The sequence below is a fragment of the Eptesicus fuscus genome, chromosome 4 (assembly GCF_027574615.1).
Source record: "Eptesicus fuscus isolate TK198812 chromosome 4, DD_ASM_mEF_20220401, whole genome shotgun sequence".
NCBI classification, from domain to species: domain Eukaryota; kingdom Metazoa; phylum Chordata; class Mammalia; order Chiroptera; family Vespertilionidae; genus Eptesicus; species Eptesicus fuscus.
This window is the reverse complement of record NC_072476.1, coordinates 106,332,087-106,620,444: the sequence shown is the minus strand read 5'-3', so window position 1 is coordinate 106,620,444 and position 288,358 is coordinate 106,332,087. Positions and strand designations below refer to the sequence as shown.

The following is a 288,358-nucleotide window of genomic DNA, read 5'->3' as shown; positions in this document are numbered from 1 at the left end:
ATGTGGGTTATTGTCACATCCTCGTTATAGAAATGAGGCGGGAAACAGGGCCAGAGAGGTTAAGGAAATTGCCCAGGTCACACGGCTAGTAAGGGGCAGAGTTGGAATTTAACTTTGGAAGTCTGGCACATTATTTTCCATCATGTGGGTTATTTATACAGCAGTTGAGAGAAGTGGCCGAAGTTAGAGAGTGTATAACCTGCCGAATGCTCCTTTTGTGGATGGAGGAGAGAGCATTCCTGGTGTATTTTGAGGCCATGACTGCCCTCTGGTGGTCATTCGAGAACATTGCCACTCAGCGCGAACTGAACCGAAGCCATCGGCGAAGGGCTTTACAGGAAAAGTCAAAGGGCAACTGGCCAATGAACCTGCAGCTTACGCAGCCATGACATTGACGATTTCTTTCCTCTGGCTTGGCGTGTTTTACATTTGTTTCTTTTCCCCTTGGAAAAAATTAAGGGGCTTAGAAAGCTCTCCACCTCTGTGAAAACCAGCAGAAGAAACCACAATTATGCAGCTGTCACATGACAAGTGTATGTGTGCATTGTCATGGAAATGGTTGTGTAGCACGGAGGCCCAGGAAACCTCCTCAGCAGCCGGGAGAGCACATTTCCAGTCGATTATAACTAAGTTAGGGCAGAATGCTTTCCTGGGTGAATCAGGGTATTCTTCCACGATAGGACGTTGCGTGCAAGAAGATTCTTATTTTTAAAGTGCAGCTGTGTTGGATCCCTGACGATGTGACAGAATTGAAAGAGACTAGGCCGAGTTCTCCTCTGCGTGAAGAAGTGTTTGCCACTGTCTTTGCAAGGCCTTTTGTTGTTGTTTGTTTGTTTGTTTGTGTTTTGCAAGGCCTTTCCTTTGCCATGCGTGCTATGTGGTGTATGCAACCTCAGGTATGCCACCCGGCAGCTCTGGCTGTTTGGCAATTGACTTAAGAGTCTGTTCTTTGGTTCTGCTTCTCTACATGAGTGGTTCTATTGTTTTTTTAATTACCTTTATTGTTGAAAGTATTACAGTTATCCCCCCTTTTTCCTATTGACCCCTTTTCCCCACCCCTACTCCCCAGGCCTTCACCTCACTCTTGTCTGTCCACATGAGTGGATCCTAAGGTCAGACTCAGGGTGTTAGTAGGAGGCCAACTTAGGTCTCAAGTCTAATTCACTTTCTCAGATTCAGCTGTTAATAGAAAGACCTGAATTTTAGAGTGACTGGGCATTTGTCTAGCTTGAATAAAATAGATTCTATATTTACATGTTTTTTTGTAAGGGTACTTTATAAGTTAGAAGTCAGGGAGGTGAGTTTAAGTTCTCTGAACTTTCAAAGTCATGAATCGGGTATTCAGCCCTAGCCGGTTTGGCTCAGTGGGCAGAGCGTCAGCCTGCAGACTGAAGGGTCCCGGGTTCAGTTCCATCAAGGGCACATGCCCGGGTTGCGGGCTCGACTCCCATGGGGGGCATGCAGGAGGCAGCTGATCAATGAGAAAAATAAATAAATAAAGTTCAGCCCTTTGGGGAGTATCCATGTCCAAATAGACATTTGAGGTCAGGTTCTGGTTGGTGGTGGAGAGAGGAAGGTGGCCGTGGTGATGTGGCTGTAATCAGGCGCCTCAGCCTGAGACGTAGCGTTTCATCAGTGACCACTCTTCACGGGGCAACCTGGCTGCTCAGAGTGCGCCAGCCAGGAGGGCCCCTCGGGAGGCACAAGGTGATCCAGCCCAGTAAGTCTTTATGGGGGGCGGAGGGAGGAGAAGGGGATCCCCACCTGCTGCCACAGAAATCCAGTCCTGGAGGCTGTGCATGGGGACTGTCCCGATGGCCCCAGGTAACAGGTGGGTGACGCGGCGTCGGGCTCCGGGCGCCTGGGTTTGCAGCCCCGGACAGCATCATCAGCATCTGCGGTGCTGAACGTGGCTGCTGAGAAGATTGAGCGAGTCGAGTGTGCACAGCACTGACGTCACCAGCAGCAGATCCTGCCCCCATCAGAGCTCCTCCCCCTGGAACACACCCCAGTATATAATGCGGGAAATCGCCAGAGAACCGCTGACAGGAAGAACTAGAAAGGAGACCCACCTCAGGGCATGCTTGAGGATGTGTACGTGCTCAGCCCCTCCACACGCCCTGCCTGGACCACGTACATGCATACCCTGCCCTTGGGTAACTTTTTCTCACCCATGCCCATGCCATCATCTCGATACAGGCTGCCCGTAAATCCATTTCCTTTCTGCTGCCGGTCCCAGGGTCCCGACTTGCATTCAACTGCCCCGTGGATGGCTCCGTCCATTTGTCCCCCCTCAGCATGTCCGATGGGATCCGAGCTCCCTGTCTCTGCAAGCGCCTCCCCTGACGTCTCGGTTTCCTTCAGTGGTCTCGCCACTCTCCCAGTGATTCCAGCTCAAAACCTCCCACTCCTCCACTTGCTCTCATGTTCTGTCCCATTCCCCGGATCTGGTCACTTGCCGATACGTCTTACATCTGTCTTCCTCCTGCCGCCTGAAGGCTCCGTGTAATGGACCAGTGTACGTCTCAGAGTCAGGCCTGGGTCCGGATCCCAGCTCCATTGTTTCTCATATGTGGGAAGGTGGACTTTTCCCTTAATTTCTTCAATCCTCGTCTGTAAAATGGATTGAGTATGAGTTCGGTGTGATAACCTAGGTCAACCGCTTGGCACCTGGCAGATGCTCACGTTCATCATTCATCCTGAGAAGCTTTCCTCCCTCCCTGCTTCTCGCCACCTTTCCCGTGGCTGCTTGCAGATGCCTGCTTGCTTTCCGCCCGCCCACTCTGCAAGGGGGTGGGAGCTGGGGCTCCGGGGTCCCTGTCCCAGAGGCCCTTGCCAGGTGTCTTCTGCTTGGGTTCCACCAGGGGGCGCACTCACTGGGTGTTGGAGAGCAAGGAGGGTAGAGGGTCAGCTGTACCGTCTCCAGGTGTGGAGGGCTCTGCTGGGCGGATGGTGAGGACAGTCCTGGGCTCTGGCTCCTGGTGGCACTGAGGCTCTCTCCTGGTCCCAGCACTGAAGCTCAGTGGTCCCAGCACCAGCAAGCGGGGACCCTTGGCAATCAGCTCTGTCACGTGGTGCTCGCGCCAGGGATGTGGCCTTGTGGTCCCAGGACTGTTCCAGGTGCTGTCCCGCTGAGGTCCCAGCAGCTGGGAGGCACCGCGTGGTGGGAGGGTGGCCTTCAGCCTGGGTAACATCTCCTCTGTGTTTCTGCAGCCAAGGTGACCGAAGTTTCTTCCTCCAGCTACGGCTCTGGGTCGCCTGGCATCCCTGGCTTTGCTCTCCTGGCCCACGCAGTGTTTTTGTGACTAATCCCCTGGATGAAATCCTCTAGCTTAGAAGAAATGTGTCGTCTGCTACATTTTTCAGGTTAGACTCTGAGGGACCCACCACCCACGCCCTCTCCTCCACCACACTCTTTCTGATCTCCCACAAAGAGGTCATCTGTTAACGGCTTGCTATTATTTAACACCTTTGGGCACTTGTCATTTGTCATCTTGTAGAAAATTGGCTTATGTTATCCCATGCAATGTCCATTAGAGAGTAAGCGCTTTGAAAGCAGTCGCCGAATCGTACTCATTGTCGTATTTCTCACAGCAACGGGCTCAGTGCCACGAACTCAGTGAATGCTCTGAGCAAATATTGGTTGATTGGAATTGATGTTCCACATGGTCTAAGATCTCAGTCAGTTCTATTGCCTTTGTCATGCTATGAGAGTGGTACTTATAGCAACAAATTTAAGTGTTGTTGTTTTTTCTTAAAAAAAACACCTGTGGTTAAATTGCAAAAATATTCTACCCAGTAATTCCTCAAATTGAAATGGAAATATTTGCACGCCCTATTTCCTGTCTTCTACTCACTCATTCCTACACTTAAAACAATGCTTTCCACAAACATGACCTCATTTAAACTTCACTTCGATGATTAAAATAGGAATGAATACCCTCACTTCACACAGCATGGAATGACAGAGTTTGGGCTCCTAACCCAGGCTTTCTAACTCAAGGTCCAGCCCTCCTCCTTGCTGTTTTGATAGCTTTTGTTTGAAGTCGGGGTTCTGGCAAGCCTAGGACCCTCATCCGCGAAGTCTTTTCTCCTTACTGACAAACGCCATTAGACACACAGCCTTTCATGTTTCGGACCAAGGTACAAATTAACAGATTATTCGTGACTCCTTTGGCATCTGAAATAAAGGCCAAATGGCCGTTTTATTCCTTTGGCTGAGGGACGGTGGACAATCATGTTCTCAATTTCACAGTTCGTCGCGCGTGCATTGATTTGATTAGCGCTGGGTTAGCAATGCGCCGTGGAACCTCCCGATATCTTGGCAGCCACTCTTTGATTGCTTTTCAGAACCGTAGACTCTGACCAAGGGTTATGAGTTAAAACCCAAGTGAGTGCTGCAGACAGACATTGAATGCAGTCCAGCCATTACTTCTCTCCACCTGTTTATTATTTGATTTTTCGCTGGTGCCACTTCTTGTCTCCGGGGCTGATGCTATGGGAGCAGATCTCCTCTCCGGGCCAGGAGATGACGGGCAGTACGCGTGCGCTGGCAGAGAAGAAAGGTCCTTCCATGTCTGTCCGTGGGTGGCCCCCCAAGTACCTGGAAACACAGCCCGGGGAGCTCATCTTGCGATCGGCTGAGCAGGATCTGCCCTGTGGCCGGCTAAGCATGCTGCGATTTGAAAGGTACTGGAAATGTCCAGGCCTACATGTCATTCTCTCCACCACACCCTCCGACATGATAGTTGATGCCTGAATTCCACAAGCAATAAGTCACTTTTTCCTTTCCATCTGGATTTTGAATCCTGAGAAATTGAACACATTGATGCTGCGTATCTGATCTTGTCCAAACCCCTTATCTGATCAGACAGTTTTGGCTCCAGAAACTTAACCACTCTTTGAAAAAACAACAACCCAATTTTATTGATTTTAGAGAGAGAGGAAGGGTGAGGGATAGGGAGAAAGAAACACCGATGAGAGAGAAGCATCAATTGGCTGCCTCCTGCACAACCCCTATTGGGGATCGAACCTGCAACCTGGGCATGTGACCTGACCAGGAATTGAACTGGTGACTTCTTGGTTCATGGGTCAACGCTCAACCACTGAGCCATACCAGCCAGCCCTTAACCACTCTTAAATGCCAACCTAATGTTGGCGAAGTACTTAGAATACTGCCTGGTATGTGAGTCTTTAAACAAAGGAAGTTATGTCCTAATTGGTTTGGCTCTGTGGATAGAGCGTCGGCCTGCGGACTGAAGGGTCCCAGGTTCAATTCCAGTCAAGAGCATGTACCTTGGTTGCGGGCACATCCCCAGTGGGGGTGTGCAGGAGGCAGCTGATCGATGTTTCTCTCTTATCGATGTTTTTAACTCTCTTCCCTCTCCCTTCCTCTCTGTAAAAAATCAATAAAATATATTTTTAAAAAAACAAAGCAAGTTATTACTTTTGTAATTATTACTATCACTATTCAATTTGTTTTGTTGGAAAGTCAGCTAATAATAATGGCTAAATCTTACGGAGTTCATCCTATTCTTGGTATCAGCCTAAGCACCAACTTTGCTATTGAATCACTGCAACCGCCCTATGAAGTAGGTACTATTATTTGATTCATTTTAAGGACGAGCAAATGGAGGCAGAGACTTATAGCACTTTTCCCAAAGTCAAAGAACTAAAAAGTGGAAAAACCAAAACCCAACGGTTGGCACCTCTAATAGTGGAGGAATGGAAGGAGGGGCAGCAAGAGTAATCTAAGAAACGAGCCACCTACTTCTGTGAGGGCTGGGAGGCAGAGTCTATCCGGAGAATGTTTAAGGGAATTTGTCTGGACAAAGAAAAAATTCCAAGGCTGTGTCAGGGAGGAATAATAAATACGGGCGTGCTTTCTCCCCAAAGCTTTCAGAATGGGGCGCATTCTGTCGGAAGAGCCTGGATACAGTACTCCCTCAGGCAGAAGATGCACTAGACCTGTGGTCTCTGCCTTTCCCGGCTCACGTCAGATTTCTGTGGCAGACGACTCCCAGGGACATGCTTCGCTCTGTGCACAACCAACTCCAGCCTTGACCTGCAAATCCCTCCTTTCCTCCTCCCCTCGAATTGAGTAATGAAGTCATGTGTTTGGGCCAAATAACTTCAGAGAGCGTGGTTCTGGTAGCTCCCATGGGCGATCTCCAAGGGGAACTTGACCTTCTCATGCTCCCTATAGGATGTCTGAGGGTGCAGTTATACCTATGGCTTCACCTTGAGAGTTGGGAGACTTCCTGACAGAAAAATGGGAGTGATGGAAAGGACAGAGGTAGGACTGTGCGCGCAGACCCAGATCTTACGAACACAGTTCAGGCACGGAAGAGGAAAAGGAGGTCTTTCATCTTCCCAGTTGTCCAGCTCAACTCCTGGACTCTGGCTGCAGGAGGGAGGCCAGCCAGCCACTGGTTTCCATGCATAGCCATGTGTTTTTGCTCACAGGTCAGGGCTGGGCCCTCAGCTGCAGGTTGGTCCAGGTCTGTCCTAGGAGGCTCTCCTCACCCTCGGATCATTGGGATTCTTGGAGCATGTTCTTCTCACAGAGAGGACAGAGTCCACCTGGCTAGGCACAGTTCCAGCCTCTGTTTGCATTGTGTCTTCTAACATCCCACCGGGCAACGCATATCCCACGGCCATGCCCAGGGCTAAGGGGTGGGGAAGTACACTTTGCCCCTAATAGGACGATCTGCTAAGTCACATGATGAAGGGTGTGACTCTGGGGAAAGGTGAAGAATTGGGGTCACTACCCCAATTCAATCTACCACATCCCCGACTCTTGGGACAGGAGCTGCTGCATCTAAAGCCATGACTAGCCAGGATTGGGAGGGCACCTTCACTCTGGTCAGCTCTGGTGGCCGGGGGTCCCGTGGGGCCAAGGCAGTGGGCTGTGAAGGACAGCAGGCCCAGGGGTGCCCGTGGCAAAGGATCCATCACTTTCTGGGACTCTTTTCATAAAAAGTTTTCTCTTTGCCCATGAGATGGCGCCCAAGGCCAACAAGCCCAGACAAGCTGCCTGTTGGGTCCTAAGTCACTGCCCAGGGCTAATGGGTGTGCCTGGTACAGCTTTGCCTGGCGCTCCAGCACGCTCAGAGCAGGCCTCGCCTCTTGCTCACACCAGGGTCCGAGCTGGATCCGTGCCCACTTGGCTTCCAGACCTCTGCACACCTAGGCCAACACGGGACTCCCTTTGGAATGTCCCCCATAGATTTATTAACATTTTCCCAAACCGAACAACTTTACCTTGGAAACTTCTGTTTACAGACTCCAGGGGTTCCACAGCCCAGAATTAACACACCTGCCCACCTCGAGCCAAGACATGTTGTTACAAACGTTAGCATGAATGAAATCGATAGTTCGTGTTATTTCAGCTTTTGGGGTTATGGTTGCACTAAAGAGCCCGCTATATCGTCCAGTGTGGCCCTGGAGCAGCAGCGGGTGCCACACCAGGACTCATAGAAACGCAGACTCTCAGATCCACCCTTGACCCACTGGCTCAGACTCTTGGAATAAGACTCCCCGGCTATTCCTGTCACATTCGAGTTTGAGAGGCACAGGAGAGCCACGAGCCCGTCTGCCGCCTTCCGGTAAAAATAAGGGGGTGCTTCTCTGCAGGCAGGTGCAGCCACGGACTTCTGAGCACAGCGGGATTTCAGCGCATTACACAGTGAGCCTGATTGCTGATGATCCTGGGAGATCTCTCTCTCTCTCTCTCTCTCCCTTCCCTCCCTCCCTCCCTTGTCTCTCTCACCCTCTATTTCCCAATCTCCCATCCCCCTCTTTCTGTAGGAGATGTGCCAGGAGAGCCACCATGATATACATATGTAATGTTTGTTTGATCAGAACACAGCAGCTCACCTTGCCAATGGTCTGTGGAAAGCACTTTCTGATGGCCAGTCACAGGCCTTGGGGTATTTATGTCCCACCCATTAGCCCTGGGAATCACTCGCTGCTTGTGCTCTGAGTCCTGGGCTGAGCCCACAGCCACCCGCTCACTCCCACTGCAGAGTCTCTTCCTCCGGCCTCTTCCTCCCCACATTCACATCACCCAAAACAGTGCTCTCTCTTTAAAGACTTGGGGATCTTGTTTAAAGAGCAACAACGAAATACTCTTGACGGTCGGCATTAGTTCTCATCGTGTTCCCCCTAAGCCTCTCTGTCTGATGCCCAGCATTGGGGGGATTAGGTTAAATCCTCCTGGAGAGCCCTGGCCTGAGCCAGCCCTCGCCTTTGCTTATTCCGAGGGTGATGACCTCCTTGGTTTCTCATGCCCCCAGCAGAGTGAAATATTAGCGAAAAGAAGAAGAGTGGCAAAGGGTAAGAGAGGAGCACAGGAAAAGAGGCATAGATAGCTGGGGAGAGAGAAGCTGGGAAGGAGGGGAGCAGGGAGGCAGGAGACACCCCGCCCCCAGCCGGCTCAATGCTATGGCCACGCCCACCTCACCTCCGGGAACTGGGCTCCAGGCTCCTGCTTCAGGGTTAAAACACACTTCCCAGGTATCTACAGGCCTCGTTTCCTCCCTTCATGAAGTTTTCTGCTCAACATCTCTCCCCTGGCCCACCCCACATAAAACTTTACTAACACACCTCCCTCTCCCACCCTAATCCTGCTCTACTTTCCGTTCCAGCCTTTATCAGCCTCCTGACCTCCGACATGGAGATTTTTCCTTAGTCTCACTTGCTGGACCAGAATATTCGTCCCAGGAGAACAGAGGCTCTGTTTCGTTCTCCGTGGAGCCTCCAGCTCAGAGGACAGAGGCTGCCCCCCAGTGGGGGCAGCAGAGCTCTGAGAGGGGAGGGGAGGGCTCGCCTGAGCCAGCACTGTCCTAAGGTGCTGCCCATTTCAGCCTGCTCAATCTCACAGTAACCCTGGGAAGCGAGGCGCAGAGAGGCAGGTGACCTGGCCAAGGTCTCTGTGTTTAGGCACGTCCCTCACTTTCCATTGACCAGGCTTCCTCCAGTCGGGATGCTCCAGGACAGCTGTCTCCAGCCTGCTGTCCGCTTTTGTAGAGAAAGTTCCAGTGGAAATAGCCACACCCACCGTGCTGCTTTGTGCAACGATGGCAGAGCTGAGCCATGGCGGTGGAGATGATGTGTCCCGAGAAGCCTAAGACACATCCTGTCTGGCCTTTGCAGAAAACGTTTGCTGGCCCTTGTTCTTGAAGGCAACCCGACATGAAAACAAGCAAACTCCTGGTCGTCTGGTTGAGAGCGCTGGTCCAGGAGCTGTTTCCTCACCGCTTGTCTGGGCCTTCAGGTGAGTGGAGAGAAAAGAACTCCAGCCTTGGATTCAGGGAACGTGGGTCCTCATCTCTGTCTGTTCCTCATCAGCGGTGCGATCGCAGCTCATCGCTCCCTGTTCCTGGGTCTGTTTCCTCATCTGTGATGATAATGATAGTGATAGTAAAAGTAACAGCTCTTGCTAAACGCCAGGTTCTGTTATTCGCCTTTTACCGAATGATGATCGTGTTTGATGCTCTCAGTGAATTACCTGGGCTTTTCATAAATACCCTGACTCTACCCATCCGGGCACCAGGGAGATCTGTGCTTCCCACCCACCTGGGAGTCAGTGTGGCCTTGGACTTGTCTGGTGAACGAAGTGTTAGAGGAAGTGACACATGCAACTTCTGATCACACTCCACTAGTCTGCGCACACATCCCCTCGGCCTCTTTCCTCGAGTTGCCCTCTACCATGGCAACCGTGAATGTTCCAGGAAGCGCATGTTCTGTCATCTGGTGGCAGGGTGTGGACAGTGTAGACCCTCCTGGAGCATAAGTATTCGATACCCCTCTTTTTTATTTGTTTGTTTGTTTTTGAAGCCACTGAGTTTTGGGGCTGTTTGTTATTGAAGCATCAGCTAGCCTAGCACACAGCCATTAAGATTCTCTCCAGGTCAAATTTTAGATTTCAAGAATAAAATTCCAAATTCCTCAGAGGTGGGATCTTCAACACTGTCTTTTTTTTTTTTAAATACATTTTTATTGATTTCAGAGAGGAAAGGGAGAAGAAGAGAGAGATAGAAACATCAATGATGAGAGAATCATTGATCGGCTGCCCCCTGCACACCCCATACTGGGGATGGAGCTCACAACCCAGGCAGGTGCCCTGACTGGGAATCGAACTGTGACCTTGTGGTTCATAGGTTGAAGCTCAACTACTGAGCCACACCGGCCAGGCAAGACAGTCTTTGTCATGGGGAGACGTTAACTAGTGATGTGGAGAAGTGAAGGGGCAGGGGAAAGGACAGGAGAGAAACAAGGTCCTTTTTGAATGAAGATGGTAAAAATCCAGTTTGCCCATTGTTATTTCAGTTACAGTTTTAGGCAACCTTATCCCCAAACATAGGCTCCTGTGACCACTTACCAATCCCATCACTGCCCATTCCTTCAGGCAAGGCACTTAAGCTCCTATTAGAATGTGTGGGCATGCAGACACTGGCAGGCTGTGGCTTTTGGAAGGGCAGGTGGCACATTAAGCTATTAATAATCACAAATAAATACCAATGCCTCAGTCACATTAATATGATTCTAAATGCCAGTCAGACCCAGGGTTGGCATGCTTTTTAAGTTTAAGAAAGTTTAAGAAAGTGTGTCTCAGTGGTTGAGCATCAGCCTATGAACCAGGAGGTCACGGTTCAATTCCCAGCCAGGGTACATGCCCGGGTTGTGGGCTTGATCCCCAGTGTGAGGTGTGCAGGAGGCTGCTGATAAATGATTCTCTCTCATCATTGATGTTTCTATCTCTCTCTCCCTCTCCTTCCTCTCTGAAATCAATAAAAAAAATTTTTTTTAAGTGAAAGAAAGAGGTTGGGGGAGAGTGCAGAGATTATTGAATTGTAAGCACGATGTGAGGTCTCTGTAAACCTTTACCTTTTCCCCTCCCACCATTAGTCAGAATGCCCTCAGATGGCGTGTCCAGCCTACAGCGCAGGGCACCTGCTGGCTCACACTGGCAAACTTGCACTGCCCTTGGGCGTTGGGTGGAATTATTTCACAAGTCGGAGCTTTCTGTATCATTCTAGAATGGGCAGCGAGTGTCTGTTTTAAGATGAGCTGGGGGTCATTCTAAGGTGTATGTAGGTGGCCTTTTGTGTGACCAGCAAAGTCAAAGCCAAATGGCAGCCACGTGGAGGCTGTGGTGTCTAAGCAGTAGATGAGACACATGGCTGTGTGAGCCGCTGCCCTGATCCCCAACAATAATGACAAATGTGCCCTGGCCGGTGTGGCTCAGTGGATAGAGCATCAGCCTGCAGACTGAAGGGTCTCAGGTTCGATTCCAGTCAAGGGCATGTACCTTGGTTGTGGGCACATCCCCAGTGGGAGGTGTGCAGGAGGCAGCTTGTCGATGTTTCTCTCTCATCAATGTTTCTAACTCTCTATCCCTCTCCCTTCCTCTCTGTAAAAAAGTAATAAAATATATATATTTTAAAATAACGGCAAAAGTTTGCTGAACACCTGCCCTGTGCAGCCCCGGGTTTCCTAGAATGCTGGCCACTAGGCCACCGTGCGGCACTCCTGGGACCACCCCCTCTATCAGGCTGCGCAGCACTGTCATAGAGAACGCGGTGTGAGCGTGCTCCCAGGACTTGCACCAAGTGGTCACCTTCTCTGACTCTCACCTCTCACGAGCATCTCACCTCCCAGGCGCCCTGGAGGCTGACACACTGTCACCAGGCATGGGCAGGTTCCCAGGGCTAATTCTCTGAGATCGAGGCAAGGGGGTGGGGTCTCTGGAGAAGGTGAGTGGAGCGGAAGAGATGGAGTGTGACCTTGAACTGCTGTTGGGTACAGGAGACAAAGGAGGGTCTAGGGCAGAATGGGATGAGGGGCTTTCAAAGTGCAGGGGCTCTGTCCGATGTTGGCAGAGCCAGAGGGGAGGGGACCCTCCTGGGAAGAGTCCCCAGGCTCAGGATGCTATATTTCTAGGTGCCCCAATGCATGACAGTACGTGTGCTTAACACATTTCAGGGATTTAGAGGGATGAGAAAGCTTTGTAGGCTAAATGATGTTGTTTCTTCCAATGTGCTTTGCTGTCTTTACATTTTTTACTTTGAGAATATATGGCTTTCATAATCAGGGAAGGCAAAAGCTAGTGTTTGACGAAAGTAACTTGTGTGTTGGAAAAAGAGGTAGAAACATAAGTACACATCATTAATTATTAATTATTTACATTGCCTTATAATAATGACAATAATTATACATATATATAATGATACAGTAATTATAATGTAATTAACTTACACTGATTATCGATAACACTGAGAATGCATGAGTGGCAGCCATGGCATGGAATGTAGACATCTGCATTCAGATTTGTGTCTGAGGGAGGGAGATATTTCTGGCATCTGGCTCATAGGACCCTGTGAGCTTCTTATTTCCAAGAGTTTGTCATATCATGTCATGTGAACATATGCGCATGGTATTTGTAATTATTAGCTGAACGGAAAAGTACAGTTCAGGTTTCTAAGCTTATAATCTTCGGAACATCCAGTATATCCATTTGAAAATGTGGACTTTCAAATGAGTAAGATTTTGCCTGCATTGTATAAACTCATAAGATATCCAACAGCAAAAAGAAGTCCTGTTGTGTGTGAAGCCATGGGCAGGTGGGATTTTCAGCCCTTGTAATTCTCTAGTGGGGGCAAGATTTCTTTGTATCAGTGTACATATGGAAAATGTGGAAAAATCCCCATTTCACATCTTTTCTTCCTTGCATTTTCCTCAGTCCTTTCTCCCCTGTTTCTGTGATTCCCTAACCGTGTTACTTACCGAAGCTTGGTACGTTTAGGGAAAGATTCCTATACAATGAGAGCCGGGCATGAACTCTGCTGTCTCCACGTGGACACGTTCTGAGAGTGAAGAGTACAGGCCTTCCCATAGCCAGTGAACATGAAATGAATACGACATTCTTGTTTTGTTCTAATAACCCTGGAAAGTGATCTCCTGTAGCACCCCAAGGTAGGAAGAACTTGCCTAGTGTTCCTCTACAAGATGTAAGAGGAAATATTGGGTCTAGAATGGTGGTAACTTGTAAATTTGGAGCTGAAAGGAAACTTCAGTTCATTCAACTTACTCATGGATGAGAAAAAGGATACCTAGGCTCGCTGATGATCACCCAGCCAGTGGCGGAGTGAAGCATAGAACCCTGGTCATAGTTCCCAGCCGAGGATGTATTGCAATGCTCTGTGTCCAGCAAGGGTTTGAGTTCACTCTTCCACTAGCATGTGCCTCATTGCAGATCAGAATTTGTGTGCCATCCTGACATAAACCCTAACAGACATAGACTTCCAGTCTCTGTACACTGAATAAAGAGCTTTGGAAAAAGAAATTCCGTTTTGCTGGTTAATCCCACATGATGGGGGAAAAAATGAAGAAGAATGATGAAAAAAATGAAGACAGTGGATTTTAAGAAGCACTGATATGAAAGCTATGATTTATGCTCATGAACAATCCCCACCCCCAATTCTACCTCTTTACATACTGAAATGTTCACCCGTTGGATTCCAGTTCAAAGCGAAAATTCCAACTTGGTGAAGCGGAGATGAAGATCTGAGTTGACTCTTGTTTTAGTGTGACCTAAATGCCCTACCCATGCCAACTTTTTCATTTTTTTCCTATTTTGTGTATTAATGATGCCTTCTTTTCCCCTTGAAGTTTAATTCCATTGAAACATCCTATTTAACTGTTCTACTTGCCACAGTCTAAACAATTCTCCAACCAAATGGTTCTGCCTCCTAGCACAATGCCTCCTCTCAGAAGGCCAGAAACACAGATATGCAGCAAACAAAGTGCAACTGTGTTAAAGTTGTTTAAGAGCCCTCCAGTGAGCAGCCCACCAATGTGGGGGAGGGCAGGGAGCAGACAAGGGGGCGGGCTGGAGAGGAAGGCAGAGAAATCCAAAGAAAGAGCAACAGTTTGCTTCAAGAAACAAAGTTAAAGAACACCTTTTTATTAAAGAAGAAGAAAAGAAGAAGAAGAAGACGACAACGACAGAGGAGGAGGAGGAAAAGGAGGAGGAAGAGGAAGAGGAGGAAGAGGAGGAGGAGGAGGAGGGAACTTAGAATAAGAATGCAAAGCATATAGGATCCATCCATCATCAGTACTCCCCAGGGAAAGAAAACTGTCTTATCTAGAAAAGTTAAGCAGATGGATGGCTGTTGCCATGGAGATTGTAAGCTGCCTTGGGCAAAGCTCTGTGGGAGTATTTGTGACATTTTAGGGTGTCCATTAGATGGGTGAGGGTGTCCTATTAGACAAGAAGACTCAAGGAGTCAATCCACTGGCGTAGCCAGAGAGTCTTAACATCCCTGAGATGGTTGCATGCCATCAGGAAGTTCATTCTTTAGTGTCAGGAAGAAGAAAGAAATCTTGGTTGGCGGCAGAGGAACATGGAGCTGGCTGTTGAAAATGGCCTGAGGCTAGAGAAGAGAGTTCTTAACAATAAGCTATTGATTGTGAAGAATTTCAGAGACAAAGCAGGGAAGATATTAATGGAAACCATGGATGGGTTGTGAGACTAGGCATAATGGGATCATATCAAGTGCCCCCCATACAGTGTTCCGGCTTTTCATCCTTAGGCTTCTATGGAAATGTATGTTTCCTGACTCTTGAAGCTCAAATCAGCCCAGTGTCCCAGAAAGCGATGTGTTTTTCTCTCTTACCAAGTGAAGCAGTAGATAGAGGGATGTCTTGAAGTCAACCTATAGCCTTCTTTTTGAGACATTTATTTATTGAAAATGACAATGACAGTAGATTGTGAAATATAGCTGAATCGTATCTGAAGGATAAAGATTGAAATCCTTGAGATTTAATTTGTCACTTACCCCCAAATTGCGTTTTTATTTTGAGGAAAACTTAAATCTTCAATTCTCCTTCTTTGCTTGAGTATCTACTTTATTTGATGAGCTGTGTCCAGGTGACACACAGATATTTGGGACCCTTTTGCTGGCTTTAAACTTATAAGCCAGGTTCAATTTTATAGACCAACGTTAGTTTCGTCATCTGTCTCAGTAATTCTCAAATAATCGAGTGCACAAGTGAAACTGAGGGTCTTTATGACTTTGGTTAAATTCAGTTTGAAATCCTAGCTCTAGAAATCTCTCTCTCTCTCTCTCTGTGTATCTCTGTTTTGTTTCTCTGTCTCTGTCTCTCTCTATCAGAGAGAACTAGCCTTTTCCCAGAATAATTAGCAACCTCCGAAGCAGGAGAAGACAGTAAGTAGCCCGGGCCTGACTAATGGTCACATGGTCTGGACCTCTGGCAGGCTAACGATAACATCTTGACCTAAGTTATGTTTTAGTTCCCGAGCCCTAAAGTGGACCCACCCTCTGGCTACTTTCCCATGAGACCAGACAGAGAGACGCCAGAGCAGACCTCAGAGCTGTCCTCAGGACCTGAAGAAATGATTCATTAACCTTACCTCACTTCTGACCAATCAGCTCCCAGCATGACCCTGAACCCCTGACCCACATAGTGTCTTGGGACATTGCCCTATAGAATCTGTATCATACAGGCTATCAAGGAGTCCAGGCTTTTGAGCATTAGCTTCCCACTCTCCTGGATGGCACCATTCATAATAAAACAGCCAATCTTTCTCCACTGCAATTCTCGGTGTTTAGTATTTGGCTCTACTAGAGCCCGTGGACCAATTCTTTCAGTTCTGTAACATAAGAACCCACTGAAAGTGTGTTAAGTTGAAGGTTCCTGGGCCCCATTCCCAGGGATTCTGACTCAAAAGGTATGGGACCTAGGAACCTGCCTTGTGACAAACACTCTAGGTGATTCCGATTTTCTCCCAGTTGGTCCACCAGCGAGCGGCACTTTGAGAAACACTACCTTGCCACATCCCCTTCCAGTCACTGTCCCCTTCTGCTTATCCTGTACCCCCTCCACTTCCCACCGCCAGACAGAACTCTTCAGAATCCACATCAAGGGAAAACTAAGTGCCCCAAACTTTCTCAAAGTCCATCTCACAAGTCAGCAGCGCCCAACTACGTGCCCAATCATCCCCTCTAACTCTTCCATCCTTTAGAATCAGCCTCTAATTCTACTCTCTCTAGAATCAAGCAAAGTGAGAATGAGATTGGCGATAGCTTTTCTTGAAACATATCACAATCATCTCTTTAGTCCTTTGGTCCATCAATTACAAAATGAAACAGTTGGACAGGACCAATGGTTCTCAGACTTGTTTGGTAGGCAGAGTACCGACAAATCTTTGTGGAATGCTATAGAATATAAAGCTATTTACTTACTTCCTGTGTATGAACCAAGAACAATTTTACTAAAAGAAAACTTGGCTTCACAATATAAAATCATCACATGGTCACATGAGGGGCAGATTATCTTTCTCAAAGATAGTCACACTCATCTACATATCCCATCCCACATATTCTTCTTATAATGTGCCTGACACTGCTAACACTGAGAGGTGGGCTCTATATGTTCTCTCCCATCGAATCTGGGTGGAGTTTGTGACTGCTCTGATCCACACATTTTGATAGAAATTATTACTTTGTGACTTCCAAGGCTAGGTCCTAAGAAGAATGCATTGTACCTGATGCTCCCACCTCTCAGTTACACTTGGAACCCAGCCTCCATATTGAGAGGAAGCCCAATTATCATGAGGCAGTTATTCTGCTATTAAGGAGGCTGTGTCACCTTGGTGTAATGTTTGGGTTAAGGGATGGGGAATTTTTGTTCTGTCAGCATTGGGACAATCTCTTATTATCTGTAACTGGCCACTGAGCTTAGGAGTTTTCCATTTATGTCCCTTTAGAGATTTTTCATGGCAGACCTGGTTATCATAATAAGAAGTTTTGATTTTTTTAATTTATTGTCTAAAGTTTTACATATTGTCTCCTTTTTCCCCGATTGATCCCCCCACCCCCAGGAGTTTTTATTTTATTCTAAGTGCAATGGGAAGCTGTTGGAGCGTTTTAAGAAAAGGAAAGTTATACCATTATTTACATTCTTAAAAGATAATTCTGACAGATTCATGAAGAATGGGTTGTGTAGAGAAATATGGAATCTGGGAGTCCTGTAGGAGGTTATTTCAGGAAAAAGATTATGATGGTATAGACAAAGGTGTAACAGTGGGGAATAAAGCTAAGTAGATGGATTTTGGTTTGGGATGTGATTTGGAGGGAGATTTGACAGGCTCTCCCAGTGGATTAATCAGGGAGGGTGGTGAGAAAAAGAGTTCTCTTAGCTTTTTGACTTGATGACCTGGTTGGAGAACAGAGCCCTTTACTGAGATGGAGGGAGGAGTGACTTCGGGCTGGGGAGATGCAGAAATCAATAGTTCCCTTCTGAGATCAACCAGCCATCCATTCAGATATATCAAGTCCAAAGAAGGGAGGAAAGAGGTGAAGGCTAAAAAATGTAAATGGGAGCATCACCGGCCTATTGATGCTATTTGAAGCCATGGGGCTAGATGAGATCAGGGCAGCGAGGAAAATGAGGGGAGTACAGGCAAAGCCCTGGACAGTCTCTGCCTGGAGAACCGCTACAGAAGGGGCAGCTGGCAAAGGAGACTGAGAAGACGTCCCTGGCAGAGGGAAGCAGGAGAGGCTAGCGTGTCTGTGTGTGGATGGGGATAAATGGGAGGAAGAAAAAGAAAGGTGGGGAGGAAAGAAATAAGGACAGAAACGAAGTCCTTGAGAAGGGGGAGGAGAGATCAGCACACGAGTGGAGGCTTGGCCTTCCACAGGAACAGAGAAACCGTCTTTGCGACCGACGGGACTGGGGACGGACTGTGTGTGCAGAGGCTGCAGCTGGTTGATCTCCTGTGAGAAGATGAGAGAGTTCAGCCTGAGTCACTTGCTCTAAACCCACTTGTTTATTTACTTGATAATCCTCATGGAAAACCTGTTTATAAAAGTCAGCAGGTCTTCAGGGACGATCAGAGGTTCAATTTGGCCTTACCGGAAGGTGTTTGCATTGCAGAGTTAATCTCAGAGCCAAGATTGACCCTGGGCAAAAGGGGAGGTAAAGAATGCTTTATCTTTAGAAACCCTCCATCTCCCACATCCTTCACCATTCCTCCCACCTCCTCCTTTTTGATCCGAGTACTTTACTAATTCAGATTAAAAAAAAAAGAAAGCATCAAGTACAAGTCTCTATACCAAGTCCTAAGGGCGTGAATGTCACCCTTTCCCAGGACTGTTTTCCTTTTTAAAGAGAGTTCTGGGAAAAGAGAAGAAGTTCCCACTGCAAATCCCCAGTGGAGGAAGTTCAGGCCCGGGGAAGATTTGGGGAGTGGCTTTGCATTCTCAAATCCCAGTGGGGACAGTGATCATCACACAATGGCAGGATTGAGACACAAAACATCAACCAATCACTGTGCACAAATCTGATTACCACTCACAGGTGCCAGTCTGTTTTATCTTCCCAGGTACTTGTGACACTGTGAACTCTCCTCCTGGGTGTGAGGGAAGAGAGACCAGGAGAAGGAGGAGTGGAAGGGAGGGAGAAATAAGGGAGGATAAAAAATATACTATTTGGCATAACGTATTGTCGTAATTTATTGACTCTAGCTGGCCATGTAATAACACCTTTCTAATAACGCGTTTTATATCATTAGCAACTCTAGTTTGCATGTTTAAGACATGTTGTGATTATCACGTATTCTACATCAAAATGGGCTGTTTGTGAAAGCTGGCTTAGTTATCATCATGTCACTGCACTTACCTTTAATAATAAGGTATAATAAAATTTTAGATAGAGCATTTCTGTATGATCTATCAGAGGCAAGGTAGAGAAATATAGTTGGCTATTTCATAATTAGGAGAAGAGCAGAGTCAATCTAACAACAATATTACTGGCAACTGTAGCAGCCACCATACTGAGCATCTGTGTGTTATAGTAATAATGATAAGAACAATATAGAATAAGTATCAAAGTGTGGAATTACAGTGTGATATTAAAAAATGATGTTAAGAAGTATTAAATGTAATGTAAACAAGTTGATTAAACACCCCTGAATGGCCTGTATGTAGAAAAAAAAAGTAAAGTGATCTGTTCCCCATATGTAAAACCAGATATGCAAGGCTCCTGGGACCCGCTGATAAGACACACTGAAGACGCCCATCTAGGCACATAAAAAGAGGAAGCACCAGAGGAAGATCAGAGAGGCTTGTTCTGCTCCTCCACAGACGGTCACTCTCCACCCCCCTTCCTGCAATCTGCCCAAGCTCTGCCGTGGACTGTGAGTCCAGACAGTGAGCCGGAAACTGAGGCCTCAAGCAAGACGCCGAGCCGCAGCTGCAACGTCCAACGTCCAGTGTGTGTGTCTGTCGGCGCGGATCCCCGGGTGGCCTACCGAGGTCTGGAAACCACCAGGACTCTGGTAAATAAACCGTGTGTGATTCGTGCATTGCATGTCTGTCTCCTGTGTAACTTATGCTCAATCAATATTAAATAAATACCTTGGGTAGTACGTATCAGTATCTATTTAAAGACTAACTGAAGCACCCTTGGTCACCTGTGCTTACATCCCTGAAGGAGAAATTGGGACACTGTGCCCAGCACAGTGTTAGGTACTTGGCATTATCCCATCTCATTGTTCTCATTGCGTCTTGTAGATATTTTATAAAGCCCATGATTTCATAAAATAAGTAGCTGTAAAGTCTGCAGATTTGAAAGGTCAGAAATAAGGTGGCCCTCGAAACCCGCACAGGTCAAGGCACAGGGGTCTTTCACAGTAGGATTTTCTCAGGTCCACAGAGCACGTGTTCCCTGTGTTGATTTCTGCCTCACTCAGGCCCAAGGAAACAACACCCTCACCCTCTGCATTTGCTTTTTGGTCTTAGTTCTACATCCCTGAATCGTCTCCAAAATCCCTACTGATGTGAGTGCTGTGCAATGAAAATAAGTTTAAAGTTATCACTGAGCTTAAACCCCACGTGGCCCCTCCCCTCAGCCAGCAGCTGACACTGAGGAACATGCTATTTCAGGTGGGCAGCTCGGAGTCACAAAGCCTGCATTTGGATGTCGTCTCTGCTCTCGATGAGCTGTGTACCTTGGTCAAGTTCCTTACCCTCTCTGGTGCTCAGCTTCCTCATTAGCAAGTCAGGAAATCCTGGCCTTCAGGCGAAGATCAGATCAGAGAGACTATGTGAGCATACATACTTTGTAATGGAAAAGACACATTGAATTTGGAAGGAAGTGGGGGCGGGGAGAGAGAGAGGAGATGAAGAGAGAAAGTGCTTTCAGGACTGGGAATTGTTTGACACATATGGGACACATTTGATCACTAGCTGTAAGGATGAATCAATTTCAATGAGAATAATCACAATAAATAGCTAACAGTTCTCTCTCTCTCTCTCCTCCATCCCCAATAGTTTCCAATATCTGCCCCACCAAAGCTTTTGTGAAGAGGTAAAATTGCAGACTGCAACATCACCTTCTTGGGGCAATCCTAATAAGGGGGAAAAAGGGTGTGAAGATTTCAGATAACTCAAAAGCTGACCAATCAGGCCTTGACTAATTGAGAGTTGATTGCTTCACTCGGGTTCCTGAGAAGCCAGTTCAGTGGACACACATCCAGGCATTGTGCACCCCCCACCTCGCAGGGCCCCAAACACAGGCACAGGTATTTGACCTTGACCTTCACTCCATGAAGTCTAGCACCATTGGATCTGTGTTTGGCAAGCACATTCTGTGTGTGCTCATTGTGTGTGCCTCATGCATGCTTAGAACATGTCTGCCTGCTTTCTAGTGAAAGCATGGAAAACGGGGTGACCTGCAGCCATCACTTACCTGAAGCACAATTAAGAAAAGATTTCCAGTACAGTTTGTTTAACAGTGTCGGTGGAATGATTTTTAGGCTGTGAGTTTAGTAACGGGCAATAGTGTCATTATGAAGTGAAATCTGTAATATGGATAAGAGAGATTTATACACTAAGTCTATATATACAAAAGCCAAGTGACCTGAATGGCGAAACAACCAGAATGACCAGAACGACCGGTCACTATGATGTGCACTGTGGCAGCCAAGCGGCCCAATGGCGGAATGGGGGGCCCCGGTTGGCACCCCCAACCTCCCGCAGCCCCTCCCTCCAGCCAGCCCCGCCCCTGATCGGCCCCCCCCCATGGGGGGCTGAGCCGACAGCTAACTTCCCGCAGCCCTTCCCGCTACTGCCGGCCCAGGCCCGATTGGCCCCCATTGGGGTGGGCCGGCTGGACCCCACCCGTGCACAAATTTGTGCACTGGGCCTCTAGTAGCTATATAATTAAGTGAACTCTAGATTTCACTGGCGTTGGTTTGTTTGGCATCTTGAATGCTAAATAAACTGGTATGTGAACTCCCATAAGAGTCAGTAGAAAAAAATAAGAGCTCTCCACTCTTGCCTTCCTCTGCACACGACTGCAGGGGAGTAAACAGCCATCGCCCAAGCCAGCGTGGGGAGCCTGTGGTCGCTCACTCCCCAGCAGAAGCCACACGTCGGGGCAGATGCCAGTCTCCTCTCAGAAGAGCGGGCACGGAGCATAAGTGCTTTCTGAGATCCAGGGAGTCAGCAGCCACCACACACATGTCCAAATCTTTGGCCTTTCTTCTCAGTCTGGGACCAGAATGGTTCTTTCTGAGGCCACTCTGTCACCTTCCTCACAGGAGGTGAGAGTGTGGCCCTCGGCTTGGGTGGAGCGGGGAGCAGGCCTCAGTGAACCCGCCCACACCATGCATCTCCGTGGGCTCCATCACCGCCTTACTCCCTGTTCATTCTTCTCATGATGATTGGCCGGGTTATGGGCGAGGCACACCTGTCTGCTTGGAAAGGAACCGTGCTGGCTGTGGACGAAGCCCTGGTGTTTTGATGTGGGCTGAATGGGGACTCCGTTCTCCAGGGCGCGGCCCTGCTGTGTCCACAGGTTCTCCTGGGAGCAGAATCACGCTCCGCCAAGACTCAGCCTGCGGGGACCGACTGAGCATTCAGAGTGTCGGTGGCAATGACCGCAGCACACGCTTCCTCTCTATGCCAATGAGAAGGGAACCTTTCACGGCAGCACCCTAGTGCACTGGTCCGTGACCCTCCGTGTTATTTCTTTGGCATCAGGTCTTGCCAAGGGGAGACCTCACAGCACAGGGAGGGCCGAGGGCAGCCCCGGACAAGACTCGATGGAGAGGCTGCATCTGTGTCCTGGGGCTCAGATTCTAAAACACTGAATTTGGGATAAATTCTTTTTTTTTTTAAAGTTCATTGGTATAAAATAATTTTCCTTAAAATCAAAGTATCTAGAAAAGAGGCTTGTTGTGTATAGGGAAGTGTTTGCTTTCCTGAAATGTTTGCTAAGCACTATGTCAGGACTGTGGCCGCCCTCTTGAACCCAGAAGTCTCCCATGGCAGAGGCCTAATCCTCCCCACCCTTTCCCTCTCCCCACTGGGCTCGGGCTGGCCCTCCCCCCGGGCTCAGGCTAGGCTGGCCCTCCCCCTGGGCTCACCACTGGCCTGCATGGCCCAGCTGCCCTGCAGGTAGGTGAGACCAGGAGTCTGAGTTGAATGGGAGGAAGGCAGAGTGATGTTTACAGTCCTCCTGGCTCCCTTTGTAGTTGCCAGCTGGAGTCAGATGGGGGGTTTAAACTGGGGCCCCCAACCCCTTCCCACCCCCTCCCCCAAAGAGGTCTGTGGATGGAATTCAGGGAATCTGAGAAGTTAAATGAGGGAAAAATGATTCATTTTCTCTAGTTAACTGAAATTTAGTATTTTCTTAAATTTTGAATGAAAGCAACCAACTACAGTAGAATCAACAGTATCCATGACATTGTAGCCAATAGGTATGATGGGTATTTTCATGTCACATTATGAAATGTAGTTATCGGTCAGGTCATGGAATGCTGTGTGGTCCTCTGCACGGTGGCTTCGTGGTAGTGCTTATTGGAACAGGAAGTGCATATATCACAATTTCTTAAGTATTCTGATAGCTGTATTTCAATATTACTGGTTTTGCAATCTGAAGTAATTCATTTTATGCATTTTAAAATAATATTCTTAAAATACTACTCTGGCAAGGGTTCTTACACTTCACCAGACAGCCAAGTGGGTCCCTAACACAAAATCATCTGATACCTGCCTTGGGGTGCAGCGGTGAGACCCCGAGATAGAAGGGTCCTGGGTGTGGTGTGACATGACTGCTCAGAGCAGACACCTCCCCTTCCTCTCCTCCCTCTCCTACTCTCCCATCAATTCACTTTAAATGTGATATGAGTGGGAAATAAACCGACTTGAATGGCTTGTTCCAGCAGTCAGTCTATGACCCACGCATTGCCATGGAAAGGAGGGAGGAGAAGTTGACGTTCATGTTGGAGGTGACATTCCGAATCCTGGTTTGCTTGTTCACCTGCCGGCCTCCAGCTGCTGGGCTTTCATCCACGTGATCCCCAGCGAGGCGCCCTCGGCTCAGCGGAAGGAAGCACCTCCCTCCCGCATCCTGAGGGAGAGTCCTATGGCTGTGTCCACAGTCATCTCGAGGAGGGCACCGTGGAGCTGGCGAGGGCTTTATAAAACTGGCACGGAGTGGCCTCTGCCCACACTCCACAGTCGTGGAAAAGACAGCAGCCGCTTTCACTGGCAGACCTCACGCAGTGAGCCGCGGCCTCGCAATGGCACTCTGTCCTTTTCCTTCCAATTCACGTTTCTTTCAGTGCAGAAGCCATGGCATCTGAAAAATCCATATTTGTTTTTTAAGTTGGGTTTAAAACAACAAGAAAAAATTCTGGTGTAGTCACCAAATTTGGTGGTTAAATGAGTTAGGAGACAGTGATTACCGTGGCCAAGCATGTGCTTCTCGTTATAAGTTCAGCTGGAAATGACTTCCTTTCCTGTTCTTTTCCTGATTTGCTTCACAGGAAAAATGTCTATGGTTCTACTTTAATGGGCTCCTAACGATGTTCTAAGGACTCACTTGTATGTTATTGGAGAGCAATGGGTTTCTGCGCCCAGTGAGGTTGATGATTATAGACATTCAAACCCAGATCACATCTGTAACATGTGCAATTCATTTTTAACCTCAATCTACTTGTCAGTAGCTAATGCCTCAATGTTGCTGGACTTTTAGCTTCTTACGTAAGCATGCGGGGAAACAAAATACTGTAACAGCATTCCCAACACTGCAACTTCAGGGAGGCATCTGACACGCTGAAAATTGTCTTTGTTCCTGAGCTGCCCACATCTTTTGTGGGCATCTTATTTTCAAACTAGAGGCCCGGTGCATGAAATTCGTGTATGAGTAGGGTCCCTAGGCCTAGCCGACAATCAGAGCCGATCAGGCCTTCCTTCTCCCAGCTGCCGGCTGCCAGCCAAGGTCTTCCTTCATTCTGCACTGCCCCCCGGTGGTCAGTGCATGTCATAGCGAGTGGTTAAACTCCTAGTTGGTCAAACTCCCAAGGGGACAATTTGCATATTAGCCTTTTATTGTATAGGATAATTTAACTTGTAGTCTGAGTAGATAGTATAATGTATACAATATCCAAAAAACATAAAAAATTGTCTGGGGACAAAGCAAGCCCTTTCCTCTCCCTCGCCTTTTAGAAACCCAGTTTCCTGCTCTGAAAACTATCATTATTACCCTCTTCTTATAAATCTTTTCAAAAGTATTCTGTGCATACTTATGTAAGCATGTGTACATTCATTTTTCCATGCAAATATGACAGTAGACTATAAAAACTCTTTGTAACTTTTCTTTTTATAATGTAACAGTATCATCTAGAACTTTCCATAACAATATCTAAAGAGCTTCCTTTTTGGTACAGTTTTCCATTTTACATATACACCATGCTCTGTTGAAACAGTCTCTATTAATGGGCATTTAGTGGTTTCTGATCTTTTGCTATTACAATATTGCAAATAGCATATTTGCCCAATAATCTTAGCACATGTGAGAGTGCCTGTTAATCAAATACCAAGGAGCAGAAAATTCGAGCATTTCAAATCTGAAAGCTACTGTAAAGGACTATCTATCTATCTATCTATCTATCTATCTATCTATCTCCAAAGCTAAGTGTCTGTCAGTCTGTTTGAATGGTAGCTATGTTGTGCACTGACCACCAGGAGGCAGACGCTCAACTCAGGAGCTGCCATGATGTGCACTGGCCATTTAAAAATAAATGGCACTGTGGACCTGGCACCCACAAAGCAACACTCGGCTTCACCCAAGTGGGACACAGGCCCCGCCACCACCCAGAGCAACACCCCACCAAATCGTAGCCAACGCTGCCAAGACCCCATGGTGCAAAATGCAGCCCACAGCCCAGCCCAGCCTGGAAACTGTGGCTGTGGACTCTGGGTAATGACGTCACGTCACGTAGCAATGCCCAGCTTCCTCTCCCTAGCGACTAGCCTCCTTGGAGTTTCTTCAGCCCAGGAACTTGACTTGCTTTATAGCCAGGTGCAAACATTTTACAGTTTAACCAAATGTTTGTGAAGCGCTTTCCCGTGCCTCCTCTCATTTGATCTTCACAGAAGTCCTGGAGTAGGTAGATAGGAGACTCGGTAGAATCCTATTTTCTTTTCATTAGCAAGACATGAATAGCGAAATTAAAATATTTCTTCTAATTAATTTCCTTTCAATGTGCACGAATCTGTGCACCAGGACACTAGTGATTATACAATTATGTCTTTGAATGCCATCTAGTGGAGAGAAATTCTCATAAAGAAGCCCCATGATGCAAGAAGCCAGCAATGCTTTGCCTCTCCTGGACTTGCTGAAGGGTTAAGTAGACATAGCAGCCTAGACCTAATGCTGGTGAGCAGAACAATTTGCAAGATGAAGAGATGTTTAGAGCTTGTGGTGGTGGAGGTGAGGGGAGTGAGAGGAGTAGACCAATGCCATTTAGAATTAAGGCCAGCCTGGCTAAAGATAACAAGAAATGCCTGGGTTAGGAAGGGTGACTACCTGGAAAAGATTGTTGTGCGATTGTGGAAAGAATGGGGTGCGGAGAAGGGAGAGAGGGGAGGAGGAGAAGGAATACTGATGCTGGGCCCAGGTTAGAAGATCCAGGTTAGAATTCTGGCTCCAGCTCTTCCTAGAGCTGTGTTCGAGTGCCCCACGTTGGGCTGCCAGTTGCGAGTGTCCCCCCCCCCCCCCCCACATCCCACGTGGGGTTCAGGGCTCAGGTTCAGGTTCAGGTTCAGGGTTCGGGCTCTGGAGGAGGCCACACACAAATAAATGAGACTAGACAAGAAAATAATTAATTTGGGAATTGGGGGCCAGGCGGAAGCCCTTCCAAGAGAGGACTCTGCTTTGCTCTGGCCTTGCCATCCTTTTTATTCAGGTCTGGGGTACACCCATAGCCCTTAGGCAGGCAATTCCAATAACAGCTCGATGATAGCCCATCAGCAAGGATTTACATGAGACTAAAAGGTGGAAGTTGCTTCAGCTCCCTTTGTCTCCACTAGACAGTGGGTGCATGGCTCTGACCCTTGCCAGAGCCTCAAGGTTGACCAGCCTTCCGGGTTCCTTGTACACCTCTTTCTGCTAGTGAAGGCAATGGGCAGCTTCCAACACTGTGTGACCTCAGAACAATCAAGATAGCAGTGCTTACTTCCCAAGGTCGTCGTGAGCGATAAAGAGAGGCTGCATGTGAACTTGCCTGGTAAACAGTATGAATTTAACAATGAGTGGAATCTGAATGCCTTTAGGTTTCAACATGATTAGGCACCAAAGAATATTAACTTCAGAAAGTTCTCCAGATCATCAGCTCCTTAGGAGCTGGGCTGTGTCTGCCTTGTTCACTGTTCCGATCCCTGTGCCCAGAACTGTGGCTGAATCAGTGCCCAATGAGTACTCACCGAATGAAGGAAGTTCAGGTCATCTCTACACAACTGAGGAGTGAGCTGGAGATGCAAAGGGAGGGGCTGGTTATGGTCAGAGGTATAGTTCGGGGAGTTATACATTTATTTATTGGACTTAATCATTAGGAGGAAAACCTACCCATGTAGGTATTTTATGAAAATTTGTTGATTGAATCAATGAGTGAATGAACTTTTCAGAGTGCTTTCAGAAATTATTTCATGAAGTCATGGGCTCCCCACACCCTAGAGGAGGAAAAGGAAGATTTTTATTTGAAGTGTGTCGATTACAGTGACTTGAACTGTTGACAAAGTTACTGCGTATTTTATTTTCCTGTATTTTTAAGTGATTTTTTGACCTGTGTTTTGGTTGGAATAGATTAACAATGCATTTTAGTCCCTGCTGTTGGCCACGGAATTCTAAAGCCTGCTTTAGGTATCAATGTGTTTTATGTCTCCGTATGGAAATATATGGATAAAGAACAATTCCTCAAACTTTCTCTCTGATCAAGGATCAGGTTTTCAAAATGAAATGAGGAAATTGGGTTGGATGATCCTGCATGTTCTTTTCCCTAAAATTGTAGAATTGTGTGAATAAAAGCATAAGAGGAAGAGCAGAGGTTTAAAAAAATAACACACACACACAAAAAAAAACTCCACCCCAAACCCCCAGGATCCCTGTGAGACAGAGCCGCATTATACCACTTGGGACATGATAATAAACACCTGACATTTATGGAGTGTTTACCAAGGGCCAGGCCTCAGATACCTGTTTTTCTTAATCCTTACAGTCCCTATAAAAGGGTGTTGGAAATTCTGCCTGGTGCCGGCAGTTGGAAAGGAGGCGATCTTTCTAAGCGCCTACCACGATTGGAAGCAGCAAATGTGCCAACAATAACGAGCTTTGTAAAAGTATTTGCTGCCCCGAGTCAAAGAACTGTCCTCCACGGGGGTTGAAAGGGCTATTGAATCCGGGGGTGGTCTCTCCAACCACAAAGACATGCAGAAATCATGTCATCTTTGACTCCCAGGGCAGGGTTCTGGGTGGCCAGGACTCCATGGAGCAGAGCTTTTTTGCTTGCCTCTTCCCTCTCTCTAGAATCAGCTCTTCTTTCCTTCACTGGTGGTGATCCTCTTTCTCCCTTCTGTCTGTTTTCTAATTTTGTTGTGAACTGGCCCAGCCCAACTTGGCAGCATAGAGTCCTCAGGCTCTTTTATCCACGCTCGGTGGATGTCCAGTCGTCAGGGCTAGGTGAGCTCCACCCACCTCCAAGCCCACCATCACTCTGCAGGAAATAAAAGCAAGAGAGAGAAGTTCTGCTCCCACTCAGACATTATTGACAAGAGGTCATAAAAGCACACAACTCAGTGACTTCATTCAGGCTTTGCCCATTTAGATGTTCCAATTACTCCGTGTAAACGGAATATTTGGAGCAAATGCCATAACATCTTAGAGGCAGCTTTGGTTAACCTTGTAGTTGCCATCAGGTAACCAGAATCCTCCAAGCCAGCTTAGAGTTTGCAGTGAATGTAGGACTATTTTGGAATTCAACCTTGGGAACCATTTGAATGTGTGCAGAGATTTATGTTCTTAAACCCTGTCCATTCAAGGATAGTGGGTGCTTCTATACTATTCTAGCCTAGCAGTTGGCAAACTAGAGTGCTCAAGCACAAATCTGGTCTGTGCCTGTTTTTGTAAATAAAGCTTTATTGGAAGACAGCCATGCCAATTTAGCCATGTATCGTCTCTGGCTGATTTCGTGCTGCCGTGACAGAGCTGAGTGATTGTGACAGGGATCATTTGCCTGCAAAGCCAAAAATAATTTACCATCTGATGCTTTACAGAAAGTCTTCTGACCGCTGCATTAGCCAATCCACACAACTATTTTCAGCAATGAAAACCCATTGTTAATATTCATATTGCTAATTAGCGAAACCTCTGGTGTGGATCAGAGACAAAGATAGCTGTCGTGCTGACAGCAGCTGTCTCTGGCATGTGGCCTCCTTATTAAGTCCTAGATGACACCCCTGCAATGTGCGTGTCCTGCTAGAGCAATCACAGCGTCTGAGTGTTTATGAAAACTAACGCACATTTACAGAACATTGTCAATTTTGAAATTCTAAAGGTAAATTGCAGTCATCATAATACTTTCCTTTATTGCTTCTCAAACCCAATTTTTGGTAATGGTTATGATTAAACCTCCAGACACTCTCAAATCAATAACAATGTTAAGCCCAGAGTTTGAAAAGTATGTTAACTAATTGGACCCCAATGCAATAGCTAAGGTAGAACAGGTTTGTTATTATCCCATTTTACAAAATGAAAAACCTAAGTTCTGAAAGCGTACCTCATTGTGTCACAGTTGCAGAACTGGGGAGTGATCGAGTGAGACTTGAATTTGAAGCCTTTCATTTCCCAGATCATAGAGTCTCTCCTCTACACCATGGTAGCTTCCCAGTAACAACAGCTCATCCATCATCTTTTTGGAGCAAACTTGACAGATTTTAACTTCAGCCAATAGAAAAATATTCCTCTTCAGAAAAAAAAATAATATTCTCAGAAACTTCTTGACTATTTTGCAAGCTATCTTTCCCTTCTTTCTTCACATTTTTTATTCTTGAAGTTGTAGAGCCACCACTGAGTTTCAGGATTGGTTACTAGGGGTGGGGAGAAATTTCCTAGGGGAATCAAAGGAATGAAGGTAAATGCTTAAAAATGAATCTGTTTCATCAACTACATAAATTGAGACCCTACAGAGTCAAAGAAGGCTTTGCAAGGCCACCCTGACTTAGAAGTCTGTGACTATAACGTGGTGGAACAGAGCTCCAGTGCTAGACCGAGGCTCATACATGTTAGATGAAGAAGAAACTCATTATGAGGTCAACGAGTTCACCCCACTACACCCTTACAATGCTGGGCTGTTCTCTCAGCTGTGTTTGACTGCATGGGAAGTTCATTTATTATTGATTGACTGGGCTGGGGTTATTAGAACTGGTGTGTTGTCTCCTAAGCCTTTTCTCAGGCACTTTCCCCCCATGACTCTAACCCTCAGTTTCCCGTAATCTATTCCTCTCCATCCCATGGTATCATCTTGGCTGGATTTAAGCCCCTAATTGGTGCAGCTGCATTTGCTTCTCCCATCTGCAGGTTCTGAGTTGGAGACAAGAGAGTGTTTCCTCCAAGACAGTCCCTTTACATACATGGGCTCCAGTGGGCCTCTGTCATTACCATGACTTCTGGGGAAGAGGAAACAGGGGTAGATATTATATTCAGGAATGAGAATATTAAGATATGAGTTCAAGAAGGAAGTTCGAGGTCCTCTCTTCAGACCCCTGGTTGTCTGCAGTGATTTGGATCACAAGTCATAATTGTATGGATTCTACTATCAAATAGGTGCCCCCATTGGAGACTTTTAACAACTTTAAAGCAACAACTCAATAGTGCAGAGACAAAAATGAGTTCAAGTGTGAGTCCATTGGTAGATGTTACAACAGCAGTATGTTAGGAGAAGTCCCATGTGTGTGCATTGAGCGGACACAAATCACTTAAAGATAGCATCCCATTTCTGGACATCTAGGAATCTTCTATGTGATTCTTCTAGTTGACTTTTGACGATGCATGGATATAGCAGTGTAAATGTTGGGAACAAGGCAGGACTTTCAAAAGTTTGAGTTCAAGATTAAATATTTATCATCTAGCCTCAATAGAAAAAGGGGGAAAATACCCAATGAAATCTTGAATTCTGATTTTGGGGGAGAAGACTTATTTTTCTTTTAAAGATAATTTACTTTTCACATAACACTAATCTGAGGATTACATAGGGAATCACAGTAACACAGAACCTCAAAATCTCAGCGCCTTCAAATAGCCAAGGTCTATTTTTCAAGCATGCCACATATCCATTGCAAGTGTTGACTTCGCTCTGGGACCCAGGATTACAGAATGACCACTCTGTGGAGCATGGCTGACCACTGTGATAGAGAGAATGGAAGCTTTGGGAGGGCGTGAGCCAGCAAAAAGGCTCCACCCAAAGTAATGTTTTCTCACAACTCATTGACCTGCACTGGTCACATGCCCCACTCAGTCCTACCTAGAACCTGGAAGACAGAGAACTGAAAGCATTTGTAAACTATTACTAATAGCGTCCACCTGCCATTCAAGGTTGGAAGGACAAAATTTGGTCTGGAGCATGTGCAAAGCCATGCACATCAAATGCTTCTGGTAAGGGTGACATGTTGACTCTTCAAAAGTGAACATTCACAATAGCAAGAGGCTCTGCCCAATGGTTCTGTGCACTTGGAGGGTGGACATTGGGGGCTCTCCGAAAGTTTAAAAACATTGACGCCTGGGTTCCACTCCAGGGATTCTAATTTAATTAATTTGAGATGCAGCTTGGGCATCAGGATTTTTAAAGCTCCTGGAAATGACTTAAGGTGTAGGAAGAGTATGACGTCACTGGTCTATTTTAAAGGACTGAGTTTTAGGGTGCTTTTTAAACCAGTATTATGTATTTATCTGTGTGGTCTTAAGTCAGTTAACCTCTCTGATCTTCATTATATTGTCTATGAAATTAGGGGTGGAATACAAATAACTTCTAGCAAGACTTCCGGCCTTAAAAAATCTCTCATAGATCACTGACTTCTATTTAGAAAGTGTTTCAGAGCTCAAGTCAATAAGTGCAGCCAAATTACTTTGTGAGTTAATCTGGTCAAGCTCCCATATTTCTAATGATGGAATAAGGGCAGTCATTGGAAGGAGTCTTTCCCAGGTAAGTACCTGGGCTTTTCCACCAGAACAGGAAGCCTGGGCAGGCTTGGGGAGAAAGCTGTGTTACAAAAGAGATGTAAAGTTAACTTGATCTCCTGGTTGTATGTGGACTGAAGGTGAACTCCTTGATCTAAAACGAAAAAATTGTATTACCTAAGGCTGTTCAGATAAAAATAAATTTTAAAAGGCCACCTCTCTCCATTCTTCTTGCTGAAAATGGAAAAGTTAAAGGTTTCACAATTTCTTCGCCATGTAATCTTATCTTCGTGCGGTCAGTGTCTTAATAGTGTATTGATTGGCTCGCACTCCCGCTGTCTTTAAAGAACCATTATGACTCTGTTGGGCCAAACATGAAAAACTACTTTTAAAGACCTTTCTAAAGAGTTTTTTGATTTTTCAAAAGCTTCTTGGGGGCTTATTGAGCTTCTCTGGCAGCTGGAATTAACTCTACAATGCACTTTCTCTATATCTGACACACGGAATCCATCTGAAGCCAAAAGCTATCAATGATTCACAGGAGGGAGAAGATAAGAGAACCCTGAAGATAAATTAATGCCATAATTATTTACATGGGCACCGGTATTTTTAGGCTCTTTCTGAGTGTTGCATTGCATTGGAAACTCAGGATAATTATCAAGAGCCATCTTAAATATGTGAAGTTGACTCTAGTACTAGGGGAAAGAAAATGAAGAGAGAAGATGGGTGGGAAAAATTAAAATGGTTAGTGCATAAAATAGCATTAAACTGTTTCTCAATTATCAAAATGCCTGGCAAGTTGAAACAAGACAAAAATCTTCATTTTTAGCTCCACTGGATTTATGCAATGTCTGTATCTCTCTTCTTTAATTATTAGGAAAAAACATCAGAATAATTTTTATTGAATGCTTAGAAAATTGAAAATGATAATACACTAAAATCCTATCACTTTGGGTGATGATGGTAGTATGGGTGAGTCCTTTTTCTTCTTTTTGGAATCTCTGTGTTTTGCCACTTTTCTCTGTTAATCATTCATATCTATATATATATATAAAAGGCTAATATGCTAAGTGTCCGACTGTCCGACCAGTTGCTATGATGTGCACTGACCACCAGGGGGCAGACACTCAGCACAGGAGCTGCCGTGATGCGCACTGGCCATTTATAGAGAAACAGCACTGTGGGCCTGACGCCGACAAAGCAACACTTGGCTTCCCCCAAGTGGGACACAGGCCCCGCCACCACCCCTGAGCGACACCCCACCAAATCGCAGCTGACACTGCCAAGACCCCATGGCGCAAAATGCAGTCCACAGCCCAGCCCAGTCCAGAAAGGGTCCCTGTGGGCACCGGGTAATGATGTCACATAGCAACACCCAGCTTTCTCTCCCTAGCGACTAGCCTTCTTGGAGTTTCTCCAGCCCAGGAACATGACTTGCTTTATAGCCAGGTGCAAACATTTCACACTTTAACCAAATGTCTGTGAAGCGTTTTCCCATGCCTCATCTCATTTGATCCTCACAGAAGTCCTGGAGTAGGTAGATAGGAGACTGGGTGGAATCCCATTTTCTTTTCATTAGCCAGAAAATGGAGATTTAGAAAGCTTAGAAACTTGACCCGACTGAAAAGAAGTAAGAAAATGGTGGACCTTGAAAATGACTTCAGGTTTTCTCACTGTGCAGAATATAGTCAAACACTACTGCAGTTAAATATTTTACCCTTCGTTCTCCCTGCATGATCTATAATAATAATCTGCATTGTGTTGATATTTACTGCTGTGTTGCTGACAATTACCTGAAAGAAAAGTTGGAGTGCTTCACTGGGCTGGAAAAAGTTTAGCTACATCAGAAAGCAGGTCTAATTAAGCAAGTTTATTCTATATATATGAAAGGTTAAGTTGACTCGTGTATACATGATACATATAAAGCTCTCACTGGCACCAATCGCACCCATGTGTTTCCATCTGTCATTGTCAATCGTGAATTTGGTTGATATGTCTCTATTATAGAGAAAGGGAAAATAGCAATATTAAAATATGTCTTCTAATTTATTTCCTTTCAGTGTGCACAAATTCATGCACTGAGCCACTAGTATATATATGTATTTGAAACTGGCTTCCTCCTCACTGGGTTTTGTAGAAAATTACTTGAACCTCCTTAGCCTCATTTTACACCTCAAATGAAGATAATGATGGTATCTACCTCATAGGGTTGTGGTAAATATTAGATTCAATCACATGAAATAGCTATTGTCAAGAGACAGAACAGTGCTATCGTCACCCCCAGAAGATACCACCTCCCTTGTAGACAAGCCCTCCCCTCCACAGTCTCTGGCAACTGCTGATTGTTAAAGCTAGTCTTTTTTTTCTTCTTTATATTAATTTACTAGATTTATCTTTAGTGTTTTTGTCCAAATAAAGTTTCATAACTTTTAAAATGTAAAATGTAAACTGTTGGAAATCATTTGCTATACTTAAGTATCATACATCTACTTCTCGTTCCTACTTTTTTCATACTTCACCCTTGTGCCTAGATTTCCAAGCTTATACCAGGTCTACTCAGCAGAGCATCCGAGCCGGCTCCTCGGTTCCCTTTGAGCTCTGCAACATTTTCTTAGCACATTTGCTTCTCCACTGGGTCTCAACCTGACTTCTCCAACTGTAGGTCAAAGGAGTTATGCTTCTTGGCAAGTTTGTTCATCATTATGCCAAGATTAGGCAAATAGCACCCTGTGGTTCAAGCCCTGGGGCTCCCTCCCTGGAAAAATCTCTCCTCAAGCCGTGATGTTCTGAATTCAAACAATAATAGAATCTTAGGATCAGAAGGTTCTTCAAGGTCACCTAGACCCTTACCACTCAAATGTGGCCTTTGGATCTGCAGCGCTGACATGATCGGGAGCTTGTTAGAAGCGCAGAATCTCAGGAGCCATTCAGACCTACTGAATTCGAATCTGCATTTTAACAAGATCCCAAGAGCGTGCACATTAACGTTTGTGAGGTGCTGCCCCAGACCAGCCCCTCTTCTGATGGATAAATCCTATCTACAGTGTCTTCCTCCTGACCACCCCCACGTGCTCATCAGCTTTCCCCTTCCAGCTTCAGGCTAGGCTCTCTCACTGGAGAGCAGGGGTTGCCAACTTTGCCCATTAAAGTCACTTGGGGAGCTTTTACAATTCCCAATGCTGAGAACTCACCCTTGGCTAACTAAATCAGATCTCAGGAGAGGGGCTGGCATCAGTATTTTATAAAGCTCTGAGGCATTGGTATTTTATAAAGCTCCCCATGAGATTCTAATGTGCAGCCAAGTTATGAACCACTAGTGAAGAGCCATCCATCTGCATCTTAGGCTACTGACTTTCTTCCTTGCTCTGATTTTCTGTGAAAATGCAAATATCCCCTCAGAAAAGGTATCCCTCATTTACACTGTGCTTTGGAATAGGGTTCATTTTTTAATCCAAATAATTTATTGCAAACTCTTTGATATTATACACTAGTTGGCTTGGCAGTTCGCACAAAATGGAAGTGCAGGATATGAAGACAGGTTGCTAAGGGGTAGACTTCAGGGCTAAGTCTAAGCTAAGCTGCCTTGATCAGGAAGGGGCTGGGCCAGGCCAAGATCCAGGAGTTCCCCCTTAGCCAGCCCACTTGAGGTTTTGGCCCATCCTCTTGCTCCTGCCCTCATGGTCCTACAGGGAAAGAGAGGTTGTGGAGAGGTAAGAAGCTCTGCAGCTGCCAGGCCGGTGGGCCCCATCAGCTGAGCATGGGGTTCCCAGTCTAGTCCTTGGCCTGAATGGTCCACGAGAAATTTTGCTAGTGCCATAACCCTGCTGGCCTCAAAAGCGGAGAGTAGTTTTTCTCCACTCAGTAATCCTCTTGAGTAATAAGCCCTTTTGTCTGTGGCATGACTGTTTAAGAAACTAATGTCTGAACTTTTTTCTTTTGCAAAGATTTAGGGGGAAATAATTTTGTTGATGTTTTATTAGCTTTTGAAAGATCTAGTCATATTTAGATAGTGCTGCATTAGAATCATTGTTGTTTAGGAATATATAAATTATGTTAACAGTAATTTTGAACAGACTAAATACATGATCAAGTAAAAGTTTGTTATTTCTAAAAGACAATCAAATTACTACCCATAGCCATATTAATTTACTATTATTAAAATATAACATAAAACAAATCCTTATTAATATGTAAGTTTGGAAGCTCTCACTTTAGATTTGAATGAAAATAAAATTGAGAAAATTTGCAACGTACAGATTCTTCTTTCTACATATTTGTTTTTCAAACTAAATAATAATAGGCTAATTTATTTGGATATTTGAGGATAAAACACTATCATACCTCTTTCTCCCTCCCATCCCCTGATCTCTTAGCCCTTTAAATCTAGACAAATATATAAGAGTGCTTGTTTAATTATGAATCTGACACAGGTGCTTTATGGATTTAAAAAGTTGATTCTCAGTTCCTTAAACATCCTAATAGGTTATCTTAGCAATACCTTGCTATTAAAGTTTACTCTTTAGGGTAAGCATGTATTATAGGAAGAGAGGATGTGTTTTGGGTACCTAGAGAACTTTAGATTATTTCTGTTCTCCATTAGGGAACATGCAGTTTGGCTTCCTAAGAAAACATGAGAAAAGAAGGAGAATATTTTTAAGAATATTAACTTTTTCTAAGTATAATTGTTTTTTTTCCACTAATATATGTATTTAAAATTTTTTTTAAATGAAATCTCAATTTGGGTACATATATAGTCTACTTTCTTTACTAGGTTACATTTTTACTTCAATAATGATTTATCTTTATATCTGAATACATAATAGTAAAATGAATGCTAACACTTTAGCTTAAGTGTCCATCTATTCTTAAGGAAAACATCTGGAAAAGTCGCTTTGAAGGGACTACTTTCCTAAAAAATGTTTTAAATCATGAAAAAAGAAATCATCTTCCAAATTCTATTACATAAATTTTTATTTCTTAAAGAAGGACACACTGGTGAGGGCGACCAATTTGAACTGGCAATTTTGTTTATCTGCTTGACTTGTCATTAAAATGCTAAATAGTTAAAATTTGAAACTGTGCTATCGAACTTGTTAGCTAGTCCTGTGGACTTTTTGGAATACAAGCTAGAATGTTCCTTCTGTTCTCTGTCTGTTCCACTTCCTTTCTCCACTCCCAGTTTATTTCCTTGACTTCTGGGTTTCTCCTTCGTCCCGATTCCCCTCCACCTAGTTCTCCACTGTTTGGGAAGCCCAGGCGTACCCCGGCATGGGTGGGATACATGGGGGCGCACATATACATAACACACTTACTGGTGCCTACAAAGTAAAGCCACTATATTGGCCCAGTCTGCTGTTCACCCCAGTGAAAGGGGGTAGCTTCAACTGTGTGTTGTCGTTTTTTCCCTAATTAAACTCATGATAATAATAGAGCTTGGGACCAAAGAGCAATTAAAACCATCCCTGTCTGTGCGCCAAATGAATAATTTCCGGACAGCCTACTTTGTGCAAGTCAACATCTGTGTCTGCTTCTTGGGTTTCCCACTATCAGGGCTCAGGAATCTCTTTGGTCTATTCCTTCTGCTCAGACACCAGAGCCATGGTGGCATTTCTCTGGGATAAGTTTGGGTGTGGACAGGATTAGGGAGGTGGTGCCTGGGGCTGCCGTGCCCCAGCCTGGATGCAAGAATGTCCAGGCTGGGTAGGATCTTGGGCTTCATGCAGTTCAGCCCATGAAACCGATGCCAGGGAGGCAATGTGACTCACCCAGGGACATGCGATGAGTAACAACCCAAGGAGAAGAAAGGGGACATGAGAAACATGCACACTGGATCAATTAGGAGGCACTGAGGCTGAAGGAAACTATGAATGGGCGAATGCTCCCGGCAGCTGTGAGGACTAGCTGGCGCCCCATCCGCGTAGGTATACCCTGTTTGTGTTCCTTTATTTGGATGGCACAGCAGCCATTATTCCTTCCCGGGACAACCCCTGCCTAAGTACACCATCACCTTGTGGGAGAGGTCTCTCATTGTTCCAAAACACAAGCCTTGATTTTCCATTCTTCCCAGTTCGTGTGGAAAGTGTCTGGATCCAAGCTCCATCGTTGTCCCCACGTCCCCTGTGCCAGCCTAGACACACTCACTAGTGCTTCTGCCCTGGAGCGCAGGAGAGGCCTTGGCTGTCTGTGATACACGGGGAGGGATGGAGCAAGATAGAGCCCAGTTCAGGTGCTGTGCACGGTGCCCTGGGTTATCCCATCTGCTGGGCACAGCCTTCGAAGTAGGCGTGACACCCCATCAAACAGGGAGGGAGCCGAGGCTGAGTTCGTCCCTCGTCCTTCACCGTTGATCTTGCTTCGTGTTGTCAGTTAACTTGAAAACATGAATCTCGGTCATCCCCTCCTGCTTTTTGGATAAGGCACTTCCTTAAAGCTACCCGTTCCTCTTCCTCCCACCAGCACTACCGTCCTGACATGCGGACAACGGCTCCTGCTCACACCTTTCCTCTACCCTGTCTTCCCCGGGCTGGGCACTGTGGACAGAAAAGGGGCCACTCACTAAACCTGACAGGCTCCGGGGAGGCCTGCGTGGCGGGCCCCACACACTCAGAGACCGGAAGTAACCGCCTAGGATGGTCTGACCATTAAAATTCCTAATGAAAAGCAGGTCATGGTGGGTAGACGTGTCCTCGGCCTGTGGCTTCCTTGACAAAGGTCAGTCTTTACCGTATGTGAGCCTGTCTATTGTCTTTCTGCATCTAGGATGACATCCCTTTGAAATGACAGCGTCATCTCCTTTTTGCAGACCGTTTAAAATACTGCCATAGAACCCCTCGTCGCTATCCTGTTCCCGCATGCCAGCTCCAGATGCTGTAGATGTTAACTCGCCTCACCCGCCAATGGAAAAGAAGCGTGTCTCTCCATTTGCTTTTGATCTAATCTCACAGATTTCCCTGCTTTGCTTTCTCCCACCCCCTTAATCTCCCATTTTTGGATTTCATGTAACCCTCCTTACACCTCCTCCTGTGATTGTCATGTGCACAATCAGCTGCAGAACTGCCGTTCTCCAGAGCATTGAGATTTTGCTTCCCAGCAATGGTCACTCTGGCTTAAATCACAGCTCGTAAGACTTTGTCTTCGGCTGGACCTCCTTTCGTCCACGGTACAAGCCAAGCACACTGCTCCCAAAGCTACTCCCTACCCCTGAGTACCCCTTCTGCTTAGTGACACCTGGCCATCACTCCACACCTCCAACTCTTCCACGCCCCTCCCCCTTCTCACCTCCTCCCGTAAGAAACACACAGATCAAAATATAATCAAACTCAGATGGAAAAACTGGCCTTTCGCTTCTTCCCACAGGTTTTCTCTCGGCATCCGAAAATCTGCATTTGTTTGTAGTCACTAAATAACCCAGACACTGAGCCAGCATTCCTAGCTTCCTACACCACCTCCCAACCGTCTCCCGCCCCGCCCTTCACACCTCCCATTTCCTGTCTGGGTGGACTGGGAACTGTGAGTCCTCTGCCTACAGCTTCTCAGAGGCAAGGACTGTCCTGTGGGGTATGCAGTGCCTCTGTGTGTGTGTGTGTGTGTGTGTGTGTGTGTGTGTGTGTGTGTTTGAATGTTGCATTTTTACTGTTTTCTTTTTTGTTTTTTAATTTGCAAGAGACTGTTGCTTTCCAACTGAAAAGTATCTTTCCGAGAATAGAACTTTTACATGACTCCCTTTACTTTTAAGCAGTGACCTTTGGCCTGGGGGAAGCATAGAGGCTCTTCTGGGGAAGCTGAGATTGTGAGCTGAGACTCATCTTAGGCAGCACTCTCATGTGAAAGGAGAGGAAAATCAGGTCTAAAGAGGTGATGGAATCCCACTGACCATTAGTCCACTGACCATTAGTGACAGGGCTGGAGCGAGAGTGCAGGGCCCTTTCCCCTAGCCCACCGAGATGTTCCTGACATCATCTCGGGTCACAAACAAGCCCTGCCCTTGGAATTGCGGGCTGGCGCTCTGAGAGGTGCCTTTAGGAGGCTGAGCCACGGTGTGTGGCCACTGGGGGGCTTTGGCATCGTATGTTGTGTGTGGTCCCTGGAGCTGGAGACCCACACCCAGGAGATCCCTGACATCTCCAACCTGCTGCAGGGGCGCCTGCACCAGCAGGAGGCGGCAGCCTCTGGCTCTCTTTCTCACGCATTAAATCTGGCAGCACTGGCCTGAGTCACATCGTGGGCGACTGCCTCTCATGCCCCCTCCCCTTGGCAGCCCCTGACCCAGACTCTTCATTCCCTCCTTCTCCTAAGACGTGTGGCACCTGGATCTCTTGGTTGGGTTTCTCAGTCCCTATCATTCCTCCTGTCACTCCACCTGGACTGCCCTGTAGTCTTTTAAAATGCAGTCCTGCTTTTAACGCAAATAAAGACATTCCTAGGAGTAAAACAGAAGCAGTCAAAGAGAACACAATGCTATTTCCCCCAATCTATGCCAGACCCTCCAACCTCCTTCCCACCCTCAGTCATCACCCGGACTCCATTCTGCATCTTGCTTTGTCCATTTTGATCCATTTTGGCGCATGAAGCTCTAAGCCCATTATTTTTAGGTAGCAGGGTCATGCTCCCTTCTATCCCTGCTGTATTTTCCCAGCTTCTCCCCTAGTGCAGGAGATGATTATTGCTTCCAGGTGTTGCTGTTGCAAGCGGTCCATACCCCACATTCTGATCCCTGCACACCACGATTTCCCCTCCCAAAGCATATTACACTCATGTTCTACCTGCTGTAGACCCTGGTGCTGATGTGCTAGGACAGGTGACAGCTTCATTAGCGAATATGTTAGTCTTTACCTCTGTGTCAACAGGCACGGTATCAATGAGGCCTTTCTTCCTTTGCAGGAAGAATACTCTCATTTCAAGAGGGGTCACTGAGATAAAAGTTCTTAAAACATCTCTCTTCCATCTCTCGCCAGTGCATTTTGGGACAGAGGGGGGATAAGTCCTAAACAAGTCATACTTTCAACCCATGGCAGTATTTCAAATCTTAGGAATTTCGGGAAAACAGAGAGACCGGTAAGTGAGGTATTTTGGAGCAGAAGGGCTTTGTTTATGCCCCAAACGCAGAGCACAGGGTGGCTGTGTACATGCTTACACCAGGTGAGGAGGGCGGCCACAGCGTTAGCCCCGAACACCAGCTGGGCTGATGCTCACAGAGGAAAAGACATGGTCCAGAGCATCCTGGGAACCACTTCTCCTCCCTTGGAGATGCAGCTGCCCGTCTCTATCTCAGGAGGGAGAGGCCATTGGAAAGGTTGTGATCACATTCATATCATATACAGAAATCTACTGCTGATCGAAATATGGAAAGGAACTGATAATTCTTTTAGAAAAACAACAACATACCAACTAATATCTTTGTGACCTTGGGGTAAGTAAAGTTTTTTAAACAAGATATAAAAAATGCTAGAATAAAACTTGACCAACTGTACTACATTAAAACTACGGCTGTTATTCAATCAGTCATCATTAAGAAAGTTAAAACACAAGACAGAGGGTGAAAAATATTTTTTCTTCCTTTTTATTGAATTTATTGGGGGGTAACACTGGTTAACAAAGAATATTTTCAAAATAAATACCCACCCCCAACAAAAATGCTGTCACTTGTATCCAGAATATATAAAGAACTTTCACAAACCAATAAGAAATAGATAATCTGATAGAAAAATAGGCAAAAGGCATGAACAGGCACTTCACAAAATAGGATATATAATGGCCAATAGACAAGTGAAAAAGTACTTGACTTCATTAGTTATCAAAGAAACACAAATGAAAACTATGTGATATTGCTGCACATTCATCAAGTGACTAGAATGAAAAAGACAGTATCAATGCTGGTGAGATTGTGGACCCACTGGAGCGTTCATATGCTGCCAGTGGGGGTGTAAATTGGTAGAGCTACTTTGGAAAACTGTTTGACCATATCTTCCAAATCTAAACATATGCCTACCGTATAACCCAGTAATTCTGCTCACAGTTATCACAGCAGAAATGCTTACTGTGCTTCCCAAAGACACATACCAGAATGACCATACAACCATTTTTGGTTGTAGCTCCACACTAGAAAACACCCAAAGGCCCATCAGCAGGAGAATGAAAACAAACAAAAATACATGTACACAATGGAATAGTATACAGCAACGAGAAATAACCACACAGCTTGAATGAACATCTGAAACATAACATTGTGTAAAAGAGGCTAGACATAAATGATTACAGAACTGGAGTAAACTACTGGATTCCATTTACATAAAGGTCAAAGCAGGCAAAACTAATGCAGATGTTAGCAATCAGGAAAATGCGTTCCCATTTGGTTGTGGGGTAGGTTACGATCGGGGGAGGAACGAAGAGGCTTTTAGAGCCCGGCGTTGTTCTGGTTCATGATCTGGAGGCTTGTCTCATGGGTTTATGTCCTTTGTGACAAACCCATTGAATTATACACTTAGGATTTATTCACCTTATTTATTAAAAGGTTTACATTAAAACGAAAGGCTGGAGAATCATCAGGTTGCCCAACTTAACTATCATTCCCAGTCACTTTTAACCAGTGCAGCTAGAAGTGTATGCAGAGGAAGGACAGCTTTGGGAATACCAGCTAATTTACCCTGGTCACTCCAGTTCTGCCCCTGGGGAGTCCTATTATGTACATAAGCATATTTATACATTTGTGAGGCTAATGGCTATATTTCAATGTTTTATTACATAGGTTGTCACTTGTAATACACGGTCTTCCTCTCTTGACACAACAGCATGATACTTGCACCGCTATCTAGTGCTTCCTTGGTCTGCTTTGTGGAGCAGTTGGTTGTGCAGCTGTCTTCTTTCCACAGAATTGTAGTCTTCTGAGTGCACAAGACACTGTTGGGTTTTCTTTCCTATTTGTCTTTCTGTTCCCAGCACAGGGCCTTCTACAGAATGGGATCAAATCTCAATTAATGCTTGCTTCATTTCAGGGGTGGGGAGAGCTTAGATGTTTGGCTGATCTATTTTTATTTGTGTATTTTAATTGAAAGTGTATGGAAAGTTTGAACTCTCTTGATACTTCCTCAAAAATATATACATCTAGGGAGGGAGCATGAGGAGGGATGACTGGGGGTGATGGTAGTTGTAGTGTGCTCTTTGCTATAAGGCATCGTTCAGTGCACTTATTATTTGTGCACTTTTCTTTACTTGTTCTATGTTGATTAAAACATGTCATCTACATGTATGTAACATAAAGTTCTAGTTTGATAAGACACTATGTTGATGAGAGTTTGTGGAAATGGTCATACTCATTTATTGCTTGAGGCAGTGTAAATCCATACACTCTCCTTGGGAGGATTTGGCCAAATTATCAAATTGAAAAAGCATGTATCCTTTTGGCTGAGCAATGGCTAGTCTAGAAACGCACCCTACAGTCTATTATAACATGCGCACACTGCTGTATATTCAAGATCATTCACTACAGTGTTGTCTGTAACAGTAGAAATGGAAACTATAGAAGAATGGACAAATTGCTGTACATTATACGATAGGATATTATTCAGCAGTTAGGACGAGGGAGGCAGATCTGTATTTGCTTATGTGGAAGGATCCTCAGGTTCCAAAGCTTGTACGAGATGCTCCTGCTTGTGTAAAATGTATGTGTGCACATTTTTTCCTAGAATATCTACAGAAAGATACATAAAAAACTGATAACAGTGATTGCCTCTGGGAGAGGAAGGGGTGAAAGGAAACTTAATTTTCACTATGCACGCTGCCTGATGCACATTTCAAATTTTATCTGTACATATAACCTATTCAAAAACTAAATTAAATCTAACGCTAATTTCTTTGCCGCTGTCTTTTTCTCTCGTTTAGGGACTTTCTAAACATTTTGTAATTGGTAAGTTCGCCTTCACTTTCTTCTAACAGCCTCCAAATCCATTCCAGGGGGCAAGGGTCAGAGTCTTCTTTCATGATATTGAGCAAAGCAGGCAGGTCGGTCTTCTGCTGGTGACCTTGTTAATTGAGTTTAGACCTCCAGTGAATCTGAACAGATTTTTTAAAATGAAACATTCAAAGCCTCTTTGCCCTCTTTAGCTCTCTTCCCCCCAGAGGCAGGAAGAGTGTGAAAGGCAAGCATTCTGTTTGTTCTGTTTGTCTTTCATCGTGTTTCCAAGGGCCGTAAGCTGGTTGTCAGACTGGAAGAGGGAACCTTGGGGGGTGCGGTTTGACTGGCAAAGGAAAGGAACAAGTTCAGTGGAACGTGTGCCCTAGATTTGGCACGAGCAGATCTCAAGAAGCAGGTTCTTACTCGATGGCCTGAAGACCGGAGCTCTGGAGGCCTCACAAGGGAAATCTAACCAGGCGATCGGAGGGAATCCCGCGAGGAGGAAACCAGAGGGGCCTCTGAAGAAGCAGGCCAGCTCCCACACCGCAGGGGCCCTCCGCCGAAGATGGAAGGGGGGCCCCGGGCCCAGTCTGAGGAGGCGGCGCGGACAGAGGAGGAGGACACGGGCCAGGCTGCAGCTCAGGCCTGCACAATGCGCAATGGACACTTTGTACGGTCTCTCAAAGAGCATATTCCGAGCAAAAGTGACTTGGCTTAGACGGTGCTATTTTATCATATGTGAAGAGAAAGCAAAGTCTGGAATTCGCTGATGGTTTTATCCAGGCCCTATATTTTACCGAGATCTGCGACAAGCAGGGCCCAGGACGAAGCCCCCACAGGCCCTGTTTCTCAGTCCCCCCTGGGTCAGCTCTCCCCGCACCTGTCCCACAACCTGGGCTCTGGAGCCACACTGCGTGGATTCAACCCCAAGTCTGTCCCTTGGGAGTGCAGGACTTTGGGCAAGTTCTTTAAGTTTCAGGGCTTCAGTTTCTTCATCTGTCAAATGGGAGAAGGCTACTAACCATACCTGGATACCTGTGTGGGATGACTGTTATTGGGATTAGTGAGCAATTCAGAGGGTCTGTTAGATAAATGCTGGCCATCGTGCTAATGGTTATTATTACTTCCAATCTCCACATCAGGGAGAATCATGTTTGAAGTGGGAAGGAGCAGAACCAGCCTGGGAGGTATCTTCTCGGTAGCACCTGCCTGGTTGTGGGTGCCACCCGAGGTCAGATACAAGAAAATGCCTTCTCATGGGAAGAGCTGCCATCAACTTCGGGGCTGGAGGTCAAGCCCAGGCCCCTGACCGGCAAGGATGCTGAACGCAGGTCCCTGTGGGTGCGGAGGCAGGGCCTCGGTGACTTCTAGGGGCGTTGGTCATCCTTAAGGTCTGTGACCCCTGCTTTTGAGGCAGCGCCCTGGGGGCAGTCACCCGGCCAGGCTCCCAGGCGGGCTTTGTTACGGCCACGAAGTGACAAGCACAGTCCCTCCTGACTTTTCTAGTCCGGGTCCGTGTAAGGGACAAACTCTGATGTCACAGCTAGACTTCCCACTACTCAAGTTGGAGTGGCCTGGCATTTATTTATGGGCAGCTGCACGTCCGAGAACGCCGCCATCAGGGAATATATGCTCAGCTTGGCTGACAAACAAGATCCATCTCTTGACAGACCTTTCGCCCGGGAAACTTCATTGGGGGGATAGATATAGGTCAGCAGGTGTTCCCTCTGGTTCTCCCAGACCGCGGTGGAAGGAAGGGCCTCAGCCTCAGCGCCTGGTCCTGGGGCAGCGACCATCGTCCTCCTCTGCAGGGACTTCCCCCGCCTTCCCTCTCTCCCCGGCACCGACACCAGCACCGGCACCGGGGAGCTGCGTTCCCTCCTGGTTTATTTGTTGTATCTGCTTTCCCTTCTGGCGTGGAGCTCAGCGCACCAGTGCGCCAGGCGACTTACATGCCAGGGGCTCTCCTCTCGCAGGGAAACCTGGCCAAGGGCGCATTTTGCTAAGCCCTCGGGCAGCAAATCCGGAGGCGAAGGTGTCTCCAGGGGCCGGGAAACCAGCCCAGGAGCTCCGATCCAGTGTCAGGCACCAGGACCTCGCGCCCAGCTCCCAGCCAGGTCTTCTCCGCCCTCCAGGGGGCCAAGCTCGCTTCTCTCTCCCCAACGTTGGGCTTAACCTGGAGTTTCATCTCCGCCCCTGAAGGGTCTCCAGTTGCCTTCCTCCGATGCCAGGGGACCCCGCTCCCCCACTCGGGGCCTTAATCTCCACCCGGAGTTGGCGTCCGGGTGACGGGGCATCAGCTCTCCATCTGCGCGTCTTAAGTCCCATTTATCTTCTTAGCGCCCAGACCGGCCGGCCCCGCCCCCTCCTCCTCTTCCCCGCACCCACCTGCAAACCACAGACCCGCTCCTCCCCCTCTCCTCCCCCCTAGGGCGCTGGACCGACCAGACCCCCATGGGAGGTGTTGGGAAAGTCCCCAGGCGGGTGGAAGCCGCCGAGAGCGAAGCGGCTGGAGGAGGGGGATGGGGGTGTGTGTGTGTGCAGCCACATTTCAGGGTGAGGACCGCGGCCGAGGGTCCGGGACTTGCCATCACTGACCTCCTGCCCTGCGTCTCCAGTGGCTGAAGTTGCCCTTCCTAGTCCCCCCCCCCCCCCCCCCCCCCCACCTAGGTCCCCAGCCGGGAAGGGCTGAGCCGGGGGTCAGCAGAGGGGGTGGTGGGCGGGCCGTCCTCCCCAGAGGTAGGCGAACAGTCAATTGTCTCAGGGCCCGCCCCGCTCACTTCCACCCGATTGTAATTACATCCCCGGGCGGGTCCAGCCTCCCTCCCTCCCTCCGCAGCCAGCTGGTCCCTCCCGGCGGGCCTCCTTCGCGCCGCCCCCCCCCCCCCCGCCGCGCCCCCCCCCCCCCGCCCCCCAGCCCTGCTGCTGGCAACTGGCTTCACTCCCGCACGCCGACCTCCGGCTGCGGTCCTGCCTCCTTGGACTCCTGGCGGTGGCTGGTCTAGCTCCCTCAGCCCCTCACCTCCTCCACCCCGCCACGGGGTCCGCGGGGCCGGCGTCTTCCTCGTCCCCCCCCAAGGAGACGCCCTTTTTCCGTGCGCCCGGGACTTGGAGAAACTTTGCAGGAGCCCGCGGTGAAATGGATTTCATCCCAGGCATCTTGTTCCGGCTCTTGCTCCTGGCTTCCAGCCTCCGACCCGGCCCCGTGTTGCTCGGGGAAGCTCGCGGAAAACCAGGTAACACGCTCTGCGCGCTGGGGGGGCGCCACGCCCGGAGCGCCCAGGTCCTGGTCCCGGTCCCTGGCGAGGACGCGAAGCGGTCCACGCGCCGCCTCTCTCTCTCCCCTCGCCGGCGCCAGTTTAACCGGGTTCATCGCTGCCCAGGGCTGAGAAAAGACTTGAGCTGCACCCCCCAACCCCCGCCCCCAGCCCGAGGCGGGGGTGAGGGGTGGGGGTGTTCCAGGGATGTGTGTTTGTTAAAAGAATGATCTATTATGCAGGCACTGTAGAGGTGGAAGGCTCTGCATTTGATCCCAGGGACCTGAGAGCGGGGGTAGCGATCATGCTGTCTCAATTACAGAGGATTGCAACTGTGCAGAGGCAGACAGCTCCTCCTGTGTCTCCAAACATCTTACTGAATTCATATTGTCCAGAGCCCAGCCATTTCCTGTGAAGTGTCTGAAGGTTTGCCTGGAGTCCCCCCTGCGCAGCCCACGCACTGGGGAGGGATGTGGCCTCTAATGTCAGGATTCTCTTCCACTCTGACTGAGGATGCTCTCTCAGAATTTCATCTGGTTTTGAACTCCTGCCTTTGCTCTGAGCTTTCAACCCAAATGTCAGGGTTGTGGACGATTAGAAGGAATCGGAGAGAACTCAAAATATAATAACTTGCATTTCCTTTGGTTTCACCCGTAAAAAGTCTTCCTGTATTTTGTTTACTTTGCTTTGGCCTGTGTTGTGAGATTATTCTAAGTCGAACATTCTAAGCAATGAAGTTCTAACCATTGTTTGCGCCGAATAACGGTTTTTCTTTTTCTTTGCTGGCACTATATTTAGAATGCTGGAAAATCTGTGTTTTTTTTTTTCTTAGTTTACTTTGTAAGCAAGGTTGTCTTATGGGATTAATTAAGCCTTATGAACAATGGAAAACAATATAACTTTATTTGAATGCAGCCTGCAAAACTTTGCAGAAAGTGCAGTTTGTCTTCACAAATAGCGTTTTTCTAAGAGTCAAACCAGGGGAAATTCATCAGAGGGCAGAGGAAATAATCTTGGCAGATTCCCATATGGCTGCTTAAATATGTTCGTGGTTCAAGGATCTCTCCATTTGGCAATATGACTTGTCGCTGTTCAGCTCGGGGAGACACCCTCACTCTTCAGACTGTATCTGTTATCACCTTGCTACCTGCCCTGGAATGGAGAACATTAGCATAATTTGCAGCATACTTAAAATATGAGCTATTCTATTTCCCTGTTTCCACTGTTCAATTCATCCTGAAGATAATAGCAGCCATCCAAGGTAATATTATGTTAGTTTCTTTTCTTACATGCACACATACATACATCTACCAGGGTTTCAGAGAAGGGCCACTTTTTAACTTTCTTCCTTAAAGTAACCACATCGTGATCGATTACATTCATAAAACCATCTACTCACAATTTTGAATAATGCATAGTTCTATCTGTAGTTCTTAACCATCAACAGTGTATGCAATGTTCTTTGAAGGATTTCAAGCCTTGAAGCAGATTTTTAAAACAAAGCACTTTACAAAACCCTGCTGTATAAAACTGCTCCTAGGATTCATCATGTTTCCTTTCGTATTTTTTGGAGTTCCTCTCCTAGAAATATTTCCTACCTGGTTCATTCAGCGCCTCATTCTGCCGTCCATGCCATGAAGATGCCTCTTTGGTTTTTATCTGAAGCGTAGATGGGGTTTTGGTAGTGGAAACTCCACCTGTTAGACATGTTAGCGTCTTACTAGCAAATACATCAAATTTGAGGTAGGAGCGTTTGGACTATGCTCAGCTTAGACAAATGTTTCATTACTTTATAATTTTATCCAGACACTGGCTTTCAGGTTGGAAAGCTGCTCCAATTAAAATGACAGCTACTTTATAAAATTCAGGGGAGAAAAAATTTCCTCCTGGGCTCATTCACATCCCTCGGAAAGACCAGTTTTTGATCCGGAAAATTGGTCCAGATTAAAAACTGAATGTGCCCCCTTTGGCTCTGATGTGAACAGCAACCAGCTAATTTATAATCTTCCCCAGACACCAGCACGTCCTGCTAGGATCCATATGGGAAGTCCTTGTGCCTTGTTTCCCCAGTAGAAATTGGGTTGTGGGCAGTACTCTGAAGGCAGTGTAGCCACCTTGTAGGTGGCGCAGTCCTGTTTTATTTGGTGGCCCTGTCTGTCACCTCACACGGTGAAATCTACTTTTGACAAGTCCAGCTTTGCTGGAGAAGCCTTGTATTCAGAATCAACCTGAAAGTTCCCCATCCCACCTACATCTGGTGACACAAAACCAAGTAGCAGCTTCAGTTATGAGTCTAATTTGGGTCCAACATAGGCACCTTCTCTCGAGACACCCCAAGACAGGTCAGCTTCTGTAATTGAACATTAATAAAGGAACCGCTGCATTTTCCGAGAAAAACAAGAAATGACAGTTTGCAAGTTAAGTCAAATTAAATAATTACACCCAAATCAGTGCTTGCTATACTGTTCTAAGAACTTGACACATTCAGATGTATTTGATCAACCCAACAGCTCTGGGAGGTGGGCGCCATTATTACCCCTGTTTAGCTGAAAATGAAATTGTGGCTTGGAGGCATTCAGTATCTCCCCCAAGGTCACAACTAGTACGTGGGGGTGTGGGAATTCAGGCTCTGATGTTTGGGACCAGAAACAGTTCTCAGCAGCTCCTGGGCAGAGGTGTGCAGCCTGGCATGGAGGGCCTGCCTCTTGGCTGGAGAGGGGCCCTCCAAGAGACAGAGCCAGGCAGGGGGTTCCCCTGCTGCTTTGTGGGGGGAGCCTGTTGAATGCTGATGAACCTTTGTACCTGGGATTGCACCCAGGCCTCCAAAGATAACAGAGTGTGAAAGATACCAGCAGGGAGTTCTGGAGCTACTGTCTACTGACCTCATCGACAGGAATCAGGCTGTGACCTTGCTTTCTCTCGTTGAACTCCTGGGGAATGAGGCTTGGGCGGGGCTAGAGAGCCCACTGGAGTGCCTGGAGGTAGAAAAGGGGCTTCTGAAGATCGCCAGCACTCCATCATACCCCCATGACTTGGAAATGCCACTTATTGGATGTCCTTCATTCCTTTTCAGATTACAGATTAGAATCGTAGACCCAGAAGGACATGCAAAGCCCTTATTTTACAGCTGGGCTGAGGGTGGGTAAGGGACTGTGCAGATTAACAGATGCTGAACTTGAACTCGTCCCAGGCCCTCTTGAGTGGTCTCTGGCACTTCTCCCTTAGGTTGAGTCTCACGGAGAAGTGCAGGTGAGCCTTCCGATGCGGGGCAGGAAGAGGCGGAGGGAAGGCCAGACGCACCTGCTGGACCAGCACGCACCCGGCCACACCAGCTCCCAAAGGCGGGTCGGTACCTCTCGGTGTTGATGAACTCTGGGCTGGAGGACCGCTCGAGGGTCCGGCCATCCTTCCTCCTTTCCGGTTTGCCTGACGTCCCAGGGTCAGTGGGACAAGGTCAGGTTAGGGTTCAGAATGTGAGGTTTTCCCCGGAGGACCTGGGGCTCCGCAGTCATCATCAGGGAGATGCAGATTTCTACTCTTTACCTTTGTACTTCCCGTTGTATTTCTCTATCCGTAAAATTGGACAAAAGTATCCCCTTCCCAAAGCACAAAGCACGGGACCTGAGGGGGCGCGTCTCTTCTGATGTCCCTCCTTCTCCCTTTCCAACCAGCCATGCTCCCCCTCGTTTTATTGCGCTGCGCAGATATTGTGTGTTTATTTACAAACTGAAGGCAAGATCCTCCACCGGCCAAAAGATTTCAACTACCTGGAAACTCAGATGATGGTTAGCATTTTTTAGCAACTTTTAAAAATTAAGGTATGTGCACTTTTAAAAAATATATTTTTATTGATTTCAGAGAGGAAGGGAGAGGGAGAGAGAGAGATAGAAACATCAATGATGAGAGAGAATCGTTGATTGGCTGCCTCCTGCACACCCCCCACTGGGGATCGAGCCTGCACCCTGGGCATATGCCCTGACCCGGAATTGAACTGGTGACCTCTTGGTTCCTGGGACGACGCTCAACCGCTGAGCTACACCCGGCTGGGCAGATATGTGCACTTTTTGATAGATATAATGCTACTGCTCACCTAACAGACTACAGTATAGTGTAAACATAACTTTTATATGCTCTGTGATTCGCTTTATTGCAATATTCGCTTTACTGAGGTCATCTGGAACCGAACCTGCGCATCTCCGATGTGTTCCTGTGTGTACATCCCAGCACCTGGCTACTCGGTCAGTTCAGGACCACAGCAGAAGTACCTTCCTTTTATGCTTCATGCCATCAGCTCTCCTGCCCTTCATCATATCTAATCCCTATAAAGAAGCCCAGTCCTCTCTCTCTCTCTCTCTCTCTCTCTCTCTCTCTCTCTCTCTGTCTCTCTCTCTCTCACCCTCTCTCTTCCTCCCTCCCCTACCCACTTTGGTTTTCTAAGAGGTCAAGGGACAGAGAAGTCAAGGTCAGGGGTAAATGTAGTAAAACATGAGGCAGTACTTCTTTCTCAGAATTCTTTCTCACGCAAGAGTGACTTGGCCAGGAAAGAACTGAGTGGTGTTTTTGTCTTTGTTTCTTACCCTGAGCCAGCGCTCTCATAGCCTTAGAATTCTTTGGGGACCGATTGTCCATCTGTTCACGGGTTACTACGGCTCAAATGTGGTCCGGTGAGTCAGAACTAGATTTCTGGAAGACAGGGACTCGAGCATCTGAGGCTGAGATAGGGCCTCGGCTCACACAGGGTTACCCTGTGATATTCTGTATTCCCCTGCCTCACCCACTCGGCAAGCAGGACTGTCGTCTCTCCCAATCGACTAAATGAATGACGTAATGTCTTGTTGCAACAGGTCTTTGGAGCTGGCCAGGACCCCTGCCACTTGTCTCAGTCGCGGCCTGTCATGCTGCAGGGATCGGAAGTGCACCTGCTGTTTTAGGGATGGAAAAGGGAAAAGGAGGAGGAGATACTACAGAGCCCACAGGGCAGTTGTAGGGGAAACCCCCAGACCCATCTTTGATTCCATTGGTTGGGGACCTCTGTTTTGAAGAAGGACCCCAGAGTGTGGCCCCAGCCTTATGAAATGAGCTGGAAGCCATTGCCACCTTGAAGAACCCCTGATCTCATGGGATGGGGAAGCCCAGTGGGGGTGATGGGGGGAGGGATAGACACTCAGGTGAAAGTCAAATCAAAGTGCTGCCAGCAGAGGGCGCACCTTCCTAAGCTGGTTCAGAGCAGGTCTCTGACCTCAGAAGGTCTCAGGCCTCTGACCCAAGCAAGTCATTCCCATTCGGGTAAGAATTCTTGGAGTGCGTCCCAGGCACCTGCCTTTTTGACAGGATCCTCAGGTGACTTGGTGCATGTAGGTTGAAGTCCACACCTTGAGACTTGACAAAGTAGAGTTTGGGCTCCTCCCGCTGCCTCCCTTCCTCAGGGCCTCTACCCCAGGCACTCTGCACACCACCCACAGTCTCCACTTGGTTCGTCCATACCAGGTGGGTTGCCAGCAACAACATGCACCAGTACTGTAGGCAGCCTCGTGCTTAGACTCTTTGCGGGTGTTCTGAAGGCTGGATGTGGGACTCCAGTGGTCTCCTGGAGGCTCCTGAGGGATCTCTCTTCCCAGCAGACCCTCCTCCTACCCACCTGCCTTCCCCGTGCCAGTCATGGAGAGATGGCTGCACAAACGAGGGAAACCCTGCAGCAGCATGAACAAAAAGCCATGCCGAGCTGCACCTAACCAACCTCTCCTCCCCGCTTCCCTCAGGCGCACTCCACCCCCCCAGCTGTCTCCCTGCCCCCATGGCTGGTTTCTGCTGGCTGAGCAGGAAGGCTTGGGAGAGAGCACCGACTCTGAGATTCCGCAAATTTGGGTTCAAGTTCCGACTTTTTTTTATTGGTGACTTGGTGACAGAGAGCAAGCTGTATGAGCTTTGTATGCCTCAGTTTCCTCATCTGTAAAAATAGGATAATGAAAGAACCTACCATTTAAGGTCCAAAGGAAGATTAAATGAGGCAGTACGTGTACCAAGGCATTAAAAAGGGGTAGAAGCCTGAAGCTTGAAGGCAATATTTATGAAACAGGGATTGTTTAATCTACTGTAAACAGGGGGAAAAACCTGAATGACTAGGTTAACTGAAAGACTATGTTTCAGGCATGGTGAGTGATAAACACAGGCACTTAGGAAGTCATGCACTTTTATCCTTTTCCATACATGCCGATGTATGATTGCTTGCATGTGATTTAATTTGTACTGAGTTGTAAAATTTTCCAGATAAATTCATTGACAAATCAGAAGGACTCTGGTCAACCGCGTGCCTTGAGTTTTAATTTGGAGAACGCGGCTGCCAAGTGTGTGGTCTTGCTTGAATGGATTTTTTTTTGAGAACCAGTAACCCCAAGGGTGATGGATGATTTCTGCCTAGTAATTGTCTTGGGCAAGTTTTGCAGGGAGTGGTGGTGGTGGTGGTGGTGGTGGTGGTGAGAGAATTACCCAGGCTGAGGTGTGACTGTGGGTTGGTGAAAATGTCAACAGAGCTAGAAAGCTAAGAAATGGTCCATGTTGGCTCATTAATCAGTCAATAGGAGTAATTCCTGAGCCCCTACCTGTGATGTAGAAAGATAAAGACCCAGTGGCTCTTCCTTTTTCTATGAATGATTCTTGCATTTTCTCAGCTTTGAAAAAAATCCCCCACTTACCCCAGGAAACCCCGCCAGCTTATTTCCAGGATCAAAGGAAATAAAGCAGACTAGTGCTTTGAAAGCTAAAGTGGTACAAAAAGATAGGATATTTTTATCTAACAACAATCATAGTAATTATTATTACCTTAGCCAACTGGAACAAGCAAGGACACACTTTCTAAAGCTTTGATCTCATTTCCATTCTCTTCGTTCTCCACTCCCCTGAAGACACTGGAAGATTCTGTCTTCGTCTGACTCTGCAAATCCGAGCAATTTAAATCTTAACACTTGTGTTTGCTGACAGGGCATCCAAAATCTTGAATCAGATTTAATGCAATGCTAATGCTATTTATTTTTCTTGGTGCGATACGTTTATATTAGCCCGTTAATGGTTTACATTGTGCAGAAGGAGTTGTATCAGCAGGCACTTTTCTGTAACATCTGGGCAGTTGGAAACATAATACTTAAAGACAACCTGAGTTTAAAACCTTCCTTGGACAGATGGCTAATTTTATTGATCTAATCTTACACTTAGGAATAGGTCCCATGATCCTTTGCTCATAATTCTTAGGGTGAGCAGAGACATAAGTAAATTGGATGACGGCTGTGAATTAGATGCCTGTTCTATTGTTTGTGATTTATTTTAACAGTCACTGTGTGAATTACTTTAATCTCTACCCTAAGGGTGCTTAATTAATACTTGCAGTAATCCAGGAGACAAACTAGCTCCAGCGTGACTTTACATCTATTTTAATCTCTCGGTGGGTGAGGGTGCGGTACCGGTGGTTAATGCTTCCAGCTTCTCCTACGTGCTAGCCAGGACCCCACCCTCCGGGGCTGGTTAGCTCCTGTTGGAAGAACTTGGTAATGAAGTCCACTCTCAAAGGTGGCTGGGACAATACTTGAAGGGATGTTATCAAAAATCCAAGCCAGAGGGTTTGTCAATTAGCACAAATCATGGTAGAAATAACGTTTTCATTGGTGAAATGTGGGATTAGCTGGGAAGGTTATAAGCTGGGCAAAAAATAAGAGTGCCACCAGGCCAGCAGGGGCTGCTTTGCAGCTGGGCTAGCACCCCACGCAGGCCTGTGTGTCCCTCGCCTAGCAAACGGCAGGCTCGTTTGCTGGTCCTACCATTGGAATTTTTTTAAAATATATATTTTTATTGATTTCAGAGAGGAAAGGAGAGAGAGGGAAAGATCAATGATGAGAGAGAATCATGGATCAGCTGCTTCCTGCACTCCCCACACTGGGGATCAAGACAGCAACCTGGGCATGTGCCCTTGACTGGAATTGAACCTGAGACCCTTCAGTCCGCAGGCCGATGCTCTATCCATGAGCCAAGCCAGCCAGGGCCCATTGGAATATTGACCCATCTGCCTCAGCAAGGTGCTTGGACCAAACAGCTCCAAACCTCAGGGGCTTGACGCAGCACGTGTTCTTCATTTCCTCCAAGTCTGAAGTGAATGTGCCTCATTGGGCAGCTTGGGCTGGTCTCCAAACATGTCTCCATGTTGTCACGTCCCCATCTTTACATGGGCCGCCAAGGTGTCATGGGAGGTAAGGAGAAAGAAGGCTTGTGTGAGAGATTTTTGTGTGCCAGGTCGGACATGGTCGCGTGTGAGGCTGGGAAATGCTTGGAGATCATCGGTGTGCAGAGGGGGAGAGGGCCAGCTGTCGGGGGTTGTCTGTGATGCAGTGCCTTGGAGTTCAGTCTGAAACGCAGGTAGTTACCCTCTGGCTTTCCTTGTTGGGGGCTACTGCTATTCAACAAAAGATCCCAAACTAAGCCATCAAATTGACTTAGGTCTGTTTGCCGTGGGGCCCCAAAATATGTGTATGGCTCCATGGATATTAGCTATTTGTTGCTGCATATTTCCTACATTTTACAAAAAAGTAAAATTAGTTCCTTTTAAACAGTAAAATATCCAGCCTAGCTGATTTGGCTCAGTGGTTGAGTGTTGAATATGAACCAGGAGGTCACAGTTCGATTCCCATTCAGGGCACATGCCCAGGTTGCGGGCTGGATCCCCAGGGTGGGGCGTGCAGGAAGCAGCTGATCAATGATACTCTCTCATCATTGATGTTTCTAACTCTCTCTCTCTGCCTTCCTCTCTGAAATCAATAAAAGTAAAATATACAGTGGGTAGAGTGAATTTCTTTCTTTTTAAAAATAATTTATTTTATTTTTTAAGAGAGAGGGAGAGAGTGAAACATAGATTGGCTGCCTCCAGCACGCCCCCCTCTGGGGATGGAGCCTGAAACCCAGGCAATATGCCCTGACTGGCGACAATGCCCCACCAACTGAGCACACTGGCCAGGGCAATCAGAAAATATTCCTAAGGCACAGCAACAACCAGAACACATCCCCCCCCCCCCCCCCCGCCCCCAGTTTTTCTAGAAGCTCTTTCTATTTGTGCCCCATAATAAAAAAGAATATTCAGGGCAGAATAATTTATTCAGTGAGAGATGCATCTGAAAATATAAAAATTATTTTTTAGACACCACAGCCTATTTGGATGGGGATGAAGGTGATGTGGACTTAGCCCAGCGAAAATAAACGGATACATTTCGCGGAGCCACTGCCCTTTTCCAAGCACTTCCAGAGAATTGATGTCCTGTAACCCTTGCCCCACTAGGAAGTCTGGAGCGGATGATTTAGCAAAGAGGAAACAGGCATAGCCAGGACATGAACCCAGGTCATCCAATCCCCAGGGGTGCGCCTGCAGCTGATGGGGCGGAGCATGGTCCCTGCAGAGCGCTGAGTCTAGCCCTGCAGCCCGGAGGGACCCGCAGGGACCTTGCCAACAAGGCTCGCCACCCTTCCTGGCGGGGTCCCTGCGTATCACGGGCGCTGTTGAGAATGAACTGGTACTGCCTTCACTCCGACTCCTGGCAGGTTCGTGCATTTTGCGAAATACATGTTGCCTGAGGGGCTGTTTGCAGTTGAGAAACAGCTGTGGTCCCTGAAGGAGAGCGCTAGCGTTCCCCAGGGGTCTTCTGTAGACGACCACCCAGGCGACTCAGCCTGACGCTTTCCATTCGCCACTGTTGAGCCATCTTCGTTAGCGGCGAACGTATTTACTGGAACTTCAATGTGGCATCACTCAAGTCTCCAGGCTTTCCGTTAGTTTCTTAAACATCTCTGGGAGGTTCTAGGAGTTCCCAATTGGTGTAAATAAGAAAACCATTAGGTTGAACAAGGAAGCATTCTTTTGATAGTTATTTTAAAGTAATTGATGGATTTTGACGACAACTTATACGTGTAACACACATCCCTTCAGCTTGCAGGAATGGTAACAAGAATCCTATAAACAGGCCTAGGTTTAAATTTGAAATTTATGGCTGTCTGACCTCCGATAGAGTACTTAGTCTCTTCGTACCTTTGATCTCTCACCTGAAATGTAAGGCTCATAATAGCTGCCACAAGGGTTTTACGTAATAAATAAATGAGCTGACGTGATGACGGAAATGCTCCTAGGAAAGTACTGAAACATTTGGTCACAATGGACACTTCAGAGCCAGTCCTTATCAGGTAGGTCATTAAGGTTTATAGAGTCGATGTAATTGGAGAGCTGATAGCTTGTCATGTTTGGTACAACCTCAAATACTGACAGCATTGACACAAATGTATAACCGAGCTTACTTAGGCTCCTATGAAAATGGAATTGAAAAGAATTTCATTTCCTTAATTTTACATTATTATAGAAGACTTTTAGTGTCTAGATCAGTCATAACATTCATGTCATTGATGAAAGACCTCGAGTCAGCTTAGAGTTTAATAAAAATAGCCAACATTTGCTTTGGACTTTGTACACAACCAAGAAGAAAGACTTAAGATCACATGTTTTTATGTAGCCACTGTGGTTGATATAGATTTTCAAGTGTCAGCTGTATGGCTCCTTACCCAAAAAGAGGCTATTAGCAGTTCAAATAGCAGTCATTTCCCATAGCTACCTTCTTTACTGTGACATTACGAGAATGCATGTAAAAGATGTTACTTCTATGATGTCTACTCTCTCCCCATTTTGAGTCAACCATTCTCTGCCAGAATGGTCTTCCCAGATGCAGTTCTCATCACTCTTGTGTTTAATATTCTTTTCTGGCTTTCTGTTGCCTTCCAAACTCTAAGGCTGAGCATCTGAGGTCTGTTACATATGGCCCCAACTTACTTTTCCTGTCTTCTCACTGGATACACACCTGTATCCCATCCAGCCAAGTGAGATCATTTGCTGTTCCATGGACCTCCTCTTCGCCCATCCTCACTCCCCCCAAATGCAATGACCCTTCAAAGCATGGCACCATTGTCCCCTGCTCTGTGAAACCTTCATGCCCTCTCCCAGCCAGCAGCCACTCCTGCCTTCTCCCGTTCTGCCTGTGTCATGCTATCAGTGTATCTGACCCATGCCTTCTATTAGATTTGTAACTTTGTCAAGGAAAGCACTATGATGTCTTCACTTCTGTGTCCCCTCCATCACCTGGTGGAGTGCCTCCCATGCTGCCAGCCTTTCCCAGACAGCTATGGAATGGGAAATGATGGCCTCGTTTGGGGAAAATATGTTTGAACATCGTGTGAATGACTTGATCCTGCTCCCAGCTCCCAAATTCATTTCCTTCCTCCAGTACAATTCAGAAAAGAGGTCACTTCCACGTGTGAACATTTTTGCTTCACCTGCGCAGACATTTGAAAACGCGCACTGCAGTGTGATTTAGAGAAGGAAAGGGCCCAGGGAGTCTGTCTGCATCAGTATGTAATTTCAGTCCTACCTCCGTGCTGCCAGAGGCTATTGGAATTGTGGGTTTTTAAGGAGCGTCTGATTGAGTCTACTCTCTGAAATATGTCATTTTCGATACCCGGAGAACAGGTAGAGCTTAAAGTAACATGTGGGGCTGCTTCAGACCTGCTTTTTATCATGTCTTGGAGGTTAAGAAGCAAAGGCAATACCTTTACTACTCATACATCAAAATATGGGAGGAGTGAGGAGGTGAAACAGTCCAATGTTCAATTCCTCTCCCTCCCCATCTGTCTTTAGATCCAAAGAAAGGAACCTGGGCCTTGCGTGGGAATGGCATTGGTGGTGACGGAGAAGGTCGGGCTGCAGGAGGGGATGAAGGCAGTCCATCTCTCGTAATGAGATCTGGCTGTGAGGTCAGGAGGCAACAGTCCTCAGGGCCTCCAGCATCCCTCCTCGGTGTTATTGTGCTGACCCTGGCTTGCGGACAAAGATCAATTCTGTAATCCCTGGAAGGCAAAGCGGCCAAAAGCTAGTATTTGCAAAGGTTTCTGCAGTCTTTGCCATTGAAAGGACCAACATGCCTGATAAAATGAATGCCCCTGGGCGGCCCAATTGAAGCGACAAATTGATTGACCCATTCACCAATTACATATATTTAGCTCTTGGCATATACTCAGCTCTATTGAGTATATATGGATAAAGTAGAGTTGAAAAGGAGTTGCATTGTAATAGGAAATAAAAAAGCAAAGTAAAGGATATGAAGAGGAAGTATTTAGGGGAGGGTGTACTGCTCTCTGAACTTGACTTTGAAATACATCAGAAGTAAGATTCACTGGTGGGTGGAGAGAGGGATAGAGTGCTGGGTATGAAGGTGGTGAAGCAGGTACAGTAACATTGATGGTAGAATCCACATGGTGAGTTTACACATGTTCACTCCAAAGCCCTTTCACTTTTCTCTGTGTTTGATTATTTTCCCTAAGAAAGTGATGGAAAAGATGAGCTAAGTATTAAGAAACAATCGAAATGACTGCAAAGTCTGACATGTCATGAGTGGGGTTCCCCCATGGCCTGCTCTGCACCCACACATTGATGGGTCCTGTGTTGCTGTCCTGCTTCTCACTCCACTCTCTGCTCCCCCTGCCCTGCTCCGTGCTCTTGGGGCTGGCGGCTGTGCCACTCAGACTGCTCTGTTCTTTCGGTTCCACCCAAGGGCAGGGGCGGCATCAGAAGGAGGTCGGAGGAGAGTGGGAAGAAAACGCGGTGTGTTTCTTCTGGATTCCTCCCTCCTCTGGTGCTGGAAACCAATTCCAGCATGTCATAATTACAAGAGTTTCATCAAAAGGTTGATGGAACTTGGGGACTCAACAAGGGCTGAATCACATATGTAATCATCTGTTGGAATGGCTGAAAGGCACTTTCCCCAAACCTGAATAGGATGATTGTTTGCTGCCAGACAGCTCAGGGCCTCTTAATCTACATGTTATTGCCTCCTGTTGGCCAAACACCTGAACAGCTGTAGGCTATTCCCCAATCTGACAATGCTTCTGTACCCTACCCTTTGAAGTGTATTATCTCCATCTTGCCTTAGGACAAATTGTGTTAATAAAAAGCAAGGGTCCTGAGACAAGGAGAAACTTAAGCTCCTTTAGCTGAAGCTCCTCTGACCTCCAATGCTTTTAAAAATTATCTTTCGTCTTTGGACTCTTACTTAATCTACACACAGCCTTTCTCCAGATTGCTGAACCCTTCTTAATGCTGAAACAAGAACCCCGGCACTAAAACCACATCTCTCAGCCCTCCATGGCTTCCAACTCTGCAGACTCCATACAGTATTTTTCTCTACTTCACATCCTGCCCTGGCGGTATTGGCAGTGTGTCATTGGTGCTGGCCTCTGGGTGCATCAATATTCCTGGTTGGTCCTTAAAGCTGCTCACACCTCTGTGACTAGCCTTTTAATTAAACTCTTTTTTAATTAAGTAAGTTCTTCTCTCTGCTGGGACCCTAATTGATACCTTTGGTACCAATGCTTTCTAATATATGCAGTATTTCTGCTACTTTCCTCCTTAGGCATAGCCATAGGGTTTGATTTGTGTTTAGCTTGCACCCAGAACTCTCTGAAGGTCAGGTCTGATTTAGCTGCAGGATGCCTGCTGTACATTCCTGGATCAACTACAAGAGCAATAGAAATCTGGACCTTTTGAGACTGAGCATGACCTCTGGGCCAAAATCTGCAGGCTTCTTGGATAGGAGCCCATTGAAACTAACCTGCCCACTGCTGTGTGGAGCCGAGAAATAATTGCAGGTAATAGAAATTCTGGCCCGAATCAGTTTGGCTCAGTGGTTGCAGTGTTGGCCCTCGGACTAAAGGGTCACGGGTTCGATTCCAGTCAAGGGCACGTACCTTGGTTGCAGGCTTGATCCCTGGCTCCGGTTGTGAGGGAGGCAACCTATCGATGTTTTCCTCACACATTGATGTTTCTCTCTCTGTCTCTCCCCCTCCCTTCTACTCTAAAAATCAATGGAAAAATATCCTTGGGTGAGGATTAACAAGAAAACCTCCCCAAAAACAAAAAACAAAACAAAACAAAAGGAAATTCTGGGAGCCTAGAGGTTTCTGGAATACATACGTACTGAAGGGAAGGTAATTTTTTATCTCTTGAGAAAGTCAAACTAACCTCTTATGACTCTAGTGAGTTTGATCTGAAGGAAAGACCCCAGCAGGCTTGGACTTTCTCTCACTTCTTAGGTTTGTTGCTGGTTTTGATGCTCTGGACTTTTTTAGACTCTCTTCTGATTTCTGGGCTATAAATATCTTGTACCTGATATTTTACTCACGAGTAGAGTTGAAAATGCTTATTATGCAAACTTAAAAGAATTAATTAGGTTATACCCTTTGTTTTTGTTTGGATTCCCCATTAACCAACCATAGGACAAAGATTTGAATGAAAATAGTTTGAGATGTAAAACAAAACAACACAAAAACAAAATACAGGGGAGTGGGGAAGTGAGACAGGGAGTCCATGGTTTTCTCATCAAGCGAGTTACACTGTGGGTGATTACAGTTTAAACTCATGGGAGAAACTCTAGAAAGTGATATAGAACTCATGGCTGAGAGTTATCCTGCCAGAGGGTGAGGCTTGGGTATTTACATCCATTTGTTCTGTCCCTGGAAGAAGGCTGTGGTGAGGGTGCTGTTACTTCCCCACACGTCCAGCCTGCAGGCTGGCTGCCAGTGGGCCTCTGTGTCTTCGAAGAAATCTCTTGGATAGAAAGTTGCCCAGATTGGTAGCTGGAAGTGGGCTGGCCAGCTCCGAGGTGAGGCCTGAGGGATTATGGCGGTACTAACAGTTCTCCTACATCCAGATTGACTAATTTTATTTGGGAACTCAAGACTGAATACCATTTACCATTTTGATAGTGTCAACATAAGAAACATTCAAACCTATAGAGAATTTTGGTGAGTTTATTTGAGCCAAACAGTCGACAGTTGCTGGGAAGGAAAATCTCAATGCATTGAGATGATGCTCCAGAGCATGGCACCCTTGCGCACTGTTTCACACATCACAATCAAAAGAGGAGACCTAGGTGGGTTACATGGAATCCATTGGTGATAGTTATGGAGGTGGGAGAAAGCAAAGCAAGGAAACCTCTGGGATGGGGTCAAAAGGAAAATGATAGACACACACTTCTTTGACTTAGGTGGGTGCATGATAGTTAACAGTCAACAATTAACTCAGTAACAATGAGGGGATTTGTGGTCTCCGCAGAGCGGTGCCTGTGCTTTGAGGGATCCAGAAAAAGGAACGTTATTTTGACATTCCAAAGATATGTTATCATATGTTAGCGTAGTTGTGAAAAGACAATAGACAGGCTCAATTAGGGTAAAGATTGACTTTTGACTTTTATATGCCGGCCTAGGACATGACTACCCACCATAAACTGCTTTTAGTTAGAAAGTTTTCATTTCAGACCATCCTTTGTGGTTACTTTAGGTCTCTGAGTTTGTAAGGTCACCACACAGGCCTCCCCTGAGCTTGTCAGGTTTAACATGTGGCCTCTTTTCATTCACAACAGACAACCCTTTCCCCCAAAGGGTTTATATATGTTATGGGAAGAAGGCAAAAGATGTTTGGATAGTCCAAACCCTGAATTCCAGTTCACAGTCCCAACTTGAATCAAGATTTATAGCAGGATGAGTGGGGGGTGGGGGACCTATCTACACTGCAGTTCAAAATATAGGCTATTGATGGAGCCATTTATCCAGTTAGAGGTATATAGGAAGGGTTATTGCTTGGGTTTTAAATCTAAGAACCACCATCAACAACAAACAAAAAATCCCACCAATGTGACTCATTTGTGCTCATTGAGAAGGCCAGCGGAAATTCCAGTCTTCATTGCTTACGGTTATGCTCTGTTATTTAGAATTTGCTTTTAAATGGTGGATTGTTACAATGAGGATGAGTCCGCATTTCCATTTAAAGGCAAGAATCATGCATTTACAGCACAATAACATAGCTAACATTCATATAGTACATGCTACATGGCAGGCACAGGTAGTGACAGCACAGACTCCCAAGGCTGGCATCATGGAGCCCTAGAATCTTAGCACCGGAAGGGACCTTAGCACCGGAAGGGACCTTAGCACCTCAGCTGTCTGACCCTGTGTGGCCTAGTGAAGGTAAGACACTTGCCTAAGGTCGTGCATCTAGTGAGTGACAGATTCAGCCCTAAGACCCAACAAGTCTTCTGACCCCTGGCCTAGGGCTCTGTCCGCTAGACCCACCACCTCTGTGACCATGGGGTAGGTCGAGACTTCTATTTTCATTGACCATCTATTTTTCCTCTGCGTGTGGTCTTGCTTGTATGTTTAGAGGTAATGAACCCCCAGCCAATTTCCTAAGGCAGTGCTGTGCCTGGAGGAACAAAGGACCTGTGAAAGGTGGCCCAGGCTGCCTCCTCGCACCTCCTGATTAGCTCCAGCCTGCAGGGTCTGTGAGAAGCCGCGTCTTCCCAGCCCGAGATCCGCAGGTGACAGACAGGGTGCCGAGGCTGAGAAAAGAGTACTTTGGACAGGATCGGAATGCCCATCTGGAGCATCTCCACAGCAGGCTCTTAAATGCATCCTTCCAGGAGGCACTCTTGAAGGGGAAGTTGAGGGGAAATTTGTGTCATAAGACAGTATCAGTGGCTTAGTTAATCACTTGGCTTGCCTCTCATTGTTAGGGATAACCTTGAGGAATTAATTTACTATGGCGACGTTCCCGAACATTTTTAAAAAGCACAGTTACAGCCATACCTCATAAAGCACTGCCTTGTGAAGAACTGATCCTTTGGAGCCAAGGTTAGTGAACTTCTGTTAAGGGCCAGATAGCAAATCTTTTACTTACTTGTATTTGTATTTATTGGGTCTGTATTGCAGCTACTCAGCCCTACAAAAGTAGTCATAGGCAATATGGAAATAAATGTGCATCACTGTGTTTCAATAAAACTTTATTTACAAAACAGGCTGACGGTCAAAGATTGCTGGAACCCAGTATTTAAATATATATACATTTTCTTTTAGTTAAGAGATAGCAGTGCACGATTTATTTGACAATGTTTGGATGTAGGGGCGAAGCTCTTTTCCTTTTTAAAATATATATTTTATTGATTTTTTATAGAGAGGAAGGGAGAGGGATAGAGAGTTAGAAACATCGATGAGAGAGAAACATCCATCAGCTGCCTCCTGCACACTCCCTACGGGGGATGTGCCCGCAACCAAGGTACATGCCTTTAACCGGAATCGAACCTGGGACCCTTGAGTCCGCAGGCCGACGCTCTATCCACTGAGCCAAACCGGTTTCGGCTCTTTTCCTTTTTAATATGAGCCCACTGATTGGAATTCTTGGTCACCCTTCAAGCATAAACTCAAGCAACAGGGCGTTATGTGAGTACAGAAAGCGGCTAGATTTTTCAGTCTTTCAGAGTTGCAGTAATTGTTGTTTAGGGATTCCTTTATTGAGTTATTGCAAAGCAGTAAACCTAGCTTTTACAGAAACAACCTTTCTTACTCTATTTGTATTTTATTTATAAAATGAGAGGTCATGTGATTAAAATAGCATCATGGAACAATACAACCGACTCTTGATAAGCACGACACTCAGCTGGTGGGGGACGGGGGGAGGGGGGTAAGGGAGTGGTGCCCAAGGGCCACGCAGAGTGGATCGCTGCCAGCCGCTAGCCTTCCCACGGCCCTGGCAGCCTTCAGCATCCATACGCTCTACAGAGGGAACCGAGGCTGGTGATTCATTCCGGACGTAGAAAGGTCAGCTTTCCTTTGCTCAGAGTGCTTTGAAAAGCTTGGTTTTGCTTCGTTGAAACAGGTCTTGCCCTCTTGTTCACACTCATATCTTGCACAGGTAATTTCTTCACAGTGCACAGGCGCCGACCAAACGCGGGTGAAATTGTCAACGAATGTTTGCCTTGGTGGCGTTCAAAGCAATGAAATTCTTTTCACTGAGTAACCTGCCCATTGTCCATAAAAGCTGTATCTTCTGAAGTGGCACATGTAGGTAAAAAACATCGTGATTAACCATTTCAGGATTTTTATAAAACTTCAACATTCAGATAGCTTTACCTGCCAAATATTATTTCAAGTTGCTTAGAAACGATACACTTCCATTTCTCTTCACGTCCCCTTGCGGTATAGCTGCCCCCATCGCCATTGTGCAGATAAAGACACTGAGGCCGGAAGAAGTTAAGTGGCTGAGCTGGGATTTGAACCAGGGGCTGGAGTTTTTCTTCTTGACCACATCTTTCTGCCTTTCCGGGCTGAGGTTGCCCACCAAGAGTGGATTAGAGACTTGACCCAAGTGAGCCCTCTGACATTGAAATCTCTTCCATCGTACAGTTCACTCCAATAAGCACAAGGGATAGGTTCTCAGCACAGGGATCGTGAGATAGCCCGGGGATGTAAGGTGAGCACAGCTCCTCAAATCACCCAGCTCCTCAAATCACCCGGCTCCTCAAGGAAGACACCTGGGTGGCCATGGTAGACATCCAGCCAGTGAGGTCCTGCCAGGGCATGAGAAGCCCTGAGTAAGAGCTGGCCACGCCTCTTTGGTCCTCAGCCATGTGCCGGGAGCCCCAGCAGACTTACCTATATGGACATAACATTGCCATTAGGAAGCCATATCGCTGGGCTGACCACCCGAGGGCAGGATCTCGTGCCCCAGCACCATTTCCTGTACTTTATACAGATTATAAAACGGTGAGCAGACATCACTCCCGAATAGTGGATCCGTGCCTATGAAATGATAATCAGTGTGTGAACACGCTCAAGCAGTCAAGTCTGATCTAAACAGACCCAGGAGGGGTTGAACATCAGTTCAAGAGCCCACTGAAGAGATCTTGAAAAGTCAGGACCCTGCTGATGTGTTGAGCTGCCTTCAGATAAGAGATGTCTCTGAGGGCAGTGATAGAAACAGGAGATTGACAGGTCGTGATGACAATAGCTCCTATTTGCATGGTGCGTCAGAGTTTGCAGAACTCTTATCTTATCATTAGAGCGGCTACTGGTGATAGGCTTGGGAGTCAGATAGAGCTGTTTTGCAGTCCTGCCTCCTGGATTTGTGACCTTGGCTACGTTCCTTCATCTTTCTGACCCTCAATCTTTCATCATGTGTAAAATGGGAATAAATCATTTCCCTTTTGGAGTTTTATGAGTTAAGTCCTTCATTGCTTGCGATGTGCCCGGCACAGTCTGCAGTAGGTTCAATGAAGATCTTTGCACGTACAAGCAGGCTCACTCACAGGATTGGCAAAGCCAGACCCTGGGCCTCCTGACTCTTACAGGAGTAGTTTCTGCACTTTATCATTGTCCAGAGGCAGCACACTTCTGTTTAATGGCCTGTAAGGCGAAGGCACCGACCGTCCAGTCAGAATAGACAACCAACCCATCAGAAATAAATGGACCCGTGGTCTGAGCTGAGACACGGAAGTGAATATCACTCATGCCCTGAGTGGGAGCAGGGACAAATGAATGTGCTTTTGCTAATCACTTATTTATGATTACGGATTCATTTATTCCTTCAGCACTTGTTTAGTTAGCAAGTACCCTATGCAAGGTATTGTACCAACTGCTGGCAATAAAGTGAATATGAAATATAATAATTTCTCTAAAACTCATTAGCGCTTTGCAAAATTCCAAAGACATAATGATTCCTGTTGGAAACAGAAATTACTTAGTTTCTAATTTAACTATATTAGATTTAAATAATCTGATTACAGATTACAGCACTAATTACAAAGCTGAAAGGTACACTATGAACTATTTTTTCGGTATAGTTTCTTAAGACAGGTCTTTATTACTGTCTTTTTATATAACTGAAAATTCAGGGCACAGGTCTGCAGATTTTAACAGTAACTGTTAAAAAGGGCCTACGTATATGATGAGACTGTTTTATTGTACCACCCAATTTTCTTGACATCTAGCACTTTTAATATGATCAGTAAAGTAGCTGTAACTTCTGGGGTTGTGAAAGAAATATGGTCATTTTTTAAAACTGGAAAATGGAAAAAAAGATATTGCTGAGGAAGAAAGGAACTTCACTTTGATATTATCTGTCATGCACATTATTATTCTCAGCTCTGGTCAAATAGAAGTCCCTCATTTCACAATTGTACTTTACCTAGAAAAATTAAATAATTTCATAAAACTTTATCAAAGAGTCCCTATTTAAGGTATGAGAGTGGGGTTTTGAGTTTCTGAGACTTTGATCCACAAGTTGAGAAAATATAGGGCACCTATATTAGTTCTTGAAGTAAAGTGATTTTTTTTTTTTCAGTTACGTAATGAAGCTTAGGATGACCTAAATGCTAATATTTCTTCTGGTAAGACACTCTCAGATTATAAGAAGGAAAAAGATGACAGTTATTCACTTTATTTTCCTTAAAAGTTACATAATTTATTTTTCCAGACAATACTAAAGTAACCACATTGTTGAGTGACCCCTCCGCTGGCTGTGTAAACCAGAGGTGTTACTTCTTCAACGCTGGGTCTATTGTGAGTGGTAGGAAGATCCCTGGGTTAGAAGGCAGGGCTGAGAGCGAGCCATCCTCCATATGTCCTATAGTTGGATCTATAACAATGTCTGGTGGTCAGGGATGGTGATCCCTATGTGGGCAGAGGGATAGGAGGGCTTCTTTTGGTTGGGTGGGGTAGAACCTCTCCAAACTCATGTCTCAAAACAAACCAGTCTTTCTGAGACCCACTGTTCTTCTCAGTTGCCTTTTTCTTCTACCATCTTTCTTCTAGTTTCCAAGCTTGGATCGCTGGAGTCATGTTTAATTTTAATTCCTTTCCTCTTCTCTTTTATTTGCTGATTCTTCTTCCCTGGCATTCACTCTTTCCCACTTTCACGTTCCATTTTCTAGGTCTTATTTCCAACTCTTTTTACTAGAGGCCTGCACTAGACTCCTAACTAACCTGCCTTCAGTCTCTCTGCCTCTTTCCACGTGTATTAGTCAGGGTAAGCCAGGTTATGTTGCAGTAAGAAACAATCAGAGAATCTCAGTGGCTTAAGACAAAATTTACTTGTAGTTTATTATCATCATAGATTATAGGAGACTGATATCCACAGCATCTTCACTCCGTGTTACTAAGCTCTACTATTTAGAATTTCGTCGGTTCCTGATGGCAGGTGCTAGAGGGCCTGGAGGATCTGACATTGATAAATAATATTCTGTACCAGAAATGACACATTGATTTTCACTCACAATCATTTGCTAGAACTAGTCACAGGGCAAAAATGAGAAATTCTCTTGTGTGCTTGGAATAAGTGGAGAAATGGATATTGGGGAGATTTGGGGGCTTTACTATTTTACCTGACAACGAAGGCAAGAATCCTACAATGAAGGCCATGATTCTACCAAGAAAATCAGAATCCTCCAAGGGAGGCCATTGGTAGTCTCTTCAAAGTACTCCTTTATTTAAACCTTTCCATAGTACCCTACTCATAGTATCACACACCCTAGATTTCAAGGGTCTCTCACATTTATTGACTAGCCAATATTTATCAAGCACTTACTATGCCAGATACTCTGCTAGGTCCTTTATATTAATTATCTTACCTATATCTTAACAATTATTCAAGGTAGGCGTTATTATCTCCATTTGACAGAAGAAGAAACTGAGGATTAAAGCGTGTCCTGGTTTGGGTTCCTCCAAAATCAGACCCTGTAGCAAAGACTCGGGTGCCAGGAAGGGCAATGAGGAAAGGGGGTTGTGATAACAGCGAGAGAGGAGTGTGAATAATGTGATAATGAGAGGGCTACCATTGCAGGCAGCGAGGGCTCTCAGTCCAGCTGCGGACCATCTGAGAGACTGTATACAGCAGAGCTCTACACTTCAGGCCATGGGACTGGGCTAGCTTTCTACCAACTTCTGAATGTCTGATTGAGGGTTGCTCTTGAGATGTTAACTACCAACTACTTTTGCCCTGCCCTACCCTGCCAACAAGCCAAGCACACACTGTCAACTGTAGGAGCCCCTTCAGCAAAGGGGTACAAGCCGTCAGTTTTCTAGAACAGTGCTGATGACCTGACGGGCTATGAGCATTGGCAGTGTCTGCTACAGAGAGGTGAAGTTACTTGCCCAAGGATACGGTGAATAAGACTTACACCCAAACACTCTAATTCCCAAACCCACTGTCTGTCCACACCGACAGCTTACTGCTTACTAACAATGAACACAGGTCTGTGCTCCAGCCAAAATGCATCCCTGACCCCTCTCCGGTCCATCCTGTCCTCTTTTTCTCCATCCCTTTGTTCATGCCATTCCTTCTGCCGGGAGTTTTCTTTGCTCGGTGCCTCTTATTTAACTTGTATCCAGGTTCTGTGCTCAGTTCAAACATCACCTTCTCCATGAAGCCTTCTTTGATTATCAGAAACGCTGCCTCTTGCGACTAAACCCCACAGTGGTCAGTTACGCCGCTGTCCTGGCCCGCCTGGCAAGGATGCATGTTTGAGTCTTTCTCTGGGTTAGACTGTACGTTTTTGGAGGTCATGGACCATTTTTTATTCAGTTTCTTCTAATGAGAGATAAACAGACAGATAAACAGAACTGTGTAGGTGCACACATGTCCATACACATGTTTATATCACTTGCAGGCCTTGCTGGCTGACCTTGCAAGGGCCACACTGAAGTCTGGATTTCAGGAAGAGGTGTTTTTCCTGTTTTTATGTTGCTGTGTCCCCATCAGCTTCTCTACTGCCCCAACTGTGGACTGAAGATGAAATTCAGTGGCTCTGCCTCGCTTTCAAAGGGACAGTCATGTTCCTGAAGAATGGCTGTCAGTGCACGCCGAGTCCATACTAAGAAAGAACAGCAGAATGGGGGCGTCGCTTTTCTCACCCCATGAGGTTATCTAACAGGGTCCCCCCAACCGCTCCTTCAGCCCTGCAGCTCAGTGTTAAATCGCTGATCTGAAGACGAGCCCCTGGCCACAGGTGCTCATTCATCCTAAGCAAAGAAAGGTGACCCTTCTGGTCTTTTTCCCCCTATGAGTGCAGAAACAGATTATATTATTAGGCAAATCCTTTCTGAAACAAACAAACAAACAAACAAACACCCCTATCAAATTAACTTGCCTTAACAATATCCTGCTTAGCAAATTCACGTCAGTGAAGTAGTGGATGGGGAAGAAAGCATTTCTTTTATCTGTTTTAAATGAGTTGTCTTTCTAATTCATTGACTGCCCCTTAGTTCTTATATGACTAAGAGTTTATTGGAAGAATGGCAGCCATGGATGGACCTGGAGAGCATTATTATGCTAGTGAAACAAGCTAGTCAGAGAAAGACAAGTACCATATGATCTCACTTAGATGTGGAATCTAGTGAACAAAATAAACTGACAAAATAGAAACAGACTCATAGATACAGAGAACAGACTGACATCTGTCAGACAGGAGGGGGGTTAGGGTGTGTGTAAAAAAGGTGAAGGATTTAAGCATAGACACGGACAATAATATGGTGATTACCAGAGGGAAAGGGGATAGGGAGAGGCTGAAGAGGGTAAAGGGGGAATAAATGGTGATGGAAGGACACTTGACGTGGGGTGGTGAACTCAATACAGTGTACAGATGATGTATTATATATTTGTACACCTTAAAGCTATATAATTATTAACCAGTGTCACCCCAATAAATTCATTAGCAATTCACTTCTGATCCCTGGAAGAGACTTGTTCATTTCTGTTAAATTTATCTTCAAGAGCAGTTAAGTCTTTCCTAAGTGTGGGTTTGTTGAAGTCAATTATAAAATTATAAAACTTTGCTCTAATAAACAAGTTTATCTTCTCTTAAAAAAAAAAAAAAGAATAGCTTTGTGGTATTTCATGTTTGTCTCCACTGTTTAAATAGAGAGTCTACAAGGAAAACATTGACAAAATCAGCTGCCTGGTTGTGAGTCTCTTGCAAGTACAGGCAACCTAAAAGTTTGTTTTTGTCTTCCAGCTTCTGAAATCCATCCCATTCATACATCACTCATGTGCCCCCATTTGCTATTCTACACTAACCCAGTCAATGAATTAATAATTATCCTGAATAAAAACCACATAAAGATCCCAGATGTACTAAGAGGATAGTACACACATGTACACATGTAAGTATACTTTGCAAAGATACATGAAATACATGTTGCTATTATGTGAGTTTTGTATATACATGTGTAAGGGACTGGCCCGGACTGGGAGGGTGGGCAGTGATTAATCAAGGAGAACTTTCTGGAGGAGTCAAATTCTGTGTCATTGTTAGGAGGAAAGAACATAATGCTATAGTAAGTCATATAAACATTTATTATTCTTATACCTGGTGAGACAGTGATATTTCTATGGAGAACCATTAACAATTGTTAAAAACATAATCAGTTCCTGCTCTCTGTGCCCCTCCCTGTGGAACATGCAGCCGAGTTGCTCTCGTGCAAAGCGGCTCCATTTTAAACTGCTTTGCTGTTTTCTGTTTGTTTTTTGGTTGCCGCTTTTATTTTCGCCTTGAGCCTCTGATTTCACATGTTTTTCATTTTCACTCAGACGAGTTTGGACTGTTATTGACTGAGAACTTCTAGTTTAATAAGGCCTTTTATTTTTAACCTCTTAATTGGCCCCAGGTTTCAAACCCTGAAGACCCTTGGCTTTCCAATCTGGGCTGTAGGCCACTGTCCTCGTGTGTGTTGTGGTGGGAAAAACATGGGGTTTGAATACGAAGATCTTGGTGTGAGTCAGATGTGTGACCCTAAGCGAGACCTTCAACCCCTCTGAACTTCTGTTTCCTTGCTTGCAAAATAAATTAAATAAGGATAGCAATGCTCACTTCCCACAGAATTACAGTAAGGATTAAATTCAGTCATATGCATTCATGAATTGTAATTGTGTTGTTGTTTTTTTAGTGATCAGCGTTGTAATTATCCTGACACTGTATGGAGACTTGGCTGCCAAGGATTTCTTCTTTAAGGTCTTCCTCAATTCCCGAAACACTTCCATTGGGAACCATTAGCCACACAGAAAACATATTTGTCCTTAGCAGTTGCTCTTTACCATTCCCCTCAGGTGTCTTCATATGCAGCTCCTCAAAATAGAAACAGTAGTGTTGTAGGCTTTATGGGGTTATTTCCTAAGATCAGTGCCATATGTCAACATTGCACAAGGAGGCAACATTATTGTTGAAGTCTTTATTATTATTGTTATTAGTAGGGGCCCGGTGCATGAATTTGTGCACTGGTGGGGTCCCTCGGCCTGGCCAGCCATCGGGGCTGGTCAGGGGAGGAGGGGCTGGCCGGTTGGGGGGAGGGACCATGGGAGGTTGGCCGGCTGCAGAATGTTGACTGGCGTAGGAGGTTGGCTGTGGGAGCGCACTGGCCACCAGGGGTCAGCTCCTGCATTGAGCATCTGCCCTCTGGTGGTCAGTGTGTGTCATAGCAACTGATCAACACATCATTTGGTTGCTTAGGCTTTTATATATATAGATTAGGCAGAGAGCGGAGTGTATATGGTTTGATGTCTACACATGTGACTCATCAGGGAGCTATTTGTAGGAAAAGGATTTCTGTTTAAACACTGAAATCACACTCTGTGGGGTTGACATTCACCCTGAGCATTGAGATCTATTAGGAAGAAGTAGATTCAACACTCCCATGTCACATTCACTCTATTTTATTATTTTTTTTTTAATATATTTTATTGATTTTTTTTACAGAGAGGAAGGGAAAGGGATAGAGTTAGAAACATCGATGAGAGAGAAACATCGATCAGCTGCCTCTTGCACACCCCCTACTAGGGATGTGCCCGCAACCAAGGTACATGCCCTTGACCGGAATCGAACCTGGGACCCTTGAGTCTGCAGGCTGACGCTCTATCCACTGAGCCAAACCGGTCTCGGCCACATTCACTCTAGATGCTCAATCATTAAGCACCCCTTATGTTGACGTTTCTTTCTCTTTTCCTTATTACTCTTGTTGTTGGCAAACCACTCCCACACTCGATGGCTTATAAGATCTCTAATTTATTCTCACTCGTGTTTCTGCTGGTTGGCTGGGTCAGATTATCCAGGCTGGACTCAGCTGGGCAGTGCTGTTCAAGGTGCAGGTTCTTCTGGGCTTGACTCCTTGTTATGGGTCAAGTTCAGGCCTGCTCCATATATGTCTTTTCCGGGACCCAGGCTGCAGGGACTGTCATGGAAATGACACAGGAGGCATGGCCAGGTGCACAAGAAAATGTTATGCCCCTTATTGCTTCATCTCTGCTAACAGTTAACATCTCATTGGTCAATGCCAGTATTATTGCTAAGCTTAAAGACAAGAGATGAGGAAGGATAGCCATATCTACATCGATATCTACATCTACATCTTTATCTTTATCTTTTTTTTAATCCTCCCCCAAGGATATTTTTTCCATTGATTTTTTAGAGAGTGTAAGGGAGGGAGAGAGAGAAACAATGATGTGAGGAGAGAGAAATATTGGTTGGTTGCCTCCCGTATGAGCCCAGATGAGGGCTAGGTACATGTCCTTAAACAGGAATCAAACCCATGACCCTACTGTCCAAAGGCTGATGCTCTAACCACTGAGCAAAATCGGCCAGGGCATATCTTTATCTCTTATCTTTGTCTTTATCTTTTTTATCTTTATCATCTATCATCTTGAAACCAAATCCTATGGCCTAGCCCAATGTCAAAGGGGCTGAGAAGTTCGTATTTTCCAGCGTATAAGACGACTGGGCGTATAGAAGATTTTCCTGGGTTAAAAAGTCATTTTATACACCGGAAAATATGGTATACTCCTTCCATATGGGGTGGGGAGGTTAAGTATTTTTGATCAATGATCTAATCGACCCAAATGCATAAGTTGAGTTCCTATGAGTGAAATACATATGTGTGGCGCAACTCCCCAGCATAAGCACAGACCCAGTGGCCCTCTCCACAGGCCATCCTGAGTGACATAGAGAGGATGATGGTGACAGGATGATGCTTCCATCCAGAATCTTTCCCACTATTAAAAAAGATGAGAGGCTGTAGGTGCTACCGGCTTGCCTTGCATCTAGCTGTAATCAGACTATTGCTCTCCCTTTCCAGAAAGTATATCTATCATGGTTTGTTTTAAAAAAAACAAACCAGTCTTCAGCTTGGAACTTCAGGGATGCTTAGTAATGAGTTGCTGTGATAAAGCGCACACTGGTGGCAGTATGCCGTGACCAAGAACCACAGCTGATTCCAGGAATCACTGGCCAGTGTGTCTGCTCAGCTGACTACAAAGTGAAGTTCATGGAGCATTGTAGTGACCTGGATGTTTTTATAATTGACATTTCATCAGTTTTGGTTCAGAAAGGAAAGAATGTTTGTAACAGTAATCAAGACAGAGAGAAGCCCATGTCAGATCTTTGAATAAATGGGTGTTTTAATACAATACATTGAAAATGTTGAAGTCTGACTAATGAACGAGATGTAGATGGATAAACCGTTTAATGGAGGATGCCCAAATAAGCTATCTCTTTTCTTTTTCTAGGTGCATATTAGAAGAGTCCCAGTTTTTCACCAAATGGAAAAGGTTAGAAAATAATCAATCACAAATAGAAATTTGACTGATTTTTTTTTTTTTTAATTTAGCCTGGAACTGAGAGGGGAATCCTTCTTTGAACTTTACAACTGAGATGTACCTTCATCCATACCCCAAACACACCCACACAATAAGTAAGATTATGGCGATGGTTATCAGGCAACTAGAAAAACCACCTTCCCTGTTTCCAGCAGAAAAAAATGTTCATGGAAAGCAGAATCTATTCCACTGCTAAGCAAACTGCCCTTGTCTATTGAGGGTGGGTTGACGGCCCTGGCTCTATATTACCTACTTTGCGAAGGCAAGTATCCCAGGGCAGGTAGTACAAGTAGCAGTCCTGAAATGTAGAGGAATACTCGCTATAGATTCAGGGCTAGAGCTATTTAGACTGCAATAGACAATCCCAAGCAAGCCCCATGACACTTTGAGGGGGGTTAACAGTTGACTTTTGGTTACACCCAGCACTACTGGCCATGCAATGCTTTTGAAATGATGTGTCAGTGAAAAAAGTGTCCATGAGTATTGAGAGGATAGAAAGAAGAGTGGCCTCCATCCAGTCTCTATGGGAGAGGCCCAGGCAGAAAGACGGAAAGACAGTCCCTTAGCTCTTAGTGTTTTAACTGTTTTAAACTGAGCTAAAGAATTGTTCTACAGGAGGCAAGTGTCAATTTTTGACGATGATAATGATAATGATGATGATGATGATGAAAGAACTGACTTACTGAATATGTGCCCTGGTCAGCTGAATAGTCTGGATTAACAAAAGTCAGTTTAATGCTGATGTCCATTCCCTTTCATCTGGACTGAGCAGCCTCCCAGTGTCCTCAGCTGCCTCTAACTGAAGGAGAATGGCCTCTTCCTTACAGAAGAATTACAATAAATAAATGTCAAAGGATGAAAGGAAATAGAAAAATCACCATTAGTCAAATGCTGCGATAATAACTAATACAGGCAAGATCCATCAAGGGATGCTAAAATTAGGGGGTGAAAGTTTGAGGAGAAGCAAGATAATTCATAGTAACATGTTATGTTCTCACCGAAGGGTATTTGTTAATGACAAAGCCAAAAATTTTAACTTTACAGTAGAAAAAGTTGGCAGATACTACCCCATCCACTTGACCAAGGTTAACCTCACCAGTAATAAGACATACTGACATTCTGTATCCCTCAGAGAGACGCATCACTTCTGTGGTATTCTTGCCCAAAATGTGTAATCTCGATCTAATCATGAAAACAGCCAAATGGAGGGATAGTCTACAAAATAACTGACTAGTACTTTTCAAAAGTGTTAAAGTCATGAGAGATAAGGAAAGATTTAGGAATTATTGTAGATTGGAGGATATTAAGAAGACATAACAATTTAATGCAATATGGGATCCTGAATTGGATTCTAAAATAGAATAAGGATATTTGTGGAAAAATTGGATATTTGTGGCAAAATGGGAATAAGGACTGTAGTTTACTTAATAGTATTGAAGAATGTTATTTTTGTAGATTTTATCATTGTGCTACGATTATGCAAGGTGTTGATACTGGGGGAAGTTTGGGAAAGGTTATACAGGAACCCTACTATTTTGCAAATTTTCTGTAAGTATGAAATTATTTGAAAATAAAATGGTTAACAAAATAAAGGTATAGTTTAAATTCCAGTAGTTTAGGGATTTTATTGTATCATTAGGGTCACCATTTTATAAAATAAAGACCATGATCATCTATTATTTACCTACCAAGAAAGCCCTGGAATTTTAAAAATTCTAATCTCATGGCAATGAATTTTAAATTACACAATTCTGTTTAGCATTAAACTGTCTGTTGGATATTTTCTTTCTTCTGATGCTGCCCTGTGGATTATGGACTTTTTTCTATAGACTAGGCTAATGAACAAGAAATCAAATCAGAAATGGAATTTCAGAACAATTCTGTCCTAACCAAGTTTGCTGGCCTCTCTGAGCCTGTCCTGGCTCTGTAGTAATGACCTGATCTCTAAAGTCACCTTCTCAGGAGAAAAGGCAGTAGGAGCCTTTCATTAGTAAGTATGATTAGCACCAAAGGATTGAGCGTGTTGTTCCCGGGCTCACTATCCAAATGGCAGCAGGAGGTGCTTCCATTATTTCTGGGCTCTGAAAACCTCCCAGCAAAGATTCAGAGCTATTTCTGGGTATTCCCAGCTGCTCCCCATCAGGGTCCAAGGACAATGTTTTCCCAGTGCCTTTCAGCCAGGATCCAGCACCATTCAGCCCAAATCCACATCATCTACATGGAGCATAGACAGCAGCCTGGGGAGAGTGGTGTCTAGAAAACTGAAGTCTTTGAGGGCTAAGGAAGACTCAGGCAGAAAACATGTCCAAGCTTGACAAGATAGGTAACAGAGGAGCTGTTAGGGAAGAAGACAGGGCCAGGGATGGAACTTGCAACCCAGGTATGTAACCTTTGACTAGGAATCGAACCCAAAGCTCTAATCACTGAGCAGCACCAGCCAAGGCTTGAATATTCTTTTAAAGTAACACTGTTAATGCCGGTGGTCTTGATCCAGCATCTAGAAGGGTTCAGAAACCTGGAGAAGGCGCTGTGCATAAATTAAATAAGAGTCCAGAGACGAAACATAATTTTGAAAGGCATCATGGGGAGTCAGACGAGACTTAGCTAAAGGAACTAAGTTCTCCTTGTCTCAGGACCCCTTGCTTTTTATTATCACAATTTGTCCTAAGGCAAGGTGGAGATATACACATCAAAGGGTAGGGTTAGGTACAGAATTCATTGTTAGATTGGGGAATTACCTCTGGCTGTTCAGGTGTTTGGCCAGGAGGAGGCAATAGCATGTAGATTAAGATGCCCTGAGCTGTCTGGCAGCAAGCAATCATTTTATGTGTCCTTTTCAGGTTTGGGGAAATGCCTTTAGCCATTCTCAACAGGCGATAACATATGTAACTCAGCCCTTGTTGAGTCCCAAAGTTCCATCAACCTTTTGATGAAACTCTTGCAATTATGACATGCTGGAATTGGCTTCTGGCACACTGTGGCTGCTGTGTTGAGACTGGGCTATTAGAAGTTAAAAATAGAAACAGGAAACCAATGGGGAGGTCATTTCTGTAATCCAGGAGAGAGAGAGAAGGTGGTGACTCAGTCCAGGGTGTAGCAGTGGAGGTGGGTGGGAAGGGCTTGAGTTGGGGCTACATTTCAAAGATAAGGCCAACAGGATTTCCTGATACATGGATGTAGGGTGTGAGTAAAAGGGAGGAGGCAAGAATAATGCCATGATTTTTAGCCTGGGCAGCTAGAAGGAAGGACTTCCTGTCAATTCAGATGAAGGAGACTGGGGCTGAAGCAGGTTTGATGGCGGTGGGAGGAGCAGGAGTTTTCGATGTGTTACATTTGAAATGCTTGCTAGACACCCAGGTGTCAGGAAAGCAATTGAATATGAATCTGGAGTCTAGAAGAGAGGTCGTGGGCAAAATGCTGGTATTTAAAGCCAAAGGTGGATTTGACTGGCAGTGGAGGGAGTGTAAGTACTAAAACATTAAGAAGTCAAAGCAAAGGAGGAACAAATGGAAGGTTCTGAGAGGGAGTGAGGTAAGCCCAGGAAGCCCCCAGGAGAGCATGGTGTGCTGGAAGCAAAGTGAAGACAGGGTGGCAGGAGGACAAAGGGCAACTGGCGAATGCTACTGATAGATCAAGTGAGGGGGGCGGGGTGGGGGAGCAGAGAACCTGCGCTGGATTTAGCAGAGAGCATTGGTGACTTAGAGAAAGACATTTCAGGAACAGGGTGTGGCTAAAAACCTGCTCCAGATGGGTTAAGGGAAAATGGGGGGAGAGGAGACAGTGAATTTTGATGGCTCTTTGGGGGAGTGTTGCTGCAGAGGGGAGAAAAGAAACGGGTGGTATTTTCCAGGAAAAGGAGAAGCAGGAGAATTTTTTCTAAGATGGGAAAATAACAGTAGGTTGAAATGATGAATAGCTCAGGTCCTTTTAATAGTGTTATGACATCTTCCTGTGCTAGGGGGTCACATAGAAAACCCAATAAAATGTTGCTGCTGGTGTCAGGTGGGGGTTGGAAGAGGTGGAGTGGAACAAGATAAAAATGACATGGGAAGGAAAAGAGAGATAATTGAGGATCGACACATCTTAAATTCTGTGAATCTGGGGAGAACTGGTTATCAGCCACGTCTAGATCAACCCAGCGTCTTGTACCAGGTAAGTTGTCCAGTGCCTACTCTACAGTAGGCATCAATTTTCCTCTTTTCTGACAGCCCAAGGGCTCAGTTTAATTCTGTGATAGAAAGAGACCAGCCTCAACTAGACATATGGACCTCATAAAATAGACGGGGGGATCTTTAGATGATAGTGATGGACTTGGCATAGACCTGAGAGTCAGGCTAGTTGACATTCAAATTTCAGTGTGTCTTGGGCAATGCTGTGTGAACTTGGGCAAGTCTCGGAGCCTCCATTTTCTTATCTACATTGTGAGAACTGTAATAATGACTACCTTAGAGGGTTGTTATAAAAATGCAGTGAAAGAATAAATAGAAATGTTGATATACCTAAAAAAGAAGCCAGTAAATTAGTTCCCTGCACCCTTCTAAAATATAAAATAATTTTATTTGCATCTTAGGTTTGTTTTTCCCTTAACAATTTAGAGGCACTTCTTCAGACTCTTGACATTTCGGACTCTATTTCTTTAAGAAACTTGTTTTTAAGTGTCTGAGAATAAAAAAAGGGAACCTGGAAAGCAAGTCTTTTATCTCCATGTTCAAATAACTGTAACATGGACAATATAGATTTTTCTAACACTTCCCTAAAGCCTGGTAAGAGACAAAGCCTTAGTTATCTAGCTCCAGGGTGATTTTTCTGAACAGGTTGTACATGCTTGAAATGAGGAGTTCATGAGTAATCTCTACGCTTGCTACTCTCTAGCTGTCCTCATGCCCTAATAGCACCAGTTTCAACCGTGAGCTCATTCTAGACTCTTGGACTCCCAGGGCTTAGCAGGTGTCATCCAACTTGGTGTGTACAGCTGCTCGTAAAGAAAGATCAGGCAGGTTTGTCATTCCCATTTTACAGAGGAGGTAAGAAAAGCACTTGCAGGTTGTGTAATTGCAGAAAACATACCCCATTGTCCCTGGGATTTATCCAGAACATTTCTAGGAGATTTTTAAAGGATTTCCCAAAGATAAAAACATTTCCCTAGGCAACTGTGGCATTCTCATTAGTCCTCAATCAGTGAGGAATGAAGGGGGGAGGCAGCTGAGCAGTCGCCTAAGGAGTACTAAGATATCCCAGGGAAGTAAAAGTTTTACTGGAAGTATAAGATGAAGGCAATTGTAGTTACCAGAATGCTCCTCAGAGAGAGTTCTTTATGATTAGAAGATACATTTTGATAAAGATACTTTGGGATGGGATGGATGAGATAAAACCCTCAAGGGGAATTCTTGTTAACAAAAGAGTCCCTGAAATTCCCTGTAAGGAGATGGATCCAGGTATCTTCAGGGCTTCTAAGTTTTGCTGAGTGAGCCATGCAAGCCTGGGCCTGAGCTGAATTGCTGGGCAATACAGCTGAAGCTGAAGCCTATGTATTGATCATCCTTCTTCACGGCTCCCCGGGCAGTGCGCAGCGGTATGGGTACCACACTGAAAACTGAGTACACAGGATGCCGAGACCTCCAGTCTTCCTTACTCATCTCCCATATTGTTGGCAGACAGACTCCCCCTTTCAGGTCAGATACTGGAGGATCCCTCTCTGGGATTTGACCAGCCTAAGAAGAATGACTTAACAATATCGTCATTAAAAACTGTTCCCACAGCGACAGTCAAGTTCACAGTCAAGGAGCCCCACTAACACCCACAAGTTTACAATGAGCTTTTTATTCCTCAATATCTAAATGTGAGCAGATAATCATGGCTTTTCAGGCATCTAAAGGATGTCTAACATGAAAGATAGAAACCAAAATTATACCACAGAAAGGCGCACTTGGAAGAAAGAGGGTCTATGAGAAGGAAAACTATGTACTAGTAAAAGAAACACATCAAAAAAGTACTCACTCAGATCCTGAGAGATAAAATATTGCCACCATTGCAACCATGAGAGATGAGCAGGATCGTATATAAAAGGAAATACTAACCAGAGGGGCGGGGAGCGAGGAATAAAAAAAAGAAAAAAAAAAGAGCTCTGGGATTTTGCTAATATGATACCAGAAATTAAAAATTCATTATAAAGATTAAAAAGAAAGTTGGAGAAATCTTTTGGAAAGTAGAGCAAAGAGAAGGCAAAAAGGAAAGAAAAGATAAGAAAAGTAATGCCCATTCCAGGACATTAAATGTCCAAATGACGGGCATTCTACACGGAAGCACGGGGAGGGGGGACCCCCACAGAGGGCACTCACTCACCAGACACTGGGTGGGCACGGCTGTCCTGGTGGGCAGCAGCCTGAGCAGTAATCAGAACAGTCGGACTTGCAGAGATCTTTGGTGTTGGCTAGTTCATCGCGGCATCCCTAGAACGGAAGTAGAAATAAACCTACGAAATTATTATTTGGTTTGTAAAAGTCTAGGCCTAGTGAACAGAAATCTTTTTTGAATCACCACAATTTTTTGAAAAGACAGCATCACTTTGAAGGGCCAGCAAATTATTAGTCAATCCACAAATCTAAGTTCAACATAAAGTCTGTTGGGAATATCTTTTCTGAGACAGTGGACCCAGCAGAAAACCCGTTTGAGGCCTGATGGCTACCTAGTTTAGGCTGAAGTTCTGGTTGGTGGTGGCCTGGCCGCTAGGCTCACGGGGAAGCCAGGGCCAGTCCCCAATGCCTGCTTTTAAAGCTCCATATTCAGGGCCATCTCATGGAATTGCATTGCTGCTATTGCCGCTATTCTATAATGTATATTCGTTTTTGCTTTCACGTAACTCTATTTATTCTGCTTACATACGCACTGAAGTTACACTGCTGCGTTTACATTATTTCTCAGGCCCGTGAGGAAAGTCACCTTGGGCTGGTCTGTCCCAGCGAGCCCTGCTGCCCTGTGGGTATTCATGCGCAGTGTTGGTACCATAGCGCACACGCCAAGGTTGCAGCTGATGGTGTGTGAAGGCTTATCTCTCAGCCTCGACCCCTGGTTGCACTTGCCTCATCCCTCTCACTCCTCTGATCCAACAGGAAAAGGGGACAGACACCCTGTCCACCATCAGACAGTAAATTCAACTCTTTGCAGGGGCAGGTCAAGTCCAGTCTGCCTGTCACTTTAATGAATGGTATCCCCAACACTACACAGTAACACCCAATGCCTCCACACCCCACAACACAGCCCCCAACTGCTGAACTCTCTCTCCTACTTGGAACCAGGGGTTTGTCACTAATGTCATGTTATATGCAGCATCCATCTGTGTTTTTTGTTTTGTTTTGCTTTTAATTTTTTTTCTGTTTTAATGGAAGCAAGAATGGAAATAAAGACATCTACAAAATATTGCAATGCATTTACACTCCCCTCTCACTAAGCTCCTTATCAAATCATGAACTTGGAGCAAAGTTAGCAAGTCTAGAATTGCAGATCCATTCAACGCATGCTTTCTTAACTAAGGAAAAGGGGGCTGCAGAGGGAAAAGGAGGAAAGTCTGAACCTGACAGGGCATGGCTCAGTGAGCCACGGTGAGGAGTTCGCAGGAGCCAATACTATTAGAGCCTCGAGGGGGCCGCATGTGTGAGGACCACAGGATGGACACTAGCGGGGACATCTTCCCTGGAACAAGAGCTCGTTCCAAGTGTTTTAGCAGATCTGGGAGACCTGCTCTGCACTTCTCCAGCTCTTACTCCTCCAAGTCCCTGAACAGGGTACTCTCGTCATTTCGCTAAGTCTGTTGGGCTCTGAGGTTGCTCTCTGCCAAGTAGCAGAGTGGCCAAGAGCTGTGGCCTCTGGGGCCAGACAGCGGAGCCCAACTCCTGCCGTCACTTACTAGCAGTACAGTTTGTGCCACGGTTTCCTCATCTGTGAAATGGGAATGGTAATAACACCTCCTGCATGTGAGTATTGTGAGGATTAAATGAGTTACACGTATTATGTACTGAGTTAAATCGCTCAGATCCGAGTGAAATGTAAGGGCTCAAAACATCAGTTAGAATTATTCTTTATTTTCATATGAGGATGTTGCACACCCCTATCTCCTTCTTCATACTTTTCCCCCTTCTCTAGGAATTTCTTTGTTTGAATGTTATAAATTAACCACTAAAAAGAGAAAAATAATTTTTTCCTAATGTCTTACATAAAATGTCAAATTTTCCCGAACGTGTTACATAAATTTAAGGCCATTATCATCTACCCTTCTGGCCTGAATTTGCAGACAGTGTTCAAACAAAGCACAAGGTTGAAAATGTCGTGACATTGACTTAAGATTTCAATCTCATAGGCATTTTATCTGACGTGCCCCATTTAAACCCAATTTGGCCAATAAACTCTTTCCTTCTCTCCAAGAACTGTTCACGTGTGAGAACTACTGCAGAATGACCACCTCAGGTGTCATTCTGTGCCAGAAAGCTGTGATGGGGAGGCTCCTTCCAGAGGTGGCCAGATGTGGGTCAGCTTGCTTTCCCACTGCTCCCCACCCCACCTGGCCCCTTGCCTTTCTCTCTCCTACTTGGAACCAGGGGTTTGTCACTAATGTCATGTTATATGCAGCATCCATCTGTGTTTTTTGTTTTGTTTTGCTTTTAATTTTTTTCTGTTTTAATGGAAGCAAGAATGGAAATAAAGACATCTACAAAACATTGCAATGCATTTACACTCCCCTCTCACTAAGCTCCTTATCAAATCATGAACTTGGAGCAAAGTTAGCAAGCCTAGAATTGCAGATGCTGAGGAAGGAAAGCCAAAAAGGAGGAGAAACAGAAGGAAGGGATGGCGTGGACATTCAACACATACTTTCTTAACTAAGGAAAAGAGGGCTGCAGAGGGAAAAGGAGGAATGTCTGGGAACTGTATGTACTAGTGAACCAGACAGTTTGCCCAGTGGTTAGGAAGGGGTGGAGGGGCAGACTTGGCATGCCTGAGTTCACAGACAAGCTCCTTTCTTGCTAGTCCTGTAACTACAGTCCCTTAACATTCTCAAAGCCTCAGTGTTCTCATCTGTCAAATGGTCTTCATGGGTTGTTGCAAGAGTTAAATGTCATAATCACTGTAGAATTACAAGCACTGGCTTTAGAGCCTGTCTGTCTTGGTTCACATCTTGGCTCCATCACAGACTCACCAGCTGTGTGGTTTTGGAAAAGTCACTGTATCTCTCTGTGCCTCAGATTCTTATCTGTAAAGTAGGGATAATAATGACACTTAATGACAGGATGATATATGGGGTCAGTCAGAGCATACCTGGCAGCTAGATGTGTTAGATGTTATTCCGCCTTTAGTTGTAGGTGCTTCTGCCTTGATTTTGTAAAGTACCCAACATGACACCTGACTCAGTCAATCCTCAGTTATTATTATCAACTAGAGGCCCAGTGCACGAAATTCGTGCTGGGGGGCGGGGGGAGTGTCCCTTAGCCCAGCCTGCACCCTTTCTAATCTGGGACCCCTCGAGGGATGTCCAACTGCCCTCTCACAATCTAGGACTGCTGGCTCCCAACTGCTCACCTGCCTGCCTTCCTGATTGCCCCTAACCGCTTCTGCCTGCCAGCCTGATAACCCCCTAATTAGCCACTCCCCTGCCAGCCTGATTGATGCCTAACTGCTCCCCTGCCAGCCTGTTTGCCCCTAACTGCCCTCCCCTGCAGTCCTGGTCACCCCTAACTGCCATCCCCTGCAGGCCTGGTCACCCCTAACTGCCCTCCCCTGCAGGCCTGGTCCCCCCCAACTGCTCTCCCCTGCAGGCCTGGGTCCCCTGCAACTGCCCTTCCCTACAGGCTTGATTGCCCCCAACTGCCCTCCCTTGCAGGCCTGGCCCCTCCCAACTGCCCTCCCCTGCTGGCCATCTTGTGGTGGCCATCTTGTGTCCACATGGGGGCAGGATCTTTGACCACATGGGGGCAGCTATCTTGTGTGTTGGAGTGATGGTCAATCTGCATATTACTCTTTTATTAGATAGGATAGAGGCCTGGTGCATGGGTGGGGGCCAGCTGGTTTGCCCTGAAGGGTGTCCCGGATCAGGGTGGGGGTTCCCTTGGGGCATGGGGCGGCCTGGGCGAGGGGCCTGTGGTGGTTTGCAGGCCAGCCATGCCCCCCGACGACCCAAGCGGAGGCCTGGTATCTGGGATTTATTTATCTTCTATAATTGAAACTTTGTAGCCTGGAGTGGAGGCTTAGGCTGGCCAGGGCTGCAGAAGCTTGGCTTCCTCCATCGCCAGGGGCAACCCTAGCCTCCTGCTCTCTCCAGCTCCATGGCTGCTGCCATTTGTGTTGGGATTTATTTATCTTCTATAAATGAAACTTTGTAGCCTTGAGTGGAGGCCTAGGCCATCAAGGGCAGGTGGAAAGCTTGGCTTCCTCCATTGCCGGGGAAATCCAAGCCTCCCTCCTGCTCTCTCCCATCTTAGTTGGGTTTATTTGCATATTTGCTCCTGATTGGCTGGTGGGTGTGGCTTGTGGGTATAGCAGAGGTATGGTCAATTTGCATATTACTCCTTTATTAGATTGGATCATTAAGATGCTCACTTATCTCTCATAAAAGTAATATGCTCTTTATAGAAAATTTAAACATCTGGGAAAGTAGAAAGAAAAATTAATCATTTTGAGCCACCTTCAATAAACTTTTGCTGATTTTTTTCGGGGTTTTGCTCGGTACAACTTTGTATTGTATGTACATGCATTTTGTAGACTGCCTTGTTTCCATAACATCCTAACAGAAGCCTCTCCCCATGTTATTATAAGCTCTTTGTAAACATCATTTTAATAATTTCAATGATAGGCCATTGATTACATATACATTCATTTACTTAAACATTCTTGCCTGAATTCATGTTTGTTTGTTTTAAAATATTTTATTCATTTTTTTAGAGAGAGGAAGAGATGGAGAGAAAGAGAGAGAGAGAGGGAGAGGAGGAAATGCTGCATACAAAATGATGTATGCCCTCCTCCTCACCCCACACCAGGGATTGAACCACAACTTGGGCATGGGATGATGCTCCAACCAACTGAGCCACACCGGCCAGGGCTCATGTGGTTTTTAATTTTTTGGTATATTGAGATGAACATGCTTGTGCATAAGACTTTTTCTCCCATATCTGAGATTATTTCCTTAGAATACATTGTGAGAAGTACAAGTATTAGTAGTATATATTCAAAAGTCTTCATACGTTACCCAATTACTTTTCAAAAGAGTTATATCAAGTAAAACTACAATCAAAATATATAAAAACACATCCTTTGGTTTTGGTTTTATTATTTTTAAAACCTTATTTTAATTTATAGATAAGCAATGACCCTGAGGGTTGCAGTAAGTTGTACTTTAATATTCATGTGTTTTGAGTATTTTTCTGTATGTGGATTTTTAAGCTATCTTTTCTAGTCTGTTCATGCCCTTTATCCATTTTTCTCTATAAACTGTAAAATGTTCCTGTTGAATTTTGTATGAGTTCTTTATACATTAAATGATACCATTTTTTTCCTGTCTGTAAATATTTGTCCCCAGGCTATATTTTATCTTCTGTTGTTGTTTTGACAGGAAGGAATGTTTTGTTTTTAATTTGTTGGGTAACCTGTTTATTTTGTGTATGATTTGTTCTATTAACAAAAACTTAAAAGTAAACATCCTGGGGTGATTGGAGTGAAAGGGGGAGAGTCTTCTTGTTTTATGGTTCATAAATAAAAATTCCTCTAATTCTTTAATCCATCCAGAGTTAAGTTATGTTGGTGTGTGGTATGAATTAAGGCTTGAGATTGATTTTCTCTTCTAATTTGCTAACCAACTGTTCTGTCATCTGTGGAATAATTCTTCCATTCCCCATTGATCCCAGATACCTCTCTAATCATAAATTAAGTTTTTTTTAATCCATTCTAGGGCTATCTGTTCTTTCCTATTGATCTGCCTGTTCATTTCTATGCCAATACCATGGTGTTTTAATTATAGTTAAAGGATATTTTAAGTCCACTATTTCAAGAGAGAGGCCCAGCAGAGCCAGAAAAATTATGTGAATGTGAGGATATGGGCAATAGATACTTACAAATGCCTAATAGTCTTCTTTTCCTTGCCCTTCCTTGGGACCTGAACATGTCACAGCGTGACTGGTATTTGTGGAAAGGAGATACTCGGTGATGTAAAAGGCCTCCCACGCATTAGCTCCCCTGGACACAGCTTAGGTGGGTACCGCTGTCCTTTGCCTCTGCCTCTGCTTTCTCTGTGTTCCACATGAATCCCTCCCCCCACCCCCACAACCAAGGAATAGTATCTTTTCTCACACCTTTGACGGGTTGCTAATGTTCATCTATGATGTTGGCATCTTGAGCTCAGGTGAGGTCATGTGACTATCTCTGCTCAATGAAGGTGAGTGGTAGTGACATGTGTCCCTCCTGGGAAGAAGCTTGAAGAACCAGTACACAGTGCACCAGGCTCCATTAGCCTGAGCCCCGCAGTGGGGAGAGCATGGAGGAGAATTGGAGCCTCAGCAATTTTGCAGAATGAATGACAAATTAATCGTTATTGTTGTAAGCCACTGTGTTTGGGGGTCATATATTACAGTGACATGACCTAGCCTGCCCTGACTGAGAGCAAGTGTCAGGATATGTCACTGTTGGTCTGACATGAGCATGGGCTGATGGACATGCACACCGGCCAGGACACCATGGGAGTGCACCCGGCATGATTGCTAGCCTGGTACTTCAGTCAAGTCTTATCACCCCGTCTCTTTAAGGTGACTTTGCATATCTCAAATCTCATTTACTGGGCATTGATTTTCTAACTTAGATTTTATAGTCCTTAGTGATGCCAGCCCCTCTTCTCTGTTACCAAGGACATGCTTTGCTGTGCTGGGCAGTTGACAACTTCATATTTTATTGTTTCCACTATATTTATCTTCTCTCCTCATTGAGATCATAAGTCCTGTAGTCATGGTCAGTGTTGCTGCTATTTCTGTCGCTTCACAGACTATAACGCCGCCCTGGGCCTGCCTGCCTTCATCTGAGAATGTGTGTTATGTACATTTTATATTTTTCAAGCCTGCGTGTGAGGTGTTCCCACTGTGCTTTGTTACTTAATCCTAAGACCTTATTGCTCCTAACTGAACAGACCTGCACAGGTGACCAGGGACGAGAAGCATCAGAGCGGGAGAAGGATTTTGTTGTCCTCACCAAGAGGGGGGATGGGAAAGTCTAATGATCACAAGCCTTGGTTTCTGGAGTCCAGCCGCCCTGGATTTCTAGCTCCACTTATGAGGTATTGTGATAGGGACAACCTATTGGATCTCTCTCAGCCTCAGTTTACTCATCTGTAAAATGGGGTTCTTTGTAGAGATTGGATGAGAAGATATGTGTAAAGTGCTTAAGCACAGATTAAAGTAGTTATTTTTATTCGTCTTTATTACTAGGTTAGCCCAGATGTCTCTGGGGTCCCCTCGTTCCTAGCTGGTTGATTAAATTTGGCACGATGTTCCCTGCCTTATTCCTCAAGGCTTTGGAGTTGTCCTCAGTTCCTGGTCTGTCTCCATCACCTTGGAATAGCTCCTTACCTGCTCTCCTTCTCAGAGTTCTCACCCCTGAAACAGGACAATATCAGTACCTATTTTACAGAGTCGTTGTGAGGATTGGTGAATCAATACATCCAAAGCCTCTAGAACAATGCCTGACATATAATGAGCAGTCAGTAAGTTTTCACTGTTGTTATTCTCCATTTCCACATTTTGTAAGTTTGGCAATTTTGATTGAGTATTAGTCATCCGTTCTCTCCATCTTGCAGGCTCAGTTCCATTACATCCTGCTGCCTTCCAAAGCCCACGTTCCCATTACCTGCCCCTCACTAACCCCTGAGCCTCCTTGAGACCTAAGGTCTAATTCAGCGGCTCCTGCTATTTCTCTTCTGGGGAGTAGCCTTGCCAGGTCAGTTTGCCCCCAATCCTAAATCTGGGAAAATAAAATTTCCCCATTTTCTTATGTTACCATTTAAGATGCTACTAAGAAAGGGTGGAGGGCAAGGCAAGACTTGCCGTCTTGGTCCAAGGGCAGAATAAAGGGATATGCAGGTGATAGTATTTTTGCCAGCATTTTACTGTCCCATGGAGCAAATTTTTTCCCATCCGCTACAGTTCCAACAGTTCTTCCGTCATATGATCCTGGAAGTGATTGAAAATATCTATTTTGGGTGGAATTTCTACTGCTGGGATGAAATCCTGGCTATTCCATTTTCTGTCATATTGAACATGTTAATAATTGTCTTCCCTCAGTCTCCTCATGTAAGTGGATATGATGTCACCTACCTTGCAGAACTGTTGAAAGAATTAAAAGGAGTAACTTACAGCCCTCGCCAGTTTGGCTCAGTGGGTAGAGTGTCAGCCTGCAGACCAAAGAGTCCCAGGTTTGATTCCAGTCAAGGGCATGTACCTTGGTTGCAGGCTCTTCCCCAACCCGGGCCCTGGTTGGGGCACGTGCAGGAGGCATCCAATCGATGTGTTTCTCTCACATCGATGTTTCTCTCTGTCTTTCCCTCTCTCTTCCACTCTAAAAATCAATGGAAAAATATCCTTTTTTTTTTTTTAATAAATCAATGGAAAAATATCCTTTAATAAATCAATGGAAAAATATCCTTTTTTTTTTAATAAAAAAAAAAGTAACTTACACAATGGTAGGCCAGTTATGTGTAGCCAAGAGTTACAGATATCAGGAATGCGGCAAAGGATCACCTTGTTAATCCATGAGTGAGTGAGAATACAACCGCCTGGGGTGGGAATTCCATCCTTTCGCCAAGCCTCACCTGGCCTGGGGGTCTGCAGGTGGCAGGGAGAGGAATCTCTTTCCTGTTTGCCCAAACAGGTCCTATGGTCTTGGGGCTGATGGAATGGGCTCTGTCTGTAAAATGCTGAAGACCGCCAGGCTTTGAGATGATGGTCAATAAATTGCAGTCATTATCATCCTTAGCCCATCCATATGCCGAAACTATGAGCCTGCTGTTCTTAAAGTTACCAGCATTTTGAGAAATGGCGGTGGTTGGTTTAGTTTCCATTTTTAAATGACTGTTCGTCTCTGTTCCCTGAAGGATAAGAAACCGTAAGCCTTTGGTGGTTTAAAACAAGCTTACGCAGCTTGTTGACCATGAAGCTTCATGTGCCACTAACTCAGTGCTTTGCCAGGAAGGAGCCACAGGTGAAGGTTTGGCAAAATTGGCAAAATGCTTCTTGCTGCCGTCCTGCAAATTGCAGAGGCCAGATTCCGGCCCAGCACAAGGGAAGGGGGAAGCTGCTCCTAAATCAGATGTAGCCTAGGCACCCCGCCCAGATGTGCTACCCTATGGTATGGGGGGTGGGGGTAGGTGGGGGAGGGTTGGCAGGAGGAAACAAGAGGAACCCAGCCCCGAGAGGACAAGAAAGAGCGAGAGCGGCCCTCAGCAGTGAGTTCCTGTGGCTGCTCAGCCGCTGCAAGCGGCAGTGAGGGATGCGATCGGCTCTCTGTGGTTGACTTTCAGGCTGGGGACAGGTGCGTTCCAGGCAGGAGGCAGCCTTGCCCTGTCGGAGGAGCCCTGCCTGAGAGAACAAGGCTCTCCTGCTGGATTATGATGACAAAACTACATTTTTTCTTCAGTGGTTTTACTGTGAGATTAATTTCAGATTTATAGAGGAGTTGTAGCAATCACATAGAGTTTCCATAACTCAGCTTCCCCTCATGTTAGCATCCTACATCGCCAGGGTACACTCATCCAAACCACGGTATTAATATTGGTACATGCCAGTAACTAGAGCAGCGGTCGCCAACCTTTCGGACCTCACGGACCACCAGTGGTCCGCAGACCACCGGTTGGCAACCGCTGAACTAAAGGACAGTCCTCCCTCAAAGTTTATCAGTCTGTCTACAGATGTGTCTTTTTCTATTTTAATATCTAACCCAGGGAAGCACACTGCATATTTTTGGTCCTATCTCCTTAGTCTCGGTCTGCGGCAGATTGTCTGTCTTTGTCTTTCATGTCCTCGGCACTTTTGAAGAGTATTCGTTAATTATTTTGTAGCTTGTCATTCAATTTGAGTTTGTCTAATATTTTCTAAAGATTAGACTGCGGCTGTGTATTTTTGGCAGGAACACCAGACAGATGAAGTGTCCTTCCCGTCTCATCATGAACAATATCAACATGGCTCCCCACTGGTGATGTCAACCTTGATCATTGGTTAAAGTGGTGGATAGCAAGTTTCTCCATGAATGCTACCATTTCTCCTTTTCATACTCAGTTTGTTAGAAGTGAATCACTAAATCCAGCCCACACTCAGGTGAGGGAAGTTAAGTGCCATCTCCTAGGACAGCGATTTTCAACCTTTTTCATTTCATAGCACACATAATTACTGAAATTCTGTGGCACAGCAAAAAATGGTATATTTCTTGCCACTCTGACAAAAGAAATGGTATAATTTTGATTCATTCACACTGGACAGCTATTGTTGTGTTGACTGTTGTCATTTTTTTATTTGACAATCTAAGGGAAAAGAGGTCAGTGTCCCTGACAAAATAGTCAGGTATTGCATGTTTTAAAAATTCTTGCGGCACACCGGTTGAAAATCGCTATCCTAGAGGAAGAAAATAAAATAAGTTGTGGACATGTGTTAAAATCACCACAATAATTAGTAAATATTTTTGATGAAATGCTTTGAGGCTATGCAAATATTCTCTGTATTAAAGCTCCCCCCACTGGGGTTTTTATTGGTCCATGGATTTTGTCTGCAGCAATGATCACTGTGGTGTTCTCATAGTGATGCTCTCTTTCCACACAAGGACCCTCATTGTGGTCACATTCTCTGGGCTATTGGACAGCATGGAGAGCTGCATTAGGACATAAGAGAGAGGGGGGAATTAAAGATGTTCCCAGGTTTTGGACCACGGGGAATATGGGAGAGGAGGAGATTTGGAGACTGAGGATGATGGTTTCCATCTGGGACGTTTGGAGTTTGGGGTGTGTGAGCCATCAAGGCTGAGAAGACCAGTTAGACATCCACGTGGAACTTACTTGCAAAGGTACATTTTGTTGGTGCCTGGGGATGCTGATGCCGTGGGACTGAATGAGATCACTTGGGAAAATGGGACTCACAGTGGGGCTCAGAGAGGGGTAGGTGGGGAGTTCAAAAGGACACCCACATACTGATTTGTGCAGAAACTCACAATTGATTCAATAAGCTAACAAACTATGAGATGTGATATTTTCTCTCCTTCTATCCTGATAAATGTATTTTCATCATTATCTGGAAGACCACATTCAAATTTGGATTGCTCAGACTCCTTGAACTTCCACTTGAAAAGAGGCGACGTGAAGACAACTGGCCGCTGAGCCCTGGCCTGGTGCATCCCTTGGTCTGCCCTTCACTGAGGGAGCTCCTGGGTTTGGATGTAGACACCTCAGCCTGCAAGCTCTGTCTATCACCCATCCTGGCAAACTGCAATCCATTGGCCACCCCTGCCCCTGAGGGTACATGCTCTAACAGCATGGTCACGCTCAGAAGGACAGACCCAAAGAAGTCCAGGAAATAGGCTCAGGACTCTCTGGGTAGGGAATCTGGAGTCTTGGGTATTCAGGGTAGTGGTCTACAAGTTGAGGGGGATGGGTCTAGGATTCTCAGCAGGCATGTCCTCTTGGTCTGGGATGCCACACTCCGGCCACGGGGAGTGGTTAGCCTGAAGTGGTGGGTTACATTCTACAGTTACACTCTGGAGTGTTGGTGGATCACTCCCTGGAATTATAGTCTGGAGTGTTGGATCACTCTGGAATTATACTCTGGAGTGTTGGTGGATCACTCTGGAATTATACTCTGGAGCAGTGGTCGGCAAACTCATTAGTCAACAGAGCCAGATATCAACAGTACAACGATTGAAATTTCTTTTGAGAGCCAAAAACCTACTTCTGCACATGGGCCACGAAGTTTCAATCACACTGTACGTGTGCGCCTGCACGTGGTATTTTGTGGAAGAGCCACACTCAAGGGGCCAAAGAGCCGCATGTGGCTCGCGAGCCATGGTTTGCTGACCACTGCTCTGGAGTGTTGGTGGATTACTCTGGAATTATACTCTGGAGTGTTGGTGGATTACTCTGGAATTATACTCTGGAGTGTTGGTGGATTACTCTGGAATTATACTCTGGAGTGTTGGTGGATCACTCTGGAGTGTTGGTGGATTACTCTGGAGTGTTGGTGGATCACTCTGGAATTATACTCTGGAGTGTTGGTGGATTACTCTGGAATTATACTCTGGAGTGTTGGTGGATTACTCTGGAATTATACTCTGGAGTGTTGGTGGATTACTCTGGAATTATACTCTGGAGTGTTGGTGGATTACTCTGGAATTATACTCTGGAGTGTTGGTGGATTACTCTGGAATTATACTCTGGAGTGTTGGTGGATTACTCTGGAATTATACTGTGGAGTGGTGGACCATTCTCTGGAATTACACTCTAGAATTACACACTGGAGTGGTGGATTTCAAAAGGAAACATAATTGTGATGTGAACTCTACCCCCTGAACCCCCCAAATGCAGCTGGCAGGGCTCTGGAAAACACTTCGTGTTGCTCCTCAGTGTCTGAGAATTTCTGGAATCCCTGGGTAATTGGAACAAACACTGGCCTGTGTCTTAAAGTCACATTTTTACTCCCGCCTTGAAGGCATCACCTTGGAAGTGGCCCTAGTGGCAGATGTGTGGTTACATATTCATAGCGCTACTTTAGTAATAATGGTTGGAGCAAACTTCAAAAAGATGGAAATAAGGTGTTTTTTTTCCCCTATTCAGAATTTCCCGACTATTTTTAGTTAGTCTGGGCACTTTCCAGTGCATCAGTGAATATAACTTGGTTCATTCCGTGAAAATCAAATAACTAAAAAGCTAGCAATGTATTTCTGTCACAGATGATATTTTTATTTGCATTTTGAAGTGTTTTTATGAATTGGATCATAAAACTAATTGAATCGGAGATGAATTTTGCTCAGGAAGTTGAAGTATTTTATGAAACACAATTACCATAAGAAACTGGCCTAATTATTCAGAGTTTTCTGGTATAAAAACCTAATACAGTTTTGAAAGCCCTCCAAAGAAGAGAGCCCAGGAATACAGCTCCCTCCTGGCAAAGAAACACTCTGTCTTTCTCTATCTCTTAAGAAGTATAGCTTTAGCTTACGAGAACACAGCTCCAGGACATATTGTGTAAATGCATCATACTGGTTTTAAAGGCTAAAAACTAGCCTTCTAGTGTGTAATATATTTCTCTGTCATTGCAACCATTGTTGGTTAAATATGATTGTTGTTCTGCATCTAACTGCTTAAACCTTGTTCCGTCCACATGTCAGTGGTCTACTACTTTGATTTTTTTAATATTGAGGAAGCACTGGTATCCCAGAAGACCTCAATGCTATAACATTTATCAAAGCTTTTTTGCTTCATTCAGACTTTTTGGAAAATGCAGCTGGGGCTTGGCTGGTCCAAAGATTAGACTTTTCTCCTGGAGGCTCAGAAATTGTAGAGATGTGTGAAGAGTTAGTTTCACTCTCATCTTTCACTCGGGTAGCTGGAAAAGATTTGGGGGAATACTTTGGCTCACCCCATTAGGACCACAAAGATGTCTCCTAAGCTGACATCAGTCGATGTTGGCAAGAAATGGCTTGATGTCAGCTTAGGAGACATCTTTGTGAGTCTCTGGCCTTCTGGTCCTCTACCCTTCCCTGCCTGGACTCTATCTCGGGGGTCGGGAGGGTAAGGAGGGTGTTGGGCAGGAGGCACTTACTGTCTTACTCTTGCCTTTAGCCTACCCTGTTCTATAAATAGGCCAATAATTGTACCATCTGTGGATAAGCAGTGTGCTTGGTCTGCAAATACAGCTTCAGAGCGCCCCCAGCTGGAGACGTGCCCTACCCTCAAGGGCATTTCAAACCAATACACCAGGAGAAAGATGCAGTGCTCCCTAAGCAAATGTGCCTTCAGACTAGGCCTCTGTGCTTCCTTCCAAGCAGAGGGCCACTCATGCACCCCTCCTACTCACAAGTGTGAAAACCACCAGTCCTTGGGCCCCAACAACCTTAGTGTTGCATTCAACCACTTTGCAGGAAAAAAGGTTTCATTTGGTTTTCTAACACATGTTCCCCAGAGGGCGTGCAGGCTGTAGGGGCTGCGGGAAGGGAACTATCTCTTAGGATCCAGAAAGGTCAGAGAAACCAGCGGGGAAGTCTTGACCAACGGCCAACAGGTTCCACTGTGCACACAGCTCTGACCAGTGGTAGTGTTGCTCCAGGCACCGGGTTGAAGAGGATTCTGAGTGAATAGGAGAGGATGGGTACCCTGTGGTGTTTGATGTTGAGGGTGAGAGGTTTCTGGAAGCCATGGTGGATGGTGAGGTTGTTTATCAGGACACCGATTACCGGAGAGGCTCAGATTGAAGAGAAAGATGATGAATTCAGTTTTGATGTGTTGACTTTGAGGGCCCAGGTGACATCTGGGTCCACTTGGCAGTTGGGTACATAGGCCTGCCCCTCTGAACGGGAAGGCTGGGCTGCAGAAATAGATTGGGGAGCCACCAGCATATATGTGGTAGCGACTGGCAGGGATGAGAGCACCCAAGTAGAGGGCGTAGTGGGAACTGAGAAGAGGAGGTTGGGCAGAACCACCCAGAACACCAACCTTAAGGAGTGGAAAGAGGAAGAACATCTCTATCTTGTTTCTCACTGTCTCAGCCTTTTGTCCCACAAGGGTTATCTATTCTCTACATCCTTGTCACAGTTATCTCCTGTCTTTTTTATAATAACCACTAGAGGCCCGATGCACGAAATTCGTACAAGAATAGGCCTTCCTTCCCCCTGGCTGCCGTCACCAGCTTCCCTCTGGCACCTGGGACCCGGGCTTCCCTCCAGCCCCCGGCAGGCACCTGGGACCCAGGCTTCCCTCGCAGCCCTGGTTTCATCTGGAAGGATGTCCGGAAGGACGTCCAGTCTGATTAGCATATTACGCTTTTATTATTATAGATTCTAACAGGTGTGAGTCGTTGTGGTTTTTGACTTGCATTTCCCTGATGATTAGTGATATTGAGCACCTTTTCATGTGCCTGTTGGCTATTTGTATGTTTTCTTTAGAAAATTGTCTATTTGGATCCTTTGCCCATTTTTAAATTGGATTATTTGTACTTTGCTGTTGAGTTGTCTGAATTCCTTTTACATTTTGGGTAATAATCCCTTATCAGATATATGGTTTGCAAATATTTCTCCAATTTTATTGCTTCTAAATTGATCTGAAAATCAAAATAATAATAATAAATACAGCATCTTATAAATATTAGTTATTTTCGGAAAAAATAGTCTTCCAGTTGGTATGTGGGGACATAGGAGCAAGTCTATGTGAAGGCAGCATCTCAGAGCACTGGGCTTCCCCACCAGCTCGAGTTTATAATCTTCACGAAGACGTGAAGCCAGGATTCTGGTCATGTGCCCCTCACTCCTCCCCTGGATGTTGTGAGACCTGGCTGGGCCATTCACTTCAAGTCTCATTAGCCCTGTGGCAATGATCCTCTAGCTTCCACTATGAAGAATCCAAGGGGACAAAGTTGTGTGACATCACTTAGAATCAGAACTGTCCTAAGGAGCCAGGGTTTAAAACTGGAAATATATCCTATATAATAAAACGCTAATATACAAATCGACTGAACAGTGGAACAACTGGTTGCTGTGACATGCACTGACCACCAGGGGGCAGACGCTCAATGCAGGAGCTGCCCCTGGTGGTCAGTGCACTCCCACAGGGGGAGCGCTGCTCAGCCAGAAGCCAGGCTCAAGGCTTGCAAGCACAGCAGCAGTGGTGGGAGCCTCTCCCGCCTCCACGGCAGCGTTAAGGATGTCTGACTGATGGCTTAGGCCTGCTCCCCATGGGGAGCGGAGCGGGCCTACGCCTTCAGTTGGACGTCCCCCAAGGGCTCCCAGACTGTGAGAGGGTGCAGGCCGGGCAGAGGGATCCCCCTGAGTGCACGAATCTCATAGTATTACATATTTAGTGTATATAATAAATCCAGCAATAAATAGAATAAAAATAACAATATGCATACATAAATATTTTAAAAATTGCATGTGACTAAAAGGAGGTATATTCTACTAAATTATTAACAAGACTCATTTCTGAATGGTGAAATTATTATTATTTCTGTATTTTCTAAATTTTGGCAATCTGCATATATTGTTTTTATGGACATTCCATGTATTATGTGTAAGTATAAAATTATTTAAGGTAAATGTATAGTAAAACACTTGATATTTTCTATCCCCCATTTTACACTTAACCATATTTTGAAACATTCTGCAATGGGAGTATACTGGCTATATAAAGACATGTCTATATACCTCATATATAAAACATCTGTATGCTACTGAGTTTAAAAAAATTCATTATCTTGCTTAAATACATTCCAAGCTCCTAGAGTCAAGTGAGAACATTTGAATGTCCTGCTGCTCGTCCCTAAGGTATTAGCAGTTACAGAAGCGACTGAGGGCTGATTTCCCTTTCAGTGCCAGGTTGGGAGGGGACAGCAGTGACGTCATACCAGAGACATGGCTGCACTGCCAGCTCTCCACCTATAGGTGCCCTCTCTTCCGTCCTGTGCAAGTCCCCAAGGTGCATGGACCTCTAACCCAGTCTCTTTTGTTTTGGAAAAAACAAAACAGGCAAGGTGGGGCCTCCTCTGCACGTCGTGCTGGACGCATTGAACTGCACGGCTGTCAGCATCCAGTGGAAGATGCCACGGCACCCCAGGCACCCCGTCGCTGGGTACACCGTGAGTACCTGGGCACGGGGCTCTGCAGTGGGTGCGTTGGGATAACCGGGTGCTCCTTCTCATCTTTGCTCCTCCTGGTATGACCTCCTCTCATCAGCCCCGAGTCTCGATCACTGCCCCCCTTTTCCTCCTGAAGCCAGAGGAAATGTTTCCTGTTCAAGGTCATTTGTAAGTGCCCTGAAGGTCAGTTAGGATCTACCCTGTCCTTCCTCTGCTCAGGGATCGGAAAAATTAAAATAAGTAAAAGACATGGCTCCTGTACCCAGTTGCCTGCAGTCAAGTAGCAGGAACATGGGGAATGCTAGGGAGTCACTGTGGCACGTTGTCCATTCATACAAAGTATCGTAACATCTGAACCAGGGGGAAGGGCTGGCCGGCCAAGTGGAGGAGGGAAGAGAGAATGCGTTCCTGCCTTCCACAGGTTGCAAATCGGACTGGCTGGAGCCCCCAAGATGTTTTCTTTGAAGTCAAAAGATTTCAGAGAAATATTTGGAGTTCTCATCTCTCTGGGGGCAATCGGGAGAGCTGGCTGCACTGGGCCCGCATTCCCATTTCAACAAGGGAGGGTAGCCATTCATCAACGCCCCTGTGCTATTGTCTTCTTAGAGCAGAGAACCGTGTTTCCCGACTCAGGTTGTATCCAGGGTGGGGAAATGCAAGGTTACCTGAGAGCGTGGTGGTGAGGAACAGGAGCTGGGTCCAGCCAGTCCATCCCACCTCACTGACGAGAGCCTGCCTCTGGCCTCTGCAGGCTTCCGAGGTGACCCTGGCCCCGTGTGTGATGTCAGTTGCCCTGCAGTGTGTGTGAGGTGAGGCAGGGCACCCCAGAGCCCACTGCAATGTGCGCGCCCCTAGAACCCAGACCCAGATCCGGCGGGGAAGCCCTGCGCTGCCCTCACCCGCTGTCTGCACCTCCCCAGGTCTCTTACTTTGCCGTGGGCGCCGATGAACCCCTGCGGGAGCGGAACCGCAGCGTGCAGCTGGGCCAGGACTCCGCCACCGTGAGTACTCCCTCCCGGCGGCCCTCCTGGCACACCCGGGCTTGGCATTTCCCAGATACTCAGGAGGGTTTCTGATTGGGGGGGGGGGGGCTGCTGTACGTGTAGTGACAGTAACAATGTCATGTGGTCCTCGCGAATGTGGGGTGCCTTTTGTGTACACGTGTGTCTGCACCTCCAAAGGCAGCCACACGAAGAAAGAGTTCGGACGTCAGCACTCGCATCCTGGACTCAACCCACCCCATTTATCACACAAGAAGACATCTGCCTTACAGCTGTTTTCCCTTCTTTTCTTCCAAAAGTTCAACTCTGGTTTTTGTGAAATCTCAATAAAGCTTTATCAGTAACTATGACACAGCTGTGTCTTCCCCACTGCCTGGCGACACAGTGCGGAAGAAAATGATGTCATTTGCAGTGTCCACTCCAAGGGTCCATCCTGCCTGTTCTTCTTCTCCAGCCTGTCCTTCCACTAACCAGCTGTTGGCTCTCCATCTGTTTCTTTTCTGTCTGTCACGGTCTGTCCGGGTGAATGTCTCTGCCTTAGGCCTGTTCTGTTAGCTTCTCCCTCACTGTCCTCCTGCCTCATTCTGCAATTGTCCTTCAGGCTAGAGCCTTCCCCGTCCCTGCAAGGAGCTGGCAGGAGTGCCCAGAATACTGTGTCCCTGTGGGTCACTCCACGGGGTCCCTGCCTGCGGGCGCGCACGGAAACCTGTTTGTCCCGGGTGCTAAGTAGCTATCCCTTACTGCGCCTCTGTTACCTGCCGGGCTCCATCCCTCCTGCTCTCCATTTGTGCTTCCATTTCATCTTCGCCACTATCCTATGACCTCATTTTACTGATGGATGCCGAGACTCGGAGAGGAATGACTTTCCCCAAGTCAGACCCGACAAGCAACAGAGCCGACTGTAGACCCCGCACCCCGGGGCCCTGCTCTGGCTACTGTCACCAAAGCTCTCATGACTCCGAAGGAAGTCCTGCGCAGTTTCAGCTCGCGTGCCCTTTGCATGATGTGCGTTTAATTTCAGACTTTTGCTCAGACTGTTCCTCATTTGCCTCAGCAGCCCTCAGCCTCACGCTCTGTGGATCCCTCCACCCTAACAGGGGAGGAGGGGTTGGCCTCACCTAGGAAACTATTACCTGAGGTTCAGTCTCCCCTCGGCAGCACTGGAACTTCCAACAAGCCTGTGAGCCATCGAGGGCGGCAGTGTGCTGGGCAGTGTCCCGGCCCCAGCATCCTGTCCTGCAGTGGGCGGGGCTAGTGCTGTCTCGGCAGGGAGGGTGACAGGTGTTTCAGAGTCTAGATAGTGCCTCTGAAATCAAGATCCTGCCCCATCTGTGAACCTGGGCTGGACACTCGGACCCCTCGACTGTGCACTTCACATTACACAGCGTGTCTGGGACGGCCACCGCGGTGGACACATAAAACAGAGGCCAGGAGGGACAGCACCCCGGGGTACAGGCCTCCTTCCTATCCTTATAGGTTGGGTGGCTTTGGCCAAAGTCACTTATCCTGTCTAAACCTCCCCTTTCTCCTGAAAAAAGGGTATAATAATTGCACTGTTGTGAGTGCCAAGTAAAATTGTGTCTCTATAAGTCTTTGGTCACACGTAAAAGCAGCCATGTCAGCTATCATGCCTGGTGGCCATTGCCTTTACGGTAAATACATCCTCTCGGTTAGAGTGTGTTACCGGGTTATAGCATTTGACGACCTTGCGGATTTCAGTCACTTCCAGAGTTGCGGCTGGACGCCCAGCTGAGATAACAGAGCCCTGTTCTGGGGCAGCTTTCGGTCTTATTGGGGAACCCCCAGTCAGTTGACTAAACAATAGAGAGCAGCAGGAGGCCACATGCCACTAACATGCCACTTAGCAGACAGACTGAGGTTCTGAAGAGGGAGGGATCCCTGTAGGAACAAGAGGTCGAATTGGGGGCTGAGAATTGAGGCCTGCCCTCCACTTTCCGGAAAGGCAGGAGGGAGGGGCATTCAGATGGACAGGATGGTTTGAGCCAGGGGATCGCACACGCGTGGAAATACGGACTAGACGCGAAGGCAGTGAGGCAGGAGGGCAGAGTGGGCTCTGGATCCAGAGGACTCACATTCAGACCCTGTATTACACCCAACCAGTGTATCCCCTGACCCGTCTCAGTTCCCTCACCGACACACAGGGTTTCCCAGGGCATCCATCCATAGATAGTGTGTCTCTGACGGCAGGCTGCATGCCAGGATGCTGCGGGGGCTCTGCAGCCAACCCCCAGGGGGCTGCGGCTTATCTGAACTTTTCAAAGGAAGCAGCTAGTACTGCCAAGTCATTTGGGCATAACATGACTGACCCTCTGAAGAAATGGACCTGCTAGGCACTGCTTTGGACTAGAGCTGCTGTCCAAGTATTTCTGAGATGCTCAAGGTGACGTGAACACAGGGGGTTTGGGAACCTCTGCCCTGTATCGTATCATAGGGGTGCCGTGAGCATTGGACAAGGTCTTGATCAGAGAGCCCTCAGCAGCATACCTGCCCGGGTAGGCACTGAGTGAGGGTCCGCAGAATCGGTGTGGGCAGCTGCCCGAGGCTGGCATGGTGGGGGACCACGGCTCTGCGGGTTCATTTCACCCCACAGGCCTTCCTTCTCATGTGCTTTTGTTTCCTCTCCTTCGCAGGGGCAGCCTGAGCCTCCGGCGGTTTTTGTAAGTATGCCTGAGAAAAGTTAAACCCTTGCCCCAACCCGGGATCCAGGGCACCCTTTGGATCAGAATGTTGATTTTCCCGCATCTGCCTCTCACTGACCGAGGCCCAGACAGGATGCTTAGTTCCCGCGGGAGCAGGACCGCCCCGCATCCCAGGCAGATTCCATCCTCCTGTGTGCTGCTTCCTCTCACCTGGCACAGGAGGTTGAGGGGAGCATCGGTAAAGGTTGCAGTCATTTAAGCTCCGTTCCAAAACTTGGTGAAGAAGATTAAAAAGGAAAGGAAATTTTTAAACTAGTGAGAGAGCCTTTGTGGGGTGGTTTCCCCCCACCCCTTTCTCTCCTCCCTTTCTTACTTCCTCTAACCCCGTGGTCGGCAAACTGCGGCTTGCGAGCCACATGCGGCTCTTTGGCCCCTTGAGTGTGGCTCTTCCACGAAACACCACGGCCTGGGCGAGTCTATTTTGAAGAAGTGGCGTTAGAAGAAGTTTAAGTTTAAAAAATTTGGCTCTCCAAAGAAATTTCAATCGTTGTACTGTTGATATTTGGCTCTGTTGACTAATGAGTTTGCCAACCGCTGCTCTAACCATTTGAGACCTCAGTGAGACAGGACTGGTCACCTAAAACTGGGTGATTGATTTTCTTTGGATTGAATGACAAACAAAAGACTGGGTTGGCAAGGGGTGAAATGACCAAAATTACCTGGCTGAGGATGTGGGATTCCCATGCATTCGTTGATAATCTGCCGATGTAGAGACTTCTGATTTGGTTAGCATTTGACACTTACCTTTTTTGTAGGAGAGCAACCTACATTTTCATCCTGCAAAAATAAAGAATAAAGCAAATCAGGGCAATCTGGCCATTTCTTAGAGTTAGAAATAGAAAAGGACGTTTAAACTGGCAGGATCCACACTTTTTATCATGCATACCATCAGTAAACAAATATTTGAGCATGAACCGATATATGTATATTTATGTACTTATTATTTATACATGTGCCACTCTACTGATATATTATGCACATTATAACATCGCACAGAATTTTAAAGGAGGACAGCAATTCTATTTGGGTCCTACCCAAGGTTACAGAGAGAAAACTTAACCAGGAGACTTGCATCTAGTCCCAGCTCTGTCACCGCAGCAAGGGTGACGTTGGGCAAGGTCATTGGATCCCTCTGAATGTCCCTTTGACTATAAAATGGAGGGATTGGTGGGTAATGGTCCCCGAGTCAGGGTTCCTTTGTCCCCTGTGGGGCATATGGGGATCTGTGTGAGCATTTTAGTGGACAAGCTTCAGGGATGCTGGCTCTCTTGTAACACAGAGGACAGACCCATATGAGAAAGACTGGTCCTGACCCAAGGCCAGTGCTGCCCTTCCTCCAGACCCTGGACGACACTCTAACTTTCTGTGACCGCCAGGGAATGGGACCTCCCCCCACCCCACCATTCCCTCCACCCTGGCCCGCACAGCCCTGGTCTGAACCATTGGAAGAAGGATGTCAGGAAGAGAGTACTCTGTTTTTCTGGTGCCTTCCATCTCATGATGCTAGATAGTCCCACCTTGCACCAGGGCAACTGAGACCCAGCCCTGACTTCAAAGCTACCAATGAAGGTTATTAAAGGGGAATCCTAGCGTTTCGGTGTTGGAATTTTGGCCCAGAGAAGTTACGTGGCACAGCTACTTGGCTCAGAACCTGGGTCCCCTGGCTTCTTGTCCGGGGCTCTCACTTCGTGCCTCCTCTCAGCCATGTGAACTGGCTGCCCTCATAGTCCAGTAACTCCATGTCCGGGCTAGTGAACAAAACAACATCGAGCATCATTTCTGGAAACAAATGGCCTGGGTTTCCAGCAGTCGGAGAAAGTGAGAGGGGGGAAAGTGAGGTCTGAAATCAGGGTCCAACGTGTGAGTTCTGATTTTCAGTGATAACTCTGAAATTTCTAGTACATAAACTTCTCCATGTATAGATCAAATAATAATCATCTGGTCTTCAGTGTTTATGATAAGTATGTTTTGTAGGTTTAAATATTATCTAGTATTTTTCACCCACATATTATAGAATTAGAGCTTGGGCCTTGGAGTCAAACAAAGCAGGCTTCAAATGCCCACCTCGCCATTCATGTCCTTGAGCAAATCGCTAACTTTTCAGGGGTTCCCTTTTATCTTCCACAAATGAAAATCAGAGTGATACCTACCTCACAGGCCGGGAGAAGAATTAAACCAGGATGTCCGTGTTTCTGGGACAGAGGAACCACACTCGATGGGAGCTGCATTTGTGTTGGCTCATAGCTAATGTCTGTAGTAACCTGTGAAACCATATTACACCCCCACACTTCATGCCACACAATAAATTCACAGGAAAAGGGATCCTACAGCAAAAGCCTGTGAGAGAATTAAGTGGGCTTGGAAATGCATCTCTGCTTCCATGGGAAAAGAGTGGTGTGGCACTTGGGAGAGAATGAGAACTGAGTCTGCTGTCCACCTACGTCCAGTCTCAGAACTCAGCTTGACCTGAAACCAGGGGGCAGATGGTGGAATTGGGTGCCCAGATGCAGGGAACCCAAGCAGGAGGGGCTGTGAAAGCAGGTCCAAATGTTCAGCAAAGACCCCTTGTGCAGCTGCATGTAGGATAGATGGGTTCAGGGGGCGGGGAGTGGAGGTAGACACTCTCCAGGTGGCTGTAGAAATGGTCCAGGTCAGGATTCAGGGAAAGTGGAAGAAGGGAGCATCTGAGAGGCATGTGCAGGGGGCCGGAGGGAGGTGGGTAGGAGGGAGTCAGCCTGTGTCTGGAGTTCCTCACTAGCTCCAGGGCCTGGAGCACGGGTATTGACGCTGGGAATCCAGGTGGAGAGGGCAGTCTGTCTTTGAGCTCATCGGATTACTTTGGACATCTTGGTTTCATTAGTTTTTCTCATTCACTAGTTTATGCATTTGTTCATCAAAAAGCATTTCGTGGGCATTTGCTACGTGTCTGATAACACTATGCTGAGCTCTGGGATGCCAGAGGAATAAGAAGTTGCTCCCTGCCCTCAGGTGGGTGCAGAGAAGGTGACAAATAGACAGACAGTTACAATGTAAGGTGAGTGGTGTTAAGACTGAGGTACACCAAGGACGCCAGGAAGCACAGAGGCACAGAGGAAGGGTTGCCTAACCGGACTGGAGGCTGGGGGTCAAAGAAATGAGGTAATGTCTGGGCTGAACTGAGTCATGAGGGCTGAGCGGGGCTGAGCCAGGCAAGACTGGGGAGAAGGGCATTTCATGGAGAAGGAGCAGCAGGTTCAAAGGCCCAGAGGCAGGCGATTGACTGGCATAAATCTGAGCTCTGCCAAGTCCTTAAGTCTGACGGGAAGGTGGAATGCAGGGAAGGGAGGTGGCATGAGATGATGCTGGAGGGATGAACAGGGGACACACATATGCTCTCCTAAGGGGTTTTAAGGTGGGACGTGACATGGTCAGATTAGGGGTTCAGGAGGATAACTCTAATGGTGTGGAGTCTGCATTGGAGGTGCAGGCAGTACTTGTGGCCTCGTAATTGTCAAAATTGTGAGGACTTGGACTGAAATGCCTGTGAGGACAAAATGGAATTACTAGAGTCAAGTGATCTGAAAGAGTACTGGTACCTGCATAGGTGACCTAGTGAGTGGCGGTGAGGGGAGGATGGGCGAACAGGGAGGAAAGTATCAAGTTTTTCTGGTTTGGACAATGAGAGCACAAGAGGTACAATAAGGTGGGTGTTGTTTTTTGTTTTGGGTGGGAGGAGGAGAAAGGATTAGTTGAGCGCTGGTTATGTTGAATTTGAGTTGCTTGGTCGTTGTTGGGTGGAGATGTTCAGGAGGCAGTCACAGGCCCACGGCTGGACTCCAGAGGCAGGTCTGAGCTGGAGATGCAGATTGGGGAAGGCAGGTGCTGGAAGCTAAGGGAGCAGAAGGTGAACTTACCCAAGCAAGACGACAGCAGTCCTCCCTTATCCCAGGTTTTGCTTTCTGCAGTTTCATTACCTACGGTCAATTGAGGTCTGAAAATATTAAATGGAAAATTCCAGAAATAAATAATACCTGTTTTAAGTTGCATGCATTCTGAGTAGCGTGATGAAATCTCTTGCCATCAGGCTCCGTCTAGCCCAGGTCATGAATCATTCCTTTGTCCAGAGTCTCCACACTATACACGCTCCCCACCCTTAGTCACTTACTATATAGATTCCAATAAAGGGCGATTTTCTAGTCTCGGGAAATACATCATGGTGTTTTCCTCTTTACAGATTTGAACACTTGGCCAATCTCAAAGAAAGCAAAACAACCTCTGTCCCAAGCAAAATTTCACAGGGGTCTCAAGATGCAGCCTTCATGGAAATTGTCTGGTTTGCCCCATTGACACCTTTCCTGTTTGGTCATTGACAGGAGGAAGTGATCGGAGATTTGAAACCAGGCACTGAATATCAAGTGAGCGTAGCAGCCTCCAGCCTGACAGGCAAAGGGTGGTTTAGCTCTCCTCAGCATGTTACCACCTTGCCCCAAGGTAAAATGGATTCAATTCATTAATAATAGGAAACTGACGGGTGCTCTTCATTCATTCCTTCATTCAGTATATATATCAACAAGGACCTACTATGTACCAGGCACTGTACTAGGCTCTTGGAATTCAGTGGTGAACAGAACAGCTCCTGCCTACTTGGAACATAGAGGGGTGGGTCAAGACTCCATCTAATTAATGTGTAGTCACAGATAGTGATAAATGCTACCTGCAGTGCTGTAAGAACGTACAAAGGGAGACCCGATGGAGGGGGGAGGTAGGAATTCCCTGAGATGACTTCTAAGTGGAGATCTGACAGTGAGTGGGAATTAAGAGGTGAGGAAGAGACGTGGGAAGAGAGATTTATAGGCAAAGGGGACCCAACAAAGGCTCACAGAGGAGGCACTGGGGGCAAAGATGCTTTGATCACACGGCATTACTCACAAGGAGCTTCTGTCGGGAGCAGAAAGCAGTAAGCGAGCAGCCCAGTGTTTCCGAGGTCTGTGCAGTGGCCTAGGATCACTCAGGAGAGAGCATTTCCTCCACCTCCAGGCTCAGGGAGGGTTTTAGGAAGAATCATGTATTTGCCCCAAATTTTGAAAACTGCCTATTTCGCTGGGAAGAGAAAGCAGGAGAAATGTTTCTGGCGGAAGCAGGGGTATAAAGAAAGGCTGAGTGTTATGAAAGTCTGGGTATGAAAATAGTAGCAGCAATTAGCTTTAGGCAAGATGATCATGGGTGATGCCTATGTCTTTACACATGAGGGCATTTCCCAAATGTCCTCCCACTGGTATATATTCCGATTATCATCGGGACACACACACACACACACACACACACACACACACACACACAGAAAGTAAGTGGCTGAGCATTTATTTTCCTTGTTGGTAAATATCAATTCCAACATGCAAACAGATGAAAGGCTGTTAGGAGGTTGGGGTATGATTTGAGGTTTTAAAGGATACACTCCTTTGTGTATCCCAAAGTCAATGGTCTGGATGATAGTTTAGTTAGATTTCCAGCAAGGGGGGCTGGGGGAAGACAGGGAGACCAGTTCTTACTGACTCCAGCCTTACATGGTGAACCCAGTTGTGTTTATTTTTGTGTTTGTGTGGTGTGGATTTTCAGGCTGCTCTGAATAGAGAGGTGTAGGCAGTAGGAAGCAGACCTGTTGTTTTTATATATATTGAGCCTCTCCTGCAGCAAAGATCCTAAACCAACTAGTTGCCTGCTGTCTTGCCTAGATTCCTGCCTGCCTCCGGCAGCACCCCAGCAGCCGCACGTCACTGTGGTTTCCGAGTCCGAGGTGGCCCTATCTTGGAAACCTGGAGAGAGTGAAGGAAGCTCCCCTATTCAGTACTATTCTGTGGAATTCATCAGGTGAGTTTGTATGTCACACCCAGAAGCCAAAGGTAGTGACCTCAGGTATTCTAAGCATGCTAGAAGACTAGAGGGAGCATGGGCTCACAGCGTGTGTGTGTGTGTGTGTGTGTGTGTGTGTGTGTGTGTGTGTGTGTGTAACAGATGACAGAGGTATGGAGGCCTGGGCCAGCACCTGCCCCCTCCTCTTCAGTGGTGGGCCATCTGGTAAACCTGTCCCCACTCACCTGACCTCTTTCCCATTTCCCTTCCACAATTAGAGACAAGTCTGCCTGCATTTCAGGCTGGGAACCTGCCTTCCTGCCTTTGAAACATTGTCTTTGAAATAAATACTCGATGGTGACTTTTCTGGAGGGAGAAGGAATAGGACCTTTAAAAACAAGTACAGTTCATTGTATCAGTATTGCCTTGGGCAAGTTTCTTGGTGTAATTTCAACTTTCTTTGTTCTCATCACCTCTCCAGCCCTTTTTTTCAGCTTCTCAGAGGGTACAAGGGTGATTAGAAGCTTTCTAAGAGTGTAAAATGTGAAACGGGCTTCTCAATGCTGCTAGGTAATTTTGAGCAAAAGAACAAAACGAGCCGAAGGAATTCCCGTCTAAGGTCCATCCTCTGGGCCCCAGTTGCAGTTGGGATGTGAGTGGAAGCACCGAGCTGTTGAAATGAGGTGTGTGGAGTCAGTGTACTCTGCAGGAGAGGCGAGGGGCTTGTCTGGGGCTGCCTGCTGCACGATCACGAAGGGTCTTGCTCAGTACCTCGTTCCCGGGCTCTCTGAAGCAGGGACAGAGGATTCTGCCAAGATTTGAGTAGCTCCGCTCTGGTCCTTGACTTCCAGCTTATTCCTTGGTCGTGGGAAACACATTTGTTTGTCCAGAGAAGTTCTTCGTGGAGTTTCTTCAATGCTTGAGTACAGAGCTTGTTTCTGGCTGGTTTGTTGAATTCCAAGTGGCAGGAGCTTGAAGGAAGATGAGGCAGTGATGTCGGGGCTCCTGGAACTGTAAAGTCCAGTGGCAAGTCTAAATTCAGGGAGGACAGATCGTGTGACCTCAACAGTCTGTCTCCATCCATTTCTGTGCCACGCCTTCCCCTTCACTGGCCTCAGTTTCAGGAAGGCTCTTCCTGTAGGTGGCCAGGTGGCCACCAGGCACTGAAGACGTGCAGCCGGCTTGTGTAGCTCCCTGCTGGAAAAGGGCCCTCAGAGTCTCCGTGTCCACTGTAATTGGCCAGGCTTGGCTTCCTCTCTGTCCTCTGAGCCAATCAGTGTGGCCAGGGAGGAGACCACACTAAGTGGTCAGCACATGTCATATTCTGAGCTCTGGAAGTGAGGAATGGCAGGTTGTTCAGACCTGGAGTACATGACCGAGAGCTCAAGAGGGTGGAAATTGTGGTGCAACTAATGGAAAAGGGAAGAACATTAAACAAAAAAAAAAGTTGCCTCTTATTAAAGCTCCAGGCCAATGCTCTTCCTTAAGGGTAATCTACAATCCTGCTGTTGAGTAGATTTGGTAGACAAAGTCTGGAGTAGAAAAGATTCTAATTCTGGTTTCAATAATAGTTAAAAGTATAACATAGGAAAGTCCTAAAACTTCAGCTTTCTTATGTACAAAAACTTAACATTTCTAATTTACCAGCAAAGCAAAATGTAATACTTCAAAATTTGGGAAAAAAAGCAAAGTTTTTTAAAGGTAGATGATCTGTGTAACCCCCTGGCAAAAATGATGGTTATCATTAAGTACTCATTTTGCTCTGAAGCGTGCATTTTTAAAACTTGTTTTAAGTCCGGCATCTTGGTAGAAAATAGAAATTACAGCTTGTAGCCTTGTGTGTACAACTGAAAGTAGAGAGATGAAAAATTCACTAGATTAAGAACCAGAAGAATTGGGGCAGGTGGCCCTGTGCCTGTCACTTCCTCTTCTGAGACCCTCCTTGCCTCTCATAGTTTGGGGTCCCCCCAAAGCAAAGCCTGAGACAGGGACTTGGGTGCAAGTCATTTATATTGTTTGCACAGGTGTTTATTTTATTGTTTTGTTTAGAGGTAAGAATGAGACATGAGGAAAGTGAGAGAAGGAAGGAGGACACATCACCATGTGTGACTCAAGCTCCTTCCATGGGAGCTTGATGCTGCTGAGATCTCTCTGGAGTGTGCTGAGTTCTTCCTCCGAAATGTCCCTATCGAAAGGACAGGAGCCTCTACTCTCCGCCTGCTTCCTCCTCTGCTGACCAGGGTTCCCCCAGGGCCATAGTTCTCACCTTCTAGGCCCAGCTGGCTGTGGATCAAGGACGGCTCCTGGGAGGGAAGGAGCTGTGATAGGAGCGCAGCAGGTGCTTGTTGAGGTTGGATGCGGGCCGTGCCAGGAGGAGAGTCTGAGATCACAGGAAGCTCTCTGTGCCACAGCTGCCGCCGAAATCAGAAGTGGGGGGACCCGGGAGCTGACATGGGCCCCCAGGCATTGAGGACAGTATCCTGAACTGCAAAACATGGTGAAGTGTGGTTAGGAGAATCAAAGGAAATCACAGATGAGGAAGAATTTGTCGACATTAAAAACCTAGAAGAGTGCCAGGTAGATGTGGCTGTCCTGTACCTACATTTAATAATTATCATTTCTCTCCAGCAAAAATGCATTTTAACATTCAGAATTGTCTCTAACAGTTGAGGAGTTTAGGTCCCAAATTCTTATGTATAAATACTTTTAAATTATTCATCATCATAACAAACTATTACATATATGTTTTTTCTGTTTATCTTGAAATATATACTTTAATAATGCCCTGGAAAGTTAGCTTCAAATTTAGTATTACTGGACATCTTGGAGTTCCAAATGGAGCATGGTAGAATGGGGAAGCCAGCTCCTGATTCCAGTCCTGTACTAGGAATTCTGCCAGAATATGTGGCTGGTGATGTGACCTTATCTCAGCCCCCTCCATTTCCTCATCTGTAATGTCAAGTTCATGTGACCCTCATTGCAGGGCTGCTGTGCATAGATTTCACACAGTGTTTATACACAGTAGACATGCAATGTTTTGTTTCCTTCCCATCATTATTTTCCTTTTACAAAGAAAGAAAGTGAGACTCAGTTGCTGAAGTTGCTTTGCCGAGGCAAAATGACTAGATGGGGACAGAATTAAAATGGGAACTGAAGTCCCCTGACGTCCAGCCCCATGCTCTTTCTACACAACCCACATCTGATCCACCTTCCAAGAGGGAAGGAAGTGTGAACGCAGCCCGCCAGCCCCCAGCCCTGCTGGCCAAGGGCATGGGGAGCCTCAGCTCAGCTGCTGTTTGCTGTTGGACCAGAAAGAAAGCTTTCACAGCTGGTTGTGGCATTTACTGTTTGGCTGCAAGATAAATCCCCCCATTCATTTGTAAACATCTCCCGAGTCTCTCCCATTACAGGTGAGGCCTGAGGATCTGTGTTTAGGGAGAGCTTTCTTGTGCTCTAGCAGGAATTGCAATTAGCCTGAACAGCTTTGGGGTTCTTCAATCATTCTGTTTTCCCCAGAGAGGTCTGTTTAATGTTTAATATTGAAGTCCTTTTGCCCGGATACGGATAACCTCCTGCGTATAGAAACACCTGTGACGGGTCTCCCTGGGAGCCCAAAGTTGCTTGTTATATCCAAGAGGCAGACCAAGGCTAAGAAATTGTCTAAATCAGTTTATGGCCAGAGGTTATCCTCAGATTTAAACCATCTTAATGTGAAGTTTCCATCTAGGTTCTGTCCTTGGAATTAGGTTCCAGTTCTTTCTCTGTCTTGGTAGGTACTTATACATCAGTTGCTCTTCTTATTTATGAAATGAGGATAATGGTATCAAAGGCATTGCTAGGAAATAGTCTTTAAAAATCTTTAAAAATACTTAACTGACTAATAAAAGGTTAACCTGAGAAATGATACTAGACCAGGGTATGGGGAACTGACTGCTCACTGGCTAGTTTGGTGATGTTGCAGGTAGACATTATGTATTCATGATGCTCTCCAGAGCCCTGGACTTACGACCAAGCACATTTTTGTTCCTTATCCAGCTTCTCTTTTCCCCTACAGTTGACCTGATGTTGTTCATTATCCTCCTTGCTAACAGTAGATTTTAATTTTTAATCGGTATAGAAAAGATTTGAAGAGGCAAATTCTAAGTAAGGCTGCAGGCTGTTACCTATTTTGCAATGTTTTCAAAAATGTTACCTGCTTTCTTAAAACAGAAAAATCGTGCATTCATGATGAAAGAGAACATTTCTAAAGTGATACTGAAAATTTATTTGTGGGCAGTAATGCTTAGCGTTTGTTAAAATAAGAACCAAGCATAAATATAGCTACCTATGTTTTGAAATATTTTGGCTATAAATGTCTGAGAAACTTTCCTCTCTCTGCCTAAGAATTTCCCCAGGGTAAGTGTCTTTCTCATAAGCAAAAAATATATGTTATGGTGGCCATGAAAACCAAGTCCTGGAAAAATATTCCTCACCCCTGATGTTCCAAATGGGAGGCCATGCTTCACATACTAGTATGCTATCATTAGACTGGTTAAAGGTGAAAAATAGTTTTCATTGAACTTACCTGTAGTTTTTCTGTAGTGTGACCTGATTTGTTAAAATTGCTTCAGAGCTTTGCTATGTCAATTGCTGAAAGCGTAGATTAAAGTTTTCAGTAGCTGTCTTCAATAAAAAAAAAAAAGTCTACCCCTGACTTTCCTGGTGTGCGTGTGGGAAAGTTCACAATATTTCTGTGTATATTTTAGGGGCACAGGGTCAAGAAGTGCGGATCTCTAAATCTCAGCCCGAGACAGTTACACCAATCAATGGGAAGGAAAAGGGTTTCTTTCTTTTCCCTTTCACACTTTTCTGCCTAAATAATTCCCCGATCCCTTGCAGATGCCTCCCGTCATGAGACTTGGGAAATTCATCTTCACACAGGGCTGCTTCTAAGCTGACTTTCACTTGGGAATCTCAAGGTCATGCCCACCTGGGTGGGTTTTGAAGATTATTCACAAATTGACATTTTTTTTCCCAAAAGTTGTCTGTCTTTCCATCCTACACTCTTTGTTAATGTACAAGTAACAAATGAACTTAGTTCCTCACAGAAAGTGACCCTGGATAGGCTGTTGCTGAAATGAAGATCCTGCTGGGGACTCAGAATGGAGGCTGGACAGATTCTGGATTTTCCTTGAGTGTTTTTACGGGATGATGTGATTTGAGTTATGGTTGAGGTCACAGCCTAAGAGAGTTAAAAGAAGTTTCTCATTCAGGATCAAAACTTACAGTCCAATTATTGGTTTCATCTCTCAGCTTTAAGTTTGTCCAAATGTGGGATCAGAAGACAAGATCTGAGCTGGCTCCAGTCCTTGGGACCAGTAGCTTGATTCCAATCCTCAGCTTCCTTACATATACCCTAAGGCTGGGCCATTTGACCTCTGAAATCTGGTGACTCTGACTTTCCATCCTCACGACAAAGGCGAGGCAGTGTACACTGGTGGCTTATGTACAGGCTCTGGACCTAGGCTCTCTGGTCCAACCCTTGCCCCCACCACTGTTAAACCATGTGCTCTTAAGTGGATTATCTATGCCCCTTCTTTGTGCCTCAGACAGATGAATGGGGATAACAATTTGCTCACCTCATCTAGTTGTGAGATTCAGTGAGCTGATGCACATGAATTGCACAGAACAGCACCCGGCACATAGTAAGTGCCTCCTCTATGCACAGTCTTCCTGTTGATGGATTCTGTGATAGGTCTGTTCTGCTTCTCTAGAGCTGTGTACTTTCTTGGCTAGAAATCTTTCTGCTTGCTCTTCTCTGCCAGGATTACTCTACCACCTCTTTGCCTACCCAGCTCTTGTTCATTCTTCAGGACGTTTGTGTAATGATCACTTCCTCCAGAGAGCCTTCCCTGAGCTTCTACTCCTTCTTCAGGCTAGGTTAGGTACACCTACAGCATTTACTTGCGACACTCATCACACTTGCAGTGCATTACTTGTTCAGGTCCGTCTTCCACGACAGAAACCGACATCCTGCGTCCCCCACTGCAGAAATCAAAGCCAGACAAAACCCCCGCACGTGTCTGCGCACCCACCTCTAACCCTCCTCCCACACAATATTGTTTATTGCTTTTGTTTTCTTATCACGAAAAGAATATCAGGATGTGGCGAAGCTTCAAAGAACACCTAAGTGCACCAGCCTGACTGAAAGTCCCGCTCTGGGTTTATTTCATCTTGAATGCTAGCTTGCCTTCTGGAACTCTCTATAGTGTGTGAGTGAACTGTCAGCTTTTTTCACAGCGTTTTACTAGAATGTATATCAATAATTGGGCAAATGGCTGTAATACTTACCAGTGATGTAGTCTGGTGTGTTTTCCTGCCCCTAAAACTATAGAACTTACAATTTAAATAACTGTTTTTTCCCCATTAGTTAATTTGGGGGAGAATGGAGGAAAATCCAATTTCTTTGTAAGAGGTTATGCTTTTTAACTCTGAGCCTTCTGACCGCCAGGAATAACCTTAGAAATAAGTGAGAATGGGCTTGCTCGATGTCAGCCGAGCCTTCACAAAGAATTCCTTTTCCTGACCTTTAGTTTCCAAGTTGAAAGTCTCAGGAGCACCTTGCAGACTGGTGCCCAGCCCCAGAGTTCCTGGTCTGTCAAGGTCACCCTCTGGGGCTCGGGTGGGAGGGCGATTCTGAGTGCCTTGCAGAATCTCAACAACTGTCCTTCCTACACATCGACCCCCGAAAGCTCCAGCCCCTCCCACCATGAGCACCTCTGATGCCATCCCTGATCACACTGTGGCTGGCGACATAAACTGAGCTCTTGTGTAGGCAGGAGCCCTGTGGGAGCTGTGAGTGGAAGTGTGCCCTTGCTGGCCTGGGACGAAATGCCAGCTGAGTTTCCTTCTCCACTCTATCCGTCTGCTTGTCATTGGGGTGGGCTGAACCAATTTGTAAATAAAGAGAGAAGGCTGAAAGCTGAAGGTCAAATGATACATTTTTTAAACCTGTGACTACTTGGTGGTTCTGGACTTTCCTCTGCAATTCATTTCCGTGCCGAGCAGCTCCCGTGACAGTGACAGAGAGCGGAGGCTCTTTAAAGCGTGAGGTTCTCGCTCGCCTCTGCTGTGTCACCCTGGGTGACCTTGGGGGTCATGTCTCTTCTAGAACAGGGTGCTGGCCTGCACTCTGCAGATCCTCAGGAGGTCCATGGATAGGATTCAGAGGGTCCCTGGACTTTGGTTGGACAAAAATTACATCTGTAGTTTCACCAAATTTAGTGTGCTTTTTAAGAAAATATGAACATAGGCAACAAGCCACAGTGGTATTACTAATTCCTGAGACTTTGTCAGCATTAGAATTCTAGATGTTTTCTTATCCCATTACATGTTGCACACATTCCCAAATACTAGTCATGCTCATCACTACTTTAAAATTATTGTAGTATTTAAATCTAATGTGAGGTATTGTTATTTAATGTATTAATAAAGAAGTACATCTATTTGTATATCATAATTTTTTGTTTTTATCATTGTTTTCAATATGATTGGTTTTCTTGGTGATCTTATGTATGTCATTTTATTCATTAAAAATATTCTGAGCCTGGCTAGTGTGGCTCAGTGATAGAACATCCACCTAGGAACCAGGAGGTCACTGGTTCGATTCCTAATCAGGGCTTGATCCCCAGTGCAGGAGGCAGCAGATCAGTGATTTCTCTCATCACTGATGTTTCTATCTCTCTCTCTCTTTACCTTCCTATCTCTCTGAAATTAATAAAAATACATAAAAAATATTCTGAGAGAGGTCAGATGCTTCCTCAGACTATCAAAGCAGCACAGACAAGTTTAAAGATTGCTGTTTCGGTGCCCAGCTGGCATGGCTCAGTGGTTGAGCGTCAACCTATGAAACAGGAGGTCACGGTTCGATTCCCAGTCAGGGCACATGCCTGGATTGGGGGCTCAATCCCCATTGTGGAGTGTGCAGTAGGCAGCCAATCAATGATTCTCTCTCATAATTGATGTTTCTGTCTCTCTTCTTTCCTCTCTGAAATCGATAAAAATATATTTAAAAATAAATAAAGATTCCTGTTTTGGGCCAAGGGTTGTACAACTCTTTCTCAAGGGTCAGATAGCAAATATTTTATGCTTTGCCAGTTATATTCCCCTAACACATTACTCACACAACCTGGCAGCTGGCTGAAGTTTTCTACCCCTGGTTTAGGGCATCTTGTTATTCCTAAGGTGAAATTCTAAAGATGTTTCAGTTCAGCTCAACCACCATTTATTTGACACCTACTGTGTGCCTACATCCATCCAAATATGTACTGTGGAGTATCTTCCATGTGCACATTGTACACAGAGCTGATGTTGCTCTGTCCTCCTCCACCCAAAGATGCTCTCTTCCTTTTCAGTTATCCAAACCCAAATATATCCCAAGCCTAACTTAAGTTCTTCCTGGTTCTCATAGACTTTCCCCAGGATTTCCGTTCACATTGGCCCATTCAAATAGAGCTCTTGAAATATGTTATTTTGCACTGGCTTCCTACTGATCCTTAGATGTATTATCTTCCAATTAGATTGTAAACTCCCTAAGAACTATGTTTGTAGTTCCTTGAGCCTCCAGAATGTAGCTTCTGTGATGGTAGACCAGTTGATAATCATTAATCACTTGCCAATTGACTAGCCCATGGTAGCTGCCTACTGGGTTTGATGGTAACCAAGAAAAACACTTGTCCACTAAGGATGAGGTTGGCAATAGGAGAGGTGTTTAAAATGCCAAAAGAAAGAAAAGGAATGAAACAGAAAAGTATACCACCTACTGATGGTGCGACTTTGGATAAATTATTTTCTTCAGTGTCCACATGGGTCAAATGTGAGCCTCGACTAGACAAGTGGCTCTTAAAGCTCTTGAGAATCTGATAAAAGCTGAGGACCCTTTACTAAGAAAAATACAATGATGTTGACACACTCACATGCAATTTCTGAGAGCCTTCAGGCACTTGGGTGAAATGATCTCTAAGATGCTGATAACCAGGTTGGACGCTACCTTGCCAGGGGTCATGCTTCTTCCCACCCCATTGTACCAGTGAGTGAGTCTTGATTACTTGAATCAGCTGACTTGGATTTGAGTAGCCACTGCCAGCATCTTGCTTGTGCCCCCGAGCTCCTCTGCCCAGCCACCTTGCAGAGGTGCTCCGCTGATCCCTGGAGATGCAGGACCTGACCCAGCCCTCGCCCATCCTTTGGAAAAGTGCTCCCAGTGCCCATCTGCTGGTGGCTTCCCATCTTTACCTGGGATGGCAGCGCATTCTTAGTCTGCTTCTCTCCTTCTAGCCTTTTCATTGTTGGGGACATTGGCAGGCAGAGTTGCTATGGTGATTTGACTGGCCACTGAGTAGTTGAATAAAATAATTTCCTTTAATTGAAAAAGGAAGCTGTGGCTGGAGGGAGATCTAAGACAATAGTTTTGCCTAGTTGTCCCTTTCTCAACCTCCCCTTTGCACTGCTGCACCTTGAGGGACTCACAGCATTGAAACGCACAGCCCATGAAAAGCAGAGGCCAGATGGTAAAGGTTTTGAACTGGTATTCAGTCTGCATGAGCTGTCCTCTCACTCTATATAATGAAATGAAAGATTAATGATTTTAATCTCTTATTTGCTGAAAACATAGCTTTCTTTCCTGCATTAAATGAACGCATACAAAGTAGTCGCCCTTCCAGGGAGGGGGTGTATTTTTACAGGACGATTGTGGCAGGTAGTTGGGTGAACAGTGGCATCCGGGAACAGTTCCAGGTCAGTTCCTCTGGAAGTGCCACAGGGAAACTTGGCAGGGACTAACAGGAGAGAAAGACTGCATCTTTCTGACCTTACTTTTAGGGCATTCCCTGTGGATTTCCTCTGTGATTTTATTAATTTTAGTTTGTAAATGTGTTTCCTTCCACTCTCTGAGGTTTCCTCTTGGATGACAAGTTAGTTTACACGAGAAGGCCGTCTTTAGGGAGAGGGGATCAAGAAAGAGAAACCGGCCCTGCTTCCTCCAGTGGGCATGCCACGTGACCTCTGCTGCTCCCACTCGTGGATTCCTGTGTGATCCAGCCCCACAAACCACTCGGTTCCGTGAACCTGAGGAGGCATCTTTTCTTGGGCTTAAGGACTCCATTTCACCTTGCTAGAGAAATCGATGTATCATCTGAGCATCTCTTTCAGCAAAATGAGTATTTCCATGCCCAGTAAGTTCATAAAGGATAAACATCAGTCTGTTTAGCTTCCTGCCTTCTTCTAAACACCTGTGAGCAGAGGTGTTTAACAATAGAGCACCAGAGAGGGGACCAGGCAGCAAGCTAAAGGGTGGAGACTACCCCCCAGCCACTGTCCCCCCAGGTTTTCATCCAATATCAAGGGTCTTCTTAGTCTAACTTGCCCCCATCAACCCAAGTTGGCCTCACCATTCATCCGCTGTGACCTCTGGCAAGTGACGTACCTGTCAATGCCTTAGTTTCCCCTGTAAAATGGGGGAGGATGTTCATTGTGATTACCTGCTGCATAGGGTAGTTTGGGGGAAATACATGAATTAAGTTGGAACCATGCTTGGTCCGGTAGTGTTCCCTTACTCATGGTTTCCCTCTCTGCGGTTTCAGTTACCTGTGGTCAACCATGACCCAAGAATAGTACACTGAAGATTTCAGAACTAGACAATTCGTACATGTTAAATTGCACATTGTTCTGAGTAGCGTGATGAAATCGCCACTGTCCCACTCCGTTCCACTGGGGACGTTACTCATCCCTTTGTCCAGTGTCCGCAGGCTCTCTATGCTACCTGCCGGCTAGTCATTTAGGAGCCGGCGTGGCTATCAGATCAACTGTTGAGACCGGTGAGAAGGGCAGGTCGGCCGTCATGGCATTGCAGTGCTTGTGGTTGAGTTAGCCTTATGTTACTTACTGATGTCTCCAACGAGCGAGAGCGGTGATGCTGGCAATGTGGATGTGCCAAAGTGAAGCCATAAAGTGTTTCCTTTAAATGAGAAGGTGAGTACAACAAGACATTTGAGAGAGAGAAACCACATTTACATAACTTTTATTACACGTATGTTGTTATAATTGTTCTATTTTATTATTCGTTATTCTTGTTAAAATGTGCCTAATTTATAAATTAAGCTTTATCATAGGTATGTACGTAGAGGAGAAAACATGATATATTCAGGGTTCAGTACCTTCTATGGTTTCAGGTACCCACTAGGGGTCACCCTCACTGTCCTCCTGTCACCCACAGTCCTTCCCAAGTGTCACCTTGCAGCTCTTATTACCCAGAATGCTCTGTTCTCCCACCATCTGGGAAGTCCACACAGAGCAGCACAGATCCAGTAGAAATGCAATGTGAGCAGTATGAAGGTTGAAGTTTTCTAATAGTGGCATTATAAAGGTAATATGAAATACGTGAAGTTAATTTTAATAACATATTTTAACCCAGTGCATCCAAAATATCATTTCAGTATGTAATCAATGAGATAGTGTACATTCTTTTTTTTTTATTTAAAAATCCAGTGTACGTGCTGGGAGTCTTAATCCAGCATCTAGAAGGGTTTAGGAATCTGGAGAAGTGCTGTGTGTAAATTAATCAAGAATCCAGAGATGAAACATAATTTTGGAAGGCATTTGGGGGGCCAGAGAAGACTTAGCTAAAGGAACTAAGTTCTCTCTTGTCTCAGGACCCCTTGCTTTTTATTAACACAAATTGTCCTAAGGCAAAGTAAATATACATCAAAGGCCAGGGTTTAGTACACAAAATCCATTGTCAGATTGGGGGAATTGCCTTTGGCTGTTCAGGTGTTTGGCCAGTAGGAGGCAATAACCTGTAGATTAAGATGTCCTCAGCTGTCTGGCAGCAAGCAATCCTTTATGCATCCTTTTCAGGTTTGGGGAAATGCTCTCAGCCATGCTGACATGCTGGAATTGCCTTCCGGCATGTATGTTTTACCCTCACAATACATTCTAGCCCCATTTCAAGTGCCGACCAGCCAGATGCACCCAGGTCTAGAGTAAGCAGGTGGCCAGGGTTTCCTACTAGCCCTGTGATGTGTGCAAGCCCCTTAGATAATGGCTAACACGTGCTGAGAGTTAATGATGGGACGCCAGGCACCCTGCTGAGATTACAGATTTTATTTCATCTGTACCACAGCCCTCTTAGAGAAGTACTTCTATTCCCCCCAGTTTACAGATGAGGAAATAGAGACTTACAGACGTGAAAGAGCAGCTGGCAGGATTTGAGTGGCTCTGTCCCTCTGTGTGCTGCCTCCCCGGTGGCAGCTCTTGAGTGAGGGTCTCTGCTCTCTGCACGTGGGAGCAGTTCTACAGTTTTACTCGGAGTAGGAAGAATGGCCACGGACAGAATCTGCCTGGGTTTTCCCATGGCGATTCCTACAAATTAGTCACCCCATAAAACTTTTATTTGTTTATTTTGTGAACAGCCTGTGAGCCCACGGAGTCTGTGCTCCCCTGACCTCTGGGAGTGGGGCTGTCAGGGGAAGCTGGTCTATGAAACATCTGCAGGCCGGAGCCCTGGAAACGAACTCCCATGGGGATCTCTGTGCACAGCCACGGCCCTGCGAGGAGCAGGCGGCTGGTCCTCACGCGGGGTTTAAACACTGGCCCTGAGAAGGATCTGCCTGCTTTTGCTGGGAGGCACCTGAAAACGACGACCTATGATTGAAAATCAAGCTGGCTCTCAGATAGGGACGGTCCCCTGTTTTCACAAGCCTTGCTTGCGGAGTTCAATGCCATTGGTGTGCAGGGCCGCAGCGCCCCTCTCCTCTGCGCCTGACCGCGCTTCTTGTTTATCTCGTTCTTTCCCCAATCAAGGCCAGATTTCGACAACAGTTGGACCTTCATCCAAGAGCGGATCCAGATGGACTCCATGGTTATCAGGGGCCTCGATCCGGACACCCACTACCAGTTTGCCGTGAGAGCCATGAACCCCCACGGCCGCAGCCCGCGCAGCCCGCCCAGCCACACCGTCCGGACCTCCCGTGAGTACCAGGCCCCTAGGGCTGAGGTCGCCTCCTGAGGACCCACTAAGTGCCCTGCGGAAGGGCAGCCAGGGCCCGGACTCTTGGGCCTTTTCTGCGACCGTTTCCCAGCCCTTTGGAAGCCCTTCCAGCAGGGACACGGGCTGTTTCTATGGCCACGCGAGGTCAGCGGAGGATTTATTTTTGCACCATCCTTGGGGAGCGTGAGGTCAGTTTTCTTTCACGACCGCAGGAACAGAGCACATACCACGGCCTCCCACACTTTTTATCCTTTGAGATAATGGGTTCATTTTAAAACCACAGGATTTAAAATAATGCGCCCAGATGCTTCGGGGCTATAGTGTTCGCTTGCAAATCAAGGGCGCCCAGGTAAGCCAGTCCCTCGGAGGAGGGTCAGGGAGAATCAAAGGCGTCACTGGTGTGCTGACACCTGCCGGGGCCCTGATGGCAGAAGTTCCCGTCGGTCCCAGCGCCTCTCCGGGGCTGGGGGTGCTGGGTGGTTGGCAGATCTGCTGGGCATTTTTTCAAAATGTCAGATTAAACTCTTATTACAGTCCATAGCTTAAGGAGCTCCCCCAGGATGGATTCAGGAACCACTTCAGTTACTTGGACCTCCTTGCCAATCCCTGCTTAGAAATCTTTGTCTTTTGAAAGTGGGGGGCACATGTACCTAAAGCTGGAACCCTGTGTAGCCGGGAGGTCTCAGAACTGAAACTTGGAAAACTGTCATCTTTTCAGTTTTGCCAGTAAATTCCTCCAAGTTTCTGTCTGAAGGGCCCTGCTGTCGCCCTGAGTCCCCTGTCCCAGGAAGGCAGCCCACCCCACACTGTCCCTTGGCTTTCCATTGGCCGGTGCGGAGCCCTATTTCTATTGGTTAGTCCAGTGGTCGGCAAACTCATTAGTCAACAGAGCCAAATATCAACAGCACAACGATTGAAATTTTTTTTGAGAGCCACATTTTTTAAACTTAAACTTCTTCTAACGCCACTTGTTCAAAATAGACTCGCCCAGGCCGTGGTATTTTGTGGAAGAGCCACACTCAAGGGGCCAAAGAACCGATTGTGGCTCTCAAGCCGCAGTTTGCCCACCACGGGTTAGTGCATCTGAATAAACTCCTCCCCTCTCCTCACAGGACACCCACACAGCTGACTTCCAAGGTTACGGCTCTTATCAGGGGTGGAGAGTCACCAAGTCCTAGGAATGTGGGCTCTTCTGAGAGCAGCCCTTAGCCTAACCGTGGGTGTCAGGCTTCTTCCTTCACAATGAACTGTTGGGGGATATGGAGACGTGATGAGGACACACACCCCTACATACACAATAACTATGATCACCCCAATAACTGTTAAATTCCTCTTCTTCTTTCGAGTTTAGGAGCTAAAACTCCCCAGGCGTATGACCAGGAATGAAGCACCTTCTTCCTAGAAATGCTAACGATTCTGTTTCAAACCCAGGGAGGGCCTCCTTCCCCCCCGCTGGCTGAGATCTGTGCTATAGTCTTTGGTTAAACTTTGTGCTGCATGACCCAAAACTGGGGTGACAGGAGCCTGGGCACGCCTCAGCCTTGGATCTGACTGTACTTCGAGCGTGGAGTTTGTCTTTACGACAAACGAGGCAGTCACACGCTCACCCCACTCTGCGAGCTGACCCACACTCACTTTCTTCCTTCATCCCTAGTGTCTCCTTCCCCACAGAGGCAGGACACGGGAAGGATGAGATGGCCCTGGGTGTGGGTGTGGACATTGGAGTCGGGGGAAGGGATGTGGGGTGGGGCATCTCTTGATCTTTCTCTTTTTAAACTGAAGCCTGGGTCTGGTCTTGGAGTTCCTGATAATCATTGCCCCCTGGGTGGATCCCAGTTTTGTGGACTAAAGTAGGATAAGGTATGTGAAAGTACTTTACAGACATGTAGTGGTTTTTTATTGGATTTATTGGGGTGACGCTGGTTAAAATTACACAGGTTTCTGGTGTACGATTCTACAATACTTCGTCTGTATATTGTATTGTGTGTTCACCACCCCAACAGATACGTAATGTCTCATTACAATGGGTCTCCTGTGCTAAGTAAAAAGTTACCATTTCAAAGTAATTGTGTGCAGGGGAGGTGGCTGACTCAGTGAAAACTCTCAATCATGAAATAGTCTTAAATAAATATAATTTAATGGCTTTTACATATATACAGTTACTCAAATAAGGATAACAGAAAAAGAATCTGTTAGATGGCCTAGTCACGGATACTAAGAATGTGCTATAATTCGTATTTCAGTCATTTTTTTTTCTCATGATCACTTCCAATGTTTTAGAGATCCCTGTGTTCCGGCACATTCACACTGCTTATTTGCTTTTAGTTTAGACTGTAATTTTGTTTCCAAAACCCATTTTCCAATATATAAAATCCCCTAATTTCCAAGGAGCACTTATTTGGATCACAATGGATTCTGGATATCAGAGCGGCCGCTGTGAGTCTCCTGTGAGCCAGACACCACACTGAGCGTGCTCCCCGGCAAACCCCGTACTAATCCTCACAAACCACCTTGCGCTGGAGGAACGGTGGCCCTTTCCCTAGGTTTTTACAGAGTGCGCTTTTGAAGGGTTGTGGATTTTGCCAAGAATAAAAATTACAAAGGTAGGATTTGAACTCGGGTTTGGCTGCCTGAAAAGCCACTTCCCTGAGTGAGATTCAAATTAAAGGTGGTTCTTATTCTTCTAATGCCAATAGCATGGGAATGGTAAGGTCAACAATTAAACAAAATGGACTGAGGAAGTTCTGGCAGCACAGGACAAACCTATAAGATTTTTTTCATTGAAAACTTGGAGGTAGCCCTGGCTAGTGTGGCTCAGTTGGTTGGGTGATGTCCTGTGCACCAAAGAGTTGCTAGTGTGATTTCTGGTCAGAGTACATGCCAGGGTTGTGGGCTAGATCCCGAGTGGGGGGTGTGCAGGAGGCAAACGATTGATGTTTCTCTCACATTGATTATTCTCTCTCTCTCTCTCCCCTTTCTGCTCTCTCTCTTTAAAATCAATTTTTAAAATATTTTAAAAAACCTTGTGAGGTACACTGTCCTTACATACCAGCCTGAAATTCACCCAGTATGCATTCGTATAGCCCTGGGACGCTGCAGCCAGCAGCCCTTCTGATTGGTTAGACCCAAGTCCAACCAGAGGTAAATCGTTTGAACGTGGCCTTGAAGGAATTTGTGAGAACAGTATTTCCAGCTGTTGGGCTTTCCCACTCGCTGCTCCTCTTCCTCCCCCCCTCAGGGTCCTTCCTTCCTCGCCATTTTCTTGCTGTGATGTCCACTTTGCTCCCTAAGCAGTGAACTTCGGTACAGAATGTTCAAGTTGGCTACTGAGGCAGAGTGCTCAATGGGAACCTTAGATCCCACCCTGGACACGGCCAATCACTGGACTCCTCTTGCCTATTTTAGCCTACGCCCACCTCCTTCCAAAGGAAAAATAACATTTCTGCTCTCTTACTGACAAGCATTGACTTCCCTATTAATGCCAGACCCTATTAGCAGCTTAGTTGCTCAATGGGAACACTGGTAGATCTCAGTTGCTTTTGTGTCCGTAGTTACCGAAAGCCAGGGCCAGAGTCTTCCTCCATTAGCGCTCAGCCCAGCGAGGAGGGAGGAGGGTTTTGAAGGCTTCACTGGAGTGTTGCTAGGCATACCCAGCATCCACATCTTAGCTCCACAAAGTCACTGTACAACGGACCAAGATCCTAAGATGTTTTAGTGTCCGTGTCCTCAAATGAGAAATGGAGCATTTCACTGACCTTGACCGATAATGATGCTGCCTGTGTTTACGTCCATCCTTGTACTGGAGACTGTCCTCCCAGCACCCATTCTGTTAGGAAACACAAAGGCCAAGGTCACGGTCCAGTCCGGTCTCTCACCCTATCCTGCTCGATTTTTTAAGAACTACCAACAACATTATAATCTGCCTCAGTGTTTCATGGCATTCTTTTATCCCCGTGATTGATTTTATAGATTAGCCCATCAGAACAGGGGGCCCTGTGGAACCTCACCGCCACGGGGCCACGCGTGGCTTGGTGGGACATGTGTTTGCCCCGCCAGGCAGTCACTTATTCTCTGGGAGCCAAGAAGGATGGAACCAGTAATACAAACGTGAACTATAAATAATAGAAACGGCAGACGTCAGGAAGTGTTTTCTTTTTACCACAGACACATGAAATGAAATGAAAAACAACTCACCTGTGTGACCAGCTTTAGGATCATAACAACCTTCCCTGGGAGGTCATCTCATCCTGGCGCCCTAAGCCACTTACTTCTCGTGTTCTATGCTCATGATGCGGGCAGAGAGAAGGGAAGTTGGTACCCTCAGGGCGGTGCCCAGTAGAAGGTGTTCTTTTCTTCGTATCAAAAGTCACTTTTCTCTTCCCCACCCGGGGGCGTTGGCACCCTGTTTTCTCTGCTGGAACTCTCCCTCCCCAGATCCTCCCGTGGCCATCCCTCAGGCAGGCTTCCCTCTCACTGTTACCCAGGCCCCATTTCCTGCTTGATTTTCTCCGTAGCCCTTTCGCTGCCTGAAACTATTTATTATCTGTATCGACCCTCCCGTATAAGCTCCAACTGGAGTTGGAATGCCTTGTTCAAGGTTGTGTTCCCAACACCCTGTACAAAGCAGGAGCTCAATAAATATTGATTGAGTACGTGAATGGCTGAATAGGACTTAACACGGACTCCTTTGGGGGCTGGATAACTTTCCACTGCTACTGGCTGGGGAATTCAGAGGAGATGGGAGGAGAAAGTGGGTCTAGAAACCTTTGGGTTGCCCCAATGGCTAAGTTCATAAGCAAAGTCGAACTCCAAGAATTGTCAAGTGACACCAATAAGAGCAAAGTAAATACAGTAAAAGAGGGAGGGAGGAAAGAAGGAAGGACGGGAGAAAGCAAATCCCTGAGGACTAAGTCCAAGGCAATAAAGATGGTGAAGAGGTGTTTGAGAGAGATCCCAGCGATGAAGAGTGTAAGTGAGGAAGAGAGACACGTTCTAACCAAGCCCTTGTTTTGCTCCTGTGCTATTTCTTGATCATTAGAATAAACTTTATCATTTCTACACTAAATTTCTCCTCCCATGCTAATAGGTCTGATTCTGGTCTCAGAACCTCAGAGACCACATAGGGAGGTGGGAGAGATGTTTGATTTGTTTGGTTTTTGCTTTATTCTCCCCACAATCCAATTTCTTCAACAGTTTCAGAAACTTCTTCTTCTACCGAGCTGAGGCAAGCCCAGCCTGGCTCAAAGCAATCAAATTTCTCCGCTAACCCCGACTCCACAGTGTTCCCCCTGCCCTCCTCCCCGCCACCCTCATCCCTAGATAGTTCTAGGGACCGTTCTCAAAGGTCCCCAGAACTGGAAGGAAGCTGGGCAGAAGCAGGAAGCTTATAGGATAAAGAACAAGAGAGGGAGAAGCAGGAAGTAGCTAAGGAAGGGGGAAATGGTGCAGCGCTGAGTTGGCTTGGCGTTTGCGGATTGACGGGCACGAGGCCGGTGGCTCTGGTCCAGCGGAGCATCTGCAGGGACCCTGACTGTGCGTCTGCTGGGGTGGCGCCCGGCAGGAGCGGCTGCATCTTGGGCCGTGACCTTTCAACGGTACAAAGCAGGTGGCAGTCCGATTGGGCCTCTGGGACGTAGTAGGCTGAACTCAGGAGAGTCTCCAGGAAATGTGGGGAATCCTCCTATGGGTAGCAATTTTGCCAAACTTGGAAGGAATCAGTTCGTGCACATGAATGAAATTGTCGCCTTGAAAGGTATCCCTGCAATTCACCGTTCTCACGCATGTTCTGACGGAAGCATCGGACCCGGAGAGCTTGCGAGCCAGCTGCTTTCGGGCAGGTCTGTGCTGCTCCTGCGGCCGAGAGAGGAGCGGAGGGGGGCTTGCTTCCCCGGCATTGCTCCGGGAGCCTGGGATAAGTAGGCCCATAAATTGGCGAGCTTGCGGATTTGTAAATCTTCAGAAGGCGAGACGAACGAGGAGACGGAGGAAGAACAAGTCGTTTGTTTTACTCAGCGCCGAGGCAGTCTGCATGCTAAGTGTGCAGCCCGACGCAGACATAAGTTAGGGTCTGACTTTGCATCCGGGCGCCCGCACGGTCCTCGATTCTGCACGTGCTGCAGCCTCCCCGCGTGTAAATCTGGGTGACAGCCTGTTCCCAGGCTTTATTGGTTCTGAGGGAAATGATTCACTTCGCTGTTTACACTCCTGCTACCTGTGACGCTCCTCTGAGGCCTTCGACGTCTTCCATCACCACACAGTTACTTAGAACCGTGCGCCGAGATTTACCCCCTCTGACTAGTCAGGGGAGAGAGACTAGGCAAATGAGAAGCAAATATAATTTCCCAAACAAAAGGCGCTCGCGGAGCTCCGGGTCAGCCGCAGCCTCTGTCCATCAATCCGCCGCAGGCAGCGGCCGCCTCTTTACTCCTCCCCGTCTCAATGGATTTGCACACGTTAACATGTTGGAGTGAGTTAACACAAGCCTTAACGATTTTCCCTTTGCTTCCCTCCGTTTTCTTGTTACCCATTTTGTTCTCTCTCTCTGGGACTCCTCATCCCATGGTTGTTCTGTACTGCCCTTCCGTTGGGGCACTTCCTGTTTTTACACAGTTCTCCATGCGGATGGTGTCTTCGCATCTCAGCTCCTGAATCACTTGGGTTCTCTGATGGGCCACGATCGTGCGTTAGCTCAGTGAAGTTATAGCAAATCAGCCCAACACAGCGAGAGACGTACCGGGTGTGTGTGTGGGGGGGTGGGCACAGTGACAGACATATGGGAGGACACAGGGAGAGACGTACAGGAGGGACACAGGCCTGCTGGCCAAGTCTGCTGGATCTCATCCAATTATGCAGCCCAACGTGGAACAAATAGGTACGAACATGTGCAAGTCAGAGACAATCCTGGGAGAAAAGACGGCTTTTCTAATGATCTCAGGTGTCACCAGGCTCCTGGCAGGAGAGAGAGGCACGTGCAGTTGGGTCATTTGACATGAGTTTAGCGGAGGGACTATTTGCACAAGTTCTGACAGACGCAAGGAAATCAAGAGGAAGCAATGACCAGCTCCTGGAGACAGACAGGGAGGGCCAACGGGCAAGAGCTGCGACCTTTTGGCCACGCGTCCCGGGACAACCTCTTAGGATGGAGGTTGCTCTGACTCCTTTTCCTCCCTCCTCCACTCTCCTGCGGGGGCTTCCTCATGTGCGGAACACAGCGGGAGCCACACGGAACACAGCGGGAGCCAGACAGGGCAGCCTCCCGGGGCCCAGGGCGGAGTGGAGAAGGGCAGGGTGGTTCTGGGGACATCGGGAAGAAGTCCACAAGGAGGAATAGTATCATCTCCTATAGTCAGAGAATGGCGCCTTTTATGTGGGTTCCAAAGCCATGAACCATTTTTTGGTCTTTCACTCTTACAGACTTAGGCACAGACCTTACCTCATTCATCTTTGCCTGTTTACATACTACAGTGAACATAGGGCATCGTCAGACCTCACAGTCGAATGCTGTTGACTGAGGGTTTGTGAACTCCGAGCCGGGAAGGACTGCCTCAGTCAGCCGGGAGGACGCAGGCCTGAGTGACCCGGCAGCCTTCTCAGGGCCACCCAGGGGGCAGGTCCTGGGCAGGAACCCAGGCTGCCGTGACCTTGTGAGGGGGAGTCCCATTTTCTAAAGAATCAGTCCCCCACGCTATTTTACACCGTATCCATTGGTTCTTCCAAACTAATATTTAGTGCCTACTGTGTGCCAGGCTCTGTTTCAGATGCTGAGAATTCAGCCGTGAGCAAGACAGACAGAAGGAACCCCTGACCTCACAGAGCTCACCTTCTAGTCAGGCAGGCAGACAGAGAACAAATAAATCTAAAAATGCAGATAGCATGGCAGAGGGAGAAAACAAAACAGGGAAGGTGACGGGCAGTCAGAGAAAGCCTCCTGAGAAGGTGGCATTTGAGCCAGAAGAACGGGGTGACCTCTCTGGATATATCCTGGATCAATTATCTACCTATCAACCTATATATCCTGGATCAATTATCTAGCTAGCCAGCCAGCCACCCTTTGTAGGAAGAGCATTGCAGGTAGATGCCAAGGTCCTGACGCAGGCGCATCCCGGGGCGTTCCTTGTTCAGGGAGGGAAAGGAGGTCTGTGAGCTGGACTGGTAGATCTGAGGGAGAAGAGTGGAAGGAGATGAGGTCACAGTTGGTGGTGGCTGATTAGGACCTAGGAGACCACAGGAGGCCACTGGACTTAGCTTTTGCTCAAAGAGAGATAGGAAGACTGGAAGGTGGGTGGAGGGGTGGAGGGTGGCGTTTGATCAGGTTTCAGCAAATTCGCTCTCACTGGTTTGTGAAGGCAGGACACTAGAGGGGCAGGGGCAAGAGCAGGGAGGCCAATGCAGTTAGCCGTCCTAATAATCCCAATGCAGAAATAGCTTCCTTGTGGTCTCTAAATAGAAAAGGTAAACCATACTTTTTAAAATATATATATTTTTTTATTGACTTCAGAGAGGAAGGGAGAGGGAGAGAGAGAGATAGAAACATCAATGATGAGAGAGAACCATTGATTGGCTGCCTCCTGCACGCCCCCCACTGGGGATCAAGCTCACAACCTGGGCATGTGCCCTGACTGGGAATGGAAATGGTGACCTCTTGGTTCCTGGGTTGACACTCTGCCGCTGAGCTAAACCCGGCCAGGCAACCATACTTATTATTAGAAAAGAAATACAAACAACATAAAAAAGTGCAAAAAATAAAAACTATGTCTGATCTCAGTATCCAGATATAACGGCTACTCACAATTTGGCATATAATCTCCCAGAATCGTTTTTAATCTAATGATGAAGTCAGAGTACCTGTGTACTTTTTTGCATAACACAATGCTATATACATCTCTGAATGTAAGTAAGTACAGACCCGCCACATTAATTTTAATAACCATGGTGCATTCCATTATAAAGCTCTACCCCATTTATTTACTAATTATTTTCGATGGACATTTAGCTCGTTTCACTATTTAACGCAAAGCAGAGCCACTCGGCAGTGTCCTGGTTTATCCTTTGGCTTGTCCAGGTTCTTTCCCCTTTGGCTATCTCCACGGAGCACAGTGGGTCAGGATGGTACCGCTCTCTGGTTTTATTGATGGAGAGTCTAATGTGCACAGCCATTGGCAATGTGGGTGGCATTTGACACCCGTGTCTCTTACCTGCTAGTCTAACCTTTAGTATTTTGATAAGTACTATCCATGGTTAAGCACACTTTTGAGAGTGTTTTTTTTTTCCCCCAAAGAAAAAAACCCATCTGCTATGAGGATGAAACTACCCATTGTTTAAGCTCAGGTTTCATAGTGGACGTTTTGGTGGTTCCAGCTTCTCATCCCACCTGCGTGGCGAGCAGAGACCTGTCACGGAACAAGACGGGTGGCCATCTAACTCTAACCCTAGTGTCCACCGCTTTTAAAAATGTGAATGCATGCCCATTCTGGCCCAGTGGAAAGTTCCCCCCATAAGTAGTCTGGATCACACAGTCATAAGGGATTCCAGAGCCCAACGGATTCTGAGGATCATCGACATAAGGAAACCTTTGGAGCAGCGGTCGCCAGCTGGTGGTCCGCAGACCGCTGGTGGTCCGTGAGGTCCGAAAGGTTGGCGACCGCTGCTTTAGGAAATGACCCACAAATGCTCTTTGGGAGCCAGCAGGAAGAGGCACCCCCAGGTGGCGGCAGTTCACAAGTAACCCAGCAGGTGGCGATAGGGCACAGACTCTCAGAGCCCTGGGAGCCCTTTAGAATTAGTTTGGAGCCACTTGAAATGGTTGAGATGCCTTTATACAAACAAACACAGGTTTTGCAGAATAAAAGCCATCCTTAATTTATGAATAGAAATTTGCATTTTGTGTGTTAGTTTTTCTTATAGCGCAGTACCCTTGAACTTGTTTTGCATTCAGTCAGTGGTTTGACTGTTCTGGTTCTAAATAAATGCCTTCCTTTTAATGTTCTCTTTTCCTAATTAACAGAGTGCCAAGTCGAAAAGAGATAAGTTATGCACTTTAATTATAATAGCCCCAGGCTACTGGGAGAATTCTTATCGCTGGCTTGGACTGCACGTTCAGTCTTCACTTAGAAATAGCATGAGTAAAAGCTTCATGTCTCCGCTGGGTCTGAGATCTGAGGCGGCGGGCCCGGCAGGACCCAGCAGCGGCGATCTGGGTTCCCGGCGTCTCCCGGTCATGCTGCGTCTGGCCTTCCCTGTGCGCATTTCCTTCCTATCAAAAACGGAACATGACTGTTAGCCTGGGTTAGTGTGAGAGATGCGGAGTTTGAGATGCTGTGAAGAGTTCTTGAGGATGGCGCCGGGAGTCCAGAATTCCAGATCAGCTCTGCCACCAATGAGCTGCCTCTCTGGGCAAGTCCCATGGACTCCCTGAGCATCAGTTTACTCCTCTGTAAAATGGACTAGTGATGTCTGATCGCTAAGTTCTTGCTACAAAAGTCAAAATTTCTTGGACTCTGAGTCTTGGTAATTCCGTATTCCTTCCCACCCTCTTATCTCACAGTCTTTCTGTCCCCAAACTGAGAAGGAACTTCTGGTTTCTAGGAGATATGTTATATACAGTGAAGAAACAGCAGTTTTTATCCAGTGAGTCATAGGTGCCTTATTTTACTTGTCAAGACGAGCAGAATCTGGATCCATTTCCATTCTCATCATGGTGCCATTTGGTACCTGCAGCCACACGTCGAGGTCCTTTTCTCAAAGGACTGTCCTTCAAGATGGCCTTGCTAGGATGGGTTAGGGGGCAGGAAGCCACGTCTCCTTCTTTGGCCTCAGTTCACACTGACATGAGAAGTTGTGACTGGGAGGTATCTCATGTCTCTTTCAATTCTAAGCTTCCAGGCTGAGGAGGGGGAAGGGACGGGAACGGTGGCAGTTTTGGAGGAATGTCCTTGGGTTTGGGGGCAAAGTCTCACCATGGAAGGCTTCCTCTCCATGCATGTCCCACCGGGCCAGGACGGACAGACAGAGTCCACCGTAGTGTGGAGCGTCGCAGGAGTAGTGTGGAGTGTCTCCTGTGCCGGGTGGAGACCTTGGTGGTTGGAGACCTTGGTGGTTGGAGACTGCATGACACGTTAGTTCAATGGAGGGTGGGAAGGAATAACAAGAGTCTGAAGTATGGTTCTGCCCTCAAGGGGTTCAGAGCCAAGTTGGGAAACACCAGGGCAACATTCTGAGGCGAGGAGTTCAGAAGGTGTGATTACTATCTTAATCGTCTATTGATTTCATCAAGCTGTGGAAGCTGAGTGTGCGCTTACTCTCAGGGGCAAATGTCCGGGTGTGGACAGCCCCACCCAGGAGGAGGTGGAGGAGTGTCTTACAGGTCTTGGCAGCTCCATCTTTTGTGGAGTCACCATTTCTTCTCCAAAAGAGTCTGATGTTTCCTTCTCAAACTATCACTTGAGTTGGATCGTTGGATGATGCCCTGTGTCTCCACAGAATGTGTGTAGCTGGAGGAATGGGAGGCTATGCAGAAGGAGGTAGAAGAGGGAACAGGAGGGCAATGTGGAAAGAGCATTGAGCAGAGTCTTTATTCAGGAGTCAGCTGGTAGACCAGCTTGTGTGTTAAGACTTTTGAAGAGGGGAAAAAAGCTGAAGACACAATTCGGAGTCAGATGATAAGAGGCATGATGTAATCAAAGAGATTCCAAGGATAAATTCTAGCTTTGCCACCTACCATCTCTATGCCTCTAAGCAAGTTCTTTCATCTTTCTGAGTTTAAATCCCCACATGGTAAAATGGGAGTAATAATACCAATTTCAGAGGATTTCAAGAGGATTAACAGAAACAATGTCTGAAAAACTCTTGTCAGGGAGGAAGGGAAAGGGAGAGAGAGATAGAAACATCAATAATAAGAGAGAATCACTGATCAGCTGCCTCCCGCATGCCCTACACTGGGGATCGAGCCTGAAACTTTGGTCAGGGACTTTTTAAGAAAAACACATATAAAACATATAAACATAATATGAACACTCACATGTACCCAACACCTGTCTTAATGAATAGAATATTAGAGAGTATTCTTGAAGGCCCTGGAATGCCTCCTGCACGTCCTTCTCCTAACTTTCCATAGGTATTTTTGGTCACTGTCTTAATCATTCAAACTACATACATATGTATTCTTACATAATATATTAAGTTTTGCTTGCTGTTGACTTTTATATAAATGGCATTACACTGAATATGTTTTGTGGGTTTTTTGTTTTTTTTTGCAACTTATGTTTTTAATATGAAATGATGTGAGATAAAGCCATGCTGATGCATTATTAAATGCCCATTCATTAATTTCCCCTGCTACATAGTATTCTGCTCCATAGATATATCATAATTCGTTTATCCTTTCTCAAATTTGATATTATAAATAACAAATTTGAGATCTTGTTCTGTTACAAATCCTAATGCTGTGAACATGTTTTGCACATCTCCTGGCACACGTGTTTCCAGGTGTTGTAAGTTAGGGTAAGATTGCTGGGTCCAAAGGAATCAATATTTTCTACTCTATTACATATTTCCAAGTGTTTTGCAGAGTGGCTGTAAACATCCAACATCCGAGAATACGAGTCCCCATTGACCCATCCTTGGTGATGTTTTTTGTTGCTCAGCTTTTACCCTTTTGCCAGTCTTGTCGGTATAAAATGGCAGCTCTTTCGGGGTCTAATTGGCACTTTCTTGATTACTTATGAGATGAACCCTGTTTTGTGTTTTTTGGTCATGATCCTTCGTCTTCAGTGTTGACTTCTTTGGGTGCCCGCCACATCCCAGTGTCTTCGGCGCAGCTGTGTGCGGCTGAATGCGGGTGGGCGAGGGGCGGAGGGTGTGTTGACAGCAGTGTGCTTCTTTTCTCTGGGAAGGCCCCGAGGAGGAGGGAAGTGGCCGCTACGGACCCCGTTACCTAACGAACACGGGAGTCGGCGAGGATGATGATGGATTTGAAGACGACTTAGATTTGGATATTTCCTTCGAGGAGGTAACAAAATCTCTGCTGTTAAAACCCAGGTGTTTTTGTTTTCTTGCTGAACTAGGTAATTTGGCCAATGGGCTGTAAGCATTTTACGTAAAACTGACTTAAATGGGCTCGTTTGCCTTGAATACATCTATTCCCTCTGACTATTAGGCTCCCGGCGATCATAAATGAGTAATAACTAAAGGCCAACCTTGCTGATGTTCTGTGCCTGCCGACTTCCAATCTGGCCAGAACACACTGAGATTTCCCACCAAGTCCAATCTTACACAGTTAGGTATTACAAGCAAATGAGCAGGTCCTTGACAATTCCATCTTCGTGATATTGTAATAATAAGAAGAATAAACAACCATATAATATCAGCTTTACTGCTGATTTCCTGACTAATACAAAGCAAGGTACCAAAAGTCCTCGAGCCTCAAGTTCTTTAGCCATAAACTGGGGTCGGGACTGTCTGCCCCGCCTACATCCCGGGGTATCAAAAGTGACCATGTTTTCAAGTGTTCGGCATCCACCATAAGAAGGCCGTCTAATTCCTGGTGCTCTGTCTCAATCCTTTCCTGGCTGCAGGTGAAACCACTTCCTGCTACCAAAGAAGGGAATAAAGTGTTGGTCGAATCCAAGTTTGTGCCAAGATCAAACCCAAAGACCGTTGCGAGGCTGGGCCCCCCGACTCCAGCCTCTCTCCCTCCGGCTGCGGTGGCTCCCCAGCCCACTCCGCTGAAGAGAGAAGGGAAGAAAGGCATGCCTGCGGCGCCCAGGCTCTTTGACATGCCGTGCGATGAGACTCTCTGCCCCGTTGACAGCTTTTGTGCCAATGACTACACCCGGGGGCGCTCACGGTGCCACTGCAACCTGGGCAAAGGTGGTGAGAGCTGCTCAGAAGGTAGGCCCTCGGTGGGGGGCAAGGACACGGCGGTGGGTTGGCCCCATTGGATGCCAGGGGGCAGGCTCGCTGTCCACTCTGGTTTCTTCTAACCCTTTGTCTAAGATAAGCCTCTTCTTTTTTTTTCAATATATTTCCATTGATTTCAGAGAGGAAGGGAGAGGGAGAGAGAGAAACATTAATGATGAGATAGAATCACTGATCGGCTGCCTCTTGCACGCCCCACACTGGGGATCGGGCCTGCAACCCGGGCACGTGCCCTGACCGGGAATCAAACCACGACCTTCTGGTTCATAGGTCGATGCGCAACCACTGAGCCATGCCGGTTGGGCCTAAGATAAGCCCCTTCTTCCCTGTCTAAGTCATTACATGAGCTACACAGGGCAAACATGAGGCCACTTCCATTGAGTCTAGTTAGACAGCAGCCCTACTGCTAAGTGTGCCAAACGGGTAATACCTGTGATGCAGTGACTAAAGCATCCCGGTGGCACCTCGGGGAAGTGGGCTTTCCGTTAGTCACAGCTCTACTGAAGCAAGTGCCGCCGGGATATGTGCATGCAAACTGGGAAAGGGCTTAATGCGCCCGCGCACATCACAGACGCACCGCTGGAAGCAGGCGTCGGTGATGGTGACCCCACAGCCACCGTTTCTGTGTAGGGAAGCGGTGACGGTCTCCAAAGGCCCAGGCTCCCCCTGAGAACTCCAGGAGCTCAGAGTCCCCAACCACGAGGACTCTAGGTGTGACAAGTAGAGAAAAGAAGAGAGTGAAGGAGGTTGAGCCGATGAGAGGTTTCACTCAGGGACCCCCACGCAGCGGTGCATGTTGATTTTTGCATTTGAAGAAGAAGAGGGAAACGACCTGTTTCCGTGTTGTCTTCTCTTCTCAGATGTTGCTGTACAGTACCCTCAGTTCTTCGGCCACTCCTATGTAACCTTTGACCCCCTGAAGAACTCCCATCAGGCGTTTCAAATCACTCTGGAATTCAGGGTAAGAAGGATTCCTTGTTTGATGGGTGTCCACTGGACATCCTATCACAGGGGGGAGGAGGAGAGGGGAGAGGGGCTGGGAGGGAAGTAGCAAAGGTCAATAGGGCACAGACCCTGCCCTGAAACCTGTTCCCAGGGCAGCAGGGAGGTCGGGCTCCTTCACTCATTCAAGGGCGCCAGTGAGGGGGTGGGTGCTGTGTGTTATTGAACTGTGCAGGTGGCTGGCCTGAGGGTGCCCAGAGAGAAGGTTTGGGTCCCAGCCATGATGCTCATAACAGGGACTCCTCCCTGGCCAGGACGTCAGAAGGCATAATGCATCCTCATCCCAAAACCGCTTTCAAAGGGAGCCCAGATGTGTGCCCTCGTTGCTGAGGCTGGAGCAGAACAAATAAAAGCTGAAATGTGCGTCCCTCGCATAGAGTGAGGCCAGTAGATGCCCTCCGCTCTGAACCCACTGCAGATAGGATCCAGTCGCCACTTCAGCTTAAAGTGGTTCTCCTGTGTATCTCAGACGACAGGAAAATGTCTGGAGATCTGGAAACAAGTCCTCTTTGAGGTCATGGTCACAATGTGTTGTTGTTGTTGTAGTTTTTAATTGACTTTAGAAAGAGAGGAAGGGAGAGGGGGAGAGAGAGAACCATCGATTTGTTGTTCCACTCATTCATGCACCCACTGGTTGATTCCCGTGTGTGCCTGATCCGGGATCGAACCTGCAACCCTTGTGCATCAGGACGATGCTCCAGCCCACTGAGCTACCCGGCCAGGGCCTGGTCACGATGTGGAGCGTCCACAGGGGTCCTCAAACTTTTTAAACAGGGGTCCAGTTCACTGTCCCTCAGACCGTTGGAGGGCCAACTATAGTTTAAAAAAAAGTATGAACAAATTCCTATGCACACTGCACATATCTTATTTTGAAGTAAAAATACAAAATGGCAAAAACACCTGCATGTGGCCCGCGGGCCGGAGTTTGAGGACGCCTGGTCCAGAAGATGATGGGTCACACTCCAGGAGAGCCAACGTGGGTGAAAAGCAAACCAGCTGTCCGATGGGCTGTTCTCCCTGTCCTGTCCTCCTGACAGAAGGGGAGAAGAAGCAAATTTGCACGCCTCTGAGGGAGGGAAGTAAAAAACAAAATAAAGGAAAACCGCAGGCAGCTGCTGGAGAGAACAGAATTGATGAGACGAGAGCTGCCTCCCCGTGGCCCTGGTCTCTGCCGTGGGTTTCCTGAGGCTCTGCTGGCGGGTCCAGAGAACAAGCAAAGAGCAGGTGGAACACGAGGCGGCCTCCCCTTTATCGCCGCCTTGGCGTTGCTCACACAGTGTGTACCCCTGCCCTCGGGGTGCTGGGACCAGGTACCTGGGATTCACTGGGCGCCACGTGCTTGTCCTGTGGTAGGCCCACCGGGGAGCACGCTCAGGGTTCACGCCCATGCGTGTGTCCAGTTGGCGCGTTACGGACCGGGCAGTGCTCATCGTCCCTGTGGCTTTTGTTTGTCCGACAGGCAGAGGCGGAGGACGGCTTACTGCTCTACTGCGGGGAGAGCGAACACGAGAGGGGCGACTTCATGGCCCTGGCCATCATCCGACGCTCGCTCCAATTCAGGTAACTCCGCCGAAAGCCCACGGATGTTTTAATACCACCTTACGTTATATTTCCATTTTTATAGTGTGAAAAAAGTAAATGCAGAATGGGTTTTCTTTTTAATGTTTTTATTGATTTCAGATTGGAAGGGAGAGGGAGAGAGAGATAGAAACATCATGATGAGAGAGAATCATCGATCAGCTGACTCCGCATGCCCTACACTGGAGGCCGAGCCCACAACCCGGGCATGTGCCCTGACCTGGAATCGAATCATGACCTCCTGGTTCATAGGTCAATACTCAACCACTGAGCCACGCAGGCTGGGCCAGAATGGGTCTTTGTAGACAGGGAGGAGTGTGCCTAAGGTGGACGTGGGCCAGTTTACTTAATACTGGAGCATCAGGGCCAGAGGTGACCTTTGCAGAATCAGGTACCTGACAACCATTCATTCGTTCAACAGCAAGTGTTTCTTGAGCACCCACATGTGGGCAGATTGAAGATAACTAGACCACTAGACGGACGTCGTCCCAGAGAACAGCTTCTAGCTCTTCCGGGCACACATGTAAACTGCCCCTGGCTCTTGTAAACCTAATTCTGAGCGCACTGGCTCTCAGAGAGGCCGTCAGCCCGAGATGATGTCCCTGGGATCTGAACACACAACGAGCTGATGGATCAAAGGATCTTTCCTTTTCCTCCTCCGCAGGTTTAACTGTGGAACTGGGGTTGCCGTCATCGTAAGTGAGGCCAAAATCAAGCTAGGGGCCTGGCACACGGTCACACTCTACAGAGATGGGCTGGACGGGCTGCTGCAGCTAAACAACAACACGCCCGTGACGGGCCAGTCCCAGGTGAGTCCCCGCACGCCCTGCCCACCCACCTGGCACCCACCAGAGGCATCTTGAGGGCCCACCACAGAGCGGAAGCACACTTGGCAGGACTCGGATTCCAGGTGGGCCGTTGTTCATGGAGCGGAGCTCGGGCGTGCGCCTGTGGGATATTGCCACCCCTAGGGGGTGCTGTCAGGGCACACGTCCATCCCCCATCTGCGCAGGAGAGCAGAATCTGCAAGCATCATCGCGGTGGGCGCCCGGGGACAGGTTCTTTCTCCACAAGGACAGGAAAGCCCGGGGCAGAGGGAGCGCCACTGTCAGTGCCAGATGCGAAGCTGGCTTCTGAGACGGGTGTTGCAATCCTGCGGCTTCAGAAAATAGTTCCAAGAGGTTCACTTGGTTCCATCGGCAGGAATCGTCCATTCGCCTACCTTTTTTTGGGGACCATGATTATAGGAAGTGGTGAAATAATTTACCCGTTGGGCTACTCAGCAAATCGCCCAGGTATTCACATATTTGTCATGCTTGGGGCAATTTTAGAACTGTGTTTGGAATAAACAGTTTGGGTTAGCAACCCACCAAGGAACCGAACCTATAATTATAATCAGTCAGCTGTCCGTATTCTCTGAGGGAAAATGTAGCAAGAAGGCCTTTGTGTGTATGTGGAGAGCTTCCTCCCTGCCTGGGCTCTTCGCTCCTCTGTGCTGGCGAGACATGTTATATGAAGGGCCATGCCTTGCTGATACCCGGTAATGTGGACCCTGATGGTTCCAAAGGAACAGAAATTCAAGATAATGACTGTGAATCCAGTGAGATCACGTATGCATACGTTTCTAAGGAAGGAAAAGACAGAATAAATCAACTACAGAGTCACATCAATGCCAGAACAATAGGTCCATATGATTAAAATTAAGTTTGATGGGAATAAAGAAGCTTTGAACTTGGGTCCAAAATACTAACATGAAAAAAAGGATGAAGAAGCTATAATAGAAGCAACACCTCTGAAAATGGCATAAGGTTTAAGCAAGGAAGTTCTATGAAGGTTAATAAACAGAACCATGTAGTAACAACAAGCTAATGAAATGATAGGTTGCATTAATAGAGGCATACCATCTAGAAAAAGGGAGGTGATAATTCTGTTTTATTCTGGTGACTATATGTAATGGTGACTGATCACTTGGATCATTTGATTGTGTTCAGATCTGTGACCACACTCTCAGAGGTTTATAGAAAAACTGGAGCATGTGCAACAAGCAGTCAATGAAACAGGAAGATGAGTTGAAATCCCTGGAGTGATTAATTGAAGGAGGGTGGTTTAGTGTGGAGAAGAGAAGATGAAGGTGTGGAGGGTAGCTTTTCATCAGAGTCAAAGGGAGAGTGTTGAGGAAGAAGGACTCACTCTGTGATCCCAAGGCTGACCCTGAATGGGTGAGCCACAGAGAGCCAGTTTTAGCTTTACCTAATCATGCACAGGTGTGCAGACACGCAACAGACTTTCTCAGGAGATGGCTCCCTGTCTGTGAGGATGTTCCAAAAGAAACTTCTCAGAACCTTTGGTAGGGATGTTCAAGGAATCCAGCAGTCAACGGGAGCTTGGGTTATATGAGTTTTCATATTGCTTCTAATCCTAAGAGTCTGATTTTAATGACTGTGAGAATTAATTGCAAGAAGCATATAATCGTATGGGTACTCAGGGCAACGTTTGTCTCTCTACTCCCAGGACGTGCTAAGCAAGTGGTATGAGCAGGACCACAGATGTGGAATGTTTAATAAACGGCCTTGGGGAGAACATGGCTCTGTCTTAAGCTGGAGTTCCTCAGCGACAGGCCAGAGAAGGAGTCTTGTGCAAATGGTGCATTCACAAAGTGTTGCCATAGGAACCTGTAAGGGAGGGAGAGATGGACGGGGAAGGGCGAAAATAGGCAGAGGTGAGCTCTCAGGCGGACCTCTTCGGGGCGCGGCTGCAGCCTGCCCCCACAGGGGAGCTTGAGTATACCTTACACCTCCGAGTGACTCCAGCCCAAAGCCAGCGAGTTGGATTTTCATTCTTCTGCACTCATTAGAAACTGTTAAGGGCTGTGCCGGGGGAATGCAAACTCTGGGGCAATCCCAATTCTCTGCATAAGCAGGCAAAGCAGGCTCCAGGGGCCTGAAGGCAGCCCTCATCAGAGCAGGTAAAGGCCAGGCTCGAAGACTGTCACCTGGGGTGTTGTGAATGGGGCCTCCAAGGACCCAGCCGCCAAGGAGAAAGGGATGGAGCTCTCAGGCCCCTGCCATGGTCCTGGGTCCGGGGACGGGCCAGAGGGTGGATATGGGATCTGGAAGGAGCGAATCTGGAGGGTGTGGATGAAATAAGCCAACAGGGCACCCATCCCTGTGACAGAGGCGCATGTCGGTGGCTGGCAAACAATCCTCAAGCTTCACTGCACGTACTTCCACCTGCCAGCTCATCGTCAGTGCACTGTTCACCAAGGAGTCTTACCTGTTCATGAGCAGAGATAAAGCCATGACTGGAGCTTCTACTTTTTGGTAACGAAAGCATAAAGGATGAAGATGACATTTCAGTGGCTTAACTTCTGGGCATTTTATGAGTCTGGCCGCATGCCTTCTCCCAACCCCCTTCTCTGTAGCCGTTCATGCACATGAACGAGATGTTTCCATAATCGCAGAAGCGAGTGACCACCGAACGTTCAGGTCTGTGTTTTATAACCTCACAAGCTGCGATCCAGGCTGCGGTTTGCTGTAAAACTGGAAATGTCTCCACCTAACTGTAATAACACTTAAAAAAACACACACACCAAAACGTTCTATCCCTGAGCAAATTTCAAAATATTTTGCAACAAAATCTGCTTGCTAATCCCTCGCGCCGCCCCGTGTTTCCTGCAGGATGTAGTGTAAAGGTGAGCAGGACAGAGAAAGGGGAAATGTTTGTCCACGTCCACGCACGCTAAGTGTGACCACCTTCAGGACACAGAGCAGCCCTGTGACCCTCCCAGGCCCACAGTGCCGTGGTGGCAGGACTGGCAGGAGAAGGTTGTTTTTGGATGCCCAGCCTGGTGCACGGCCTGTTGGGTTGCTCTTGGCTCGGGCTCCCCTCCCCTCCTTTCGAGGCTTTCCAAAGTCCTCCTTTCTCGAAACAGCCCTCCGAGAAGCTCACCGAGTTTCCTGCGGTGACCCCGGGTTTAAGTTTGCTGAAGGGCAGCGTCTTAAAGACAAATACGGATGGTTGTAAGCTACATCCTGAGCACGTCCCTCATTAAAATCAGTTGCGTTTTTGGCTTTGGATGTTGGTTCTTGAATCACGGTTTTCCTCTTTCTTAAAGGGCCAGTACAGCAAAATCACCTTCCGGACGCCTCTTTATCTTGGTGGGGCTCCCAGTACTTACTGGTTGGCCAGAGCCACAGGAACGGACCGAGGCTTTCAAGGCTGCGTGCAGTCGCTCAGGGTGAACGGGGAGAGAGTGGACCTGCGGCCCTGGCCCCTGGGGCGAGCCCTCGGCGGGGCCGATGTGGGTAAGTGGGTGCCTAGTGGGCAGGGGTGCTCCTGTGCGTGCCTTTTTGGTGTGGGCGGGTGTGGGGGTGAGTTGCAGTCAGTCTGTGTTCGCGTCTTCTGGTGACCTGCACTTGAAAATGACCAAGCGCACCCCCCATGGGCCTCTCTGATGTGTTTGGTGAAGAAAACTAACCAGCCCATCTGATGTTGAACCTGTGAGCACCTTTACTGGCGACCACTTTCTCTCCCTCATAAGATCATAACTTTCCGGTAGAAACAGGGATCCTGAAGTCACATGCTGAGGCCTCATGGAGCCCTCCCTGCCCCTCGCTGCTCCAGACAGAGGAGGCGGCCCTGACTGAGGCCAGTTCATAAGCTTAGACGTGGCTGCTGAGCTCCTTCAGTGCTGAGCTTGGTTGCTGCAATGTTCAACCATCAGGCGGCAGCGCTTTAGGTAACTGGAGCCACAAAAATTAGGACACTTTCAACATACTCACTCTGTTCACATTGCGGGGATGGAGTCACACTCTCGTGGGAACAACAGAGGGAGGAATGAAAGCAAAAACAACTCGGCCATCCCCGTCAGCGGTCCTACAGTTGCCCCCAGATCTAGTATGTGATTTACTGTGTCCACCACGTTTTAAAGTCTCAGAAAGAACAGCGAGGATCCAGTGCAAAGGAAGCGTAGGTGCCACTCATGCTGAAGGCTGGGTGCAGGGGTAGGAGGTGTGAATCTACAGGAGTGGGAACCCAACTGTGTCTGTGCAGAGCCCTGAGCCGTGGCGTGGCCAGCGCCGTGGCCTTGGGCTGGCTGGCCACGAAGCCGCTGTGTGCTCCCGTTCTGTGTCTAGGCGAGTGCAGCAGCGGGATCTGTGACGAGACCTCGTGCATCCATGGTGGCACCTGCACGGCCGTCAGAGCTGACAACTACATCTGCCTCTGTCCCCTGGGATTTAAAGGGCGGCACTGCGAGGATGGTGAGAAAGAAGCAAGTTGATGGCATTTCTGTCTGCTTGTTAATTGGTGGGGCTGTGAATTTTCATCGGTCCCATATGTGTTTATGGGATTCACATTGCTTCCCGGGGATGGTTGGGAGAATCTTTTTTCTTTTCTTTAAGGTGGAGGGTATTAAAGTGTCAGTGTCAAACCAAACCTTCATTTTAAGATGTTCCCGGGTCAGGTTTTGGGGGCTCTTCTTGGCCCTCAAATAACTTTGAAGAGCTTATATTTGTGTGGCCTGTATCAGGCTCAGTTCGAAGCATTGTCAGCTCATGCTGCTTAGAACATCTGAGAGTTTCGGAGGGAAGGTTGGGAAGACATGCCCAGAAACATCAACCATGCAAGGGGAGAGAGTGATCTTGTTTTATTTTCTTTGCACTGCTCTGCTGAATTATCCCACCTCTCAATAACATTTATATTGATTATATAAAAATATATATAATCAATTATATACATACATATGTATACATACATGGAAACACATGCACACACAGATACACATTCTAATGATAAAGAGGTAATATGCAAATTGACACTCACGCCCTCACAAGTTAACCGCCTACAACCAGGCCTGGAGGGGGGTTAGCGAGGAACGACCAAACGATTGAATAAGCAGGCTGCGTGGGGCGACCAGGCCAGGAGGGGAGGCAGTTAGGGGCGACCAGGCAGGCAGGCAGGTAAGCAAGTAAGAGCCAGTGGTCCAGGATTGTGAGAGGGATGTCCGACTGCCGGTTTAGGCCTGATAAACCGGCAGTCGGACATTCCCCAAGGGGTCCCGGATTGGAGAGGGTGCAGGCTGGGCTCTAGTATACAATAATGGAAAATTTTTAAAGATTTTGAAAAACCACACAGAATTAAATGTGTTTTAACTTTTCCACCAGCGATTCAGATTTGGACTTAAGACGCCATACTGGAGAAAGTTTTTGTAACACTGTATAATGTAAAATCTCATGTCACTACCTGACTAGCATGGCTCAGTGATTGAGCATTGACCTATGAACCAGAGGTCACAGTTCAATTCCTAGTCAGGGCACATGCCCAGGTTGCAGGCTCCATCCCCGGTATGGGGCATGCAGGAGGCACCAGATCAATGATTCTCTCTCATCACTGATGTTTCTATCTCTCTCTCCCTCTCCCTTCTCTAAAATTAATAAAAATATTTATTTTTTTATTTTTATTTTTAAAAATATATATTTTATTGATTTTTTTACAGAGAGGAAGGGAGAGGGATAGAGAGTTAGAAACATCGATGAGAGAGAAACATCGATCAGCTGCCTCCTGCACACTCTCTACTGGGGATGTGCCTGCAACCATGGTACATGCCCCTGACTGGAATCGAACCTGGGACCTTTCAGTCCGCAGGCCAATGCTCTATCCACTGAGCCAAACCAGTTAAGGCTAAAAATATTTTTTTTAAAACCTCATGCCACCTAGAAGAGGGCATAGGAGTTGGGGTAAGCGAGGCTGTTACATACCGTCTCGTATCTCCGTAGCCTAACGTAATGCAGGCTGATCCTTGCTCACAGTTCACATGGCTGCAGAGCATGGAGGTGCTGGCGGTGGTGGGCTGGCCTCTGCTCCACACAGTCATTCAGGGACACAGTCCTCCGATTCCTGCGTCCAGCCAGCAGAGGGGGAGAGGGAACACAGGGAGGATGGAGGCAAGTTCTCGGGGTCCCACCTGGAAAGGTGTAGTGCTCCCAGCCTCATGCCACTGGCCAGAGTTCAGTGAGCCCACCCACCTCACCGCAGGGCAGTGCCCAGGGGAAAAAAACACGGCTAGTTCTGCCATGGAGGGGTTTCTAACCACATGCTTGTCTCTTCAGCTTTCACCCTGACGGTGCCTCAGTTCAGAGAGTCCCTGAGGTCCTACGCTGCCATGCCCTGGCCCCTGGAGCCCCGGCGGTACCTGTCCTTCATGGAGTTTGAGATCACCTTCCGGCCGGACGCGGGCGACGGCGTCCTCCTGTACAGCCACGACACGGGCAGCAGAGACTTCCTGTCCATCAACCTGGCGGGGGGCCACGTGGAGTTCCGCTTTGACTGTGGCTCCGGGACTGCTGTGCTCAGGTAAGGGCTGAGAGCTTTAGGGGCTCCCCTTCCCCGGAAAGCCAGACTGCAGCCACATTGGGAAAAGATGAATGTCCTTCAATCGCGTGTGACCTCCCTGTCTTCCTGCAGTTAGTTATCCTTCCCGAAACCTCTCCTGGCTAATACAGAGCGCAGGCTTCCTGTCGATCGTGCTGGCCTGCTGCGAGGCGCCCTTTTCTTAAATGGCTGCCCAATAGGTGCCGATGCTCTGCTTGAAGCTAAGGAAAACGGGCTTGCTTCGGGTGGGGGTGACAGCCTTCCTCTCCACGTGGGGTCACACCGTGCCCTCAGCAGAGATGGGATGAGTTGTAATGAATCAGCACCTTGCCCCGAGCGTCACTTGGTGGGCGCGTAGCCAATAAATGATGGCCAGTGAAATAGTACTAACAGAGCCCTGGCCGGTGTGGCTCAGTTGGTTGAGCATCATCCCATGAACCAAAAGGTTGCCAGTTCGATTCCCAGTCAGGGCACATATCCAGGTTGCGGGCTCAATTCCCTGGTAGGGAACGTGCAGGAGGCATCCAATTGATGATGTGCTCTCACATCGATGTTTCTCTCTCTCCCTCCCTCTCTCTCCCCCGACTTCCTCTCTCTCTAAAAATCAATTACAATATATTTTTTAAAACTATTAACAGAAATTTAATGAAGAGTAATGTCCTTGGTGACCTCACTTTGCATTTTCACCCTCCTCTTTGCCGTTTCTCCAGTGGTGACTTACTCTTTAGTGAGTCTTTCACCGCTCCCCGTGCTCTGGCAGAGTCCCTAGCAGGTGCAAAGCCCCCTCTGCCCAGTGTGCTCGAGGAGGCTCAATAGCACGCCCGGCGGTAAATCGATGCCTCGAGTGCTGGCTGGTGTCTGCGGAATTGGTTCTGAGTTGTCAGAACGTTCCCTCAGCTACCTGGTGTGGGTGTGAATTCACTCAGATCGATGGCTCAGTGCAGCGTCAGTATCTCTGTGAGTCCCGGGAGGGGCAGGCGTCTTTCTTATTTGTGTGTCTCGCTCTTCTTAACTGTGTCCTCTCCTGGTGGTTTACCTCCAAGCCGGAGGCATGCTTCTCCTTCCCACGTGTGTTCACCTCTCCTCTGCTGCGGCTCCCGGGCACGCCCCGCCTCCGAGCGGCCCCCAGCAGGAAACCAGTGAGCTTGCTGTTGTTCTGAAGGTGATTGCAGGTCACAGTCGATCCACTCATCTTGCTGGGCTGTCATTTTTACAGAAAGAGCATGTGGGTGAGATGTGACAGCCACGCGAGGCCCTGAATTGCTGGTCATATTTCATGGCTGATGGGAAATCACTGCATTGGATTTCCATAATTCTTCAAAAGGCCAGTTTGTTTCTGCCCTTATGGCTGAACCCCTGCCCATCAGTGACACCTCCCACCGGGGGGGACGGACAGACATGCTTGTACCCCTGGTTCCGCAAACACACCTGGTGTCTCAAGACAACGTTGGGGGGTACTTAATTGATTCCGTTTACACGTGATTATGCAGCCAGTCTAAGTGTTCGCTAAGAACTATTTGTCAAGTTGAAAAAGGAAGACGCCTTGCGCATCCCCTTGTGCTATCAAGTGGCTTCGTCCTGGATAAGGAATGACTGGCAGGAGTCGGGAGGGTTGTGGCTCACCAGCGCCCCTCCTGGACAGACTGCACCTCAGCTGAGCTGTGGGGGGTCACAGATTCATGGGACCTCAGAAGGCCAGCTTTTCTCTTCCTAATTCTGTGCCTACTTTTGACAAGAGTAGTTCTTAAATTAAAAAATAATAATTTTGCCTGGCCGGCATGGCTCAGTGATTGTGCATCGACCTATGAACCAGGAGGTCACAGTTCCATTCCTGGTCAGAGCACATACTCAGGTTGCAGGCTCAAACCCCAGGAGGGGGCGTGCAGGAGGCAGCTGATCCATGATACTCACTCATCATAATGTTTCTCTCTCCCTCTCCCTTCCTCTCTGAAATCAATAAAAATATGTTAAAATAATAATAATACTAAGTAATTGTTTTCCTGCCTGTCAGGAAAGGTGCCTAGAAACAAAATCCTTGAGGATCTGGGATGATGGAGCGGAGGCTCTAGGGCAAACCGACCACTGTGATCACGGATGGGGTTTCAGACTCCCCTTTGGGAGATAATTATGTTACAAACCATTCCAAAGACTCCCTGCTCAGTTAAGCAAATTCTGTGAAAGCCTGACCTACAGGAAGTTGTGGAATGGGCCGCAGCGTTTTAACTTGAGGAAAAGGGTGGGGTGATCCAACTCATTATGAGCTGGATTCAAAAATGGTGACAATTGTAAGGAGCCAGCGATGGCCGTGATCGATACAGCCAGGCTGAGCGAGCGGCGTATCCGAAGGAAACGGCCTCTGCGGGGTGAGAGCAGGACCGGGGTGCCGTTCCTCAGTGTGGACATGGGCCAGTCGAAGTGCCGCTGGGTTCTCATTGCCTATTGATTTAGCCAAGGTGATTAAATCCTAATTGCAAAGGACAAATCACAAAAGCATTTGCCGGAGTGAAAAATCAAGTAAGGGGTGACGACCTTTCCGTAACGGGGCGCATTGGTATTCCTGATGGCTTCCCAGCGATCACCCGGACCCCAGAGTAACGAGCTGCAGCGGAGGCCAGGAACCGCGCCTTAGACATACAGACGCAGTGGGTACACGCCTTGTACACCTCACTGCAAAAAGGAATGTGTCAGACTCTGACCAGCATCATTGAAACTTCAAGTGCTTCCACCTTGAATTTAAAACTGAATTTTTAAACTACTTTTAATCCTTTTCACAATCTCGGAGAACACGCAACCTGTCCTTGCCCCAGCGATTTATTATGAAAACTTTCTAACATAGAAGTTGATAGAAGAGTATAGTGAATGTCATACCCACCTCCATTCATCCACAGTTAGTGCTTTGTTATATTGGCTTTTATCCCACATCTAGCCTTCCTCCCTCCCTCTCTCTCCCTCTCCCTCTCTCCCTCCTTCCCTTCCTCTTTCCCTCCCTTCCTCTTTCCTCCCTCCCTCCCTCCCTCCCTCCATTCCTTCCTTCCTTCCTTCCTTCCTTCCTTGTAGGAATCCCTTTCCATGTCCCGCGTGGTCCAGGGTTCCGGTTCAGGGTTTGAGTTCTGGAGAAGGGCCGCACACAAATGAATGGAGACTGAAGAAATTCAATTTGGCGAAATGGGGGGCCAGGCGGTAGTCCACCTCTAGTGGGAGAACTACTCACTGCTCTGGCCCTGCCATCCCTTTTATTGAGGTTTTGGGGAAAACATCTTAGGCAAGATAAACAGAAATATACATGTAGCCCTTAGGCAGGAAATAACAAAAACTTACATGGGACAAACAAAGGTGGAAGCTGCTTCAGCTAACAATGTCTCAACTAAAGGATGAGTGGTTAGAGCAATTAAGGTTGTTGACCAGCCTTTCTGGCTTCCTGTCAACATCTCTCTTTTAGTGAAACTGATTTGTTTCCGGCACTTACTTACTTCCTTCCTTCCTTCCTTCCTTCCTTCCTTCCTTCCTTCCTTCCTCCCGCCCTCCCTCCCTCCTTTCTTTCCTTTTTTCCATCCATCCATCCATCCATCCATACATCCGTCCATTTTATTTTCTATGTATTTCAGTGGATACTGCAAGACATCAGTACACCAAGGAACCTCTGTTTTACTCCACAGCCCATATAACTCTTCTTCTTCAAAGCTTGTGTGCAACAATGGTCACCTTTTACCCTCCTGCCACCCCTCATCTAGAAAACAAGGCTCATCCTACCCCGTTCCAGGCCTGCGTAAGGAATAAATAAGATAATGGATGCCATGTTCCCACCGTGCAGGGGTCCGGTAACGGGGGCGAACACTGCTGTGTCCACTAAGTGGGAAGGATCGTTTTCTCTTTGCCGAGCAGAGTGAGGTGCTGAGGTTGGCATCCGTGTCATCGGAGCCGGGTCGATGGACAGCATTCGTAACACGAGGGTGCTAACCCACGCTCAGTCTCCCTCCTTCCGCAGGAGTGAAGACCCCCTCGCCCTCGGCCGCTGGCACGAGCTGCGTGTATCTCGCACAGCGAAGAACGGCATCTTACAGGTGGATGAGCAGAAGGTGGTGGAGGGCATGGCGGAGGTAAGGACTCACTCGCGCTCCCGATGGTGTGTGGGGGCTGTTTCCTTTCTGTCCTGGAGACAAAGTGGTGAAGCACATGGACGCCAGGGCCAGGCTGCCTGGCTAAACCCGAGCCCCCCACCTGGCAAGTTACTTAACTTTTCTCTTCTTCAGCTGTGAGCGCGGACAGTGGCAGTAGACGCCTCACAGGGCAGCTGCACGGATTGAGTGAGCTAATACAAGGGCAGCACCTAACACATTGCCCGCCGCCCCTTTCGTTCCTGTGGGCGTGTAATACAGTAGCTCTGAAACCAGACTTCGGGGTTCAAAATCTGGCTCCCTCTACTTACCCATAATGTGAACTCAGACTCTGAGTTTGTGCTTTCTCATCTATATAATGGGGTAAGAATAGTGCCGACCTCATGGAGTTGTGCAGATTATAATAATGATATATGTCACACACAGCAGTCCCTGGCATAGGGTCAGCACCATTTAGCTTTACTTATCGGTAGTATTTATATTGTACTTTCATGGCCTCAGGGGCGCAGAATTTCTACTCAAGTTTACAACTTGATTTCATTTCCAAGCATATGTCCGGAGGAAAATGACATTTTTAAAGAAGAGTTAGGAGAGATCTGCTTTAAGCTATAACCTACTAGGATTCTGCACACCCCAAAAATTTACAGATGCCTAAAAAAAATGTTTGACTTTATTTTGTGCATTGCAAGATTTAAAGAGGGCAATGGTGAATGTGGGTGTTCTGGTGAGAAAATGGATCAGTAGAAAAAAGAAAAGGAAGGAAAAGAGACTTTGGGCGGGGACAGAGGTATTTGGTGGAGGAGGAGAGGAGAAAAGACACACGTGTCTGGGAACCACCTCGGGGACAGCAGGGGAAGGGGGGTGTCCCCAACCTCCTTGGGAATTAGAAGAATCCCACACTGCCTGAAGGTTATCGACAGGGACAATTTCAGTCTGTGACCTGATGAAGGCATAGCTGTGGCGCCTGAATATGACAATAGCCGGCCATGCCGAGTGAGGAGTGTGTGTCCAGCTCAGTGCCAGGAGGGCCGAGACTGTGCCCAGTCAGTCACACAGCCCCGGGTACCAGCAGCTCATCACAGGGCCCACTTCCCACTCATGCTCCATGTCCGTCCATGGCCAGCGGCAGCTTTTGCCTGAGAACCAGACTTGAAGCACTGGGGGTCGGGACAAGGCCGGGCGAGCCGCCCCAGGCTCCGAAAGCTCCTGCCCAGAAGTGGTCCCTGTCTCTCTTGCTTCCGTTTCACTGACGATCGCAGGCTACGTGCCCCACGTAAACCGGTCAGGTTGGAGGCCGGCTCCCTGCCGGGGCGGGGTCCTGCTGGCTGAGCATCCACGCCTTTGCTGTGACACATCCCCGAGGTAGACACTGCGGTTCCCCTTTTGTAGATGGTGAACCTGAGTCCCAGAGAGGCTATGAAACTTACAAACATTCAGAGAGGTGGTGAGGGGCAACACAAAGCAATGTGAGCATCAGACCAATTGAAGACAGATTGTCCTGATGGGTCTTCAGGGGACCCGAGGGCGCATGTGCTAGTCTTGACCATCTTTTCTCAACGTTACGCCATGTTTTGTGTTTCCCCTGTTGGCAGGGCGGCTTCACGCAGATCAATTGCAACACGGACATTTTTATTGGCGGAGTCCCCAGTTACGACGAGGTGAAGAGCAAGTCGGGCATCCTCAGGCCGTTCAGCGGGAGCATCCAGAAGGTGGGGCTCGCTTGCTTTGTTGTTGGTGTGACCTTGACTCCAGGCAGTGGGATTGAGAATTGTGACCCATGCACAACCCGCTGTATCCAAAGGCATTTGGAGAGAGTTTGGACATGTTTTAAGATTTCATTTGTGAATGCTCACAGCAAGCTTTCCAACCCCATGTCTTACATAGTCTCAGTCCGCTCCTGGGTCTATGCCCAGCAGACAGAGTGTGAACGCAGCTTGACGGAGATGCATTTTCACAGCCAGTCCACAAACATATCCTGGGGCTGGCATCAGGCATCAGGTCGCTTCCAAAACTTCCATGACAGGGAAGGAGGTGAATGGATCTAGTAGCAACTCTTGGCTCTACGCTTCTCTGTAGCTCACTTGGCAGTTTGCTGAAGGCAAGAACCAACTCTTGTGGCCCCTCCCCACCCCCCACTTTAGCAATGGTTCATCAGTCACGTCGCCCAGTTCGTCAATCATGTCACTCAGTTCTTCAATCACGTAGCCCAGTTCTTCAATCACGTAGCCCAGTTCTCAAGAGCGTCCATTAGAGTCCTTCCATAGAAGGTGCAGGAGGAAACCGCTCAGCTAGTGACAGACACAGGACACGGACCCCACTCACATTCATCTCTTCCTCCGTCCCCGGGGGCTGCCCTGCCATGACTCTCAGGTGGGAGAAGAGGGAGTTCTGTCTGCAAGCAGACATTCAGGGCGACTCACCAGCCAGGTCTCCAGGCCCCCAAACCCTGGGGGAAGGGACTTGAAGAGAAGCACGTTGGGTTCCTGGATGTTAGCGTCATCCAGTTTTCCTTCGGGCACCAGGGGTGGGGGTGGGCCTCTGACCCCTTCAAACCTGAGGTGGGGAGGCCCAGGGAAGGAAGGTCCTACCAGGATTTGCTCCTGGGAGCTGGGAAGGGCCCCTGGGCTCAGTCTTTCTGGGGGTCTCGGTGTGGGGTCCAGGCACTATTTGCTGACTCCTGTGTGTTTCCCTTTGTTGCAAACGGTGGTGACAGTGACACCTCAATTCAGACCTTTACTCCCCTTCTTACCCCCCATGAGTGGGTTTGGCCTTGTTTAATCTTGTGTTTGAAATTCTCACTTGGGAAGCAAGCTGAGGCGCTAAGAGGGTTCACCCCCTCCCCACCCTCGCAGGCCCCCTCCCTGGCACAGCGCACACAGCCCTTTCCTGTCCACTCCGGGAAAGGCCACCCTCCCCTCCCAGGTCCTGGCCAAAGCCTTGGCTGTGCCGTATCCTGCGGCGATTGGTGCGGTGAATGGCTTGTCTCAGTTACGGTGACAGTTTCACAGCCCTTCACTCACAGCATGAAAAGGGACATGGACGGTCATGGAGGGATTCTGGCTGCTCTCCAGCAGCTTCTGAGATTCAGGACCGAGGAAAGTTTGCTCCCAGCTCCCCCGACACTGTCCAAGGAGCAGGCCAGCCTGTGGAAACAGGGATTAGGGGCCGGAAGTGCCATTGCTACCTGCTTAGGACCCCCTGCAGGGCGGGGTCTCCTGGGGTACTTTCTCTCCCTGAGTTCTGCAAAGCCTTCCCCACCAACAGCTTTGGTAGATACACAGTCTGAGTCAAGGGCTGGAAACAATGGGTGTATGTATTTGGGGTGGGAGCCCAGTAAGCTATTCCCAGAATTCCTCTTTCTCCAGAGCCCCTGCAGGGAAAAGGGGGTGGGGCCCAGAGCACTCTGGCCCTAGTGAGCATGCCCAGCGGTGGTGAGAGTATGAGCTGAGTTTCTCTTTTTTTCTTTAACGATGAGGAAGGGGCTGTAGAGGGGAAGGGAATTCAAGAGTGTCAGGGAAGGAGGACAGGACAGCAAGAGCTGGGGGACGCTGGCTGGTTGGTTCAGTTGGTTGGAGCATCGTCCTGTACACCCAAAGGTTGTAGGTTTGATTCCTGATCAGGGCACATACCTAGATTATGGTTTTGATCCCTGGTCAGGTGCATACAGAAGGCAACCAATTGATGTTTCTCTCTCTCTCACATCGATGTTCTTTTCTCTTTCTCTCCCTTTGTCTCTTTCTAAAACTCAATAACACATCTCCTTGGGTAAGGATTAAAAAAAAAAAGAGCAGGTGGGGCCATCAGGAGGGCTCCATTGATGGAGCCTGAGGCAATACACCAGGACATTAGTCAGGCAACAGAGCAGTCCAGCGAGAAGCCGCTCCTCCACCCTCACCTGAGCCTTCACTCTGTGTTGGTTCTTTGTTCTGGGTTCTCCCCTATCTCAGGCTCAGCTGCACTCAGGACCACCTGGGAAGCCTTGAAAGGATACTGATGACTGATCGCACCCTCAGAGATTCTCACTCAGATATCTGGGTGGACCTGGGTGTTAATTATTTCCTAAGTCCCCCGCGATTCTGAGAGGCAGCCAGGTGGGGACCCCGCTTCGTAGGGACTGGGCCTTCTGTTTGAGCTCTGAGCCACCAGGCCTTCCAGACCACAGGCGTAGCCCCCATGCGCCCCGGCCAGCACATCGGTTCCTGCATCATGTCACTTAGGACGACAAAGGCAGCTACCAGCCCTTATCTCCTCTTCCCGAAGCTCTCGCTGCGCGTGGTCTGGGTCGGTGGCCGAGGGACACTTTACACACCGCTGAGATGTTTCCCGAGCCCCTGACTACGCTTTCTCTCCCAGATCACCCTGAACGACCGCGCCATCCACGTGAGGCACGACTTCACCCGCGGCGTGAACGTGGACAACGCAGCCCACCCGTGCGTGTCGGGCCCCTGTGCCCACGGTGGCAGCTGCCGGCCCCGGGAGGAGGGCTACGAGTGTGACTGCCCCCTGGGCTTCGAGGGCCTGCACTGCCAGCAAGGTACGTGGGCTGGGGCCTGGCTGGGCCGGGCTGGGGTGGGGAGGGGACTGCTGGTGACACCAGTCCAGCCACCCCGGTTATTTTCATCAGCGATTTCAGTGACATAGTAGATGGCTAATTTTATATAATAAAAGGCTAATATGCAAATCGACTGAATGGCAGAACAATCAATTGCTATGATACACACTGACCACCAGGGGGCAGATGCTTAATGCAGGATCTGCCCCCTGGTAGTCAGTGTGCTCCCATAGGGGGAGCGCTGCTCAGCCAGAAGCCAGGCTAATGGCTGGCGAGCACAGTGGCAGTGGCGGGAGCCTCTCCCGCCTCCGTGGCAGCTCTAAGGACCTCTTGGGGGATGTCCACCTGTTGGCTTAGGCCCACTCCCAGAAGCAGGCCTAAGCCGGCAGGCAGACATCCCCCAAGGGGTTCCTGCTCCCACCCCCAGTGCACAAATTTCGTGCACCAGGCCTCTAGTCCCATATAAACTGCTATACTTATTTAACGATTAAAATGCTGAGATCCTCCTGTAACAGGAGGTAAACAGCTTCCCCTCCCGACTGCCCTGGCCCCTTCCCTGAAAATCCCCTCATGGCCCTGCATCCAAAAGGTTAGCCCATAATATAGGAGGGCTTCCCCCCTTCATCTGAGGCACCCACAGAGCTCATCCTGATAGGCTGATAAATGTTTTGCCTCAATATTTTGACCCCACTGTGAATGTTATAAAGAATCTTACCAAATACAGAAAAATGTGAATTGTACTTGGAAAGTATTAATAGCCTTCTGTAGAGTGCTATGTTCCTTGCCACCTAAGTTTCACCTGTGCCTCAGTTTCCTCATGGTGAAGTGAGAATAAAAATAGCAATAGTACCTAATGCAGAGGGTGTGCGGGCTCAATGAGATGATGCATGTTCCTTGGAAGAATGCCGGGTGGGTACTCAACTAGCACCAGCCATTCTTGCTATCGGTGAGAACAATAAAAACCCATCCTGTCCGAGAGCAGGGGCAGGGCGCAGTACTGGCTCGAGGGAGGCGGGACCGGGGCCTGGCGTCAGAGGCGGCCTGCCCTCATACGGGCATCACCTTGGGCCATGGGGAGCTTCTTGTTCAGGGGTCAGGGTGGCCTCACCTGTGTAGGAACTAGTTTTTAAAAAGGTAGGCAGGCCCGGAGGACATTGGGCACCAGCCCAAGTAAAGGAGTGTGCTGTCTTCCTTGTGTGCTTCCAGGTTCCCGATTTTCATCGGACGTAGGGCCTAGAGGGAAACGGGAAATGAGGGCAGATGTTTCGGGGTGTGGGAGGATAGGAGTTGTTTTGCAGGAGTCTTGGAAAGTATGAAAGATGCCAAGTGGCCGCATGGAAGGTTCAGTAGTATTATACTTAAATGAATTTTGAAACCTGCACGGCAAATCGTGTGAAACATGTGCATTAACATAGCTCACCCGATGATAACCCCCACGGAAGAGTCCTAGACCCATTTGTGAACGGGCCCGAGGAGAATCCCAACAAGGGAATCCCTGTTTAGCTAGCAGCGTGTACCTGGCGAGATTCAGTTCCAGAGCGGCCCGTGCACTCAGAAAACTGGGTTGGGCTTTCACGGGTCAGTGTGTGAATCTCGGGGCCTCCCCTCCGGCACAGGCAGGGCAAGCTCGCTCCTGCCTTAAACACCAACGCTAACGCTCAGTGCGTGAAGGCCAGGCTCCCGTGAGCAGTCAGCAGCTTCGGGAATTCGAGGAAGGACAGGGTCATGTGTGATCTTGCTAACCCTCGCTTCCTGCTACAGGACATCAACCATGAGGTATGAAAAGCTCAGGTGTATAGCTTTGTAGCCGTGGGTTCAGGTTCAACAAGAAACACATTGTACCAGAATGAAGGGACAGATCTCCGGTGAGGGTCTGGGCTACGTGGTGAGGTCCCAGGAGTGGACAGTGGCAGGGGACCTGGGGGGCATTTGGGCCTCTTTCTGCAGCTCACTGTGCTGGAGCCATCAGCTGCCCCCTGTCGCATCGTTACCCCCTTGTGCTTTGAGAAAAAGATGGCCCTCTGGCACCGTGGCCGCCGCTGCCAGTGCTGGGGGTGGGGGTGGGGGTGGGGATTCACATGGGGAGGCCCAGCCTGCAAACAGCTTTCTCTCCCGTTATGCGGCTTCTGAGGATTAATGGGGCTCGGGGTGCAGCCTGGTGCCACTCAGAACACGTCTCCCAGGCCCCAGCGGGCACACAGCGGCGCACAGATGGCTGTCATCCTGGGGAGAGCGTCTAGTCCCGGGTCAGGATGGCAACGCTGGGAAGTGGGCCGCTCTCACTGTTCTGCGGAGATGCAAAAGAACATTCTACAAGTTTGGGTACATTCTTAGCTTGAAAGACAGGAGTAGTTGGATGCCACCTTGATGGGCAGAGAAAACCCTGCCTGATCCAGCAAGGTGGTTCACAGCCTCGTCGATGTAAAGATTCGGGTTTTTCCCCAGCCTGAGGACCAGGGCATGCTTCAGAAGCAAGGCCCTGGTGTTCCCCGAGGAGTTAGGCCCGTCCTTGTACACCGAGCAGCGTGGGGTGAATCTCCAGCACCAGGCCCGCTCAGTCCACACCCAGGGGCCCCTTCTCCATCAGGAATGTGGTGTGGGGCCCCTCCGCGGGTCGGGTTTCTCTGGCCGGCGCAGGGTGTGTGAGGGCAGGCAGGTGAATCCACTTGGGACCTGGCCAGGAGACAGGGGTCTAGGACCCAAAACTCAGACAAATCCTGGGGAGGCGCTAGGCCCCCTGACCATCGCGGAGGTCTCGGGAGCCCCCTTGGTCCCTGAGAGGTCAGGGTCAGGAGCAGGAGGGCCTGACCCTGAGCGAGGTGGGCATGGAGGTCCTCTGAGCCCCGGGGGCCCCCAGGGCACTACAGGCTCCCCGAGGCGGCAGCTGCCGAATTGGGGCCGCTCTTCCCAGCCTCGGGAACCCACCGGCTCTCGGACTCACAGCCACGATTTCAGATCCTGAGAAAATCATCAGGCTTGACTCTGGTGACCGCCTCTCCTTCATCTCGGGGCTCTCCCGCTTAGGTGCCTTCCTCCACCTCAAACCCCAGCACCCTAATCCTGAGCACCCCCTTCTCATCTCACCCGAGGGGTGTCAACAAGGCCTCCCTCCTCAAAAACAAATGCCCCCCTTCCTTAGAGATTTCTTCTTTCTACTCATCCAAATGTGCCATCGGATGTTCCAGCTCCTCACCGCTCTTAGAGCCACGCAAGGTACTGAGAAGTCAGAGCCGCCTTTCCCAGAATGCATGCAAGAATTTAAGTTCTAAAGAATATTAATGGCAAAAAAAGGAATATTGATGGCTGTTTTTCACACAGAGAGACAGACACACGTACATTCACATGCACAACATGGGGGGAGGGGAGCTTTGTGGTCAAAGAAGTTTGGGGAAACGTGGTTAAACAGCTCTCTCCCCTGCAGGACTTCTCAGAGCCTTTGTTATGCTCTGAGTGTTCCAGACACGGGTATAGGATGCAGCTGTTTTGTCCTGGGGTTCTCCCAACCAATAGCACACAGGCCGCTTGGGGAGGGAATAGGGGCCTGGTCCCCCTCCCTCCCTGTCCCCTCATTACTGAGAAGTTTGGACTCAGGCCATGTAGGGCCCTGCTGGCCACTAGATGGGGCTATTTCTCTGCAGCAGGTGAGCTGATGCCCGCTCACCGCTGACACCCATAGCCACTGAGGCCACGCCTGGGCTTCAGGCATGCCCTCTTCATGGATGCAAGGTCCTAACACACGGGATCTGGCCTGATCTACACTGAACAACCACATACGCAACACTTAGGACATTTTATGTCGCCTTTCGTAGCTCCCACGCCATATTGTTGGGTCTGATTCGGATTAATATTCTTTGGTCTCAGTGTATGAAACACAGATCCAGTAAGTAGAGGCCGTGCTTTACGAAAACCCAGTAAATGGAAACACACATGAAGAGGGTATGCCTACCCCCGGGACTTTCTTTCCTTAGGTGGTTTGTGATTAAACGATGAAGCACTGCTGCTGTTCAGCCCAGATGTCGGTCTTCAGTGTAGAGCAGGTTTTTGTTTGTTTGTTTACTTGTGGCCACAGCGTCTGATTCCTGGCGCTGCCCCAGCCCGGATGGGGAGCTGCCGGGGCGGCAAGTGCGTCCTCGGCGGCACGGCCCTGTGTCAGGGAGGTGCTGAGCGGAGCCCTGGCTGTGGGGAAGGCTGGATGGCAACCCCCCAGCTCCTCCTGTGACTGCACGAAGGAGCCGCCCTCCCTTCCCTCTTTCTAGTCTGCGGGGAATTGCAAGTCCCCGGCGGACAGGGTGCTTGGCCTGGAGGCTGCCGTTCCCTGGGGCGGAGCATGTTCACGTGTCCTCGGACGGCACAGGCTTTTCGGTATAAATGGGAGGACGTGACAGAAACACATGTCAACGGATGCCTCAGCAAGGCTTCGCCCCAGGGAAAAGGCAGTGTGACAACACAGATGTAAAGGGTCCGGTTAAATGTAACCATCTTTGCAATATTTAAACACACCACGAAGGGCCCGAGGGCCGGAGGGTCGCCTCCAGCCCCCCCGTGTGAGGACAGAACGCACACTTACGAATCTACACGGACCAGCGCGAGTGTGTTGTCACTGTTTTGTCTTCCGTGGTGTCGCTTCTGGACGGCTCCCCTGCCCTTTGTCCCTCGCCGATGACCAGAGCCCTGGGGTCTTGCAGAGGGGGGTGGGCAGGGGTGGGAGCGAGGCTGATATTTTCCACTCGGGAGAGAAAAGAGGCGGCTGGCTGGCTTATCAGTCCTTTCTCACACGCAGCCCAGAGCCAAGGAAAGTAATAATCACTGATTGACAAGGTCAGTAACTCTTTAGCAGGAGCTGTTTCTCCAGGTTTAGCCTAAGTGAGGACTGTGGGTTCAAGGTCAGGAGCCTCAGAGGTGTCAGGCACCTTACCATTCACGTCTTCTTGGTCCACCGCCACCCCACCCTCACCCCCACGGGAAGCTGGGGCTGGGAGGCCAGTGGGGCCCTCTGCGGGGCGTCGGAGGGAAACTCGCTGGTTCCCGATGGTCTGCACTGAGAGGGGGGTTTGACATGCCCGTGAGAGTCTGACTCCCCCTGTTCTGTTTCATGCTGGCACGCGGCAGAGTGCGGGAACTACTGCCTCAACAGTAAGTACAGTGAGTCCTGCGAGAGACCGGGAGCGCGCCGGGCTGGGGCCAGGCAGGCTTGGCCAGCTCGGGCACGGCGCAGGCCGCCACACACAGGGGTGCCCGGGTGAGCGGCGAGGGACTTGGACATCCTGGAGGGTGGCGGGAATCCTCTCTCCAGAAGAGCCGCCCTGAGAACGCGCTTGAGTCCCCGCTGGGCCTCAGGATGCGCTGAGCTCCTGAGCGGGGGCTTCGCAGGCAGCTGGACGGGGCTCAACAGACCCCTGAGAGGCTCCGTGTGCAGAGCAGACATGTGACAAGCATGTCCTGACCATGTCAAGGAGTCCAGGGGAGCCCTAGCTAGTGGCCACAGGCCCACGTCCATGGCCAATAACAGCAAGGACAGGCCCCGCCTGCACCTCCCACCTGAGGTGGAAGCAAACCCAGAGGGGCATGTTGGTCATGGGCAGCCCGGGAAGACTCCTCCATCTGCCTGGCCATTCTCTCTTCTCCTCCGTTCTCAACTCCCGGTACGTCCTGCCGTTTCTTTCTTTCTTTCTTTTTAAATATATTTTTATTAATTACAGAGAGGAAGGAAGAGGGAGAGAGAGATGGAAACATCAATGATGAGAGAGAATCATTGATTGGTTGCCTCCTGCATGTCCCCTACTGGGGATCGAGCCCGCAACCTGGGCCTGTGCCCTTGACTGGAATCAATCCTGGGACCCTTCAGTCCGCAGGTCGATGCTCTATCCACTGAGCCAAACCGGCTAGGGCTTCTCCTGCAGTTTCTTGCTCTTGTTTCTCCCCTGGCCCTCCCTCCATGTCTGCCCTCTCTGGGTCTGTTCTCTCTGCACTCTGCCTTTTCCATTCCCCTCTCCTTTCCCTGCCCCGGGGCTGCCCATCCCCGGAGTCCTTGCTATTCCTGCCTCCCCTCCTTCTCTCTCGGCATTTTCTTTCCCCTCTCCTCACTCTAGCTTGCCCCTTCCTCCCCCGCTCCTCAGGGTCTTTTTATTTTGCATCCCACTCTCTTCTCCTTCTCTCCTTTCCTGCCTTTCCTCCCCCTTCTCCCCCTCCTCCTCCTCCTCCCACTTTAACCAGAAGGTGGGGAGGCTGGTGGTGCGGCCCAGACTTTAACAGATGAGACTTTCCTCTCTGTCTCTGGCCCTAATAGGTCCTCTGGGCCCGCAGGCTCCGTCCAGGGCTGCGTTGCTTCAGAGAGCAGTTTCTCAGAAATGACTTTTAAAGCTTTTATTTCTCTTCCTTTGCTTTCCTTGTTTCTTTCTTTTAAAAATTTTTACTTTTAATGAGAAGATTTTGAGTAGCATGCTGTAGGTGACCTATCAACATAGGAACTTATTCTTGGGGGCTCAATGCTATTGGGTTTTGGAGTTGGCTGTTATCTCTCTCTTTAAAAAAAAAAAAAAAATGTTTAGCCCGGCCAGCGTGGCTCAGTGGTTGAGAATCAACCTATGAACCAGGAGGTCATGGTTCGATTCCCGGTCAGAGCACAGGCCCAGGTTACAGGCTCGATCCCCAGTGTGGGGCGTGCAGGAAGCAGCCGATCAATGATTCTCTCTCATCATGGATGTTTCTATCTATCTCTCTTCCTTCCTCTCTGAAATCCATACAAATATATATTTAAAAAAAAATGTTTAGAAGTCACGTTTAAACTCCTGGTTGTTTGTAGTGTCCAGTAATGATATATGTTCTCCTGGGTGTAGAATCCTTAGTTCAGTGTCTTTTTTGCACCAACCACATATTTTGTGGGACTCTAACTTGTTTTGTAAGCAGGCTTATTTTTCTTGTTTTGCACATTTGTTTGAAAATGAGATTCATTCTACCTTAATTCTTTCAACTGTCACTTCTGTGTTTTTCTAAAGAGGAAAGAGAGATGGCCGTGATCTCTTTGCCTGGCATCTCCTAAATTATCCCTAATCTTTGGCACCAAACACAACCACGTAACCTATTCTTGTGCTGACTGCGTGCAGAAGGAAGATTTCTCAGGAAAACAAGGGGAAGGCAAGCTGAGAGGAAGGAGACAGGCTGCTGAGGTCCTGGAAAGTGAAGGGTGGGCTGAGGAGCAGAACCGGGAACGTGGGGATCAGTCTGATTCCTGCCCTGCTGCTCTCTTAGCCGTCTAACCTCAGGCAGAGCCTTGATGACTTCTGTGCCTCGTTTCCTCTTCTAAGAATGGGAGTCCCCAGCCCTCCCCTTTCTCCAGTCTCCCTGCTGCTTCATGACATTGTTGTGAAGAGCTTAGGAAGTGTGACGCTGGAGGGGATTTGTAAAAACAAGTCAGGGCCTCGTGGCTCACAGTTGGCCAATCTCCTGCGGTCATGGCTGAAAGGGTTTGGGGGCAGATTGGCCTCAAATAGGGAAATTTCAGTGGGCTTATTTGATGGTTATTTCCTCTGCCTCCCTTGGAGAACATCTAGGGTTGCCCCCAGCTGCTCCCCACGTGGCCCGAGACTGGCTCTTAGGCTTACAAGAATAACTGGGCAGGGTTCAAGTTTCAGCATGTAGCAAGCCCTTCTCAGTAGTGCTGAGGGCATTCACGGTGCCGGCCAGCCCGGGGGAGGGGACCACAGGGAGGTGCCAACCCCAGGCCTTCAGGCCAGGCCGCTCCAAACCTGGCCGAGGAGAAGGAGCTGACCAGCTGTTCACTGTCCTGATCCCAGGAGCTGGCCTTCTTGCCTCTGGGCGTGTCCCTGCCCGTGGCTGAGTGCTGGGTCAGGAGAGCCACGGCCATGTAACTTCCGATTTCTCTTCTGCCTCAGCCATCACAGAAACCATCGAGATTCCGCAGTTCATCGGCCGCAGCTACCTGACCTACGACAACCCAGACATCCTCAAGAGGTAACGCGTTTCAACGGGCAACGGGCACCTTGTCTCTCGGGGGGTAGATTTCGTAATAGTTTTCCCAAGGCTTTTCCTTATTTTATGAGCCAGAAGATAATTCTCAAAGAAGGCAGTGTAGCCATGGCCTTAGGGGAAAACAACCACACATCATAAACACAGAAACTGGAACAAAACAAAACAAAACAACAAACTTGAAGAGGCAGCCTTTCAAACGACCCAAACCCTATGGAGGAGGTTGCCTGGCCTTGGGTTTTCAGGGCTATGAGTGATTCCCCAGTCAGGGCAATCGATTTCAGAGAGGAAGAGAGAGAGAGAGAGAGAGAGAGAGAGAGAGAGAGAGAGAGAATGAGAGAGAATCATTGATCAGCTGCCTCCTGCATGCCCCCCACTGGGGATAGAGCCCACAACCCGGGCAGGTGCCCTGACTGGGAATCGAACAGTGACCTCCTGGTTCATAGGTTGATGCTCAACCACTGAGCCACACTGGCTTCATGCTGCTCTTGGCCAGGGCCTGACGCTTTGCCACGAGCTGCAGTGGAGGTCCTGCAGCTCCACCAACAGTGTCAAGTCCATGTCCTACTTCCCATCTTCAGCAGCAAAGGTCCCTGTCCTCTGCAGCCGGCCAGCTCAGTGGGGGCTCCTCACCTCTCTTCATGTGGGCACAGCACACGGAGGTGCCCAAGTCACCATCCTGGCTGGTAGGCCCTGGTGACTGAGGCTCCAGTACCCCCCGCCCCCCACTCCAAGCTCCTGGTGTGGAATAGCCTCTTACGTAGCCATGGGAAGGCTGGCCCTCCGCAAGTCCTCCACCTGGGGAGCTCGTCTTTGGTCCTTTCATGCTGCCTCTTCTTTTTTTCTCCCTCCCCTCGTTCTCTGTAGTTCCAAGTCTGCCATCCCCCACAACACTGCCAGCACCATCCTAGAATTTTCCTTCCTCTTCAGGTTGACTGTTTCTTAACAGACTGAGGCAAAGCTTTAAGCTAAAAGCACCCAGTGTGTAGGGTGGAGGTTGGTGGCTTTTTAAGGAACAAAGTTGGGAGACATTTTCCTGGGGCACTGGATGAGCATTTCCCTGGTAACGGAACCCACACCAGATGGCAGCCATTGCTTCATTTCTCTAGCCCCCCTTGGGTTCATGTAGGTGGTCTTGGTGGGGCCTTAGGCAAGATGGATTTCCGCCCGGAGACACCCTCTTCTTTCTTCAGCCCTTTTCTCCAAAGATGGAAGGGCGTTCAGTCCCCAGAGAGCAGGGACGGTGTGAAGGGGCCCAAGTCGTCAGGCCCCTGGATGCTTAGCAAGTGGCACTGGGCGGCTTGGTGGGAACAGGAGGCACTCGGTGGCCCTTGTGCACATGTATGTATGTGCATGAACACATGCATGTGCGTAAAGCCGCAGGCAACAGTCAAGTTCAGGTCTGTTTTGGTTAGATGCCTTTGGCTACAAGTAACAGAAAACTCAGATCAAAATGGCTTAAACGAGGGGTCCTCAAACTTTTTAAACAGGGGGCCAGTTCACTGTCCCTCAGACCGTTGGAGGGCCGGACTGTAGTTTAAAAAAAACTATGAACAAATTCCTATGCACACTGCACATCTTATTTTGAAGTAAAAAAACAAAATGGCAAAAACACCCGCATGTGGCCCGCGGGCCGTAGTTTGAGGACTCCTGGCTTAAACTAAAGGGTGTTTATTATTCCACGTAACAAGCAATTCTGACTTAGACTGGATCCTGGTGTGACTAATTCAGAGCATCAGCTGGATCATCAAAGACGCACGTCTCCTCTGTCCTTTGGCCTTGTTATCCTCAGCGCGTTCTCCAGGGGTTACTCCCTTCCTGGTTATAAGATGGACATAAATCAGGCCACTCTCCAGTGGAACTGAAAAAAAAACCACCTTTTTTTTCTCATGTGACTCTTTTTAAAAAGAAAGGAATCTTTCCTAGAATCTTCCTGCTACATTTTCTCTGTCTCATTGGATAACAGCGGGTCACGTGCCCATCCCTAAACCACTCCCTGCACGAGAAAGGGAACCATCATGCTCAGCTGCCTCCAGTCAGCATATCCAAGGCAAGGGGGGGAAGGCAGGAGCCTGAAACAGGAGACTGGGGAAGCAGCCCTCTCGGGAATGGGCCAGAGCTGGGGGCTCTGCACCTGGCCTGGTGGGAAGTCACCACGTGGCCCTGCTCCTCCCTCTCCGCTCTGAGGCCCCGCGTGGGAAGGCAGCCGCGGTCTCCTGTCTCGGCCTTGCTCGGAAAGCCTAGACAGAAGTCCCCTTCTGTTCACTGTTAAGTGCATCCACAGCTCCAGGTTTGTGGGACAGACAGGGGATGGTACAAGTGACGGGAGACTGGAGACTTTTCCTATGGTGCCATGTTAGTCGCAATATTAAATTACCGTTACTCTTACTCCCTTTTACTTTAAGCCCTTATACTTGTTCTTCTCCCTGCGAAACACTGGTCACCTTAGAGCAACCATGTCCATCTCAAAGGCTAACACGGGCCAAATAAACGAGGCATGTGGCCCGCGGGCTGTGAGTTTGACATGCTTGCTTTAGGGAGACGATTTCTGAATGAGTCTAGTCCCAGGAATTGATAAAAGCTCAAAAGCCTGTGATCCTATTCCCAGCCATGACTGCAGGGCCCGGGCCGGGACCTGCCAGAGTCTCTCTCCACTCCTCTCTGCCTCTTGTCCCCCTCCACCCTGCCTTCGCCACAACACCTCTCATCTGTCACTCTGCCTCCTGCCCACTCACCCCTCTGCCCTCAAGGATGGTCACCACCAGAGCTGGCCGTCCACCACAGCCACCATCGTAGCCCCAAGAAGCTGCCAACTTGGGGCTCTTGGAAATTACAAAACCCACTTTCTGTTGGGGAGCGGGGAGCACTTTCCCCAGGACCCGTCTGTGGCAGGACAGGGAAGGAGGACTGGGTGTAGATTGGGGTGCAGCCTGGGACTTGGGAGTTTACAAGAGCCTGGTTAACCTGCGGCTCATCGCGTGCTCCCTCGAGGGTGGCACCGCACCTGGGACGGAGACTGCTGCAGAGCGAGCCTTCAGGTCACCCCCCCGTGGCCTGGCTCACAGCGGTGACGCCTGTTCTCAGAGATGCAGCCTCGTCCTTGCACCGGGCTTCTCCAGGCCGGCGGACGAACCTCAGAAGCGGATGCTGTGGACAACAGTTAAATGGGGGCAATTGTGTGTTTCCTCCAGGGTGTCCGGCTCAAGATCAAATGTGTTCATGAGGTTTAAGACGACTGCCAAAGAGGGCCTGTTGATGTGGCGGGGAGACAGCCAGAGGTCCAACAGCGACTTCATTTCCTTGGGCCTGCGGGACGGAGCCCTGGTGTTCAGGTAAGCCCTCCCCGCTGCCTTCCGCGTCACCTCGCAGGTCATGGCAGACAGGGAGGCGGAGTGAACCGAGCCCCGTCGGCTGGAATGACCGGCGCCTGAAGCTCCAGGCTGGGCCGAGGCCCCTGGCCTTTCCTCCCGGCGTCCTCCTTCCGGAGCAGCAGGCAGCCAGCCGTCCACAGCCTGAGGGCCAGGTCTGGCCCTCCACGCGTTTTTGTCAATGAAGTTTTATTGGGATGCTGCCATGCTCATTCATTTATGACTGCTTTCATGCTACAGGGGCACACTTGAGTAGTTTTATTTATTTATTTTTTAAATATGTATTTTTTATTTCAGAGAGAAAGGGAGAGGAGAGAGAGATGGAAACACCAATGATGAGAATCATTGATCAGCTGCCTCCTGCACGCCCCCTACTGGGGATGGAGCCCACAACCTGGGCATGTGCCCTGACTGGGAATGGAATTGTGACCTCCTCACCACTGAGCTATGCCAGCCAGCATACTTGAGTAGTTTAATAAGGACTGTGTGGCAAAGCCTAAAATGTTTATTATCTGGTTCTTACAGAACAGTTTGTGACCCCTTTTGTATGGTGTTTCTGCCATGTGCTCCCCACTTGCAAATGGGGACTTGGTACAGCTGAGCGGGGCCCTGAGTAAAGGACTTGGTACAGTGGGGTGGCCCCGAATAGAGTACTTGGTGCAGCTGAGCGTGGCTCCGAGTACCCGGCTCAGGGCTCCGGCTCACAGCATTGAAGACCCAGAGTCGGGAGACCTGGCGTTCAGTTCTGACCATGCTCCCTGTTAGCTGTGCAGCCTTGGGGAGGAGAAAGCCTGCTTTCCAAGCTCCCACTACCAAGAAGAGCAAAGCACAGATTTATATCTCAGCAGATCAACCCCACCTTTGGCTTTTTGTAAATGCTTCCTGGGTGATGCTGGTAAGGAAGTCCCTGGAGTTCTTAGCCCTTTTCAGTGAATTTAGACCGCGCTCAAGTTTTTCACTTGGGAAGCTAGGAAACAGCTAAAGGGTCCCGACCACTTCTCCCCACCAGCGTGGGAGGGGGCTGGGTTCCCATGGGCCCGGACTGGCTTGTGTAACAAATAGGAAAACGCATCTTCTACCAGGGTGAGGAACATCCGGCCCGTGGGCCGGGTAAGGCTGGTGAAATCATTTGGTCTGGCCCTGCCAAGCCATTAGGGGCGGGTTAGTTAAATGTTTAACCAAATATTGCAGGCTAATTTTTAAGTTAATAATTTTGTATGGCCCGTGAATGATGCTATAAATATCCAAATGGCCCTTGGCAGAGAAGGGAGTCCCCCACCCCTGGGTCTAGACCAGTGGTCGGCAAACTGCGGCTCGCGAGCCACGTGCGGCTCTTTGGCCCCTTGAGTGTGGCTCTTCCACAAAATACCACGGCCTGGGTGAGTCTATTTTGAAGAAGTGGCGTTAGAAGAAGTTTAAGCTTAAAAAATTTGGCTCTCCAAAGAAATTTCCATTGTTGTCCTGTTGATATTTGGCTCTGTGGACTAATGAGTTTGCCGACCACTGGTCTAGACCACTGGGTCTTGAAGTCTGGTCCCTGGACCAGCAGCAGCATCGTCACCTGGGACCGTCTTAGAAATGCCAACTCCCAGGCCCACCCAGAGCAGAACAGCTCTAGGAGCGGGGCCTGCGCTGTTCCCACCATTTCTCTAGGCGAGAAGGGTTTACACCCTGCAAGGTCCCTAGACCACCATCTGCTCCGGAGGGCAGGAGTTTATCCGGCTTCCCTTCTTTACCTCCCCTCCCCCCGGGGCCTAGCGTAAGTGCCACTAAATCATTTGAATTGGAATAGACAAAGGTAACTGCACAACGGAGAGGATGAGACTTGGTTCTGGGCTTCTGTGGGCAGGCACTGCCTCCCTGAGAGCCAGAGCAGGATCATGGCAGTCTTTCCCATTTGACTAAAAAGCATCTTGGGAGGCAATGTCCCTTAGCCAACCTCGCACTGGCCCCGGAATAGCAGGGCGTGCTCAGTGACGCGATCCTGGGACTGCGGGGGCCTTCGAGAGACCCCTGTGGCTGAAGGCTAGAGGTTGGCCGACGAGAGCAGTTCCACCATCTCCGCGCCCTTCCCCCCTGGCCCCAAGGTCAAACGCCAAGCTTTTCACACCCCAGTTTCAGGCTGGCTGCCGCGCAGCCATTTTCTTGTGGTTTTCCTGTGGTTAACCTCACCAAGGCCTCAAGTTCTTGATTGTGCCCAGAAAAGGGAATTGAAACAGTAGCTCAGCCGTGGGTGGGAGGCCAACTTCCCCCCCTAAACCGCCAGCTAAACCTATTCACTGCCCGCCCCCAGCAGGACAGGGAGACTCATCTGCTCGGGGCCACCTTGCCGCTCCCACGGGCCCTGGCCAGCCCCCCACAGGCCCTGGCCAGCCCCCCACACCCCATGGGCACCCTTCCAACAACTCCACTTCATCCGGAACTGTTTCCTACGTTCCTGCGTCTTTCTCAGGTTTCTGAAAAGTGGCCCCTGTTTTTTCTTTGAAGACTGGAGCTCTGGTTGTGTTCTGTGCACAGGACACAGCTCAGCCCCTCCCCGGCCTGGCCCTGGCCCTGGGCCCACAGCTGCTGCTCCGCTGTCGCCTGCCTCCAGCAGGTACTTCCAATACAGATGCGTGGTGCCCTGCGGGAGGCTGGCACAGAGCGGGCTAGACCGCAGGCCAGTGGTTTGAAAGCAGGGAGCTTGTTTCAGAGGCGGGTCCCTGGGCCCAGCCCGCAGACTCGGATGGAGCAGGTCTCCGAGGGCGCCACTCTGACAGGAAACAATCTGGGACCACGCCCTGGGAAACGGGTCTGAGTGGTCAAAGGCATGAGCTTCAGAGCCAGACAGGCTGGTTCCCAGGGCCACGTGACCTCCTGCGAGTGGCCGGACCTCCCTGTGAGAAGGAAAAAGTTGGTGGTGGGGGTTGAATTAGTTCCTTCTTGCAAAGGGCTTAGTGCACGGCCTGGCATAGCTAGTTATTGGAGATAATGAACATCAAACGTATTTCCCTTGGTTAAGTGTTTCTATGTCCTAAAAACCCTACCTCGGATGGATAACATAAGGAAGTTAGCACAATATGGAGCTGCTTCACAAAATGGAGCTATGATAATTATTCTTGTTTTTATTAAGACCTAGGCCCCGCCTGAGAGCAGCTTCCATTGGAGGAGCTTAGAGAGTGGACTGGTGTTTTGGGTAGAAAAACCGTGTTTGAGGTTCTGGTGTTTGACCCAGGTCCAAAGCAAACAATAGAAAACGTAAGATGGTAAAATATATTCTCAACTTTGACTTGTTTTCTTCACCGAAATGCTGCTCCTTCGGTGCTCAAAGCCCTTCTGGCAGAGAACGAGGGGGAGCAGTGGGACTCCGAGGGAAACCATCTGAGGCTTCTGGGCAAGGTTACGTAGAGGAAGAGGAATCCGAGTGCGCAGCCGAGTGCGGTTTTCCGTCCCGGTTTCGTTTCATTTGGGTTCATGGTTGCATGTGGGGCATAAAACCCAGTGAGCAGGTTCTGTGAGGATCCCTGACCTGACCGTCTTTCCCATGGGACCTTGGTAACATTGTCAGGCAGCAGAGAAGGGACGCGATCTGACCTTGGCGAGGTGCCTGTGCTGCAGTTTAAAGGGCCCAGCTAAGTAGAATGTGGCCACATGCAGGCGGCCAGGTGGTTTCCCGAAGGCCTCCCCTGGGGGCATCTCCATGCACAATGATTAGGAAAACCTGCATCAGGAAACCAGTCATGCCGACCAGATCCACAAGACCTTGCTGGCGAAACCGGACAGGCATTTTTTTGCTCATTTTTTCACTCGTTCTTACATTTTTCCTTTTTTTTTTTTAAATTGAGTTATAATTTACATGAAGTGCACAAATGTTAGGTGTGCAGTTTGATACATTTTAAATGTGTAAACACCTGTGAGTCCCCCCTGTCCCCCGCCCCTCCCCGCCACACACAGAATAAGATACAGAACATTTTTCACACCCAAGAAGGCTTCCTGTGCAGCAAAGAGAACCACTAGTCTTGGTCATTTATTACTATACTAGAGGCCTGGTGCACAGATTTGTGCACCGGTGGGGTCCCTCGGCCTGGCCTGCGGGATCAGGCTGAAACCGGCTCTCCGACATCCCCCGAGGGGTCCTGGATTGCAAGAGGGTGCAGGCCAGGCTGAGGGACCCCACCGGTGCACGATCGGGGCCGGGGAGGGACTCTAGGGCATGTCCGGCCCATTTTGCCCAGTCCCAATTGGCCAGACCCCCATCAGCAAGCTAACCTACCGGTTGGAGCATCTGCCCCTGGTGGTTAGTGCGCGTCATAGTGACTGGTCGAATGGTGAGAGGGACAATTAGCATATTAGGCTTTTATATATATAGAAAGACAAAGGAAAGAGAGATGCCAGGTGCCTGGGAAGCAGAAGGTTACTAGAAGGTCTGAATCAGAGGAGTGGGGGGCAGGGGGCGGTTGGAGAGCCAGGCCCTGGAGACGCCAGCTGCGTGTGGGCGGCCCCGGAGCACGGCCTGGCTCTGCATGGACAGGCGAGCCCGCAGGCTGCCCAACAGGAGGGAAGCCCCGCCTTTGTCCAAACACAACTTCGAAGGTGCCCACTCCCTGGATTCCAATCCCGTTCCAGGCCAGCGTCCTGCAGCTTTCCCCGGGTCACCTCTGCTCTGGGCGCTCCTGACCCTTCTGGTTACACATTTACAGCCTGTGGTTTGCGCTCGCACAGGACTGCTCTCCCAGGAGAGGCCGAGGAGTTTAACTCTCGGTGGCGACTTCCTCCTGCCGCCAGCTCCCCGGGGTCTGCTGCCCAGCGTCCGCGAGCTGCATCCATCCGGCACATCCCTGGGGTGGCGGGATCCTTTGTGTGGGTTCTACTCTGTGCTGTGCTCTGTGCCTATGTTGTCTTATTGAATGTGTCCTACGGCCCTTCAGCAGGTAGAATTAATCACCCCCACTTCTCAGATGAGGGGCCACAGGCTCAGAGAGATGAAGCCAATCGCCCAAGGGCAGGAGCTCGTCACTGGCAGGAGTGGGAATCCGGGCGGGTGGGTCTGACCCGTGGGTCCCCGCGCCTCTCACGAAGCCGCATGGCCACTGGGCTGCGGGTCTGCTGGCTGGGCTCAGCCGCTGTGCCCTCAGGCCTTGGCCGCTGAGTAATGAAATCTGACAACTCCCCCTCCGGGCTGCTTTGCACAGGAGACACCTGATGTGGGAAACTGGCTGGGAAAACAGTGGTGCTTTCAGGGGCGGGCCACAGCCTCCTCTGGCCGGGTGTCAGGTCACCCAGTTCCATTCTGGGTTAAGTGTCAGGCGCGGGGACTCCTCTGAGCCTCGTTCTTGATGAAAGGACCCGAGCGCTTTCCCTGGGAAAAGCCGGGCGCTGCCTGTTCTCGCTTATTTCTCAGGCTGAGCGCGCGCAGGAGCCCAGGGCCGAAGCCAGGGCCTCGCCTTCCTCCTCCTTGGCCGGTGAAGTTCAGGAGAGACTTGTCCTCTCCCAGCATGAGGAGAGAGCTGCTCCGGCTGGGAGGCATTTCCTCCCCAAGCAGGGTGACCAGGGGAGGGCTGGGCACGGGCCCAGGGCCTGCCCAGGCCAGTCAGTCACTCACCAACGATGGTTGGATCCAATCGAATTAGAATAATCGAATGAACACTGGACTGAGAGGGCTATTTCTCTCTGGTAAACAAGCTGTGTGTGTCTTTGGATGCCCTCAGGGTATCGGGGCATCTGGAAGCTGGAATAGAAAGCAGGAAGCTTCTGAGTGGACCAGGTATCAGAGTCAACAGCGGGGGAGGAGGGACAGATAAAATCCCTAGTTCAAAGGGATTTTTTTAGGCAAATTCCTTTCATCTCTTTGGGGCTCTTTGTTTTGCTTTTTAAAAAGTGAAAACACATGTATTGGTTTCCAAGAGCTGCCATAACAAATGGTCACAAATTGGGTGACTTAAAACAATAGGAGTTTATTCTGTCCCGGTTCTGGGGAAGATACCCTCAGGTGAGAATTAACAAAGCCCTACGTGCAGGTGGGCAGGGTTGTTTCTTGGGGGGGGGGGGGGGGGGGGGTGCTGAGTAGCAGCGTGGTCTGAGCCTCTCTCTAGGCTCTCATGGCCGGCAATCCTTGGCTCATAGCTACGTCACTCCAACCTGCGTCTTCATCTCCGCATGGCATTCTTCCCTGTGTGTCTGTGTCCAAATTTCCTTTTCTCACGAGGACCCCAGGCCGACAGGATTTAGGGCTGTCCTAATCCAATATGACTTCATTTTAACTAACGACATCTGCAAAGACCCTGTCTCTAATTAAGGTCACACTCTGAGGTTCTGAGTGGACGAGAATTTGGGGGGGGGGGGACACTATTCCAGCGAGTACAACACATTACAAATGATAAAGCCTTTCTTGTTCCTATTGCTACACGGATGCTTCTGACCTTGGCCTAAAGATCATCAGCCTTGCCGAAACCGGTTTGGCTCAATGGATAGAGCGTCGGTCTGCGGACTGAAAGGTCCCAGGTTTGATCCCGGTCAAGGGCATGTACATTGGCTGCGGCACATCCCTGGTAGGGGGTGTGCAGGAGGCAGCTGGTCGATGATTCTCTCTCATCGATGTTTCTAGCTCTCTATCCCTCTCCCTTCCTCTCTGTAAAAAATCAATAAAATATATTAAAAAAAAAAAAAAAAAGATCATCAGTCTTGAGGACATTATTCCGAGTGAAATAAGCCAGTGACAGACAGATAATGGAGGATTCTACTTACAGGAGGTACCTAGAAGTGGTCCAACTCCTAAGGTGAACAGGAGCGTGGTGGTTGCCAGGGATGGAGGGAGGGGGAATGAAGAGTTGCTGGACAAGGGGGACAGAGTTTGAGCTTTGCAAAATAAGGAGAGTTCTGGAGAATGCTTGTACAACAAGGTGAGCGTATTTAGCACCACCGACCTGCACACATAGAAGTGGTTAAGGCGATAGGTTTTATGTTATGTCTGTTTTGCCACAATAAAAAACATATTTTGATCGTTCCTGGCCTAGCGTAGAAACCTGACTGATAACATTGTTTTGTTTTGCGTGGAGGAAACAGCATTCTGAGTTCATAGACCTTTAGCCACGAGGTCCATGTGAGTGAGTGTCTGCCTGGGCGTCAGTATGTGACTGTTCTATCTTGTTCTTCTCCAACGCCCTAGCTATAACCTGGGCAGTGGTGTGGCATCCATCCTGGTGAACGGCTCCTTCAGCGATGGTCGGTGGCACCGGGTCAAGGCTGTTCGGTGAGTACCTCCCACGGCGCAGGACAGAGCAGAGCCCAGCAGCGGTGGGACGTGCTCTCCAAGTCCCTTTAGTCCCATGTCCTCTTCCCCAACCTTGTCTGGCCTCCCACGCTCCTCATCCAGGGCATTGCTACCAACTCCCACCTGTGCTCTCATTGACAGTGAACTCCCAAAACTTCACTCACCAGCGACTTTCTGAAGAAATTATTTATTTAGTTAGTTAGTTATGTTAATCCTCACCTGAAAATATTTTTTCCCATTGGTTTTTAGAGAGAGTGGGAAGGAGAGAAGGGGGGGGGGAGGAAAAGACAGAGAGAGAGAAACATCGATGTAAGAGAGACATATGGTTTGTTTGCCTCTCCGCACGGCCCCAACTGGTGACCAGGGATCGAACCTGCAACCCAGGTACGTGCCTTCGACCCTAATCAAACCCGTGAACCTTGGGTGCACTGGCTGACACTCTATCCACTGAGCCACACTGGCCAGGGCTGGAGAAATAACTTTTTGATGGCTGCCTGGAAGAGGGCCTCCCTATTTAGTGAGATCCGGGTATCACTAGTGGGATGAGATGTGGGGACATGTGGACTTAGAGGAGTGCTCCACATCTCATTATGTAGGCAATTGCCCACTTCTTCTTTGACATCACTTTACCTGAACCTCAAAAGCTCTGTGCATCCTGCCCCTCATAGAAGTCGCTACCCTGACTTCTGATTCACTCTGGGTGAATCACTCCCTTAAAATGATGGTCTTGCTACCCATGTCCATATTCCTAACAATATACTGAGAAGTCAAATAGCAGGCCCAGACTGAGCAGTGTGAGAAACCTCAGTCTTGCCATGTTACCTGCAGGTTCCAGGAGATGAGCTGAACAGAGGTTTTTATTTGGGTTCCCTGAGAATTTACCATAACCCTTTCTGGGGAGGTTAGTGGGTGAGGTCAAAGGGGAGGCTTGGGAAACATGGGACCAAGGTCAATTTCTTACTCTGAGCACACATAGGCCGTAGTGGGAGTAGCCTGGCTGGACCCCACTCTTGTCCACTGTGCCTGCCTTTGATACCCTAGAGCAGTGGTCGGCAAACTCATTAGTCAACAGAGCCAAATATCAACAGTACAACGGTTGAAATTTCTTTAGAGAGCCGAAAACCGACTTCTGCGCATGGGCCACCAAGTTTCAATTGCACTGGACGTGCATTGACCACTCTAGGGCAGTGGTCGGCAAGCTGCGGCTCGCGAGCCACATGCAGCTCTTTGGCCCCTTGAGTGTGGCTCTCCCACAAAATACCACGTGCGGGCACACACTTACAGTGCGATTGAAACTTCGTGGCCCATGCACAGAAGTCGGTTTTCGGCCTGGGCAAGTCTATTTTGAAGAAGTGGCGTTAGAACACTCAAGGGGGCAAAGAGCCTCATGTGGCTCGCGAGCCGCGGTTTGCCGACCACTGCCCTAGAGCAAGCATGTCAAACTCAAAGGCCAGCACGGGCCAAACAAATGAGGCATGCGGCCCGCAGGCCCCAAGTTTGACATGCTTGCCCTAGAAGGTGTGTGAGGACAAAGAGGCAGATCTGTGCCCATCAGCTGCCCACGTAGCATAGGAAGTCCTGGCGACAGTGATCTTGATGAAGCCCAACTCGAGCTGTTGAACAGATGATATAAATATCAATACCATCAGAGAGATAAAAGAGGTTGTTTTCACAAGAAACAAGAACTGTTTGCGGTAGGAAAGGAACATTAAAAGACCAATAACGAAGTGCAGCCTGGGTCGGTATCCCCCCAAGAGCTATGGACGCAGACGTGCTTTTTGAAGAAGCGCGGGGCGGGATGGTTTGGGAAACCTGCAAAGCCCTTCCACAGATGCGCACTTCCACTCCACTGTGCTCGGAGTCACTTTTGGGTGATTCTTTGGGTCCTTTCAAAACTTCTAAGCCAGCGGTTCTCAACCTGTGGGTCGCGACCTGTGGCTGACACTCTATCCACTGAACCACACTGGCCAGGGCTGGAGAACCGCTAGCAGGGTCGCCTAAGACCATCGGAAAACACAGATATTTACATTACGCTTCATTAACAGTAGCAAAATTACAGTTATGAAGTAGCAACGAAAATAATTTTATGGTTGGGGGTCACCACAACATGAGGAGCTGTATTAAAGGGTCGTGGCATTAGAAAGGTTGAGAACCACTGTTCTAAGCCATTCTTTGTCCTTCCCTAGAGTAATCCTCCACCTATGAAACCTTCTTCTTGGTTTCCCATTGTGCTCAGAATAACCTGCAAACTCACCACGTGTTAATTCTCCTCTGGTTCCCTCTCACCTGCAGGATACATTCTCATGAAGCTCCATGTGCCCTGCACCCTCAGCTCTGGCTTCCTTTCTCTCCACTCAGCTCCCACCTCCAGAATTCTCAGTACTCAGGCTACATCAACTCCTTGTCGTCTCTCTCTATCTCTTCATAGTGACTTCCTGTTGGCATCAGCTTCCTCCTGCGCTTGACCTACCCAGCCTTCAAAACTCATCTTTGGCAAACTCCCTTGGGGAAGCTTTCCCTGACCCTCTCTCCACCTCCTGTCACCCCACAGCCTTCATTCACCCCACAGCATGCTGGTGGTCTTCCACCATCAGGCAGTGACACTGAGATGTCATTTGTAATGTGATTGTTTTGTCTTCCTCAGTAGACCTAAAACTCCTGGGAGCCAGGAATGTGTTTTTTGTTTTGTCTTCTTTTTTCATCTTTACAGCTCTTTCATTTAGCATAGTTCCTGGTGCAGAGTAGGTGCTTTCCTACACTTTCATTGAAATGAATTGAACAATTGAACGAAACTCCCGAAATGGTGGTGTTTTTTCCAGGGACGGTCAATCGGGAAAGATAACCGTGGATGACTACGGGGCCAGAACAGGCAAATCACCTGGCATGATGAGGCAGCTCAACATCAATGGAGCTCTGTACGTGGGTAAGTGACCTTGGGCCAGATCTAAGTTATGCCCTTTTCGTGTTACTCCTCGATTGGCCATGCTGGGGCTCCTCCAAGGCGTGTGCTTCCCTGGACCAGCCAAATGCTTGGAAATAGGAAGCTCTCCAGATAGTCCATTCTCCCTTTTCTGAACTTCTGACTCATGGTGAGGGGGCAGGAAGCACTTAGAGGCCTTTGTGCTTTGGATGGATCCACCAGGAAAACCACGCTTTTCTTGTTATAGAACAGGAATCTGCTAAATATAGCCCCAAGAATTCCCTCCGAGGAAGGAGGATCTGTTTTCCTGGCCCCTTTCAGAATGAGAATGAGTGGTATTTCTGTAAATAGCTTAGAACCCGCTAGCGCACACACATAAGTATGCCAAGATGTCTCCATCCGTATACTTTCTAAACATGGACTTAATTGAAAGCACTCAACATCCGTGAATTTCTTTCAGTTAAGATGACAGCACCTCTAACTACACACTACATTTTGTTGATATTATACAACATTTCAAAATTTACCAGATTTGGTTTGAAGTGGCCAACTGGGTCAGAAATCACACACAATGTAAGTATTTATAGCCTCTGGTTGTGTATCAAATTGAACCAAGTCAACCTGTTCCTTCAAGGATAACTCTAAAGTAGATGTGAGGCTCTGAACCGTTCGAGGGACCCCCAGTCCTCACGTATCCTGTCAGCCCAGGGACACCTTGGTCAGCAGACACTCGAGTATGCTACGGAGACATGGTTCCCTGTGGCTCACCCATCTCCTTCTGGCTCCCCGGCAGGTGGAATGAAGGAAATCGCTCTGCACACTAACAGGCACTACCGGCGAGGCCTCGTGGGCTGCATCTCTCACTTCACCCTGTCCACCGATTACCACGTTTCCCTCGTGGAGGACGCCGTGGATGGGAAGAACATCAACACTTGTGGAGCCAAGTAACACCAGCTGGCCTTTCCCAAGGGACGGAGCCTTCAGTCCTGAGAATCCCGGGGGCCCCGAGACCCTGCCTGATGCCCTGAGCCATTCACGGAGGCATGCGGGCCAGGTGTGTTTCCTCTCATCCACGATGAGAGTCCGGACCCAACAAAGGAGTCCCTGTGTGGCCTTTCCTGCTGATGCTGCGTGCGGGCCACACCCCACGGAATCCTCTGTGTGGGAAGCATCGAACGTGGTCTGTTGACTGTGCAGTGGCCATCAGAGATCACACCTGAAGGCAAATTCGGAGCGCGTCTGCTGTAGTCAATGACCGTGTTGTGATTCATAGCGCAGTGAACCAAGAAAAGAGAGAGAGACACCCAAAGGGCAGTATTAAATATTCCTCTCCTTCCCTCATGACACTTACTGACAGCAGAATGACTGTGTGACCTTGAACCTGGGATTTCTCACCTTGGCCCATGAAGTGTCAGGATTAACCCCTTCCACTCCCCGCTGGCTGGTTCAATGTGCTCTGACTATTCCATGAAAATAAGAAGAGACTAAACGTAGAATCATAATGCTGCCCCCCCCCCTTAATGAGAAATCCCTACTTTTTATAATGCTAATCTAAGAAAATGGGCACCCCGATTTTTGTAGCTGTCCTTTTGTATGTGTATATTTTTATAGCAGCAGATAGTCCACACAGTATAATTTTGCAACTTTGGGTGGACGACCCTGAACTCTTTGCACAGTTCCTAAAAATTTTCTCCCAAAGGAGACTTGTTGGGGCCCTTCATGGCATCAGTGGGGTAGGTAACTGGGGGTGGGCAGTCTCTTGGGGAGCTGACCATTCTCTTTTGGTAAATGGCGACGGCTCAAGGAAATGGATCTGAAGCTTCCAAAATAAGCAGATTAAAAGGTACCTGTGCTCCTGAGGAGGGGTCACTGTCATTTTTGTTTTAAGAGGGGAATGGCTATAATAAACTTGAATCAAGGCGATGAAGAAGGGTAGATATCATTCACTTATTCATTCATTTGTGCAGGTGTCTGAACCCTGCCCAGGCTCGTCCAGAAATGGGCGCTAAGACAATTAGTCCCTAAGGCTGTACTGGAGAGGGGGAGGGGGGAAAAGCAGGAATGCTTCCTTCTGAGCCATGGGCTGTCCCTTTGCCATTCATGCACGTGACGATGGAGACAGCTGGCTGGCTGGCAGATTCCCATGACACGACTCGCAAAGGGAAAGGTGAGATGCACGCTGCCCCCAACGAGCAGGGAAATGTGATCCAATGCACACAAGAGCCTATGTTTAGTCCCAGTCATGACTCACCCTTGTTTGTGCAGCATTCATTCAGCGAAGACTCGGAGCTCTGTGCAGAGCACAGCTTAGGCACATTCAGAATTCTATAAAATGAATGAATAAACCAGAGACACTCCCCTCCTGCTTCAACCTCTGCCTCCTATCTTTGGGCTCCTTTGATGACCAGGATCCTCCCTCCCTCCCAGAGGAATAATGGGAACAACAACAACAATAACAATTCATCCTCTCCTACATGTCTCCTTGCGTGTGCAGTTTGGAGAAAAGCCATGTGGTATGGTAGCAAGTGGGTTTTACGACCTCCCATATGCCCTCCCCTCATACCTTTTCCTTGAAGGCAGCTCGGGCCAGTGCTTCCCAAGATGTAAGAGTTGCTTTCATAGCACATTTTGAATCAGTTGCCTCCAGCCAAAAATATCATTGTGATTTTAGCAAAACATCCCGCTGAGCCGAGGCCAGAAGAGCTGTGTTGTAGGTGAGCTATTGTTCCGTGCAAGTGTCGTCCAGGGAAGAATGCAGTGACCCAGGGATGCGGGCTGGGGGCGGGGGTGTTGAAGCAGATGAGAATCCTGAAGCACGGACTCGGGTGGGATGCAGGAGGGGCGGAAAGGGAAGGGGTGACAGACACCATGATGGATTCAAGGCAGGAGAGACCCTGCTGGTGAGAGGGCTGCAGGGACGGGGACCCAAGAGCAGCTGGTCACATGGGAGGCTCTGGGCAGGAAAACAGGGTAAGAGACAGAACATCCCAAGCCAGGAGGAAGGTTCTGTGATCCCCTCAGTGAACAGAACCCAGGAGATGCAGGATGAGTTTATAGCAGAGGTGGTTGTGAGGGTAAAAACTTTGTCCTGTAGCTGAGGGATTAGGCCCAGGTTCAGAGGCGGGAGAGCCGAGACGGGCTGAGCCTGGGTGTGTGGGTCCCCCATTTTCTCTCTAAGACAATAATGCCAAATGGCGAACAAACACAAACCCCAGTGGCATACCAGGATAAGTGTTTATAGCTTACGTGCCTTGAGTGTTCACCTTGGCAGCTCTGCTGATCTTGGCTGGCTCGACTAGGCGCTGCTTCTGGTCTCGGCTGGACTTGGTCCCTGCATAGCAGTTGGCTAATTTAGGACGGCCTTGCCTGAGACGGCGAGGTGACTTGAGTCAGCTCCATGCGGCTCTCATGCTCCTCCTGGGACCCGTGGGAGCCCGACATGCCCTTCGCATGACGATGGAGGAGCGTAAGGGCACTAGAGGGAAAGTGTAAGGTCCTGCACAGCCGAGGTCTGGAACTGCCACGTCCTACGAGTTAAAGTTCATAGGTTTAAGAGATGAAAATACAGACCCCGCCATCCACCATCACCTGGCAAAGGGCATGGGTACAGGGAGGGTGATACAGTCATGTGCTGTTGGGAGAAGGGGTGCAGTAGTCCTTCTGTGGGGACCTTGGTGGGGGATGGGGTCTATGAAGTTCTCAATGATTGACCCAGCCAGGCCCTCTAATGGGGCAGCATTTATTCCCCCCCCCCCCGACCCACACACACACACCTCCTCTGCTGCCTCCCAGTTCTCCTCATTCTTCCACCTGTCCACCTGTCCTCTGCCACTAGTACTGTGGTGATTCTGAGGAGAAGGAGGGTGGAACCTGTGCTGGGCTTCTGGGTATCGGCTCTGGGGGGGCACTTGTTGGAGAAGCTGGCTGGGCTCCTGGCCCTCGAGAAGCTTAAGGAGCAGCCAGGGAGCTCTCAGGTTCACAGTCCGTGCCCTGCCCAGGAAGGCCTGCGTGAAGCATGGGTTCCTGGAAACCTTTGTCCCACCGGCAGGACCTGGGAGAATTCCCCTTGTGTTCTGAGCACGGATGGCTGGAGGGTGGGGCCAGGGGGAGGACTGCTCTTGCTTTTCCTAGTAAAACTGACGGCCACAACCCCGTCTTTCCTCTAAGCCCAGTCCTGGGATTCTCTCGGGAAGGACTGCGGGTCTCCCTCGTCCCCTCGCTGCCGCCCCAGAAGCCGGGAGGCAGTGCTGACCGGCCTGCCAGGCACCACTGGAGCCGCCTGCTCTCCGCCCCCTCGCTCGCCTCTCATTTCCGGAGCCCGTCCTGTTCCAGCCCCGGCTGCTCCAACACAAACAGGCCCTGCTCCCCCTCCAGCAGCCCTGGCCCAGTGACCAGCGCTTCCTTCCGACGGGCGCCCCGCCCTCCGCCCGGCCCTCCCTGAGTGGGAGGAAGGAGCTCGGAAAAGTGCCCGGAGCTGGCGGCCAGATCTCCACTTGGAGGAAACACTGCATTTTTCACCTTTAACCTAGAAAAATATGGTTCTCAGAAAGCTTGTTTTTAGCACTGGGAGTTCCCAGAGGAGGAAGCATGGGGAGCAGGAGGGGCTCGCGGCCTCTCTCAGGCTCCACGGCGAGCCCTGGGCCCAGGGGGCTGCTCCGGGGAGGGACCCCGGGCGGCCTGGGAGGCCCAGCCCTGGGGACGAAATTCAGGCGAAGGCCCACGGCCAGGGGCTTGGACGAGGCCGCAGCTGCCTCCCATTCCCGACCTGCTCCCAGCCCGGCCCTGGCCAGGAGCACACAGGCGCTGCGCCGGAAGGTGGAGGGGTGGGTGCAGGTGGCTGTGACACCGTGGCCCTCAGCTGAGCGGGGTGTGTGGTGAGCTTACCAGAGGCGGGAGAGGTCCTCCAGGACTGAGTCCCCCAGCGCTGCCACCCCGAGGAGCCCAGAGAGCAGAGGGCCGCCAGCACGGTCCGAACCCGAATCCGAATCTGCAGTGAGGGCCGTGGTGCTTGGGCCTCCCCGCAGGTCTTGCCCCGATGGATGGGCCACTCACCTGCATCCCCACCAATACCCTCCCGGAACACAAAGGGAAAGACTGAGCCCGCAACCCGCCTCCGCCGCCCTGAGGGGGCGGTCAGGTTTGGGACAGGTGGTGGCCAGGCAGCCGGCTTGCAGGTGGCCGTGCTCAGGCGGCAGCAGGACTAATCCAGCTCAACACACCGCGGCTCTGGGATCGGCCTGTGAGCAACTGCGCGGCCACCTCACGTCCAAAGAATGTTCTTCGACACAGCCCTCCTGAGACGAGGGCCGGGGCCCATGGGCACGGCCTGCGTGACTCGGGAGGACAGAGGCTGCCAGGAAGCCCGGCGTGACATGCATGGTCCCATCCCCTGGACGCGACCACCACCACCACCACGCTTCACTGGAGCTTTTGTGCCCGTTATCCCCACCTTGGGATGCAGCCTGCCCGAGGCCAGCATGGCTTAGGGCGTCCTGGGGCTCCCCGGCCTGCGTCAGGCAGTGCAGTCCTGTGGGTGAGGGGGCTTGGGCACAGGCCAGTTCCTCACCACAGCTCCACCTCTGCCTCCTTCCAAAGTTCTCCCACTGCAAGGATGGGGGCTAAACAAAGCTGAGAGCACAGACCAGAGCCACTCCATCAGAGCGGGGGTCGGGGTTCCCCACAGGCCATGAGGTCTCGGTTCAAAGTCTTTGCCCCTCTCTCCTTTGCCTTCCCCGCCATGAATAACCTCCAGCGCTCCGGGGCGCTGTGGCAAGCTGTTTCCAAGCAGCGGTGAGCTCCCCGGGGCTGTGCTTGACCCTGGGCCGTGCCTAGCCCTGGGCCGTGCCTCGCCCTGGCCCCGCCAAGACCCGAAGGAGCAGGGCAGGCTGCAGGGAGCACCCTGCCTCTCCTCCTCGTCCTGCCGGCCTCCCTGAGACATCTTTGTCCTAGAAAGTGCCTGGCTCCCAGGAGCACTCGCCTTTTCCTGGACAGACGTGAGGGGGACGCGGTGTCTCAGCAAGCGGGATGAGGTCGCTGCTTCTCTGTTTGTCTATCTTCGTCTCTCTGACTCGCTCCTGTTCCAAACGCTTTACAAAGGCCCAGACATCCCCGAACAGGCGGCACGGCCTCCCCTCCGGCCCTGGCCGCCCACCTCCCAGCCGGGGCCCAGCCTGGGGCATGGCCTCCTTGGACAGCCCAGCGCTGGGGGCTGCAGCTCCCACGTGGCTAAAAGCTGACTTAGATGGAACATCTCTGCCCAGGAAGGCCAGGGAAGCTCAAGAAATTCACTCCTGCAATGCACTCACTTAGACACAAAGGTGACGGCAGCGGCCGGGGGCTTAACTGCACAAAGCAAAGAGCGTCCAAGCCCAGGAGAGGGGTGGGCTGCGGTTACCGGGCCTGCCGCACGGCCTCAGTGAATTACATACATGAGCACATCCACAGCACGGACACATGACAACCCACTCCTTCCGCAGGACAGTGTCCGAGAGGGCAGACAGTAGAAGGTTCGAGGCTACTGCCGCGGGAGGAGATGGTGGTGTTTCTTTTCCCTTGTACCTGTTTTCTTGTTCTCCAGCCAGCCTGCAGCGGCTCTCTTGTCCTGTCCCCTCGGAATGTCCTTCGTCTTCGGAGGACTGGTCCTCCCTCAGCTCTAACACCAGGCGCTGGTGAAAGTGGCCTTTGCCTAGCGCCGCGGTCGGCAAACTGCGGCTCGTGAGCCACATGCGGCTCTTTGGCCCCTTGAGTGTGGCTCTTCCACAAAATACCACGGCCTGGGAAAGTCTATTTTGAAGAAGTGGCATTGGAAGAAGTTTAAGTTTAAAAAATTCGGCTCTCATAAGAAATTTCAATCTTTGTACTGCTAATATTTGGCTCTGTTGACCGACCACTGGCCTAGCGCCTCTGCCCGGCCACGTGACTGGAGTGGGCACGTGACCCGGCCAGGCCAATCGCGGTCCGGGGTGGGGGCTGGGAGGAAGGGTGCTGCCTCCTCCACGGTGAGGCTGGCCGCTTGGAGGAGCCTGGAGCCACAGGCCCAGCTTGGCGGGCCCTCGGGCCTGAGAGAAGGAAGGCTGGGACACAGAGGGATGTGTGCTACCTGAGGGAGGAGCGCCGTCTGGGAACGTACAGGGCTCACCTACCCAACATGGAGGCCGAGGCTGGGCAGGGGTCGGCTCCCAGAGAAGCAGGTGGCTCCCAGGGAAGACAGGTGGGGAAGGAATGGGTCACTTGGTCATGCAGATCATCGCTGGAAGGATACAGAGAACCGCACCCGGGAGAGTGAAAGACACTTTAAAGCGGGAGGCGGTGCGGAGGAGGGTGGCCTAACCTGTTGGCGCTGCAGATAAAGCCCCTTAATCCCCACCAGCCCGGTTGTCACGGAGATAAGAGGAGGAGGGCAGATTTCCCTGGAACAAAGGGGAGCTGCATTCACCACCCACTTGAGCGCCCCCTGGACAAAGCTCCATGGCCCGGACCTGGGAGGAGCTGCCTGGGCCACGCCACCGCAGGGAGCCTGCCCGTTGGAGGGGACCCTGTCTTTCCACAGCTGGAGGCTACTCCCCAGGATCGCCCCTCTGCAAAATAGCACATTTCTAATAAACGCAGGAAGTGTTCAAGGCAGTTATTGAAAGACAGTTATCAAGCACCGGACGCAGCAGATACCGCGCTCTGCTCTGGCTGCGGGGTGACTGGGACGTTGCTCAGTTCCTGTTGTCGATAAAGCGTTAGACTGTGCTCAGGGCTACGGAGGGGTGCGGGGCTGGGAGGGCCAAGGACCAGGACGGGGTCCTGGGCACTGGGAAAAGCTTCGCTGGTCCGGCAGCTGAGGCCTGGACACGGGAGTGAGGCCAGGTGAGAGCACCGCCGTCCCCGGGGGGTCAGGCCCCGCGGTGTCAGGCCCCGCGGTGCGTCCAGCAGGACTTTGGGGTGACTGACATGGAACCCAAGGCGCGTCTGAACTGGTTTGGAGGCGTTGACACCTGCAAGGTGCCGGCCGGAGAGCCAGGTGTTGCTGAGGTTCCTCAGGGGGAAGAGGCACCTCTGTTCTGTGGGGAGCAATACTCACACCACCGGGAAGGCTCTGAACTCAGGAACAGTAGGTTCAGAGCTGAGGCGGAGAGGTGGAGGAGCTTCTCTGAGGCCACCCGGGGAGTACGAGGTGACCCCGAGCCTTCCGAGCAGCCCAGGCGGGCCGGCAGCTGCCCTGGGCCTGAAACCTGCGTCAGCCACCCCGGGAACGGACAGGGCCGAGTGGGCGTGGAGGAAATGGGGCTCCGGGCCCCCTTCTGAAAGGTGAGGGCTGCCTGCACGGGTGATCGGGGACTAGGAGGGCCCATTTGTTCACACGGCTTCTGCAAGGCCTCCTGGCTCGCCCCGCAGCCCAGGGGAAGGGGGTGGAGGTTGTGCAAGCGCCTCCAGGACAGGAACATAAGCCCCGGGTCCTGCCTCTGACAACTTGTCTAGACGAGACGTTGGAAGACGGAGCGATGGATGGTGCTGGCGGGGGCCTGGCGGGGGATGACAGTGCAGCTGAGCCTTGAAAGTCGTTCTCACCTTTGGAAGGTTGGGAGGCAGATAGGAATGAGCAGCTCAGAGCACTCACTGTAACGTGATCGCCCCTTAACCGCTTCGATCATCAGAATCCTCGCCCAAAGCTTTTCTTGTCTCTTTAATGTGAGACTAATCACTCTGGGATAAAACCAGCTCCAGTTTAATCCCAAATCAGTTCAAGACATCTCTGGTTACTTCAACTTCTCTAGTTCTCGCAGACGGAATGAATACTTTTAATTCAGTTTCACTGTTAGTCACTCCAGGGGGAAAGTGAATTCTCCTACAGCTCTTTTGTAAAGAACTTGGGTTTGTAAGCTAACATTTTAGCGTGATATAGAATACTGTACATTAAAAAAAAAAAGATTATTCAGCGCTCTAATGTTCTTTCCCCCAAATTATTACGTCATCCCTCTCTTTCTGACCTTTTCCAAGTTTCTGGGGTCGATGGTGCTGCCTGTTTTGACTCAAGAATTCACCACCTGGAAAACAAGTTGTTTGCTGGGGGCCCCCGGTACCTAACTACTAACACCTGTCAGTTAACTCAGACGTGTTACAGGTGCCTCCGGGTAAATCCAGGCCCGTGCAGTTCAGTTGTTCCTCTAGGTCCGTGGTCGGCAAACTGCGGCTCTCGAGCCACATGCGGCTCTTTGGCCCCTTGAGTGTGGCTCTTCCACAAAATACCACGGCCTGGGTGAGTCTGTTTTGAAGAAGTGGCGTTAGAAGAAGTTTAAGTTAAAAAAAAAATGTGGCTCTCAAAAGAAATTTCAATCGTCCTGTTGATATTTGGCTCTGCGGACTAATGAGTTTGCCGACCACGGCTCTAGGTTAGGGGTGAGGATCCTTTGTTCTGCCAAGGACTATTTGGATATTTATAGAAGCATTCGAGGACAATACAAAATTATTAACTTAAAAATTAGCCTGCTGTATGTGGTCAAACATTTAGTTAACTTACCCCTGAGGCCTTGGCAGGTCCAGACCAACTATTTCTCAGTCCTTATACGGCCCAGGGGCCGGACTTTCCCCAACCCTGCAGGCTCTGTAGGAATAAATTTCTCCCCTATGAAGTTCTATTTAAGATCAATTCATACTTTAAAATTACTGAGGTTTTGCTGAGTCAATGACTATATTTCCAAATTCAACAACTTGCAATAAAAGTTTTATGTATTCCTAGAATCTCCAGAAATGTTGATGTTTATCTTCGTAGGAAATTAATTACAAAATCTTATTTTAAGGACCGGGATTTATTTGATAATGTCAGATATCCACTATTTGATTATCCACTATTTGTTATGCTAGCTTCCCTGGTAAATAGAACATAGATTTAATGAAGCATACAAAGGGTTATATCAATGGCATAGCCACTTAGTGATTGCCCTGTTTTGTAACCACTATAATTCTTAAGGGATGGAACCAAAAGTGTTAAAACAGAATCCACTTTTCCTAAGTGCTTAACACAGGAAGAAAAAAAAAAAAAAAGCCCACATCTGTCAGTGTAAGTTGTAAGAAAATATATTTATTTTTTCCATGACAATACTATGGTAAAATTGTTAAATACATGCACGTTTTAAAAACAGACATAAGTAACATCTTTAAGAGTTAACAGCCAAGCGTACTAATTTTACATTTAAGGTCTCTTAGTAATAGGTTACTTATATTCTATGTTCTTGCTATAACCATGTTCTCCAAAACATATGGAAACTAAATTCTGAAATTATACAATAATATAAAATGACCAAATTTTCCATCCTAATGCCACATAATCTCCAAATTTTCACAAGGCAGAAAATACTTGTTAGCTTTGTAAGTGGAGTTGTTTTATCCCACATTAAACTCAGAATTTTGCGAGTGAGAGCGAGTCGCACAAATGTCCTACAACCTGCAGTTTGCTTCCTGTATATATATGTAAATGCTTCTCCTTATATGACTAAGCATGATCTTAGATACAGAACATCATGACTGATCATTCAGGTAAAGAAAGAAAAAAAGAAACAAAAGGTCGGCAGTGGTAACATTTCAAGAAATGAAGAAGGGAACAGGTTTAGATCTGCAGCCTCTCCCTCTCTTTCAGCTACATTTGCACACACCTGACTGAACAAAAATTAGTAAACAGTTGCTAGTATTTATTTAAAAAAAAACACGAAGATATTTAACATACATCCCTTTTGAAAAAACAGTCATTCTACAAAGAACCTTATAAAAAACAAAAACTTATATCTGTTCACAGTATGTGTATTTTGTAAACAGTAATTCACTATAATGCAATTTTGAAAGTAGAAATGGTGATTTCCTAGCGCTTTCAGAACTTATGGCCAGCTAATGAAAGAGAATAAAAATATCAACATTCCTATGGTACCATCTCAAATTTGGGATCTCTCTCTGTCCAGGCCAATCTTTTCAAGCAATTCTAAATTGAATGTTTTTGTTTGTGTTTTTAAAGGCCATGTTCTTTTTGGGTGGAAATAATGGGATAAAAACAAATCTCAGGCATCATATACTACTTAACTTTCCACAACAATAAACGGAGTAAGATTTCTTTTTGTGTGTTGCCTTTTATTCATAATGTATCCACACTTTTCCTAAACATTATGTAGGAAAAAAAAAAAAACTAAATAGGAGGATATATCATAAGTAATGGAGAAGAGTATTTGGAATTAAACTGGGGGCAGACTATTTTTAAAAATTTATGAAAATCATTCTTCAGTATGATCAGTTGCAAATGTCACAATACTAATGTCAACCTAAACTCTAACTTGTTCACATTTTAACAAAATATTGTATTACCACACAGAAATCTTTTTTGTGTTTTTTTTTTTTTTAATAATACACCCCTGGAATGCTTAGGAAAAATAATGAGTTCAGAAACTGAAAGTTAACCATTTAAGATGGAGTAATTACAAAGAGAAGTACATTTTAAATGTACATAACGGAGGTCAAAAAGGGTATATGGGGGATAATGGTGATAGAAATAACAAAAGGGGAAAAATAAATGTATATAAGGAATGCAATAATTTTAAGTGAGCAATTCAATCAGGTATACAAAGTATTTTTTTGCTGAAGTGCAGCAGCATAAGATCTATGTTGTTATTTTTATTTTTAAAAGTTCTGATTGGCTACTGCAAAGGCAATCTTAGGAGATAAATATACAAATGTAATAAAATAATTCCCCTGTCAATTCAGTATTAATTTCCCCATTCACATCTCTTAGTTTTTACGGTATTGAGTTATAGCAACCAAAAAGTAATGTAAGTTATGACGGCTTTGTAACTGGTTAATATTCCATCAGTTATAGTTACTCAAGAGTTTTTAAACTTCTTTGTTTCTATGATTCTTCAGCTAGGCACTTGCACATAAAAACATTCAGAAGGTTTCCTTCTTAAATCACTACTTTTAATTTTCATTAAAGTGTTGCACAGTTGGAATTTGTCTTGCATAGGTAAACTCTGTATAACCAGGATACTTATAATCCAAGATATTAACATTCTTAATACAGGGAGAAACAAGCACTACTTAAGGTTAAAAAGAACAGAATCCTGTCCTAACTCAGTATCATCATTCAGTGGATTTGGATGTGTTCTCGATCAAACCACATCCCCTAAAATCTTACCACACACCATCAAGCCTGACACGTGGATTGTTGTCCTTAATCCTCATACCGGCACTGATAATCCCCTGGGCACATAATCCACGAAGATAGAAGCAGACCAACATCAAACCAAGTACTTTCCAATGACATTTGAAGATGCATTTCCAGGAAGGGTGGACGCAAATCCTCACGTGAAAAATGTTCTTAAAAAAGATGGGCATGGTACCATGACACTTTTCTTTCAGCAGAAAATACCGGTTTAAAATAAATGCTGCAGAGAAATAGTTTATCCAGAGAATGAGTGCTCACTTCGTCGATGAAGCTGCACGTCAATGCATTGTTGGTTTGCTGGAACACATGCTGGTGGGTACAAACACGTCCCCAGTCGCCTACCCACCAAATACAAAGGACTGGGAACACTTAAAATGAGGGGGAAATGCGCTCTCTGGTGATACGTTTGCCTGAGTCTTTCCCAAGTTGTCAAACTGCGGAGCCACTTCTAAAGCACTGGATCTCCAAGCCAATAGTCTCAGATCTACACGTTACACCTTGTCATAATACTGCCCTTCAGGAGAACTCTGGAAACGGCACAGTCTGGGATGGGACTGAGTCAATGAAAAATTATTCACTAAACCTTCACGATGTGCCTCGTCTTCGAAGTTAGCTAATGAGCCCACATGTTACTCGTGAGATGCCCAATTTTACACTTGCAGGATAAAAGATTCCATAAAAGATAGGTTTTAACAGGAAACAGCAAAAATTACTTTAAATAAACAAGCAAAAAGTCTTCTCAGATCGTGCGCCTGAGCAGTAGAAAATTCTGATGGCATTTTCTGCATACTGACATGGTAGGGAGTACTTTAATTTCAAAATACCATAAAATTGACTTCAAATTCCTTTTGGAAGAAAATATTCCTTAGTCTCCTTTACTGAACTATATCTAATTACTCAAATACAGAAAGGACAGTAATGTTCTTTAATATGGATGGTATGAAGACGAATTAAAAAATTATAGGCCTAATTTCCTGCAAGGATACAAGTTGCATGAAGTTTTACGAGTGGGGCTTTTGCCACAGCAAACGTTTAGGACTACATGCTCTCCGTGAAATCCTCCGATCCATGAGCCGGGAAATCAATGCTGGTATGGAGAGTGAGGCTGACACTTCTGCCCTTGAACTTTTCCGTGAATGGCTGCTTCCGGGTCTAAGCTGCAGGCACACAGTACCTCTGTCACCTGAGCACACAGACACTCAACTCAACGATCCAGGTTCTCAGGACCGCAGTCTCAAACCCAGGCTTCTACAGGCAGGCTCGACACACGTAAGACTTCAGTTATACATGGGTCTACTCCATGCAATACATCATGTTAAACAAAAGGTCCATCTAATGTTAAAAGCCTAGCTAAGTCTCCTAAGAGTGTTTTTATATTGAGTAGTGTTTTACTTAAGGGGGTCACTCGCAAGAGAAATCCCATCCCAATGACCACCAGGGTCTCCCTTCCCCATGAGGGAAGCTGGACTTGAACTCGGCTGGGAGAGATGTGAACGTGTGTTCTGTAGGCAGCATTTTTCAACAACACAGTGGGACACAGCTCATGGACAGAGAGAAAGGATGCGGGAGCCCCAGGGCTAGTCACCCTGAGCCAGACAAACAGATCATTAGTTAGAAGGGCACGGGTCCAGATGGTCACGGGTGAAATACATCAGTATCGACTTCAGAGCTCACACAATCTCTGCTGATCTTTTCCCATGATCAACATTGATCCAACTTACAGGGATAAAAGGAAGGACCTATGGATTTCTTGGGGGATGAGGCAGGATCCTGTTGGGGACAAGCAGTATTATGATGATGAGCTTCGGGCGGGGGGAAAAGGGGAGCCCCAGGTCTGAGTGTCTCGGGTGAAGGTTAAGGGCAGGAGTCCGACCGAGCAAACTCTGTTAGGGATGCTCTAATTTGATACCTGTCTCATTGATGAAAACCTCTATGAACTATGACATAGTTTAAATATCCTAGTGTATGTACAAAATTCTATTTTGTTCCACACGTCCACATATCGCGGAAGCTCGGGGACTCAGCTGAATTCCAGCAGTTAACGTCAGGATTCATACACCGAGCACCTGCACAGATCTTGCCCTTTGTCACCCCGTGGCTTTTCCCCACAACATGGTTTTTATAAAGATACATTATGAGCTAGAAAAATCCCAAACTGATCCATTATGTACAGATACATTACAGAACCTCTGATGAGGAAAAAAAAACACACAAAACAAAACAGGCATATCTTGACTTAAGATATTTCAAAATTTTAAGTACTCTAAGTATCAAAAGATAAAATACATAGACCACCTGAGGGCAGGAACAAAATAAGATACACTTTGTAGCTTTTCATCTGCTTTTTCTGAGAACCAAGTCCAATCCAGACATCACCTGTGAACCCCGAGGGCGGGCAGAGGCTGCGGGGGGACACCTGACTCTGGGCAGCTGTAACACAGGGGTGCCCGTCGACTCACGTGGATCTTGTGACATTTCACCTTAAAGAGCCCTTGCGTAACTGTCCCTGTAAGAAGCGTGATCTTTTCAGTTTATCTTTTTAAAAATGGAGGACTGGATCGAACAGTCGGGACTGATGAGCACATAAGAGAGAGGAGCGGCGAAGAGGCGCGATCAGAAGGAACATCGGCTACGAGGTGACCCAGGAGAAGCTGAAGCTGTCACGAGTGCACAGAGAGCGAATGTCGCTAAGACCCTGCGCAGTAGCCGTCTCCAATGGGAAGCCCCCAGAATCATGTGTTTAGGGGTAATGTTGAACTCGCTCATGTATGTATGCAACTGACACGGTGGAACAAAAAGTAACCCAGATTAAAACAACAACAACAACAACAGAGATCTCTGGTCTTAGGGATTTAAGTTTTAAATACTAGGCAATCAAGTGCGACATGGGAAGCTAGCAGAAAAGTTAGAAAAATAACGGAGAGGTTGGAGAATGCCCCCCAGAGGCAGGAAAGGCGATTCCGACTCGGGCTGCTCAGTGTCGTCTCCTGTTCCAAGTGTGTACCCCTGAGAAAACTGTGTGACTGACACCCATTGTACAGCAGGCACAGCGATCGGCACACGGGCCAAACCAAACGCTACCTAGCTGTCGCTACATTAAACAATGACATTGGCTTGTGAATGCTGTGGAGAGAGGAGGAGAAGTGTTGAAGGTCCTCAGATCTGTGCTTGGTTTTCATCCAGGATGGAGTCAAGGGCAGGCAAACCCACGCCCTCTGTGGCTTTGACATTCCCCTTGCCTGCAAACCTGCTTGCAATTCCGTCAAGTGTCCATATGAGAAAACCAGGAAGGACTGAACAGGGGGCGGTTGCCGGGGGATTTGTTTTGCACGTATGGGCCGGGCAGCGTTCGGCTTGAAATACTTCTGGAAGGGAGAGAAAGGGAGAATTCTTTGGCTCAAATCACAAACAGCTCCAGACCTTGAGCTGCGTGGGCTGAGTCTCTGCGTGACTCTGCCGTGTAGACTACACGGAAAGCAGCGGACACTGCCGTGTGACCCACGTGGTGGCGCCCACCTCGCTGACAACACTTCACAGGACCCCCCCAGGGGTGCCCGGGCCCACGCCGCAGCACCGGCCATGAGAGCTTACTGAGATGGCGGACGGAAGTGACACGTTAGTCGTTTGGTTTGTTCTGGAAAAAGTTTGTGAAGGACCACCCTCCTCCATTGGATCGCGGAGAGTCTTCGTCCTTCGGGGGGATCAGGAACTGTCGGGAGTTGATGGAGCACGGGCTCCCGAAAGACACGACATCGCTGTTGCTGTCCGTGGACCGGGGGGAGTCCGGGGACACCAAGGTCCAGGCGTTCACAGTGGCCTGAGGCCTGTAACCCGCAGTTTTCTCCAAGTCCCCTTCCGCGGCCGCCTCGTCCCCGGCAGAGGTCACGGGGAGGTGCATCTGGGGCTTGTAGCCGCCCCCCGCGCCCGGGTCCGCGTCCTGCTCTGCCTCCGGCTTGGCCTGCGGCTGATACATGGACTGGACGTCGATGTACACGACTTGGGAAGTGCCCCCGGCTTCCTCCGCTCCCGGGTTCGGTATTTCTTCCTCGATGACGGGGGGACAGTAGGACACGGCCACGTGGTTTTCGGGCTCTGCCTCCGAGCCGTCCGGGGGACGCTCGGCCACGGGAGAAATGATTTCTGTGTCCTCTATTTTAGGGACTGCTGTTCGAGTTTCCAGAACCTCGACGTTATTCGGGGTACAGGGATTCATTTCCAATGTTTTCAGGGCACTGCTTCCCTGGAAATCAATTTTAAGGCAGAGATTAAGGCCAGCACCAAAGCTCCCACGGAAAGCCACATTATTGCATCTATGTTTTCACATCTGCTTGTAAACATCTGTCTCTGCGTTCTGTAGTGCCTACTAGAGCAAAGCTAATTTTGTCCCTCCATATCAATATTATTCCTGCGATTAATATTGGAAAAGAGTATGACACCAATGATTTAAAATTAGTAATTGTAGAAATTCAGCAGATGGTAGAGCCCTGTATTTTTTTTCCATCTCTTTGACTTAGGATGACATTTGCATGTTAAAAATTTTCACAAAAGACTAAAAATGCCAAAAGCCAGTACTTCAAAGATAAATGTAAAAATAAACACAGGATTACCTCACAGACAGCCTTCTGAAACTGTAACGCTTTACAGTTTTCAGGATTAGGAATATCAGGGTAGAAGGTTTCTTTTATCCTTTAAATAAAGAATAATTAAGTACATTTAATAATTATAAGGTTAGCGATTAGACAACCAATAGTTAATACATCATGAGGACTACTCTGACATTTTACAAGAATAGTGTAATGGACATGAAATAAAAATATGGGATCAGTCCTGGCTGGTTTGGCTCAGTGGATAGAGCGTCGGCCTGTGGACTGGAGGGTCCTGGGTTCGATTCCGGTCAAGGGCACATGCCCGGGTTGTGGGCGCAGGAGGCAGCCAGCCGATCAATGATTGTCTCTCATCATTGATGTTTCTATCTCTCTCTCCCTCTCCCTTCCTCTCTGAAATCAATAAAAAAGACATTTTTTTAAAAAAGTGGGATCATTTTTAGTGTGATCACTAGAACTTCCCACACGATGCACTGAGAGGCTCCACTTTTAATACATAAACACCTACTTTTATTTCCAGAACTACAATCGCTCAAGTCTCTTATGAAAACGGAAAGCACAGAATTAAAACGTGACTGGGCCAGCAGGCCAGAAGCAAAGCGCGGGCCTTGCTCACGTAACCCCAGTGTTTGTGCCGCAACTGCATGTCCTGCATCACGCAGCCTCTCCCGCTCCTCGCGGACTGCGAGACTGAGAGCGAGAAGGCTCTGGACTGTGAGAGAGAGAGAGAGGCTGTTCGTCTTGAGCAAAAACTAAACACAGACCAAAGAAAGACTCAGTGCCATTCCCCACTCACAGCTACTCAAAGGGGCTTTATCATTCAACATTCCTGCAGGAAAAAACAGATAATGCAAATCTGAAATGCTCTAATGTCAAAGTCAAACTCTCACCTTACTTCAGCTTTTTTTTTTTTAAATACTGAAATCAGTATTATGAAGTGATTTTTGGTCATGAGAATGTGGTTATTACTAAGGCAGGGCAGGGCATGCTACAGATTTCAATCATTACTATTTTGATTTATAAACCAGGATTGCTAGAATGAGTTCTTGCTTTTGTCACAAACGGGGGTATTTTTAAGGCCGGGGAGGACGGTCGGTGCATGAACACCACCGTGTGTCCTAGCCCAGCCCACGGCGGACCTTGCCGGCTGACCACCAGGCGCTCTGTCTCGCCTCGCCTCACTTCACCTATTGCCATTCACCCAGACACAGAGTTCTTCTCACTTTCTCCAGATGCTCAATGTCTTTCCAATTCCCGGGTCCTCAGAGAAGTCATTTTCCTCTGCCGGGAGCATCCTTAGGCACTCTGCCAGATGGCACTCCATAGGGCGCCTGGCAACCACCTGCGGTGACGGGTCCTCCTGCTGCTCTCAGGGCGCCCACCACCCTGCCGTACCCGCCCTCTGTGGGGGTCAATCCGCTGGATGGTTATGGGTTTAATGCCCAGCGCCTCCTACGCTCTAAGTCTATACATTTACTTAGTTTACCACCATTTCCATCCTCACGGGGAGGAGGCATCCATGTCTGTTGACTAAACGAATAAATGACCAGATTTTCTAAATAGATCACTAGACAAGTGAGATCTTAATCGTTAAGCTACATTTAATCTTGCATAAAGCTACTGTCATATTTAAGCGTGCAAAGATTTCTTTTGAGTACAAAGACTATTCCTTTAAGTCATTAGGAAACACAGTAGGAGAAACATTTGTCCTTTTACTTTATTAACTTTTAAACCTTTAAATAATATGCCAAACTCTTGCCCAACCTTCGATCCAACATTAATCCTGACTAAAACAAGTATTTCTTTTTACTAACTAGCTTCAACCGAAAAAATGTACTTACGTGTTAAACATAAACTAAGCAAAAGAGCAAAAGTAAACGCAGGTACCATTACCATTCTCGTTTCCGGTAACAAAGGACACTGGTCACCACCCCGACGAGGACCGCCACGGCCACGGGGATGAGAATGGCGATGATCAACCCCACGGCTGGAAAGAGAATGTTGCAGATATTAACACCCCCACCTCCAGGGTGGAGTACAGACTACATTTATAGCAGAACACACTGAAGTTGGTAGCGGAGGAGAAAGAAGACCCGCCTGCTCCAGGAACCCTGAAACGATTCAAGTGTAACCTTCGAGTGCGTCAGCAGCTCCTACCCTCGCACTTCAATGCTCCCGAGCAGGGTTTCTCAATCTCGGCCCTACTGACGCTGCGGGCCCGGGATTTCCTCCCTGTGTGTGTCTGTGGGCGTCGGGGGGAGGCAGCTGCGTACATGGCAGCAAGTGTAGCAGCATCTCTAGGGTCCGCACCCCTAGCTCTCCCAAGTGCCAGCAGACACTGCCGGGTGTCCCCAGGGAGGCGAAATGCCCCCCAGTTGAGAACCACGAGCTCGCAGTCATCCACGTAAGCGCGTGTGTGATCTGCACGGTAACTCACGAGAATCAACCCGACGTCCTCTCGGGGCCTTCTCCCCCTGCCGTGTCCCCGCTGGAAAAATGCAGTCAGGCGGGAACCTTAGGAAAGGGGACCCCTACCTGCACACAGGTGGCTAGGAACCCTGTGCCTCTGGGTGGGGGGAGCGGCTCCGCGGCCCAGTAAACTCACAGTTCTCCTTGGTCACCACGAACATGCCCTTCTCGGGGCCCAGGCCGCCGTCCGTGTAGGCCCGCAGGACCAGGTGGTAACTGGTTTTGCCCTGAAGGTCGGCGATCCGCAGTGTCTTCTGGGAGATGTCGGTGATGTTCTTAACTTTCACGTCGGAACGGCCTGTTTTTAAAGTGAAGAGGACCATGATCACCTCGATGCATTTTAAACCCGTGGTTACCGTAGCTGTCACACCCGCGTCCCTGGGAGGCGAGTCCAGCGGCTGCCCATCTGCAGGCCCGGGACCGGGGAGCCAGCCAGAGCCACGGCCACGCTCCACCGCTGCCGCCGAGGAGCCACGTGAGCTGGGCCTTTTATTTAAACCCCTGAACCTGGGCGTCCTCAACCAGGAAACAGAGCGTCAGGCCTTGTCTGGTGAGGCCGGGGGAAGCTCTCACACACGCTGCCCGGAGTAACGGCCGGCACGGGGAAGGCAGTGACTACAAGTCGCTTCTCTTCCTGCTGCGAAGAGCATGAAAAGCCATGAGCAAGCCCCCCGAGGGGGGGGGGGGGCAGCGGTCACTCCGTCGGGCCTGCCTGTGTGTTGAGACCAGAGGCAGCGAGAGTACCCATCCGTGGGGAAGACTCCAAACCACCCAGAAACAGACGCTTTCCAAAGAGGCACCAGTGAGGCAGCCCCTCAGTCATTCCCGAAAGCAGAGAACTGTTGAAAGGGCTTCGCCAGCACACACAGATCCATAACCCACAGACACAGACAACAGTGTGGTGGTGGCCAGAGGGAGGGGGCGGGGGCTGCGTGGAGGCGGGCAAAGGGGGGAAAATGGGGACGTCTGTAACAGTGTCCATAGTAAAAGTGAAAAGAATAAAAGAAAAGAATTGTTTAAACTATTGTTTTTTAAATTTCAACCAAAGCAATACAAGACACTAGTTTAAAAAAGTTTTTAAAAAAACTAAATCGTATTATAGAGCTAAGAACCAAAAAGCAGCAGTTCCCTGCCAGCTCCTGCCCCCCACCCCCCACCTACACCCACTTGACAATCATGTTGTTTCCGTGGATATTGGTTGTGTGGGACCACGCAGAAAGTTGTGGTCCAACCATTTCAAAACAAACACGGATGGGCAGTGCTTGATTTTTAAATTTCGGAATTATCTACCCAGGGTCCCACAGGTGGACGCTTCGCTCGCTCGCTCTCACCACTACCCCTCTGCCCCCAACCCCGCATCCTTCATCCAGAAACATCAGCACGTTTGGCACAGCTGGTGTCTGCATCATTGTGAGCATATAAATATGGATTAGTGCTAAGACGAAATTTGGTCTGATGTTTCCTGTCTTGCTTTTCTGTTGTTATAACTGCTTTTTACCCTTATTTGCCTTCTGTACCCATTCCTAATTCTTCCCACATCCTCCAATGAATAGTCAATACAACTTTCTACGTGGTCCAATACAACCAAGACCCAGGATCATGGCCCTTCCCCAACCCTCTGCTGGCCTCCCTCCCCCCTCCAGAGTCTGCTACCCCCCCCGCACCAGGCCACTCCTCCCAGAGCCTCTGCCCTGGACTGGACCCCCCGCCCCACTACGTCCTCACGGGTACACTGGTGTAGCGGCTTCCTGAGAGAGGGTGCGTGCGGGAAGGAAGCGTGTGCAGGCCTGCATGTCTAAACATGTCTCCATTCTGCTCGCATACTGGTTGGTAGACGGCCGAGTACAGAATTTCAGGCTGGAAATAACTTTCACTCAGCATTTTGAAGACACAGCAGTGATGCCTTCTAGAATCTGGTGCGTTGTTGAGAGTCTGGGACCAGCTTAATTCTGAGGGAGTTCCGACCTGTCTTCTGATGTTTCCGTTAGTGTGTCAGTTCTAATGCGCACAGTAGCTCTCAGCGGCCCAAGACAGCTTTGCTCTGCTCTAAATGACTGCTGCCCCACATGGAACCCGTTCCCTCTGGCTCCCTCTGGCTCCCTCTGGCTCCTGCTTCTCAGCCACCCGGTTACCCCTGGCGGCGACCCCCGTTCCAGAGCCACTAAAAGGCCCACGAAGGCCCGTTGCGCGTGGGTGGGTTCCCGGGGGGGCGGGCCCCACTGACTCCTGGTTGGGCATGAGCTGGCTCTCCCTGGGACGACCCAACTGTCAGCATCTGTGATGTCCTCCACGAGGACCCACTTACCTTTCCCACAGGAAGCGCCTCTCATCCCGGGCCCGAGAACACAGGCCCGGAGGCGTCCTGTTAGCTGGGTGGGAAGGTCATGCCGTTCCTAAGGTGTCTCCTCCCCTCTGTCCCATCCCATCCCATCTGGAGGCTCTTGTTCAGTTTCTCCAAAAAACATCCCTCTTGTCGTCAGGCAGGGCAGAGGCGTTCCTATCAGCCACATGAAGCTGGCGGAGGGCTTGGGTTCTAGCTGCTCCTCACGCAGACTTTCCATCACCCCCCATGTCCAGCCCAGATCCATCCTGACATTCGCTCTGATCCTGGCCCCTCCGGATGAATCCAATGACTTCTCAGTGACGCTGACTGCCCCCTGGATCCCACCACTCCCTCCCAAAGCCCCCATGTCCAAATCCTCTTTCCTGGCGCACTCCCACCTCTCTAGTTCTCTTTGTCTCTGGCTTTATGCATTCTTGTTGTGTGTGTTTTTTCCTGTCTTACTCTAATTTTACTGACCAATCCACCAGGTCGCACTGGAAGTCTAGCTGCTAGAATTTTAACTGGCTCAAGTGTAAAATTTCTGAGCATTTGAGGACAATTACAGCAGACTCTGATGTCCGTGGAATCTGGTATTTAGGGGTTCCCTCCTTCATAGGCCACTCTGAAGGCTCAGGAAATGCAGGCTCAGTGACTGGAGGGTGCAGTTAAGGCAGCTGCTCTGGGGAAGGGACTTGGTGCAGGCTGGTCGGCGTCTCCACGCGGATGCCCTTCTCTACCTGTCAGCCCAGCACTGAATAATCAAAGTGGCTTCTTTCCGGGGAGAGGTCACTAAGCAAAATGAACGCCCTCGGACTGATCAGATGACACGCTTGAGTAATGTGGCTGCGAGTAAGGAACATCTGACTCCCCCAGAAACACAACATAGGGAAAAGCCAGAAGCCTACATCAGTATTTCTGTAGTTGCAAACCTGGGAGCTCTGAGTTCTCTAAATTCTTTGGGCATGCACTTACAGGTGTCAGGGGTTGGCTGTATTTTTAAGATCTGATGGATACACTCGTCCCCAGTCGAGGCAATGAAGCTTCTCAGTTCATTTTGGCCGTGGCTGTGAGGGCGGCTGTTTGTCAGAAAACAAAGGAGGCGCCGAAGCTATCCTTTGGGTTCCTGAGTTTTCCTCCTCCATTATTATAAGTCCAGGAAGACTGTTTTTGTTTTTTTAAGTAACCTTCATAAGATGCTATGGTATGGGTCAAGCCAGACTAGTAAGAGATGGGGCTTAGAGTCCAAGGCTTCCGAATAAATACCCTGAATGATTTCTGAAAGACTGCACACTTCATTTATCATGTAGCTCTGACCTTAACATTCTCATAGTCATAACCTGACTGCATTTTCACTTCCCCGTTTTTCGGAGTTTTGGAAACCAGCATTAAAGCAAGGAGCAGCATTCCTTCCTCCGTTATTTGTAGTGAATGAAGAGCTTCTGGGAAGCACTGCTGTCACTGGAGTGATTAACTTACCTGATTCCAAACCTCGCATCTTCGAGGTGTCTCTCTCTCCCTTTTCAAAGTAAAACACGTAGCCTCGTAGGAAGCCTCTGAGCTCCTCCACGGGTATATCGTCCCACTTCACCAGGATCGAATCCGCAGATGTGTCCTCCACGGTGAAATTTGGTGCAACGGTTGGAGCTGGAAAAGGGAAACGGTCAACAGCTGAGGGAGAGTTCACCAACGCAGAGTAAGACATCAACAGTTAATGAGTTTCTAGGCTCAAAAAGAGCTAAGCTAGCCCTAGCCAGCTTGGCTCAGTGGACAGAGCATCGGCCTGTGGACTGAGGGTCCCGGGTTCGATTCCTGTCAAGGGCACATGCCTAGGTTGAGGGCTCGATCCCCAGTAGGGGGCCTGCAGGAGGCAGCCGATCACTGGTTCTCTCTCACCACTGATGTTTCTCTCTCCCTCTCTCTTCCTCTCTGAAATCAATAAAAATATATTTCTTAAAAAAGAGCTACACTTCACATGAAAAGCTTATTTCCTATTTAATCACAGATATTACTACACACACTTTGGCTGTGAAGCTAGCAACCAAACATGCAAAGGCAGAACTTGCAATCTAGGGCAGCAACCTACACAAAATCTCTAAGTGGCTATTCAAACGGATTCCATTTGCATTTTCCCCTCTTTATTGATGGTCTGGCATAAGTTAACAGCTGTTTAAATTTATGTTACCTACAAATTAAGTATTTTTGAAATAAGATATTTTTCAATGACAATAAATTTGTGAAATACAAAAATTAAACGAAGTAAGAATAAGTAACCATTAAATAATTTTAAATGTATCACACACATTATTTTTCCCTTCTTGAACTCAACATCCCAATTTAATCTATGTTTAGAATCCAACTGTTGTCAATTCGCGTTACCTTGACCTCTAAGAAAACGTATCCATGTAACTTACCCAATTCTTCTACATATCCAATTACGGAGCGCAGCAGCTGATAGCCGTGGTTTCTGCACCCGTACAGGAAGAAATGGTACCGCACGCCGGGGCGAAACTGATCTGCAGGAGGGACACACGGCTATGAATATCTGTTTTAGAAATATCAACCTTAGAGCAGCTCTCTCTGAAATGGCCAAAGCAAATTTTCAACACACGCTTTCTTATTACAAAAGTTATATGTCCATTCTCAAAATTGGGAAATGTTCAGAGTGGAAACTGACAAAAATTAAATTCACGTTTATTGTAATGAACACGTCAGCATTATAACACATCACCTTGAAGAGGGGAAAAATGGTGATCAAGGCTTTGATTTTGTTCCTTAAAACCAGGCAAAGGCAGACTGAATCCGAGTTGGGTGACCTCGGGCAAGTGACCTAACTTCTCTCCACCCAGTAGGGCCTCGGCTCCTCTGCCTCGTGGCTGGAAGGCCCTCCTCCTCACCCCACAGGCGTCAGCTCTGACTTCCATCCAGATACGGCATCTAAGGCGGTGCCTTCTCCATGCCACTCCACATCCCCCACCCCACTTTCCCCCCTCTCCCCCTGCCAGTCCCTCCCGAGAACCCTCCAGGCCCAGGTGAGGACGATGGAGGAGAGCGCACGACACCAGTGTGAGAGGCTCAGGAGCTGCCTGTGGGAGAAACGCGAGGGGAGGCCCAGCAAAGGGGTGGGTGCAGCCAGCTGGGAGGTGCTGGGAGGTGCAGGGAGAAAGGATAACGGGGGCCACCATCCCTGCCCTGGCCAATTCTGCACCGGAAGCAGCTTGGCTGCCTTCCAAGCAGACCCGGAACGTGACCAGACCCCACACATACATGGTCATCTAACAAGGAGTCTCATCCCCACCATCTGACAGGGACAGAGGGAACGAGAACAGCCAGCACTGCTTGCTCTCGAACCACAGGAGCAGGGGCGGGCCAGCCCTGGGGGAAGAACGGCTCCACCCCCGGCTGCAGGATCCAGGCCCGTGGGTAGAGACACAACACTGATCAGCTGCTCGGAAGAACAGAACAGTGCGGGTGGAAAGAGGGTACTCATTCTCAAGGGCAAGGCTGGCTCAGCCTGCAGGTTCCCAAGTGCCCCCGGGGCTAATCCAGGCTGCAGGGCCTCTAGGGCAGCTCACCAGGGGCCATCAGGGAGCTGGCCCCGCCCACTGTGCCCGCTGCCACGCCCAGTGCCCTTGATGGACGTCAGGCAAAGTGGTCAAGTGGGTGCAGGGCCTTCGTGCTCAGGTCTCCCTGACCCTGGTACCGGGGCCCCGGGTGAACACAGGCAGTGACACTGCATGCGGCGCCACTCCTAGTTCTGCAGCCTCCTCCGTGAGCATCTCCCATGTTCTTAAACCTTCCACACACGCTTCAGGGCTGCTCCACTCTCCATTTCATACAAGTGCCAGGACTGGCTCCTTCTCCTACTCACTGTATTCAACGTTGACGACGATAGACAGTGCTGTGGTGAGCATGCTCAGCTGTGTATCTGTGCTGCTCTCTATCTCTTAGCATAAACTCCTAGACAAGTAATTCCTACATCGAGGGATCTGAACCCTTTCACACACGCATGCCCCAAAGCACCTTCCAGAAAAGCTGGCCAGCCCACGCCTGCCCAGCGGGGTGGGAGACCGGTCCCTGCACCGCACCAGCCGCCCCGCCGGCGGCTCCCTGACCCCGCCCCCGGGGAGCCCTCTGAGCACGCACCCGACTGGATCACGGCCTCGGTGCTGTCTGCGGGGACCTTCTTCCAGTCCATGAGGCAGGGCTGCGGCTGGGACGCGTTGCACCACTTAATGACGTAGTCGCAGGTCATGTTGGGGTCGTAGTTCCACGTGAGGAGGATCCCGTTCCCCATTCCGACTGTCTGCTCTACTTTGAGATCATCTTCAACGAGAAAGGAGGACGTTTTGCTGGCGTTACGAATAATGACGTAAGGCAGACCTCATGAAAATGGGCACGAGTTAGAAAACGCCCTTCACTGCAGAGAGATTTTAGAACAGGGCTCCAGCGAGGTAAACCGTGAGTAAGTGTGGGAGGGGGGCTCTGCTATTTGTGCTGTAACTATGGCAATCACCTGTGCATACAGATGCACTCAGCAGCTGAAACAAAGGAATGAAAAGGCAGTAGGATCAGGTGGCGAGGTAGTGGGGCCAGGACACGAAGATGGCGGGCCAGGGCCGGGAAGGCTCGGGCAGAGGGCACAGTGAGGGCACCGGAGGGGACGGCAGGCCGGTGGGGCAGGGCGTGAGTGGACAGTCTAGGCTGCGCCCTCTTCTTGTCACCCCCCTGGGTGCAAGCTCCGTGGCAGCGGGGGCCGAGCCTGTAACCCCAGCCCGGGCGGAGCACAGAGAGCCGGAGCGGGAGCGCAGTAGCCGGAGGCAGGTGTGGCCGCACCAGCCTGTCCCTTCGTTCCTGGAAGACTCCCCCGCCCCCCACAGGGACTGCAGGGGTTCTCGGCAGGGAGAGGAGGAATCTGCTGCGATGGGATGGGATGGAATGGGATGGGATGTGGGCACAGTGGGGCAGAAACCTATGTGTGGGCACAGTGGGGCAGAAACAGTGGGGGGTGTGGGCACAGTGGGGCAGAAACCTAAACAGGGCCCGTGGGAGACGGAAGGGTGAGGTGCAGAGGCTAGTGGGAAGGGGGCCCGCGTGAGGCTGTGTCGGACCTGGGCCTGGTGATAAGGGAGGCCCAAAGTGGGGGGTGAGAAACTAGCGTGGGTTGGGACAGCGTGGCCAAGAGGGAGAGGGACACCTTGTCCACAGTCACAGGAGAAAGAAGCACAGTCGGCCCTCTGTGTCTGCGGGTTTTACATCTGCTGATTCAATCAAGGGTGAAGGCAGTACTTTCTTTTTTTAAGTTTGGAAAACGTATTTATTTTCCCACATCACCAATCATTGACATGAGTAGCTTAATCTTTTATCTCCTCAGGACAAAATAGCGCTACTGAGTATCCATCACAGCCTACGGAGAACTTCAATTTTAGGCCACAACGTTAAGAGCTCCTGGTCTTAGTCCCATAGCTCTCTTTGAAATGACCCAGGAAGGCAGTGATCTGCATCAGCGGCTGGGAATCCGAGGAGGCGCAGGCCACCTGTACGCACTGTTCTAGCCATTCCCCATGAGAATCGTGAGAACCCGTGGGTTTGGGTTTCCTGGAACCAATCCCCACGCGTACTGAGGGATGGCTGTAATTTCTATGACTGACGTATGCATAAGGGTTTAGTAAAAGGCCAAAGATTTTTTGATCAAAATTTTCATTCATGAAGCAACCACTAGAGAACACAGACAACAAAAGTCAGTGGTCATCTGCTTCGGGACTGTTCACACATCTCTCTCTCTCTCTTTCTCTCTCTTTTCTGCCGCCACCCTCTCTGGGGCAAGGGCGGTATGGACAGCCAGGTGTGCACAACCAGGTGTGCACTGACACTGGGCCTGGTGGGTGTCGACAGCCAGGTGTGCACTGACACTGGGCCTGGTGGGTGCGGAGCCAGTTGCACTTACACTGGGCCTGGTGGGTGTGCACAACCAGGTGTGCACTGACACTGGGCCTGGTGGGTGTCGACAGCCAGGTGTTCACTGACACTGGGCCTGGTGGGTGCGGAGCCAGATGCACTGACACTGAGCCTGGTGGGTGCGGAGCCAGATGCACTGACACTGGGCTGGGTGGGTGTGGACAGCCAGGTGTGCACCGACACTGGCCTGGTGGGTGTGGAGCCAGGTGTGCATTGATACTGGGCCTGGTGGGTGTGGACAGCCAGGTGTGCATTGATACTGGGCCGGGTGGGTGTGGAGCCAGGTGTGCATTGATACTGGGCCGGGTGGGTGTGGATAGCCAGTTGCACTTACACTGGGCCTGGTGGGTGTGGACAGCCAGGTGTGCACTGACACTGGGCCTGGTGGGTGTGGACAGCCAGGTGTGCACTGGCACTGGGCCTGGTGGGTGCGGAGCCAGATGCACTGACACTGGGTTGGGTGGGTGTGGACAGCCAGGTGTGCACCGACACTGGCCTGGTGGGTGTGGAGCCAGGTGTGCATTGATACTGGGCCTGGTGGGTGTGGACAGCCAGGTGTGCACTGACACTGGGCCGGGTGGGTGTCGATAGCCAGGTGTGCACTGACACTGGAGCTGGTGGTTGTGGAGCCAGGTGTGTACTGACACTGGGCCTGGTGGGTGTGGACAGCCAGTTGCACTTACACTGGGCCTGGTGGGTGTGGAGCCAGGTGTGCACTGACACTGGGCCTGGTGGGTGTTTTGTGTTTCTGAAATGTGCTTTGCTCCCCTCTCCCTCCTTCTGATTCCCCGACAATCCACTCAAACACAGAACCAGTTCGGGAACAAGTGATAAGACTGCCTTGAGCCAGAATGGAAAATATACTTAGAGGGCCCTGCCTGGACCAATCTGTCAGAGAAAGGTGCCCCACGTTGGGACCGAACAGCAGGGGGTGGGGTAACTCAGAAGAGGGGCTGATCCGAAGCAGAGGTGACGTGGTATGTGAGCTTCCCACTCAGGCAGCTGCCGAGGTGGCCGAGGAGGAATGGCCCACTCACTGCTAACCCATAAAACTTAAAGGAAGGCATTAAGCAATTTAAAAATTACACCAACTTTTTTTATTAGTTTATACTGAAGGTCTGATATAGACTTTAAGAAGAACTTATCAATAAGGGATTCCCTATTAAAAGAATGTCTTATCAACAAAGCTGCCATTTAAACTGAGTATCTTTTGCTTGGCTGGTGTGGCTCAGTGGTTGAGCTTTGGCCCATGCACCAAGAGGGTTCGACCTGCCCGGGTTTCAGGCACAGTCCCCAGGCGGGGGCGTGCAGGAGGCAGCCGACTGATGTTTCTCATCGATGGTTCCCTCTCTCCCTCTCCCTTCCTCTCTCTCTGAAAACAATAAAAACATATTTACACTGAGTACCTTTTCCTGCCCGACAGGAAACAGCCTAGCTGACATACAGTCAACTCCCGTGGTGTTGGGGAGGTAGATAAAAACGGTGTCTGAATAAACTGTTACAGCCTTCTTCCCAAGAGTAACACCCACGACTGCCACCCTCCAACATGATGCGTTAGAGTAACAGGCAGCGGAGTTCTCTGTCCAGCCGCAGATGCGTCAAGGTGAGACTCACGACTGAGGTCTCAGTGAGCAGTATTCCGGCCTGTCCCTCCTTGTATACCAGCAGCAGGACGGGAGCAAGCCGCCCCTTCCAGAAACTTCACTCCCGTTCCCCCTCTCAGGCACTGCGTTCCCTACGCACTCACCGTTTGGAATCTCCATGCTGGCTATTCTGGAAGGCGGCGAGGAGCCCACGGAGTTTTTTGCCACCACACTGATGATGTAGTCATGTTTGTCCAGTTGCATTTCTGCCTTGTGCTGAGGATCAGGGATCTCAGAGAGGGACTGTGTTTTCTCCTCTGACGAACAGGATACGTTATAGAAGAGGATTTTCCCGTTAGCTTCATTCATGGGTAAAGGCTATGGAAAACAGAAAGCAATTTATGACAAAGCCCTGCAAAATAGACCATCGAGCCCAACCTGAACACTACACTATCACGACAAGATAACGTCAGAAAAGGGGATGCTGTCACAAACAGTATAAAATCCACGAAGACCTGGGCAAACCAGGAAGGTGAGACAAGGAGAATGACGAGTGCTGTGAGCAATACGAGCACACAAAACTGTAAGAACTGAGTACACGAAAAACAATATTTAGCCCGGCCAGTGTGGCTCAGGGGTTGAGTGTGGACCTATGAACCAGGAGGTCACAATTCAATTCTTGGTCAGGGCACATGTCTGGGCTGCGGGCTCAACCCCCAGTAGGGGGCATGCAGGAGGCAGCCGATCGATGATTCTCTCTCATCACTGATGTTTCTCTCTCTCCCACTCCCCTCCTCTCTGAAATCAATAAAAATACTAGAGGCCCAATGCACGAAGATTCATGCAAGAATGGGCCTTCCTTCCCCTGGCTGCTGGCACCGCCTTCGCTCCAGCCCGGAGTCGCCTTTCCACCTTCCCACGCAGCCTGGAGGCTCGGAGCAGCTGGGCAGTGCAGACTGCCCCCCGGCCGCTCAGCGCCTGCATATGCAAATTAACCCATATTTGTTGGGTTAATTTGCACACTCACTCCTGATTGGCTGGTGGGTGTTGCGAAGGTACGGTCAATTTGCATCTTTCTCTTTTATTAGTGTAGATATTTTAAAAAGCTATTTAACCTCACATTTTTCAGAAGCCAACCACAAAGTTCCAAGAAGCACTGCTCTATATAAAAGCAAAACATTAACAAGTATGGCATCACAGCTTTTTAAAACATGCACTGTTTTCTCATTTTAAGGGGGCACATGCTCATTACAGAAATTGTGCATTGTTTCCTTCTGGCCACCTAGCCCTCGGGCCTTCTGTCTCCTCCGCTGGCCCCGCCTGCTTTGCTGGGCTGTATACGCTGCCACCTCCCCGGGTCCCACCCCACCCCTTCCCACCTGCATACCTCCCCAGGGATCCCACTTATACGGGGTTGGGCAACACAGTTTAATTCTTGTACTGTTGCTTATTAACTACTGTGTTATTTTTCTATCCCCTGCCCCCCGCATGCCACAAGGCTTTGTCTCCAGCTCCCATCTCTTTGAGCTCAGAGCCTTACTTCAAACCATCGCCCACTGGGCTCGCCTCGGACATCCCAGTGACACATGTTTACAAACCTCAACATGTCCCAAACAACGTAATTTCTACCCAAATATGGCAGAACAATTAACCTCGTGGCTGCAGTTAGTCTGAATCACTTCAACATTTTTAATCCTCGGTTAAACAGTCATCTGGTTTGAACAATATTCCGAACATCCCCCACACTGGAGTAACTTGGGCAAACACTACCATTACTGTGAGACCTAACAGGCCGCCGCGGGTGGCTAAGGGGACGCAAGTCCCATCCAGACGACCTCTGAGCAATGGGACTTCTACGCTCAGGCCTCACCCCTCAAAGCCGTAGTGATGTCAAAGTTTTGCAAAAATAATCTTGTTTTCCTTTCCACAACAAAATTCACTACTTAAAGGAATCCGATTATGAAACCTGATGTAGAAAACAACTGTTGGTGTTTTTAATGTTCATAAATCAGATAAAAACTATAGCAACAGAAATGTTCATTCCACTAGAAGGGAAAAACAGTAAAATATAATGCAATTCGTATTTTATCTAAAATTTTACAAAACTAGTTTAGCTGTCATTATTATGGTATCATTTATTTAAGGGAAACAAATTACATATAAATTCTATTTTAAAAATTGGTTTCCTACTCATCAAAGAAAAAAAAAAAGGCAACACAAATAGTCAGGACTCGACCTTGTCGCATTTGGCTTTGTTTCTGACTAACGTGAGAGGGACTGAATCCATGAAACCCTCAGGCCTTTTACAGGCCTCGTCAAGTCACAGCACAGAACACTGAGATCTGAGACCCTCACTAAAGTGGCGGGGGTGCAGCAGCGAGGAGGAATTGGGGAGCTAGGAGCCCGGGTACTTTCTCAGCAGTTTGGCAGGTCTGAGGAATCCTGGCTCCCCGATGCCCCAGGACCCTGTGGAAGTCAGGTAGTTTACCATAACCAAGTCACATAAATATTCAAGGAAACATGAGATAGTTACCTTCCAATATATTATTAAATTCTTCCCGTCAGAGCGCCACTCCCTCCAAGTGTCCGGTCCCTTTGAAGGAACTAGGAAAGAGGTGGGAAAGTTAGTATGTGAGGGTGCTGCTACGTCAGTTGATGTCCGTGATTGAGATGGTGGTGCTTGCAATTTGTTTCTAGGCTTTTGGAATTCTCAGTAAGAGATAAGCCAGTCAGAGAAAGATAAATATCACATGATCTCACTCATTTGTGGAATATAACGAACACCACAAACTGATGAACAAAAACAGATCCAGGGACAGAGAAACATCGATCAGACCGTCAAACCTCAGAGGGAAGGTAGGGGAGGGTGGAGGTAAGAGGGAGAGATCAACCAAAGGACTTGTATGCATGCCTATAAGCCTAAACAAGGGACAGAGACAACAGGGGGGTGAGGGCATGAGTGGGGAGGATGGGGGGATAATGGGGGGATGAGGACAGGTATGTAATTACTTAATAAATAAATTAAAAAAAAAAAAGAATGGGAAGCACTCAGTGGCTTCCACTTAGAAAATGAAGAAGGAAACGCTCTCAACGCCTGCAAAACACCCGGCCCCTTAGCATGGTAACAGCCCCATCAAGGCTGTAAGAGCCGGGTAGGGTCCCCCTATGTAGGCCGTGGCCACACACTGGCTTCCTGGCTGCTCCTCAGACCTGCGGAGGACGCCTGCCCGGGCTCCCTGACTTTCTCGCCCTCCCTTCCTCTGTCCGAACTCCCTTCCCCTGAGAAACCACCCGGCTGGCTCCCTCACCCAGGGTCACCTTGTTCCCGAGGTCCTGCCCAGCCACCCTATTTAAGAGTGCAACTCCCCTCCCCCACCCCGTCTGCATTCCCCGGCCCCCTTCCTAGGTTTTCATTTTTCTCTGTGGCACTCACTACCACCCGGCATACTGATATATAATACAAATAATGATTTCAAATCCTCTATCCTCTGCATTCCACCAGCAGAGATTGCTGTTCTATTGCTGCTCTGTCCCTGGAGACCAGAACAATTCCTGACACGTGGGGGGTATGCAACAGGTATTTGTCATGCGATGAATGGATGAATGGCTTCCCCTCAATGAAGCATAAACAAAACAAAATGCTCCTTCCCTTCCACCTGCAACAGCCCATCAACGGAAGGCAAACGCCTGTGGGTCCCGTTCCTGCCCTTGTGGGCCCCTCCTACACCGTATCAGGGTCGGCTTGTGTGACCAACAGGGAAGGGCAGACGTGAGGGTATGTCCCTTCTGAGGCCAGGCCACACGGAGGTTGTGGAGGCGGCCTTGTTCTCTCTGGGATCGCTAAGTCCAGGGCAGCCCTGTGGGAGGCACGGAGGCTCCTGCCCGCGGCCCTGGGAGAGAACCGCTGGTAAGCAGACCCTCTGGCCCCAATCAGGCCCGAGGCCGCCCCCACAGGGTGCGTGGACTCAGGAGAGATTCTCAGCTAAGCTGCTCCTGAGTCGCTGACCGGGACACTCACTGAGAGGCAGGAAATGTTTGCTGCGTTAAAGCACAGAGTTGTGGCTAACTGGTCACATAGCAATGGATTCTCTGGACTCATGCACAGGATTCATTTCTGACGATCCAAGTAACTCTTACACACACTGCAAAGCCCCTCTCCTCTCTCGGTCTTCATGTGGAGACACAACATCCGATGAACAACCATCACTCTTTGTTGTACTGTTTGTTCAGTTTGGGAGGAGGAGTTTTATATCCCCTCTGTCATATAATGCAAATAAAGAATGTGCTGTCTTTTGATGAATGATTCCTGAAAACCACACCTATTTCTACTTTCTGTTTTAAAGCCGGCAACTGGGGTTCAGGGGTTGAATCTTATTCTGTCTTTGGGGATTGTAGTCAGAAAACCAGTTACCTGACTGCATAGCTAGTTTGCTCTAGGTGTAACCGTGGAAACTGAAGCTTGAGACCTTAGCCCCAGCCATTTCTCAGGCCTAGGTCAGAAACAAAAATTCCAACAAATTCCCTCCATTAACACTTGTTTTTACTAAGAAAGGCAATCTAGATCATGAAAAGGAGGAAAGCGTGTGAGAAAAATCTCGCCACGATATCCCCACGGTTCCAAGTGTGGTCTCCTACTCATCACTTTAACACAGACATGACTTGCAGGGAGGGTGGCCTCGTCCTTGCACACGGCACATGCCCAGCATTTCCCATAGCATCAGGAAACCTTAGAAGCCATCATTCAAAATGTCTGTATAATGTTTTACCAGCAGGCGTTATGTAAGTACACAATTTGTCTACCCACTCTCCTGTTTTCAGTCACTTTGGTGACATTTTTCTCTAAAGACAGTCGTAGCATGTCAGGATCCATAGTAATAATTAACCATAAATCATTCTGTTCACTTACTGGCTTCTGTGGTTAAATATTGTTTTTCACTGCTCCATTTGCTCCATTTCCAGAAAGTTTCACTGGAACAACGAATCCGAAAAGCATACACAGTGTACGGACTTAACTTGTCCACAGCGATGAGGTAATTTGAATTGTCTACTCCTCTGATTGTGACATTCCGCTGTTAGAAAACAAACAATATGTGCACATGAAATATCACATGTGTATGAATACATATATATATACACATACTTTTTAAAAATAAGAAAGCCTCCCAAATTTGTAACCTATTGACCGAACAGCCACGTGAGTTTGCCTAAGATCATCCCCTATCATATGGTAATTCATAGATAAATGCCAAATCAGTGAAATTAAGCTCTGCAATAGCAATAAACAAAACAGAGGTGTCTTTTATCCAAACACTGAATCTAATGAATAATGGCCGGCTAAATTACGCGGAGAGGGGGCATATAAGTTTGGCAAATCGACGGCTAGTGGTGATGCAGTAAACCTTAATGTCCTTGGGCGATCTAAGGTGACCTTGAGGGCTGCAGGTGTCACTCAGGTGGTGTTTGGAAGCTTCCTGGAAGCACGCTCAGCTTAGCCCCGCTTTCCAATGTGGCTCTTAGCACCTCTCGTCTGGTGCTCAACGTGCAGACTATCCAACAAATATTTAAAGGAAATAAAATTAAAAGGAAGCCAGCCAAAACAAATCTGAGGATTTGCACACCCCGGGGAGGCCTGGGATCCCCCGGTTACTCACTCCAAAGGAGCTTTCAGAGTTCCAGCTTGCAGTGCAACTGAAGACAGTCTAGAAACCATCAGTAAGTTTCCAAATGAATTTTTAAGTACGGAATCATTTATTTTGGATGTACCACCAATTACAAGATGGTGCCATATAAAAGTCAACCCAGGTATTTAAAATGTATTAAGAAGTCATGTTTTGACTTATAATAACCAATTATAACTTGCTCCTGCAGCTGCACTCAGCGGTTTTAAAATCACATCTTCTCTCGGGTGCCAATTAGTCCATTATCCGATGCTCAAGGTTACAGCAGAAGCCACTCGCTAATTCACAAATTTGTTGAGCACCAGCTACATGCCAGGTGTTACACTAGACCCGGAAACCATCTGAGGAGAAGTCAAAGTTATGCTCCGTAGTAGCCAGTATTATAGTTGTTCCCAAGTGCCACATACAATGCTGTCATTACACTCATACGTAATATCGTGGTTCTTACTAAATCTCTGTAATCAATAATCAGAGCTTATGCATATAAATTTACTTGGTTATTTTTGAAAACTAAGTATTTTATCAATCATAACCTCTAAGGAAGTTTGCAGGAGAGTCTTACTCACCAATTCCCGTACTGAATTAGCTTTGTTAATTTCAACTTGACATAACAGTTTAATCTTTGCAAAGCTGCCTGGTAAGTGCCAGGAAAGCGTAACAGCTGTTGAATTAATATCCTTCACTCTGATTGAAGTAGGAGTATGGGGGGAAACTGTGAATATAATTTTTAAAGATTCATTACTTTAACAGCTATTTTCTAATATGACAAATGAGAATCAAGGGAAATAAAGACCAAGAGAGGTATTGTTAGTGCTGAACAACAATATTCTGCTCAGTGTTTGTGAAATAACGCAAACCTCGCTTCACTGCCGACAATGTGCCAACATTTTTTAGGAACCGACCTCGCTCAGGTTCCTGAACTGGTGTCAGGAATACTAAAAGGTGGTCAGAGCTTAGTCTCTACCTGCAAGGAACCCCTGACTTACTTGGGGGGGGGGGGTGTGACAAACCAAAAGAAAGAAAATGAGCAAGAGTATAGATGCTAAGTTCTAAATGTGGGGCACACAGATTAAGCACCACAGGAATCTCTATATATAAAAGCCTAAGTGACCGTAGCAACCGAACGAACGACCGAACAGGTTGTGTGGGGCGACTAGGCTGGCAGGGGGGTCAGTGAGGGGCGACCAAACGACTGAGCAGCAGGCTGCGTAGGGCGACCAGGCCCGAGGGGGGGGGGGCAGTTGGGGGCAACCAGGCTGGCAGGGGGGTCAGTGAGTGGCAACCAAACGACTGAACAGCAGGCTGTGTGGGGCAACCAGGCCCGTGGGGGGTGGGGGGCAGTTGGGGGCAACCAGGATGGCGGGGGGGGGGGCAGTGAGGAGTGACCAGGCCGGCAGGGGGGGCAGTAAGGGGTGACCAGGCTGGCAGGGGGGGCCTAAACCGGCAGTCAGACATCCCCCCAGGGGTCCCGGATTGCAGCGGGTGCAAGCTGGGCTGAGGGGACCCCCTACTCCCCCGTACACGAATTTTGTGCACCGGGCCTCTAGTCTAGACATAAACATGGTAAGGGGAATCCTATAGGGAAGATGGGACTGGGGATGAGCCTGGAAAGAAGAATCAGACTAAAGCTGGCAAAACGAGCGCAGGAAAGCATTTCAGGTCGGGGTCTTGGCACAGCAGAGCAGCGTGCGTGCTACGCTGGGGATAACGCACACATCAGTCTGAGGGTGGGGAAGAATCATGTAGTGAATAAGATTGAAATGGCAAAACGTAGCCATCATGTCCTTAAGTAAAATAAGGAAATAAGAAAGATGATGGGAGGAAATAATTGATGAAGGTGATTTACGTGTAACAAACCAGGCAGCAGGACCACTGCCCATCACCTGCCAGGCCGTACCAGAGGGCGTCGGGTTTGAGCCCTTCTCCGCCTCTGCCCATCTCTGTGCTACAGAGCCCCGCGTGGCTGGTGCACATGGAATGACCAAGGGAATGAAGGCCAAAGTGCTGGGCCATATTTTATCTCTATTTTAAGCTACAGATTCATGGGATTGGCAAAAAATTAAGAAGTCATCAGCAGTGAAAAGGAGTGAGCTATTCACTGATCCAGGCAACACCTTGGATGGACCTCAAAATTTTACCCTTAGTATAAACGCCAACCTCCACAGGTTATACACGGCACTCATATAACACTGATTCCACTCATATAAAACTCTCCAAATGACAACTCAATAGAGATGAAGAACAGATCGGCTGCTGAGGGGACCCCCAGGGACAGGGATGTGAAAGTGTGTCGGGGGGATGGGGGCGGTGTTAAAGGGACAGCATGAGAAGTGCCTTCGTGGGGACAGCAGTCTTGAATGTGTCGGTTCTGTGAATCTAAACATAAATCCGATCACATGGACCTACATACATACATGTACACAAAACACACACACACATAATGGGATGCATATAAAAACTGGTGAAAACGGGGCCTGGGCAAGGTTGGCAGTGTGGTTCGCAGTATTGTTCCGAGGTCAGGTGCCTCGTTTGGATATTGTGCTACAGTAACATCAGGTGCTACCCCCGGGAAAGCCAGGAGAAGGGGTCACAGGGCTCTAATTTATTATTTTTTTTGCAACCACCTACCATTATTTCAAAACAAAAAATCTTTAAAAACTGGGCAAATTTTTTTTTTTTCAGAAATCAAAAACTATTAGATAAAGCCACTGACAGTTTCTATGCAAATGAAATGACATTCAAAATTTTACCTGGATTCAATAAAACGATGAAACTTGAAATTACACATTTTAAAATGACCTTTACAAGATTAATACTAAGTAATTATACAGAAAATAATCAGTAAAAAGTAATCCCTAGACGGACTTTTCATTAATCTCAAGACATTTTGCCACTTCTAAAGTTACTATAAAACACTGGTTTGTGTAGCAGCTCACCTTTCTCAGTCACGTTGATGAAAATCGTTGCTTCTGATTGACCCAGAGGATTGAGAGCATTCAAAGTAAAATTATACATTTCTTGGTTTGGAAGCACTTGAAAGAATAACTGATAGCTTTCATTTATGGGTGCTACAACTCTTTTAAATGCAACAGATTCTCCAGAAAAACTGAAAATTAAGAGAGGAATAAGAAATATTAAAATTATATCAAGACCTGGCTGGGTAGCTCAGTTGGTTGAAGCGTCATCCCGATACCCCAAGGTTGCTGGTTCAATCTCCAGTTAGGGCACATACAAGATCAACCAATGAATGCATAAATAAGTGGAACAATAAAACCAACTGTTTCTCTCTTTCTCCACCCCCCCACTCTCTAAAATCAATCAATAAAAAAATTTTTTTTTAAATACCAAAATGGCAAAAGATAAATGGTGCAGGAAAAAAATGAATGGGTCAATTTCTAGTAATTAATGTTTTCAAAGTATTTCTATTTCTAATTATAGATGTACTACATCCTCAGAGAAGAAAGTGTATACGATACAGTAAAAAGAAGAAAATAATCAGCCGTAAGCCCGCTACCGAGAAAACAGTCTCTGCTCGCATTTGAGGCTTCTTCCTTCCGGGCTGTGTGAAAAAGGAGACCAGTCCAGCCTGCACGCATTGAGCTGCAGTATATCCCATTTTACACTACGTCTCTGGTTTTCTATCTTGCTCGTAATGTAAAACAGATAGAGCATTTCGCTGTGTCATGTGACATCCTTCTAATGGACCCGGTGCTACTGAAGTCTGGCGTCTTTTCCTGCTGACGCGTACCTTTCAAACAAAGTGTAACCTGTACTGCGAGGGCCCACCAAAGCCGTCGGCCTTCCTGGATCCCACGTACAGACAATCTCTTTCAAATCGTAAGTCTCACAGTTCAGCTTTTGAGGAATATCAGGTGGATCTAAAAGGAAAAAGAAAAAAAAATACTTATTTTTACATATACGCTCCCTGAAAATGTTCTGTTTCATATATGTTAATTATATTTTGTACCATTTCTTTAAAATGAGATAATGTACTGTTTATATTTTACTTTTTGAACGATGCAGGAATTACTGTTCTTTCCATAGCATGTTTGTTCGGAGTTCATATTACATAAGAAATGACAGATTAGCCCTAACCAGTTTGGCTCAGTGGATAGAGTGTTGGCCTGTGGACTGAATGGTCCCAGGTTCGATTCCGGTCAAGGACGTGTACCTTGGTTGTGGGCACATCCCCAGTAGGAGGTGTGCAGGAGGCAGCTGATCAATGTTTCTCTCTCATCGATGTTTCTAACTCTCTATCCCTCTCCCTTCCTCTCTGTAAAAAATCAATAAAAATATATTTAAAAAAAAAGAAATGACAGATTAAATTATACTGAAGAGTGACTATTAGCTCATTTGAAAATCTCCCAATAGCAACTCGAAGAGAGCAACTATCATTTCCCTTCTTAAATACTATTTGAGTCTATAAAATCTCTCAAAGGAAGTGTGTCCAATAAGTTAAGTCAGAAAAATCTACAGGTTAAACATATTATTACTGATCACCATATATATGGCTTGAAAAGAAGTACCAAGTCATATTAAAAGTCAACATAAGTCATGTTACAAGTTTTTAGTTCTTAAATAAGTCCCAAGGACTATTATTTACAAAGTAACTCTCAGTAAAATTCTGCATCTCATCAGGGGTCCTCAATCTTCTTAAACAGGCGGCTAGTTCACTGTCCCTCAGACGGTTGGAGGGCCGGACTATAGTTTAAAAAAAACTATGAACAAATTCCTATGCACACTGCACACACCCGCATGTGGCCCGCGGGCCGTAGTTTGAGGACGCCTGCGCTATATTGAAAGTGAATATTGCTCTTCCGGCATTTTCATTCTTTATGGAAACTATTCTCTCTGGCTTTGTTCAGGAAGGACCAGAAAAAAGAAAAAGGTGTTTTGTTGAGTGTGTCTGAGACTTTTAAAGTGATAAGGGAAAATTCTGCAGTCTGATAATGATTATAGAAAATGATATTTCTGTGATGTTTAAACGAAAACATAGGGTGTCCCAAAACTTTATCCAAACTATCTGCCACTGAAGGTAAAAAAACAATTATGTACTTGTTGAAAAATTATGTAAAATGATCTTATTTTAAAACAACTAAATGTTTAAAACAGTTCTTAGTTTATGAACCAAGTCTTAGCAAATTTCATGTACCTGCTCCAGAGATAAGAATAATGTCCTACATGCCGAAACCGGTTTGGCTCAGTGATAGAGCGTCGGCCTGCGGACTCAAGGGTCCCAGGTTCGATTCCGGTCAAGGGCAACCTTGGTTGCGGGCACATCCCCAGTAGGGGGTGTGCAGGCAGCTGATCGATGTTTCTCTCTCATGATGTTTCTAACTCTCTATCCCTCTCTCTTCCTCTCTGTAAAAAAATTAATATATTAAAAAAAAAAAAAAAAAAAAAGAATAATGTCCTACAGTGATGTTTTAGGTAATACCAAGAGGAGTGATGAGTATTTATATCCAAGTCTAACAATCTGATAATGAAACTAATACTGACATATTTGGTTTGAAAATTGTTTTAAATCTAAGGCCAAACTTTCAGTCACTTTATTAAAATGACAGCAAATTTTTAGTATATTTTAAACGCTTATTATTTTAGTATCTGGCAGAGATATTAAGTTGAAATACTTCAAATAACAGGTGCAAAGTAGAAAGAAGTGGAAGCCAAGTGAGAAAGAGAAAAAATATGAGAGGGCAGTATTTACAAGTTAATGTATGGCTTTTCTTTTCCTTTCAAAGAAATTAACTTACAAAAGAATCAACTGAAGCTAGGCAAACTAGGTATAAATCAATTGTATCTCTATGTACCAGCACATAACAATTTAAAAATCAAAGCCATTTTTATGAAAATATTTTCAAATGAGAACATATTAAATTTGACATGTGATATATTTACATGCCCCAATCCTATGTCACAGTGTATTACTTTAAGATATCTTAAGTGTGATGAAAGATTAACACTTATGTCAATATTTAATGCTGAAGTAGCTCCAGCGATAAAAATGACTCATCTGAATGATTACTGAACAAATACTGTTCACAGAAGATCTGTTTTGCTTATGACTAAATTAGCTCATACGTGAACACTGACATGTATTGGTAAATAACAATTTTCCTGTCTGTGAAATGATAAATTTATTTTCAATTACAAGAATAAACTTGAGAAGAAAAAAAAGCAATTTTTGATTGGCATAAACGTAGGAGTAAATTTACTAAAAGATATACAAGGCCTCTTACCACTAAGATAAATTAAAGAAGACCTAACTAAACGGAGGGCTATACCAGGGTCTTGGGTTGAATGACTCAATACCGTAAGAAAATTTTCCTAAATTGATAGATTTCATGTAATCCAAATCAAAATATTGGCCGGTTTTTATTACGAATGTGTGTGGAGAGGGGGAAGCTGACAAGCTGATTCTAAACTTCTTTTCAGTCTTTTCAATAAATTGTGGGTTAACAGGATCCCCATAGGGGAAAGAAAACAAATAAAACTCGATCCCTTCCTTACACCATAAACTGCCCTGGTTGTAAGTTTCTAAAAAGCTCCCTTCAGAGGGAAAGTCTACAGCTGCCTCTGAGTTCACAAATAGAGAGTGATAGTTCCACCGACAGACGTTACAAGTGAAGGTTAAGTTAGGAAATTAATGGGTCTGTTCTAGAACTCTGATAAAAGATTAGAACACTAAAATAATAACACCTGTGAATATTCTCATCCTTTAAGTTTTAATTTTTTTCTTTCATGCTTGTAAGTGGATATCTCACTTTTGGTATCAGCTACTGGGCAGCTTCCCTCCGTATACCACTGCTTCTCAACTTAGACTGCACGTCATAGCCTAAAATACCATCAGGAAAGAAAATCTAATTTTCTGAAACTTAAATTTGAACATAACCTCACCCTCACTTGAATTCCAGTGCATTACTGGGGAGGCCAAAAGAGAGTCAGGTTACGGCCGACAAGCTGAGAAGTGCACCTAATCCTGGTTCTTCCCTTGGAAGTGGATCAGCAACTGAAGGTAACTCATCCTAAGTGTCTATGGAAGTGAGACAGAGACGGAGGGCCGCTGCCCTGGAGCACAGCCGAGAATCAGAAAGAAGCGTAAGAGGCCGGCAGGTGTGGCTCAGTGGTTGAGCACTGACCTATGATCCAGGAGGTCAAGGTTCAATTCCCAATCAAGACACATGCCTGGATTGCAGGCTCGATTCACCAGTGTGGGGTGTGCAGGAGGCAGCCTATCAATATTCTCTTTCCCTCCCCTTCCTCTGTGAAATCTATCCTATATAATAAAAGCCTAATATGCAAGTCGACCGAACAGTGAACGACCAGTCGCTATGATGCACACTGACCACCAGGGGGGCAGACACTCAACGCAGGAGTTGCCCCCAGCCCACAGGACCCAGGCCAGCCAAGGCGTGTTCCCGTGGGGGCCCCCCAATCGCCCTGCCGATTGCCCCACAGATCAGCCCTGACCGCTGGCCAGGCCTAGGGACCCTACCAGTGCACAAATTTCATGTACTGGACCTCTAGTTTTTTTTATAAAAGCGTAAGAAAATCACAAAGCAATCGGAACCCACTCACTACATTTCACACACTTCATTTCAGGAGACCCTTAGACCACACAGAGACTCTTTGAATGGAGAATGGGGGGGCGGGGAGCAGAATCCCTGCAGGAGACAGAGCTATCTCTGCACCAGCCCAGAGTGACCGCAGGGGAGGGGACCGAGAACTCATAACAACCTTATTTGTGTACGTTCAACACAACCCATATAGATCTGGCCACCCCACGGCGACTTCTGGACTGCCTTGGAGTGTAGATCTGCAGGAGTGAGCACACGAATAGAGAGGTGCCCCTGCACTCTGGGACACAGGACACACAACACAATAGGGAGGACGTCTTCTCACCCGTGTCTCCAAATGCCCTCTTCTCACATATGCTCTTCTTAAAGCGGGAGAAACAAATACCATGCTACTGAAAGAGTTTGCGTAAAATCATTACAGTTTCTTTCACTCGGGTGCTTATTTTCAAAAGGTATGCTATGATAAGGTGGGGAATTAACTTATATGATAATAATTCTTAAACAAAGGATTCAGAAATACTATATACTAACTTCTCTTGACTCAGCGAACCTGTTAAACTGAGAATTTAAAATAAAATTCTTATTATAAAGCCTACAAGATACATACCCGTATGTAGAAAACAAGCTTAGATCTCACCTGTAAACAAGTAAAAATTATGCTGCCTTTTATATCATTTATATTAAAGAATAAAAAAAAAAAAAACACAAGAAATAGAATCACCCCCAGACCCCCCCAAAAAGCATTGAGGCTCTCAAAGGGCAAAAACTGGTTAATAGAAACAGTTTTAAAAATATATATTTTATACTTACATCCTGCAAAGATGACTGTTCCATACATGTCTTTGTTTGTCATGAAAACCACATTTGTTCCACTACTTATAGAAACAGAAATGTTATGGACCTTGATTGCCACATTTTCCCCATCGAGATGAATAAGGGGATACTTTGAGTAGCTGATCTGTGCTGATGACACTTCTTCTTGAGTCACAAAACAGAACGTTACGTCTGAGCCCGCAGGTACCACTTTGTCTTGAGGAAAAACCTTATTCTGAGTATCAGTAGCCCCTAGAAAGATCAGAAGGAATTACAAAGACTTTAGAGGTCTTTCACCATAAAGTAGACCAGTGCATACAAAACGTACTTTGGCAGCTTTATTATAACAGTGGCCGAAGATAAGGGATGTCCTCCAGGTTACAAAGGAGCAAGGCACATACAAGAAATATAGTATGCATGGTTTTATCTACATACTAGAGGCCCAGTGCACGGATTCATGCACCTCTGGATCCCTCAGCCTGGTCTGCAGGGATCAGGCAGAAACTGGCAGTCCAACATCCCCCTAGAGTCCCAGATTGCGAGAGGGCACAGGCCAGGCCAAGGGACCCCAACGGTGCACGAATCCGTGCACCAGGCCTCTAGTATGCATATAAGATCTTTGGTTAATCTTTTCCTGCCCTCCCCATCCCCCCTTCCCTCTGAGATTCATTAGTCTGTTCCATGTTTCCATGCCTGTGTGTTGAGTGTCTGCCCCCTGATGGTCAGTGCACATCATAGCTACCGGTTGAATGGTCGAATGGTCAAACAGTCGCTTAGGCTTTTATATATATATATAGATGGTGGAGCGATGGTGGGGAATGGTCGGGATTGTTGGTCAATGTCTAAGGTCCTAGGTTCATGTCCAAGAAGTTCTAAAAGTTCGATAAATGTGTTTACTAGTATATCCACATGTGAAAAGTCAACACCAAGCACAAGTCAGTCACTAATTCCCTTCCTGTGAGTTGATCTATGTATTTAGGGCAGGCTTCCCACTTTCCATCAGCCTGAAGATACACTGGAGTACTTCACCTCCTAAACAGCACTTTTCCTCTAATCCCAACGCTATGCAGCTTAAAGCCACACCTTTGGTTTTCATTCTCCTGAACAGCCACTCTTTTAAATTACCTCTCGTCTCTGTTCTACCTGCTTACTCTTTCCCCGGCGGCAAGGTGGCTCTACCCCAACCATTCCACACGGGAGTGGCCGGCTGGCCGAACTGCTCCATCACCGGCCACTTCTGAGCGATCCTCCCTTTCGACGTCCACAGCATCTGTTCGCTGCCCCATGTCCTCCTTCTCGAAACTCCCTTCGCTCTTGGGTTCCCTGGCCGTCCCCTCCTGGGCTACTCTTCACCCCTGGCGGCTGTGTGCTTTGCTGGTCTCTCTCTTCCATCCTCCCCTTAGACATAAAGCTTCGAAGGGCTGGGTCCTTGGTCTCCGTTCCCCTTTCCCTGAGCTACGGGAACCTCCGGGATTGAAACGTTTTTCACATCACATATAGGCCTCTGATTTCCAAAGATGTTATCTCCAGCTCCAACCCATCGCCTGGGTGGCGAACCTGTATTTCCAGCTGCCTAGGAGACACTGCTTTCCAGACACGTCCCTCGAGCTCAATGTTGAAAAATGAAGTGGATCTCTCCTACCTGATGTGTTCTTTGTGTCTCAGTGGAAAGCAGCGCCAGCTCCCCAGCTGCCCAAACTAACCGTCATCTTCGGCTCTACTGCTCCCTGACGAAACGCACCGTCCCCAATTCTCCTTCTGTCTCCTCAGTGTTTGCACACTGTCCCCCTCGTCCTTTCTAACCCCAGGGATCTAGTCGCGCCTTCACTGTCCTAAACGGCAACAAGATTCTCCTTATTTATCCACCTGCTCCAGCCCTTCCTTCCTCGGATCCATTTCTCCAGACTGTCACTAAGGTGAAGAATCTACGATGAGGAGCCGTCTTTTTAAGAACGTCGTTTTATTGCCAATAATTTGCTGGGCTCTTCCCTTACTGCCAGCATTCTACCTGCATAGGAGTCTTATTCAGCGTGCTGGTGATTTGGGGCATATGTGCCGATTCCCATGTCTCTGCAAGAACTGTCACCCAGAAGGGTCTGCTCTGGGGATGAGAAATGGGGAGCCTTTTTTTTTTTTTTTAAAAATACAGACTTGATCCCATTACCACCTACGTGGTCTTCAATGTCTACCACAGTGATTTTCAAACCTGGATCGTTTTCCAATCACTCAGGAAGTTCTTTAAAAATACAGAGTCCTGAAGCCTATCTCAGACTTTCTGGATGAAAACACTCTGGGATGGGGGGCCTGGAAGATCCCCAGGTGACCCTCATGCAGAGGAATGGGGGTCCAAGAGCTGAACGCTTCAACTACATCTTCCCCTGAAACAAGGCCATCCCATCCATGGGAAACGAACATCCCATGGAACAGAAGCTTACCAGAAACGTTCTGCAGGGGGCTCCAGTCGCTCCACTCTTTGCGGCCAGAGAAGCGCGCGTCGTCGATGTAGCGCCGCAGGCCCACGGAGTGAGTGGCACACTCCAAGGGCAGGTCCGAGGCCCAGCTCCAGCGGTGGACTGTGTCCTTCCCGTTCAGGGTTGTGTTGAAGGTCTCCTGCAAAATGAACACCAATGTCACACTCTATTCCCCGCTGCAGGCTCCTCCCCGCCTGGGCCCTGGTCAGGGCGCGTGCAGGAGGCAACCCCAACCTGTGTGTTTCTCTCACACCGATATTTCTCTGTTTCCACCCCCCTCTCTTCCATTCTCTCTAAAAACCATTGCAAAAATATCCTTGGGTAAAGATTTTTTAAAAATAGTAATAATAAAAGAAAAAGGTAAAAGGAATCCACTGGCCGATCTTGGAGACCCTTGGGCCACAGCTTCCTAACGAATGTGCCGAAAGACACTGAGGTCTGTCTTGAACGGGTGATGGGTACACCTAGGTTTGAATCCGCAAACTTAGAAGATCCTCAGAGAGAGTTATTCACAAATATATAACTGATAGAATACTAGTAGGCTTGAGTATTTTAACAGGGGATTTATAGATTCTGCAGAGAACTTAGGATTGAGTTAATGAAGTAGATAAATGACAAATGAAACTAAAGACAATATAAGAAATTATACTAAAAAAAAAGAGAATAGTATCTACTACTTGGTTGAGTTATAAATAGTGTTTATATAATTATAATACAAAAAATAAATACTGGTCTACCAAAAATTATAACAAAACAATACTGAGAAAAGAAACTCTGTGTGTGTGTGTGTGTGCGTGTGTGTGTGTGTGTGTGTGTGTGTGTGTGTGATGATATATATATATATATATATATATATATATATATATAGAGAGAGAGAGAGAGAGAGAGAGAGAGAGAGAGAGAGAGAGCGGGCGCATAGGGCATGAAAGCAAGCACACACGTATGTGAGGTGACAGGGGACTAAATTCTCATCTTCCATTGTTCGGAGGTAATAAAACACTGCTCACAACTGGGGAAAAAAGGAAGAGAGAAATGGGAGTAGCAAAGGTGCCGCATGACCCACGGGTGTCGTTCATACCCTGGCCTGTGCTACGCCTGGCTTCCACGGCTGTACGGGAGGGGGTGGGCAGAAACTGGCAACTTAAAAACGAAAACACTCTAAACATACTTACAAGCTGAACATCAATACACAGTGTTCTTGATCTTTAAAGTATTATAAAATAATTGCATTATAACCTGTCAAAAAATGACTGATAATAAGCAATTCTAACGAATTCTGATATTAATAATGCATAATTATAAATAAAAATGTCACTTTTATGGACCTGGCTCATTTACCCTCTTATATTTCACTTTTTAAAATGAACTTGTTCAATCTCTATTTTCTTACCTCTGGCTGTGTCTCCCATACAAAGATTTTTCTTCAAAGATCATACGTACTCTCAAAAGTAGAGAATTACTACCTTGCCTTTGCAGTCTTGTTATGAATGAGTCATGTAACCTTAGAATAATATTTCTGTTCATTCATGTTTGATTTCACTCATACTTCAAAGAGATTCCCTATTATTCTAGCATCCCTACATTAGTTTTTAAAAAAATCTGCCCCACAAAGGAAGTAATGACAGCTAATAATGGTTTAGCAGCTTTATAAATACCCTATCATTAACTAGAGCAAATATTAGCACCACTTTACAGGTGAGAAAAAGGGGGTTTTTGAGAAATTACCCTAAGCCAGGAAGTAGGAACCCAGAATACAAAATCTTAAGCCATAATAAAAAGCTGCTTAATATAATTTTAAGTAAGTCATAATTTTGAGACAACAGGGTAGAGTTATTTCACATCTAGCTGTAAGTTACAGTGACAGACAAGAATTGCCATTAAAATTCCAGAAAAGCAAGAACATCTTAGGCTGAGGTAATTAGGATGGGCTTTAAAATAAGGAGTAGGATTTTACATGAGTCTTGAAACCTAGGTTCAATTTGGATAGGTGAAAAGGAAGGGAGAGCATCACAGATGAAAAATTATATTGTTGTTATGTACAATAATTACAGTGGCCGAGCAGACTCTGGCCCCAGACTGCCTGGGTTCGAGTCCTGGCCCCACAACTTAGTGTCTCTCCAGGACTCTGTACCTTCATCTGTGAAATGGGGCTGATGCTCGTAGTGCCCCCCTCATGGGCCTGCTATGTGGATGCAAAGGATTAACATGTACAGAGCTTTTACAACAGTGTCGGGAACTCTGGAGGCGTGAGATACATGCTAACAACAGCAGCTGCTATAGTTTCAGGAATGTAATACTTGGATTGTCAAAAAGGAAAAATAAGATAACTAGCCCTAGCTGGTTTGGCTCAGTGGATAGAACTTTGGCCTGTGGACTGAAGAGTCCCGAGTTCGATTCTGGCCAAGGGCACATGCCCAGGTTGTGGGCTCGATCCCCGGTGGGGTGTGTGTGTGTGTGTGTGTGTGCAGGAGGCAGTTGATCAATGATTCTCTCTCATCATTGATGTTTTTATCTCTCTCTCTCCCTCTCCCTCCCTATCTGAAATCAATAAAAATATATTTTAAAAAGATAGCTATTAAATAGAATATCCTATTTATCTTTACTATTTCATCTACGTACTTAGGCAAAGAAATTGTAAAATCAGGAGATACCGTCTAATTCTTAAATCTACAATTAAGCATATTGCAAACCCATTAAGGAAGGAGAGTAAAAGGATAGAAGGGGGAATTACCACGTTACCAGCTGTCAGACTTTTCGCTACTATTTCTCACTATCCCTTAGATTAAGAGCAAACTAAAGACAGATCATAAGGAAACCCGTTAAAATTGGATTTTAAAAAAAATAAGAGAAAAAAAGCATTAGTACTAAATATAAGAATCAGAGTAAGATATATTCAACCTTACAGATTTATACAAAATTTCTCAATAATTCCTATGGCTAAATATGTTTCAAAACATTTCTTTTTATGTTTATAATATTAGACAAAGATAAAATAATAGACTAAATTATATGTACACTTTTTTTATTTATGTAAAAACATGCATATAAAACAGGGTAGACTGGGATACACAAAGACAATGTTTACTGTGCCCAAGTGGCAAAATCATGGATTGTTCCTCCCTTAATTTCCTTTTTATAATGGCCGCACATAATTTTAATCATTGAGTTATTAGTGGGGGCTTTTCTAAACTGATTTTTAGAGAGAGAGGGAGGGTGAGGAAGAGAGAGACAGAAACATCAATGAGAGAGAAGGATCGATCGGCTGCCTCCTGCATGTCCCCTACTGGGGGACTGAGCCTACAATCTGGGCATGTGCCCTGACCGGGAATCCAACCAGCAACCTCTTGGCTCATGGGTTGACGCTCAACCACTGAGCCACACTGGCCGGGCATGAGTGATTAGTTTTTAATGAACCCTGAAAGGATATCTGATCTACTTCCCTAATAGTCCAAAGGTTCACTGATGCCACCTTAAAAGCCATTTTAAAAAGCATTCAGCTTCTTTAATGCCATAGGAAAAAAAATCTACTCGGTTCAGACTTACTAATTTTACGAGTTCCATGTTCTCTTTACGTAGGACTTTAATTTCCCAAATGACATTTGCGTGATGGGGAAAGGCAGAGCCCCTGTCACTCCACTCCAGGTGTAACGTAGACGTTGAGAAATTGGCAGACAAACGCAGGATCTCCGGAGGGTCTGGAATGAGGGCTTAAAAAAGGAAACAGGAGATAACTCTTAGGAAAATAAGTAATGATTTTTCATATTGTACTTCGATTAGTCAACTCATCTTAAACTCTATTCCTCCCTGATTAAAAAAAAAAATAAGTACTCAAGAATGAGAAGCAAACTCTTAAACCTATTCCTGAAAAAAAGAGAATATATGTATTTATACGTATGAGCAGCTCCCAGTGATTCATCGGCCAAATTTGAGAAAATTCTTTATCCACCGGCTGTTTCAAATCCCTAATGTCTCTTGTAATAGCAACTGGGTTCCCACCAGACACTGGTGTCACCTGGAGAAGTAAAGATACTTCTTCTGTGCGGCTGCAGGTCAGGCCTACGAAAATGATGGAAAAGGATGGGAAGCTTGCTCTGGGAGCTTTTTCTGCAGCCTTCCCACCCACCTCCCAGTGTCAGAGCCCCTCACACCGGGGGAGTCCCTCCCAGGAGGATGCCATGGGCTATTCCTGGTTAGAGGTATCAGTAAGTAGCAGCAAGACCATAATAAAGGCCAAGACACTGAGGGCGGCGGCCAATGGGTCCCTGGGTAGATCTGCAAGTCCTTCAGGAAGGCTAGGTCAGCAGGGCAGGGGGCCGAGAAAGGGACAAGGGGACCAAGTAGGAGCCTGCCGAGAGCCGTGAGGCTTGGATCATGATACATATATGGAAAAGCCAGGGCAAAATCTGGTGGGCATGTCAAAGAAATGACTGGACCAAAGAAATGCAGTGTTGGTATAAGGAGAAAGGCAGATGCCTGAGACCTCCTCCAGTTTCTAGCCCAGAGAAGCAGGAAAGTCCAAAGGAAGGAGGGGCCATGGTGAAGAGATGCAGGAGACTGCGGGGGGACACCGAGTCTCCGGGGAAGAAGAGGCGTAACGAAGGGGTGTGCAGACAGCGGGGCAGCAGAGGGAGCCGGTGGACCCCGACTCGAGAGGACCTGGCTGAGCGGAGCTGGAGAGATGGATGTGCACGCGCAGACGCAGAAGAGCCAAAGCTTGCCTGGGGGCCAGGGACAGACAGTTCCACCTGCAAGAGACCAGAGACCCCGCAGGGAAGGACACAGAAGCCACAGGAAACCAGGGAAAATCCAGGGCCAGTGAGACCAAAAGAAATGGGGTGCCATCCAGGCAAACAACACAGAGCTCACAGAAGACAGAGCAGACCAGTAACACTGGTGAGGGCCCCTCTACATCGAGAAAGAAGTTGGGCGGGGTGGGGGGGGGGACCTCAGGGGCTGCATTACAAAAGGTAGAGAGAGGAAAGTAGGGAACCTTCTAAATCTTCAGGTCCCCCTCTCTATAAGGGACGAGGAAATTCCTGAGTATTTTGTGGATCAGTGGACAACACACAGGGTCTGAATGGCCTGTTCCGTTCTACGAAATGCAGGCTCTCTGGTCTGAGGGGCCAGACACCCGGGTTCTTTCTTGCATGCTCCCTCCTCAGTGACAGTGAGGGGTGGGGAAGCTCAAAGAAACACACGGACACACCTTCCCAGGCCTCAGACCATCCTGGTGGCCGCCCCACGAGGCTCGAGGGCCCGTGAAGTCCCGGCGAGGGGGTGGCCGAAGGTGCTAAGTAACCAAAACAGCAGAGCAAACCCGTATCATAAATCCATCTGGGAACTTCAAACGAAGTCCGCACTAAGTTTAACCACAACCTGCTGGCCACAGTGCCCACGGGGGTCTCTGTGAAGTGTCTGGGGCTGCGCAGGAGACAGCGCCTGCCGACGGCAACGTCGACAGCACACAGCTGTCTAAGGTCCGTGGGGCCTGCTGCCCAGGAGAGCTGCCCCGCGGGCTCTGCTTCTGGAAAAGGGGCGGAGGGAGAGACAGAAGCGTCTCAGTGCCGAGAGCGGCAGCCCAGCGTGCAGCGGGACCACACGGTGCGGGGGCTCCAGCAAGGCGGTTCTTTCAGACACTTCGCCACGGCAAGAGGTAGCGACTTTAACATTATGAAACAAGGGCGCATTTTACCAAGGCCACATTCATCCATTCACGTGCTGTCCTCCCCGAAAAGTCCACACAATTTACATTTTACCTAAATAGCAGGGGGCGACTCCAAAACACAGGTCATTCCCAGTATTTCAAGCCACAGGCAGCAATTATAAATGAATGGATCGATCTCTCTCTCTCTCTCTCTCTCTCTCTCTCTCTCTCTCTCTCTCTTTCTCTACGGTATGCATGGGAAGGTGCCTGAGCTCCCATGATACTTGAAAATAGATACTTGAGAACAATTTCTAGCTTTCTAGAAACTAGGAACGTTCAGCTAAGAAAGAAATTCCATCAGTCCTGTTTGTTTAGTTTTTAAAGCTAGAGCATTTTTCTCCCTGTTCTTTTTGCCTCGGAACATCCGAGGTCGGGAGCCTTCCCAGCTCCTTCGGTATTTATTCTGCCTCAGACGGATCCAAATGACCAGGTTATTACAAGAAACCTAGACATTAAAATTCTTGAAAGGACTTATTGTTGTGCCTAGCCCTGGCCAATTAGAAAGTTATCACACGTATATACATATATGTGTGAAACATCTTGTTCTCCTTTGATATGCACACTTTTAAAAGCATCTTAAGATCTGGGGAAAACCTGATGTCGCTTGCTTTCATTTAGTGGCAAATGGCCAAAGAACCCTGCTTCCTCTAGCGCTCGGCACCTCTCACCCCACAGCGTCCCCTGCACACGGCAGGTGCCCAGGCATCCACCTCCTTCTCTCCTGTTCATCTAACCTGCCTTTCCATTTCTTTTCTTTCTTTCTTTCATTTCTTTCTTTCTTTCTTTCTTTCTTTCTTTGTTTTTGTTTTGTTAATCATCACCTAAGGATATTTTTAGAGAGAGGGGGGGGGAGACAGAGAGAGAGAAACATCGATGTGAGAGAGATACATTGATTGGTTGCCTCCTGCATGAACCTGTACCAGGGCCAGGAATCAAGCCTGCAACCTAGGTATATGCCCTTGACCGGAATCGAACCAGGACCCTTTAGTCCTTAGGCCGATGCTCTATCCACTGAGCCTTTCAATTTCTTACCAGTACTATCTTAGCAGTAGTAGTAGCAATACTTAGTATTGAGATACTATTATCTAATATTTGAATCACAATCGAGCCATTATTAAAAATGCTTTCGCGAGATTACCCGATATACAAATACAATGAGCTATCAATCAAATAAGTCAGCTAGACTCTCCCCTGATGTGCCTTCCTCATCCTTCCTGACCCTGTCACCCTCCAGCAGCTTCCCAGACTGGACCTTCGAGCATCCACTGCAGGATCAGACAGTACAAACGCGCTCTGTGCTCTCAGACGGAGTCCTGGGGGATTTTTAAAAATCTGGAAAAAAACTGAGATTCCTCGTACAATACGACAAAGCAATTCCATGTGAGTGAAAGATTTAAATCAGGTATGAAAACAAAACCAGAAACTCATCAAGAGAAACTGCAAGAAATTCCATTTACATAAAGGCGAAAACCCGTGGTGTGAAAAACACCACAAAAGTTAGAATTTTAAACTTGGAAAAGTATTTGTAACAAATGGGACAGAAGTAACAACCATAATAATGTCAGCATGAGAAAATTTACAAAGGATAGAAATCGTTCAAAAAAATATAAATGACTGATAATTAAAAATAATAACCATCACAGAAATGCAAAAACAGCGGAGCTGCAATCTGGGGGCCGTCAGACTGAAATGGAAAACTACGATGGACAATACCCAGTCCCGGCCAGGAGGTGGGAGAACAGGCACTCTCTAAGACGACGTTTTGGGGAATACAAAGAGATTCAGAATTTTTGGAGAACAACTGGCCATGGATATGAAAAGCCATAAAAAGTGGGATTTCCTTCAATGCAGCGTTCCCAAGTCTAGGCCCTCAGCCTATCGAAATCACCACACAAAGTCGGAAACGTATGTGTGCAAAAGATGCTCATTAAAGCATTGGTTAGAATATTGAAAAACTGGAAATAAAACTCTCAATGTTAACAACCAACCATTTAAAGTAATTATGGTACCTCCCCTCCATTCAGTGTAATAGGACGCAGTTTATACTTAGGTAACAACTGGGAAAGCTATCTGAGTTATTTCCCAAACTCACTTTCTTTTCAAATACTTACACACATTTTTTTCATTCAGTATGAATCTGCTTATAGGACTTCCAAAATCATGTAGCGGGCTTATCGTTATTTCATAATGCCCAGGTGAAAGAGTTGGGATTTTAGTACTTGTTTTCCCCAACTGATAACAAGAACGGGTCCTGCAATATAAGAAATCAAATTTTAATCAGCAGATAAAACTAACAGAACACGTTCCATTAAAACTTGATTAACACAAAAGGCACTGGAAAATACCTTACGCTCTTTTGTACACAAAACCACGACAGGTTACACTGCATTTTAAGAATGCTAAGAGAGAGAAACCAAGATGGCGGCATAGGTTAAACACCTAACCTGCAGCCGGGCACAACAATTTCAAAAATACAACTAGAGGTCAGAACGGACATCGTCCAGAACCACAGGAGAGCTGGCGGACTGAAACGCCCACAGCTGGGGGGAAGGAGAAGGCCACGGGGAAGCCGTAAAAGCCTGAGGTATGGAGAAACGGGCGGAGACACGAGCACACGCGCCTGCGGGGAGGATGGAACCGGAGAGGAGGGGGCGGCTGATGACCTGGCCGGAGTTCACTGGCAGGAAGGAGATAAAGGCTCCGGAGTGCGCTGAGCACCGGCTCCGATTGCACTGAACCCCATTCCGGGCGAAACCCTGGGAAACTCACTCACTTTCGCAACTCCGCCGCCCCCGCAGGCCGCCCGGCCCGGAGCCCGGCGGCCTCCCAGCACCCGTCCCCGCCGCGCAGCCCCCGCGCCCCTGGTACCACGGGCCGCGCGCCCCGCACACCGGACGGAGGCCCGGGCGCCCTCTCCGTGCACCTCCCGGCGGCGCTAGACTTCAGTAGAGTTGACTGAATTCAAGGGATTAAAAAGTATAAATTGGGGGGACGCCGCGGCGGCGACGTCCGGAACACGGTGATGGCGGTGCCTGGAGCTCGGCGGCCGCCCAGCACCCGTCCCAGCCACGCAGCCCTCGCGCGCCTGGTTCCGCGGGACGCGCGCACCGCGCACCGGACGGAGGCCCGGGCGCCCTTTCCGTGCACCTCCCGGCGGCGCTAGACTTCAGTAGAGTTGACTGAATTCAAGGGATCAAAAAGTATAAATTGGGGGGACGCCGCGGCGGCGACGTCCGGAACACGGTGATGGCGGTGCCTGGAGCTCGGCGGCCGCCCAGCGCCCGTCCCAGCCGCGCAGCCCTCGCGCGCCTGGTTCCGCGGGAAGCGCGCACCGCGCACCGGACGGAGGCCCGGGCGCCCTTTCCGTGCACCTCCCGGCGGCGCTAGACTTCAGTAGAGTTGACTGAAATGAAGGGATTAAGAAGTATAAATTGAGAAGTTTGAAAAAGATGGCGGCGGAGGTTAAAGGCTGTTCTGTTGCCTCGCACCCAGCGAAATCGGAGGGGATGAGGTGTGGAGGTGCGTGGGTCTGGCTGGTGGCGGGGGAAAGGGGCTTTTGTTCCAAACCTAAGGGAGATTAGCTCTCCATCACCCTGAAACCCATCTTCTGGCGAACCCCGGGAGACCCAGATGCCTGCGGGGAGAGGCGGGACTCTTGCAGAGGTGCACCCAGCAATCAGTGTTTGCTGCGCTGGAGTGCGGAACGAGGGGACTTAGATACATGGAAGGCAGAAGGACCAGACTCACAGCCATCGAGGCTCGCCGCACCATGGCCTGTTGGCGCCCTGAGACCCCGCCCCGCCCTGGGACCCGCCCCGCATGTTTTGAAGACCTGCCCCGCAAGTCTTGCAGGCACACCTGCGCCCCAAGCAACGGCTTATGCATGTGGGTGGCCTGCCCTCTGGCAGCGGACCAGATGATCTGCTGTTCTAGTCGGACTGCTCCAGGGCCACTCAGACAGGAGGAAGAAACTACAGTTTTTGCTGTAATCCTTGCTGAGTGCCTAAGGCAGTAGCTGATCTACACCCCATTGGAGACCCAGAAACGAGGGCATCTAGTGGTCTGTGGGAGATGACACCAGATTTCAACCACGTGCATAAGGGACACATTCAACGGGAATATTCAGTGAGCGCCAAAGCTTTGCTGCACCAAGACCCGGCCCATAAACGTGTCTCCTGCACAGCAACTCTTCCTTTATAGACAAAGAGAGCCCCCCCAGTGACACCAACAACAATCAAGACTTAACTATACAAAGGAGGACCAAGATGGAGGCATAGGGCGGAAGCCTGATTGTTGCCTACCACAACAACTTTGAGACTACGACAAGAGAGCAGAGCAGACACCATCCAAGACCACCATAGGGCTGGCTGAGTAGATGCTCTACAACTAGAATAAAAGAGGGGTATGTGGGAGGATGCTGATGCCGGTGACCCAAAGACCACACTTTAAGAACTACAGCTCAGGCGACACAAAAGAACTATGGCTCAGGCGATACAACAGCGGCCTGGAACGTGCTCGGCGCAGTTCCCCCGGCGGTCTCCGGCTGAGGGGACGGCTCCACTGGCAGCCAAGCACAGACAGACGAGCCCCTATGAGACATGGGGTGGGAGACTCCGCGCTTGCTGACCTCTGAGTCCGTCAAGAATCTCAACGCCCCGGAAGCGGCCAGGTGCGCATGCTCGGCGACCGGCCACCTATGCAGACCCAAGGGCCGACGCAGCGACGCCAGACTGGCCCACCGCCATGCACCGGGTGCACCGGAACTTCGCCGAGCCGCCGCCCGACGAGTTCTGCAGCAGCCATACTGGAGCTCTGGAAGGATGGCCAGGGGAATTGCTGAGGGGGGATTGACCGGCAGGAATTGGGATCGGGAAGACGGGGCCCCGCTGAGACCCGGGTGCGGGCGGGGTTGCGCGCCTCTGGACTCGGGTGTGGTCACACGCCTCTGGGTATAAGTGAGGCCTCACGTCCCTGGGTCTGGGTGAGGCCACATGCCCCTGGGTCCAGGTGAGGCCGGACTCCGGGTCCGGGTGAGGCCAAGTGCCCCTGGACCCGGATGACGCTGGACCCCATGCCCGGGCGAGGCCAAGCGCCCCTGGGTCTGGGAGAGCCCACACACCCCTGGGTCCAGGCGAGACCATGTGTCCCTGGATCCGGGTGAGGCTGCGTGCACCTAGGCCCGGGTGAGCCCAAGTGGCCCTGGGTCTGGGAGAGGCCAAGCGTCCCTGGGTCCGGGTGAGACCATGTGTCCCTGGATCCGGGTGAGGCCTCGTGCACCTAGGCCCGGGTGAGGCCACGTGCCCCTGGGTCTGGGAGAGGCCAAGCGTCCCTGGGTCCGGGTGAGACCATGCGTCCCTGGATCCGGATGAGGCCTCGTGCACCTAGGCCCGGGTGAGCCCAAGTGGCCCTGGGTCTGGGAGAGGCCAAGCGTCCCTGGGTCCGGGTGAGACCATGTGTCCCTGGATCCGGGTGAGGCCTCGTGCACCTAGGCCCGGGTGAGCCCAAGTGGCCCTGGGTCTGGGAGAGGCCAAGCATCCCTGGGTCCGGGTGAGACCATGTGTTCCAGGATCCGGGTGAGGCCTCGTGCACCTAGGCCCGGGTGAGCCCAAGTGGCCCTGGGTCTGGGAGAGGCCAAGCGTCCCTGGGTCCGGGTGAGACCATGCGTCCCTGGATCCGGATGAGGCCTCGTGCACCTAGGCCCGGGTGAGCCCAAGAGGCCCTGGGTCTGGGAGAGGCCAAGCGTCCCTGGGTCCGGGTGAGACCATGTGTCCCTGGATCCGGATGAGGCCTCGAGCACCTAGGCCCGGGTGAGCCCAAGTGGCCCTGGGTCTGGGAGAGGCCAAGCGTCCCTGGGTCCGGGTGAGACCATGTGTCCCTGGATCCGGGTGAGGCCTTGTGCACCTAGGCCCGGGTGAGCCCAAGTGGCCCTGGGTCTGGGAGAGGCCAAGCGTCCCTGGGTCCGGGTGAGACCATGTGTCCCTGGATCCGGGTGAGGCCTCGTGCACCTAGGCCCGGGTGAGCCCAAGTGGCCCTGGGTCGGGGAGAGGCCAAGCGTCCCTGGGTCCGGGTGAGACCATGTGTCCCTGGATCCGGGTGAGGCCTCGTGCACCTAGGCCGGGGTGAGCCCAAGTGGCCCTGGGTCTGGGAGAGGCCAAGCGTCCCTGGGTCCGGGTGAGACCATGTGTCCCTGGATCCGGGTGAGGCCTCGTGCACCTAGGCCCGGGTGAGCCCAAGTGGCCCTGGGTCTGGGAGAGGCCAAGCATCCCTGGGTCCGGGTGAGACCATGTGTCCCAGGATCCGGGTGAGGCCTCGTGCACCTAGGCCCGGGTGAGCCCAAGTGGCCCTGGGTCTGGGAGAGGCCAAGCGTCCCTGGGTCCGGGTGAGACCATGCGTCCCTGGATCCGGATGAGGCCTCGTGCACCTAGGCCCGGGTGAGCCCAAGAGGCCCTGGGTCTGGGAGAGGCCAAGCGTCCCTGGGTCCGGGTGAGACCATGTGTCCCTGGATCCGGATGAGGCCTCGTGCACCTAGGCCCGGGTGAGCCCAAGTGGCCCTGGGTCTGGGAGTGGCCAAACGTTCCTGGGTCTGGGTGTGACCATGTGTCCCTGGATCCGAGTGAGGCCTCGTGCACCTAGGCCCGGGTGAGCCCAAGTGGCCCTGGGTCTGGGAGAGGCCAAGCATCCCTGGGTCCGGGTGAGACCATGTGTCCCAGGATCCGGGTGAGGCCTCGTGCACCTAGGCCCGGGTGAGCCCAAGTGGCCCTGGGTCTGGGTGAGGCCAAGCGTCCCTGGGTCCGGGTGAGACCATGCGTCCCTGGATCCGGTTGAGGCCTCGTGCACCTAGGCCCGGGTGAGCCCAAGAGGCCCTGGGTCTGGGAGAGGCCAAGCGTCCCTGGGTCCGGGTGAGACCATGTGTCCCTGGATCCGGATGAGGCCTCGTGCACCTAGGCCCGGGTGAGCCCAAGTGGCCCTGGGTCTGGGAGAGGCCAAGCGTCCCTGGGTCCGGGTGAGACCATGTGTCCCTGGATCCGGGTGAGGCCTCGAGCACCTAGGCCCGGGTGAGCCCAAGTGGCCCTGGGTCTGGGAGAGGCCAAGCGTCCCTGGGTCCGGGTGAGACCATGTGTCCCTGGATCCGGGTGAGGCCTCGTGCACCTAGGCCCGGGTGAGCCCAAGTGGCCTTGGGTCGGGGAGAGGCCAAGCGTCCCTGGGTCCGGGTGAGACCATGTGTCCCTGGATCCGGGTGAGGCCTCGTGCACCTAGGCCCGGGTGAGCCCAAGTGGCCCTGGGTCTGGGAGAGGCCAAGCGTCCCTGGGTCCGGGTGAGACCATGTGTCCCTGGATCCGGGTGAGGCCTCGTGCACCTAGGCCCGGGTGAGCCCAAGTGGCCCTGGGTCTGGGAGAGGCCAAGCATCCCTGGGTCCGGGTGAGACCATGTGTCCCAGGATCCGGGTGAGGCCTCGTGCACCTAGGCCCGGGTGAGCCCAAGTGGCCCTGGGTCTGGGAGAGGCCAAGCGTCCCTGGATCCGGGTGAGACCATGCGTCCCTGGATCCGGATGAGGCCTCGTGCACCTAGGCCCGGGTGAGCCCAAGAGGCCCTGGGTCTGGGAGAGGCCAAGCGTCCCTGGGTCCGGGTGAGACCATGTGTCCCTGGATCCGGATGAGGCCTCGTGCACCTAGGCCCGGGTGAGCCCAAGTGGCCCTGGGTCTGGGAGTGGCCAAGCGTCCCTGGGTCCGGGTGAGACCATGTGTCCCTGGATCCGGATGAGGCCTCGTGCACCTAGGCCCGGGTGAGCCCAAGTGGCCCTGGGTCTGGGAGTGGCCAAACGTTCCTGGGTCTGGGTGTGACCATGTGTCCCTGGATCCGGATGAGGCCTCGTGCACCTAGGCCCGGGTGAGCCCAAGAGGCCCTGGGTCTGGGAGAGGCCAAGCGTCCCTGGGTCCGGGTGAGACCATGTGTCCCTGGATCCGGATGAGGCCTCGTGCACCTAGGCCCGGGTGAGCCCAAGTGGCCCTGGGTCTGGGAGTGGCCAAACGTTCCTGGGTCTGGGTGTGACCATGTGTCCCTGGATCCGAGTGAGGCCTCGTGAACCTAGGCCCGGGTGAGGCCACGTGCCCCTGGGTCTGGGAGAGGCCAAGCGTCCCTGGGTCCAGGTGAGACCATGCGTCCCTGGATCCGGATGAGGCCTCGTGCACCTAGGCCCGGGTGAGCCCAAGTGGCCCTGGGTCTGGGAGAGGCCAAGCCTCCCTGGGTCCGGGAGAGACCATATGTCCCTGGATCCAGGTGAGGCCTTGTGCAACTAAGCCCGGGTGAGGCCACGTGCCCCTGGGTCTGGGAGAGGCCAAGTGTCCTTGGGTACGGGTGAAGCCAGATCCTGGGTCCGGGTGAGGCCGTGCGCCCCTGGATCCATCCGGGTGAGGCTGGGTCCCAGGCCCGGGTGAGACCACGCGCCCCTTGGGTATGGGTGAGGCCACGTGCCCCTTAGTCCAGGTGACGCCGTGCCCCTGGGATCGGCCGAGACCAAACCAGAGGGAGTCGGACCTCCATTACCACCATTTGTCCACCATCCAGAGCTGAGGGATCAGTGCTGACATGTACACATAAGGAACTACTGGACATCGAAATTGGGTCTCAAAAGAACTGTTGGTCCAGGGGGAAGCTCGCTACAGATTGATTCATTTGCCTGTCAGCATAAATATTATTGCTCGTCTCACATTCAGTTCTTATTAGTATATATCTAGTGACATTGGATCTCGTTCATCTAGAGGAAATGATGAACAACATAGACTGAGGAACAAGAACAGAACCAGAAGCAAGGAGGCATCGATCGGACTATCGGGCCTCAGAGGGAGGATACGGGAGGGTAGGGGGAGGGTGGGGGGAGGGGGAGAGTTCAACCAAAGGACCTGTATGCATGCATATAAGCCTATCCAACGGTTAAGTTCAACAGGGGATTGGGGCATGCGTGGGGAGAGGGGTGGGATGGGAATGGGGGGATGAGGACAAATATGTGACACCTTAGTCAATAAAGAAATTAAAAAAAAAAAAAAAAAAAAAGAATGCTAAGAGAGGGTATAACGGTAAGTGCATCGACATGGGTGGAAGGAAAATCACCAGATTGTAGTGGAAAGTTGAGGAAGCATGGATGATTTCTTCAAGACCCAGGACTGCAGCATGCTCTTCGAACCCGGCCCAAGTTCCCTCTCCAGCCTGACCTCCCATTCCACTGCACACACCCACCTCCCTAAACACCCCTCTCTTCTACCCGACACTGACCTCAGAAAGGACACTGGCTACTGTCACCCTAAAACACACCCTCGACTTGTCTGCTCCTCTGTCTTGGCTCCTGGTTCACCGAGCAAACTTTCTGGGCAACTCTGCCTTCACAATGCTTCTCCTTCCCACCCACTCCCTCTCGGACAGAGCGACTGCCTCCCCTGGGCTCCATGGCCCTTTGGATCTTGACGAAACACGCTTCCTTTCTTTCACCGTCATTCATACGCATTCCTAACGTCCCATAAAAAATTTAACTCAAGCAAAGGGACTCTGGGGGCTCCCACACCCCTGCCTGCACCCCAGCACCTAACAGGACCCTGTTCACATCATTCGCTCAGGGCTGAGGACTTCAAACGGGGGCTCCCTCCTCGCAGCTCATGGCGAGGCTTCTTTTGGTGCCAGCATCACACGGCTACACAGGCAGGGGCACGAGACTAAAGCAACAGACCCAAGTGAGCCATGCTACTCAGCGCCTGCTACCTGCTACCCGCTACCCTGCTACCCTGCTGCCTGCTACCCTACCCTGCTACCCTGTTACCCTGCTGCCTGCTACTCTGCTACCCGCTACCCTGCTACCCTGCTGCCTGCTACCTGCTACCCTACCCTGCTACCCTGTTACCCTACCCTGCTACCCTGCTACCCGCTACCCTGCTACCCTACCCTGCTACCCTGTTACCCTACCCTGCTACTCTGCTACCCGCTACCCTGTTACCCTACCCTGCTACCCGCTACCCTGCTACCCTGTTACCCTACCCTGCTACTCTGCTACCCGCTACCCTGTTACCCTACCCTGCTACCCGCTACCCTGCTACCCGCTACCCTGCTACCCTGCTCCCTGCTACCCTACCCTGCTACCCTGTTACCCTACCCTGCTACCCTGTTACCCTACCCTACTACCCTGTTACCCTACCCTGCTACCCTGGTACCCTGCTACCCTACCCTACTACCCTGTTACCCTACCCTGCTACCCTGCTACCCTGTTACCCTATCCTGCTACTCTGCTACCCGCTACCCTGTTACCCTACCCTGCTACCCGCTACCCTGCTACCCTGTTACCCTATCCTGCTACTCTGCTACCCGCTACCCTGTTACCCTACCCTGCTACCCGCTACCCTGCTACCCTGTTACCCTATCCTGCTACTCTGCTACCCGCTACCCTGTTACCCTACCCTGCTACCCTGCTACCCGCCACTAGATACCAAACTTGGCTAAGCAGTCACGAGATAAGATTACTATCAATAGCTTGCTCATACCACAAACGTTTACTCATACTGGAAAAGAAAAACAAAACACAAAATATAGCTTGTAAAGGTTAAAGTTAATCCCAGTGCGTTTTTTCCACTCTGTCTCCCCTTACCAGCTGTTTCCCACAGAAAGCACAAACAATGCCAGCTGCACCTGTGGAGAGGGGCTCCCTGCCCCACGGGTCCAGAGAGGCCCTGCTGGGGGGAGCCCCAGCCTCCGGCTCCCCTAGTGAGCCCTCCGCACTGACCCTCTGGGCTCGGGCTGGGTGCCCCGTAGGGACTCGCCCCTCCAGCATCTAAACCACCGAATTCTCCGAATCCGGCGATGTCACCCGTTCACGCACTGAGCCCCATCTTCTCCCCACCCGGATCGGCCTTGTGTCCTTTTCTGCCGAGAAGACAGTTGCCCTCTCCCAGCCACGCTTCCTGCGGGCCGCCACCCTCCGGCCGGGGCTCGCTGGCCCCACACATCCCGTCAGCACTGAGCCCACAGCTGTCAGGGTCTGTCCACTGTGAACCCCTGGGGGGGGGGGGCGCTGACTCCCTCTCCCTGTGGCCTGCGGGGCTCTCCACCACACTTTTGAGGGTTCCCCTTCTGCACTCGCAGTGGGACTGCACTCCCCACCCCTCGAAGCGGGGCCTGCAGACGTGACTTCAGTTGCAGAGAAAGCTGAGCAAAGTCACATGATCACTTCAACTTCCGGAAGGCAGTGGGAAGCCCTCCAGCTGTGCTCCCTGCTTCCGGTCACCACAGCCCCTGGGCCTGGGCTGAGGGGGAGACTCGGCAGAGATACCAGCGGACCCAAGACAGCACAGGACACAGCGGCAAAGCATCCTTTATTTCCGCAGCAGAGAGGAAAGGCATGAGAATTGAGGGTTGTTTCTGCAATACAACCAAACTCATGCAAACTGATACATTACCCCGGTTCTTAGGACAACACTCCCTCCATGCCCACCAAATGAGAAAAAAACCTGAGTGTGCTTGTAGTTAGTTACACATTTACATCCATCCACACGAGGACCGCCCATCAGCCAACTGGGACTTGGAGCTGCTCAATGGGATCCTCTGGAATCACCGAGACCAGGGGTGGGGAACACCCTGCCCCAGGGCCACATGAGTCCCATGACACCATTGGGTCTGGCCCTGCCAAGGCATTAAGGGTGAGTTAGCTAAATGTTTGACCAAATATTGCATGCTAATTTTTAATTTGATAATTTTGCATGGCCCACAAACGGTGTTATAAATATCTAAATAGCCCTTGTCCGAAAAAAGGTTCCCCACCCCCCGATTTAGACAATCCCATGGGATGGGATGGGGGAGGAGCATGTTCTGGCTTGCGGGCAGCCCAAAGGCCTCAACCCCGGCCTTCGGAGCGTCTCGCCCATGCCAGCTTACCTGAGAGGGTCAGGTGGTGTGACAGAAGGGTTACTTCCCTTTTTCCTTACTAACATGAACCCGCTGTGTATCTGGGAGAAAGCATGGCCCGGCTCTGTGCCAGTCGGCTTAGCCATCTGCCCGGGTTCTGCCCGTGGGACGCGGCACAGGCGTGTGTGGCCCTTCTCAGGAGTGTCCTTAGGGAAGAGCATCCTCTCTTCCTCCCGCTTTCCGGAATGCAGACCCGACAGCCGCTCCTCAGGCCTCATCCTGAACCACGTGACCGCACGCCGAGGACGGCGGAGCAGCAGGGACAGAGGAACCCGGGGCCCTCGTGGCCACAAACAGCTGGTCAGCCCTGAACTCGCACTCGAGACCTTCTACATGAGCGCGAAGGCCCAGCCGCTAAGCCACCGTTACTGACGTTTCCTGTTAGGCACAGTCCAAACTTCAGCCTAACTCAGTGGTTCCCAACCTTTGTTTTGGCCCTGCCCCACCTAAGCATCTCTAAAAGCCTGATGCCCCCAGTGACATATACTTCTTATTATTCAAAAAGTGACTCCTATTCACGTGGAGGAAGCCTCAAAGGCCATTAACTTGGTCTAAACAAGCTTCCAAAGAACATGGCATCCAGGGGAGAGAAAAAAGAACGAAAGGATAGTTGAAGTACTGAGGAAGAAATCACTTAGAAATTATTTTAAAAAAATAATATGAAGTGATATGAAAAAACAGAAAAGTTTCAAAACATATAATAAAGACCTGAAATGCATAAATATGTCACAATATATACTTATATACTGTATATGAGGCCCCTAAAACCATAACAAATGCAAAAAATTCACTGTTAATCACTCTAATCGCCCCCCTTAAAAATCACATTGCCCCCCTGTGGAGCGTGTGCCCCATGTGGGGAACCACTGGCCTCACCGATATAGGCAGACGCTGGCCTGGGACAGACCAGCGAACCTTCCCCGGAGAGATCAGAACCCACCCACAGGCCGGGTGAGCCACCTACTCCTTGCATATGATCAAAGGCTCAAAGTTCTGGCCAGGAGAGAGGTTTCTTTCCATCCCGACTGATGAAAGAGTCAGCATTTGTAGGAAAGAGGGAGCTCAGATTTCAAATTTCCTTCGTAAAATGCACAGGACAAGATCGTTACACTCCAAGATGGAAGAGAAAGAACCTCTGCTTTTAGGCGGTAGCTGTCAATGAATCAAAGTATTTCCATTACCTGTTTTTGATGCAAACATCGTAAAGAGCTCCGCGGCCTGCTCCCGAGGGCGCTCTCCAAGAACAGTCCCAAGCTTGTAAATCGCTGGTTACACACTCCACGTCCCGAGGAGCGCCTGGAGATGCAGAAACCACACACACACACACACACACACACACACACACACACACACACGGTGCTTAATGATGGAACTGCATGTAAAAAGCAAGTTCAACTGTATTCAGTAAGTACAAGCATATGTGTCTGCAGAGGGCCCACGCTCTTGGTGCGGAGATGAGCCTGCAGGCCCAGGAGGGGGCTGCTTTTACGTTTCTTTTTGTAGCTCTGGCTTAAAAAAGCTCCAGAGTAACCTGATGAAAGTGGGCCAACCGCTAACCACTCAGGGGGTAGGCTTCCATCAAAAATTCCACTTCCAGGCAACGGAGATAAATAGAGGGAGTGCCTGTGTGGACTCTGTGGTGGGACCCAGAGGGGGCCTAGGAGAATTTTTATCTCCAAGAGCCTCATGTGCTAAAAAAAAAAAAAAAAAAAAGAAAAGTAACTCTAGGTAAAAGCTATGTCTTCCCCACAAACAGGGCTCTAGCCACTCCCAGGCACTCCTGCCTCACGGCTGGCTACCAGACTGCCACCTACATAGAAATCCCATAACCAGCCTTCAGATTTTTATGCAGCATATTAAATTTACACGGTAATGAGCTCACACAAGGATCTGAAAAATATATAGTTCACGTGGGCCTAAACAACTGCAAAGCAACCATCCGGAAGATCACAATCTAACAGCACTCACTGCGTCTATAAAATAACATCACGTCATGGAACATGTCAGCACTGTGCAATGGGAAAATGCCATTCTAAGAGGAAAATGCGGAGAAAGGAGGGCACAAAAGGAGGGAAAGGGAAAGGATGGGGGGGGGGGGGAAGGGAGGGAGGGAGGAGGGAGAGGGAAAAGCAATGAAAGTATAAAAGAGGTATTCTATCTCAGACTCTCTCCATCAGCCATTGTCAACCTTTCCATCTCACGGCACACATAAACTACTAAAATTCTGGAGCACACCAAAAAATCTATTTTTCGCCAATACGACAAAAAAGTAGGTATCGCTGAAACCGGTTTGGCTCAGTGGGTAGAGCGTTGGCCTGCGGACTGAAAGGTCCCGGGTTCGATTCCGGTCAAGGGCATGTTACCTTGGTTGCGGGCACATCCCCAGTGGGGGGGTGTGCAAGAGGCAGCTGATCGATGTTTCTCTCTCATCGATGTTTCTAGCTCTCTATCCCTCTCCCTTCCTCTCTGTAAAAAATCAATAAAATATATTTTAAAAAAAAGTAGGTATCATTTTAATTAATTCACACCTTATGACTAGTGTGTTGGCTGCTGTCATTTTCTTAGTTGACAATCTAAGGGAAAAGAGGTCAGTGCCCCTGACTAAATAGTCATGTTTTAAAAATTCTTGCGGCACACCAGCCGGAAAAAAAAACAAAAACAACCCCTGCTCTATATAAATGTCTATGAAAAAAGCCTTTTTCTCTAGTTTTCACATAGAGCTGGCATGATATTTACTACAGCACTAAACCATAAAGCTGTTTGTATAAAAGAAAACAAAAACATTATAAGTGCTCCCATTGGAAAGTATCAGTGATTATACTCAAGTTATTTAATCGTGATCTTGGGGAAACGGAAATAACATCAGAACTAAAGCCAGGGGAAGAAGGATAACGTTTTATACAAATAAATTAGGTGACATCTAAACAAACATTCTTGAGGTAGTTAAGTAAAATGACAACAAGTAACACACTGAAGAGGAATACAGTATTCGATCTGGAGGTGGGATGGGAGCGGCTGGCCCAGAGGAGCCTGGGAATGTTCTGGAGAGACGGCTCTGCACCTTGCTCTGGTGGCCACACCACTGTACGCACTTGTCAAAATTCACAGAACTTGATCCCAAACGGGTGAATTTTATGGAATGTCAATCATACCTGAGCTTTTAAAATGGGGAAAGAATGCTTAGATCTATCTTTAAGGGCCTTTTAAAAAGAAGCCAAACGTATGTAGAAAAAAAGATGACCAAGAGATGGATTTTAACCACCCAGCAAACCCTGAAGGTTTCCATGAAGACAGCGGACCGCACGGCAGTCAGTTCGTTCCCGGTGACGCTAAGGCACTTACCCTTTCTCTGGCTGCTTACTTGATCCATTAAGTACAGAAGCATAAACGTGGATAAGAACCACCGGAGATGTGAAGTCATCCTCCGCCCTTCCCTGGCCGCCATCCGGGTCGGTCGTCCTAAACACGAGGCAACGTCCATCCTCCGTCCGGCGTGGTCAGCCCTAGACGAGGAGGAGAGCGTCAGAGGGCGCTCAGCCCCGCCCCGCACGGGCCTCGCGCCGGGCATGTGCACGCGGGCACGGAAAACGGACCCGGACCACGACCGAAACCCGGCACGCTAATCCCCGGGGACGCTGGGCTCCGCCGACGGGGCTTTAGGGGACATTAGCGATCGGACACAGCTGTCGCGGCAGATCCATTAGAGGGTCACTTTTCAAACGACGGGCTTCAAGTTCAAGATCACGGCCGAGCACGCTGCTCTCCACTCTAATGCTACCAGGGTAGAGAGCAGCAGGCATGAAACTGAGGCTCAGACAGACAATTTTAAGTGGTCCATGGAATGACATTTCAAATGAATTCGTTTACATTCAGCTTTATAGTCACTCGTTTATGACAAGTAATATCAGTTTTCCTTTGACACTGTGGTATAAGGTTTCTATTTCATATACATTTAAATAGTTTAAAGAGTAAAAACAATGGGAAAAGTAAGATAGGGGGTTTGCAGATGTGATAGAAATACTGATAACGACACGTAAGCACATGGCATTTGAAAACGGTGACTGACCTGGTGGGCAGCAGGGAGGGGCCAGGCCAGCAGCCCAAGGGCCAGGCCCTCCTCCAGGCACCGGGCACAGCACCAAACTAGACAACGTCCCTGCCCTCAAGGACCTCATCAGACTCTAGTTCGGAAAGACACATACCTAACCAAGTAAGAGCTTTACCCTCCTGGTACGCTCTTTGAAAACTAGAGTAAGTCAGCGTGTGCGTGAGCGTGAGTGAGATCCGACTGATGCGGGGGTGCCATGACAACATCAGGGAACAGAGCAGCAGCAAGTACAAAGTCCCCAAGACAAGGACACGCTCCCCAGGAAGAGGGGCCGAGAGCAGGGAGACGCAAAGGGACGTGGGCTGGTCATGGCCAAGGGAAGGGTCTGGGGTTTCACGGGGTTCAGAGGAGAAGTCACCGGAGTGCTTTAATCAGGGGAGACCCTGATCTGGGATGCACTTTGAGAATATTCCTCCAGCTGGAGGACAGACTCTGGCGGGGGGAGCGAGCAGAAGCAGGGGAACCGAAGTCCAGCTGAGCATGGCAGAGGCGAGGGCCAGGGTTCTAAGAGTGGAGGGGGCAACAGGTGGTGAGGTTCAGGCTCCATTCCAGGGATGGAGGTCTCACCGACACACTACAGGCAGGACAGTGTGCAGCTTACAACACAGATAAGAAATAAAAAAGAAATTAAGAAAACACACACACACAAACAGGTGCAGGCTGAACCTCAGCTCTGCCATCCACCGTGTGATCTCGACCTCTCTGGGCCTCAGTTTCCTCATCTGTGAAGTGGGGCTGATAACTGTCTTTTCCCCATAAGTCTGCTGTGAAGAGTAAATGAGTACATTTCTAAAATGCACTTGGAAGAGTGCCAAGCAGGTAGTGGGTCCTCTAAGTGCCTTCTGTGTATGGTGGGAGGTACAGGGAGACCCCATAAGAAGGGGGAGGCGGGTGCCATGTGAACCCTCTCGGGGTGCACCAAGGAGGAGGCAGTGACGCCTGGGGCTGAAATGAAAGGATTGAAGGTCTGTTCACAGAGGTCCACGCTGATGTGCTCCCACTCCCACACCACAGAGGCCTTCCCCCTACAGACACAACGAACAGTCGAGAAACCAGAGCAGCTAACGAAGTGACGGCGCCAAGGAGGGAAGCTGCCCACACCTGACGCTGAGCCAGGCCTCGGGGCGCACGTTCCCGTCCCCTCTCACTGGATGAAGCCTGCCCGCCGACACGTCCTCCAACGCAGGGAAAACTCCTCGTTAGACCCCATGTCGCCTCATTTTTACGTTGGCACAGACCACCGGGGATCACAAACATACCGGGGTGAGCAAGGCAGGTTTACAGAAGACAAATACAAATAAACACTGTAAGAGTTCATTAATAACAATGCAAGAGTACAAACTGGTTCACCTCCTCACAACTATACACCGCCTGCTTTCGCCCCGCCCTGTATATGCAAAGCAGATGACATTAAGGGGAAATTAAGGATAAACAAACTGAACAATGAAAAGGAAAATAAAAATCACCCCCAGAGAAAACGGGGAGAACGTGGAAAAAATAAAAGGAAAAAGACAACAGACAGCCACCTCTAAACAGGATTCTCACAGCAAACAGGGCCCAGCCATGCAAACAAGAGACTGACCCTAACCTGTGTGACTCAGTGACGGAGTGTTGGCCCACGGAATGAAGGGCCCGGGGTTTGATTCCGGACAAGGGCAGGGACCTCGGCTGCAGGCTCAATCCCTGGCCCTGGTCTGGGTGCGTCCCAGAGGCAGCCACTCGATGTCTCTCTCTCACATCAATGTTTCTCTCAGTCTCGCCTCCTTCTTTCCACTCTCTCTAAAAATCAGTGGGAAAATATCCTCAGGTGAGGATTAACAAAAAACACACCAAGAGCCTTTGCTTGGGGCGACGGGTGCACAATGCGCTGTGCAGCTGGTGTTCTACTGAGTTGTACATTTGAAACCTGTGTGGTTTTGCAAACCAATGTCACTCCAGTAAGTTCAATAAAAAAGAAATGTAAAGAATAAACTGTCTTCCGCACAGGGAGACTTTAGAAAGTAAAAAAAAAAAAAAAAAAAAAAAAAAAAAAAGAGGATGCCATGAAAAAGGAATAATCAGAAATAAAAATAGCTCTTACAAGTTGAAGACATTGCTTAATATTAAAATTTTTTCAAAGACAGATAAAAACATTGAGCAATCTTTCAGGGGAAACAGAAGACAAAAATAGAAAATGTCACAGGAGATAGATACAGGGACTTGATAAAGGAAAGGAAATCCCACATCTAAATCACCAGAGCCTGACAGGAGAATCCAGAGTCTGATAGGAAAATCCAGAGCCTAATAGAACTCAGAGTCTGATAGGAGAATCCAGAGCCTGACAGGAGAATCCAGAGCCTGACAGGAGAATCCAGAGCCTGACAGGAGAATCCAGAGCCTGATAGAACTCAGAGCCTGACAGGAGAATCCAGAGCCTGATAAAATTCAGAGCCTGACAGGAGAATCCAGAAAACACTCTCCTTAACGGAAGGAAATGGCAAGGCCCTGCGTGGCTGCTGCTGAGTGCTGTCCAAAACCAAGGACGGGTCCCAAACTGCTTAAACAACCAGAACCCGAACATACACGAGGCCGACCACACGTGGGGACAGTGTTCAACGATTCTCAGGATGAACCACTTTCCAGTCAAGCCCGGTGTCATCAGAATGGCTTACCAGAATGAAAACGTACTCACGGAACGTCTAAAACGCAAGTTGCCAATGTAATGGAATTACATCGTCTGTATGGGAATAACCGAATGAAGGAGACAAAAATAACCACACACCATATTCACTGGCTGGCTAAGCATGACCCTGAAGTGAGACAGCCCCTCACTACAAGTTCCCAGTCATCCTAGAAAAAAAAAAGGGGGGGTGTCCCACGAAGTGGCAAGGGCAGGGGGTGGAGGCACGGGGGCCTGCCCAAGCCAGGTGCTGGGGACTCAGGTGTCAGCCCGGCTCCATCACTAACGAGCGGGGAGACTGAGGGCAAATCGCTTAACCTCCCGCCTCGGCCTCAGGCAGGGCAGCAGAGGGTCGCCAAGGCCGGCGTAACTGGAAACGGGCAGGATGACGATGACCGCTTTCCTTTGTCATCCCACCGACAGAGAACATTCTGAGTAAGTCATTTGGGCCAGCGGTCGCCAACCGGTGGTCTGCGGACCCCTGCTGGTCCATGAGGTCCGAAGGGTTGGCGACCGCTGATTTAGGTGATGCAATACTATGTTGGTAATAGACCTCATTTCTCTGCTGGGCAAAAGTTTCAAGTGGACTTCTCTGAGGCTGATCAACACGTGATCAGAGCCTTCGGGTGTATTTCCAGGAAAAGGACCCGTGAAACGTGTCTCTGCTCCCTCTGGTCACGACACTGTCAGCATTTGCTTTTCTCCCCACCCGGGCCTTACTCTTAGAGGAGAGCGCATTTTTATAGAATTCCAGGAGCTAATCTTCAAAACTAGGACAGCCGTCCCGTGCTGCATCAGCAGACTAACAATGCAAATGCCTAGAGCGGGGGGTCCTCAAACTTTTTAAACAGGGGGCCAGTTCACTGTCCCTCAGACCGTTGGAGGGCCGGACTATAGTTTAAAAAAAACTATGAACAAATTCCTATGCACACTGCACATATCTTATTTTGAAGGAAAAAAACAAAACGGCAAAAACACCCGCCTGTGGCCCGCGGGCCGCAGTTTGAGGACGCCTGGCCTCCAGAGCAGGGCAGGCACCGAACTGCACAGGCAGGTGCAAACCCAGCTGCCCGCCGAGTCTCTGAAGGTGGCGGCCACCGGCCAGGAACCCATCCTCTGGAAAGGCTACTACAGGATGTGAATCACCCCCAAAATGAGGCAGAAAACAAAAATGAGAAGTGAGCCCTAGCTGATGTGGCTCAGTGAATAGAGCGTCCGCCTGCAGACTGAAGGGTCCCGGGTTCGATTCCAGTCAAGGGCACGTGCCTCGGTTGCAGGCTCGATTCCTGGCCCTGGTTGGGACGCGTGCAGGAGGCAACCAATTGATGTGTCTATTTCACATCGATGTTTCTCTCTCTGTCTCTCCCTGTCCCTCCCCCCGCCCCCACCCGCCACGCTCTCTAAAAATCAATGGAAAAACATCCTCAGGTGAGGAGGATTAACCAAAAAAATAAACGAGAAATGATCCATGACACCGGAGCTTTCACCCGGAGAAGCAGCCCTGTAGCCCTGTGTCTCCCTTCCCCTCCCCCAATCTCATCCCAGGTCACATTAAAACTGACACTATCCCCAAGCTGCGGTATCCCTTCCTGAGTCCGTGTTCACACAGAGTTTGCCTTCTGATGAGAATTCCCGCTCCACTCCTTTCTGCCACCGTCCTCAATTCACCTGGGAACCCCCAGGTAGGAGGTGGGGGAGCTCACCACACCTGTGCCAGGCGTTCGGCCTTCCCCGGGAGGCCGGCTGCCCCCTCCTCTGCCTCCACACTTTACACCCCACTGCAGGGGCCCCACAAACTGGGGCCAGGAGCCAGGCCCAGCCACCTGCGCCTCTGGAAATAGTTGCACTAGGACAGTGCGAGGCCCCTGGCTCCTTCCCACGGCAGCGTTAGGGCTGAGTGGAGACAAAGGCTGCAAGGCCTGCCAAGTCAAAACCATGTCCTGCCCGGCTCCCTACCCTCAGTGGGCTGGCCCTGCCCGAAGGCAGCACTTCCCGCTTTTGTCATTCCTCCAACAGCCTGCAGCTCCCTGGGAGGAGTTCACTGCTCACCGTCAGCCCCCGGGGTCCCAGCCCCAGCACCTGGCACTGAGCAGACACTGCAAATGCTAAGCCGGCACCTGGATGAGTGAATAGCAAGACACAAATGAATACACGTCCACGCTCTAGGCTTTGGATGGTTGGGCTTCAGCGGACCCAAGTCCTGCTGACCCTCGGAGCATAAGGTTCCTGGACCTGCGCCGAGGAGCCCCCGGCACAGAAGCACATGAACTGGATAGTACGGTATATTTTAAATTTTCAAAGCAAAGAAAGTGATATCTGTTCAACGCTGTGGAAACCTTCAGCTCAGGACAGCTGTTTGCACCCGAGGCCATGCTGCAGGCCTTTCCGTGAGGCACGTCGTTGTGAAGGGAGAGTCGCTATGATAAAACACAAGTACCATCCAGAGCTCAGCGCAGGAGTGGGAATGAGCCCAGGCCAGGGAGCTCGGATGGTTAGAGGGTCAGCCCAATACACCAAGGCTGCGGGTTCAATCCCTGGTCAGGGCACTTCTAAGAACCAACCAATGAATGCATAAATAAGTGGAATGACAAATCTCTCTCTCTCTCTCTCTCTCTCTCTCTCTCTCTCTCTCACAACCCCCTCTCTCTAAAATCAATACATAAAAAAATAAAAAGAGAAAGAAATGGAAATGAGGGTGGAGGTGTCCAGTCTGGTGCCAAAGTTTGGGAGGCTATGCAGTCCCTAACAGGTTCATACATGTGGCTGTTTACGAATGAAATAAAAATATTTCCCCCTTAAATGGATATGCATTATTTTTTTAAGCTGCTATTACTGTGTCAGGTTATACATACTCAGTAAGCTGTTTGGACCCAACTACTTCATAAAAGGACCTGTTAGGTATTCCTTTTGACCCGGGGGCACCATGAAAACATTAAGGAGACACTGAGGGCCTGGGAACCCAGGAAGTGTGGGCGTCCAAGCCGGACAGCTGGGCGGCTCTCGGTTTCCATGGCAATGCTTCAGCATGCCCTCCGTGCAGGAGGGTAACTGAAACCCAACTCCCGCTTTGTGAAAAGAACACGTCTTAGTGGATCCTGCCCAAAGGACCGCGGTTGCTTCTTGGTCTGCAATCCAAATAGAACGTTCCTGTCGTCTTTACAGTGTCCTGCGTTTCCCGGGAACGCTTCACCCTGCCATCCAGACTGGTGTTTCTCAGGATCCTCACCCAGTCCCGGCGGTCTCCACCCCGGGAGGGCTTCCCTGTCCGTCCGAGAGCCTGCTCACGGTCAGCCTCACACATCACAACACAGGAGCGCATCCCTGCAGCGCCCCAGGCTCCCCCTGCTCCGCACCTCAAGCTCCTGCTCGGCCCGGCAGACAAGGCCCTCCCCGTGGCCACCACCCCCGCCCTCCACACCACAGAGGGCCAACGCTGCCGCTCCCCTAACGCTCCACACTGCCGCTGGTCTTGGGGCTCCCCCTCAAACCAGGGCATCTAAGGACCTCCCCTGGGGATGTCCCCCACACTCCCTCCTTCCCACCCTCAGGGGCCACCGGGAGCTCTACCCATCACACTGGAGGAAGTGACCGGCAGGCAGGAGCGTCCATCGACGTTAATAAATGCCCGGCACACAAATGAACTTGTTTGTCCCCCTATGACAACGATGAAAGGCTCTCTTATCACAGTAAAGGGACAATCTATAGAACACTCCTTCTCGTTCAAAAACATCCAAACGATCTTTAAAATGCAGAAAGCATGGTCAAAGCTGACCTTCAGAGAGATTCAGGAGCAGCTCCACCCCCCAGCATCTGCTTCCTCATAATCTCACCAAGACCAAGCAATATCTTTTTTTAAAAAATATGTTTTTATTGATTTTTAGAGAGAGAGAGGAAGGGAGAGAAAGATAGAAACATCAATGATGAGAGAGGAACAGCGATTGGCTGCCTCCTGCACACCCCCTTCAGGGGATCCAGCCCGCAAGCTGGACAGGTGCCCTGACCGGGAATCGAACCATGACCTCTTGGTTTCTGGGTGGACGCTCACCCACTGAGCCACACAGGCTGGGCAGGAATATCTTTTTTTCTTAAACGTTAATCTTTTCCAACTGTTTGGCAATAAATGCATTTCCTGGATTGTGTGGTCAAAATGCCCTTTTCTGATGGTTACTGGTAATTTGCAATGTTTTAGGTTATAAACTGCTTATTCTATCTTTTGCCTGTTTTTTTTCCTCGTTGGGTATTAATCTCTTCCTCACTGCCTGGTAAGGAAGAAATATCCCAAGATGCACGTTAACGGTTATACACACTGTAAATCTAGTTCCCGGTTTGCTTTCTCACTTTCCAGTGAGGTGTCCGTTTGACTTTCATGAAGTCAGATTTCTCAATTTTGTCCCTTACGGGTTCTGAACAAAATTCCCCTCTCCTGCCAAGATTATGTCAATTGTCACCTATACTGTCTTCAGGTACACTAAGGCTTTTACTATGGTAAGCTGTAATCCATAGGAAACTAATTTTGGTGAACAGCGTGAGTCAGGGACTCATCCCTACCAAATGGTTACCGCTTATCCCAGCACCGTTCGTTAAACAGCCCACTCCTCCCCGCACCGACCGGAGAGGGCCCCGGGATGCCACTCCTTGCCAAGCCCTTGGTGGGCCCCTGGCCCACTGGCCCTCCACCCCACCGTCCCGCACTGCACAGCATCATCTGTTCTCGGGGCTTTAAGCATCACTCCTGACTAATGACTTCCAAACCCGTGTCCCCTGCACTGGCCTCCTTCCGGTTCCGGATGAACCGTCTAGTGGGCAATTTCTTGCCTATCCACACCAATCCACGCAGATGCGGTCCTTCGGGAATGACAACGTTTTGATACCACATGTCCCTTGGATGTTTCAGAGATGGCTCAAAAACTCCACGTGCACGAAATGAAACTCACTTTCCCGCGCAAAGAGGCTCTCGTGCCCCCCAGTCCCTTCATGGCACCAAGCAAGCGTCACCCTTGATTCCTCCTCCTTCCTCACCCCTTCCACCTAACTCACCAGGTTTACCCCCAAAACAGGCCTGGATTCTTTCCCCTCCCCTCTACCTCTATCTCCACTTCCAGGGCCCTGGCTCAGGGCATCCAAGTCACGACTTATCCATCCCATGGCTGCCGGCAAGGGCCTCGCCAACCCATCTTCCACAATGACTGGCCCGGCTTTAAATCTCGCCTTTATTTTTAACCCTCTTCCTCGGTCCAAACTCCAGGCTAAACGCCAGAAGGCTGCACCAGACTGTAGGCGGGACAAACTCAAACTCAGACCTGGACTCCACCATCTGGTCTCCTCTCACCACTCCCGGGGCAGACTACCACCACAAGCTCTCTGAATGCTCCCCCCGCACCTCGCCTAACTTCCACGTGGGCCTCTGTCAGACCACACCAGGCATTCCAGAGTCTTCTTTCCCGTCCTTCCTCCCACCCTCTTTCCCCATCCGTTATGACCTCCCTACGAGCAGGGATTTATCTTGCATCTAAGGGGGCTTTACATTTATTTAGTGGCTTGAACAGATCCACCCCAATGGAGTCTTTGGCAAGGACTTCAAATACTTGGATGACACCCAATTGTTGCTTCAAATTCCAGAGAGAAAGTTGAATGATACGTTTTTGAGCGCACTGGTTTGCCATAGAGTTCTTGAGTATTATTTTTCAGATACCATGCATTGTTTATGTTTATTGCGAGCAGGCACGGTTTTACGTTCTATAAATGCAATATTAAGTTTAACCCTGTAACAACCTTACGAGGTCAGCTTATTCTCCCCTTTTTACAACAAGGGAAATGGAGCACCGATAGGTTTTGACACTCGCTTGCGGGCACACTCGGTGCGTCAGGGGCAGAGCTTGCATTTCAATCCAGGTCCGACTACACATCTCATCCCTAGACCATGGCACTGGACTGGAAAATGCGGAGCAAAGCTCACTGAGCCGGGGCGGAAGCCCTGGGCTCCAGCCCCCAGCCCATCAATGACTAAGTGGCAGGTATGTGACCTGAGACAAATCCCCTAACAGCTCTGACATTCCACCGCTACGACCAAGGGCCTACTTTCCCCACGTTAAATGTCATAAGAAAATCTATAGCTGCGTGCTTCTTAAACACACCTCGTTTGTCTCCTCTATGAACGAGAAGATGGAGAATGTGATCGGGAATGCCGATCACCCCCGCACCCCCAGCTTAATGCTGTTCTTGGGGGAAACACTACCTGCTTTGCCAAGCATCTCCATTTACCACAGCTTGACAAAGGCCCGGCAGTTCAGGGGACAAAGAAAATCCGCCCGCCACCACCTTACTGCCCTCCTTCCAACGCTAAGTGTGCTTTTTTTTTTTTTTTAAATATATTTTATTTATTTTTTACAGAGAGGAAGAGAGAGGGATAGAGAGTTAGAAACATCGATGAGAGAGAAACATCTATCAGCTGCCTCTTGCACACCCCCTACTGGGGATGTGCCCGCAACCAAGGTACATGCCCTCAACCTGAATTGAACCTGGGACCCTTGAGTCCGCAGGCCGACGCTCTATCCACTGAGCCAAACCGGTTTCGGCTAAGTGTGCTTTTAATTGCTTAGCTCTCAGGGCAGCAGGTGCAAGCTCCCACTTACTGGAGGGCCGGCCCATCCGCTGAGGAAGGTGGTCAGCGGAAATGCCAGGGGGAGGGGGAGGGGGGAGAGGTTAGCTGCTCACTGCTGGGGCGCCTCCTGCAGGAGCCTGAGTCCAGTGTAGTCACGACCTTCAGGGTTTTCCAAGAAATGCAGGTTTGTTGTTGTTTCTTAATGTGAGATCTCCTTATTTGTAAATGCTGGCAACTAATTCCAATTTTTTTTTTCAAAAACCTTGCACGGGCCAAACAAAACACACGCGCAGGCCAAACACAGTTCTGAGGGCGCCAGTTAACAACCTGTTTCAAAACGCACTGGCGTTAGAAACTTCTGGTCTTGCTGCCGAAATAACCTGAAGATATAAACTGTTTGAAGACTTTCCTTTCGGCGCACAGGTTTTTGACATAAATGTGCCTGAACGCTTTCTTCACGCTCTTCGGGGTCTGAATCTGAACGCCCTCCTCTCCAAAAGAACGCGAGTAGGCTTTTTCTTTCTCCATGGTATTGTTTAACCCCAAATCTAGAAATCCTAAGCATCCTTTTAGAATACAAATGCTTCTCTCCCAAAAAGAAAAACACACCAAAAAAACTGAAACTTACATTTTTCTCGAGTCTCCTACTCAAGGGTGGAAGGCAGAATGAAAAACGCCACAGATCCTGAAATAACTGGCACCGGGCAAAGCTATTTAGGAAAGGAACACTGTCAAGAAAGCAGATTCCACAGACCAGGGACGTGTGAGCCGGACGCGGATCCTGGATTCAATTACAGGACGCACGGGAGAGGGGCTCCAGGGCGGGGTGCCCAGCCCCACCGCACCCCCTTATCTGACGAAGCTACTGCACTGGGAAGCAGGGGTCAGAAACACGCAGGAGGTGTCTTGGTTTGAACGAGATCTTACCGAATTCCCGAAACATATTTATGTGCAAGAAGAAGAAATACAGAATTGTAAAAAGAAAGTACGGGGGCGGGGGGGGGGGGGGGTCCTTTCACCATTTCACCACGTGACCAGCGGTGCTGATTAATGGGTGCCGTCCGCATGGACAAGGCTGCAGGCAGATGTGACAGAGTTCCTGACACTGTGACTAATGAACTGGATGGAGATACAGGTATCATATTAATCAAATCTCTAGGTTAGGAAATGGGCAAAATAGCAAATATAGTGGATGAAATAAGGAGGATTCCGATGAATTCATCCAACGAACTAACGCTAATCCAGTAAGATTCGTTTAGCACCGGCACTTTCAGCCGATGGTGACGGTAGCGGTGACAGGCAGAAAAGGAACACACGCGGGCTGTGGCAGAGCTGATCTAGCAGCAACCCGTAGGAAGAACACAAAAGACTGGTCAGCGGGATGGACCCGTAAGGCAAAGCAACTGCCAAAATGAGAAAGAGGGGGGCGTGTCTTGTCTCCTCACTCCATCACAAAGCGTGTGGGACCCTGCCCTCCAGCGGCAGTAAAATCGGGGGAGGCATTCTTAGCCTGAAAAATTCCTAAGTTGGTAACACAACATTCAGGCAGTGTTATTATGAAGCCGAAGCTATTACGATTGCCTTTATTACTGCCCCAGTTATTATACGTCCCCACTCCAATACGGACCTCACTCTGTGTTCTCATCCCCCCTCTCCACCCCCCCGTCGGTGCAGCCAACTCCCTACCTTCCCCCAGCCTTACCGGGCTGTAACTGACAAAAAGGTGTATGTGTTTAACCTGTACAGCGTGATGACTGGCTATATACACTGTGAAGCGATTACCGCAGTCAAGTTCATTAACACATCTGCCGCCTCCCAGTGACCTTCCTCTCTGTGTGGGGTCTACGCTCCCAGCCAACGTCAAGCAGCCACGGCGGTATGAGAGCCCGGCACGCCGCTGCCCACCAGCTCCCGGAAATCCCTCCTCTCACAGCTGCAGGCTCCGACCCTCCGCCCAGCAGCTTCAGCTCAGGCCGCCACTGTGTCCCCTGGCTTCACCGGCTCCCTGACCCCCAGGCCGCCCATACGGGGGGCTCCCTGATCATTCCGCCAGGGGGCACACACAGTAAACATGTCGATGTGTGTGCATCTGCAGGGCAGGGCTCCGCAGGTCTGCGTGTGAGAGCTTTCAACACGCGGAGGCTTCTTCAGACGTGTCATCAGGAGCTTTAGGAAAAGGCCGGCGCACCGGGCACGAGATGGGGGGCAGTCGTTACCACGCGAGCGCCGCTCCCTGGACGTGGGAAGGACACGCTCCCCGCAGCCTGGCCGCCGTGGCGGGCCCCTCCCGGCCGCACCAGCGCGCCTCGCTGCCTCCGGGCGCCCCAGTCCTCCCGGCACCACCTCGGGTCACCTTTCTGCAATGTCGGGCTCACGCCTGAAATTTTCCACGGCTGTGCCGGGCCTACGGGAAGGGTGCCAACTTCGGCATGGACGAGGCTCCCTGCCGTTTCGTGTCGCCTAACGTCCCAGTCCCACGCCTGCCCACTGCCCTGTGCTCCGGTCCCGCCAGACCCGCCAGGCTCCGTCCTCCACGTCACTGCACACGCTGCCCCCTCTGCCCGATGCCCTCCTCACGCCCCTCTTCCCTGTCCACGGAGCCAACACCTCCTCGGCCTTCAAAACCCGGCTGGCATCTCTCCTTCCCACTGTCTTTCCTTACTGGTCCCCAAAACAGATACACTCCTGCTGCCAATTCCCATCCAGTGTACCCCTGCTGTCTGTCTTGCAGTGGAACTAGGAGGGAAGTGAAATCATCCTTATCGTCTCTACCAGAAGCCTAAGGACCAAAGGCAGAGGAGACCTGCTGAGCGTAGGAGCCCTCCACGGATCGATCCCAGCAGCCCAGCCCCGGGATGTGTGAGCCCCGCAATCACCGCGCTGCCTCCGGCCCGGGAGCTGCAGAGCCCCGAGCAGCGTCCTCTGGCCCTGCTGGAGCGGCGTCTGAGAGAGGGCGCTGCCCTGCCGTGCTCCGTGCTGCCAACAGGCTGAAGCCTGCACGCCCGCACCGCGTGGCTGCTCTCTTTGCCATTACGCACTCAGGGCCTCTCACAAAGAGGCATCGGGTGTCTCTTCATGAAAAATGCACCCCTCCCCCCCCCATCAAAAAACAGAAGGCTCCCTGCTGGTTCCAATGGGGACAGGGAATAGCGTGGGCCTTGGAAAGCCATGGTGGGGCTAGAAAAAAATGGGACATAAATAGAGAATAAAATGCTGACGCTGCTGGTGGCTCCGACCTGTGACGTGACCTAACCCACCGTGCTTTCTACACAGGAGCCAGACAGAAACGATCTGAGGACCCGGCTCCTTCTGTTAGGCTGCGCCAGGGAGGTACAAGCCAAGGTCAGCGCTTGTCAGGAGACTGCCAAGACCTCTGAGGGTTTACTTTATATTAAAATATTTACAACGGCCCTAACCGGTTTGGCTCAGTGGATAGAGCGTCGGCCTGCAGACTCAAGGGTCCCAGGTTTCGATTCCGGTCAAGGGCATGGACCTTGGTTGCGGGCACATCCCCAGTAGGGGGTGTGCAGGAGGCAGCTGATCGATGCTTCTCTCTCATCGATGTTTCTAACTCTCTATCCCTCTCCCTTCCTCTCTGTAAAAATTCAATGAAATATATTTTTAAAAAATATTTACAACGGCTGCCAACTAAGAAAAAACACACACAACTGTCCCTGCATAAAGAACAAATGATGAAATTAATGTCAGACAGGAACATTATTTTAAACTGAAAGCTTTATTGCTGTCATCCCAAGTAAGATTATGTGCTGGAATTTCCCAAACAGAATGCCCATGAATTCCACTCACCCTAAATTTATTAGTACGAGCCCATCTCAGTAATTTTATAAAAGGCAATCTCAAAAAGGCAAGGCCCTCCCCGAAGATATATGGTGGCAATTGTAAGACTATTAGCCCAGGATATCCTCACGCGTGTAGAATGGAAGTCGTCACTAAATCATCGGCGAGTGTCAGGGAGCAATAACCTCCTCTGCTCCCCGTGTAATTTGTGGAATAAGCGGGAGGAATGTTGGTGTTCACGGAAAAGTAACAGGACAACAAGGTCTCTTCTAAAATTGCAGGGGGCGAAATGAGGCTCCCCGACGGTCACCTGTGGTAACAGGTTGATTGCGTGTGCCTCCCGGCCCTGAACGGTACCGGTCACTTCCCGTGTCATCCCCATCCCGGGCCACGTCTGTCCTGGGCACTGCGGTGGGTCTGAAGCGTACCCACTGCCCGGCACAAAAAAGGCCCCTGCTAGCGACCGAGCGGGTGCCCCCCTGCGTTCTAACAACCCTACAGAAGAGCGGACCCTGGCCTTCAGGAACTCATCGTAGAGGGTTACTGAAGAACACAGTAAAAGAAAAAACTGCCTCCCATTCAAAAGACAACTTCTTGGCAACAGAAAGCATTTCACTTTCAAAGTGAATAAAAAGTCAACAGAATATTTCCCAGTGGCCAGAAGCAATGGAATATTTTGTCAGAATGTCCTGAAATGCTTTTCACAACAGTTTGATGTAAGCTATTTAAAAAAAAAAAAATAAAAAGGTTATTCTGCTTAGAAACCCTGTCTGAGCAGGAATATATAACACTGGCCTCAATCATCCTATCAGGTTGGTGAGGTGAACGTAACATTCCCCCACCGGCACCCGCAGGCACCCTGAGCTGGAGGCTATCATTCCCATTTCACGGAGACGGAGACGGACACAGAACCTGCCCAAGTTCACACCACCAGTGGCTGGGAAGTGGGATCTCAACTCGTTTCCTTTAGAATATAACATGCTTTACATGCTGGAAATCAGGAACATACAAGGAATAACACTCATCTGTAATTTCAACACACAAAGGTAATCTCATCTAACGTTTGGTATATAATCTTTCTGGCACACCCTACCTCCCCACTCACACACACACACAGACACACACACACACACACACACACACACACACACACACACACACCAGCTTTCGCTCTCTCTCACTTTCACCCTCCAGAAACAAAAACCTTAGATCAACTTACACGTACTGTTTTGCAATCTGCTTTTTGGGTTTACAAATTCTGAGTACCTTCCTCATCCATCAGCACTGCCCTCCCTCAGGTTAATGCAGAAAGCGTTCTCCATTATATGGGTACTAGTAGCCCTGCACACGAATCCGTGCGCCAGTAGCTCGCCAGTAGCTCGAGGCCGCCCTCCAGTAGCTCTCCGCCCACTGCCCCACCCTCCTGCAGCTCCCCTGTTCCTCCTGTCTCCCCCCTCCCATAGCTTGCTGCCCTGCCCCCTCCTGTAGCTCTCCACCACCTGCTTGTAGCTCGCTGCCCCACCCTCCTGCTGATCTGTGATCCGGTCGTTACGCAGTCGGTTGTTACGCTTCACGGCGTAACGACCATTTGCATATTTCATCTTTATTATATAGGATACCATCACTTGTGCAATCAATCTCCCTATCATTGGGCATTTCAGTTGTTTCTAGTTTATGATTATCATAATATCACAGACAAAGCCACGAATGTCATTTTGGCAAATTAGAGGTGGCTTTTTGGCGTGCACTTTTTGTGGAGGTCACCAGATTCTGGAGATGAGTTCCCCCCAAACTTCCAGAGAACACACCCCTCCCGATGTGAGGACACCCCATTTAGCAGACTTCCCACCAAGTGAAGACTCACGGTGGGGGGGGAGAGCTGCTGTCAGGAACACGTGTCCACACGCACTGCGTGGGCGAGGACCAGGGCTATCCACTGGGCTCTGTGCACATGCTTTGTTTTGTTTTTCCTTGAATTCCTGGCGGTGGAAATGCCTGACTAAGGGGACATGGCACATTTTTGAGGCTTTCGATGAGTAATACAAAATTGCCCTCCTGGAAAGTTGTCACAATTAAAACACCCACCGGCAGCATTTGGAAGTGACAATTTCCAAAACTCCCCGGTTGGCCAGCTTTGTATTTAAACAGTCAGATCCCTATATGGCCCTAAGTTGTAAAAACAGTGAAGCTATTCATAAGGCACTTCTGGAAAAACAGCAAACAGCTGGACAACAGAACGCTAGGTTTTAAAGTACGTACGTTTTCAAACACAAAACATAACACGTCAAAGGCATCGGGTCCCAGCCGACTGAACTCAAAGGAATGACTGACTCCTAGGATATCCAGAGGCCCCGGCTCAGAGAGACCCCGTGCCAGGGAGTGAGGCACAGCATCTTCACTCGCCCTTCTGGCTCCTACGAGGCTTAATAGTTTGGGCTTTCATAGCAGCATCCTCTATTTCTTAACAAGAAACTCAGGAAATGGTATATCCCTCCAAACTTTATAAATCCTGCTTTATAGCTAAGGTGCAACCTGAAGGTCTTCAAATCCTTTTCGATAATGCTTTGTTCCACAAATATCGAATGCCTACTCCTCTGGGTCTTGGTTTTTTATCAGTAAACTTAAGAGGTTGACCAGATGATCTTAGGCCTCGTCTGGCTCTCCAATTCTACACATCCTTTGCTTTAAGTTCCTAGGACTCGTAAAGAGCTTTGCACGTTAAGCTCTATAGTGTTCTCCCGTGAAATCAGAGCCAGGTTTTCCAAAATAAACAGTTTTGCATCTACAGGACAATGCTGATGATGCAGGTATCCTCAAGGCATAAACACAGGAGAAGGTTCCAGTTAGGTGGAGACGTACGCTCCCACTTTGTTTCCTAGGAAAGATTTCCAGCATGCGCCTGCCTCCTTCCCTTTCACGCCGCACTATAAATACTGAGGCAGGACCCGTGAAACAGGACCTCACTGGCATGGCGGTGGGTCCCCACGCCTGCGGGCACCCAGCTTTTAGGTGGCACGCTGGCACCCACCCTCAGGGGCTGCCGCCCTGAAGTCCTGGTGTGAAGTCCTGCTTCTCTGCAGCTTACTCCTGCCCCGAACTCGATACACACCCAGCTCTGTCCACAGAGCGTCCACAGCTCACTGCTCCCCTGGCATTTCTAATATTAGAACTGGGAGCACCACTTCTGCCACCACTTGTTATTTTCCACCAGATGCTCCTGCCACCTCCACTTCAACTGTGCTTGGTCCTGGGTCTCCTGGGAGGAGTCTGCTTCTTCCCTCAGTGAGAGGAAGGTACAGCTGGGGAGGGGGGGCGGCACTCAGGATCCAGCACCCCCTCTAGGGAAGAGCCACACACAGACTTTCAGGAAGAAATATCGCCTCCTTGTGGTCATTCAGGATACTGCCACCGAATAGTGTAGATACGTATTCTCAACCACAGGATTGAAGGATTCCAAGGCTTATTCTGTACCTGCCCTCCAAACCAGACGAATGGGTAAGAGCCAAGAGCTTCTCACCTCTGTGCAAAGGTACACGGAAAATTTACCCACCAGAGGTTTTTCCTCACCTGGCCACATAGAACTACAGCCTCTGCTCACGGGGGCGCCATCAGCAGCAATGACCAGGGCTGGTGAGAAGGTGTGTGCAATTCCTGCACCTCTACAGTCCGCAAAGGAAATGCAAAGGGAGTCGTAAAAGTACCTGACACTCAAGCATCGAAGTCTCCACGTTTGTCACAACCAGTTAAATATGCGGCGGATGCTGTGGGCTTCTGCTACTGGCCTGAAGGGCCTTCACCTCAGGGACAGTGACAAAGGCGATTCACTTAGGATTTGGGAGTCACAGAATCCACCCCTGACACAGTGTTGGCACAGAGCTTACGAGAGAGGGCTGGAAGACAATATGATCTTACACGGAAACAGTTCCCTGGGTTCTGGGATCAACCAAGTAGAATAGGAAATAAATAAAAAATCAGAAACCCTCGTTCTGCCGCATCACAAAGGTCCTGCTGTCGAACTGGAGCCCAGAAGTCCCAGTCCAGGGACAGGCGACGGGTTCTTATGAGATGTCTATGACAACTGCTTGGCACAACATTCATTTCCCAAGCTTTCAATTAACATAAAGGAACATATATTTAGAATGACAAACAGATTAGAAGTGGGAAGAGGAAATACCACGGTTCCTGATATTCCCTAAAATAGACCATGCACACATTCTTCCTGTGAGGAAAAAAGGACCTGCAGAAAGTACATGGATGTGCTCATCGGGCTGTCATCGGCCCCAAAGGACTAAAACATGCAGTTCAGAAAAAGGGCATCTTGGAGAATGCTACACTAAACCAAATGGCCAACCCATTGAAATCAAGGTGACGCTTCTGACCAAACGACTTAGAAACCACTCTGATGTCCTAGAAAATTAGATACGTTTTTAAGGCTTCATACTTCAATTTCAGAGACTAGCGATCAAATGCAACGGACTTAACGCCATCATTTGAGAGGCTGCATTAACAGCGTGACAGACTTGGGAAAGGCAAGGGCCAGGGCCAAGGCGAAACACGCAGAAAAAAAGACTTCCAAACCTAACATTCTGACCAAAGGGGCAAGACTGCTTTTTAAACTCACTGATTACTCATTATTTCAACAAATATTCACAGCCCATTGTGACCGAGGCTGTTGCCGTGCTTGGGAAGCAACCAGGAGCCAGCAGCTGTGTGCCTACCCGCCTGGAGCTCCCAGCACGTGGGGAAACCCCACCACCCAAGGTCTCTCTTCCAATCCTGGGGACATTCCTTGACATATGCAAATGCACAGGGCACCGTTCCCAGCGCCTGCTCTCTCCTGCCTGCCACTCTCCCCCTTCACCATAAACTCCAGCCACACGGGCTGCCTCGGGTCCTCTGGCACCTGAGCCTCAGCCCCGCTCCAGGGCCCCAGGGCCTTTGCACTTGCTGTTCCCGCTGCCTGAGCTGCTCTCCCTCCAGATCTCCCAGGAAACACAGGCCTCTTCCTGTCCTTCAACTCTTGGCTCAAATCTCTCCACCTCAGAGAGCCTTGTAGAGGCATTTAATCTAAACCAGCAGCGTACCACCACCACCGCCACCACCACCACCACCACCACCACCCCTCTACCACAGCAACGCTTTTTTAATTACTTTTCCAGTGTTTATCACTATTTGATAGTATCTCCTTTACAGTTTCTCTGCTTTTTATCTGTCTCCTCCCCTAAAGTGTGAACTCATAGTGGGGCATATTGGCCCTGTGCATTGCTTTATTCTTACTCCCTAAAACACTGCCTGAAACAGTATAACCAATGGAATCCTTCTATGTCTTTAGAAGAGCTAATATAAACAATATTAGCAGAGTTGTACCACCATGACAGGTACTAAATAATAAAGGGGAAAGACTACACCTTAAACGCTAAAAGGTTTGTTTGATCAGTTAAAACAAAGAAAGGTCATTATTGCTTACACTGGTCTTCAAAACATTCTCAAAAATGAGCATAATGGAAATATAAAGCTCACCACTGGCTAATATTCAAATGTTATCATGGATCAGGCTCAATTTCTAGCATTAGCAACTGCTTCCACAATTGATTCTATTCTGAAAGCATTCTGAGGCCTTAATTTTTTATTTAAAAGAGCCAAATATTTTCTAAAAGCATCCTCTCCTTTAAGACTTATTCATAACCTCTTACCAAACTGTACAATCTGTGCCTCTATTGTAGCAACATTCCAATATGAGATATAGGTGATAATCTACAGAAGGGAGGGATTTAGTGCCCAGTGGCAAACAAGTTTTATAAAACACAAACTATCCTCATGCTTGATAGAATAAAAAAATATTTAAACCCTGAAGAATTTTTCTTCCAGATTAGTCTTAAAACTGGCTATCTGTTCTTTTACTCCTTGTGTGGAAGAGCTAAGGCGTTCATCAAGGAATACGGCTTTAGTTACTGACCATTATCATTTCGCCACAAAGACACCAAAGGTCCTTATGGACCACTTTGAAATTATATAAAATCAAAAGGTGCGCATCGCATCGGAGTAAAGGGGCGTTTATTTCCTGGAATGTACTGCAAAGAAGTAAATTACCTCTTTGGGCCTCTGGAAATCATTGAAATCCACTTAAAAACCTCAAGAGCTAATGTTTCACCATTTCATAGCAAAATATCAGAAACAACCTACACATATCTCAATAAAGAAGAGGTTAAATCAATTATGGTTTCTCCTTAATGGAGTACTCAGCAGCTGTTAGGGAGTGAGACAGCGCTCTTAGGTACTGACAGAGAGTCGGCCAAGATTCAGTGCTCCACGGGGAGGGCAGGGAGCTGGTGCGGAGCAGAAAGACAAATAAAAAGGACACACACTAACTGTTCAGACTAGCAAAGAGATAAGCCAGGAGCTAGTGACCCTGCTTCCTGGGGGGAACAGGGTGCAGTGGGGCATGGGGAGAGGGCTACATACTTTTTATTCTGTACCTTTCCATACCGGCTGAACCTCCCACAGTGTGCACAGCTTGCCTGTCCCACAGATCAATGGGGTAGTTTTAAACATGAGCATAGTCTGTATTACTGCCAACTTATTATTCAGGATGGCCATCCAAAAGCCAAAGCAGTCCAAGTCACAAAAGTGTGTGCTCTCCACTGCGGTGTCACCGATCCTGATCCCAAGAAGAGAACACAGGTCTCCCCTAAGGAGAGAGGCAGGCGCGTGATCTCACCTATCACAAAGCAAACACGCCTCCATTCAATTCTTGGAAGAGAGAGAGCCGCTGGGTTCACCTAAAAAACATGCCTCATATTTAAATGGAGCAGGTAACGAGCCGGCCAAACCTCCAAACCGAGGCCCTTTCTACCTGGCCATGGAACAGCGAGTCCAAGGGTGAAACAAGCGAAGGGCCAGTCTCCTGCTGGTGAAAACCCACCACAGGTAGGTCTGCCAGGCTGGGACAAGGAGCCCTCTGACATGAGCAGAACATGATTTCAGATCCGTGGCAAAATAGTCATGTACGGGGAGGGGCAGGCATCACCTGCAGAAAATAAGGCTTTTAAAAGTTGCCATTTGGGGGGGAGGGGAGTTCGCTTTACATTCAGGTTAGAGATCATTTGGATGGCCCTGACTGGTACTGTGATGTCGCATTAATTTTACTTCAAGCAACTGTTTAAACGTAACGATAAATCTGGAACTGAAAACAGAACAAAGAGGAAGGCAAACTTTAACAAACTTTCCTGCTAAATGTAATCTTAAAAGAACACATAAAAAGAGATGCAAAAAAAAAAAAAACAAAACACACCACCCACCAACAAACCCACCATGTCTCCACAAACACCACTCATAACAGTAACACAGTAGATCAATATTTGACCGTATTAAACACACCCAGACAAAAAGGAACACGAAGATACCCCACTGCAAATAAAAGAGCTCCTGTATTTACGGTGGCAGGAGGTGAGGACCAGAGAGGGTCACATTATTCAAGCCCAGACGCACGCTCCCCACACCGCTGCGGGGCAGAACGCACGATGCCGGCTCCGTCCTGGGAGACGACACACCAGCAGCGGCATTTGTCAGGAAGCCTAACTGTCACCGCCAACACTTTTACTTTGGGTTTCATCAGTACAGCGCCTTGGGATATAAGCATGTGAAGCTACAGGCAAATCAAAGAAAAAAACAAGAATTCAATCTCCTTCCCATCCCCCAAGTTGCCTCTGGTCTCAGAACTTACTGCCCTTCGCGGGGCATAAGTTCGCAGCCGCGGAGTCTGCGCCCTCCGAGACCCGAGAATGGCCAAGGGCGCGCGGACAGCGGCGGGCTCGGAGCGCTCCCCCTCCCCCACCCGGTCACTCAGCTCCGGGGCTCCCCAGACCCCGAGACCGGAGCCGGCCCAGCGCTGCCCGCCACCCTACCACCCTGCCCGGGCCGCGGGGGCGACCCGGCGATGCGCCCCCGGGACTTGGCTCCGGGCTCCGGGCTCCCCCTGCCCGCGCCGCGCCCACCCGCCCCGGCACCCACCGGCCGCTCCCGCGCCGCTATCTCGCCATCCCCCGCCGTCCGCTCGGCTGCCTCGGCCGCCGCGGGGGCTGCCCGGAGTCCGCAGTCGCCCGGGGCTGGCGACGAAGAGGAGGAGGAGGAGGAGGAGGAGGGCCGGGCACTGCCAGCCGCCGCCTGGCCTCCGGGTCCCAGCGCGGGCTGCTGGACACGGCCACGGGCGAGGGGCGCCCGCTGCCCTCTGCGCGCCCGGAGCCGCTGCCGCCGCCAGAGCAACGGGCACGGCCACGGCCACGACGGAGACGGTCCGGCCGGGATTGCGGCGCGCGGGGGCGGTGCCTGCACGCCACTCGGCTGGGGGCGCTGCTGCCCGGCCCCGCCCCCGCCCCGCCCCGCGCCCGCACCCCCGCCGGAAGCTGCCCGCGCGCCCCCGCCGGGACGCCCCCACCCCCCCGCCCGGCGGCCGCGCGCTCCGGGCTCGCCCGCTAGGCCGCCCCTGGGACTCGGCGGAGAGCGGCCGGCGGGACCCCAGCGCCCCGAGTGGCGGCACCGCGGAGAGTCCGGTTCCCGGTCCCCAGGCCGATCTCGGTCCCCAGGCCAGTCTCGGAAGGTCCTGGGAGGGCCCGGGAGACCGGAGCGGCCGAGCCGGTGCAGAGCCTCACGCAAGGCCGGCCGGACGCGCGGAGGCCCTGCGGGAAGGAGAGGGGCTCCCCAAAAGGCTTGAAGGCGCTTTGCACACAGTGCACGGCGGAGAGGACAACGCGGGGCCTTGTTTTAGCTTCCCCTGTAAATACACCGAAAACCAGCTCCCGCGCCTGGGCGTGGGGCGGGGGAGGGGGCGCTCGCATGGATGTTACCAGTTACCTAAAATACCCCCAAGGCCGGGGCGCTGCGGCGGGGGCCACCCTCCTCCTCCCCGGGCAGGGCTCGCTCAGCCTCCAGGACAGGACCCGCGGGGGCATTCTAAGAATATCCTGGAGCCATCTAGTCTTGCCTCCAAGGCGTGGTGGGCTTATTTGTGCGGAGAAGAAAAGGCTCCCCTTAATGGGGTGAGATTTTTCCTCCCTGCATTGTTCCCGTTTCCGCAGTTTCACTTGGCCTCGGTTTTCTTCCAGAGCAATGCACCAAATGAGATTAGCCGGAGAGCGTTTGATGGCGCAGAATCCGGTGCGGAGATGTTGACGCTCGGTGCCGGACGCGTTTGATGATGTTCTCCTCGGCACAATTAACTTTGCGGAGTTCAGAAACGTGCCAGCTCGGACGCCGGCGTGCAGCTGGGCGTCCAGGGCTCTGCAGCCACACCTTCAGTGAGAGCCCAGCTTGTGTGTTTCATTTGTTGTTTATTTAAGGCACCAGCGTCCAGGCCAACGTGTTTCGTGGAGACCATTGGATGAAATTGCAAAGCAATTTCTAAATTGGCAAAATGAAGCCTATTTTCTGCAATAACTTTTCCCTGTTGATAATGTAACCAAAATGGGCAGAAGAATACACCTGCCAGGGCATTACTTACTACGTAGGCTGCCTAGAAGAAAATGTTTCACCCTAACATATGGTCCATGCCCAGCGTCCCGATTTGCACGTTTAGAACACCAAAACCAAACGCTTCTGTCATCTGTACCTATGAGTGTTTGTCTTCTTTGTTTGTTGCCAGAACGAAAGGGGGGTGGGTAGGAGGCATTGAAGGGGAAAGGGGGTCAAATATATGGTTACGGAAGGAGTTTTGACTTTGGATGGTGAACACACAATGCAATGTACAGATGATGTGTTAGAACTGCACACGTGAAGCATATATAATTGTACTAACCAATGTCACCCCAGTCGATTTAATAAAATTAAAAGAAAAACTAAATGTTTCTGAGGAATAGAGTGAAGAAATAAAATGGAGTCGCTATAGTCAAGCTGCTAAATTACTAAAATCAAGTAGGCTGAGGCAGAGGAAATCACACCTGTAATGAAAGTTCTGGAAATGAAAGGCTTTGTTCTTTGGAAGAATGGACCACGCAGCAAACAGGAGAGGATGGGCCTTTGTTATTAAATTACATCTTGGCCCTTGACAGGCTTCTCCGATGGGTGACAACATGTAGTGGAGTGTTTATCCATCAGTGGGACAAGATATGGCTTTGTTCCTGGAAGAAATTTTGGAACCAAATACAAATCTACAAATGCAGCATAGTCGTTACCAGTGAAGGGTTGAAATGAGTGAGACTATTCTTCATTTTAAGCCTGGCTGATAAATGCAGATTTCAATTGGTTTATTTTAGAGCACAGTTTTGGACAAGATTCAAAACTTTAATTAGATCCCTGTAACAAGAAGACATATGAGAGCAATCAGCTAATTTTCTCTAGCTGTTCTGTTCTTTACCCAAAGTGGTTTGGTTTGGAATGCTATTTGAGGGGCATGAAAAATTGGATAAACACCATGAACAATAGTATCTTCCCAGGATTCTGTTTAGAGTACTCTTTTTTTTTTTTTCAGATAAAAAGATTTCAGGAGTGTTATGTAAACCATTTTGGTAAATTATTATTATGTCCCTAGCATGGCCCCAACAGAATTGTACTTTGTCTTCTGTTTACTTATACTGAACTTTCTCCCAAAGAGACTTAGGTGGTTTGCCATGAAAGACAAATATTAAAAAAAAAAAAAAATCAAGAAAAACTCACTGAGACTAACAATAGCATTTGAGCACAAAACTTAGTTCCAAGCTTCCTCACAGCCAAGTGAAATGGGGGAAATGAAGGTTCTCCTAATTCTCATTGCCAAGTGGAAGGAATCACACAGTTTGCTTAGGAGAAAGTCTTTCCTGGCCTATGTGCTGAGAGGAATTTGTCATGAGGGTCTTTGGATGAGGGATATTCAGAACTAAATTAAGAGAGACACTTCCTAATGATGGTTTTGGACATCTTTTAGTGGCAGAGCTAATCTGTTTTTTTCTGGTGAATAGCTTTGAAATTGCACTTGTTGAAAGTAAGTAGCCAGGCTCCTACAGAGTTTTCTTTTCTTTCTTCTTTCCTTTCTTTCTTCCTTCCTTCTTTCTTTCTTTCTTTCTTTCTTCCTTCCTTCTTTTCTTTCTTCCTTCCTTCCTTCCTTCCTTCCTTCCTTCCTTCCTTCCTTCCTTCCTTCCTTCCTTCCCTCCCTTCCCTCCCTCCCTCCCTCCCTCCCTCCCTCCCTCCTTCCTTCCTTCCTTCCTTCCTTCCTTCCTTCCTTCCTCCTCCTTCCTCCTCCTCCTCCTCCTCCTTCTTTTAATATTGGTCTTTGAAGGCAAGCCAAGAAGGTAATGCCAAATCTTGGTTTCCCTTTTCCTTCTCCAAAAAAAAAGGGGGCTATTAAAGGTAGCTATTTCATAGGGTGGTGAGGAGAACAAAGAGTTAATGTCTATAAAACCACTCACGGCTCTAAGTGTTAAATGCTCTAGTTTTCCTCAGCCAAGGCGTGTATGCATAGTTTTTCCTCTCCTCTTATAATTTGTCTTTTACTATAAACCACCTCCAACCCCTTTTGGAAGAATGTGTGGTGTATAAGCCTGATATAAAGTAGGCAGTGAATGTTAGCTGCGGCTTTTATCATTATTATGATTTTCTATTTGCACTCCTAAAATGATCAGAGCAGATGTATGAGCTTGCTTTGGGGCTGGGTGAGGTTGTGAGGGGATCAGAAACTGTTAGCCTTAGTAGGTAAAGCGTAGAGGACTGAGGAGTACACAGGCATCAATAAGAACCCATAAAACCATCTTGTTCTCTTTTATTGCTCTTATTGTTTGCCTGTCACGTTCTGTCCTACATGGCTGCACTTAATTGTTTGACTTAGGAGCCCTGAGTAATAGCCCTTCCTTCAACAGACTTACAGTTCATTCCTTGGGTCCTTAAGACCCCTCATCTAAAGAATCTTGTTAACTTTCTTATACTTTTGACAGGTAAAGGCCTCACCCTGTTAAAGCTAACTCCCAGAGCCAGACGCCGAGGGTTGGGGCGGGGAGAGCCGGGATGTGGAGTGAGCTCCTGAAAGGACCGGACACCACTAAGCAAGCCCTCTCTTTCCGTAAGGATCCTGCCTGCCCCTCTGCTCTGTCCCCTTCTCCATGCTCCCCTCATCCTTCGTGGGATCCCTCATTTCAGATTCTGCTTTTGTTTTGCTTCCTGCCATGCCCATCTTCTCTTTGCTGCATCTCCACTCATCCCTCCCATCCTTTCTTAGGGTCCTGCCTCCCTTCGCCTTTCACCTCTTCTTTTGGCTCCCCAAGCCCTCTCCTCTGTCCCCACTTTTGCTTTTTCTTCCCCTGCATTCTTCACCTGCTGTCTGGAGTCATTTAGAGGCAAAGCAAGACATTAGAATCGATGCTACCCTATTCCGCTTAGTCCATCATAGACCCAGAATCCTGGGCGAATATTCTCTGTTGAGCTAATGGATCCCACAAAAGAGCAGTTGACTCCATCCTCAGTGGCGATATAAAGCCCATTATTTAATTTAGTCCTACAGCTGCTGCACTCGGTTGTGTTGCCAGAGGCATCTTGAGAGGATGGAGGAAGAAGCCAAAAGATTAAGGAATTGAGCTGAGGTCAAGCCAGAGAGAGTGGAGTAGTTCGAAATTGGCCCAAATTCCGTAAATCCTTGAATATATGATTCTAACTGATGCACTTAACCCACAGCCTTCCCTGGTCTGAACATCACCAAAGTCTAAAACCGGAAGGGAGTTTTCGTTTCCAGTTTCGGGCTGGGAAGAACTTTGAATGGTTAAGCAATTGCCAACAGGCTTACTTCAAGGTCTCTAAGCCATTGGGCAGCTGAAAATCACGAGTCAGTTAAGTCATTTCAAAAACAGCGATGTCCCCAGGGTTTCCTTCGGGTGTCTAACCTGGGACACCTACGGATCTCCTATCGGAAAGTAGGAGGGGCCATCACTATGGCAGCTCTGGTCCACAGGGACATGTCTGTTGATGGTTGCCCTGCTGGAACTTGAGGGAACTGTGGACACCACTCTCAAAGGGAAAGTCTGCAGGTCTGTCTGAGGTTCATTCTGAGACAAGCCCAAGAAAACTTGGTTTTCAGGCGATTTGGTTTAATCACAGAATGGTATGCTCAAAGAGCTGACAGAAACCTTCACACTACCTAACTCAAGGTATCCTGCAATTCTAACTCCGGTGCTCACAGGATCTCCTTGTATCCACCTCGGTAGGCCTAACCTGGACTACACCAATTAATCTAAATTCACCAGATTTTTTTTTTTTTTGTCTTAAGGAGGAAAGAGAGGTGGTTGTGCGTGTGATCATCTGGTTGGGAGATTAGTACTAACAGGTTACTAACATACACCATCTCAGTGCTAGGCATGTTTTTATGTTCTAGGTATTAGTCCTACTTTAGAGATGAAGAGATGAAGAAAACGAAGCTCAAAGCTCGAACACAGCAGTCTAATTCCAACGTCATTTTAATGATTTGGAAAACACGGGCTAGAAGTAGGGTTTGGAGCACTTCATTGCAGGTAACAGCAATGGACACTGATGAGTACTCCCAGCGTGCCTGCTACTGTGCACCAACTCATTCTGTCCTCTCAGCGACTCCGGGAGTTGCAGGGAGGGGTGTCATCCCGTTTACCAAGGAGACCACCATGGTACTGACAACAGTGTGCTTCAAACCACGGCAGCCTGGCTCCAGACCCCGCACTTCCAATCCCGGACTCTGCGTCCCACTCTGAGTGCCAGCACTAAACCTTCTGCTCCTCCAGTTTCAGGAGCCGCCCTGGGATCTTGCCTACAACTTGCTGCCACGGTAGCTGGGGCTTCGATAAAGCTGGGTTTTGACCAGGAGCTATGCAAAGCCCTTCCCAACCCAAAGGCCTGCTCTTCAATCTCTCCTTAGTCCGATTTGCAACTCAACTTTGCCTTGTTGGCTTGAATCTAACTCTCTCTCTTACACGTCCCTGTCTCAGCTTTCCTCACTCATTGAGAGAGATGACATGCTCTTTCTTCTGGGTGTGGTGTGAGTTCTGCCATATTGTAAAGCACCGTGTGTCCGTAGGGCCTGGCTCACCCCACTGTTCCCAAGCGTCTCTCCTCTGCGTTGAGACCCCATAATCATATTTTAACACCGTCATTTACCTCGTGGGGTGAGTGCTTCCTTCGACATGAAAGTATCTTTATGTTTAAAACCTCCAACATCCAGGAGCACCGACCGCCCCCAGACACTTCCATTGGATTTAGAGAGAGTATTCTTTTTGCTTATGCCTTATGACACATCTTTATTTTACACACATAATTATACTCAGTTTCTGAGCCCTGGATTTTCAATGCATTTGTCCATCCGTAGAAAATAAAAGTTTTCAGTTAAAGAACAAAAAAATGTTAGAATTCCATATCGTGTTCAGTATAACAGATATCAAAGAAGACTGATGGATGAAGATTCCATTTCCGCAAGTGGTGGAAATGTAACCCTGACTAATTTTGCAATGCAGGGCAAAAGGGAGGAGGGAGAGGTCATGAATAAGCACACAAACTTTTGGAGCAAAACCAAAGGAGACTTTTATCTTCATGAAGTTTACATTTTAAGACCCTTTGAAAACATGGTCAGAATGTGCTTTATTAGCCCGAGTTGCCCAAAATACTCCTGCTTTAAAATTAAATTCCTATTAATTAACTAAAAATAGTTTTCTATTGCTCTCTTTTTCTTTTTGCTTTCCTTTTCCTCTTTCTTCCTTTTTTTTTTTTTTTTTTTTTTTTTTTTTTTTTTTGCTTTTTGTTCCTGTCTTCACATGACAGGAAGTTTTAGACCTAAACGTTTAAAATCTTAACTTTGATTTCTCAAAAGCCCAATGTTAATCACAGCACATGAAAGTAATATAAGTTAACATGTAATATTCATCCTAAAAGATATAGGAAATGTGTTGTTCCTTTGACTTAAAAACCTTTCTAGTGGCTAAAAGTAGAAATAAAAATATGCAGATATATCAGTTGGTTTAAAATCAACACGTTTTTCTTTTTAGGCATTTTTAAATTGCTATTCAAGGGAAAGGAGAACAAAAAAGAATCATTTTGTCCCAGCCACTAACACAGCAATCGATCTACATATTACTATTTTCCTTCTTAGTTCCCTTATCTTGTGTCTCTATATTCTGGTTCACTAGTTTCCAAAGACATTGGGAAGTTAACCAGTTTTGTGCAAAAAAAGGGGCTCCCTAATCAGAGAAGTTGGGGTGATAATGAGTTAAATAAACCCAAACCACTTTAGGCCATTTTAGAGCTGTTAGCTTATTGTGGATCTCCAACTATAATATAATGTGATGTGATGTGATGTGATAATGTAACTCAGGGTAGAGGACATTGCCCAATACTCATTCTTTCAGTAACAATATCCTAATTGTCCCTTGGGGATCCACCCCTTCCCCGTTCTTAGTCCTTGACTTCTGGTGGGTTTGTCCCCCATTTCCTGGCTCTAGGAATGGTCATATGACCAGTGAGGCACTGGTCAGTGTTTAACAACCAGTTCTCCTAAGAAAAATAGCTTTGGTTTATAGCATTTGCCTATGTCCATGGTGTAAACACTCCCGCCATGGCCAATTTCACGTTTACAAGGTGAAATCATGGAATGTGGAGTTGGGAAGAGACACACAGTCAGTTCCTGGGAGCTCAGCTCAGCATATCCGATATGTCCCGGACAAAGTGAATCAGATCCTCTATCCCTTTGGGCACATAATTCAACTCTGAACAGCAGCTCCTGAGGCCCAATTCCTTGAATATTTTTGGAACTGTTGTGGAAGAGTCATGTCTTCAGCTGGGTTGCTGAGAGAAGGAGTTGGAAAGAGTTCTGGTGATCTACTCGCCATGTGACCCATTTCAAAAGAGCCTGGCTCAGAAAACAGTTGCCTCAGCGAAGAGAAGAGCGACACTGAGGGATGAAGAAGGACCAAGTTCTGGTATTGCTGATCGAGTCTCTGGATGTAGTCCAGCCTGACCTCTGAACTTTGCAGTTGCATAAGCCAATGAAGCCCTTTCCCTTCCTTCCTCCCTCTGCAGGCATACACTATCTATCTATCTATCTGTCTGTCTGTCTGTCTGTCTGTCTGTCTACCTATCTGCCCATCTCTCTATCTCTCATCTCTATCGTTATCTGCCTCTTTATTGTTCTTTCTTTGCTTATTTATTTCGTTTTCTTTTATTAAACCTGCTTGAATTGGGTTCTGTTCCAATGAGTAAATATGACCATGCTATTCTTTTTTTTTTTTTTTTTCAAAGAGACTCTTATGAAACTTATACCCCCCAGAGCAATTTGGGAACTGTGGTTCTAGCTCATTCTCCCCCGCACACTTCACGGAACTTCTTCTCCCTTATCTTTACCTGGAAACCTGAGGTGGCTGTTCAGAGTTCACATTCTCTAAATGAAACTCAGATTTTCTGCTGAAAATACACTCCCCCTATGTCCCCAGTTTTCATGAACTTGTGCATAAATTATGTTCCTGGCCAGGGATATGACAGTGAAAAACACACAGTTCTTGTCATCATAGAGTACTCACTGGAGAGGGAGAAACAGACAACACATGAACACATAAGTAGATAATATAATGTCCATGTCAACTTGAAATAGTGCTTTGGGAAAAAATAAAAGGCTTAAGGGATAGAGAATAAGAGGGGCTGCTTTTCTAAATGAGAGAGTTGGAGAGATCTCACCGAGATGTTTTTGAGCAGAGAGGCTAAAATGAGGTGAGAGATGGAGCCTTTGGATCATCTGGGGACCAACAGATACATGGCTGACGTGTTGCAGAACTTCAAGGAGGCCAGGGTACTTAGAGTATGGGGAACATGGGAGAGGTATCGGGGGCCAGGTTACAGATTAGATGGAGCATTGTAGGTATGATAAGGACTTTTGATTTCCTTCTGTGTGTGATCCCTCTAGCCTGTGTGTGAAGAGTAGCTTATAGGGGTCAGGAACAAAACCAGGGAGGCCACCGAGGAGCCTATTACAGTTGTCCAGGGTAGAAATCAGGCTAGCTCATCATCCTTCTAGCTATCTTGGTCTGGCATCTTGGACTTAAACTTATCTTTCACTTGCTACATCCCCGCATAGATGCCAAGCTGCAGATTTTATGTCTACAATGCACCACACAGCCATTGGAAACAGGTTGAGTTTCCCAGGATGTAGATTCTAAGACAGATTAGCATGAAGGAGGTTTATTAGGGAGTTCTCTTGGGATAACAGCCTGTTGAAGAGAAGAGAAGGAGCAGGCTTGGGCAGAGAAAGAAGTTCATGGCCATGCAGGGAGTTCTGAATTTGTGATGATCCCTCAGAGCTGTTCTGAGCTATGTGAGAGGTAGGGGTCTTTAAATCACCCACAATAATCAGCCATTGGATGCTAACCATTCCAGAAAGAGGGCATGACCATGGGCAAAGGGGCTTCACAGCTGAGGGCTCCCGGTTGGCAGCACTCACAGTGACTTGGTTAGTGAGGCTTTTATTCCTTTTTAAAACATTTTTTAATTGATTTCAGAGAGGAAGAAAGAAGGAGAGAGAGAGAGAGAGAAACATCAATGATGAGAGAGAACCATTGATCAGCTGCCTCTTGCCTCTTGGGGGTTGAGCCCGCAACCTGGGCATGTGCCCTAACCAGGAATCATACCATGACCTCCTGGTTCATAGGTCGGTGCTCAACTACTGAGCCATGCCGGCTGGGCTGAGGCCTTTATTCTTGAAGAGGGTCTGGGTGCCATATTACAACATCCACCACACCATCTGTTTTTCCATTTGTCTCTGAAACTGCCCTGATTTAATTTCTCATTCCTCCTGCTTAGACCATACTCCACCATGCTATCTCCAGAATCATGCTCCAAAACTAAAGCCAAATTGTTCCTTATTGCCTATAGAATCAGATTTAGACTCCTTAGCATAGCATTCAGAGCGTTCTAAGAGCCAAACATCTCCCCACTGCAATCCTCCTCACAATCTGGGCCGATGTGCCTACTCTGCATACTCTGAAACCAATGCTGTTGCTTAAACCTGAAATGCTTTCCTCCAAAATCCTATCTATCCAAGTCCTATTCTTAGAGGCTAGTTCATATTTTACCTTCCTCCTTCCCAGGACCTCTGTTCTAGTACACGTTTCACTCTGCCTGTAGTGAGTTGCTTATTTGTTAGCTGAGCAAGGGCAGCAATGAGGTCCTCAGCATTTCAACCCCCGCCCCTGAGTCCCTAACAGCATTTAGCATCATGGGCTCCCAGTAAATGTTGGGTGACTGGTCTACTTCCACTCTCATCAATTGCCTGATGGTCTCCTGAGATGGCAGTATAGCAGAGTGGCAGAGAGCAGGGTTTCTGGATCCATACTACTTGGGTTCAAATTTGGCTCCGCAACTTACTAGGTCCATAAACATGGGCAGATTTAACATGCTATGCCTCAGTTTGCTCATCTATAAAATAAGGCTAATAACACCTACTTCACAGGGTTACCATCGTATGAAATGAACAAGCACAACTAGAGCATTTAGAGCAGTGGCTATGGCTTCATAAGCACATATAAGTGTTGGCTCATAGAGATTGCCCATGTCACCATCCTCTCGCTGACCTTTGTTTACCCGTGCTCATCAAGTCTGTGGCAGAGGAGACTACATCCATGTACTCAGTGAAGGGGATTTCACACATCTCTTCTGCAGGGAAATCTGTTAACAGAGCTCTTGTTTTCCTCTTACGCGCATTCCTTTAATGGGAGCATATTCTTGCAAAACATTGGAATTCTTCGCTTTCCTGGGGCCTTTGCAATCTGAACTAAGACTGGTTTGATGATGAAGATGAAGCACATTTCTAATGTAGCAAAGAGAAAGCAAGCACCAAGCATCACATTTAGGAATGAATTGAAAAGTGAATCGATTCACAGACACCTTTGACCTGAAAGTTCACCTAGTCCAGGAGACAAGAAAACAAGGAGATCATGTGACTTGTCTAATGCACACTAACTTATCCAACTTATTAAAGGACAAAGTTACTCAATCACATTACCCAGCTTTTTCCCAAAGGCCCTATTTTCTTCAGTATGCATAATTCAAACAAAAGTAGCTCTAACTTGCTAAATCTGCACAGAGCAACAACAAAGACATTTTGTTTATTTCTCAGACTTCTTGTTTTGTTCAAAATTTCTCCTAGGTTTGGCATAATACCTACTGGTTTCATAATTACCTTCTCCTGTGAGGACAAATAGTGACCGTAATTATTCATTCAGTTATGTTTTCACTCATTTACCCGAAAGTCATTTGTGGAGAGTCTTTCATGGACCAAGCACTGAACTGAACATTGGAAATGAATTTTAAATCATATTAAAATGAATAAGCTCTAGTGTTCTGTGACTGGCCCACGTCTGTGGAATCTGTGTGTCTGCTGGGTAGCCCAAGTTCAAGCCACTTCAGAACATGGGTTCAGGCTAGGAATTGAATTGGTCTTAATTAGCCAAAGGTGAAGCGTTGTCACTCAAGAGTCGGTGATTAGATTCAGAGCAAAGTTGCCAGATATAAAATCAATTATCATTAAGTGAGAATGGTTTTCTAAAAACAAATATTATATACTTGTCTCTTGCACCCTCTCTTTCTCCCACTGATTAAGGTCTATAAAAGGCAGGATCAGCTCGAACGATATGACTCAGTGGTTTAGCTTCGGTCTATAAACTAGGAGGCCACAGTTCAATTTCTCATCAGGGCACATGCCTGGGATACAGTCTCAATCCCCAGTAGGAGGCATGTAAGAGGTGGCTGATCAATAATTCTCTCTCATCATTGATGTTTCTATCTCTCTCTCCCTCTTCCTTTCTCTTGCTGAAATCAATGAAAACATTTTTTTTAAAGGCAGAACCAAAAAAAGAGGGTGTTATAAATTTTGTTGCACAGCATCATGTTATAACACAATATTAATGCAGATGTTATTCCCAGCTGCTAATCAGTATCAGATGGGAAAATTCCCACAGTCAAATCAATTTGGAAGACTCTTTAGTGTGCTTGCTTTTCTGAACGTTCAACATGCTAATCTGCACTATGGGTCTCCACAAGGGGAATCAGTATTTGATCTCAGTCAAACTATCTTGCCTGCTGAATCCTTTGTTTACAGTGCATTGTCCATGAATAGTTCCAAACCCAAGCTCAATTCAGTAAATTTCTATAACCCACCACCCATCAGGTATTGCTTTATTCTAATTAAAAAAATTATTTTATAGTCTAAGCCTACCTTCCTTTTATATCATACTAGAGGCCCGGTGCACGAAATTCGTGCACGGGGGAGGGTGTTCCTAAGCCCAGTCTGCACCCTCTCCAATCTGGGACCCCTTGAGGGATGTATGACTGCCCATTTAGGCTCGATCCAGGTAGGATCAGACCTAAATGGGCAGTCGGACATCCCTCTCACAATCCAGGACTGCTGGCTCCCAACTACTCACCTGCCTGCCTTCCTGATTGCCCCTAATCACTTCTGCCTGCCAGCCTGATCACCCCCTAACCATTCCCCTGCCAGCCTGGTTGATGCCTAACTGCTCCCCTGCCAGCCTGATTGATGCCTAACTGCCCTCCCCTGCAGGCCTGGGTCCCCCCGCAACTGCCCTTCCCTGCAGGCCCGGTTGCCCCCAACTTCCCTTCTCTGCTGGCCTGTTCACCCCTAATTGCTCTCCCCTGTAGGCTTTATTGCCCACAACTGCCCTCCCTTGCAGACCTGGTCCCTCCCAACTGCCCTCCCCTGCTGACCATCTTGTGGCAGCCATCTTGTGTCCACATGGGGGCAGCCATCTTTGACCACATGGGGGCAGCCATCTTGTGTGTTGGAGTGATGGTCAATTTGCATATTACTCTTTTATTAGATAGGATAGAGGCCTGGTGCACAGGTGGGGTCCAGCTGGTTTGCCCTGAAGGGTGTCCTGGATCAGGGTGGGGGTTCCCTTGGGGTGTGGGGCAGCCTGGGCGAGGGGCCTGTAGTGGTTTGTAGGCCGGCCACACTCCCCGGCAACCCAAGCAGAGGCCCTGGTATCTGGGATTTATTTATCTCCTATAATTGAATCTTTGTAGCCTTGAGCGGAGGCCAGGGCAGGCCAGGCTGGGCGGGAAGCTTGGCTTCCTTCATCGCTGGGGGCAAACCAAGCCTCCTGCTCTCTCCAGCTCTGTGGCTGCCGCCATTTTTGTTGGGATTTATTTATCTTCTATAATTGAAACTTTGTAGCCTTGAGCGGAGGCCAGGGCTGGCCAGGGCAGGAAGATTGGCTTCCTCCATTGCTGGGGAAACCCAAGCCTTGTGCTTGCTCCATGGCTGCAGATATCTTGGTTGGGTTAATCTGCATACTCGCTCCTGATTGGCTGGTGGGCGTGGCTTGTGGGCGTAGTGGAGGCACGGTCAATTTGCATGTTTTTTTTAAATGAATCTTTATTGTTCAGATTACAATTGTTTCTCCTTTTTCCCCACATATCTCCCCACCACCCAGTTCCCACCCCCCCTCTGCCCTTACCTCCCCCCCCGCTGTCCTTATCCATAGGTGTATGATTTTTGTCCAGTCTCTTCCCATACTCCCCACACAGACACCCCTTTCCCCCTGAGAATTATCAATCCACTCCCATTCTATGCCTCTGATTCTAATAAGTTTACCAGTTTATTCTGTTCCTCAGATTTTTAATTCACTTGACTTTTAGATTCACTTGTTGATAGATATGTATTTGTTGTTCATAATTTTTATCTTTCTTCTTCTTTTTCCTCTTTTTAAGGAATACCTTTCAGCATTTCATATAATGCTGGTTTGGTGGTGATGAACTCCTTTAGCTTTTTCTTATCTGTGAAGGTCTTTATCTGCCCTTCAATTCTGAATGATAACTTTGCTGGGTAGAGTAGTCTTGGTTGTAGGTTCCTGCTATTCATCACTTTGAATATTTCTTGCCACTCCCGTCTGGCCTGCATGGTTTCTGTTGAGAAATTAGCTGATAATCGTATGGGAGCTCCCTTGTAGGTAACTAACTGTTTTTCTCTTGCTGCTTGTAAGATTCTCTCTTTGTCTTTTGCTCTTGGCATTTTAATTATGATGTGTCTTGGTGTAGTCCTCTTTGGATTCCTTTTGTTTGGGGTTCTGTGCGCTTCCTGGACTTGTAAGTCTATTTCTTTCATCAGGTGGGGGAAGTTTTCGTTCATTATTTCTTCAAATAGGTTTTCAGCATCTTGCTCTCTCTCTTCTTCTGGTACCCCCATAATTCTGATGTTGGTTCGCTTGAAGTTGTCCCAGAGGCTTCTTACACTATCTTCAACTTTCTGAATTCTCTTCTCTTCATGCTTCTCTGGAGGAGTGTCCTTGGCCTCTTTGTATTCCAAATCTTTGAGTTGATTCTTGCAATCCTCTAGTCTGCTTTTGGGTCTCTGTATAATATTTTTTATCTCAGTCAGTGTATGTTTAATTTCTAGTTGGTCCTCATGGAATTTATCGGCCTTTTCCATGAAATTCTTGAAAAACCTTATAACCGTGGTTTTGAACTCTATGTCCAATCGCTTGTTTTCCTCCATTTCTTTGGTTTGTGATCTGTTTCCTTGCCTTCTCATATTCTCTGCTTCCCTGAGTTGGTAGGGTAGTTTTGTGTACTAGGTGTCCTATTGGTTCAACGGGTCAGCCTCCCAGTTACTTGAGGTGGACACTCTTGGTGTACCCTTGTGTACTGTGTGTTCCCCAGCAGGAGCTACAGCAAGGGCTAGTTTTCTCCTCCTTTGCTTGGGCGGTTTTGGAGCAGTCTGACTGGAGCTGCAGTTGGTTGCATGTTTCTTTTTTATTATTGTAGATAGTATTTCAGATGTTTTAATATTGAGAAAAATGACTCAAAACCATCTCTCTGAGAACCTTGTCTTTACTTGAAAATCATGACTGAGGCTCCCCGTGGCTTGTGTGCTTGTCTCGCGCTCATGGCAGACATCTCTCATCCATCATGCACTCGCTCCACGCAGGTTTGCAAGGTGTTCAGAATCATTCTCAATGCCATGCTATAGAAGCAGTTTCCCATCCATGAACATGGCCTGGTAGATTGGCATGAACTTGCCCACATTACTAACAATAGCCACTCTGTACAGCATGCCCACTCTGGGCCAAGCATTTTGTGAGGCCTTTTCCTTAGAATCTCTCATTGCACCTCATTTTAACTGCTCTGACCTTAGTCTAGGTGCCAGCATCTCTCACCCAGACTATTGCAATCACCTCCTAACCAATCAGATCCCTGCCCTTGGCACCAATAAAGCAATCCGAAACACTTCCATAGTCTACAAGGCCTGCATGACTTGGACCCTCTGTACCTACCCAGTATCTTCTCTTCCCGATTTCCCGAGGTCCAGTCATTGATCCACAACTGGATTTGCAGGTTTAGAAGCTCAGGCTTCTTAGTATCATGCAAATCAACTCACCAGATTAACGTGCAAGCATGATGCCAATTTATTAATTTAAGATGAGAAGTGGAGCAACCAACCTAAGCAGGTGTTTCTGTTGACCTGTTTGTGACCTCTTTTTGGAGGCTACAAAGAGTGGTCATTGAGAGCTTGTGGGTCGGGATCAGACTGCCTGAGTGTGAACCCTGCCTGGCTTCATGCTTACTAACTGGATGATCTTGGGCCAGTGGATCCAGGTGCCTCTCAGTGTCCACTTCCCCATCACTAGGAGGGAGACTGAAAGAAAACCTACCTCCCTACATTGTGATGAGGATTAAATGAGACAATGCATACCGCTTAGAATGGACATTGATGCATAATAACCCAAGAAATATTCCTACAGTGGAAATCTACTTGAATAACCAAGTTAATATCAGAGCAAAGGGTGGGAATCTTAGATTTCTTTTCAAGTTGTGTTAACCCCATAAATCGCTATGTACGTATTCATCGATTCAATAGTGATTGATACCCAAATTATTTCAGACATTACTAGAATCGCTTGGTGGTCCCTCATCCCATAAATGTAAGTGAATTCCATGGATGAAGTCCTGAAACGCAAATTCACAAGTCAATCTATGTTTCTGCACTCACCCAATTCTATCCCCACTCCTGCTCCACTCCCAGCTCTCTCCTTACTTTCAGTTTAAAATGTTGCAAAACCAATTAAGGCAAAGCCCATCACTTACAGGCCCTGCCTGCCCCTCCCACCTCCTCTCCCTGCTGCTCTCCCTTTGCTTCCTGTTTGCACTCTCACTGCCTCCTTTCCTCACACACGCCACGCTCCTCACCCTCCTGAGATCTCTCATGCTATTTCACCCGCCTGGAATTTTTCTCCCCCAACTCTTGGCCTGGCTCCTGTCTACTTGGGCTCCGTGGAACTGCCCTGACCCCCAGCCTAGGTTAGATCCCTTCATCCCATATTGTAATTAAATGATCATTGCTCACTGTCTTTTCCTGGTAAAGCCAGTGAGGACAAGGACCCTTCCTTCTTGCTCACCACTGAAGGCCTAGTGCCCTGCACGTGGGTGTGCATTCCATCAGTGGCTGTTGAATGGATGGATTTAAACTTCTCCATAACCTGGGTTGCCTGCGATGGAAAGCCAGAACTGGGCCTCCACGTCACACAGTCACAGCTGTCCAAGCAAGGTTCAAACACAGGATGTTTGACTCCCACCCAAGCCCTTCACGAGCCCACACAGCTGCCCCTGCTTTCGGCAAGCTGCACACCTGTCTACATACAGCATCGTTCACCTCGGCTTCACCTGCACTTCACCTCCTCACCGTCCCAGCCATTTCTATCCCGAGCTCTGGACTTTCCCCTTCACTCTTGAGCCTGTCCAAAACTTCCCTATTATATTGTATCGCAAATCATCGAATGAGGTACAAGACGCTTTAATGAGCCAGTTAATGAGGAATCATTTATTCACACTCAGCCCAGGGGGAGGTGTCTTTTCCAAATCTCTGAGCCCTGAAATAGAGGAAGTGTCTCGTATTTATACTTTTCGAGCCTCTTTGTTTGCAGATATTACAAAGGGCTCTGTGTGAGTTATTGTTACAGATAGTTGTAACCTTGAATACATAATGAGTTTGTACTTGGCATAAGAATATGGGAATTATCTATCACATTGGATGGCTAGCTTGCAAGGTCAGACAGTTAAGCTTATCTTTTCCTATTATTTAAACTAAAAAACAAAGTCATTTTACAGAACAACAGACTGTCTTAAAGTGACAGAGTTTATAATGACAGTGTGTACAGGACTAGGGGCTATCTAACAATAGCAGAGAGTTTTAAACAGCAGTTTTCTATACAAGATGGAAGTTACTATGCTTCAATATCTCTACCAACTGTTTACCGCTCTAGTTACGCCACATTTCATCTTATCAAGATTTCTTTTCTCGCCTACCACCCTGCAACCCCACTCCTAGAGGGGTACCCCTTCCCCGAAAGGCATGCCCTGGAATCTTCATAGCACTACTCACAATAACCCCATGGAAGCATGCCAGTGCCAGTCCAGTGGACTGGATCGGCTGTTCTACATTCACACAAGGGCCAGTATGTGTCCATGAGAATGCAAGGTCTGCAGCTTGACCCACAGTATGGATGAATCTCACTAACAACATTGAGGGGAGGAAGCCAGGCACATGCTATATGATCGCATGTATAAGAAGTTGGAAAACTGGCAAAACTAATCTGTGGTATGAAAAGTCAGCATGGTGGCTACTCTTGCAAGAGTGTTGGGTTGGAGAAGGTGGCGCGGGGCTGACCATGTTGTTTCTCGATCTGGGAGCTAGTTCTGTATCAGTGCTTCACTTGGGAAAATCGATCAGTGTGTCCTGTTGACATGTACACTGTTCTTTATGTGTATTCTACTTCAATAATAGGTTTTACAAAACAACCCCCCTATCTGTTTGTTTCTGACTAGTTCAATCAATAGACACCGGTTTGAAACCGAATGCCCCTGTCCAATGTGCTGGCCACCCACTGGCCCAGATGGAGCTCCTATGCAGGTAGAAAGTCCACTTGGAATCATTTAAAGTCTAAATTGGAACAGACAGCCCCCAACTGTGACAACCAAAAATGCTCCAGGGACATTGCCGCATGTCCCCTGGGGCAAACTGACCGCATGTCCCCTGGAAGGGCCTTACATGATCCTCGCCTGCACCAGGAGCCTGCGCCTTGCTCATCTCCTGCTCTGCCCTCAATTGTACGAATCCGGCCATGCTGGTCCTGGCCGATCGTGGGCTACCCCAGGCACACTAGCACCTCCTGACTGCTGCACTGCTAGTTCCTCTGCCTGGAACTTTCTTCCTCCAGCGTCTGCAAGGCTCCCTGCCTTACCTCCTTCAAGGATTTGCCCGAAGGTCACCTTCTCAGGGAGGCTTTGCCCAACTTCATTACAAATTGTAATCCTCTGCACGCCTCATCTCTCTATCCTGCTTTGTTTTCCTCCAGAGCACTTACTACCCTCTAACCTAGTATAAAGTTTATTTATTTTGTTTATTGTCTGTCTGCCCTATGACAATGGAAGATCCAAGGGGGCAAGGATTTTGTTTTCTTCACTGCTCTTCCCCTGGGCCTAGAGCAGCAACTGGCCCATAGTAGGTGGTCAATTAACACTTGTTGAATAAAATCTATGGTCCGTGCAGAGTCTGACATGCATATGGGAGGCAATCAATGAATAGGGGTTCCCTTTTCCTCACTCTTCGTGACCAAGTCACTGTTGTAACCCGATGGCGTCAGGGTTTAACCCCTGTGCTCCTGTCTTACGTAAGGCTCTCCTTGTAAACTCCACCAATCAACATTAGGGTCTATCCCTTAGCCCAGAGGGTGCCATGACCTTGGTTGACTGGTGCTCTTGATTCTGACGACCTCACTCCTCCTTACCACTGCCAGTCAGGCTTAGCCCTAATCTGACAGACCATTCACCTGTGCACACTATATCTAACCTTCCTCATGCAGATTACTGGTCTGGATCGCCACCTTCCTGTCCCTGGACTCCAGGTGCTGAGCCCCTCTTCACCCCTCTCCTCCTACCAGCAGCACCCCACCCACTGCCTTCCCAGAGGCACAGGCAGGTCTGGTCTCCAGTTCTGACATGACCTACCCACACCCCCAACTCCACAACTTCTTTCTGTCAAAATCTTGGAAAAGCCGAGGGAGATCGCATCTCCCTCTTCTCTGCTCATTTACCGAGAAACCTGAAATCGCGGCAAGCCTATTTTTCCATGAAAGGCTGGCCTGCATTTTCTTGCTTCCACTTGACTGTAATGTGAGCCAGCACTCGGAGCCATAGAAACCTGACAGGGTTCCGTAAGCAAACAGCTGTAAACGCCAAGTCAGCATGCTGCGGAGCCTCGCGTGGAGGAGGACTCGAGGCTGGGCCGGTCATCACTCCGCTGCCTTGACATGACATGAGACAGTTCTACTGGCAGGCCTCGCAGTCATGTCAGCAGGGACTTACGTAGATACAGTAGTTAGTTGCCTGTGATAAGAAAAGATCAGGAAACCAAACACATATTTTTACCTCCGGTTTGCTTGTGTGCCTGCTGGGGGGAGGGCTGTGAGCAAAATCCAGGTACATACAAAGCCCAACCTTGTGAAAATTGGTAAAGCAACATGCTGAAAACGAAATGTTTAGCTTGGACTAGCTCTCTAGACAAAATCCCAAAGTGCTCCCAAAAGCGAGACCGTTGATTGAGCCATAATGCGCTTGTCTGAGATAAAACTGGAGATCGCTTATCAAGCTGTCCGTGGGATCCGTGATTTGATGACACAAACAGATATCTGAAGTTAGAAGAATTTCATGAGTAGCTCAAGGACACCAGTTGCAAAGACTATTATTATGATTTGGTTTCTGGACATCTGGCCGCGGTATCCAGGCAACTCATGCTCCACCCTCCTCTTTCTTTCCATTCTGACTTCTAGCAGTTTGTCTACAAGCTACCAAAGCAAGGCGCTGACACAGAGAGGCCCTCCGTGCCCTTGAACTTTTCAGTTCCTGAACGCTCCGGGGGATGGCAGCCACTTAGCACCCTCACAATGGTCAGTCGGCTGCAGGGGCAAGAGTCTGGCTTCCCGGCTGGCGCTATGCTTCCTACAATGGTCTGCAAACAGCAAGGACACGTGTTACTCCTCCGTCTCGCCAAGGAGGGAAGGTGAAGTGAGGGAGGGCAGAAGCTGCTTCATCTGCATGACCACACAAGTCACACACGGATTACACACCTCGGAGCTGTTCCTCTGCACCGTCAGGTGTTGAAATCTGAGGCCGAAGCTGACAACAACTAGAGAGAGTTTAATAGTCTTCCTAAACAAGCCTCACCTCATTGTTGTGCTGCACTTTCTGTTTTAACAAATAAGCATAGCTGCTATGTTTTGATCAGAAAAAGAAGCCACTTTTTTTTTTTTATAAAAAAGATCTCATTTTTGGAATTTCCCAAATTTCTGGTAAAATACCCAAATATCTAGATCTGGGCAAAACTCCAAGTTGTCTCAGAAATGACTCCCAGTGCTTCAGTGAATGGTGGCATAATGCAAAACATGCAGAGGCTGCGCTGAGTCATCCATTAGTGACATTTATTACACACTCACTGTATACACGGCCTCCTACTAGCACATCACACAAACAAAAATTCAAGACAGGGAGTCTATTTGTACCAGGGAGACACACAGAGGAAGCTTTCTTTAGGTAAAAGATACAGGTCAATGGAGAAACATCTTTGTAAATGTCCTTACCCTACAATTGTTCCATGACAATGAATAAGTGAAACTCTGAGCCGTAAGCAGAAAGGCACTGTAGAATCTAAAACCTGCTTTTATACAGACATTTGATGCATAGCGTCTTGGTTAAAAATCACAGATGAGTTGATAGACGTCCTAATAGAGACTGAACTGCCTTTCTCTGTGATACTTAGAAGAACTCTTTGTAGCAAATGGCTCTCCTTCCAGCCTTTAGTAATTGACTTCAAGGGACAGGGGGCTGCCATGCCAGCATTTTGATCACTAAACTTTATGCATCTCCAGAAAATATGGCTTCCATGCAAACTAAATAATTGTGAATTTAAAGCAAGGTTAATAAGTACGTAGATTCAACATATCTAGTAGAAAAGTTTTATTAACAGGCAACCTTGAAGTAGAGGACACAGGTTCCTATGGCTGCAATTAGACCTCACTGAAATCTAGAACATTGAATTCCTCTCTGAGATTTTCTCAGGAAGGAAGAGATATCATTTGCTTACTTCAAACACTTTGGACTAAAATTGCTTGCTTCACACAGTTTAGGAAAAAATCTCCTTTGGGGGGAAAATCCAGTTGTGAGTTCCCTTCCCTGTCAGCTTGCTGCTACACCGTTGGAGAAATGGCATGAAGTCCACAGTGGCAAGATTGCACCTTCCCTGCCCAGTCTTCATTGCCCCCTTGCTGCTGGGAACAATGCCCTCATTTCTTTGGGGGGAAAATTTATGATTCAGGTAGCTGTGATGTCATCCCTGTCTCCAGAGCTGGGCACATGGCCCAAACTGGCCATAGAAATTGGGTCAAAGATTGGCCTTCCCAAGCCAGACCAACGAAACCCAGTTTGGGGAGCAGCAACTTGTGGCTGCCATGTTGCTCCTCATGGGAGAGCTGCCTGAGAAGGAAGCTAACCTGGAGAAAGCAGAGCTGAGAGATGGAGAGACATACTTCAAAGCCATCTTTGAGCATCTAGATCCAGCTGAAGCATCCATCTTATATAAAAACTGCTGTTTGAAATGTTAACCCTGCTATTTTGGCTTCTGTAAATGCTTGCTTGCTTAAAATAATAAGGAAAATAAGACTACTCCCATTCCAGAGAGACCATAAACCTTCCCCAGATGAAGTTATCAGTGCTGGCACCAGGCCAAGCCTTTGGTTGAGGTCTCAAAGCCCCAGCACATAGGGCTCTTTAAGAACTTGCAAAGGGGATTGGAAAAACACATATTTGGGAGACAAAGAAGGTAAAAAGATATAAATAGAGAAACTTCCTCCATGATTTTTCCCAGAATTTGAGAGACATTTTTCTCTGGGCCCACGCATAATCCTATCTAATAAAAGAGTAATATGCAAATTGACCATCACTCCAACACAGAAGATGGCTGCCCCCATGTGCTCAAAGATGGCTGCCCCTATGTGGACACAAGATGGCCACCACAAGATGGCCAGCAGGGGAGGGCAGTTGGGAGGGACCAGGCCTGCAAGGGAGGGCAGTTGGGGGAGATCAATCCTGCAGGGGAGGGCAGTTAGGGGTGACCTGGCCAGCAGAGGAGGGAACTTGGGGGCAACTGAGCCTGCAGGGAAGGGCAGTTGCGGGGGGACCCAGGCTGGCAGGGGAGGGCAGTTAGGTATCAATCAGGCTGGCAGGGGAGTGGTTAGGGGGTGATCAGGCAGGCAGGCAGAAGCGGTTAGGGGCCATCAGGAAGGCAGGCAGGTGAGCAATTGGGAGCCAGCAGTCCTGGATTGTGAGAGGGATATCCAACTGCCCATTTAGGCCCGATCCTATTGGGATCGGGCCTAAACGGTCAGTCGGACATCCCCCGAAGGGTCCCAGATAGGAGAGGGTGCAGGCTGGGCTGAGGGACACATTCCCCTGTGCATGAATTTGGTGCACCAGGCCTCTAGTAATAATAATAATAGGTGTAATTCCATCTCTCTAAGCATTGCTTGGTTCTTCTCCAGCTTTTCTGTAACATAGCTATAAATGAATATAGTTGACCGACACCCTTACTGTCTACCTCCCTACTCCCTAACCCTAGTCATTCTGTACCCCGCTGCCAGGACCTCTGCCTGGTCACAACCTGTCAAACTTTCCTGTTGGAAATCACAGTCCCCAGACTCTTCAGGTCCTGCCTGGCCTGCTGGCTCTTCTTCCCAGGAGACCTGCACACCGTCCTTGTCTTGCCCTCTCCCCACTCATGACACCTTCCTAAGGCAGAGTTGGTCTCCAGTTCTAACACGTCCTGCTCGTTCAGCCAGCAACTAAACTTCATTCTCCCAAAACCATGGACATTTAATTCTCTAACTAATAAACCAATATTTATTTTTATATTTGTAATATATTTTTATTGATTTCAGAGAGGGAGAGAGGGATAGAAACATCAAGGATAGGAGAGAATCATTGATTGGCTGCCTCCTGCATGCCCCCTCCTGGGGATTGAGCCCGAAACCTGGGCATGTGCCCTGATTGGGAATCGAGTTGTGACCTCCTGGTTCATAGGTCAATGCTCAACCACTGAACCACACAGCCAGGCTAGTTTTATTTTTTGCCTAAGGGGATTTGAATGAGGTTTCTATCATTTGCAACTGAAATGATCCATGATCTTCATTGGTAACAGAAATTAATCTTTTTAGAGAAGATTGATTTTTTTCTTTTTAAAGAGCCAAAGGTCATTTAGAGCCAGGCTTTTTAAAATAAGACAAGCATTCAAACATGAGAGTGCCATTTTGTGCATACTGTATTTTGCGTTATATTATAACTAGAGGCCCGATGCATGAAATTCGTGCAAGGGGCTCAGCCCTCACAGCCCCGGCTGGCCCTCGCAGCCACAGCTTCGTCCAGAAGGTTGTCCAGACGGTCGTTCTGCTGTTAGGTCTAATTAGCATATTAGCTCTTTATTATATAGGATGAAATATAATGAATATAAACTAAAATGCAATGAAACTAAATTCACACATGCCTCTAGAAACTCAAAAGAGGAGTCTCCCTGATGCCTCCTTAAATTGGAATGGCATTTATTTAAATACATGTAGCATATAATTGTTAATCAAATGAGTGGCTTTAGAGCAAAATATTCTCCCAGGCACAGCTGACTGAGCACCTGCATTGGTAATGTCTTGGGAGGCTGGTTTAACATTCAGAGTCCTTGGACCCCCTCCAGGCCCATTTAATCAGAATCTCTGGGAACTGGGCCTGGAAATGTTCGTTTGGGCCAATATCACGTAATTTTCTAGGCATACAATAGTATGTGTACAATTCCTTTAAGTCCTGTTTCATATATATATATATATATATATATATATATATATATATATATATATATATATATTAGTTCACCTTCAAGTGTTACTGCCTGAACCTAAAGAATAATTCTAAGAACATCTCATCATTGGTAAGATTGGAACTGAATTTAGAAGTGCTTAGGATGCAGTCAGTGTAGGCCAAGTTAGCTGTGGCAACAAATAACCAAAATACTAGTGGCTTCCAACTCCAAAGGTGTATTTTTTATGCATTTACATTTTCATTACGAGACGCTCCAGATCTCTGGGTGTGGGAGCCCTGTCTATCTGGGACATAGCTGGTCTGGTAGCAGAGGGGAGGAGGCGTCGGCGGACCACAGGCAGCTCTTACTGTGTCCACTCAGAAGTGGCACGTGCCCACGCCACACGCCATTGGCCAAAGAAGGACATATATCCACCACTGTGTTCACTGGAGTAGGGAAGGATAATCCCATAGAAAAAGGATGGTATAGGGTGAGGCAGCAAATACTTTGAACAGAAATATACTCTACCACCTAGGATATTTGATTAAGGAGCTGATGTGTTCTTGAAAAAAATGGGGACTCTGTGGTCACATAGGATTGAAAACTGCCACATACTCTAGTCATCTCTGCAGCTATACAAGGATACAAGGTAAACCAGTACATAAAGACTCTTGCAATTCCTGCAATGGAAAAATATTAGGCTTGTTTAACCCCATGTTTTTAACTTTTTTTTAAATGCTCTATGATTTTCTTTATACATTTTTTTGTTTCCATGGAACCCTTTTCAAACATCATCACAAAATACCTCAACAATTTGAGGTGCATTGGACACAGATGCTATTTGTACTGTAGACAAAATAGCATTTTCTTCTTCGCCTACTACAGAGCATGCATGTGGACTATTCCTTGTAGAGTATTGCACAATAAATTCTGTGTAGCTTCAAGCTATTTGTATGTAAAAACATTCTGGTTTTCTACTAAGTCATCAGAAACTAGAAGAATCTATGCAAATATCCTTATTATTATTCTAACTAGTTACAGGCGGTTGAAATGTAATAGTGTCACTGGAAAGCATATAAGAAGTGAATCAAATAAGCTGGTTTTTCCAGGTATGGGAGTGTTCCAGAAAAGATTTTACTTTTAAATCTTTCTCATTACCATGTTTGGAATTAGGCAATGCCTGTAAATTGAGGTAATGCACTTCTTTCCCCCACTTATGGGAACCTGTCATTTTAAAAGTTCATAGCGGTTCTGTAGTTACCAGTAAGCATAAAAGTACTCAGCTCTCTAAGGGCTGTGATGGGGCAGGTCATTTTCTCTCCCTCCACCCAGTGCACCCTGCCCCCCACTGGGATGCTGGTGACCTCCACTGTGAGGTCACTCTGCACGGGCCTGCCCCCCTCTGGGATGCTGGTGACCTCCACTGTGAGGTCACTCTGCACGGGCCTGCCCCCCACTGGGATGCTGGTGACCTCCACTGCATAGGTCACTCTGCACAGGCCTGCCCCCCACTGGGATGCTGGTGACCTCCACTGTGTCTGTCACTCTGCACAGGCCTGCCCCCCACTGGGATGCTGGTGACCTCCACTGTGTCTGTCACTATGCACGGGCCTGCCCCCCACTGGGATGCTGGTGACCTCCACTGTGAGGTCACTCTGCACGTGGAGGCTCTTGTTTCTCAAAGTCATTATGTGGCTGGCACATGCCACCAACAGAGGTGGCTGTGGTCACCTCCTGATATTTCCAGTTTTAAGTCATGCTGGTGGGGGACACCTATTTGAAACCCCTTCCTCTGTTCTCTGACATCTTTCTTGCCTTTATCACTGCTTCTCAGCCTCTCCCTGCCTCCTCCTTCTCTGTCTATCCTTAAACAACAGGGCTCTCCTAATTCCTGCCCATAGTTGTCTTCTTGACTCGCTCTCTACACCTGCTCCCTGGCCTTCTGCTCCACCCACACCTGCCTCCACCCCACATGGCTCCCGAGCCCGGGGGCCATATTCTAACTGCCAGCAGGTCATGTGCACCTGGCACTGCATATTTGCCTCAAAATTAACGTTTCCCCAAACTCTTTCTTTTCCTCCCCAAGCTCGGGTTTCCACTCATTGTTGCACCACCTGTTTAGTCTCCTGAGTTATAAAGTGGGACATTATCCCTGGCCCTTCCCTCACCCTTAAGCTCCAACTCACGCTCCTATTCTGTGCAGTCCAAGAAACATGAGACTTGAGACCTTTTCCATCTCATGCGCTGCCTCCGTTCAGACGCTGGTTACCATTTGCCTGGATTTTGAGAGCGTGATGTTGGGGTGAAGAGTTGGATTGTGGCACCCA

The 288,358-nt window shown here is 48.4% G+C and overlaps 2 protein-coding genes, 1 long non-coding RNA gene and 1 other non-coding gene across 4 annotated transcripts; 2 read left to right on the top strand and 2 right to left on the bottom strand.

The window, feature by feature from the left end:
• Positions 1–46,434: 46,434 nt before the first annotated feature.
• EGFLAM (EGF like, fibronectin type III and laminin G domains) lies at positions 46,435–175,725 on the top strand. Its single transcript, XM_028131252.2, has 23 exons — positions 46,435–46,674; positions 96,962–97,071; positions 97,992–98,072; positions 100,724–100,750; positions 105,145–105,262; positions 106,504–106,639; positions 119,459–119,625; positions 132,536–132,651; positions 133,217–133,532; positions 134,420–134,520; positions 136,021–136,121; positions 136,804–136,948; positions 140,254–140,443; positions 141,275–141,400; positions 143,249–143,492; positions 147,496–147,607; positions 149,218–149,334; positions 151,979–152,159; positions 160,070–160,148; positions 163,355–163,495; positions 170,676–170,759; positions 173,600–173,703; positions 174,494–175,725. Exons 1-23 carry the CDS (start codon positions 46,578–46,580, stop codon positions 174,646–174,648), a joined length of 3,048 nt encoding a protein of 1,015 aa, XP_027987053.2. The 5' UTR covers positions 46,435–46,577; the 3' UTR covers positions 174,649–175,725.
• Positions 175,726–183,744: 8,019 nt separating this feature from the next.
• Positions 183,745–262,459, bottom strand: LIFR (LIF receptor subunit alpha). The gene is made up of 20 exons (XM_054715314.1): positions 262,181–262,459; positions 240,347–240,507; positions 238,186–238,300; positions 227,176–227,315; positions 222,904–223,067; positions 219,325–219,499; positions 216,887–217,141; positions 212,248–212,377; positions 211,436–211,605; positions 209,066–209,211; positions 207,728–207,890; positions 205,355–205,425; positions 202,986–203,199; positions 199,427–199,606; positions 197,695–197,796; positions 196,760–196,927; positions 193,097–193,258; positions 192,385–192,478; positions 190,495–190,573; positions 183,745–190,127 (listed from the first exon to the last, which is right to left on the bottom strand). Exons 2-20 carry the CDS (start codon positions 240,483–240,485, stop codon positions 189,504–189,506), a joined length of 3,291 nt encoding a protein of 1,096 aa, XP_054571289.1. The 5' UTR covers positions 240,486–240,507; positions 262,181–262,459; the 3' UTR covers positions 183,745–189,503.
• Positions 200,639–200,764, bottom strand: LOC114227805 (small nucleolar RNA SNORA25). The gene has a single exon (XR_003613886.2). It is a non-coding gene; the product is annotated as a small nucleolar RNA SNORA25 (small nucleolar RNA).
• Positions 262,460–262,618: 159 nt separating the features above from the next.
• On the top strand, positions 262,619–263,554 carry LOC129148889 (uncharacterized). Its single transcript, XR_008555914.1, has 2 exons — positions 262,619–262,942; positions 263,272–263,554. It is a non-coding gene; the product is annotated as an uncharacterized LOC129148889 (long non-coding RNA).
• Positions 263,555–288,358: the final 24,804 nt, after the last annotated feature.

What these genes read in the sequence shown, in the direction of transcription:
- EGFLAM (XM_028131252.2), top strand. Translation starts at nt 46,578, where the DNA reads ATGGATTTCATCCCAGGCATCTTGTTCCGGCTCTTGCTCCTGGCTTCC. An exon ending in TGGGCCAGGACTCCGCCACC is followed by an intron (nt 98,073 to 100,723) that starts GTGAGTACTCCC and finishes TCTCCTTCGCAG; the next exon opens with GGGCAGCCTGAGCCTCCGGC. An exon ending in TGTTACCACCTTGCCCCAAG is followed by an intron (nt 105,263 to 106,503) that starts GTAAAATGGATT and finishes TGTCTTGCCTAG; the next exon opens with ATTCCTGCCTGCCTCCGGCA.
- LIFR (XM_054715314.1), bottom strand. Translation starts at nt 240,485, where the DNA reads ATGGACGTTGCCTCGTGTTTAGGACGACCGACCCGGATGGCGGCCAGG. An exon ending in AGTAAGCAGCCAGAGAAAGG is followed by an intron (nt 238,301 to 240,346) that starts GTAAGTGCCTTA and finishes CTGCATCTCCAG; the next exon opens with GCGCTCCTCGGGACGTGGAG. An exon ending in CGAGGCCGTGATCCAGTCGG is followed by an intron (nt 197,797 to 199,426) that starts GTGCGTGCTCAG and finishes TCCCTCCTGCAG; the next exon opens with ATCAGTTTCGCCCCGGCGTG.